Source organism: Amblyomma maculatum, chromosome 1 (genome assembly GCF_055883805.1).
Source record: "Amblyomma maculatum isolate TAMU_Amacu chromosome 1, ASM5588380v1, whole genome shotgun sequence".
NCBI classification, from domain to species: Eukaryota; Metazoa; Arthropoda; class Arachnida; order Ixodida; family Ixodidae; genus Amblyomma; species Amblyomma maculatum.
The window spans coordinates 359,384,534-359,632,033 of NC_139344.1; the positions used below are offsets into that span (position 1 = coordinate 359,384,534).

The 247,500-nt window shown below is 44.1% G+C and overlaps 1 protein-coding gene across 1 annotated transcript; it reads right to left on the reverse strand.

Annotated features, from left to right (window-relative positions):
- Positions 1-26,771: 26,771 nt before the first annotated feature.
- LOC146207925 (glutamate receptor ionotropic, kainate 2-like) lies at positions 26,772-194,955 on the reverse strand. The gene is made up of 18 exons (XM_084577782.1): positions 194,932-194,955; positions 186,902-187,129; positions 186,543-186,655; positions 184,662-184,714; positions 158,010-158,168; positions 128,081-128,374; positions 93,573-93,751; positions 78,147-78,200; positions 63,100-63,285; positions 61,682-61,840; positions 56,034-56,138; positions 51,590-51,703; positions 48,674-48,880; positions 37,897-38,276; positions 36,438-36,636; positions 34,248-34,473; positions 32,479-32,804; positions 26,772-31,123 (listed from the first exon to the last, which is right to left on the reverse strand). Exons 1-18 carry the CDS (start codon positions 194,953-194,955, stop codon positions 30,971-30,973), a joined length of 3,159 nt encoding a protein of 1,052 aa, XP_084433908.1. The 3' UTR covers positions 26,772-30,970.
- Positions 194,956-247,500: the final 52,545 nt, after the last annotated feature.

A 247,500-nucleotide genomic window follows, 5' to 3' on the forward strand; every position in this document is an offset into this window, starting at 1 on the left:
CAGCTGAGGCACCTGTTGGTACCAATGAAAACTGATTACTGAACGACAGTGTCGCATGGTGGCAGCTCCTCCTTCCGCGGTTTCATTCGTGTTCCTTATCTCTGAACTTTGAAGCTTGACCTCAAGCACTTTATCCGACAAGCAGTGAAGCAGACATATTAGCGTTTTATTAAGGGTTAATAATACTCATAATTTTATTGTTCGCCCTCTGTTGCTATGGTGCCTTTATTAAAAATAGTAGCTAGACAAGAATTAAGTGCCTTTTTTGTATTTCTATATATCACAGATACTTTTTCCAGCGCTTAGATTGTTGTTTTTCAGTACCCTCGACAGGTACATGCCTGCAATGACTGCTCGTGGTTTGCACAGGAAGGTGGACATTGTATTCGCATTTCGCAGTTAATGATTGAGAGCGGTGCTCAACCTGCATGGAACTGCTGCTCTTCATTGTCTATGCTTATAATTATGACCAGAACATGATTGGTTCATAAAGAGTTATCGCGTGATACATGCCTTCAAGAACCACGAAATATGAAAAGGAGTACTCATGTAGTACATGACCACTTCTATACGTTTGCAATTGCTAATAGAATGTGAGTAGCCTGCCTTCCTTGTGGTAGGAAAGTCACGTCCCAGCGGTTTCACTTAAAGCCTAATCGAGCAATCTCAGGTTACTTTGAACGGGAAGATTGAAAATACCTCAATAAATTCGTGCAAATCCCAGATTGCTTTCGTTGACTCATTTTGGCCAGTTATCAAATGATCCCGTCTTTCTAGGAACTGGCCTGGTAGCAGCAGCAGGAGCATGCCTTCAATGGCGTGGAATGCTGACTGTGGAAACATGGTTGCAACTATAGGCCATAAACACGCAAACTTTCTCTTGACAATGAAAATAAATCAAAGGTTTATATACACATGAAGCACTCTAGAGCCGTATACAAGGTCAAATGTGCATCTTTAGGATAAATTAGTAATTGAGCTTTTCTCTGGATTTTAATCCTCTCGATCAGAAGATCAAATCAGTCGATATTGTCGACCATAAACCCTGACTGCTCATTGGAGGGTCAAATTCTAAAGTTAAAGCTCAGATACTTTGGTCATCTGATGACAAGAAAGGAGTCGCTGGAGAAAGATTTGGTCTTGGGAAAGGTTGAGGGTCGCCGGAGAAGAGATAGGCAGCGAACGCGATGGTTAGATGTCATCCTCGAGGCGCTGTAGATGAAGTTATATTTTGTTAGGAAGATAGTGAGAGACCGGAAAGCGTGGCGTGACATAGGGTCACGAAGAGTCAGACACGACTGAATGACTAAACTTAATCCTCTAGATGCACTTATTCAATTTTGGAACTTAATAAAAAGAGCTGTGTGAACTAGCAATTGATTTTTATTTATGTTGTAAGGCTGTTTTAGCATTAACAGAATTCTTATCCACTGGACTAGTAGTAATTCATAGTGCCGATGGTCACGGCGGCCAATAATTCTCGCACTCCTTGTTTTGAGTCAATAGCTTGGTGGTTAGGATCTGACATACATTATTATTGCGTGTGGCGACGGCGTCTAAAACAATTGAAGGAAATTGGCTCTCGTTGTGATTATTGAGGCATGTGCGCAACATTGAAGTACAGACAAAGTCTGTTTTTATGTCCATCGCGATTGGTCGCAAAAGCAGAAATGAACCCAATTCTTGTATTCCGTCATACGATCCACCGCGATGTGTGATGCTTACGACATCGAGCTATATATAATATGGGTGTTTTTCAGAGTGAAGGGGAAGGAAATACGATGTACGTAAACTGATTAGCCGCATTGCACCATCTAATAAAACACACGGTCAACTTACTATGCCCAAATAGCGAACATCACACGCCTACAGAAAGGAACCAGTTCGCTCCCGACAGGCCATCTCTATTTTTTTGGGTTCCTGAACATGGTGATCCTTTTAACGGCTGTCTAAAAGCACATACAAACGCAGAAAAGTATATTGCAGAAGTAATTCACGCCGATGTGCAGGCAGCAATCAAAACTTACCGACAAGAATTCCTCGGGGCTTCAAAAAGGCTTAACAGTATACTCAGTATTACGGAACTTATACCTAGACGGCTAAAAAGAGGTAACAGAAAAAAAGTGTCGCCTTTAGCGCTGTAATCACTCAGCTTCAGGCACATCCTGTCCTGCCATGTAAAAGAATTAGCGTCTGCAAAGAAGCCAGAGTGTCTTTATCTACCGGTGGAACATATGTAGAGTTCCTCGAGGCTAGACTTTCGTATGCTTTGCACGTAGAACTGTATTATGTTTTGTTCGGGACTGTCTTCGCTCAGCAGCGCATTTTCCTCAAGAATACCCGTATGTTATGTTCTGGTATGGCATATGGCACGGCATGGTATGCTTTATGGTATGGTATAGTATGGTATGGCATATGAGACTTCGCGCCACATATTGACACGTGAAATCACGAAAGCAGTAGGAGGGAATTAGGGACGCAATTCGATCAAATAAGCTTTTATACACTGTACTGACATATATTATGGTGAGGCTACCCAACAAAAATATAAAATAATATGCCTCTGCTCGTGCCAGTGCACATGGCATGGCTTTACGATTTGCCTAGGAAAAAAATTATAGGGATCCTTAAGCTCCGCCTTTAGGACATGACGGGTAACGCAAGCCGCCGCCCGACATATGAAGCCCTGCGTTAACCAATAGATAGATGGATTTATTGATAGGAAAAGGCAGAGAGGTTGGCCCGAATAATTCAAATCTGGCCTGCTACTCTGCACTGGGGAAGGGGAAGGAGAGAAGAAAGAAGGTCATGATGGGTGACGATGTGGGAGAAGGCATATGAAATATATATACAGACACAGCAGCTTGCTTTACAAACGTGAATCAAGTCCACTGGCGCTCAAATAACGGCAAAGAGCGCGCACTGCCTGGATGCCCTTCCCCTTGTCCTGCCAAGCGCCCAGCAGCAGTTCCTCCGACAGAGGCCTCTTGTCTAAATGCTTCAAGGAAGCAGCTAGCACATTTCTTTCGTTCGCATACTCTGGGCACACCAATAATACATGGTCCACAGTCTCTGGGATGCCACAAGTTAAACATTCCGGTGAGTCCATCTGTCCAATTAAATGTAAGTACTTGCGCGTGAAAGCCACGTTTAAACGAAGTCGATGTATCAAGCATGCCTGATGACGCGGAATATCACGCGGAACAGTAAATTTAAATGTTCGATCAAGCTTTCTTAGACGCATGTGTCGGGCGTCTGGTTGAGCCCAGTAAGTCGCTGTAGCAATATTCATACAACTCTTTAGAAGACACGTCGTATCCGCTCTTGAAAAAGGCACAGCTGTTTGGAAGCCATTGATGAGAGCGCTTTTCGCTTCAACATCGGCCTGCTCATTCCCATGGAGGCCGCAGTGGGCAGGAATCCATTGAAACATTATCATGTGGCCTTGCAGCTGGGCAGATGTGATGAGCTCCGTAATGTTTAGTGCCAGGGACTGATAGGCAGTGTGGCGTAAGAAGTTTTCCAAAATTTGTAATGCAGTCTTCGAGTCCGTGAATATACACCATTTTTGAGGTGGTTCCCCACATATATAGCGAATAGATTCCCGAATGGCTACAAGTTCGGCAGCGGTTGATGTAGAGTTATGTCCCAAAATGAAATGCAGAGTCGTTTTCTGAGCTGGTATGACCACAGCTGCAGCGGATGCCTGTGCTGACACAGATCTATCGGTGTATACGTGAATATAACTGGGAAATTCTGACCAGATGTGTGCCAGAGTAAGTTGTTTGAGTCCACTAATTGGTACCATAGATTTTTTTAGTATTCCGGGAACACGAAGGTGCACCAAAGGTTTATCCATCGTCCATGGTGGTTGGGTGGGACGATATGGGAGGGCATATCCTGTCGGTACTTGCGACTGATGGCAGCGGAGTGCAGTTGTAAAACTGCAGTCCGGCCTCTCATCCAGAATCTTGCTGAGTGGGTGAAAACGGTGTCTTGTAAGTGCTCGTAAATATACACGAAGTGGTTCGTGTGACAAGTATATGGACATTGGGCGAGCGTGTGCCTCTTCAATTGTGCCTTTGTTAGAGGTGCATCTGGGCAGTCCAAGACATATTTTCAATGCCTGCGCTTGCACGCTCTCTAAAGTCCGCAAGCAGGAAATGCTCATACTAGAAAGTACTGGGAGACTGTACCGGATGTAGCCAACAAACAGAGCCTCGTAAAGCCGTATTAAGGAGCGCTCAGTTGGACCCCATTTGATGCCAGCTATGTAACGAAGTACATGGCAAAAATTAATTAGCCTCTTCTGCGTTAACCAAGACGCATGAACTGGCCTTCGGGTCCAACGAGCAGCGCAGTTACTCGGTAGCCAAGAGAACTGGAAGGCTGACTCTTACTGCTCTTTCCCACTTCAAATGAACAACCCGAGTTGGCAGCTCTCCCCAATCATATGACATGTTATCTCGGTAAATCGCACAAACCATTGAAACATCGGAGCTCGGCTATGCCACCTAACAGGTACCAGCGCCATGCTCGTAATTTTTCGCTAACAACGCCGACGACGAAGAAGCATATTTTAAGGTATACTGGACTTTTAAAGCTGTGAATTTAAAAATGCAGTCACCGTGACTGACGTCACGCCCGCACTTCCTGGCGCAGGGCTTTAGCATCATTACAACTAAACCACCCATACAGATCACATATTATATTTTATATATTTAATATTTCTAGCTTGGGTTCTCAAAATCATTGTCATAATAAACTCTGAGATATTCCATGTAGAGGTTCCCACCTTTGCGTATACGGGGTTCATATAAATTGTTTATGTAAAGCCCATTGAACTAGTTTTTTTTTCGTTTTCTGTCCATCTCACTGCTGCGCCTTTCATTTTACTTTCCAGGTAACCAAAAAATACCAGCGCTGAAATGTGAGAAACAGCAGTATGCAACACTTTAAGCGCAAACTGAGTGGCATCTTGACACTGTCAAGATGGCATAAGCCACAATGCAATTACCTTCGCTGTCAAGTTGAGAGCGAAGGTAATTGCAAATGCAGCAGCATTAAGTAATACCAAATAAAGTCCGTTCTGCCTAGATGACGCCGCCGCTCATAAAAAAAAAAAATCTCATACCGCGCCAAACCGCTTTTCACCGGTTCTGTATTATCTGGTACAAATCTCCCCGGTGTGACTAGTCCTGTATGAAATTTAAACCAGTTACACAGAATTGTAACACCCGAGTGGTAAAAACCAGTCCGGTATGGACCGTATATCGGAGAGGCCATGCCCCATATGAATCACAATCCGGACGGACCCGTTCTGTATGGAGCTAATAGAAGACAGACCATTTCCAGCATGCACCTTAATCCGGACATCCCGGTTGATATAAAATCTGAAACCAGATAGATCAGTCTGCTATGGAGCGCATATGCTGGATAGATTGACTGATTTAACTCAAACCGGAAGAAGCAGTCATTTATGAAACTGATATCGGATAGAGTATTTCAGCTCCTCATCTCAAGCCGAAACCGATCGATGAAGCTGAACCAGTATAACCATGTCGGAGCACACCAGTGCGCTAAATAAGCATGAAACCATATACAATACACGTTGAAATTATGGCTATTAGGCGACAAACTCAGGCGTGCGTGGGTCTGGAACAAAACTTTTAAAAACTATTAAACCGTTCTACTTGACCGTTTGCTTGGGAGTGGTATAGGGACGAATGCCGCAAGCGGACGCCGCAATCCTGCAGAAAAGCTTGGAACTTGCGAGATAAAAACAGTGGCTCGTTATCGCAAACAATTTCTTCTGGTTAATCTTCACGTGCGAACACTGACACCAAGACGCTTGTGACTGTGCTTGGTTGCGAAAATAAGCCTCGGGCCACTTAGAAAAGTAGTCGACCAGCGCGATTGCATATCGGCAATCGTGTGGCGCTCTCTCAAATAGGCCAACAGAGTCCATTCCCAGCTTTAGTCACGGTTCCTTGGGTAAGGGGACCGGGTTCAATGGTGCAGTCATAACCTTCGTGCTTTTGTCCGCTGCCTGGCATATACTACACGTTTGGATAGCTAGCTCGACTTGCCTGTCCATGGCTGGCCACCATAATTTTTCTCGCAGACGTGCTTTTTCTCGCAGACGAAGCGAGCATAGAAAGAATATCAAGCATAAAAATACGACCTTTTGAGGCTCCAACAGCTATATAATTCAAGGGAAAGTTTAGCCGTCAAGACAAGGGGCTGATGCTTGCGTACAGTAACGAACGTCGTCTCTTTTTATCAATACCACCCCCTTTGAACTGGCAGATTAGTTGTTGACTAACGAGTCTGGATAAAACAATTTTAACCAACTGAGGGAGAACGTTTTGGAAGGAGCAAGAATAGATGACGGATTATATAAATAACGTCAACTACGGTGAATGCATGTCAGGTAAAAAAATAATTTTTAATGAAGAGCTTGCTTACCATGGTGGATCTCGCCAATAATAGAAATGGAGAAATCAACACACACGTGATATGCGTTTTCATTTGTCGTTCAGAAACAAGCTAAGATTATCAACGATAGATTTAAGAAGCAAGGACATAAAAGATACATTATTCGCCGCATTCATGTTTGCCCTCTTTTTGAATTCAGTGATAATACTAGCCTTTTAAATGTCTTGAACAACAGGTAAAATCGTTTTTGTGGAGACAGGACACGCGTAATAATTGCCAGCATGAAATGCCCATAGGTATGTCTACGACTACAAAAAAAAAATTTAAAACCAGGGAAACAGAAATTGCCACCATTCCCAGCCTTTATTAACGTCAAAAATTTCGAAGCTTACTTTGTAAGAGTGACGTTCAATTGGGCTGAGTAAGTTTATTTGGATAAGTGCATTCCAGTTGCGGACTGCTTGAGATTTTTCTCGTCCTGGAGAATCCACTAGTTTTGGTAACGCAACAACGACCTCGAACTTTTTTATTATACTTTTATTCTCTCTCATATTTAGCATAATTTGGCCATCAGATACACTCAATTTCATGTTTGGGACACTTTTACGTGTGAGGGTATATAGGGTATTCAAAGAAACTTTTGTAATTATGTGCTTAAAAATGGTTTGACGTTCAGATGCATAAGAAAGTATTGTTTTCAAGATTTTTTTTTGCTCTCCCGTAGAACAGCAATACTGTCGCAGGAACACTAAGCGATTTATCAGCAATAAGTATCCAAAACTAACTACAAAGCTGCGTAGGTAATAGTGCCAGAAATATTGATTGCTGCAATGCAATAATAAGAAATGTAAAAAACAACAACAATTTATTGCATTTTCTCACAAATTGTTGAGGGTTTTTTGGGTATGTGCACCATTTACACAGACTACGAAATTTTCATCCTAATTGTTATGAAAGCGTGCACACTAGCTGTCAACAACATTATACGATACTTCCGCCAATAGCTCAGTTGATGTCTTTACGACAACCTTAGCCATGAAAGCAGCTATTTACCGTACACAAGACACCGACTTCTCTCTCCCCAGAAAAAGCGCCTGTGAGCAAAGTGTCGTTTGCTTTGCAGCAAACTTTATTGGCAAAATAACAAGTGGCACGAACTAGGACGTCGTATTTGCCTCTTAGACGATCGAGCGCACTTCTCCGTGTGGCTTCGGACCTCCCTTCACAGAAGTATTGGCAAGACAGCTCCCTAGCACGAAGACAGAAATAAGGGGCCGGAAAAAAAAAATGGGACAACTAGATTGGCCACGATACACGCCTTTTTTTTAGTCGCAACATTACGGAAATAAAATTCAGAAGAGAGACATGGTACTCCTATCTGCACTATTTCCCATCACGCTTATGTCTCCCGTCTGGAGAGCGTCAAGTATTGACGCTACGTATACACATAGCACAATACTTTCCAAAAATAAGTTTTATTACAAAACAGGGAAGCCAGGCAAGAGAAGCGGTCAATCCTGCGCTTCATCAATTCGAGCACTCCACTGGCGTTCTTTCGTTCCACCGGCAAGCCAATCAAGGACGGTAGAATTGTTTGGAGGCAAGAGGCGGGAGTTTTGTTATAAATGGATTCTCTGAGAATCTAACGTCTTCCTTAGGCGTAAAAGCGGCCAGCGCAACTAAATTGTTCGCGCTCCCTTGAGAACATGGGCCACCTCTCCCCAAGTGTAAAAGCCAACCGCCATCATGAATTGATGTTGACAGCATTCTAGATCTAAGGATGACGCCAAAAAAATCTTATCCAGATCAAGAAAGGAGAATAGATGAGAAAGAAGGTGGTTTTCTACATCAAGCTGAAATAGATGCTATCGCTTCGGCAACGCTGGATCTCTCTCAAGCGCTGCTACATCGTTTTCAAAATGCTGACCACCGACGGGCACGACGCTTGAGTTCCTTCTTCGCTCTTTGATTCTCTAGTTTGTTTGTTTTTGTTACCTTCTTCAATTCTCGAGTAGGCAGATGTTGACTCAAGCCAGCTTTGAGCCTTGCTATAGGCTTTTGCCTACTATGAACAAAGGAGAGGAGGGGAGACGTACGGAGCAGGCAATTTTTTCTGCTTCTTGAGGTTTTGATTTCTGGCTCCTTTTTGGTATTGACAATTCTCCTTAGCCTGGCAAAATGTTTCTGACAGAAACCCAGTAGAAAATGTGATCTTTTTTTATTGAGTACTCCGGCACAGTAGTCGGGAGTCTAACCACTGCACCACACTGGCGGGGCAAAAGATTTTAAGATACTATTTTAAAACGAAGCAACAACCAACAGTATTTACTTGTCGTTATTTCCAGAGCTATGTCGGGCTGTGCAGGAAGTGGTACCATTCTAAGCGTGATGACAATAATCTCATCATTTTACTGCGGGTCACGTTTTACGATACACTAGGAAACTCGGACACTCTGTATTGTCGGTTTGTGTTGGCATACGTGTTTTTAACAACAAGCAAAACTCGAAACCACATTACACTCTTCTTTGTAACTAAATACCAGATAAACAGAATCACATAATCGCATTACGAGTAGTCCATAGATAAAAATAATAGAAGCGAGCATTGTTACTTTACCCGTTGATCTTCCTTAGACAACAAACAGCTGGAGTTTCAGAATAGCTGCTTGAATTTCCTTGCATACGAAGTAACTTTTTAAACCTAATGATTTAGGTACATATTTAGCGTAGTAAATAGCTAGATGTTATAAGTAGAGAAAAGGCACCGAGAAGACACGCCTTCATATCAGCGGTCACCATTAGGCGCCCCAGATCTAAGACATGGAATTCTACTATAGGCCTATGCCACTCACTTGCGTTGGCACCCTTGTTCACTCTATAGAGGCCTGTACTATCGCAACGGCGTTCTGTATCATGCATAGGAGAAAGAACACAGAGGCGGAAGCACAGTGCACTTCCGTCACGTCGCCTCTAAGTGCACCGATGGAAATTCTGAACGCGTTCAGAAAGCCTGGCGAGCCGGCCCCGTCTGCTCTGTTGGATCACCGTCTTGGAACGGTGAAGTGCGGTCAACGGTATTTTTGGCTCTTTCTATAGCTCGTAAGATCAAATCCGAAGCTGGCCCCAGGAAGCGAGGACTGAGGAACAAGAAGCAAAAAGCAACGTGCGAGGCGAAACACGGAGTGGCGATTATCCCGAGGCCACGAAACGGAGAGGAGAGGGACGTGGTAGAGCGCGCATCCGGGCTATAACAAGATTGGCGCCTTTCGCTTTACTTTGCCTTTGGAGCTCGCGCCGAAACCACGAGACCTTCGGTCAGAAGCCACAACAAGCCTAACGAGAGCGCTTTGGCGCTTCTGATGGCGAAAGCAGAACAGTGCATTTACCGAGGCGAAAAAGTTCAAAGAAAGCGCCGGGTGAAGAAGGAGCCAGGGGAATAATTTTCTTTCCCTAGGCTGCCTTTCTTATTTTGGCTGCCATTGCCGCCCTTTTTTTTTTCTTGTGAAGCTTTGTCTTTCAAGCTACACTTGTTTTTTGAGTCGGTATTTTTCCCAAGTATAGAACCAGAGGGACTGGGAATTGTAGTCGATGCTGTGCAAATGCAAACAATGACTTCTTATTTTTGTTTGCAGTCCTCGCGCTCAGAATCATTTCCTGTTCAACATCTGCAGGTGGACATCCTTCCTACTTGTCGTCAATACTCACGTTAGTTAAGCAGTATCGACAGTCATTGTAAACTGCCAAATATACAACCTTACCGCCAAGAAGCGCTTTCATTATCAATAGTAATATGATTACTAAACTTTAGTGCTGCTTAGTAGGCGCTATACGCCTCCTCTTCAGGACAATAAAACATATATAATGCGATACGAAATATTTAGTTAATTTCTGAATTCACTGTCATGCTCTCATTAATGAAAATATTTTTGCGAATGCCGAAGTTCATCCACCATATGTAATACAATAAAATAAATGCGCTTTCTATGTCATGTGGTCCCATGTGACCATGCATTTTACATCAATTTTATGTCACATTTATCATCATGCGTAGTAATATCCTAATAACAGTGCGATAATCAAGTAGCACCACAGCAAAACAAAAAACAAAAACAGCAACAGCCTTCAATGCCAGATGTAGCTGTAACCAAACAAGCTGTCACAAATCTCCTACGTAATCTGAATGTTCATTCCTGACCAGCCACCGACTGAATTTTATAGTACAGTCTGAAGTGCTGTGCAGATCATATCATTCCTTTCCTGGTTCCGAGAAAGTACCTGTACATTGGAAAATGGTCAACGTCACATCTATTAATGAAAATGGTGATCGCAGCCACACCTATAATTGCAGACCAATATCTATGACTTTTGTTTACAATTATGGGATTATGTGGTTCTGTTCTTATGAAGCATCTTCAAGGTAACCGCTTTTTTTTTCACATCAACGTAGCATAGGGTTTTCGGTCAGGGCTGTCTTTTACAACGCAACTCAGCGATTTGTTCATGACATTGAATCCGGTTTTAACAACTGTTTACAAATAGACGCTGTTTTTCTGAATTTTAGGACAGCTTTTGATGTTGTGCCACACCATATTCTACACGCCCCGTAGGGGTGGCGCAGTGGTTACGCACCGGACTACTATTCCCAGGAATGCGGGATCGAATCGGTTGCTTTTAGGTGGTGACGAAACCCAAGGCGCACGTGTGCTGTACGATGTATGGGCACGATAAAGAACCCCAGGTGGTCGAAATTTCCGAAGTCCTCCACTACAGCGTCTCTCATAGCCTGAGTCACTTTGGGACGTTAAACCCCACAAACATAAACCCATCTTCTACACAAACTTTCAGGCCTTGCTATTTAAGAATACTTATTAGCGTGTCTAAACCATTGTTTAAGTGCGCGCCAGCAGTCGACGGTCATTAATTGTGTATCTCACCCTGCTGATAGTTTATCCGGAGTGACACAGAGTTCCGTACAAATCCAAAGTCCGACTTTATGCTAACGATTGTGTTTTGATTGCGCCTTTTGAGGGCTTCGATGGCTTGAATGCCACAGACAGGCCTAGACAAATTGCTGACTGGTGTTTATGGGGCACATAATATAAATATATGCATATGCTATCACGCGCAGATTACCTACAAAAATAAAAACATATTGGTTCACATCTGCAGCTGTCCAAAATGTAAAATATTTTGGCGTCATAATTACAGCATCCCTAGGCTGAACATCACCCATTGGCATAATAACTGCGAAAGCTTCTTGCCTTTTGCACTTTTTCAAGACATTTCAGAACGGTTTCCCAACTACTGAAGGAAACACTCTACTTTACTAATATCATTCCAGTGCTGCAATATATTTGTGCAGCGTAGGACAGTTTAACGCGAACACACATAGACAAGATGAAAAAAATGCAGAAAGGTAATGTAAGGTTTGTTACCAAAACACTATAATTTTTCAGTCAAGAGCTCATTGAATTGTGACATTTCAGGGTTTAAGACTTTTGCCACGCGAAGAAAACTATGCAGGTTGAAATAGTTGTAATGTATTTATGATGATTGTGTCGGCATTAATAAAACCACTTATATTAAGCAATTGCACCGCATATCTCGAAGACATTTGTCAACGCAAAAATTATGTGTTCTCTATGCTGCAATATTGATTATATGTGTTGATTTTCTTTCTAACAGACTGCTTGGCTGGAACGATATTCCGAATGATGATGTTTGTGTGCCAAATTTTTAAACAGCTTTTTATATAATCATGTGATGTAATTTTTGCCGTGTCTACCTTTTTCTATTACTGTTACTATTATTAGTGGCCTGCCACGGTACCCTCTACAATCCTTGTACTAACAGTGGCTAATTCTTGTACATGGCGTGCTCTCTTGCTGTTGTGTTCCCAATATTTTATTCTTCTGACAGTATATTTTGAATCCCCCTACGGTAAGCATTCCCCATGGGTGCTGTGTGCAATACTTTATTACATGAATTTATTTCTGAAGCGAAAAGCTTCACTACGAGGGTCGGAGCCGAGCTTCACGTATGTCGTCACCGAGTGACGACACAGCCGAAGCCAGCTGCGCAGCTCCCTCGCCACGCTCTGCCAGCGTTAACAGGTGTGCGACTCCTCCGCATTAAAAGAAACATTACCCCCCATCCAGGAATCGAACTTCCATCCCTTGGATCCCATGCCGAGCGCTTCACCGCTTTACTGCCAACGCCCCAGGTCGTGAAACCCTTTTCATAATTCCACTTGACTACCGCGAGGATGATAGCAGGATTCCGCGAGTGACAGATACAGCGATTGACGCGCAATTTGAAAGTACCAAAGGCTGAAATATTTATGTCACTCAATTAGGGTAACGGATGTGACGTCACCCATCTGCCGTCAGCTATGAGGACCAAGCGGAAACGAGTGCACTCCAAAGCCGCCGGGCGGCGCTTCTTGCCTTCCGCGAGTGACAGAGGCTGCACCTTGCCTTTCCTGTAAACGAATTATAGAACGCCGGTGAACTTAGACGCGCTCGACATGGAAGCCAAGCAGAGTTTTGCTGCTAGAAAACGGCGCAGAAGACTGGAAAAATTAACTTCTTCTGATCCAGAGGTATTCACTGCTTTTCGCTACGTATATCCAAGCGTAGCAGATCTAAGCCATCTTTCATTTTTTTATATATCTATATATTTATTTGTTTGTTTAAATATTTATTTACAGGCATTCTTAAAGGAATCAAGCAACTATCAAAAGCGTTCTGAAGTACAATGTCTCCGCATATCCAGAAAACCTATGCGGGGAGGCGCCGCCGCATTTACTAGAAATAATCCATTTCGTCCTGCGCAGAGAATCATCTTATGTTGCCATAATACTTGTACCCTTTTAAGCGTGCACAATACTAAAAATTAATAAAGAGCCTAGCATAAAGAATTGCATCACAATAAGAAAACAATTAGTTGTGGTTTAAATCTTGTAACCCTAGTTAAATTGCTATAGCAACGGCGGAAGCTTCTTTTGCCTGCTTCATTATTCCCCTATCACGCCCTATCAGTGTAAGGTGCTACATTATTGGGGACACCTAAGCTCATCCTTTAAGAGTATGACGCGAGAGCGTAAGCTACCAGCCCACATATAAATGAGAAGGCTTTAATGCTGCTGCACCGAATGTGGAGCGAAATCATTAGCTGCTGGTGACTGAGCGTTCTCCTTGCCCTTGTTCTTCTTCTTCTTCGTGGCATTTCTAGGTCAAACGTGGCCCTTCCCGGTATGACGTGACGGGCCGAAACCTGGCGCAGTATTTTTATCGCAATATAAGTCGAATAAGAATGGTAGAGCATAAACAATATTTTTTAACAGCGGACCACGGATTATATTCAAAAAAAGAATACCTGGCACAACTACGCAATCTTTTATGTTCTTCGTCTGCAAGACAGAAAATGCGAAATCGCAGGAGAACAAATAAGCATAAAATATAAAGTTTTGGTTTCGCCCTTAACGTGAACGCTCGTACAAAACCTGACACTTTTTAACGCAGCCGTTAAACTGATAACTGAGCTGTTAAGCGCTGTCTGCAGCGTCATCAATATGGGTGGAAAGAGGAAAACCTCGCTGAAACCAGAAACGTATTGCGTTCGAGACGAGTGAACGAAATCCTTCGCGTTCGTGATTTCGCAATTTCATTCCATCCATTTCCCACTAACACGCCGCGACGCCGTTCGCACGCCGATTCGACCGCACGCATCTCACTAGAGGCGAGTGAGGACGCTTATCGAACGCCGCGGATGGCTTCCCGCACCCTCTGGTGGCGATTTGTGGCCTCGTCGAAGGAACTCAGGCACAGCCCCACAATTTGCAAGGCAGAGTTGATGACCCGATGCGTCGATGAAGACGACGTCCCTGCGTGGAGTATTTTCGGGTCACGCCTTCGTGGCTGGCGTCCGCAGAAGCCGGCGCAACTGCAGCAGCAGCGTCCAGCAACGAGAAGGATGAGGGCAAGTCGCGGCGTAAATGGGCGAGATAAAAATAACAAAATGGAAAGCTAAAAGCAAATTTCTTTTTTGCATCCAAATAGATGCCCGCTGTCGACCCAGACATACGCACTACGAGGATCAAGTAAACAAAAAAAACGTCGATAGGGCAAGATGGCACGGAGTAAGATTCTACGTCGCTGGGAACGCGAGGGCAAGGCGCTGTTACTTCTCCCTCGATACGTTACGTCCATCCGCTGATGACCCTCTAATGGTGATGGGAAGCGTACTGAAAGCTGACTTCGATTTTGACAGCAGCGGAACGAGACACTGCACACTTATCGAAGCGCAGCTCTCTCTGTCTTTTCACTCCTCACTCTTGCTCTCCTTATCTCATTAGGCCAATGCTGCGTCTGGTTGTGCATGCGCTCAGCAGTCGGGTTTACCGTTATCTGGACACTAATGTCCCCAAACTGCTACTGTTTACTCAATAACGCAAAAACTGTATTATGCACATTTGATAGCGGCGCTCGTCACTAATGTTTCTCTTGTTTTAATCCAGAAGCTTTAGAGCCCACGTTCTTTGAAGACGCCGGGGGAACAACGAATTTCCATGAGTGGTTAAAAGAGAGATGACATCACTGGTGTTGCCATCATAGAGTCACCGCTCTAAGGTGCCTCCTCACGAAGACAAATGCTGCTGCGGAAACAAAATGCTCCCTGGGAAATGACCCAGTACCTTTTCGGTTGCAAGCCGGGGGAGCTTCTTTTACATCGCTGAAAAGTGCTCACTGAGTTGTTTAGGGCGAGGATGCGACTCCCTCGTGATCAATATACTGGACAACAACCACTAAATACATTGCGGGAACATTTAGTTGATATTAAGAATAACTAGCTCAATTGAATACCTGTGCTAAGAGAGCATTTTGGCGGGCTAGTTGATGCATGAAGAAGGGAGAAAAAGCGGCGTGCAAACAAGGATGTGAAGACAAAATCCCGGTGCTCACTACCAACTAAATACCTGTGCTACTTCGCACTACTAAACGCCACAACAAAGTATCGCTCATAGTTTTGTTCGCTCAAGAATAACCCTTGTGTAGAACAAAGGAATAATATCAACATGGCATCTTCCCAGTATACATAGTGGCCCCATAATTGTTCCCTACTTATTCCGACGAGCCATTACCTCGTCAATTTCATTCTTTAAAGATTTAGTCGCTTTGGGACTTCATACCCTAGAAACCAATCCTATAAACCTATAAACCTATAAATCCTATAAATCTGTACGCCACTACCGAGTGTCGGAAATAGAACACGAAAGTCTAGTATTTCTATTGGTGAATGTTGTAAAAAGAAAAGCGAAAATTTTCTGTTTTCGATGTGCAGTCGTTACAGAGTGAACAATGGGGATTTGGTAGTCCACATGTTTTCTGCCAAGCCTTCTATAGTGTTAAACATAGGCTCATGTAGCCCGCATCAAATACAGTGTTTTTCAATTGACGCATATATATTTGTATTTTCGGCACATATTCTCGGTACCAGAAGCGTTGAAGTGTCTCCCTGATGTTCGTCGCACTTGTAAAAAGGGCGCCTAAGGAGTTTTCGATAAGTCGATCCATCCTTTTTAACCGTGCCTAGAATAAGGGAGGGGAGGGCTCAACACTTGCTTTTGGATTTAATTTATTTCTTTAGGTCGAGAAGTGCAATGAACTTCGGCCTTTTGGTTATAAGGTAATACGTTGATAGGAATGAAAAACATGCAACATTGCGGAGAGGGGTAAAGAATTCACATTACTCAGTTGCCGACTAATTGCTCTACTTGCGCAGGAGAAAAGAGAGGCTTCTTAAGTACATCCGAAATGCGCTAGAATTAAAGGCGAAGAATAAAGGCTTGGGGAAAGGAGCTAGATTAAACGCCTACATTTACAAGGACTATTAGGAAAGCAAGAACACAATGCGCTATGGCCGACACGTCTTAAAGCTAATGAATAGATAACCATACCATCATAAGTCATGAACCTTCTGCTCACTGCTCCCACACCGCGGATTCACAAATAGTATTTTGTTGTTTACTGAGGCGTTGTAAGCCGACTATGCACGAGGGACGAAGAGAGTGTCCGATTTTTGTAAGACGAGTACTATTAATGAACAATCATGACGAAAAACGGCGCACGAATAGTTCTATTGTCATAGAAGCTCTTCGCAATTCTGAAGACAATATCATTTGAAATAAGAATAAGGAGTAATTACTATCGTTCACTTAAACGTGGTCACACGGCTACGAACGAAAATTGGCAGCCAGAGCGACTGCCCTAGAGAGGTGCTGGTCCCGTTTCGAACGCTGGACTAACCCTAATTTTCTTTTTCGTGCGGACTTCCTGACAAACATTTACAACTTTCCTTAATAGCCGTCTCGCTGCGCTTGAACGGATGAGTAATCACCCCTCCGCTACAAAGTTACTCCACATTAGAGATTTCCCTAAACTTTGAGATAAAATACGAATGTGATGGTAAAGGAATTGTATACATTCGTTTGCAACGCGTCGAAGATTGCGATTAATAAAGACACAAGCTACAGCAAGCCTGCTGTAGCCGTGACACCTTATTTTCTGCAATGGTCGAACTGCACTGCGCACGCCGCCCTGTAGCTTCTGATAAATTTCAAGAACAAAGTATTCTTTCCGTCCTTGCTTCGACCTGAGCTAGCATTTATTCGGGGCGTGCTTTACGTTTTTGCTACGCGGCGTCCTGAACAGCGCAGACTACCCGGGGCATCACGGGTTCTAAGTAGCGGTTTTTATTTTGCCGACGGCATCGACTAGTATTCCCGGACATATCTACTGCGGAAAGAATGTCGCTTGCTGAAAACCAACCATGTGCTCGCTGCCCTGTGGTCTACCGCTTCTTGTGGACTATCGGGAATATTTTATGTAGTATCACGTTAAAAAGAAATGCGATAAGCGAATCATCAAGCGTACTCACTTATCGTCACGCATGTATGTGGTTACATACATAAATACTGTAGAAACTTCCATTATTGTAGTATAATGATTATAGCGTGATTTTGTTGCTCCTGGGGTGCTAGTGCGACGAGAAAAAAATAAAAAGATGGAGCGGGTAGACGCGCCCTTCTTCAGATTTATGTGTCGCACCACTGTCCGTAGGCAATTTGAGGGATCCCCATACACAGATATGTGCGTACTGTTCTTATCTGAGCATTGTTGTCTCGCTGCAGCTGACCTGCAAACCCCCTACATCTTATGCTGTCAATCGAAAAGTTTAATGAGTAAAACGTGATTAATTATCTTCAGTCTGCTGCAGCAGACGTAGCAAGCCTAACTAACGAAAAGGTTGCGATTAAAACAGTAGGGGGACACGTTGCGCGTTCAAATTGTTTAGCTAAGAAGTACTAGCCCGCGCACTCAGTTTGGTCTATGAAGATTAAAGCCAACGACGACTGGGGCTATCTGGATGCGGTAGCGGAGGGCTCCGGACAATTTCTAGCACTAGGTGCTATTTTTCGTGCAGTGACATCAAACAACACATTCATCGCTTGCGTTTACGGTCCATCCAAACACAGCCGCCGCGGTCCAGATCTAACCCTGGTACACCGACTCAGCAGCCGAGCGCTTTAACAACTGTGCCACCGTGGCGGGGCACATTCCGCATTTTATGCGCACGTCTACTGCTTCGGTATCGAAAAAATTATTCTTCATTTTTAAAAATGCATATTCTCTAAAACAGCCACTCAAAATAACTTGTGTGACTTCATCATCATCATCATCATCATCAGCCTGACTATACCCACTGCAGGGCGAAGGCCTCTCCCATATTTCTCCACTTAATCCGGTTCTGTGCTAGCTGCATCCACTTGACCCCCGCGAACTTCTTAACCTCATCCGCCCACCTAACCTTCTGCCGCCCCCTGCTACGCTTTCCTTCGCTTGGAATCCAGTTTGTTACCCTAAGCGACCATCGGTTATCCTCTCTTCCCACTACATTTCCTGCCCATGCCCATTTCTTCTTCTTAATTTCCACTAGAATATCGGTAACTTGAGTTATTTCTCTGACCCACTCTGCACGCTTCCTATCTCTTAATGTGACTTAATTGCGCCAAGTTTCTCCCCGTGGTGATGCCGTGATTAGGGCGCTCAACTGCTGTGCACAACGATGCGGAATCGAATGCTGGCCAATTGCCCGCTTCTAATGGTGGCGAAAAGCAAGGTGGCCGTGTGTTGTGCGATGTAGGTGCACGTTAAAGAACCCCAGTTAATCGAAATTACTGGAGACCTCGAAAACGGCGTCTCTCGCCACCTGAGTCCCTTTGGGACGTTAAACTATATGAACTAAACTACACATCACGAAGTGTACAACGAACAGAAAACGCTCGTGGCAGCGATGAAATGAGCAGTGATGGAATGAGGGGTATTCTTGTCAGCCGGTTGCTGCCACCTAACATCGTACAGAGCACGAAGAATTGGCAAAAAATCATGCTTAACCAAAACGGTGACTGGCTCCCGCTGAATACTGTTCCTCATAACTTATGGAAAAGCATTTACGACCAGATTGGTGATTGTTCTCGAAAACAGTTGTTACGCCGCAATGCGTACCGCAAAGCGCAGCAGTTGTGCTTGTGATACCCGCGGCTTCAATAGGAGGTTTATCAAACGGAAAAGTCTGAAATATGTCTTGCCCTAGTCAAAGGACAGGACAATAACAGCGACAGCAGGTCAGCAGGGCAGCAACAGTAAACAGTGCAACGGCGGGGATCCTCAGAGCGCCGAAAGGTTCGCCCGCCCCGGCATCTTTCATCACAGTACAATCGCACATTCTCTTCGTCGGCTACAATATTGGCCTAGCGTTCAACGGTCACATCTAAGAATCAGCCTTCTGCAGGCTATCTGTGCGGCCTCAAACAAATCTGTTTTCCGATTGACACCTAGTGGAGAAATGGACGTCATCCTTATCTGCCTACCTTCCCTTCAGCAGATATGAACCGTTTACAGATGCATAGTCCACTTGACTCATCGCACGGAGATGACATCGTTGTTTCCTTCTCTTCTGAGAAGGTTTTAACCGAAAAAAAAACTAAATTCTCACACCTGGCGCCCAGTCAATAACTGCGCCCACTTCAATATTTAGATAACGAGTGATTACGAGGCTCTGAGGAAGTCGTCGGAGCCTTATTTACAGAAACGGGCGGACTATTCGCGCATGCACTCTTATAAATGCTTTCAGAGACGTATCTCACGCTATAAAACGGCAACAGGTGATGTGCCTTGTTGTGCAAACTAGCTAGACGCCGAGACAGCGACACAGTACTCGCTGGCATTTTTTGTTTCCTTCTGTCTTTCGCTATTTTCTATGTGTCTGTTTTTCTTCCTTTTTATGTAATATCTTTACTTCAGTCCAGGAAACATCGTTTGTGTACGCCTATTGTTACGGGCTCTACCACCATTACATCATCGTAATTATAGTTCTCAAATGCATTAAAGAGTGCGAACGGCCGCAACATTCTATAAATGCAATGGCTCTCCCCGATCCTACCAAAGAAGATTGAAGATTTTAGAAGCTGGGATAAAAAATTACGACATCGGTTGCGTTTGTCACTGCACTTGCTAAACCTGGCAATATCATAAAAATATCTCATTTATTCATTTACTTTGACCTCCAAAATTACTCTAGTGCGATCTTCTTGCACTTGGCTTTCTAAATCCTTATTCAATGCGCAATATCCATTCGCTCAAGAATGACTTAGGGCGTGCTGAACGAGGCATATCCAAAATAACGAAGCGTCTTTTTTGCTGAATAAATAGTGTCAAGTAAAGAAATCAATTCTGACAATTGCAATAGTCCATAATCGAAACATTTAGCGCAGCTATTTGAGTGTTCTTGTGATATTTGAGGCAGATATCTTGAAATGTGTATGTATGTATTATGTATGTATGTATGTATGTATGTATGTATGTATGTATGTATGTATGTATGTATGTATGTATGTATGTATGTATGTATGTATGTATGTATGTATGTATGTATGTATGTATGTATGTATGTATGTATGTATGTATGTATGTATGTATGTATGTATGTATGTATGTATGTATGTATGTATGTATGTATGTATGTATGTATGTATGTATGTATGTATGTATGTATGTGCCGTTACACAGTTACAATCTTGACTACATCATTAGCAATAAAGATGGTACTGAGTGCTTTTGTGCTTGCAGCAGTTGGGAGTGTGCTGCTGAACAGGCGTTTGTTCCCGCTTCAAGTACCTGGAAATCAGGGAAAACAGACCGATTACGGCGGGCATTGTAGAGTGGTTTATGCTTCTCGTCAGTTAAATACATTTTCTGAGAAGACCCGCTATGATGGGACAGCGAAGGGATCAGGTTATTTTTGTCTCTCCACAGAAGTTCTCTTTGGTCCGTCACTCTCTTTCGCTCTGTTACACCGAGGTCAGCAATCGACGTGGCACAACGCCAACGGGCGCTTAATATTTGCGCTCAAATAACTGCTGCTGGTTAAGCAGTTATATCAAATTGGGAACACTTTTGAACAAACCTTTCCATCTCTTAGCGTTTATGAAAGACTGAAAAAATGTCTGTTCTTTATCTTTGGTTAAGCCGAGTATGTCGAATAGCTTCACGGGGCTACGCCATGTAAATCATTGGGTTCGCTTTATGGTTATACTTCCTCCGGCTCCATGGAGTAGCCTTAGCCGGAGTAGGTGTAAGCTAGGCTGTAACCAAGGTGTATGAATGAACCCGTGGGACATAGGGTTAACATGACTGGAAGGGTCTTTGCAGACTGATTCTGATATCACTCTTCCATGTGAAAGGATAGAGGTCCGAATTGGCAGCTCCTGCCAAACCTGTCTGACACGCCGATGTCCAGTTAGTGCTAAGCCATGTCAGCTGCCAATTACCGTCTGCCAACTACATGACCCCTAGCTGTTTAAAGATTACGGCGCAGCCACGCTGACGGCTCGAACACCTGACGTAATGTAGCTCTTGCTACAAAAGTGGAGAAATCGAGCTCAAGAAATTCCGAACATTTGTTGTCCCTTTCGAAAGCACTAAGGCCAGTCGTCGCTTGACTCTTAAGTTTCCGTCGTCTTGAAGGCAACAGCAGCTGATGTTGACGCACTTTGCAGAAAATTTTCAAACTTGGCATTCCAATTTACCGCCTTCTGAGAAATGTCTCGCCGGTGTTAATATAAACTTCGCTCCAGGCGCCGCTTCTCATCGCGGCCCCAAATTGCGGGCGTTATTATACGAGCGGCGTCATCCAAACGATGCTTCTAAATTGCACCGCGCGAGAGCTCGCTGCTCCGCAGGATTGAGATTAAGAAAGCAAAACACAAAAATGAAGGGAGGCTGCACATAACGGCACTGTTCCGGCCTATTTCACAGAAAAGCGAGCAGGGGGCAGAGGCTGGTGTCGGGCATCTAGAAGCAGAGCCCATCGACATCATCGCGGAAGAACCTTCTCGGGAGCCTTTTCCCGCTGTTTAGGCTTAGGAACGGCGCACTTCCGTCGCCAACAACGTGCGTCCCATGATGCTGCTGTTGTGAAGACAATAAAAAAAAAAAAGAGAGAGAGAGAGACAGAGAAAATGTTAAGCCAAAAAAGAAGTTTTTAAGAGACAAGGAGTGAGGAAAGCCGCCTATAAACATCTTAGATGCACGTGACATGCCGGTGTTTGCAGCGCTAAGCTCGGTAAACATTTAGGTCTTTTCGTGATTTATTTACTACTGGAGCTCAAAAGGTGCGTGACCTATTTATTTTCTATTTTTTTTCCCCACGTAAAAAGAACGAAATTATAGACAATAAATGTATGAAAGCACTGGATTGAGTGGCAAGTCTTAAAACTTGCTTCCATATGCAGAAACTTCGGAAACGATGCGCGCTTGAGATCTTCGTATCGCGATTCAACTGCGGAACCAGCAGGCTGCGCGTCTTAGGGAAAATAAAATGCAGGCTTTCTGTAGCTACTTATACTTAGGCTGCGGGCTTTCTGTATGTACTTATATATAGGCGATGAAGTGGCTGCCATAATTAAAATTACAGAGTAAAAATGGTGCCAGTGATATCCACGTTCTGGTTTTTCATACAGATTAGATGAAACACTCCTGTAGTTCTAGCGGACATGTAGAATCATATCTCGAACGAGAAGGGCATACGCCTTTACAATGAAATTGACTGTAACCGTTCCTTCACCTTTTTCTAAAGCTCAGTGCGATTCGTGCTAGTGATAGCACATTTTGATGCCTTCTTCACGACGATGAGAAGGAAGCAATATTTGAGAAAAATATCTGAATCGACTACTCTGCATATGTAATACAGGTGAATACAACGCAACAATCAGCGTTGTGTTCTCCAGGAAGCGTGCGATTCAAGTCGCGTGCACGGAGCCGAGATGCGAGCTGTTGCCGTCTCTAAACTCACGTACAGATGCCGCCTAGTCGCCTGTAATGCATTTTCATTGCGCATCATTCCCATCAGTGCAAAAGACGCGAGCGCACGAGTCAGCTGCTTTGGCCGTCACGGCAGAGAAGCTATACAACAATGGGTTATCTTCAAGCTCGTCAGAAGGTTGCGCTTTGGAATCTCGTCCCCATCACTACTGTCGGCAATCACATGGGAACGCCAAAATAAAGGACTATAGCTTGTAGCTGATTCCAATAAAAATATCATGCATTGTAGCAGCAAAGAGCAAATTGTACTCAACTGAAGTGTGCAGGAATGCTCAAGGTACACTCTAAGCCAAGTTTATTCTTCATCTCTTTCAGGGAATACTCTATTTTGGCCAAATTTCAGAGGGCATCAAGGCTCTGTCTATACGCGCCGTTGATGACGCTTGCACAGTGCGCAATGGGCGGACACTGCAATAACCTTGCTTGTTGGAACCATGGAACCAACCTGAATTTTTCATTGTCACAGAGAGTGGTCTAAAGAAGTTAATCTGGATCAAAGCAGGCCTCCAGGGCAATTAAGACTCCTTCTGGGGAACGAAAGACGCATACGTTTCATTAAATATTGATCTTTTGTTATAAAACCAGTAAATGGAGTCTGCTGAAGGCGTGCTTTTGAAAGAACTGAGAGCGTGTCAGAAATATTCTGCCGCTTTCGTCTGAGTGAATTCTAGCAACTTTCTGATGATTGATAATATTCTTCTTTGTTTCAGCCATGTTTTCTGTGCTATCGCGTTCAGTCATTTTCGCGCGTCACGACAAGAGCTCTGATGGTCAGGAAGCCGCTGAAGCGTGAAAATTAACAAATTAAAAAAAAAGTGCTGGTCGCACAATGCGTTGACTTATGAGGAAAAAAATATGGTGAACTAGAAATGTGGTTAGCCTGCCACTGAGAATGGGGCTCTCAGTTCAGGGCTTTAGCATTCTTATGCACTTTCCGACCCGGCTAAAATTAAATATTGGGAGCAGAATTTCCTCCACATTTAGAAGCAGTTATAGTGAAATAATTACGCAAAAACACATTTAAAACAATATGAAATAAGAAGTGCTCATAACTGAAACTTTTTAGTTACACAAGAATATATTTCCTCATGACGCCACGCCGTTCAGGCAAATCTTTTCGAATTTGTACTCAGTATCTGAAGTAACGCTGCATAATGACTTCAATAAATATGGCGTGTTGTTTTCTTATTTCCATGTTCACTTTTATCGCGTACCACTGAGTTGCAATCAAGATATAGCGTGATTTACAATGCTAAGGTTATTGGAAAAAGGAGTCAGTGAGCTGGAACAAACTACAAATTATGAGGCGGAAAAAACGCAAATTAAGAAAGTGAGCACATTATAAAAGAGCAAAGGTATAACTTGAAAAAACTGCGCACTTTCTGCGCAGAACGAAGCGTCTGTTTGATCTTTTTGAAAGCGTGAAATAGTGCGTATGTTCAAATTTGGACCGAAATCAGAGACAACCTAGTTCTCTAGTTAGTCGAGGCGTGGGCTGCTTTGCATAATGTCTGCACGCTCTGATAGCTTCTTCCTGCATTGCGGTCGACCCGCCGAGCATGAACCATCGGCTCTTCTACATAAAATATCTACCATAAAATTTTTAGAGTATGAAGTTTCCATTCATGCACTAAACTTGCATTTGGCACAAAAGGAAAGCGCTTCTTATTCATTCGAGGGATATTTTTTTTTTATAACTTCAGCAGTAAAGGGGTGCTTACAGAATGCTTCCATATTTGGAGATTATGAGTCTGTCTTAGTAAAGGGGGCCGCTGAGTCGCTGTTTTTCACTGAACGTTCTTAGCGATGCATGCGAACAATATGCCCACAGTAATATGCTAATGCACCCATTCTTCCATACCAGACACCAAACCTTGGTGAAAAACCTGCCGTGTTGGGGTGAACAACTGTATACTGCTGTTCATGCTACGTTAGTTGCGAACTCACAGACAGAAAGGAGAGAAGTAACGCAGTTACTTATAACGTTTAGGGATAGAATTGACTTTCTAAGACTAAGTTATGAAAGTCTTAATTTGGCAGCTCCTGCCCAATCAGCCATGTCAGGTGGTGTATGAGCCATCGCTTGACCCGCCAATCAATCACTGCGAGGTCGTTTCACCTGCCAACTACCACCTGCACCTACCAAAACTATGCCCAAGATTTTTGGGGCAAAAATGTGAATCGGTTCTTAAGGTGCTCGCTTTATAAGGCAACCTCCTCCAGTTTCGCTTCTCCCTTTAAGTCACTCTCGTTGCGCCGCCTTCATGCCTTTAAAAAAGGCAAAGGGTTGGACAACTGCATGACTTTCATCCTAGCGATGGCCGATGCAGCAAAAACACTAGCCCATATCTCTCCATTTACCTTTGTCCCATGCAAACTGCCTGCTGGCCCCTTATTCGCGAAAATATATTAACCCGTTCTGACGACATAATTTATGCGGCTATTTTCCACGCTTAGCTGCTATCGCTTGGCTGTTGCACTTTACGACCGTCGGTCACCTTGCCTTAGCATCACCTGTGCTACCTTGTCCTACCTTCTCCCAAGTCTTTTCTTGGTTTACCCAAGGATATGATTGATCATCATTTATTTCCTTTCCTGCTCTAGTGACTCTTGTGTTGTTTCCAGGAGAGGAACAGCTAGTGACACTTAGTAAAACAGTTGTGTCGGCATTCGATCTGAACACCAAGTGCAGCTACATATTTGTTCTTGGCTCCACAAAGAAACCAGCTACCGAGTTCCCTGACACGCCACTTCAATATTTACGCTGCTAACTGTTTCGCACATGCTGATATAGGTGGCATTTCAAACGACACTGGAAGCGGAGCGAAGGCGCCCATGACCTAGGCTTGCAAAGCTGCCTTTGCGCCATCTCCAGCAGTAATCATCAAGGGGGATTTGTGGTGCCCCTCCCGTTTTGTACTGCGCCCTACATTGTAGAATGTCTTTCATTAAAATACTTCCAAAACCCAGCCTATGAAGAAGACTGCACCATGAGGCCACTTTCCTGTACTAGAGTCGGAAACTGGACTCGCCTCCTCATAGAGTGCTCACGTTCCTGAGCGACCGGATCCCAGCCACACGTCACTGTCCCCGGCGTGCAAGTTGGATTTCGTGTTTATTGCACTCATAGTGTTAGGTTGCCATTCGTTCTGGTACTCAACAGGCACCATTATGCAAAACACAACAGCGGCTTAAAGAATTTAGGCAAACCTTCAATGCGACACTTACAAAGGTGTTTTCTCATTGGCAAACTCACCGCCAATTAGCCAGTCGTGAAATGTTTTAAGAATATCAATTAAAGGATGAAATTGTGTTTATAGAAAATAGCTCTTTTTAGATGTTCATTATTGAATGTTGTGGGGTATACTTTTGTGCAAGCATAATAGTTTAGCGCGCTTTCGAGAGTTGAAAGGTGCTTTTGAATTGTTTACAGCAAACTTATGCCTCCCCAGAAAGCTGCCATCGCGTATGTTTTGCCACCAGATCTTAATGCTAGGGAATGCTTGTCATCAATTTGTCGGTGCACGTTTACTGCAGTGATTGGATTCAATTCAAATCGTTCTAGATGAAATCATTGCTGAATACAAGCTGTTATACCTCTGAAAAGGTAGCAGAAAATGAAGCCTCCAATTGTCCAGTCCTTTCTCATACAGAATCTTGAGGCAGCTACTGGAGATGATACCGAAATGATTGCTATATCAACAGCCTCGGCTTTGTTACTGGAAGCAACACCGAGTAATGAGCAAGCTCCCACATTTGCGCATTCTCTTCAAACGCAAAAAGGAAGATTAAAATGCCTTCCGAGAAAGCATAGATGTATTAGATAATTTGACACAAATATCATTTAACAAAATATATTTCACAAAAAATTACAATAAAGGAGGTGTCACCGGTGAAGTATCGTTCAAATGTTATTTTTATCCAGACGTCAAGAGAGAAAAAAAAAAGGATTATAAGGACACGCTTTCTTTGATCCCAGCACTTACCGGCATAATCGTTTCACGCCACAGTTCCTGGAAAATGCATTGAAAGTTGAAGAATTCTCATAGCGAAACAAGCACAACAAAACACAACATTGTTTGCGTACGTTATTTGGATGTTCGAAGACTTCTCATAGTGAATAAAGCAATCTAGATTTAGTTATGCTACAGTTGTCTCTCAGCAAAGTTAATGTTCATAAAAATATTGAAGAGCGCTGCTGACTGTTCCTTCAAGTTCAAAATGAAGCAGACATATTAACATCTCAATTGTTTAGAGGGAATCATGGCACGCATTTAGTAGAACCCCGTCACATGCTATGTGCTAAAATTAAAGACCACATTTGCACTGTATTAAGCGTCAGGTGGAGTTTTTATTGTTTTCACATGTTGAATATTGTGAATTTTGCATATTCTAGATTTCCTAAATTTTTTATCTTTAAGTTATTCATCACAAAGGCCCTTGTGCATATTTCTAGAATCAGATATCACAGGAAGTCAGGACTGATGAAATAAAACGGAGTCAAGCATGTTAACGTTGACTGAGCCTTAGAAGGACCATAAATAACAAATTATTTTAGTTCAGCAAAGCGGAAATTACTGACTAGTCACTCCATCGCAAGAATTTTTGAGGTAGCTTCATTGACACCGCATACATCGGAAGTTAAAAATGGCACTTTGCCCTTTTCTCTTTTCTCAACACTCAGCGACCAAATAGAGTAATAAATAAAAGTGCCCGGTGACTGCACCCCATGAATAGTCATCGATTGATGTTTGGTTCGCAGGCTTCCACCTGTCGCACCAATTTTCAAGAGCATGGATGTCCTCCTTTCAACAAATTCATTTGCCATTGCCTTTTTAACTTCTGGAGCGACTGCTGTAAGTTACCGCCACTGTAGATATTGAGCACTACAAACCCGTAGTAACAAGGGCAGCCCATCTGCGGTTATTCTTTACAATGGCCACCGAATATAACTGGGGTTATTGCGGAATGTAGTTCACCATTGTCACACCGGCTGCTCCTGCGCTCACTTACAGCAACCAATTGCGTCTGGGTTGCAATAAACGAGCTGAGGCTATCATCGAGAAAGCAGCCGTGCTGAGCAGAGCAAGCTGAATTTGAAATTATTTCAGCGTTTAGAAAGCCATCCGAATGCGAAGCAAGAGGGAGCGCAGGCGCCATTCATCAGCAGCACTTCTTCCCCAGTCGACCAGTCGAACCTCTCGCAAACCGTCCGCGCCAACACCATCTCTATGGTGGACCACAATTACCAGCGTTACAAACGCTTGCTAGAATTTGCTGTTCCCTTCTACAATACCCCCTGGGATAAAATAACATCAAATATGACTCCTTCATCGCGGTCGTTGCCCCATGAAGGAGCCGCTGGTAGAAGTGATAGCTAGAATACAAACTAGGTTCTATTCAAAGCCGCGTATCTGCTGCTGCCAGTGCGGCTCTGCAACTTGTAAACGCTGCGATGAATGATTGATACTACAATAAAGATGCGTGGCCAGTGCGTTATTGTTGCGCCGTCGCTCGGTACTTGAAGGTTTTGTAAGCGGCAATGGATGGCAGTATGACGCCGCATAAATTATGTCTTGTTTGGTTAGTTTATGGGGTTTAACATCCCATAGCGACCCAGGCTATGAGAGACGCCGTGGTGGAGGAATCCGGAAATTTTGGCCACTTGGGTATTTTCAAGTGCACTTACATCGCAAAGAACAAAGGCAGCTTGCTTTGCGCCTACATCGAAAATCGGTTGCAGAGGCGGAAATTTGAACTTGCGTCCTAGGACACTATAGGGCACAGCAGTCGAGCGCCCTGCACTGAACTACCACGGCGAGATGCATAAGTTATGTGCTGCTCTTTACGTAGACACGTACGACGCTAAAGCGGAGGAGTTAGTGCGCTTTTCGCCCTCAGGCGGTGACACGCATGTTCTGTCTACGGATGTCGCCACTTTCTTGTTCAACAATGGTAATCCACGCTCAAGGATTCACGCAGCACACGAGCAGACAATTCCATGGCTGCCAGATGTGTGTTCGGGACGTCGTGGCCGTCGTGGCTACAACGAATGTCACCTTCTAGTGGCCAGTTACTCGCCATGAAATCACCGTGCCTGTAACGTAAGCAGTTTAGAGGAATAGTTCGAAAATTTACCGCCCCGCGCCACCATTTGTGACAGCTAATAAAAACGAAGGTGTTTGAAAAATTAATCACAACTCGCTGCCTTCGTCCCAAGGAGTTACTCTATATAAGGAAGTATTCTAAACATTTTATACAATGAACAAGTTTTTCAGTGGCCTGTACAGCGGTTTCACGGTCCCTTTAGGTCCTTTTACTTAAGTTTATTCCCCACAGTTTTATTTGTGCATAGGTACAATCAGGCGTACTTTCTTGCTTAATGCTTGTTTAATTTTTATGGACGCAGAAAAATAGCAAAACGTTACTTTCTGCATTTTATCGGAAAAAAAGGGCACAGCGTGGTCAAAATAATGTATAACGTAAGCAGGCTAGATGAGGGCTTCTGAAGCCATGCTTAATCTTGACATCTCTTGACAAGCTGGCTCTAGCAGTTTGAGAAGCAAGAGTGCAAGTGGTGGGACTGTCAGTACCTTTGGCAGTTGTAATGACTGTGATTTAAAACTTCCGCTCCTCACAGCGAAAGCCTAGTGTCCGAGCTGGCAAATGACTGTTTCTATCGCGAGTATACTGATGACAGTCTCACTCGGAATGCTAAGCTGAGGTGACGGGGTTCTACTGCTCTAATTTATTTTTGTAATTTCTTGAGTGTTGGCCCGATGCGTTTTGCACATACACGCAGATAACAAACATATAATTCGAGACATACTGCGAGCACCACTCAATGTAGTCTTCTAAGACGAGAAATAATTCATAGAAACCTTGCCAGCAGAATGTTTGGGTGAGAACTGTACTGCCAGCACTGACGTCAAGGACATCTTCAAAGAATGGCAGGCCCTCATTGTATGGAATTGATAAAGGATGGATAACATAGTTGTAAGCCAGGTCGTCAGGGGTATTGAAATATAATAGCATACTCCCACCCACAGCCCTCCTTCCTCCAGTCACGCGTCGAGCTGTAGACGCCGAAAGAGCTGGCATAAAATATTCTGTTTAAAATACAACAAACTCTCAGACATACAAGTCTGGTGAATTACGATTCTTACCAGGCAGTCCAAGAAACCAGAAATATTGGCACCACGAAACTCCAACCTTGTGAGCAGTGCTGTAAACCGCTCCCTTCTTTGTTCTTCTCCACACAACCACAGAGGAAGTAACACATCACAGTAAGCATCCAGGGTGCGAGGAAGCTGGAAAGTTTGTAGGGAAAATGTTTTTTTTTTTGGCACTAGAAAACCGGTGTGAAAGGATGAGTGTTTTTTCACCCATTTACACGTTAAGACGGATATTGTTTCCCTTGTTTCACAAAAAAGCAGGCAAGGCCAGCGTATAGGGCGCAAGACAGGATACATGCCGTCTGCGAAGAGTATAACAAATATGTCGCAGGCAATGAGATCGTTAGAAGCTCTTATGGCAAGAACGTCCCCATAACAGATTGATAATTCTTGGCTTCGCAAAATTCCCAGCCTATACTCCACTTCTTACCTCTCACATCAGCTTAGAAACCTTCATACTACGCTCGAGTGTGAAGTAGCCCCACATATCGCTTCTTTCTTTCCCAATCGCGAAAGTCACAGATGATGAATACGTTGCATCGTTGTAATAAAATGCACCGTAACGACGCGCGTGTCTGAGCCTTCCTCTCCACTTTTCCTGCTTGCTTCAATCATTAATAAGTCAACCGTCTAGAATCGTGAACATTAGGTATAAAATGCTTCTTAATTCTCGTGTCCAAAAACAGTCATCCAGACATACCACAGTGAGCAGTAATTAGAAGCGCCCACTGAATGCCACATCACAATCACTGTGCAGTGTTCCATCTCAAAACAGTGATAAAGTTCATTGGCGATAGTTCGGCGCTGGCAGTTGCTGTTCGTAGCGTCTGTCATGTTGCACACAATGCAGAGTCACCAGAATGCCTCGGGGTTGTGCGTGGCCGTGGCAAGCTCGTCTGGTGACTCGCCGCACTGCTAGGAGACGTCGGGCCTCCTCGGCTGAGCCGGCGTCTCGCGGCTCTCGACGACGTCTACCTGGAGTGTTGTGGCCGGCAGCACCGATATTGAGCGTTCCTGTTGAGCAGCGGTCAGCACCTCCAGAGAAGTCTTGGACTCCTTTTTGGACAACTGCGGGCAATGTGTTAAAAGGAGTGGAAGGAAAAAATAATGCTCTTTTATAATCAGAAAGAAGGAAATGTCTATCTGTGGCTCCCACTAAATTCTCTAACAGTTAATCATAATGATTGGTTTACACGAAAGGAAAGACGCAGTATCTTACACACTTTTCTGTAGACATCTGACCCGCGCTGTCAGGAAAGGGAGGAAGGTGGCAGTGGACACGGAAAGAGAGAGAGAGAAAGACCCTTTGGGGATCTTGAATGTGCAGTGACATATCGTACAGCACACAGGCGCCTTTTCATTTCGCCTGCATATAAACGCAGCCGCCGGTGGTCGGGATCGAGTCCGGGTACTCCGGCTCCGTTGTCAGCATCTTAATCACTGCACCACCGCGGCGGGGCCTAAATTATTCTTTCATGATGATAATTATGCGAAAACAACATGTACGCTGCACCCAACAAAGAGCAAGTTTTTATTCTACCGGCAAAGCAACTGAATATAATGAACAGTACAGCAGTTCTAGGAATCTATGTTATACATGTAAACCACCAGACTAAAAGATCGAAGCTATTGATGATATCAGACCTGAGAGATAACAGTTATTTTTTTTTTTCTCCCGTCACTAAAGTCACTCCTGAATGGCCAGGTTATCTAGCAGCGCAATAATATGGCTCAGGCATCTCTGCTACGTGGTGTATAGCCGTACTGATAGAAGGTACGAACCAGCTACTAGCAATCTAATAGTCGTAGAAACGGGCACCCTCCACTATCTCCCTATAAATAAATTATTACTCTCCTCATGTCATACACTTTAAATTGGCCCTCTCTCCCGGCCTCTTTACAGCTGGCGTCTGGCGTTCCGCTTTTAAAATTTTACATGAAGCTTGTCCATAAAAAACAATTACAGTAAAGAATTATCGCCAGATGCAATAAGTATAATGTACTGTACGCATCTGTGACAGCAATAAATTAGTAAAGGTTCCGATATTCTGATTCAGAAACGTCGTGCTTATTTTATCTCACTTTGTTCTGTGAACACATCTTAAAGTGCACATGTCGTGGCAAAAATCTACGGTTAAACGTCGATGCCATCCCTTAACTTGCCGTTGATCTTCGAACAGCCGTAATGCTACCCTACAGATTGTTGAAGTGACATTGCGTAGGGGCGCAAGGAGTAATTACGATCGAGCACGTTATTATCTCACCTGCTAAATAAAATTGCTTTCTACTTATATGAGACCATTACAGGATTATCGACTATCATATATTTGATCCCAACAAAGAGAAGTGTTGAAATAATTACCGAACACGTAAAGATATTTATTGCCACTCCATGCAGGCACACTAAGTGGCTCATCACTTACCTCCATAACCTCGCAGCTCCTCTCAATTGCTTTTTTCTTTGCTTTGGACGAAGGGCGTGTCTTCCAGACAAACTCAAGGATGACGCACACGCTGGAGACCCCAAGTCCTCCGAGTAAAACGAGGAATATTCCACCCACATTTGAAACGCCAAGTGCGTTGGCCTCTTCGGAAGAGTCTTTGGCGTCTGAGAGTGCAGCAGAGGCCTTCTCTTGTTCGTGTTGTTGCGAACAGTGCCCCGTCCACCAGTGCTTCTTGAGGCGCGCAAGGACACCTGTCTCCTGGAGCCGAAGAATCGCTTCCGAAAGGTGAGCAGTGTACGGGGAAGCTGAAGTAGACCGAAGAGAAACGAACCACAGGTTACAAAGTGTAGGGACGGTGCGCATGCGATAACCGCTCACACCAGCAATGTCACTATCCGCAAGCTAACCTGAACGGTCGCTTGGTCAATTTATTCCTTTACATGTTGAAACAGAAAGGCACCATCAGAAGCGCCGCTGCATTGCCATAATAACTGAACGCCGCATAAAAGAAGGAACAATAAACATATAGTGCTTTCCTTTTCTAAGCTTGTTGCCAATATTGCGATTTCAGTCCACTGCATCTCCGGCACATAAAAATTTAAAAGCAGCCCTGTAAAAACCTACGTCGCGTCATGCGCCGAAGTCGTTCATAGCATTCCAGAGATCCCCATTTTATTCCAGTGGCTTTAGAGCAGGAGCGCGATAATCCAGTGCTATTGCGTCTGCTCTCTCCGACGTTTAAAGCTGGGCTGCTTAGGCCCGTTATAAAATGAGGGAAAGGTTTCCGCACGTTTAATATCCCGTGCAGCCTGAACACTTATTGTCGACTTTCCTTCCGTCATGATCGTCATTTTACAGAAGACCTAGAAAACAAAGTAACTCAGTACTTATGCGACGACATGTATGTAACGGTACAACGTAGCACTTTTCATAAATCTATGCTACTCTTCAACCCACGACCTACGGGAAGCTTTTTCCGATAGGTGCACAACCTGATGCAAATAACGAATTACTATTTCATCTTACCGCTTTATCTGACTCCTATCAGTACTGCAAGAAAGCAGTAAAATTACTTAGTATTTTGTATAACAGGTAAAGTAAGTATAGGCTTCGCAAAAAGCCTTTAACCCAAATGATTTTCGTCGAAGGTCAAGGCCCTTGAAGTTTACAGTATGGCTTCTTGCTGGAATAAAACACCACCTCTCAGCCTTTCAAGCGTTTCGTGTTTAATGTGCTGTAAGGGCTCCAATTTGCGGCTTCGACGTAAATGATGTGGCCCAATCAGTTTTAATGAAGACTACCTTAATTTTGAAAGTTACGCTAAGGCCCAGTAGTATGCGTCAATTTTTTGTTCTCGCTTGCGGTGGGGGCTAGCCTGCTACCGAATTTTTATCTGATATAGGCCGTCATTGCACTCGCCACCGTTCCGGTGGTGGACGACGGTTGTTGTTGCGGCGCGCGTCTTTCTCTCCCTCTTCCGTTTCCTTCTTCTCTATTTTCTCTTCTGTATGTACGAGGCAGCGGAGGTGGCTCAGCTACAGAGCCAGTAAAAGGCCCGTGCATATTCTTTTCCTTCTTCCTACACCCACAACAACACAAATTATTACAAAATTGTTCTAAACAGAGTCGAGAAAGTGAGTAGAATTGTCCTACATCGCTTTCAAGCAAGGAGCTCTGATATATAAGCAGCAGAGGCTTTACATCATAGCCCGAGGAAGGCAGGCGGATTCGCTGACATGTTTGCTCACCTCTGGGCAATGCGAATCCGTACCCCTTGGAGTCCAACAGGCCACCAATCTGCGCTAGTTGGCAGTCCCTGTCGGTCAGGTACTCGATGGTGGCCGCCTCCATGAGGAATGCGTAGTCGCCGCGGCGGACGCGCTCCACGCCCTCAGCGTTCGAAGATGCCAATGACTCCTCGCGGTTGCTCGACATCACCGTCCACATGCGCTCGTAAGGCTCCAGTTTCGACTCCTGTCACCAGCATTCATCGTCGTCCATAACGTTGAACAAAAGTTAATACAAGTTTGAAACCTCTTTAGTGCAGTAAGACTATGAAGGGTACTAAAATTACGAGAACTTCACTGAGCTCAACGCATCCAAATCCATTTTTTAAAACAGCGCCAAAACATGAACAAAATGAAAAAGACAAACACACATTGCGCTGATAAAGCACATGCAAACGAGCCCTATGTACAAGAAATAAATTTAAGCAGAGTGGCTTGTTGGGCGAGTTGGTTGAACATTATATCTATCTGTCCGTGTTCTAGGGCTGTTTTAACATAATGTTCAACCAACTCATCCAACAAGCACTCATCAAAGTCTTTTTTTGCCACTACATTTTACAGTCGAACATTCCCATGATTGTTGATAAACCTTTCTTATCCCCAATATGTTTCTAAATATGAAATGCATTTTTACCGCTTCGCGTAGCTAGTCTGCCACCATGAGCTTTATTGACACAGATATTTTTGTACAAGAACTCGCAGTAGGTTCTATAGTCGGGTTTCTTTGTCTACGGCGCACTCACCTCTAAAAAACGAAGTGTCTTACACTGAGCTTGAACAGCAAAAAAATAAAATAAAAACGGATGCCTAAATCAGCCTAATATTTGATGACATAGTGATGCCGCATGGACATTATGGATTTTAGATAACAATAGTCTCAGTTAGCTGCCAATAGTATAGTACTAACTAGCTGGTCTGGATAAATTTCTACTTAAGTGTTTTAGTAACGATACAACATACAAGGGCTCCTCAGTAGTGCGAATTAGTGATCCTAACGGAGCTCAGTTTATTTGAATCGTAGTATGTAGTTATTGCCGACTGAACTGTATACAAGAATCACATAAGGCCTCTTAACCGTCGAACTGTGGTCTAAAGACAGCACACTCAGTTTGCGACGTCAATGCCAGTGTTTTCGTTACTCTTCATTAACAGTTTTCTTTTCTGTTAAAGTTTTCCTTGGTGCACTTTTAATGCTCTTTGGCTCAGTTTGTGCCCATTTGCATGTCATCATACACTTCACAGCTTCTTGCAATAGCCCCTATCGACTCGACTATGTGACATCGTCTTGCGACCACGCACGTCCCACCGACCAAATAGCGCTCCGCCATGTTACCAGCTAGGGCAGCACTCAACTTGGCTACGAAATATTTTGACTGGTCCAGATTTTGATAATATCACAATGCCAACTTTCAGGTATCGCGCTGATTGGGTGGTAATCGGTGTGACGTTAGGAGGATACATGATCTCTTTTGACAATCTGAGTGTTTGTAAGACGATGGCGAAACTTTCTTTTCGGAGTGCAGATTTTATTATTGTCACGTGGTGGTGACCAGGGTCGATGACACAAATGAAGAGTCGGTGATTGCACTAAAGAAACTCTTTATTGGGCTGACTTGCGCCCGCAAAAGAACTAAGCAGCTCGGCGGCGGCGATAGCAAAAACGTATTCATCAATCGTCGAACAAAGAATGCCCGTCGCACTCGTCAACGCTCAATTTAAAGGCTGCTCAGAACAATCTAGATAAGGTCGAAAACTGCTACAAGCACAACCTGGAACATTGTAGAAATACACGCAAGTGATCGGAATCTTCGAGACAGATCTCGCCGCATCGTTCGCGACAAAAAAAATAATGATAACGCGTCGTATCGCGGCAACGAGCATGAACAAACACGGGATTCAGAATTGATACGCGTGCCAGAATCAAAATGATGAGCCCGCAGGCCGGCGGCTGTTAAAAAACAACAAATACAGTTTTAAAGGTTTCGCGGCATTACTCCCCCCCTTAAAAAAACATCGGCTATATCAAGGCATTAAATGTTGCCAGCAGACAGAACGGGTCACCCATTATGTAAAAAGTAGTGGCAAAGCTGCCGTCGCAATACGTGATAAAATGCTAAAAGAAGTAAGGAGTCAACGATCAATACTATGTACCTTGAAAAACGATTCCGTGGAGCCCGACGCGACGCATCCGTAGCGTATCCTAGATTGCGCCGCAAGGTCGTGCACGTTTTCTATGGGAAACTGGAGCTTTTCATTGACGAGGAATGCAGCCATGTTGGCCGTGTAGAAAGAGACTATGATGAGCGAGAACACCCACCAGCTGATGGCCACAATCCTGGTAGAAGCAGCCCTGTAGGTTTCATTCACTCTTTAAGTATGAGAAGTGGTTTAAGAGTTGCATATCTATGGTTACGCTACAGGAGATGCAGTGAGTGGGAGACCCAGGTAAAATAACAAATACTTTTAATTGTACTGTCAGGACAAAACCGCTATTTAAACGTTTATTGGATCTAAGTGGCGTGTGTTCCAGATATAATTTTCATCTCAGGGCAATTCGTCTCTCAATGGTTCTGGAGAATAACTACGAGTTACAATGATTCTGAAATCCTAAAAAAAGTGGGGTCAATGTAGAGTTGTGATATTGAAGTGAACATCAATTTCCTAAATATGAGCACAAATTTTGAATTAAATTGAAGCTCATGTCAAGCAAATTTGGAATATTTCACTAAAGAAGGCTTACTTCCATAGATAATAAATGCGAATGCATAAAAGTAGTTCCTGCAAATTACAAAATCTTGTTCGGCAGCAGATACATTGTAACGTAAGTGCTCCGAGTACATAATCTTGACCACTTTTCTACTTCAGGCAACTGCAGCGATGGTATAAGGAAGACCTGGTTGAATACACCTCATGCAGAGCTTATCTGGGCATCAGCAATTTGTGCCATGTGTTCATCATCAGTAGAGGTAACAGCGGTAAGATGAGCAGCCGTCAAGGACATATTTTAAACGTATAATTTGAATAAAGCTAGAGAGCTCCGAGATTTACGCTTGAAATTGTCATTGATATTGCGCACACAGCTTCCTCACTGTTAAAGTATGACCAATCAAATGCATCCTGCGCTCTAATTGATTATTTTTAACACTCGAGAAAATCAAAATGACCGAGTTGAATGAAACCAAGAAGGATTACTTGTTTTGAGAGACCGTGTCGTGATATGTACTGTATTGTATTGAGATAATTTTGAACTCTTCCGTTTCGAAGAACTGAGTCCCATAAAATGTTCCAAATTCTAAAAATTGTAGGGTTCATGAAAAAATTCTAGTTTGGTATCGTGGTGGGTTTGAGTTTTCAGCAAGCTTTGCCAAATAATGGTCGCTTTGCAAACAGGAACCGTCTTTTCGAATACAACGAATGTGTTGTCAGCAGCTTTCCATGCACTCCAATTAATGTACCCATTACAATAGTAACAGAGCGATCAGAATGATGAATGTGTAAGCTATGCTGAGTTGATGCGACGCACTGTTCAACGCATATTCACAGGTTCTCTGTTCAGTTTTCTATTATTTTTGCAACGCAACGAATGTGACACGATGAAATACAAGCGTACCTGGGGCTTGTCTCGCAGCTCTGGAACAGCACGGAGCTGGTCGCGTACCAGAGGCTCTCGCCCAGTCCGAGTGTATTGTGCGGCCTCTCGGACCCTGACGATCGATCGCAGTCGCACTTAGGACCGTGTCGAGGATAGCACCATTCGGCTGGGGACATGCGTGCTGCCAAGTGGAGAACGAGGGCAGCCCCCACGTAGGCTGCCAGAAGGCACAGCCACACGTCGAGCGAGAGTGGTAGCAGGAAGTAGAACAGGCGCGATTCCTGTAGAGGCCGGCGGTACAGGATGCCAATACCAGTGTGCAGGAAAGGCTGCGTGAAGTCCACTGCCCGGGACCTAGCTACCGTGATTGTCAGATCTCCGATAGCCAGGTCGGCTTCCTGAAAATTTATGATTGGGCATAAAAGGAGGTCAACAAGCCCGTTAAGATTCCGGAAAACGTCTTTGTAATGGTAGCATGCACCATGCGAAACGATATTTTTTACATCAATTACGAATACTATAAAATTCAAAGCAACGGTACTGCCTTAGCAGGCAGCCGCTGTGCGCCATTCCAATATCTTAGACTGATTTTACTGCTCTGAAGCGTGTTCTGACATTGAAATTATTAACGTGCCATTGCGATGAAAACACTGGTACCATTTTGCATACTGACACCATCGGATATGATATTGGCGCGCTTCCTTTAGGAGACACGATTCTGCTCTACTGAAAAGGTGGTTGCCTACAAAAGCAGTACGCTGAATCAAGTGAAACCGAACTGTACGTCTATACAGTAGACGCACACGACGTACCGTCTTTGCCAAAAGTAACCAGGCTGCTCCGAAGGCTGCCGGCCATGTGGCGGCGTTGCGCTCGCTGTGGCTTATCGGTGCTCGTCAGCTTCGAGGGTACAACAGCTGACGTAACTTCGCACCCTCACTCTCGCCCGTTGGATGATAAAAACTAGGCGCGTATGATGTGTGGGCTGCTGTTTCACGCGTGCGAAGCCTGCTTGTGCCCAGCGAGGGCGCTCAGTATAGCGACGGGGCTATTATCTTTTCTCGGCAACTGCGGGAAACAAAAAAGCAGGGGATAGTAGACACGGTGAGCTCTTGCTCGTTTCTAGGACGAATATGTGCTAGATTTGCCAGACAATGCTGTTCTGAAATAAGGGTTCCGCGAACGAGAAAGCAGTCATGTGCATATAATGGCTAAGCGTGAGGAAGCTTTCATTATAGTTTGTTACCTAAACCAAAACTTACCTACAAGCAAATGCAAGAATTTGTTAGAATCAATCATTGCTCTTATTTATACACAGCCGCCCCAAGGGACTAGCACAATTTTACAAGCCTAAACAAGAGATAAGGTGGCTTGAAAGGGTTCACAAGCTTTCCCACAACTAGGTACCGGTGTTGCGGTCCGTAAAATGGCAGTAAGCAAGGCACATCGGAGAAAGCATGTTGAAATTTCAAGGTGCGTTATCATTCTTTACGTACAGGCGCATCAAACACGCAGGAAAGCGCAATTCTGCTGGTGTGTTTCAGTAGCGGATTGCAGAACACAAGCACGTGTAATTATATAGCGAGAAACGCAACATCTGCTTCAAGGTAGTTGCCGAGAAGAGCGAATGGTCCCGTCGCTGTACTGAGCACCCTCGCTGGGCATAACCAAGCTTCGCACACGTGAAACCGCAGCTCGCACATCATACGCGCCTAGGTTTTATCATCCAACGAGCTAGAGTGAGGGTGCGAAGTTACGTCGGCTGTTGTACCCTCGGAGCTGACGAGCACCGATAAGCCACAGGGAGCGCAACGCCGCCACACGGCCGCGCACTTGCTCCGCCAACCTTCGCAGCAGACTGGTTACTTTTGGCAAAGATGTCTACCAGAGTACGTCTACCAGTGCCATCGAAATTGGGACGCTATTCTTCCTTTTGTTACGTTCGCCTACAGCGGACCACAGGTTACACCCCGTTTTTCCTTGTTTACGGTCGTTCTCCCGCTACCCTTCTTGATGCGTCTTTTCTTTTTACACCTGTCAGCTCCTCATCGTCTCTTACTGACCAGTTCATTTCAGGAGTGGCCAGATGCCGCCAGCTTGCTCGCCTCAAGACTCAAGCCAACCAGGAAGACCCCAAGTGTCGCTACGATACGACTCACCGCCAAGTTTTGTTCCGTCCTGGTGACGAAGTGTTTCATTGGACACCATTACGTACTCCTGGCCTTAGTGACAAGCTCCAGCGCCGTTTCATCTGTCCATACTCAGTTCTTGGAAAAACCTCCCCTGTCAACTATCGCGTCTCCCCTGTTTACCATCCTCCGGACAGCCGTTATCCTGGAACTGAAGTTCTACACCTTTGACGCATGAAGCCTTTTATTCGGCGCAATACTGCGGACTAATTGCGGCCAGGCGGGCGGGCCGCTTGAACTACCGCGGGGGGAAAATAGTGCGAACTCTGTATGGCCTGTATGGGACGTCATCTTTCACACGGGTGCACATGCTGCTTCATCTTCATCCTTCTCTCTGGGAGATAGCCATCGTCATCGCTGAGTGTGGTTTGCTTCGTTTTTGACCCGGATTTCAGGTCTCCAATTAACCTGGTTCATCCCTCATATATATATATATATATATATATATATATATATATATATATATTGGGATATATATATAGGGATATATATATATATATATATATATATATATATATATATATATATATATTGGGATATATATATAGGGATATATATATATATATATATATATATATATATATATATATCCCTCCAAAAACGCCGCAACAGTGGTGCTCTTTTGATCTCAGTTTCTATTACTACACAACACAGTTTTCATTCCTTGTTGCAGACAAAGTAAGCCTTCCCCTAATTTTGTGCAGTCCGATTTCTATATAAAAAGGGATTTTTTCTTTCTTCTCATTCTTCTTAGGCCCGTACTCAATGTTTAATCTCTCTCTCTCGAAGGCCGCTTGCCAAATTAAAAATTGTTACACCGGGATGAAATTTAGGCGCTTTGTTGCTTGTAGCCCTTAAAAGGTATTACTTAAAAAACAAATAAGCCAGAACTACGTCCAAATGATATGAACAGAAAGATCTATAGAGAATCTTCCGTCCTACTTCTGCATGGGTAATAGAGTGGTACATGAAAATAATGCGATTTCTCGTTCTGTGACCATTCAATATTTCTCTCTTCATTGAGATCATACCAGCATAGCCAAATGAAACAATAAAATGCTGGCCTGGCAAAGCAATCGCTTTAGCATCTGATGACCTGAAGACAACAGATTATCCACAGCTCCAGCAGTCACACCACAAACTACGGTTGCTGGCTGACTCGGCAAACGGTGTCCATGGAGCACGCAGGAGGAAAATATGCTTCGGCATAGCTTAACCCTTTCTCTAAGAGTGAATTTTTATTTTTACATTTCTTGCGCATTTTTACAGCTGTGGTAAAGCTGCTATTATTGCTATGTCAAGCCACTTTATGTACGTAGCGTCTCTGCTCAAGGAAAAGTGAGATAAGCAGAGCATTTATTAAACTTTAAAGATACAGGCGGCAATGAATACGAGTTCCTTTTAACTGCGGAAAAAGAGGTTCGCTAAAAAGCTCCATGGCCAACATGTTCGGTGGTCTGTATGGGCCAGTGTCAAAAGCAAACGCTTTTTACGTAGATTGTTTTATAGGATAGGACATGCGCAGTACTTGTCACACTTCTCCGTAAGTAACTGAACAGCGCTGTAAGGGAAGGGAAGTGGGACTGAAAGATAAAAGATAAATAGGTGCCGTATAGTTGAATGTTACTGAATAATTGCGACCACCTGGATATCTTTAATGTGCACTAACATCGCAGAGCACACGGACGCATTAGCGTTTTTCTTCCATCAAAATCCGGCCGCGCGTTCCTGTTTCAAGCCCGGAACCGCAGACTATAATCGGCGTTTTTACCCACTGGGCTTCCACGGTGAGTCAGGAACTTTACTGCGTCAAACCAACGCCTCCTAAACAGTGAAAAGGTTTTAGTCCAGGTGTCACAATAGAAAACATCAACAAACAAACTTGAAAGGAAGAAAACGCGTCCATGTCATGGCTGCAGCACGCACAAACTTATTGAAGAATAAAAATAAAGGTGAGAGAGCCAAAAAATACTCCATCGTGTGCTGTGTGACGTCCGTGCACTTTAACAGTATCCAAGTGATCGAAATTACTCCGTAGTACTCTATAGCTCCACTTTCACTCTTTTCACTTTCACTCTCACCTTCCTCCTTTTCTTTACACTGCGGTACAGGTGTCCGCTGAAAAAAAAAAGTGTGGCAGATACTGGGTGCCTTTCCTTTCCCGTATACAAATTTAAACCAAATATTTATGAAAACAAAAACGTGCATTTAGACAAACAGAAAAAACGCCAAACCTTTCTTAAGCATTTTTCTCTGGAATTACATCAGCGTCATTGACTGGCCCATCACGAGTACGTTACAGTCTCCGATTTCCGCCCTTTACAAAGTTGTAGCTGTTACTTTTATTTTCTTGTTATTGCGAATACTTCAGTCGCGCTTGTTTTCTTAATAACTTTGTGATTCTTAATCATTTTTTGCTCTAGCGTTCTGGTTTCTTTTAGACGTAATGTTGCAAAGCAAAAGCAATTAAAATTATAAAGCGCCGCCACTCTTCCCAACGATGTGCTTCGAAATGCGCCTTGGAGTTTCTTGCGGAAAACTAGAGCTGCGATAACCATAGCGCCTACGTTAGAAGACCTAAGAGACACGCGAAGTGCCTCATCTCCATATTTTCAGTATTTCAGAAGTCTACTCAAACGTAAAACGCGGTGCTGGTTAAACTAATGTTCCAGGCATAGTAGATATACGCAGTCAGCGCAGTGTAGGGAAAAGGGGCTGGATGTACTGCGATGGAGTTTAAATTGAATAATCTCTCAGCCAGGAGCCCGCAAAAGGCATTAATGAAAACAAAGAGGCAGTTGGCGCTGCTTGCACGAGCTACGCCGCTGCCGTAACTTAAGCTTTAAGTTTATATCGCTTACACACAGAGGCTGTTCTTCGGGCACGACGGCAGCAGCCCAGAAGGCGGCTAATGCGATAAGCAAGGATCAGGGAAGACTGTATGCACAGTGGGAAGTGAGGGCAAAGAGCAGAAAAAAATAAAGAAATTCTGGAAGACCTTCGAAGGACAAGAAAAGCAGGCTGGCAGGAAGAAAGCGAGGCTAAGATGGAGAAGATTAAGGGTATGCGTAGAGGCTGCGAAAGAGAAGTGTAAAGGGTTGCTAAGACAACAGAGTCGCTCAGTCGCACAGCGCTCCTCGCGCTCTGAGAATTCCGACCGGCTGCTCCTTCTGAAGCCGAGAGTAGTCACTCTGCACGCGCTCTGCGCTTATTTCGGGAGGCATGTGATTCGCGAGGCTTTGAACGCGCATTACTGACGCTAATTTGATCGAAGGAGACTAGACAATAGGCACGAAAGGAAAACGCGAGACACGCTATGACACGAGACGTTCAAAGTATTAGGAAGTCGAACGACTTCAATTTTTGTTTCCGCTTACTGAAAAAATATTTACAAGGGTAATGAAACCATAGCTTTCAAAAGAAAATAATGAAAAGAGCACTTCTAAGCACCGTAATAGGCTTCCTAATTATTGGCTCCTTACGCTTTATGCGTTGATGATTTATTTATCGTCATTACCATTTACTTCAAAAGCAGTTGCTTGTCGCTCAGTTCACATACCTTGCTGTCTTAGTGCGTTTTTACAGCTCTGTTCGTGTATTGCGTTTGTCTTTGGGCCTTGTATATGCGCTTTCTTTAGCTTTTCAGGGTTAGTGCTATAGACTTCGTCTCGGTGGGAAAGAGTAGCTCGTGTCGTTTTCAACCACCATCCTTTCTTTTATGCGGATGTATTTTAAGAATAGCCCTGAAACATTAATAAACGGGAAAAGAAAATTTGGACTTCATATTTACACCATTTAAAAAAACCACACTCGAGAATAAAGTCATTACACGGAGTCGTAATTCCCATTTTGAATCTGAGTTGAGGACATTCGCAGCAAGTGCCCAATTAACTAAAAAAAAAAAAAAGTAAACTCTAGTCCTTTGCTAGGACCAATGGCTTCATTCTGACCAGGGCAACAACTTTAAAAGAAGAAGAGATAACGCTGAGAAACATTTGCCAATTTCCGCAAGAAAACACGCAAGGCAAATTCACATGATCAGTTCGCCAGCATAAGGAAATTTACGCCATTTATACTAGAGTACGAAATAGTCGATTTTAGAAGCATTTAATCCACGATTTCTGCACGTAAAAATACTAATATGCCCCAGTTAAACAGGGCCAGAAAATAGTTTCTGGTGGGTTTCTAAAAAAAAGAAAATTCACAGTATTCTTCTTTGGCAACGGAGCCTGTGAACGTCTGGGTGTTGTTTTGGTAGCTGCTACGAAGCAGCACAAGCGGGTAATGAGAAGGGACACTGCTGCTGGAGGCAGAGGGCTGGAAGCGGGAGGGCGAAGCTGCACCGAAGGGTTGGCGCCACACTAGCTGCTGTTTGACACCCGTGTCATGCGCTCATGTGCCGTTTTCTTCTTTCGTTTGTCACTGCCGAGCGCGGTGTTTGAAGTGATGATATTACGCAATATAGATTTATTAGGCACCTTGCCTGACTAAAACATTTATTCATTGCTTTATACGCCGTAAACAAGTTGCGCTCTTGTGTTACTAAGGACGGGCGATCGCGAATGGAATCACACTCTCGCGAGACAGCACTCGTCGTACAGCCGAATGCAGAAAACAGACATCACAGTACGTGAAGTTCTGTAATAAAATTACATCAATTTTATTCATTGTTTTTTTTTTCACTAGTGGCATATAAGCTGAATTCATCTGAGGCAGCTTTGCCGCCAGAATTATCACATTTGATATCACTTTCGTATCTAATCACGCCTGTTTTCTTTCTTTTTTTTTTTTTTTTTTCAAACACGCTCTGGTCTCGACTGCGCTGTTAGGCGCGTCTCAGCAGAAAGTAAGAGGCGCGGTATATAATGGGACGTAGTGTGCCTCCAGGACCGTCGATGTCATCTGCTGATAGTTCGCTGCTTGCGGGTGTGTCCAGTGAGTTAAGATGAATGCCACTTGTCACGAACATCTCCGAAGCAGCAGTATGTGAGGCCGCACTTGCGTCGCTGAAGGGACAGATTGGCGTATCTCGGAGTAGTCAAGAGCGCGGGACGAGGCAGGTTTGGTTGAATAAATCTCCATCTGTTACGTTCGTCAGGGATGCAGGACAGAAAATTCGGGAATGGGCGCGGGCGAATTTCGAGCGCAGGTCGCTTCTGTCATTTACTGCCCACAAATGGCAAGCTTGCCGGTTAGTTCGAGATTGCAAAGAGCGACGAACGGCGCTAAAAACGAAAGACAGAAGAAAGAAAGAAAACAAAGAAAAAACCCTGGGACTATGCAGGGAACGTATGGCCTCCATCGCAGGCGTGAAATGGTGCAGGCAGCTCTGAAAAATACTAAGATTGGTACAGAACGTGTATGTGTCCTCAACAAAGTTAATGTTATGTCTGTTCAAGCACACTTGCGTTTTCTTAGTTTTTCCTTCGTCATTTTGTTATGTATTACTAGCCGTGCTTACAAAACAACAGTCAACAAAAATTGGCTGAAACGAAATTAGGTAGAAAGAGGAAGAACAATCTGTCGAAAGGTTCGCGTTTTTTTCGTCTGTTAGAATCATTTTTTTTTGTGTGCATGAAGACAAAATGTAAGTGTTGAATAATTTCATTTTCTTGAGGAAGTAAGTTTTTAGTATAGGCATCACTACTGAAAGGTGTGGAAGCTGACTCAGCTTCGTCGGGAGGTCTTTATGATAAAAATTATGTTTTAATTGAGTCCTCAAAATATTTTGCAATGCATGCAAGAAGACATTGCGACGACACCATACTTTGTTAAGTGCTGTTGACAACGACAGGCTTTAACGCAAACTTCGCTACTGCCGTCTTCTACAATTAACAGCCTAACAATATAGCTTAGTTTGGGAAATACTGTATAAAGACAGTAATAACACCTCAATTTTATTGATACTCTCGTTGCTTGTGAAGATATGTACCTTATGAAGAAATAAATTAGACCACTTCTTTTGTTGATTACATAAATATGAGCTTTATGTGAAACACTTGTGTAAATTGTACAACCACATTTTATTCAAGGAAATGATTTTTTTTGCTTTGTATCATTACAAGTTTTAATCGCGCGAGAAAACAGAGTTAGCATTCACTAGTTTTGCGCCAATGCCTACATATTTGCTTCTTCATTCATCACGATATAAATTGTATGTCTTAAAGAAATATAAATATTCCACTTTCCAGAAAACCCTGCATTCGTATGGCCGCCATCATCTTTTTCCGTGCGAGCGTTATGGGCTACAAATAACGGGCATAGCTCTGGAAGGTGGTAGTAGGTAGGTGGCATACAGGTGGCAACGGCCCTGATTGGCCGTTGGGTTTTTTGACGTCCCGAGACATCCCAACATGGCTGATAGGTTAGGAGAGACCGAAAGCCTCCAGCCTTCCAAGTCTCTTGCTTACCGAGTTAGGCAAGATCCATCTCTGCCACTCAGGTCATTTCGACCGGCTTCGTTATAAAAAGAATTTACATTTATGCCTCGTGGTCTATCACATAATCCGGTTTTATGGCTCTGTGGTAACGAGCATGTATGCGACAATACAGTACCAGTAAATGCGAACGAGGATCCGCACGGGGAGCCGGAGAAAAAAAATAGGCATTAACGCCGCCATGCCATACCCTTGGAAAGCGCAGCTTAACTGACCGCCAATTTTTATGTTTTGAATTTATGGACTATTCTTCAGACAAACGCAAAGCCTCACAAGTTCCGCATTCAGGTAGGCTTAGGCAGTCAGGTTCCTTCTCAATATATTGCAAAGCCATACACGGAGGAAAATATGCTTAAACTATTAAAAAGGTAATATATGCTCTCGATTTTCATGTTCTGACGCATTTCAACAGTAGCTGCATGAGATGGAAGCAACGATATTTCTGGTTCTTATATAACGCATTCGACCATTGTCGTAAATGAGGAAGAGCTTGAAGAATCTGGACTTCTCCCAACTGTTATCTCGATTTTTGAATATATTTATTTATGACTGTTAAACTTGCTACGATGATTCTTGCGAAAATATTTACCATACTTTTTTTGCTAGTCCGCAAACTACAGCGATACACTACAATTTTGGTGTTCGCAGAGGGCCAAGAAGAGGCATATATCCTAGGAAATGCTTCTGCTTGTAATATTTTGCAATAAGACTTTCAAGTTGCTTTCGGCTCATTGTATATAGATATAGAGAGCAAAAAAAAAATTGTGCAAACATAGCACTTTATATTTACATATAAACTTGAGGCTTATCTCACTACCATAGATTATGGCGAAGATAACCGCAAATAAATCGACCACCTTTAGGCGCGTGAAATCAATAATAACACGAAAGCAGGACTAAACGAAAAGCAACCGTACAACGCCCAACTGATCAAGTCAAACCAAAGGGAACATTTTGAATAGTTTTTCAGCACCGATAATATTTTTTAGTTTACTTAAGATGTGTCTCTATTGTTTTCCGCCTGATATGAAGCAGCCGAGTTCCGCAGAAGCAAAGAAGACAAAAGAGCCTTTTGTAGTAAACGTCAAATCAAAAAACGTCGCTCAGGGCGTTCTCTTTGAGAATTATAGGAAAGCGTTCGCCGTCTTCGCGTCGTTCCGCATAACTTAGGCGGATCCCGAAGTAAACAGTGGTCCTCGCTGTGCCTCGCAGCGGGGCGAAAGGGGGTGCGAGTGGGCGCATATCCTCACTCTATGACTCTCTGCCCCACCACTCTTCCCTCGCATTCGTGGCGATGAAATGGGAGGCACGAACAAGCCGTCGAACCTCTGCGCTGATGCGCGCAATGATTAACGACGCCCGAAATCAATAGAAAGGAAGCGGGCGAGAGGTTGCTGTATACGAGTGCCACGCCGTCTTCCATACTCGGCGAGCCTATGGGTGATAGTTCTTCCGTAAACATCATTACCTAACCTCCTTCTTATCACTCGTGAATATTTTGGTGCGCTGGAAGTACACAGTAGTTTCCACATCTTTTTCTATGCATGACGTATTGTGAAGAGCTACTACTAATTACGCCAAAAAGTGTAATGGCGTTTCAACAAACCAGAGAATATTTCAAAGAATGTACACACTGCCGTGCCTTCACCGCGTACTTTCCCGCCAGATAAAGGATCATATAAAATATGAACTCCATATGTGTTGAAACTGTCGGATAGTTTTGAAGCAGTTATTAGTTGTGCTAACCTGTGTCATATTACATATTTAGGATGATTTTTGCGAACTAGGAAGTTCGCTCATTAGAAATCTTGGACTAACAAAGTTTGGTTAAAGTTGATAAATTATTCTGGAACAAGCTCTAAAGACTATCAATACTTTTCTGTTTCTTAGTATAAATGAGTTATAGGTAATCTCAAACAACATGCCTATGTCTGTTTAAAGAATTTTCAAAATCTAAGGTTAGAATAAAAAGGTGCTGCCTTGTGTGCGCCCTTCTCTCATTTTGTACGATGACACAGTATTTTGTACCTTAATATTTGATTTTACAGCTTTCCCAGTTAATAAAGTGAACAATGACTATCCCGAATTTCAATGAGTAACGTCATAGACCAATGCTGGTTCAAACGATCAAAGTACGCGTCCTTTCGGCAGTGACGAACCGCCACTCACCCTGTCCATGACTTCCCGGATGAGGCCGTTCCACTCCCCGTGGCTGTTCACCGTGCCGTAGGTACCGTCGCGCACCAGACGAAGCTCAAAGCGGAAGCCCAAGAGCAGCGCCATCTGCCGGAGGACGTCCACGCAAAAGCCGTCGAGGCGGTCCTCTTCCGCCGACGTCAATTTGGAGTCCTTCCTCAGCACCACATACGGCTCGCTCTGAATCGTACAGTAAAGAAGCCAGATGCAAACTTAAGCACATTCTTCGGGGCACTGAATTTGTTATATCTCTGGCTTAGCAGAATAAAAAAAATTTTTGCGACAATTTGCATAGTGAGCCCGCATTACTGCTTTTTTTTTGTGCAGGTACTATGAACAAGGAAAATATGATTGTCAGACGTTTCAATATTAATAGATTAGTAGTAGCATAATGTGTTCGTTCAAATGATTTTACTCTCACAAGGGAAAAGCTACTGAAAGTGGATTGTTTTATACAGACAGTTTCTGGCTGGAAGGAAATGCTTGCAGTTCTCTTTCTTTATTGTTGATTATTCACATTTAGGCGAGACCTAATTTTGAACTGCGCACATTGTGAAAGAAGTGAACGTAACGCGAGAGAGCCACAGTAGCGGAGCGCTGTGAGCGGCTTAAAGAAAGAAATTATCGCACATGTTAGGCTGCCTTCAGTGATGAAGAGCTAAGTTAGGTAATCATTTTCTAGATTTTTTAAACCCTCGCTAATATAGTAACATTTCCGCAATGCTAACTGTGGCTAATATAATGAATTATTGTTGATTTAGCACTGATGCAGGAAAAAAAGAGCGACTTAAATCTTATCTCGGAGTATCATAACAGTGAGGATAAAATACATTTACGACCGTTCACAAATGCTTCTAGCGTAAAATCGACAACTTCGTTCAATATAGGAGTGAAAAATTGAGGAACTAGATAGAATATAAGTTCAGATCGCGATTCCAATATGCACGTACCTAATATCAAACTATTGCTGTTACTTTTGATGCTAGAGGCGCATACGACCTGGTTAAATTAGATCTGAGGAATTTTATTGAGGTCTTCCCGCGCAAAGGTGAAACCGGCACTTAACTCAAGAAAACAAAAAGAACCTAAGAACTGATTGCGTAGAGAACATTGCCTCATGCGTTCACGATAAAAAGATCCCATCATGTTATTCGTCTGGGCTGATAATTTTCAGCCGACACAGGTTGCTCTGAGACAAGCTATAAATTGATGGGCAGATGTAAGACTGCATGTTCCCCAGAATATTTATTCTAACAGAAACATTAAAAAAAAAAATAATATGCTCTGAATTTCCCTGCACCATATTTTTATTGGCCTGATTCTAATGCGCCTGTGTAAAAATGCTCAAATGCTGCACGTACAAGTCTTCGTTCGGATCTTGTCTTTCAGGAAATATCAATGAGTTGTTAATGCAAACATTTTAAACTCAATCTCCTAAGTATAGCTATAGAACGCCACAGATATATTAGAGTGAACAGCATAGATATTGCTGGCATTTTACAGAACAAAGAATACAACAAGAGCCAGAAAAGCTTGAGCACAGACGAAGCAGGGGAAGCCATTAATCACGTGACTAATCCCAGACTCTATTGCCATGTTCGTTTATCGGCTCATATCAGTCATTGATTCATTTTTAAAACTGTAATTTTCACCACATTTTGTTTTGAAAATTGCGGTCAGCCTGAAGAGCGCAAACTACACCCAGGAAATAAATTTCAATAACGCAGTCTGTACAACTGAGGAAAGCGATATGAGTAACGGAACGCTGCCCTCAATAAACAAAAAGCACAGAAATATTGGCCGAATTTTCAGAAAAGTAAGACATCCATTCCCGGGGTGGTAAATAGAAGAAGCATTTAAATATTCGGCATTATTGTACTGCACCATAACCTTCAAAGTGACTCGAGTGCTGTTTCAAATGGTGCAAGCAGGCGCAAAAAAAAAAAACCACATGCTAACAGCGCTGTTAGATATGTGCATGTGCTCTCATGAGGCTTTAATAGTCCTTGCATGCCCTATACACTAGGTTTGACCTCTTTAAATACTCGTTGCTTTCGAAACGTATTATTCATATAAACATTTAGGCTTTTACAACATGAACTTGGCAATGTTGCGTCAACTATAGAAAAATTTAAGTTGATACAATAAAATTTCCTGAGGTTTTTTTACAGGGAGCGTATTGTGACTACAGAGCGTTTTCTGGTAACGTCAGAATTTTGTGTATTCACAACAGAAAAGTGCTACACAACTGCAGACTACAGAAAATCACTATATAAAAGCTAATTAACGAGAAGAAACTACAAAAATAATATAGCTTTGCCTATCACAGAATATTTTGTCGTTTTTCAGAAGGCTCTCTTGGTGTTTTATTTTCAACAGTAGACATCAAACAAAACTCGGGTAATGATTATGTTTTTGCTTAGTGCGTTTTTCTTCGGCATTTATTTTTGTTACCCAACCCTGCAACAATACGGAAATGCATAAGGTATTGGAAATCACCAAAAGTTCCATTTCTTATTTTTCAATACATATAAGCACGTTTTTGAATTTTCAAATCAATCTTGTTGATATTGCGTAATAAAAACAAATAATAACTTTGTAATTATAATATTGCTTATTTGTTGATTCTTTTGAATATTGTGAAAGTTTCATGAACTGACTCGTCCCCCCCCCCCTCCCCCCCAAAAAAAATTGCACCCGCACTCTCTTCCAGCCAGAAGATTTAAACAAAAAAGACATAAAAGACCAGATATATAATCAGTGATCATGCTTAGGCCAAGATGTGAACGATTTGTAGAAGTCAGCTCAAAATTTGTTCGCAATAGAAACGCCTCGATACGGGAGCTGGCAGTAGGAGAATGAATAATGTTGTGCAAAGCTGAAACTCACCACGATTGTGACGACGCGGAGTGTTTTGTTCCGTAGCGTATGCGCCACTTCTTCGTAGGCCTCGCTCTGGTTCTTGCTGAACTGGACTCCATGGCGTTCGTCCCACGTTCCGACCTGGAGCGATGAGAATAACGAAAAAAAAAAAAAAGCGAAGCATTCCGAAGACGGAGTTAAGTTGATCAGAGAAGGAATGTGGCAAGGGGTCGGAATCACAAGGATCTGCGAGGTATAATTTGGCGCAAATCCATTTTGCCTCACGCAGTTTTTCTGGGAACGGTGAAAGGCCTGCCGAAAACGAAAAACAGCTGCCTTCTAATTACTGTTTCCTGTTCCTCGGAAGGTTCCAGTCAACTACAAAAGTCAAGGAGACACTTGCTTCTACACTAGTGTCTTACTGAGCGTAACGCTATCTGTCACCCCCATAATGGGATGGAAACGAAAACTCCCGCATTGAACCACTTTGAATAAGGGTTGTATAGGCAGGCCGCGAATACAAGATTTATAGAAAATCTCCGATGTTCTAGTGGCAAGAATAATGGCTCCATTTGTCGCACATTTTGTCGCAGCCGCTTCTGAGGCATAAGATGAAATGCAGAAGGAAGCGGAACAAACTAACGTTTTATGTTCTCTGCAATGCGAGAAGTTGGAATTCCTATAGGTATGTTTACGTCTCTAGGTTCCTGTTACGTAGAACGTCTTTTGCTTTGTATGCTTCCCTGATTGTCACTGCCGAAACCTCATGTGGCTTCTTTAGGGAATGTCGGGCTAGAAAAACAGTCTGTAAGACTGGAATTCTGCGTAGTTTCTTTCCTCTGAGGGGGCGCAGTGTGAATGCACAAAGACTTGTTCGCTGCAGATTGCGATTTTCCGATAAATGAATGTTTGTAAATTTGCAAAAACTGCAAGCCGGGTGCATGAAAAGAAGAGGAGGAATTTTTCCGGCATTTGGTACGAATGAATGGCATCGCATTGTATATCATCCCGACCTTTCGAGATGTGTTGAACACGCGGAAGTTTCATATCTATATATTTACGTCAAACTGTCTTTATGCCGATGCGCGCATTAAAACCAGCGAGGCCTAGTTCATAAACTTCATCTCGCTCAAGCGCGAAAGTTGTAACATATTCTTTGTTCTCGTTTGTAAGAATCGCGCTTCAAATGCACGTTTGTTGAAGTAGAAATGTTGCGCGTAGCGCCGCTTCTCGCGTTGCTCTTGCAAAGAGAAAGTATCGATCGTGTTCGGCAATACCACTCATCGCAAAGAATTTTGGCACGGTTTAAAGTCCTTGAAAAATTATACACGCAATCAAATAGGATACACACACGTCCATAATAAAAAGTAGATGAAAAGCTTCTACCGTGAACTCAAAGCAAATTTGACGCTATTCGCAGCCGAGTCCTGCGCATCGCCACGCTGGTCTGAGGCGCGCAAAATTTGAGGTGGCACATGTCGAAAGTCGTTTCGCAAATTCACCTGACTGCTAAAAGTAAATGCATAGAGTTTGCGTATGTCCCGCTTGGGCTAATACATGCGCATACTTGAAAGATACTACGAGCATGCATAATCATGAGAGGCGAAGGACGCTACAGCAGCGAGCTCAAAATGATAAAAATATATGACTAGGGGGCTTAACTCCATACTGAACTTTTTGGTTTGATGTCGTAGGTCACATAGCGAGTTCGAATGAGTAATGTCGTCTACTCTTATCAGGCGATGCTTGAGCGCCCCTCTAATTTGCTAGAAATAATTGCCAAGGATGTCTCGGACACTAACGTTACTAACCTTATTTAACTTTAGGTGAGCTTCTGGATGAAAGATGTTGGTAAGGGATCTCTTCGAATGTATGTAATTTAAAGTGTTACTATCCCGCTTTGTATGCCTGTGACCAAAGGTGACAAATTTCTGCCGCGTACAACGGAAGTAAGTGCCTTCATTTTACTATTAACGCACTCGGCTTAAGCAAAACTAAGGATAAGCGCACTAAAGGTCATTGTTACAGGTATAGTGAACCAAACTTATAACAATACCGCTTTTAACAATATATCGGATATAACAATAAACACCCGCAGCAGGCGTCCCCGCATATAACAATGCTGCAATAGTAGATAATTGGTTATAGCAATTAGATGTGCTCACTGATCGCCAACCGTAACAGGAAATCAAGACCATCAAACGTTGTGCCAGCCGAACTATATCACGAAGTCTTAAGAATGATTGAAGTCGATGCGGGATATATTCTTTGCTAAAAACTTTTCAGCAGGCTACTTGTAGCAGTTGGACGCCCTGCAGAGAGATGTCCACGAGATTTCCCTGAAGCATTCAAAGCGCACTGTTTACGGGTTTCAGCAAATAACTGAAAACTAGCCTACTCCCGCTTTAATAACATTTCTCAACTTATTAATGATTTTGTTCATGTTTTGCGTACACCTCTTATAGCAACCAGTGGTTATGGAAATGACATTTTTCTTGTAACTTCAATATTGTTATAACTGGTTTGGTGGAACTTAGTACCAAGTTGAAATGCATATACCTAAACATTGTTTATAGTACATGGGGACGACTGTCTTTTTCTGCCGAGGAACTTCTTCGTCAGTTTGTAAGCTAACTCGAATTTCTTATCTATACTCGAATAAAATGGCTCGTCGCCATCGCATGCGGAGAAAAAAAAATTATGCGTGCCACATATTGTGAAATGTTACGTTTGGGTATTAATCACCAGTTTTTCACATATTTTATTACATTTCATACTGTTCATTCAACCAAACCTCGGCCGTCCAAAGGAAGCATAGAACTCGGGGAAGGAGAAAGGTTTATGGCATCGAATGCACAGCAGACTCCCTAAAAATTATTCAAATGCAGTGTGTGGCCCCAATGGGCCCGTGATTTCCTACAGCAGGATGGAATCTAATTATTTGTAGTTGTGACCCCGCCCCGGTAGCAGTGACGCAGTCCCACTAGTATTTTATTGTCAGTCATGAGGATCCTATAACGTATAGGAAAGCGAAAACAATGACCGTGCAGAATTCCTAGCTGCATGTCTAGGATGCGTTAGAAACAGGTCACTAGAAGAAGGGCGCTGTGGAATAAAGCGTTTGAGTCTCTTGGTTCTCACTATGCAAAAAGCAAATCAGACGTGTAATATTAAAAAAAGAACACTTGATGTAATACTAAAATGCAGCAGGCTCACAAATTTTGGACATTCGTATAAAGATGGTGTGGCAACCGGAGGGGCACTTCGTTTGGACTTCGAACCAAATCCAATTTTTCTAAATTTTATTGAATCACCGCTCTTTGACGTTGTCTTCGGTACGACGAACTCTATGATGCCTCGACTAGAAAAGTGCATATTTACCGCCTGTTCCACGCTTTTGCATAAAAGTAAAAATACTTTTATGCACAATTCTAGAACTTGAATTTAAAAGGTAATGATGTCACTGCGTCAGCCCACCAGCATGTCATCTGAGCGCGCACTAATGATCTTTACTTCTGGACCGAAGCTTTGACCTTTTCAACAATAAATTGCTTCATGAACCTACCGGAACGCGTTGGTCGATGGGAGATCATCGTTTCTTTGTCATTTCCATTTCTTTCTGCTCCGGCTACGCTTGGTGCGTCCCTAGGAATGCTACGCAGCCGTTCTTTTGGTCGACGCTTCCAGGCCATTTGCAGGTGGAGCACGTACGGTTCCCAAAAACTCCCGTTTTAACGCTCGCGAGGCTTACTGTTGGCTCGCTGTTAGTCTTTCATTTTTCACGCGACGAGAGGCACGCCCGCTTCCTTTGTGTTTTGGCGTGTGCCGTACGTGTAAAGACGACTCTCTGAGATCACGTACGCATGATTCGCGAACTCGGAAAAAGTAATGGAGTTGAAGGCATTGTAAAATAATCGGCCTGAGTTTTGAGCGGCTGTGTTTGTTTTATGAACAAAATTACTGCTTCGAGAGGAATTCGTTGGAGACAATCAGACATGTTAGGTAAGTATATGCATTTTTATACGCTCGTGAATTAAATATTTGTGGCCGGCGAAAGAAGGTCATTTTGACGCTGGAGCAAGAAATAATGTAGCTCAAGAATGACGTATCCGAATAGCTACGCCATAAAGACAGGGAACGAAGGGGTACGTGCACAATTCCCTCGTCGACGTAAAGAAACAGTCTAGGATCAAGAAAGCGTGAACTGTGCTTTTTCCCATTATTACCCCCACCCCCAAACCTCCCCGGGAGAAAAATACAGTCCACACTATTCTTAGCACAAATGGACGTTTTGTTGTAACGATCAAATTGAGCAAAATATAAGAAAGAAATTATCAACAAGTTCGACAACATCACAAAACACGGAAGGCGCTCGCCCTCTACGAGTTGAAAATTGTGAAATTTGACGCGACCATGCAATGTGCTTACAAGCTTGGGAGGACGCTCATGAACAGTTTTCGTAAAGACTCACCATTGAAAGTCCGCTCTCCTTCAGTTGAACCAGCGACAGCGAAAGATTGGTCCTGGATCCGAAGGTGTCGAATTGCACTCTCCCTGTGAGGCCCGATACTGTGCCCTGCATAGAAGATGACAATTCATTTCGAGCATTGAGCTATTCATCTGACAACATGCAAAACATCTGAGCCACTGTATGAAGTCAGCACGACAACAGTAAAAGTACGGAGCTCAGATATGAATTCGTGAAAACCGAGAGGCACAAAGTACAAAGGGAAAAAAAATAAACTGGCGTCACTCGGCGAGCGATTAGCAAGCGCTGCAACGAAATATTTTATATCAGAAGAGTAGATAAAGTGGTAGTTTTGGCAAAGCAAAAACAATTCGCCACACCTGGGGGAGGGGGTGCACATATATCCTTTTTTGCGCACATCATTCATGAGAACTCCCTTTCCTTCAAATTTTTCTTCCCAACTGTCCAATAACCTTTCTGCCTTTTCTTTCCGCATATGCATCTGCCTGCTTCACATAAAGAGGATTGCGCCAAAATTTATAACGACATTATGTTTCCCAGATGAATAGTGTTTATCAATGCATGTGGACAAATCAGAGCAGGACGTTTCAGTGTCAACATTCCTTGGTATGATGACTGAGACCGCGGACTGTCTGCGCACAGACGACATTCATCTGCATGTTCATACATTCATGAACGAAGGGAAGATCCCAAAAACGACGAATGTTCTCGAACGTTCGGCTAGACGTCTATCATAGGAATTGCTGTAAGCAATATACTTAAGGGCAGCGCTTAGCAGATTAGAAATTATTCATGCTTTGTATTTGTAGCTAGACAGAAGATGATTTCCCTCAGTTTGCACAGCATAAAACCTAACCAAAGCAAACCCTTAAGTGTAAAGGCCAAAACAATGTTTATGAATTGATTTCAGCCCATATGTCGCTCGGGGGTCACAATTCGCGCGTTGTGTTTACCAAAAACATTCAGAATTAGGTGAAGAAGAGCATGCACAGTATATATTCTCAGGGCACATAAGAGCAAATGAAGTAAACAAGTGCTAATTATTCTATTTCTCTAAGAACATTGGGATATTGGTCGAGCTTTCAGTTAAAAATAGTGGTAAGTCAATGTGCATCCGTCGTTACGCCCCACTCCCCCAGAAAATCCAGGCAATCAGCTGACTACAGTTGCATCAGAGGTCTCGTATCAATCGCAATGTCAAAGCGTGATTTTTCGACATCATGGGGCAACAGTATCCGCGCGGAAAAAGCCACCACACACAGCTTGGTCAGTCGCGCTGACGTCAAGATTCAGTGGACGTTATATATGATGCAGATAGCCACCTATTTTGCAGACTTATGCTTTAGTACCGTGAAGACCACGTTTAAAAGACAACCTTCCGCAACCATAAACGATGAGAATGCCTTTGTAAATGCTATAGTGATGAAGCCTCGTTGAACTATATAATAAACTAATGATGAAGCTATGTAGGGTTCCTCGCTAACACACGGCGCACGTCACGGTATAAAATGAGGACTATAACTTTTCTCTCGCCATTGTGTGAGGTGGATAGCGGCCTAGACATCATCTTCCTTTCTTGCACATATAACTTCGGTCGATATTTTGCCTGGGGCAAAAATATATCGTGTGCGTGTAAATAAGCATCCTGCCTTCAAATTGCGAGAATGATGCCAGACTCAGATGAATGATGATGAATGATGAGCTGAAACTTTCGTCAAATCAAGCTCAGGCAGTAAAAAAGTGCTAATTCATACGTATTGCAGGTATTTCACGGGACTGTGGCCGAACTGTAGGGTAGCACCGTTAGAAGGGTGGTAGGTTTAGGAACAGAAACAACCGCTAGTAGTGCAGTGGCGTTCGAATTGATTTAATGCAACATGTCTTTTATTTAAAGCATGGAGTGTGCACATCTGCATCAGGCAACTGTGCGGATATATAGCTTTACCAGGATGCGGAGGATATCTTCGGAATAGATAACGTGAGTCGCTCATGGCTGTCGCACTGACTCTTTCAAATATAGCGCAAGTAAAATTACATTGTTGCATCCTTCTCGAATACAGCTGCTAAACAGCACGCATTTTTTCGTACCTATAAATGCGTACTTATACGGCCACTCGAGAACAAGGTTATAAATGCTACACACTTGTGTCGGACGTGAAGTAATAAAAATAAGGTCGTCAGTAATTCAAGTATACAACTAACAGTGCTCCTTTGCTAGATATTTAGATTTGTAGCTTTGTTTCCGCCGACTCCCCGCTGCACGCATATTGACGTCGCGCTAAAAGGCGCTTGCCGTGTTTAATACGTTGCGATGCATCCTACAGCTTATTTGCATGCCTCTGTTTGTTGGTACCTTGAAGCAGAAAGTATATAATGTATGAGGTGCTTACGTAAGTACAATTTGCGATGTCATTTTACGACGTCCACTTCCGCAAATGTCACAAACAATGTCTGTCTTTCTCATACATTCTTCTACCATGTCTCTTCCGAATCATAGTTTGTGTTTAAGGTTTCATTTAGATATATATTTTCGCCTCTTTAGACTTGTACATCAAGTTCCATGGCTAATTGAAACTCCGTTTTGAAACATGCAGGGCGTTCCAGCACACAGAAATCGAGTGCTGCTCAGAATCGGGCGACATATATAGCGGAGTATTTTCTTCCTTCTCCAATGCTAAACAATATTTAAAGATAAATGACCTAATACTGAATTTATTATATCAAAATTATTTTCCGTTTAAATTATCAGGAGCTTGAGGTAGAAGCTGCTCAAACGAAAGCTTGGCAAAGACCAAGTGTCAACAACAAAGTTGTAAACCTTCATGAAAAATACTTCGTTGCAATGTCTGCACTAACATAATGTTTATGAACATTTTTTGAATGGGCTGAAGCTTCCTGCTCAGAAAATGTGTCGACTATTTTGAGAAAAGACGTACCTGCAATTTTGCGCGTCCCGAGCGCTGAATATACGTCTCATTATCATACTCAGACAAAAAAAAAAAAAATTACGAGAGACTTTGGCGACTAAAGTATTGAAAGGCAAAAGCTTTTGCATGACATGCTGGTCGGCATTGCGAATGATTACGAGTGATTGCTTACTGTTTGCGTATGCTGGATTGCGATTAAAGTACCCGACAACAGCTTCTGAGTGTGCTGATGCTATATTGAAACGCATGTGTTTCGTACTTCGGAGTCTGCGATTGATGAATTGAGCCACGTTTCGGTAAGAATGACCAGGTTAGATTCTGTTGTGTGAATTAAATTACGGAGAGCATCAAGCTTTAGCAAAAGACTTCGAATATTAGTATATAAAGAAGAGATGCAGAAAAGGTCAGGACGCGAATGATTTCCTTCTACGAGTCTAAAGGGTGGGGGATAACCTGCTCAATGCTGTGGTCACAGATGTAGGTTTTGTTTCCGATGATTAGTTTGTCGTGTCTAAGTTGTTTTTGTGTGTCGAATTCGAATGATTTCCTTCTACGTGTTCAAAGGGTTGGGGAAAACCTACTGAATGCAGTGGTCAAATATGTAGATTTTTTTCCCATGATTAGTTGTGTCTAAGTTGTTGTGTCGAATTACAGGAGGTGCTTTCTAGCAATAAGCTTGTAATCTTCAGAAATACTGTAACCTGTATCTTAGTTTCTTGGGACATGAAAGCAGCTTTTCTTTTACCTTAAAGTGGGTGAATTTAACAATGATTGGTCGGTCACGGTTCGCCCTGAACGTTCCCAGCCTGTGCGCTTTATGAATATGAAGAGGAACGAGGGTAGTATCTGATCTAATCGCGTACTAAAATGCTGGATTATGAGGTCTCCGATTGCGCCCATGTTTCGCGTTCGACATCTTTAAGGCCAAAAAGCAAAAGGTTTGGTCTGCGTGATCTGTCGACCGAATCATCCAGTCTGGTTTAAATGCTGGCAATTTGCATAGCATTTTTTTGGAGAGTTCTTGTAAGTGGTTCATCTGTTCTTTAACTGCTATCATGGATGAACAGTTAGCTTCAACTTTGGCCAGACTTTTTGATTTCCTGAAATGTTTCGTCATTCTGAGAAAGTTTAAGGCGAACAGATTTCATTTCTGTAAGAAGTGAAGCTTGTCCGGATCGTACTTCGTTTAGTGTTTCAAGTATTTCAGTGGAAGATTGGGTATCACCGGAACAAGTGTTGGGACCAGGGTTTAGTTCAACGTCGCCTGCGAGGATTAGTAACTGCTCGATAACATAGTAACAATAAAAGGCAATCTGGATGCAGTACAGTGGGCTCGTCAGCACCAGTACGCCAGCATAGCTAAAAATGTTCGTCTTGCATTTAGCTGCAAGACGAACAAGTGTCGCAGGTGAGTTGCAGCAGCCATAGCTGTGGTACTGTCGAGCCCAATGAAAGCGGTGTTTGGTGGCGTCTTGTTTATAAAGCAGTCAGGTGGAAAAGAGGTTAATCGTTGGCGATTGACTATCGTCGATGAGAATGCATGTGGCGATAATCGCGGGGCATATTCCTGCGGCGGCGCTGGCAGGTAGTGGAGCGCCAGTGCTGTTGATGTGCGCGTGGTTGGGATGCTATGCGGCAGGACCGGCTCAGTTCCGCGATGTGCTGGCGGCCAGGCTGGCATCCGTGTGAATACCTGGGCGTCACTCGTGGACCAGTAGCCACATCGCAGGTGATTTGCAGTGGCTATAGCTGTGTTGCTGTCGAACCCAAACTCAGTACTTAGGGTCGCTTACGCTATAGTTTTCAAGATTTTCTCTGCCTTTGTGGCATTCCTCTTTAAACCTTCCGGTCGTGTACATATACAAGGGAGAAAGTTTAAATTCAAGACTTCAAAAAACGTAGCTCCTCTAAACGTTTTTGAAAATTCGTGTGAGTATCACCTCCAGCAGGTGATGGTTAAGAAAAGCCAGAATTTCCAGTCCAGTATGGGTACAACGGCAAATTCTGTTGCGTAAAGATTCTAATCACGCCGCGTACTTTCCCCTGATGCATCACTATTAACAGCGGAGAAAAAATTACTATCACCAAGCTAATGTTGAGAGCTGTTCTATAAAGTAAAATATTATAGTTTAAATTTCGCTTGCTTGAACAAGGCCCGCGTGAAGCTATTATCGCGCCCGAAAGCACACAGAGATTATAGCCCGTGTAGCGAATGTTTGTTTGCTAAAACACTCCCTGCTCTCCTGAGTTCAAGCTCATTGAGGATGGCTTACCTTCATGCGATTTTCACTTTCTTTATTCGACGGACGCAGGAATCGTTGACAGAAGGTGTCAGAGACGCCTCCTCATTGTGAAAAAAGCTTCTGTGAGGTGTCATATGCAGAAGGTGAATACCTATTTCCTGTATCCAACTAAATAAGTCTGGCATTTAGTTGACGTGGACTGCGTCTGCTCTCTCGGGTCACAGATTATTTGTGCTTGTCAGGAAGACAGGTACATAACTACGTATCCTATGGATAGGCTATGCGTTCTGACCCTTACACAAATGTTTGCTGCCAGGAGACGCTAGCGACATTAACGACTCCGTCGCGCACCGCTAGAGCAGCGTATTAGCACGGCAATAATGGAGTGGCGCGTGACATTTACCTCAGGTGGACCTCTCTATTTTAACCACGCCGGTTCTTCTTCGCTCTAAACACTCACCGCCTTGATCTGCGTCGCAAGGGACAGTCCATATGGCCACGGGGAGCGGCCGGGTTCGCACGAAGCCTCGTGTCGGGGTTCCAGGTTCCGACTGCGGCTGAGCGTCTGCAGACCACGGGCGAAGGACAGCACAGCGTCGTATGCCAGGGCCGCTTCCGACTAGGGTCATGGAAGGAACAAAATGGCGGCCAACAGTATTATTGAGCTTTTTCTGCAGTTACTTATGTTTCTTGCAGATGCAACTTATTTCACTTCCATTTGTGCAGTTAGTGATCTTCGTGTACCGGTTGGTTTGTAACATATACAGAAAAAGGGTTGTTTTATATTTCGGTCTCGTCAACGTTTTAATATAGAGTGTAGTCTGTTGTGATCCTAAACATCATCGATGTGAGAGTCGCTCTTCCTGTGCTGCAGGCGACTGTGAGAAGGCAGCCACAGATGAGTCTCCGTACACTAACATACCACATTGTGTTAATAGTTTTAATAGTACTTCGGTGTGACGCCACTGGTATTAACTAATAACCTGCCCAGAATTTATATCTTATTGACTGTTTCGCTAGCGATGGGTCTTAGCTGCATTGAAGAAGACTCATTAAGAACTCTTCGGAGCTGAGTTAAACTTTTGATATGTCCAGTAATGTGTAGTGACCGATCATACATACAGACAAAACCCATAACAGTTCAGAGTGATAAAACATTGTGTCCAAACCACTCGAAATCCTTCTGCCAAAAAATTACTGCTTATGGAAGCCACGGAAGCAGCAGCGGGGAAACTAGTGAGGGAATATATGCATCAGGCTTCGTTTATTAGGGCAGAAAAACTTTTCCTACGCATTTTCGTTGCAAACATTGAATTATTTAACAGCGTTTGACAATCTCAGGGGAAAGAACAGACTAATATTGCTTACGGAAAGGAATACTAGTGGTTTTACTCATTTTTAGCAGCAATTGGACATAATACCTGTAATAAGGTATACGCCAAGCCTCACAGAGCATGATTATGTCATTATCTTGTTAACGATGTGGACAAATAATAGAAATCTTTTCGTCTGCGATTTGAATATTCGCACAATAGTTGGGCGCCATCTTCCCATGTTATAGGCCGAAGGATTAGATTTAATAGGCAGGGTACGATGTTGGATGGCAGGGGCCAGTCATATCATTTTCAGAGGGCCAGTATAGGCGCCGTCACATTTTGAGGGTTCTTGTGTCTACAATTAAAGTGCAATGTTTTCTGTGGTGCTCTAGATTAATATTTTGGGTTTCACTTGCAAAACTTTCGTTTTCTATTGAATGCATTCTTTTCTGATAGAAGAATCTTCTTCTCTGCCTTAACAAGCCCTGGACATCGGCCTCCAGCTGCCCACGCAACAAAGGCGCTCAGACTGAAGGGAAAGCCCGGGAAGTGGCCGACCCACCTTGACGCTGGAGAAGATCTTCTTAGCCCTGGGGGAGAGCAGTTCGAGCGAGTCGTCGACGGCCACGTCTGCCTTTGATTGGCGCTGCGCCAAGTTGGCTGGCAGCTCTCCCGTGGCCACCAGGCGGAAGCCGGTCACGTTGCAACGAGAACTGTAGAAGGACCGCAGGTCGACCGTGTGCAGGTCCTGCCATCAATGGGCCCAGAAAGAAAGCACAGAAACGGCTTCGATCGAGGAGCTGCTTTTGTGACGCAGGCACAGTCTCATTACGCCACCGAAGCACTGCACATTGAAGGAAAAAGCACAGTACCGTTTCCAAACACCTCGTGAGATAGGGCCACCACAGGAAATTTTAAGGCGGCGTTTCCTCCCCCTAGAGTCCGGTAAACCGCTAATGAGATTTTAGCTATCGTTTTTTTTTTAATGAAAAACTGCTCAAATTCTAACCGCGATTTTTTGTACGGAAAGTCATACATACCACGATATAGACTAGATAATCGGCCACTTCGGCCACAGCATTGATCCGATGTACGTTCTCAAACTTCCCGGATTATAAATATTTTACAGATTTGATATATATTCCGCAGCGAACTAAAGGACTAAATATTTTCAATTTAGAGCTATTCGAAATATCCCCAAAGGTAAATTCCTGTTTGAGAGTACTGAGTGCTGCTGTGACCCCTCTTATTCACCATGAAATTACTGACGTCGGAACTGCTGGTTTTAAGCTTGATATTCATGATTATCCCTTTACAAGAATTATAAACGTCCTGTCACTTAACTGCGACGTATTCTGCGGATGTGCTTTGTTCATAATTTTATAAGTAATATCATGTGCACGAGTTCCGCGCAACATCATCAAGAATGCTCAAATGAAATTCTCCGCATGTGATAATTGCATGTTGCACATAAAAAATGCAAAAGGCCAGCTAATTTGATAGACGTTGCATAAACGCCTTAATAATTGCTCACAGGATGGCGAACGCATGAAAATTTCAATCATTCTTTCAAACGGGCTCTTTAGTTTACTTTTGCAGAGGCAGCTGCTGTATTCTATTGCGCACCTCCCTCCCTCTTTACCCTAGTTACCGTTCTACCGTACCGTTTCTAGTACGAAACATGTACAGTGAATGCTTCAGTAAAATGTTCTAAAAGCTACCGACCTCAATTTCATGAGCCCTCCTGCCTGTCGTCAGGTTACATTTGAATTGCCCCATTCCTAAAAAACGTGGAAGGCGGTATTCACCCAGTCTTTCTGCTCTTGTTTTTTAATCATCTCCATACTAATGATCCTACGATCGTGTGCACATGCATCACGAAATAACATCGGAGCGGCTGCTCACTCAATTGAAAATAGTTCTAGACGGCGACTCACACCTATTATCCTTCCACTTGTCCTTATACTACAGCAATCCCAGAGGAATCCCCAGCATTTAAGACTGAGACCGTATTCACTGATTCAATACATGCTATATGCGTCATTATTACGGGTCGTATTCCTGTACTGCAACAGGATGACCTACACCTAACTCTCATCAAGATAGAGTTGGTCCAAACTAAAAACAAAAACACAAGCTGCTAGCTGCTGGCCACGTTACGCAGCGTGTGCATCACTCTGCTGACTAATACACAAAATCCGATTTTGGACATTAATTACGCCAAACAGGCCGGAAGCATCGGAACAATTGAGTTCATAAGTTAAACTGATGGTTATCCTTCTAATTAATTAACTAGATCAGCATTAGGGGCGGAATACGTTTCGTCATGAAGAAAATGTGTATGGCAGTTGACGCCTGCCTAATATTTGTCTGACCAATGACCCACGACGTAACACTAAGGTGAATTCCTGGTCACGCTGGATTTCTAGGCAATGAGGTAGAGCACCACCTCGCCTGCGAACGACAGCACCAGACGCCAGGGATTCTCTGGCCTTATCCACCCACGTGGGACGCAAATCTTCACTACAAGAAAAAATAAATAAATCACTGAGAACATTAGAGAAACTCCTCGTACACTTCCTGTTCAGGACAAATTCCTCACTACGATGCAATTGCGCATTCTTCGATGCTTAAATTTAAATACAATCCTTACTTCTTCCCGATCATTTATTTATTGCAGAATTTCTCAAATGGGCGTCCGCAAACCTCAAGTGGTCTGCGAAGCGGTTTTCGGGGGTTCGCGAAATCCGCCCCCACAAGCAAAAAAGAAAGGTGGCGAAATATTTTTTACACAGCTAGACAAATTTTGCAGAGTTAAGAGCACAAAGTTTCAATGCGGACTTTAGCTTCGCAAAGCAAAAGAAACGCAATGAGTGCGGAAACTAAGAGCTCGCGCGCTAGAGAGAGAAATAGATAGACAGCGTATAAGGCGTATTTTAATGCCTGCATCAGTGAAACTCGAGACTGGATGCACTGCTGGACGGGACCCAAATACAAAGCGTCAAGGATGTCAGACGAAAACGAAGTGCGTATGAATGCCTTCTAGAGGCATCCATACAAGCGCTGACGCTTTGCCTCTGGCCCACGTGCTTTATAGGCCGTGGCGTGCTGGCTTATCAAGTACAAGTACGCGTTCATAGAGGTCAGTGTACACTTCACTCAAACCCGATTTCGCGCATTTTTCTCGGAATAACGGCAACAGTCCGCACTAGATTCTCCCCCCCCCCCCCCTTCTTGCTTTAAGGGGTCTCTCACCACTTCCACTGGTCCACAAGGGGTCCCAACACCTCCACGCCTGATAACAACTGCTCTACCATATCATACACTCTGCTGCGTGTCTGAATTGTCCTGAACCCTGCTTTAATTTAGAACAGAGTAACCACGTTTTCTCCCTTGACATTGCAATTCAATACCCGAATTTTGAGCCCCCCTCTCCCCAACGTGCCGGGCTCACGCGCTAGTTCATGTGCTTTGCCCTTGGTGACCCAGACGAACGGCATTACCGACCCTTAAATAAAAATGTTTTCCTACCATTATGATTTACACGCATCTTAAAACACAGAGGCAACAATTTCCACAGTAAATATTAAAACCTTAGTTGTTTAAAACCTTTTTTTCAGCAAAGAGAATTTAAATTTATTTCATGTTAGGATGATTTAAATTCATGAAAATGGCAAGACATTTCCTGAGTCCCCCAAGGAACGTGTTGTGCGAATATTTTCAAATACCATATGTCCATTTCACATTTCAGATATTTTCTTTCTTAATTTTCGCAAAGGCCTCACGATTTTTCGCAGGTAGGTCAATGTATGTTGAGGGCTTGTCAAGTTGCTTTTGAAAGTAGGCCAACTAGATTTTCAAATAAGAATTTTCGAAATGTTCAGTCATAGTGTTTCCCATCGAAATGTTCGGGGCTGGCCATGACCATTAATCGAACGGCCCCTCTATTTTAATGCATATTAATTAAGAGGCCAAAACGACAGCGGATTGTTTGAATCTATTGTGCAAGGATGAAATCCCAGGTGAAACTCTTAACTGGCCTAACTGGTTTAAGGAACCAATTTGCAGTTGATCTCAGTTGAAATCCAGTTGGGGATCTATTGTTATCAAACTGCGAATTAACTGGGATGAACTGGAAATTTGTTCCTTAAACCAGATGGACCAGTTAGTATTTTCACTTGGGAGTCGATTACGGCGAAGACATGCAATGCACTGCGCAAGGGTGGGCGGTAAAAGACGCCTCGTGATCGACTGCGGTGATACATACAAAATTCGGCATTCACTTACCACGAGAATTCTTGGACTATAATCTTCTCTGCTATTACATTCTTTATTTTTTCGGTTACCTGTTGCTATGGTGTTATGCTGTACGTTAACAAAGTTACTTCAAAGTCTCGTCTAATAATTAATATGGGTTTTGAACCTTTGGTAGTAAGGTAGATTACGCTGCATTACGCACACGGAGTAGGTTTACATATTGCGCCCCAAAACACGCCAGCTAAACAGTGCGCGTTAGAAATGTGAATTTGACGTCGCGGAACAATTTAAAACTGTGCACACTATAAAAATTTCTACAGTACCCATTTATGTACAAAGTGTTATGCTTTGTTTTTAAAGCAAGAAATATTTTCTCCACGAAAACAGGTGTTTGTCGTTAAGCCATAGCTGAAATACGTGTTTTGGCCCCGAACTTAATATTCCCGAAACTCAATTTCTCGAATGGGCGCCTTTTTCGGCCTTTCATTTTGCTCAGTTGAAAACAAAACGAAGTTTCGCCCACTTTTAGGCGGGTACTGCGCCAGTGCCATTCCAGCTTCGACAAAAACAAGAAAACAAAACAAGCGAAATTGCTGGAAGGACAAGCAAACAGCATTCCACGAAGCATCTTTGCCCTAGTTTTATACGCCTGCTTTCTTTAATCTTAAGCCCAGCGTGAGGGAGAAAGCCAATAAAGCAATCCGCATGCGGCCGATGTTTCTTTTTCTTCTTTACGGCGTTCCTCTGCTCCGCTTTGGAACGCAAGTTTTTTGCATCTTTCTCCCACCTTCTATAGAAACAGAGTGCTGCAGCAGAGCCGTCCTTGAAATGGAAATCAGGGCATCCTTTGCACTTGCTTTTATCGCGCTCACCAGCCGCAGGCCTAAACTGGTCGTGTAGCACGCTTCTGCAGTTCGCTTCGCGAACTGAAGAAAGATGTTATATTTTTTTTCTGGTCTCTATGTTTAGATTATGCGCTTTTGTTACCCTCCTGAAAGAAGGGCTACCGTTGCTAAAACTTTACTAGAATTTCAAGAATACAGACACCGACGCTTTCATTTCGAACGTTTTCTTTATTTCAGTTTGACGATGTAGAAAGCGTAGGCGCTTGCGTTCCCAACAGATTGATGAAGCTGTCGCACATTTCTATCATCACAAAGTTTTCTCGATCAACTCGTACCTCTCACGTCAACGCTCCCATGCAACAAAGCAATGCGCGGATGGTGGCGGTCCTTATGCGGCGGTTTTTTGACCGTATTTCCTCCCACACACGGCACCATCTTCAAGCTTCTCTGTTTGAAATCGCGAAGCAAATAACCTCTTCATGGAGGCATTCGTTTTCGATCACGTTCACACTATCCCTCCAACACGCACACAATGGTGCATCTTCGCAAAACACTATTGTCAGTCTCATACCAGTACTATGGCATGTTTTTCTATCAAGCAGTGGTCTTATATCAATTTCACTAGTGCTCTTTTTCCTCTATTCAGCGCCTCATTTCTTCTTGCTAAACTTCCATCACGTTAGTGCACAGCTTGGAGTTAAGTGGGAGGAGCCTGGTGGGTAAAGTAAGAAAAAAACCTCTGGCCTTGAATGCAGCCTCTTAGCCACTTTGCCTCTTCTTTCCCGCCGAATGACATGATCATCAAAAGCAACATGAAATGAACAAGCGATGAGACTGGCGTAACAACGCTGTAAACTAGCTTCGCAGGGAACAGAGATAGCCACAAAATAAGGCCTGCAGGAAATGAAACGGAGAAATATCGCCGGCTGCTTTCTCTTGCATCCTCATTCTAGCGGTATGCATAATGCAGGCGCTGCTGCAGGTGCTCCCTAGACGCTTCGTTTCGGAAGGGTTTGTCCAAAACGAAGCGACTGGAATATGTAGCCCTTACTCAGTAGAGATGAGTGCTCTGCTGCACATTTTCTTCGTTCATCGCTTGACTTACTCTTGTGTTCCTTTGAATACCTGTTTTATTCCAGACAGTGAAGAGGGAGCAGCACAGAAATTCCCTCCATTCCTGCTCCCTAGGCGGACTTTTTCAGCGCGGTTGTTCTGCACAATCTTCACTAAAGGGGAATCAGCCAATCCACTTCGCTGCTTTCATCTACAAAATTATAAATCACAATTGGAGAACAATGTAGAGATGTATACATTGTGACGTTTTGTTTTGAAAACCACACCCTCCGCTGACCCTACTTACACAGATGTTATGAAAGCTATAAATGAGAGAGGGAAGGGGAGAACAAGAAGAAGCTTCATTATGTTCCCTAATATATTAGTGTCGTTGATGGCCCATCTCAAGAGATGTTTTCTCACTGCTATGCTAAAAACCCTGTCCAATGGGAAGTAGAATATCAAAGCCTCTTTAGAAACGGGATCGAAGCATACAGCAACTTTCTCAGAGGCCCTGGAATAATTGCACCCTCTCACGGCGGCCGTGCAGTAATAGCTCTCTCATATTTAGATGCTTATTTTGCTAATCATTTAAAAACTGGTATTTTATAATCATGTGAGATAAATCTATGTGATCTGTGCAGGAAGGTTTCACAGCAATGCGGACATGGTATTCGTAACAGAGCATGATAATTATGAGATTACATAAATTAATAAATCGTTTGTTTTCATTCAGACGACAATATTGTATTGCTAAATTAAAGGTCGTCAACATCAAAGTTTAGCCCAGTTAAGCCGAGCGTTGGCGTTGCGTAGTGAGCGAAAAATTACGATAATTGCACTGGAAGGCGGTATACCGTTCATATGGTAGCTACTAAGTGAGCGTAGCTAATAGCTGCCAACTAGGGCACCACTTATCATATGGGAGGGTGATGTCAGAATCAGCCTGTTAGGACTCTTGCATCCACGTTGCCCCTTGGCTCCCAAAGCATGCTAATACGATGGTTAAATAATTTATGGGTGACAGCATAGGCTCTCGCGTCACACACTTAAAGGCGGGCTTTATTTTTTGTCCATACGTTGTGTACATTTATTGGTACGGTATCCAAGCATCAGCCAGAAGCCTTAAAAAGTTTGTTCTGGATCTGTTTCGTATAGATGGAGGCTGATGAAGACTACAATGCGCAACGCACAAAGAGACAGAAGAGCAGTTAAGCATGTGGGCTCATCGTCCGGCGTTATGAATTGTGACCAATTGGTCTGAATGAAAATGTTCTTAGTCATCGCCTTTACCAGTACTTCGGTACCAAATATTTTAGGCAAAATATTTCGGATCCTTCAGCAGAAAGTAATGCAGGCTAGCAGGGAGGGGGGCGAAGCTAATCTTCATTTATTAATTTTTATTTATTCAGAGATCACCCAGCAGCTCTTGAGGGCATTATAGAAGGGGGGTTACAGCCGAGAAAAAACGAGACATTTTCAATCACACAGCACAGTTGCATTTCACTTAAGCGATTCCACTCTCTATTAGATGTACCAAAAAAGGATTTATGCAGGTGCCAATCCGGGCATGATTCCAGAAATTCAAAATTGTGGTCAATGCGCCTAGAGACATAGTATGGCTCCTTGAAATAGGCGTCTTTGTTAATACCGATTTTATTATGGTAAATCATAAACAACCATTTAAGCTTTAATTTTCTTCGGCGGGAGGCAAGGAGTTTCCGGTTGAGTTCATCTTTCATGGAACTTTCGCTGTCCTTTCTTCCGAATAATCCCAAGATGAACCTTGCCGCGTGGTCTTGAATTTTTTTCAGTGTGCTTCTGCAGAAAATCGCTTCTGTACGGAAGATGGTGGTGCTGATGCCTGACCCCTGTCTCGAGCATGCGGTGGCGGCGAATCTCCAAATCATTTCGCCCGTTTGACCGCAGCATATCAAGTGAAGTGCACACTAAAGAGAGCGGTGCCGGAGTGACAGCTGCGCTCGCCCAACGTAAAATAGGCTATGAGGAAAATGCAATGATGTCTGGAGAAAGACTCTGCACAAAGGACACGACAACCGCATCACAGAATAGCGTTTCATCATTGTCTGGATGCTAAACAAAGTCATTTCGGGTTAGAGGTCCGGCTGGTGGGCGTTGCAACATATCGTAATTACATACTTAGATGTACATACCTACCGAGGGACATTTTCTGGCGAACTTACGCTCTGGCTTATCTGCTTTCAAAAATTTCGCATCGCTTTTTCAAAAGATGTGGGTGTAAGCATGACAAGGCAGACACTTCGTTATTGGCCTCTGAAATGATGGCAGGTACCCACACAAGGGGATCGACGAGGAATTGTAGCGCAGAGATATTTCTTTAGATGTATAGTTACATCTCCAAAATAAAATGATTGCTAGAAAAGAGAGAAGAAAACAAAAATACCGAAATAAAAAGGAGAAATTATAACGCACGCAGCAAGTGAACACTGTGAGATTTGTAGCCAGAGATTAAAAAAAAAAGTATATTAGCAAGACAAACGTTTAAATTATAATAGTAGGTTTTGAAAGGTAAAAAAAAAAAAAACAGACCTGCGGCTGTACTAAAGTGTGCTGGCACCAAACCACAATAATCTCTGGCTGGTCAAATTAAGTCGAAGCTGTTGCATGCTGCTCGAATTGTCCGCGTGCCGTCTCTTCTTCGGCCTTTTCACATCCGGAAATATTTTGTGCTCATCTGTTCTGAGAACCACGGCCAGTCAATGGCGCAGAATAAAGTCATCGTGGCGTTTCGTTATTAACCCTCGAATCATTCGACAGCCCCCATCCTCCGTCGACGTGCCCCAAATTTTATCGCATTGTTATTGTGACTGCCGTTCAGCGACAAAACCGGTGGCGATGGTGCAGTGTAGAGAAAATTCAGATTGGTCAAAAAAGTAGGATGTTGCAAGTGGACAGGCGGCATTTATATAAGTTGTTTGTGCGTGACGTTTTTTTGAATTTATTTAATTTGGTTTTCTCCTAAATGCCCCAGGGCGTTACATAAGGGGGAGCAAACTCAAAATTCTGTGCCAACAATAACAAGGACACCACAATAGAGAGAAAAAATACTTGTGCAAACGTAAACAATAAGAAAGTATAACAATATACAGCAGGTAAGTGGCGCAGAAGTATACAAACTTTAGTAATATGAAAGAGGAAAAAAGTAATGAACACATGAGTAAACGCATGATAAAAGGCATGACATCAAAAAACAGCAGCAAAGCCTATTGACCGTATAAAATACGACATATGACTGAAATGATTGCCATCACGAAAAATGGCCGTTTAGTTTTCCCGGAATGATTTTTTGATCAGGGCATAATACAATGGTGTTGGGCAGGGCATTCCGCAGTGCCATTGTATGCGGGAAAAAGAAAATAGAGGGCTAATGTGCGACCGTTGATGTGGACGAAGTTATAATTATGGTTCAGGCTGCTAAATGTATTGTGTTTCTGTTTGTGTTTGTGTGTGTGTGAGGGGGGGGGGGGGGGTAGGGGAGGTGCTAACTGAAATAACTGGGGGGTAGGGGAGGTGCTAACTGATAATAGAAATGATATAGGCGAGATATTATGCAGCGTGAAATAAGCGATGGAATGGAGACGGGCTGTTTCAGTGCTGTAATACTGTTTTTTCTTGAATAGTAAATATTAATCGGATGGCGCGATTCTGTGTGCCGTTAAGGTCAGCGGCAAGATAAGCATGGGATAGGCGGAAAATTGAAGACGCGCATTCTTATTTAGGCGAATGAAAGCCGTGTATGCGATTTTTTTTTGTTTCAATCTATCTATCCGTACAATTTATTCTTCACCATATTGTTACCAAAACGACGAAGCGGGCAGTGCCGCGGGGTGGAGTGCTCGCACTAGGCCCGCTGGCCATTAAAAACATATTTCATCATCATAAATCACGTCGCCCTGTTTTTGTTGTGTCGCCATGTTCCATCGCTTGCAATATGCCACCACGCAACTTTTGGTTGGAGGTGTGGTTCATCCCCATCCTCGCCTTGCCCCGTCGACGCCAACAGTACGCCAGGTCCATCGGCCGAAAGCCCGTGGAAAACGCTGCACAGCTCTGCCCCAGCCCTTTCTGCTCAATCCGACCAGCCGCTCTCCCTAGCCCCGTCCCCTGCCCTCACCACAACACACGACGACCAGGAAGAGCCCAAAGCTGACCCGACCTACCCCACGACGAAGCGACCTCACGACCACTCGAGCGAAGACAGCACCCCCGCCCAAGCCGTTCGGCGTGTCCATGAGCCTTGGCCTTCGGCAAACGGTGAACATTGGACCTGACGCTCCGGGGCAAGCATTGTTCCCATCTTCGCATTCGGTGTGGTGCCAATCATTTCATCTCCGAGTTCTCCGCCTGTGTTCATTTGTCCCATCATTCATTAGACTACAAGCAATCGATCGCGACGATCGCTCGGTGGCCCCGGGTAATGCTACGAAGACGACGAAGTGGGCGGTGGCGCTGGGCGGAGTGCTCACGTTAGCCCGCTGGGCATTCAAAGCATATTTCATCATCATGCAATCGCGTCGCTCTGTTTCTGTTGTGTCACCGTGTTCCATCGCTTGCCATATGCCATCATGCAACAATATAAACAAATGCATGGCGAGAATGCGGGAGAAGGGGGGAATAAGCTGCTCAGTAACAGCTTAAGAGGGCTCCAGCAATCCTGGCGACAGTGACAGGGCTTCATGGGTGTAATCCTTGCATTCTATATTGCAGTGCAGTAACATATAAATAAATGAACAATGAACATTCAATTGAGCCTAAGCAGGCTGTACGAGGAATTTAAAGGGAAGTGGCCTTCAATTTACGTCGTAGGTAATCGAGTGCGTGTGAGGATTCAGCACAAATGTTTTCAATGTATGTTACCCATGGTGATGGTGTTAGGTGGACGCCAAAAATGAAAGCTTTTGAAGCACATTTTTGTACTGGACGCGGTCAAACACTTTCCACTAATCGAGGAATATAGCATCTATTTGGAGGCTATCATCCATCGATTCCATTAAGTCAAATAGGAACTCAAAAAGGTCTGTTTCACTAGATAGGTGCATCCTGAAACCGTGCTGGTGAGACTAAGAGAAATTGTTACGTTTTAGATCTGCCTTTAGGTTCGTAGATATAATGTACTAGAGAAGTTTCGATGGGACACTGCTTAAGGATATAGGGTGGTAGTTGGAGGCTGATTTGCGTTAACCTGATATTTAGGGCGAGATGGCGATAAACTTTTGTACCTTATATTCTTTGACAAGCACGCTAGGTTTAGGCAATGCAAGTGAACTACCTTTTCCATCGAACTACCATATCCCTCAGTGAACTGCAGTCTTAAACATAGCGCATCTTCCGAGACGGTCATAATCACTGTATCTGCACTAGTCTTCTGCCATCAGTCTGCTCCCGTACCCGGTTCCGGGAGGGGCTTAGATGAGTGGAACAAAAGGCCCACACAGGCAGGTTGGTACGGCTTGGTTAACGGGGGATCTTATATCTGTGTGGCGGGACTGTTCGCATAATGCAGCACCCTGCCACTATTTCCTTAAGGTTCAGTGTGCAAACATAGATAAAAAAAAATTAAGAGAGCATGATAAGCGTATAACGAAGTGCATGCTTAATTGCGCCCAAATTTCTTTTAATGTAGCAAAGGTCCACCAATCTCGTTTGGACGTTACACTCCACAAACCACCATCTCGTTCTGCCTATGCTAGATAAACTTGACCCGAAGCCCTGATTACGTGCAGCGTTTGTGTAGTGCTCTAAACAAGGCAAATATTATACCCTCTAGAAGAGCACGTGAAAAAGTCTTTCGGCATAATGTTCCCGTTTTTTACAATAAGGCAATAAGACAATAGGGCAGAGAAAGGCGCAAGAAATAAATAGTTACCAGTTTAGTGGGTGAATTTTTATACGCGCTCTCAGGACACATAAACGCCTTTCACATGCGTAGGTGGGTGGGTTACGAGACAAAATTTTTGCTCAGCACATAAGGTCATGTACAGTGGTAGAGGACGTTAAAGCAGAGCGTAGGGCCTTCAGTGTTTTTCTATTCAGACTCTATCATGACAATATGAGGACTTAGCAGAGCGCCGATGTCGAGGAAAGGTTATAAGTTTGTGAAACGGCCACCAGGAATATAGTGACAGAGTATGAAAAAAGAGCTGCGAAGATTAACCGTGGACGAAGCAACAAAGATCCGTGCGATCCGTTTCAGCCGGCAAGTAAGCGGAGAAAAATTGCGCACTCTTTCCTACTAATGCTGCCGGTCGTCTACCAGAACTCATTTCGCCCCGCTCATCATCGCCCGCAACTTCATGCGGAGGGCACCCATCAACCAGCGAACGCCTTCTGGCGGCAGCCACAGCGCTGCCACGATTCAAGCGAATGGGCCAAAATATTGTTTTCGAAAAAGTGTTCGCTTCCTGCTGCCTACTTCTCTCTGCCTTGCCTGCCGGGCTTAGTTTCGCTTTCGTAGGGCCATAACGCTGTAATCGTCACTACTTCCCAGCGAGGAAAAGCAGCAGTACTCGCTTCCTCAGTGGAGCCGGTGAGTCAACACCACCAGAGGGCGTGCGCTGCAGTGAGGCGACGGCGAATGCCACCATCCAGCCGGCGAGATAAATTAGAGCGCGCCGCGTACGTGTTAGCACGAGAGATTACCGCGCGGTTCCTCAGCCCTTGTTGCCGTTTGGCCCGGCACGTCGGTACACCATTTTTTCAAGCAAAAAAACGCTCTGCTGCTGTACAGAGCAGGAAATAAAAAAAAATAAACAGGCTATGACGTCCGAATCGATCTTCGTTCACCAAGCCGCGTATGAAACTATAGTTTAAACCTGCTGCCGCCTTCCCAGAGCACGGTGAGGAGATAAAGGCAGCATACAGAGTAGCGGAAAGCGCCGGGTAATTGGCACCCCTCGGCTTTTCCTGACTTGTTTTGATCATGCTGTTTCCGTCCCAGCTATCGTCATACGTATCTCTCCTGCAACTTCCACTCCTTTCCCGCTCTTGCTTTCTGTGTACCTCCAAGCAAAGTTGCGGAAAACGTTGCGCCGGAACTGTGTACACGTCCGGATTTAGGTACCGAGAGATTGGTTCGGAATGAGCCCGTTCCCTAGTCGTAGTGCTAGCGCGAGCTCCATATGGCGAGGCCGAGGTGGGAGAGCCCTATAAGCGGATGGGAAAAGATGCATCCATGCGTCCTGCTCGCCCCTCCTAACTGAGCCGCAGCTTCTTCACCAAGGCGGATATTTTGTGTATGAGAGTAGCAGAGGTACGAACGGGATCGCCGACCAGAGACTCCACGGACGAGTCTCCGTTGTTAACCTTGATTCCAATACCATTACAAATATGAAACCTTGTTATAATGAAACAATGGCTATAAAAAGATCGAAGATTCTCTTGATAGATCGAACAGATAGCCTTTACATTTTTTATTCAAACGCTTGGAGGTAACATAGTCATAAAGAACCCCGTTCTCCATTTCTCGCGCAATAGAAGATATTCTATATTGCACGCTGAAGGCCAGCCAGTTGTACAGAACTTAGCAAAACAAGTGTCCAGAACAGGCATGGACTACATGGACACAGGGCAGGGCATCACAAGGACAGATAGCCCACAAAAGAAAGGGCTGAGGGCACAAGACACATAGTTCAGTAATGCATGTTCTTGGGTCGAGCGTGCATTTTTTAGTAAAAGAAAATTGAGAAGAGTTGTGTTGTGTTGTGTTTTTAGTGCATAAGCAACTTAGTGTATCATGCGCCAAGGCCAAGGTTGAAATGTCTTTTGCTGTGAAAGAAAAAAAGGGCATTTTAAATAGCTGTAGGTTGTTTTGAAATTGCCCTTCTACTTTTTAGCGAAATAAATCATTGGTTGATTGGTTGATTGATTGATCTGTAAATAAAATGTGGTTGACGATTAACCTCTTTGCCATATTTCATTGTATAGGTTTGTTATGTTTTATCAATGAAAGAATATATGTGTAAGATGTGTGTGTGTCGAATATGAAGATGGCATGCCATTTTCTCTATAAAACGCCGCTTTTGTGTGAACGTCTTTCATTCTCCTAACATGGGCTTCATGATGAGTAATTTTTTATTTTGCTTGAGTATTCCACATACACTGCGATTTATTCTTTTTTTATGTTATGATTTCCGGCAGTGTTTACGTTATCCTTTCTCAATAAGTTTGTAGTCAGCTTCTGCAGCGCACGTAGCCGCTATGTCAGTGCCATCAATGCCTACGTGATTTAGGATCGAACCAAATTTATTATATATCCTCGGTTGTGATCCTTTCATAGCATGTGTTATGTTACCAACTAATTCCGACATGTAAGAATCTATTGCGACGTCCTGAAGAGAGAAATTATTTCGATGTGTCAGAACCTATTGCTATGTCCTGATCAGGAAAGTTATTTCGACGTACCAGAACTTATTGCGATGTCTCGCGAACACATCTTGTAGAATCTCGCGGAACCTTGCGAACACATCTCGCGAGAATACACACCTCGCGAACGCGAAATTTTCGACATGAGGTTAGAAAGGCTCTCGCCCTAAAATATGCTAAGCCTTAGCCGAGTAAAAATAAACAGCAATTAAGAGTCGCCTATGATACTCTGCCTTATTTTTTTCTATCACTGACTTCTATCACAGTGAAAGCAGCATTATTGTTGGGGCAGTAGAGACAGCTGTTCTGTGCATGAAATTTTCAAGCGACTCATACACTCAGCTGATTACAGGACCACTACGACAAAAGAGAAATCTAAAATTGTGGAAGGAAAGAGTTCCTCAGAAACATTCTTGACAGCCTTCAAACTAATCCAAGGGAACGAATATCTCAATTAGCTTTTTTTTTCATTCGTCTGTGATTTCAGACGCATGCAAACCGCAATCTTGCAACCATACCCCGTCCATCTTGCTGGCTGATGTAACAGGCACCGAATTGATCTGACCACGGAATTTGGATCGTCTGAGTGTGTTGTCAAGTGAGCTTCATTCATTTGTGCGGCGAAATTATCTTCATTAGTGCCGCCACTACATTCAGACACGCAGAAGCTTGATCGATTGTATGGTTTGCAAAATTGCACCCCAGGCTCTTGCGTAGATGCTGTGGCTTACCGTTCAGGCGAAACATAATTATGTCACGGACAATTTCCACTCACAAACAGATAAATGGGTACACACCGTAAAAACAGCAGCATGTAAGATATTTCTGACGCGATACAGTGTTTGGAGAATATATGCAAACAGGTGTGCACAGTTAACTGCAAACCAGCGTAATGTTTACACTATCTTGTAGTGTCGTTACGTGGTGCTTCAGCGTGACAGCTTGCGTGGAAAACACAATGTCACGTAAAGTTCGCCAAATGTACGATGCCGACATGGAGGTACCGATATGTGTTTAGAAAAATATTAGAACAAGCATAAACAGAGCTCACCATAGATGTCGTCAAGTAGTTGTGATATTCCGTAAGCATTCCCACGTCCTGAGCCTGAAAATAAGAAAGGTGCAAAATGAGCACTTATGTCGCAACCACGAAAGAGCACATTTGGGTTGCTTCAGCAAATGCATATTAATTATGCAGATCTCGCTGAACATTTTCTTTTCGTAAGTGTGGCTTAAAATAATTCTTCAATCACCACATGCCACGCAACAAACCTAAGGACACCTGATATTTTACCAGAGAGGTTCGTCCAGAACGTTGGTTAAAATGTGCAGGGAAAAATGCTTCCGATGTACGTGTTTTTCGCGTAAATACACTATCCTAGCCGAAGTTTGGTTCAGAATGGCAACTGCCACTCGCGTGGCATAAACCTGGCACTTGAAGGTGAAGAACAAGTAAGTAATTCAAAGCGAAAGGTGGATTCGATCAGCTGAAATCCTGTGGCGGGGGTAGTACTGTGATGAACGTACGCCTAAGAACAAAAATGCTACAAGGACGATTCCGTCGTAATTTTGTTGATTTGTGAAAAGTGAGACTTTTCGATCGTCGAGAACCTCTACCCGTGAATAAATTACGGCCACTGATCCTGGTTTTATTTTCACGCCGCTTTGATAGGCTTGAGCGGGCAGCCAACAAGAGGAAGCAGTCTTTTGTTTTTTGCATTTATCGAAATACATTCCCCATTTGCAAACAGATTTCTGGTAGTGATTACAACACACTAGCAACGTAGCATAGGCAAAAAGGTCAGTGCTCATTTTGTTTGAGATATCAATATGAGTTCTCCAAATGTCTGCCACATCACTACAATTTTCCTCAACACTATCCCGCTATCTAATCATGCTTATGGTGCACTTCTCGAATAAAAAAAAGTCACTCGTGCATTCCTTTCAAATGAAGGAAGTGCCCAATGTTTATAATTTTGTAGCCAAAGTCCAGCGACAACATTGCGTCCAGAATAAAAAAAAAATCGATAAGCAGCACCTCTTTGTACGTCCGGGCTCAAAGCATGCGAATAAACAATTCAAGGACACCTGTTTTTTTTTTTATTTACAGAGCCCCGTTTTTGAAATATTTCGGAGATTCGAATGAAATGTAGTAAAAACGTTAAAAGAACAGTTTTGTACATGAAAAATAGCTAGAAAATAAAATACTTCAGGCCAGAAAGAATGGGTGGAAATTCAGGAACCGTCACCGCTCTGAATCATTCTTGCAAAGACTGCTTTGAAAAAAGAAAATAGCCAGGAACAAAGAGGAAAAATATGCCACAAGGTGCTCAAGCTTAGAGACTTGCTTTAGAAAGGCAGATATCGTGCTGCATTTTTGTGTGTCCTAGTTCAAGTCAATTTTCTTATTTTCCTGTGCGCGAGTGTTTGTGCTATTGTCGTTGCATTGCGGTCAAGCGACATCTGGTAACGGCACTCTCTGGGATCTTTGGCTGGAATCCCTGTCCAGAGCCGTTCGTGTCATTTGGGCTGCATTCTCATTGATGCTTTCCGACCTTTCCCAGTTGAAGCGCTTTTTCCTTCGCTTTTATCCATTGTTATGCTTGTCAGTATTGTCCTCTTCGCCTCTTTTGTGCGTCAAAATGAGCCCCCGTCAGAGCCGGCTGTCTCGCCACTCGAAACGCTTGTTTTTGTATCTCAGTGAAAGGAGAAAAGATATGAAAACCGTGAAACAAGCACGGAAGTTCTTGTTTCCCCATGAGGCGCTTTCCGAGCACCAGCAAACGGGCATCGTCGCCACTGTTTCTCTTTACTGCTCATTGTTCATTTGGTTTGTTCATCTATCTATTCTTTCATTTCAAGAAACACAAGAGTATCAAGAAGCAAATATCTCACATTTACTTCGGATACCACACAGCACTCACAAAAGTCGAAGATACGCAAGTTGCATGTTTTGGAGGACATGCCCGTTCCGACTCAATTGCTATAGAAATAGCCGAAAGTGCAGCGGTTGAAACGCAGTTCCGTGAAATAGTTCCTGAATATTTACCTCTATTGTTTTCTTTTTAGAGTCAATATTTTTTTTTATTTATTCAGCGAATAAGACATGTTTAAAATGTGAAGTTAATTGTTCCTGAACTTCACATTCCAAATTAAAGCACTTAAATCTCGTGGTGCGCTACATAAAACGTCGTCATCTTTATTTGTCAAAATTATTAACTCTGAGCACTTAAGATTGGGCACAACGTACAAAAATACACTAAGTGACTTCGTTTATGAGGTTCCTGTTTTCAGGAATTGCTATACTTAAATGGGAAAATGGTTTAAATTCGCTTTAAAATGCACTACTAGTGAACCAGCTTCTTTTTATTAGTAATGAATTATGAACGAATCTAATAAAATGTAAAAAAGCATCTGGCTGCTTGAATAGTAACAAATTGAAAACGTTCACGTAATGGAAATGTGAAGAGTCAAGCAGTGGTCGGTATTCCTTGTTCAAAACCCTGGCCGCTGCCAGTCGATCAGCTTATGTTGATCCTCGGGATCACTGCTGGACAGTGCTGCTCTCCACTGCTAGAACAAATTCTGTGGTGTCTTACATGTTACGGCTTCCCATCACAGCCGTACAAAGTGTGGAAGATGGGTTTGGTTCGGTTTATTCAATTTAAATTCTCAAATCGACTCAACATATCAGGGGCGCCGTAATAAAGAGATCGAGAAATTTCAACCATTTGGGGTTCTTTAATGTGCGCTGATAATAAAGAGCACACGAGCGCCTTGCTTTTCGACTCCATTGACAAAGCGACCAGGATGAGATCCCGCATCATCGGTAACAATATTCGAGCGCCCTAACCACTGCTAAACCACGGTGGGGCACAAAGTATGGAAGAGTGTTGGATGGTTAACAAAACAAGCAGCATGTATTGGGCTATTTATTATAAAATCAGACAGAGAGTAGGTGCACAGTTTAAAAATGTTTTAAACCTTGAAGAAAAGGCAGATACTTAATGTATATTATACAGGTCAAAATGTTTCAATCAGCATGGGCTCGGTTTTATTATTTCACTGCAAAGTATTTGTCTTTACTTGGCGTAGCTTAAAGTCATTTTTAATCTCCCTTTTTAAGGTTAAATATTGTTACGGGGCGTCAAGCCAGAGATGAAACAGCATGACTGATGAAGATGAGACGGCTATCGATAGTAGGTGTGGGCCTATGGCGAGCGCTCCTGTCTGCGCCGCATCCGCTTATTCGTCTTTCACGTCCTTACCTGTATCTGATAATATTCGGCTTCGAGAATCAAGCGACGCAATGAAGGCTAACTAATATGAAAAAAGGGTCGCAATTGCGCAACCCTCCGTTCTGAGTCTGTCAGGTGTTAGTGCTGGACACAATGTGCCTTTTTAAGTTCTCTAAAGGACTCATGTACTGTCTCTACGCCGTCGTCGCGTTTACCAAGTTCTGCGAGTTTTGGCGCATTAGTGCTCTAACTTTACTCGTTCCAGGTCTGCCACAGGTGCCGATCATAAAAATCGAAATGCTATATTTCGCTTAAGCGCTCACAAATAACAATATCGGCAGCAAGATAGTGCGAAAGGCACCGCGAGAAGCTGAAAGGGATTTCCACTCTTGCTCAATGCGGCACACCTAGAAAACTATGTTGCTAGTTATCGAATCTCATGCGATGCATTCCCCACATTCCTGCCGGGGCTCCCATGGTATTACTCTGATCATGAGCACCGCATACGCAGTGTGCTTAGCGGTTTGCAAAGAGGGCCCTGGCGAAGCGGTCGCTTTATTGGGTCGCTCCGAAGCGGAGGCGCAGCGCTGCGCACTGGCGGAGCTGGGCACTTTACGAGCGTCTCCCTGGTTCTCCGCACGATATTGGCCGCTTTGTGCCCGTTAACGACCCCTTGGCTGTCACTTCAGCCAGCGAGCAAAGCAAAGTACCGAAGTACTGCCGAAAATGGCAAAAAAAGGCATAGCGAGTTAGTGTCGGAAACGGGAAAAAAAGAAAACGGTGGAGTGACGGTTTTTCCGCTTTAACGGGTATCGACGCCAAAACGAGCTTGAAGCTTATTAAACGCTTCGGCACACTCTACGAAGGCCATTGGAAGAGCGCCTCTTCTCGCGAGTAAACTCAGTTTTGCGCAGCCTCTCGGCGATTCTTGCTTCCTCGGTTAGGCTGTGCGCCGCTCTGGAACAGAGTGCAGGATACACCCGTGTCAACACCATTCTTCGCTGTATTACACGTAGCCTCGAGCGTGTCAGCTTCAGTAGGAGACGACAGGCAAAAATAAGTTGCGGTGGCAGAGTGCTTGATAATAATAGAAAATATGTAAGATGCATGGAGAATTGAAGCGCTTCCGCTGTTATACTCATCGTTGGTGTTTGTTCCTTACAGTTGAAATGGCGAAAGGGAAAGTGAGAAAATGATACGAGAATCTTCTTCAGCCTTTGTGAAATTTACAATGACTGTAAAACACTCCCCCTGGCCCTCTCAAAACCTTTCAATCTTCGCTAATCTTCCGCCTGCCCGTTGCATTAAAATCCGCCTTATTTTGCCATCGACCAAATAAGGAACATTGACCGACTTCTTTTGGTCAAAATTTTGCTATTGCAAGTACACTGATCACTCAGCATTTTATATAGAGAATGTAGTGGACATTCGTTTCTCCCATAACACGAGCGACATCCTTCCGTGAATGCTTACTCTCTTCTTTAGGTCCGTAGACCCAAGTGAGGCAGCGTACACTAGTGCATCATAAAACTAACTAAAAGTGCAGCGCAACATTTATAGACACCATTATGTCTTGTAGTCATACCCCTCATACCCCTTTTTTTTTTTACTTCCCTGGCGCAGGCCGCGGCTCGTTCCAAGAGAGTGAGGTGCTTCACTCGGCACTTGGATACTTTTGTATTATACTCACCGCCGTGGGATGCGAACTATTGGACGCATCGCGAAGGATATGACGGAGTAAGATGTTTGTTTTGAGTACAGTTTATTCTTCTTCGAACGTCATCCTATTTATGGCTTTCTTACTGAATAGTCGTTCTACTTCACGTTTTGATATTCATCAAGTAGAAATGTGAAAGGTTTGATCAAAAAACCACGATGAGCATCTAGCACTCATGCAGCCGGCGGCATTATATCAAGCAGTGCTACTCATGAAATTGGCGATCATTATTGCGCTATTATATCCAAACATACATTGTTTGCAGTATGTGCCCCTACATGTGCGTATCAGATCATCATGGCGCCCGATGCGGACGCATGTGCGCGCTGCTCCCAGCCCATTCGTGGCAGGCAGCAATTTTTGCCGTGCGCGTCTTGCAAACAGCGTTTTCACTGCAAATGCTTCAACATACAGGCCGAGGAACACAACATCGTCATGGAATCCGAGGCCCGCAAGTACAAATGTGTTCATTGCGTGAAGCGGCGTGATCCTTCAGCGGCTGGGCTTATCTGCAGGACTAGCGACACGAAAACGCCCCATGAAGCGCAACGCTCATCCCTGGTTTTTCAAGACTCAGATTCTGTCAGTGTTTCCTCGAGTGTTATTTTAATGCTACGGGAAATGGCTAGTCGAATGGATGCGTTAACGGATGAGGTGATACGGCTTCGTGCGGAAAACGCGCTCCCGTGTGAATCTTTGAGTGGCCTGAGTGCATCTGTTCGTACCGCCAGCCAGTGTGAGTGTTCGAATTCTGACTGCTCGGAATCTCGCAACTACGCTTCAGCCGTGGCAGTAAATCTGCCCGCTGGAATGTCGGCCCCTCCACCGAAGCCTCCTGCTCAGGACCGGAGTACTCATCTGCCACGCCCGTCGAAAGCGGTGAGTCAAACACCTCGGCCTCGAGCAACGTTTGGTACAGCTAAGCAGTGTGTGATTAAAGTAGCGCCCAAACTACCGGCGAAGAAAAGCTTATTTGTTTCTTGCCTAGACCCCACCACAACAGCGTCGGACATACAGGAACTTTTGGCGGATACAGTAGCTGACAAGGTTGTTACTTGCACGAAACTGAAAACGAAGTACGATACATATTGCTCATTCCCCGTTTCTCTGGCAGAGCATTCATTTGAACTTGTGAACAAATCGGAAGTGTGGCCCGATGATTGCGTATTTCGCCCTTTTTATGGAAAGCCGTGGTCCTTACGACGCTTCGATGACCCTAACGGTGCACTAGCTATATCCGAAAATGGCACAGGAAATTAAGCTGTATTACCAAAAAACGGGAGGGCTGCGAACTAAAAGGAAAGCTCTCTTCGCGAATGCATACGAATGTGAGTATGGCAATGTGTGCCTGACGGAAACGTGGCTAAACTCATCATGTTCAAGTGCGCCTTATTTCTCAGATGAATATGCTGTCTTCAGGGTCGACAGGGTCTATTCTGACAGATTAAATACGGGGGCGGTGCTCTGATAGCCTGCCGTTGTGTGCTAAATGCATTTAAGAGACCAAGCCTGGAGACATATGAAGAATGTGTGTGGTTGGAAATTCCAACTTTTGACAAATCGCACTGTCTAGTTGCCTGTTACTACTTTCCACCAAATTCTGCTCTTAACGATTTTACCAATCATTCCTTGAATTTCGGGGGAAAAAATTGATTTTTCGAAATACAAGGTTCACATCTACGGGGACATTAATCTTCCTAAGGTCGATTGGTTCACTGGCGTGGTCACTAGTGACTGCACAGCAAGTAGAGAAAAAGCCGAATGTTTAATTAATTTTAGTAATTTCCATGGTTTACATCAAAGCAATGCCATGAAGAACTGTGCTAGAAACATTTTAGATAATTCTATCTAATATGACTCTTTTTGACGTGCAAGCGGTGCGCGATCTTTCTGTTCTCATAAACAAATATCATTGCCCGTTTACCTTGTTCTTTTTGTCCAGTGCGTTAGATGGAGCCAGAAAAATTTAGATACGCTTACGGCAATTACCTTAGGCTGTACAATGATCTTAAGATCTACGGTTGGTCAGAATTGCTTGAGATTGAGGATGTAAACACAGGCGTTGAGCTACTTACATCAGTTGTATAGATGTTGTATAGGGTATAATGAAAAAATGTATACCACGCCATAAATCGAAGTATAGTTTTTCTTGCTGGTTTTCGCGCGATTTGAGACAATACTTGAAGAAAAAAAAAACAAGTATCATAAACTCTACGTGAAATCAGAAGGCGGATATTGGTACCAAAGATAATCATTGTGCAGAAAAATTGTGAAAAAACTGATTGCACTTGATGAAGCCGAGTACCACAAACTTCTTGAACAGAACTTTAAAAAGTAGCCAAACAGTTTTTGAGATTTTGTGCGCTAGCAACGAAATGATAAGGTTAGTGCTGCTGCGATAAAGACGGGCGATGGTACCTGTTTTAAACTTCAAGATGTGTGCCAAGCTTTTGCTGATCACTTTAGCTCTTGTTTTGTTCGCCACGATAACACAACTGCTATTATCACTTTTGAAGACAGCCCTGACTGTTTGTCTAATGATAATATTACCGAGCATTAGGGTCTTTTGGCGATTCGGAAACTAAAGCCAAAACTTTCGACAAGAGTTGATGAAATTCCCAGCTTCGTAATAAAAGAACGCGCCTACATTTTTGGCCCTGTTTTAGCGAATTTGTTCAACTTATCGTTGCGAACTGGTGTTTTTCTTTGTCACTGGAAATTGTCGGTAGTTGTTCCTGTATTCTAGTCTGGCGGTGCTTGTGATGTGAGCAACTTTCGACCTATGTCATTGATTTGTTCTTTTGCGAAAGTTTTTGAAATGGTAAAGTACGAACTCATGGGCTCAAGCAAAAGATCTCAATTCTGCAGCACGGTTTTTTAAAAGGTCGATCTGTGGAAACGAATTTATGCAGCTTTTTGATGATACTGGCCCACATGTATTTAATCGCGGTCAGGTAGATGCAGTCTACTTTAACATGACTAAAGCTTTCGATACGGTTTCTCATCAGGTACTTCTCATGAAATTGAAAAATACGGACTTTGCACCATGTACTGTAGGTGGCTCAAAAGCTACCTTGGAAGCCGTTGTAACATGGTCCGATTTTCCGGCTGTGTGTCCAACGAATTTCTATAATCTTCGGGAGTGTCTCAAGGCTCCAGTCTATGACCGCTGCTGTTTTTAGTGTTTGTTAATGATTTGCCGTTACATGTCAAGAACTCGAAAATTTTGCTCTTCGCAGATGATTTCAAATAATTGGAGATATTGAGAACTGCCGCCAATTGCAAGCTGACATTAACAACGTCGAGAAATGGTGTTTGTTGAATCGCTTAAAGTTGAATATTATGAAGAGTTCCGTCCTGTCTCTAACTAGGAAACGAGACGCAGTTGTGTTTGATTATACACTTTTGGAAGGTCAGATCTCTCGTGTGGCCCATGTACGGGAAATTGGTGTTGTTGTTGATTCAAGGGGTGATTTCAGAATGCGTGTAAATGCAATTGTGTTACGCGCATTGAGACATATTGGTCTTATCTCTAGACTAACAAAAAAATTTCAACGGCACGAATGTCTACGCACTCTATACTGTGCCCAATGACACCGCGTCTTTAGTTCGCGTCAGTAACCTGGAAAGCGTATCTGCCACCTATTGCACAAAAATTGAAAATGTCCAGCGTAAGTTCATACGCATCTTTTATGATAGATATATTGGATACCGTCGTTTCTACGACTATGATTCTCTTTTGGCAGACTTCAATAAGTGTACTCTTGGCGAAAGGCGACTCATACGGGACATGCAGTTTCTGCAAAAAGTTGTCCATGGTTTCATTACCTGTCGAACCTTACCTTTGTCGCTGAATTTTCGTGTGCCGCAAAATGTTTTGACACATTTTATCCAGATTTGCACGCCAACTGTCCAATGACTCATTTACAAATCCTGTATAACAAAACGTTTATTGACACGGACATATTTGCCTAATTGTTGATTTCATGCCTGGTTTTAAATGTTTTAAAGTGGTCATTCTGATGTATCTGACCTAGTGTGCACTCTTTTAGGCCACTTGGCTGTTGAGGCACACTCCAATAAACATATCTATCTGAACATATCTATCTATCCATCTATCTATTACATATTGCAGTCATGGTACTGTACCGTGCCATTGGTTAGAAAAATGGTGGCACTGAACACCATTGCTTCTTGCGGCGTTTTATCTCCGGAAAACATTTTCCCTATAAAAGAAGTGCAAAAATGCCTTGTAGAAAGCCAAAGATCTGATGAGCAAAACTGAGACAAGACGCTACCCACTCAAGTATCACGACTGATGGGTTGGGATGTTCATTCAAGTAGCAATCATTTCTATCGAGTGGTTTCCCGTCCACGTGTAGTCAAAATGTTTCAGTTCGCAAAACAATCTTGTCCCTGAATGAGAGTAGTTGCGCTACTAAGGATGAAAAAGTGAAATTTAAAGCCTGTTTGGTGAGAAAATAACTGACAGCAATTGAGAGCATAACTTCGTGCCTTAGCTATGCCAGTACTTCCAGTATTCTGAGTATAAATAAATACGAGACGGTGCCCAGCTCATTGACGAGAACGTTGCATGCAATGTAATCACATGAACTTACATATATTGTTACGAAGAAGATCTGCAGTGGCGCGACGGGAGCTCTCGCGTTAAGTTAGCCATTAAATCGTCTTTCACGCTGTCGCCTTGTTGTGTTATCTTCTTGCTTGTCGCCACCGATCATTTCGGTTGGAAATGTGGAGTACGTTCATCGTTACTCCAGATCCTGGCCCAGAGCTTCGGAGCCTTGTGTCTTCTTGCGTCGTCGGCAGAAGGTCTAGCAGGCATCGCTTGGCTGGTCCCCAGCCCACCGCGGACCCGGCGCGACCTCTCCGTCTCGCCGTCCCGCCTCCGCCTCGACCACTAGACACGATAAACAGGCGACTAACCAGAGACGCCACACATACGACCACAAGGCATAACGAGAGAGCTAATCGACCATACGACCTCATTAACCGAAAGGCCGACCAAAGATCCGAACTACACAAGACGCCGACCAAAGACGCCGCCACACAGAAGCACATCACCCCCTCCGACGCTATGAGGTGCGTGCCTGGGCCGCAGCCATCGCATCTCGTCGACTTGTAGCTCGGAAGCGTTCTGGACCAGGATTCGAAAATTATCATACCGGCCAGTCGTTGCCTTCTTCTCCTTCTATCTTCGACAATCCAGTGACACCCATCGTCATGCCATGAATCTCAACGACATCGACAAACGTTCTCATCCACGATCGGGAAGATCGCTCGGTGGTCCCGGACAATGCTACGGACGAGGAAGAAGCGGGCACTGGTGCGGGAAGAAGCGGTCGCGCCAGGCGCGTTAATGAATGAATGAATGAATGTTTATTCCGCTTTTGTCGTACAAAATTCGCGGGTGACGAAAAAAAAAGCAGTTCGCAATGACAGCTTGACGGGCTTCGCCACCCGTAAGGTCGACGATGAACAGAAGCGGCAGTTTGTGCGATATAAAATGAACAACTCACGCGTTACAAAATGAGACAGTGCTTTGAAACAGAAAAAAAAAGTTATACAATGACAAGGAAAAAGTAAAAATGAATCGTCGATAGACGCATTCCTTATCAATACAACCTAATCAGGGAACAATTCTCGGAGGAAAGAAAAAGTCATTTTGTTCATGTTGCTGTAAAGAAAAGTGTTCGAACACATTGGCAGTATAGTATATTTCAGCATAGCAAAACCATAGTTTGTTCTACATCTGGGTATCTCAAACATTTCAGGGTTTCTTGTAGCATAGGGCGTGTTGTGTGGCACCAGCTGTACAATGCGGGACACAAATGGGTCATTTCGTGCGGTATTTTTTTATAAAAACAAGCAAACCTGTACTCGAACAGCTTAAGTACTGGAATCATTTTGTATTTCATCCGTATGGGACCTGTCGGGGCGTCATAGGAGGAATTTGTTGTAACGAGTAGCATTTTCTTCTGCAGAACAAAAGATGGTTTCATGGTCATCGGTCACCTTTTATTCTCTCTGTTCTCTAAGTTCCTCGGTTTGCACCCTGGAACTATATATATATATATATATATATATATATATATATATATATATATATATATATATATATATATATATAGTGCAAATAATCATGCAAAATTGATTGATGACCTAGACAGGAAAAGTAGAAAAGTAGGCTTGAAAATCAGTATGTAGAAGACTAAGGTTGTGTTCAACAAACAGCCTTGGGAAAGAACAGCAGTTTACATTAGGTAGCGAAGTACTAAAAGTAGTAGGCGAATATGTCTACTTAAGACAAGTAGTAACAACAGATCCGGACCATGAAAAGGAAAAAACAAGAAGAATAAGATTGGGATGGAGCGCATTTTGGCAAGCAATCGAAGATTGACTAGCAGCTTACCGGCATCCTTCAAGAGGAAAGTATACAACAGTTGCATCTTACCTGTACTCACCTATGGGGCTGAAACTTGGAGGCCAAGAGGGTTTTACTTAGGTTGAGGACAACCCAGAGGGCTAGGGAACGAAAAATGGTAGGGGTAACATTAAGAGATAGGAAGCGTGCAGAGTGGCTCAGAGAAATAGCTCAAGTTACCGACATTCTAGTGGACATTAAGAAGAAGAAATGGACATGGGCAGGACATGTAGTGCGAAGAGAGGATAACCGATGGTCGCTTAGGGTAACAAACTGGATTCCAAGGGAAGGAAAGCGTAGCCGGGGGCGGCAGAAAGTTAGGTGGGCGGATGAGGTTAAGAAATTCGCAGGGGTCAAGTGGATGCAGCTAGCACAGAACCGCGTTAATTAGAGAAATATGGAAGAGGCCTTCGTCCTGTAGTGGGTATAGTCAAGGTGGTGATGATGGTGGTATATAGTGGTCAGTGGTGCTTCATTATTGTCATTCATTTGGTCGGTACAGCACAGGTTAATACAGAAAACAATCACTTCATAAACATTAGACAACCTGAGACACTGATATTTTAAAGCACTACTAAATTCCATACCATTGCTAGTATTCCCAGGCCCCACTGCTATGGTGCCGTGATAAGACGCCCGACTACTCTGCCGGAGTACCCGGATTCGTTCCCGACAGTCGGCGGCTGCGTTTCGATGCAGCCGAAATGAAGTGGCGTCCGTGTGCTGTGCGATATCAGTGCATTTTAAAACTTCCCAGCTGATCGAAATTACTCCGGATCCCTCCACTACGGCACCACGTTTTCTCTTTGCGCTCTCACTCCTACCATCCTCCCTTCTCTTCCAATGCGGTGCAGGTGTCCACAGAACAAGGTGACAGATACTGCGCCTTTCCTTTCCTGCAAACCAATTTTTATTTACTAACTTTCCAAAAACAGTTTCGCGGCCTATTGAGAACAATGATTAGTTTGTCTATTTCGTTCACCCAGGCAGAGTAGCTTGAGAGACTAACAGGAGGCATCGAACTAGCTCGAAGACCCAAACAGAACTTACAATTTATTCCCAAAAGCTACATTTGTAATTTGTCCACAAAATATTGTTACGTGGCGACAAGCGATGACAACAGGAGAACAGAGGACAGAGAAAAGGTGCTCGATGGCCGTGAGATGACGTGTAATGAATCTTTGTGCGGGCCTAGCGCGCGCACTCCTGCCCGCGCCACTGCCCTCTTCCTCCTTCGTCCGTAACATGACCCGAGGCCACCGAGCGATCGTCCCGATCGTAGACGAGGACGTTTACCGATGATGATTCCATGGCATGATGATGGGCATGTCTGGATGCTTGGCGAAGAGGAAGAAGTAAGAATAGAACGGCTTGCCAGTACTATGTCTGATGCGCGGGTGATCCGCCTTTCCTGGAGCTGTCAGCAATCCATCACCAGAGTCCAAGGGACCAATGGCTCGAGGTGACATCGGGCAGCTTGGACGGGTTTGTGTGTTCGTGTCCATCGGTTCCTTCGGGTGTTCGGGTCTTTCGGGTCCTTCGTCTCGGTTCTGATTGGTCTGTCTGTTCCTCTTGTCTTCAGGTCCGGGGTGTGGGCTGGGTGGTGGTAGTTGATCAGGTCTGGGCTTGAAGGGCTGGGGCGAAGCTGCTCGGCGATGTCCTCGGGCCCTCGGTCGATGGTCCCGGCTTATAGATGGTGTAGATGCTCCAAGGTGAGGATGGGGGATGACGTACGCCGCACCTCCCACCAAATGTTACGTGGCAGAAAGTCGATGACAACAGGAGAACAGAGGACAGAGAGAAGATGCTCGATGGTCGTGAGATGACGTTTAATGAATCTGTGTGCGGGCCTAGCGCGCGCGCTCCTGCCCGCGCCACTGCACTCTTCTTCTTCCTTCGTCCGTAACAATATGCATCGAAATTATGACAATGAATAAGCTCTGCCTTAAGAGAGAACGTGATTCTTGCATTTGTTTCTTCACGTACAGGGTCATCCACTTGCAGTGCAAACAAGCATGTTTCCTACAAAGCGTCATTGCGTCCGAGGCGGCCGCACATGAAAGCAAAGCGGCGCGGGCTTTAACCGACCCGAAGCCGCAGCTTTGCTTAGTCAGCCGCATAGCTTCAATGCGTGGTCGGATAAGAGGCAGCAGAGCCCCGAAGGCAGAATTATTTATTATACGCATTAAGAGAGGACGACTCTATACCAGTTTAGCTACGACCAACTGCGACGTAATGACCAAGTATTTTTCAGTTTTATGTCTTTTATTTTTGCGTTGTTTAACATTTCTACCTATTTTCTTCCCCTAATTATTCGTCGTTTTTCTTTTTAATTATTTTGTTTTTCGGTGATTGCTCAACCACTTATGGCTTTATTATTAACCAACAATCATCCATTACTCTTTAATTACCAAGCACTTTCGATCAATTACACACATTTTTTCTGCCACATTCCGAATACGTTTGACAACTCCCAACAACACCCGAAAGGGAACGAGCTCTGTACGCTTTGGGTAAAACGAGGGGTGAGGACAGTTAGTATCAAGCTCGAAGCCACCTGAAATCTGCTCGCGTTCCTTTGCACCGCATAGCGCAGCGTAGCTTCACTATATGGCCCGGTATCACTAGTTACTGCAGACATGCTTGCATCAGACTTTGTAGCCAAGCTCTAGGTAGTATATACACCTTTAAGGAACAGTATGACGGTAATTATGAAGAGTAAGCATTTCAGGGTTAAGAGACAATGAGGAAAACTACAGAAATTGTTTTGATTAAAATGAAAATTTATCCTTCGGCTCTTCCTGGCTATGTTTAAATTTGTCCAGCAGTAAAAGAAGCATTACTGTTTAGAAAATTGAGGTTTAAAATATTTCTCCTATTTGTTTCTAAAGTGTGACTTCTACAGTCAGATGAACAGGCAGCCACCATTTTTTAAATGAGTGTGGGGGCAGACGAAGAAATTCATTGCTAGTAACGAGACTGCTTTCAGAATAATGAGGAGGTGTACACACACCTCCTTATTTCTGCACGGATGTAAATGGCATAGTTGCTGTAGCAGGCCCTCACTGCATTGTCACCCAGCTGAACACCGCCTGATGCAGTCCATCGTGGGCAAGCGCCCGTCTTTATTTTAACAGGAGATGGCACGACTGATCTGCAGCAGTAACGCTCCCAGGTGATTCTCACTTTTCAGCTAGCTCACCTAAGATTCGCAGTAAATAGTAGGCGTATCACTGCAACAAGCTTGCCTGCATGTGCCGCCTTTGCCAAACGTAGACTGGCTGATCTGCATAACGCGTGTAGCGGGGACCGTACGGCCTCCTTAAGTATCAAAACCTCTTGAAACGAGAGCGCACGCCTTCATCTTACGCTAGAATGGTCAGAGGGGACTCAAAAGTTTGATTTGCACGGAACGAATAAGAGGCAAACCACGCAGGTAGGATTCTTTTTTCAAAGGTGCTATGCATAAACATGGTATATACTGTGCAAGGCATCCACTGACGAATTTCACAACATTCGAAAAATTCTGAGACGAAGGAAAATTCCAGGAAGGAAACAAGCAGCAGCAGTGTAGGCAGCCACATTACAAATGGTTTAGCACTTAAAAACTCAGCAAGCATCTATACTCATAAACCGCCGCAGAGGCACAGTGGTTTCGGCGCTCTGCTATATCACACCCAATGATGCGGGATAGAATCCCGGCTACGGGGTCCGCTTTTTAATGGAGGCGAATATCAAGGCGATGCTTTCTTGAATGTCAGCGCACGTTGAGGAACTCTAAGGTGATCGAAATTTCCAGCACCCTCCACTGTGCCATCTCTCTTAACATGAGTCCCTTAGAAACTTTAAAGCCCATAAACCAAACAAACCCAAACCGAATTAGATTGTAGACAGAATGTCTTCAGATCAAAGTTCGCAGAACCAGATGGCCTATTTCGGGGGTGCGGACAGAAAGTTTCTCTACACACTTCTGTCAGTGTTATAGGGATGCGTTTTGCACCGTGAGTGTAACATGCTAGCAGAAAGATAAAAAAAAAAAAAACACGAAACAGTGGCTAGCACAACGTACGCACTCACCTGCTTGAGGTACTCCCTGAGGCGGTGCGTCGGTGCGTCCAGCACGATATGGGCCTCGCCACGGCGCCCCACCTCACGGAAAACCTTGCGTAGTTCTTCGCCCGGGGAGCACTGGCGCAGCCGGAAGGTGACATCACCAGACCGTGACAGCTTCAGCAGCTCCCGTAGTCGTACCAGCGCTGAAAAGGTAACAACACACGTCAGAAGGGAGAAAAGAGTTTTCCCTGCCGCACGACACTCTTCCGTGCCATCGTACCTTGGGCACGTACGCTGACGACGCTATAAATGAGAGCTTAAGAAAAATAAAAACATACTAGCATGCTATAGATTCAATTGCATGCCGTGCTGGCTGTGCTTTGCTCCTACCCTTTTTTAATTTTTATTTCTTGTTGTGAATGTTTTTCTATTCGCATACTATTCCGGCGGCTCGAGCGCGCGGGAAAGAACACTAAACTGATTGTTCAGGGATTGTAAAATATTATTATTGAGCTACTTCATCTTTTAATTTATTCACTTATTTATTTAGAGTTACGACTAGCTCTTTGCAGGGCTGTGGCAGGATTGGGGAAGAATCGTTAACAATAAAGATGCAGGCTCCAAGCATAAAAAACAGTGTACTCTAACAGAATGAAGACTTCAATGGTGGAGCAGTGCTATGTTGGAGAAATATGTGTTCAAGTGAGAAAAAAGCAACATCCTAATCAAAAGAGAAAAAAAAAACTATTCACAGTAATAACAGGCACAATATTTCATGGGTCTTCATGACATAAAAATATGGATATATTGCTGATGAATGTGGTAATAGGGAAATGCGCAGAGGTGTCTGGCAAAAAGTTCAATTCTTGAACATATAGGGAAGACGAATAAACAAATGTGTCGATGTTGAATCTGCATTCCTCTAGGTGTTTGTTGCGTTTGTGCTTGGTAGCTTTCGTGCTTTTAAGAGACGCTGATTGCTGCTGTCTATTTTGGGTGGATTACTAGAGAGCCGATAAAAATTGACTGTCTTTTAGCTTCGGTTAATACCTAGCGGGAAGCGATTGCTCCGGCCGAAGTGCGTGGCACGCCTCTATTTATAATTGAGATTGATGTCAGCGATCATGTGTCTGGCTACGCTGTTGCTCACGTGCTAATTCGCAAGTGGGTTGACTTTTGACCTTAACATCTGACCTTTCATCTTTACCCGTGATGGAAGCAGCTACCCAAAGGGGTTGTGGCTTAATTTCCAACTTTACTGCGAAGCTGTTTGAAGGTGGTTGGAAGCACACCGTGACCTTGGCTTTACCTCGCGTAGTGAAGCTATACCTCAAAACACTATAGCGTATTGTGAGCTCAGTGCGTGAACTTTCCCCTCTTTCATCTGTATAGATCTATCATCATCATCATCATCATAATCACCGCTGACTGCTGCTCGGAGCGTCGCGCGCTGTGTGCCAGCTGGTTCTAGAAAAGAACAGACGTTCGTGCAAGTGCTGCCTTACAAGTGGTGGAGGTGCTGGGTTTAATTTGCTAGCGGCCAAATATTAATAAGCGGGTCAAATATTAATTTGGCCCGCTTGTTCTAGCCTTCTACAGAGGTTCTGAAGTTGAAGTATACCGACCTATAGTCGCAGCGGTTTCGCAGAAGTAGTAAACAACAATAATTACCCCAAAGGATTGGTTTAACAACCACAATGAAAAGAAAGCTATCAACAGAAGACAGGGACAGGTGCAAGCAGATCTTCATGATGTTGTGAGCCTTCCGTGGATGTTCTTTAATTTGTACATGCCATGATCTTCCTCTTCCATTTGTGCATACCATCATCACCGTCCCGCGGCGCCGGCTCCGGCACGCGCCTGGGTTTTGTCGTCGAATTAAAACGCCGTCACGACCTTGCCGTCTCAACCTAGCCTTTTTCACTATATATACGTCGTATTCAGATCTTCTGTTCATGCCAGATATCACAAACCATTCGTCAACTACGTTCACAGCCCCACCATATTTACTACTAGAATAGTCAAAAATTAATGAGCAGAGACTTGCTGCAGCTGATAGAACTTCTGTTATGTGAATGAGAGTCGCATGTCAAGACTTTCGCAACCAGCGCACCGTTCCACGACTCGGCATGCGTTTTGCATTTTGGTCGCGCGCGTACTGCTTGTACCTGGTGAGCAGCCATGTACAGGTTATAAACATATTGGGAGACTCTTAGGCACCGCCTATCAGTTGACGATATAGCGTGCTTGTATTTACTACAGACTTGGCGACTGTTGGCATAAGGCTTGGTTATGAAACGGTGCCCTTTCACCCGAACGCGCTGCGTTGCGTGGTATAATTACCCGAGGTGTAACTAATACTAAGCATATTAAATCAACGAAAGTACTGAATGGCACTGTTTTGCTTGGCGGGTGTTCAGTGAGATTGGAAGAGAGCTTGGTAAAGTGATAAACGTCGTAAATTATTGGTATCGTGCCTGCGTAGAACTGCAGGTAAATATATCGCCAGTTCGAGTCCTTGTCGCTTGCTAGCCTTCATCTTGGGTACCTGTTGTGTGATAAGTGGTAATACAAAATACATGGCACTACCCTGAACCCTACGCAGAATCGTTGCGCCCCAATGGCAATACAAATTCACGGACATGCGCTTTTTTATGTTTTTGTCAATGCTGGGTTGCCGCGCAGGTCAAAGCATTCCCCATCGGCGAAGTGAGCTGCATTCGCTGATGCATAAAATTACCTATGACCAAGCGTGCTGTATAAGTGATTTAGTTTTCCCTTTCTTCACGAAGCCTGTTATTTCAGAGTGGCACTCTGCAAATGAAACATCTCATCATCGTGCCCTTCCTTTTGCATATTTCTCTTCTAACCACACGCGCTGAATGGTCTAATTACAGTGGTGCGACAAATGCGCCGGTATGAGTTAGTGCACGGCAATCTGTACTGGTATTTTATTGCGATAGCAATACTACGCCAAGTTTCGGCCCGTCGCGTGGTCCCGGAAGGGCCCTGTTTGACTTTAAACAGGCGCGTGGAAGACGAAGACAAAGACGAAGAAGGCTAAGACAAATAAGAAGACGACGAAGACAAAGAAGATGAAAAAATGGCGAGGCGAAGACGAAAAAGACGATGAACACAAAGACGAAGACAAAGGAAAAGAAGACGAATGAAGAAGACGACGAAGAAGACAAAGAAGAGGAGACGAAGAAGACTAAGACTAAGATGAAGAAGACAACAAAGAAGACGAAAAAGACGAAGAACGCTCGATCACCCGCAAATAATGTTTTCTCTCCACATTCTGTTCGGCAGCATTGAACCCTCTCATTTATATGTAGGCTGGTAAGTTACGCTCTCGCGTCATACTCTTAAAGGATGAGCTTAAGTGTCCCCAAACATGTAGCACCTTGCACTGAGAGGGCGTGATAGGGGAATCATGTAGTAGGCAAAAGAATCTTCCGCCGTTGCTATCGCAATTCAACTAGGGTTTACCAGAGTTGCACCCCAACAATATTTTTTTTTTTTGAACCACGTATTCAAAGCTGTGATCTCCCTTAAGTGGTAGGTATGTTAACCTACATTAAAACACTTAATGTACAGCTTATGTTACGGCGGCAGAAACAACCACGATATAACGAAGTTTGCCTTGTAAACTGCAATGCCTATATGGAGTGAAACTAGGCTGTCAAGATAGCTAAAAGCATTGTTCCGATGGTGGCTATATTTACCACACTTGCAAAACATGGCCACGAGGTCTCACCAGTACCCATACCTTATGCCGCGTCTAAAAGGCTATGTCTGCAACTGCCTGGAGAATGTGCCTTATGGCTAACCTCCCTACAGCTACTACCAACTCAATTCAACCCAAGTCTACTTCTGTGTTCGAAAATAATTATCCGCGCGGAATCGTCCGCTCAGAACCTTTTTAGAGCAACACGACCATAACAATCAGTTTGCCTAGCGTAGCTGATACTCACAGAAGAAAAAAAACAAAAATTATTGGCATAACCGAGATACAATTTAAATAACCACGTCTGCCTTAAAATGCTGCAAATTTCAGCTCTCGTTGGTCATTTTCCTGCCACTAAGGAATGTGAGTCATCAAAGAGTAGGTTAAGCCTTGGGCTTCCGCATGATTTTGAAAATTATTTCTGCAAGTAATATGTATAATATACATTTCTACGCAAATATAGGTTCAGCTTTGAGGAAAATAATACACTGCTTATGGAGACATTGTAGGTCGAATCGTGAGGCGAAACGACCTTCATTGCAGGCCATACTGACTATTAGAATGTTCAAAATTGTCTATCAACTCCGTTTTCCAGACGCTTCCGTCCACAACCATCCGCACCTCCCTTTCCAAACTATTTCATTGTAAAAAAATGTTTTCTCCTCCTCCTCTTCTGCCCAGATTACGCAATAAACATGTGAAATTAGAAACAGACATTTTAGAATTCGATTTCGGGAGCCTGAAGGCGTTGTTTTATAAACTGCCTTGCATGTTTCTAATGATAGCTCATATTTTATAAACAAAATGCTGTGTCGATGCATTTTTCTAATGCTTTGCCATAAGTGTTTTTATGCATCAAAAGTAATAATTCAATTATTTCTCGAGCTTTTCCCCGTTTCTTCGGTAAACATGGCGTGTTATTTTGGTTAACACTTTATTTTACGGTTCTACACGTATTACTTAGGTGCCGTTAATGCCAAAGAGAGAAATACAACAAAATGAATGAATGAATTAATGGATGAATGAATGAATGAATGAATGAATGAATGAATGAATGAATGAATGAATTAAAGAATGAATTTGAATACTGTTCAAAGACCAAAAAGAAATCGAACATCTTTCTCTCCTGGTACCCGATCTTGTTTCTTTTTTTTTTTTTTTTGCTCGCCAGCTCTCATGTCTCGATAATCTGTCTTCTGATACTTTCCTGTCTATTCCTGAGCGCTAAGCTTGAGAACTTCAAGCCGTCACTGCTTGCGATCGCAGCGATTCTCGTGAATTTTTTTACCTTTTTATTCAGCAAAGTAATGTTTCCTGTTAGGGCAATGAAGGAACGAGGGTTGGCGAACTCGACAGAGTCGACACCATACAGGTAACGCGATATATTTTGCTGCGCACGCTGGTATCCGTACGGGGACGGATTCAGTTTTCTCGTATTACCGCAAGTATCGGTCGTCTGACAACACATCTATAGCTGGCGATTGAGCAGATCACAACTGGGACATAATGGTTTCCGCCACTTGCTTGGTGAGTAAAGGTCCATAACACCACTGTCAACGTGTTACAAGGCTTTTATACGTAAATAGGTCATCTTTTTTTTTTCTCCGTTTGGAGAAAAAAAGTGGTCTCTGTGAGCATGGTAAGGAAGAGGTTCATTAGGAGCTTTAATTGCTCGAAAAAGAGGGTATGGCAAGAGCGGAGGATGTAACCATAGGACACCTATCCCGCAACCACGCACAGGGTGTTTACCGTAGAATAACGAGGAGGAGGGTTAGAGCAGGTAGAGAGTATATGGGGAAAGAACAAGGCAGCGACATCAAAAGATAGTTAATACTGGGACCACCCGTGTCATTTGGTGTTTTTACGCGTGAACGACGCAATGCGGAAACTGAGAGACACCAAGAAGCTTTGATGGGATGCCTTGCGGTTCTATATTGTATGGTCACTCAATTCGCAGCACTGGATCGGAGCGTCCGTTTTATCTCCATTTAACTTGAGTGTTACTATGATTGCCAAACATCTTACACAAATTCAGTTCGGTGATCTTGCACTTAAATGAGCATATATTCGCAGTCTTAAAACAAAGTGGGAGCATACTTCTACCAGGCAAAGGGTAGTATAATGTGACCTACAATTTGACCTACGGACAAAGTGGTTTGAATAGAAATATTGTACCTTCATCGCGGTATTCGGAGGCACTCTGCAATTACGAACGAGGGGAGCCTTGACAGCTTATGTCAAAGCATGAACGCATCGATTTTCGTTCATTCCAGCAAGTACCATCAGGAAGGTTCGAGCGGTTACAGGATGAAAACCAGACACGAAAAACAATTTTAAAATCAACAGCGGGCTGCCCTTAAAACTTGTGTAGCAATTCAAACATCAGAGAGGAAAGCATTTCAAACTGTAGGTCTGGCGCTAGACGATGCATCTTGGCTTAAACCATTTGTCTCTTGTTACACTAAGGTAGTAAGTAATGACGATGTAGCACTATAAATCAGCCGTAGTAATTAACAAACTAGGTGGAACAATTGACCAGAAGAACAGGTGTAAATTCAATATAAAATATATTTTTATTCAACGTATTACGAAGCATGGAGAGTATAGGCTGTGTTGAAACCGAACTGGCAGCATCCAAATACATGAAACACTACCGATGCAAAGGAAAAAAAAAGAGAAACTCTCAGAATAGAAGGAGAATACTCACAAGAAACCAACAATGATTGAACCCGAAATATCTTTAAAAAGACCGCGATGCGCTATTTTCACAGCCTACAGTTATTTCACCATATGTTTCAGCGCGCCACGTGGCGTAAAATTAAGTGAAAAGAGACTCTTCTTTTGCAATAATTCCTTCAGCCTTCTTCCGTCGGTTGCTTGCAACATGTGAGACACATGGATGTCCAATCAAAGAAATTCTTACGAACCAACTTGGTCACTACTTTCCACTACGTGACAAGGCGAAAGGGTAACCTTGAACGGTAAAAAAAAAATGTAAAAAACAAAAAGGAAACCGCGTTCCAAACGATGCTACGAAAACTTGCCGAAATGTCTCGCTGTTAGCGGTTGAGCCTCCTTCGAATGCTGCCAGCGCGACCTCGTCTTCTAATAGAGCACGGTCGAAAGAACAATTCTCGCGTCGTCAGGACCATGCTCCCTGGCCATTGTCCCGGGAAATTTCCAGCCCAGAGAACGAGTCGACAGAACCGCTACGGAGCGGAGTAGCGGTCAATAAGTGTGCGCGACAAAGAGAACAATGTAGAGAACGGAATAAAAAAGGAAAATGTCAGGCCGTAATATAAAGGAAGCTGGAATGAACGGGAAGAGACGAGTAAAGAGCAGCGAAAGGAAATAGCGGGCGCCCGTGCCTCGGAAACGCTCAAAAAGCGCAGCTACCAGAATAGAATATTGCTAAACAAAAATAGAGAGAGAGCATCGTTATGAGGCCAGTTTCACAGCAAAGAGCGCAAGAAGGAGCGGGTATGCACCGGACCTGGAAGCTTGATGCAGGCAGTATCTTCTGGTAGATCAAAGCAAACTCTGTTTCTCAAATCTACCACCATCAGAGATATAATCGGACCTTCTGGCTAAAATATTTGCTCCTGCAGAAACATGCCGGCTCTGGAGTTAGTCACATCACTACCAAATCCTTCCCTCAGTACACCCATATCTACGATAAAGACTTCCTCCCAGATTTCCTCGCTATCTGTTAACTCTATATCACCGCCTTTGCTTGAATCCTGCATTAACAAACAGCTTGCGATACCGTTTCGGTCAGAAGAGCAGTACGCATTGTGACAACAGCGGCGTGAACAAAACTGCTTGAGTGCCCAGCGAATACTGATTAACGTGCTAACTATGAACATTGCATGGAGCTTTTCCCCAGTGCCTCTAACACCGGACCGTATTTTAGGTCCCTCAGCCTGCCCTAGGCAACAGAGAAAAGCAAAAAACTTTCTTGTTGCATATTTAAAAGACATCGGACTTCTTGACAAACTATAAATTCACTTTTCATGTCACACTAGCGCATTTTCACGCTGTGAATTTTGTGCCTTTGCAAGTCACTCTCTCGCTATTTTCACGCTATGGCATGTGCACTAATTTACAGAACTGCATCGTATAACTTCATTACTTAAGATTACTCGACGATGCACCTTAGTACGTATTTATTAGTCGCATTCAATTTCCTCTATTTTTTTTTTTTTTCAGTTTTGGTGCCTATCTCATTCCACCTTTCTCTCCTCAATTCCATCTCCAACACGGGGTAAAAATGTCAGCGAAACCTAAACGCCGGTTAAATTCTTTGCTTCTCACTAAAGAGTTCTCGCCCTCTACTACAGTGATTGGAAACTATAGCGTCATTCTCGTCATGAAATTTACTATACCCACTGCAGGGCGAAGGTCTCTGATGTTACACCAATCAACCACGTCCTGTGTATACCTGCCTTCTCCTGACCCCTGCGAATTTCGTAACCACATCGCTAGCCTAACCTTCTGACGCCCCATGATACGCTACCTTCCCTCAGAATCCTATTTATTACCTTCAGCGACCATCGGTTATCCTCTCCTCGAACCACGTGCCCTGCTAATGCCCATTTCTTCTTCATGGTTTCCACAAGTATGACATTACTTCGACTAATTACTCGGGCTCATTATGCACAATTTCTACCTCTTAATGTAACACCTAGCATTTTTCGTTCCATAGCCCTTTGCGTTGTGCTGCACTTAAGTAGAACCCTTTTCTTTAGCCTCCACGCTTTAACCCCATAGGTGAATTCGGGTAAGATACCACTGTTCTATACTTTCCTCTTGAAGGATGCCGGTAAGCTGCTAGTAAAAATCTTCGGATGCTTCCCAAATGCCCCCTATCGAAAGTTCAGTCTCCTGATTATTGTCCTTTTGGATCTGCGGTTACTACCTGCCCTGTGTATAGACATATTCCCCTGCCTCGTCCACTGCTTCGCTACATATTGCAAACTACTGTTCTTCCCGAGGCGGTTGAACAATACCATACCTTTCTGAATATCAATTTTAGGTCCACCTTTCTGCTTTTCCAGTCTAGGTCATCAATCATTCGTTGCAATTCATCCCGTGGGTTACTTAACAATGCAATGTCATCGGCGAATCGCAATTTTAGGGTATTCTCTAACAACCCTTATCCCTAACTGCACCCATTACAAGCCTCTGAATAATTTCTCTAAGCAAGGTGTGAATAGCACTGAGAAGATCGTGTCTTCTTGCTTAACACATTTTCTTAAGGAAACATAAGTGCTTTCTTTATGCTGAGTTATGGCTTCTGTGCAGCCATAACTGCAGCCATATATATATATATATATATATATATATATATATATATACATCTTTAGTAATTATACATACGGCTCATCTACACCCTTATTTCGTAATACCTGCATGGCTGCCATGTTTTTGACACATTCCTTCCTTTACCACATTCCTGACTCTTCTGTCTTGAAAGCAAAAACGGATTTAAACTCCCGCCACTGTATATTGCGCTCCCCAGACGAAGACAAGTCCCCTTGTCGAAGCGTTGGCTCGGCTTCCAAACTGAGGCTCCCCATCTACCCTTGTTCTGTGCCTCTTTCATATTTGTGTAGCCATCTTCTTTCTGTCGTCCTACCCTTGTTCCTTATTTCGTAAATTTGGCCCCTGTTGATCAGTTTTGATAGTTCTGCGAATTCTGTCCTCTTTGTTGGGTTAGAGGCGCAAACAGAAACACCTCAGTAAATATACTGGGGCATTTCTTAATCAGATTATTCGGCTGTCTAAATAATTCACTGGCATTCTCTCTAATGAGTCTGCCGCCTATTTCTACCGCGCACTCAGTAACAATATATTAGAAGGTATCGCTCGCTGCTTCTACACTAAGGTCGTTTCTCAGTTAATGCTGATTATCATTTCTGTAGCGAGATCCTGCATTTTTCAACCTTCCTCATCACCGCTAGTTCGTTCATGGACTAGATTACTTTCTGTTTCGTTCCCTGTTCAAATCTAGACTAATTCTTAATTCGAGACCTTATTATCTTGTGATCCCTGCATCGCACATTTGTTATTACCTTTACATCCTGCATAATGCCGGAATTGGAACGCAGTCTTGTGTTAAATTTCATTTTTAGCCTCCCCGTTAGGTCTTTTTCATGACCCCTTCTCGTTCTTTCGTTTGCTGAAGTTATGATTCTTAAATTATTACGCTCTGCAAACTCAACTGAATACCCCCTACTGCTATTCCTAGAACCAGTGCCATAGTCACCCAGTGCCTGGTCTCCAATCTGCCTTTTGCGTATGTCTTGGCATTGAAATCATTCACCAGCACAATATAATGGGCTTTTATTTTCCCCATTGTCCTTTCTACATATCCGTAGAAATGTTTCACTGTCTGGCCATCAAGTGGCACGTAGGCCTGTAGAACCTTCAGGCAACTGTACACGCTCCAATAAGATAACTACAACGCTGGCAGTTGCGCAATGTCCTCTTACGACTACCCTCTATGCAATAGGTGTAAGAAATAGTGAAAATACAAAAAAAAAATTACCACGGCTAAACCAAAGATACAAAACAAAAGCTTCTGCCTGCTCATTGGACGTCTGCAAACCTCAAGTGCACCACAGCCGGATCTACACGACACGAAGTGTCGAGCGTATTTTGAAGGCGGAGGTCCCAGTAGGCGAGCCTAATGGGCAGTGGTGGCGTTAAAGAGAAATGGTAAGAAGGCCGTGTGGCATTGTATTAAGCAATTTTGTCTATTGTAGCGAAAACTACACAAGGCTAGCAGAGGCCCATTTCTCGGTGCCCAGCCGGAGCCACAACTGCGCATGCGTCGTTACTATTGGCATCTTGCCGGTGTCTAAAAACCACATTCGTTTACCGCAATTTGTGCTACATGACGGCATGTGAGGCATGTCTTAATTTTGCCACATGTCTCACTTTACCCCGCTCTAATTTACTCGTGAGCGTTAGTGTACTATATACATTGTCATGATTTTGTTATCGCCCATGTAAAGACATGATCGAGATAAAAATTCCTCGTCTTTAAGTAATATCTTACGCTTTGGTGCAATCGCGTCCTCCAACATGTCGCCCTTCTATATGAAGATTTTCAAAAGACTGAAACGCTCGTAGAAGGAACATGTTCAGACCCGGCCGAGCAGCACAGACATTGGCGCCGGAGAAACATCCTCGCACAGGAAGAATCGGCGCTTCTGTAGGCACGTGCACATCGAACATGACGGAACGCGCGGACCGGAGAAAGCGTTGGGCGAGCCTGCCCTGCACTTAAATGGCTCAAAATGTTCAGTCGTATGGAACGGTGAACTTGAATACCCTGCCGCTGTTTTACCAATCCCACACGATGGTGCAAACACGTAACAACGCGTGCACATTGTCGTCCCGCAATTACATAATCCCCTTAAATGATAGGGTCCCGTATTATAAAACTCGCTATTATCGTTTTCGTGTGTACTAAAGTATTTTATGAAAACGAAAAGGACATCTTAGGTTGTTACCATGAATGTACTACTGCTCTTTAAATGCAAGTCCGTTCCGAAAATGTTATTTTGCAATCGAAGATGTGAATACCTATTTCAATGTTAAATCTAGAACTCCTCATGGCAGGGAATGCGCATACAAAAATCTTTGCTGATAATAGTTAAATAGAACATCTTCGCTATACGCAAGCTGATGCTTGGTATATTAAAACGCTCTTATATTTTGAAGTCAAGGCTTCACTCGGCTAGCTGCGGTGAAGTGCGCACTTTAGCAGCGGCGCGTTTGACGTACGCCGTAGCTTGACCATCAGTCGACCTTCACGCGCCTGCCTAGCGGCGCGCGGATTGCTCGCTGCCCACTTGTTCGCACGTGTGGCGCAGGGAGAGCCCGGCGCATTATTCTTTTCGTCTTACTGCTTTTCTTCAACTACCCACGCCTGCTTCTTCTTCACACACCTAGAAAACGTAATTAGTACTGGTATATATCTCCAGCCTTGGCGGAGCCCCCCCCATGACGTCATTACTTAGCTATGCTCATCACAGCGCATGCGCGGAGTTCTTCAGCTGCTGCGCCACAGTGGGGAATATAAGTTTGGAGCCTCCTCCCGCTTGCGATGGCGTATACATACGCTAAACAATGCGGCGATAGAGCGGCTATAGATAGTGTTATGCCATAAATGAAGCAGCAATGCTTAGCTTCAGCGCTCGCTACGCTCACCAAGGCGAATCTATTCATCATGCCGACATCGCTCACTGTGAAGAAGCAGCACACAAATAAACGAAGCAACGACGCAAGGCTGTGAAGAAGGAGGTGCGAGAAAAACAACAGAGCAACTATTCAGTTTCATCCCTGTATACAACTGCTTTCGCGTTGTATACCCTGGCTTAGCTGAGTTAAGCCACGGCCGGTTTGTGTGTATGTGTGTTTTCGTTGAATAATCACACTCTTGTATAATTTGTAATTTACACAACTGAAAGGGTACGCTTTCGAAAAAGTACACAGGGCTTTCAACCGACCCTCCTCCGGAACGGACGCCCTTTCAGCGATGCAGTGTATCTCTTCACCATGATTAATTTCAGTGACGAGTGGGACTAGCACAGCAAAAATGAGATCAACTCACAAGACGACAGCAGATGCCGGATCAAAGAACACCTAACCAGTTCTCAACACGAGAGGGCGCTGAGAAGTTCTGTTGGACCAACGTTTGCAGAACCTCGAGTACAAAGGATAGCGCTCAGAGAGACGCGCGTTGAACAATTGGTGCCACAAAAGAATTCCTGCACAAAGCACTCGACGAAAGCAACGACAAGGAGACACAAACATAAAACGATCAGACAAGAGGGAACTTTGGCAAAAAACGACTGTGTTTTTTTTTTTATCTTATAACAGAGCGCGAAACTGGGACAACGCCAGCTGCTACGAAGAAAGCTCTCTCCGTGGCCTCATTCGAAATCTTCGCGCAGTATCTGAAAAAAAAAAAAAAAAGAAAAAAAAAAAAACTGCCGGAGAATGAACATACACTGACCGAATCAAAGTCTCTAAGTTTTCGGTGCCCGAAACAGTTGTATCTTATTGTTCTTGGCTAAAAACAATGACAAATCACGTGAACGCTGACGTCACACCCAGTCAAAAGTCGCTCTGACATGAATGAGATCAGGAGCTGATTAGCCGTGGTCAAGCAGAGGCGCTATATGTAGTTATTGAGGAAGATATTTTCACATGCTGGGGGCCAGATATGGTTCAAGCAAGAAAGATACATTGCAAAACAAATGACAAAACTGCGACCTTTTAACAGCCTTGGCCTTGACAGAACACACTACAAAAATGAACAATGCATACTTACACGAGAATAAACGGATATAACCTCGCATCAAAAGGCCTTCAGCAAACGCAACAATACGCATTACGTTGAAGAAGCCAAACTAATTCCCAGTTCCGGGGTTATTTCTTATGTAGCCAGGCGCTTATGTAGGCTTTTTCTTCTGTCAGTCTTAAGCCGTAACGGTATACCGCTGGCGCTGAACGTATAGAAGGCGCTCATGAAAGGGGATATTGAAGAAACCAATTTCTAAGGATACTTGGAAGAGAAACGCAATGTTCGCAAATTGGCTAGGAAAAACTTAAGAACAAATTAAGGGAGAGAACAAAGCAAATCGAGGACTAAAAATTATGGTCAAGTAATTTCTTCTGTTCTAGGCACAATAGCGTAAAAGGCATTAGGTGCCTGTGTTAAGCGGACCTTTCCTTGAGCCTTAGCATCATACAGTAATAATTACGGTTATATCAGAAAAGGCAGAAGGGAGCAAAGGATGTAGTAGTTCACAAGTAACGGGTGTAACAGAGCTACTGAAGAAAATGTTCTTTTTAAATGCATGAAAAGAAACTTGCAAAAGCGACGAATCGACGCGGAGAAGAAGGTGCGACAAGAACAACATAGAAGATTCGGTCTCATCCGCGACTACTACGTTTTCCGTTTTGTACATTTAGGCTTAAATTGTTTTAAGCATTAAATTGTTTCATGTTCTTGATATTTTCTCTTTCTTCAAACATTTTATTTATTGCCAATCAGTCAATTGTGGAATTATCACAAAACCCAAATAACCTACCCCTCTTCCCATCCATAGCTTAGCATTTGTCGGTCAACTACAGCCCTCCATTTTTCTTTATTCCGAGCACTTCCTTCAACTACCGAGAAAACTCGAATCGAATCTGGATACAACGCCTCCATTTCGACCTAAAAAGCTTCTTACGCTTCGCGTAAAACATATTATGCAGCATTTCAATTCTTTCATTACTAATGTAAGAAGAGGGCCCACACCGAGGCAGCAGAAGGGTTCAAAGCCACTACTCTGTCAATTCATGTGGCTGCGCTTCGAGGATTCACGGAAGCTTCGGTGTGTTTTGCTAACTCTGCCCTGATGCGCAAACTCGGAGACCAAAGATGTAAGTTGTCGCACAACGTCTCCATGTTCTGTAGTGTTCCTGTAGGTCACGCTTTTTCATCATTCATAGAGAAATGTAGTGTTTCTTTACGTAATAATTAATAATCAAGTTTATAGTGAGTGTTTGCATTCTGCCCGAATATTTGCTGACATCTTTAATATTCATTCTATCAGTACATTCGTTGTAGGTTCTGTTCTATCTTTATTCTAAATGCATTTAATTAGGGCCCCGACGATGTGGCACAGTGGGTACGCCGCTCTACTACTGTTCCCAAGGACGCGTGATCGAATCCTGGCCTCGGCGGCCGCTTTTCGATGGAGGCGAAAAGCAAGGTGCCCGTGTGCTGTGCGATGTCAGTTCACGTTAAAGAACCCCAGGTGGTCGAGATTTCCGGAGTCCTCCACTACGCCGTCTCTCATAGCCTAGGTCGCTTTGGGACGTTAAACCCCACAAACCAACCAACCATTTAATTAGGCATTTATCTATATAACTGATATACAATTAGCTATAAATAATGTACGAATTGGACATATCTAGTTTTAATAACTGCATGTGTGGCATATGCGAAACGTATTTACCATCACTTTAGGTATCCAGAAAAAATGTTCATGTATCTATTTAATATATGCTATGTATACAGCACATTGGAAAGAGAGAGAAAACATAACAAAAGTAAATTACCCAAAATAGAATGATAATGACGAACATAAAACGTAAGTGATCAAATATCAAACGGTAAGACAATGGTGTCTCTATTTCAGCGCTACATCAGAGTTTATTTTCAGAAAACAACGAAATCGCCTTGCAGGCTGGCTTCACATGTTGTCAAGCTGTTCTTCCCTTTGAAAAGAAGCAGTGCTTCGGAAGACTGGATAGTGTTGTCAGTTTCAAAGAACGTAGTCCTTATATTACATTCCCATGCAGATTTATGCATGTGGCACCCTTTTCCTCTAAGCGATGTGGAGGTCGAGACTAATGTGCTTCTCTTGTCAGTACATCACAGCCAGGGCAGCAATCCCAAAATGAGTGCCGCGTGCGCAGGGGATTCCTGTACTCAAACTATGGTCTATACCTTTTTCAACACTGCCAACGTACTCAAATATTTTCAGGTACACTGACACGAGGCACATTCTACTTATCTTAATTTGCCTGCATGCAGCCGCCTTAAGTTCATATGTGAGCTACAAACAGGGTCTTAAAACGTAAAGGCGTAAATAACATTTCTATCTAACAAAACGTCTATCTAAATAAACTCTCAAATCATCTGCCTAAGAACATCTTCAAGGCCATTGTTTCTGGCCTTGAGGTTCGTGAATGTGTTTGCTATGTTAAGTACATTCAGAAATTCGAAGGAGCGAATAACTTTGAACCCTCCAAATCTATTTTTAATTCCAGGCAGTGTATCTAATTCAGTTCGTGAGGTCTGATTAAGGGTGGAAACAAGCGAATGTTGGTTATGGGAGCTCGTTTCTCTATTTAATCAGGTAGTGCCCTAAACTTGTGCTAAACTTTGAAATGCAATAATACAAGGGGCAGCTCTTCTGAGTTCTTTTTCCACTGTTTAGCATATGATTTCTGATAAAAATCGTAATAACTAGCAATCATGGGCCTTCTGTTCAAAGCAAATAGATTGATGATTCTAATCAACAATAATGTTCCTCGTCTTAAAATAATCAAGTAAAATGCCCGAAATAAGAGATGTATTTACTCCAGCCTTAAGGAAGTGATCGGAATAACTCGAATGCTTTCCCGGCTGCTGGAGTGAAGATAAGCGGACTAGAGATGCCGGAAGTGGCCATTTCTCGCCAGTAGACGCCCATGGGGAGATTAAGAGCACGTTTTGAATGGCATGAGGGGAAATGAAGATCGCGATATTCCTCCCAACAGACATCACGCGGGCTGGGCTGTACAGTGTTCGCGAAAGAAAGGGTCCACTCTCTTTCAGTGCGATTGGTGCATACGTCTAGCACAGAGATTAGCCTAATGCACCAATGACAGCGTGCTTAATTAATGACACTTAAGACAGGCAGGTAGGATCAACCGAAGACAAGATACCGTAGAAGGCTGGTCCCTTGGCCTGGAAAAAGAAATACTTCGTCGCAAGCAGCACATTTATTTCCGCGTTTTTCCTCAAACCCTCCGCGTGTAAAGCCATGTCATGAATATAAAAGCTGTCATTTCGCCCATTGTTGGCTTTCCTTTACGTTCGTCCATTATTATTGTGCTGATTACCCATGTTCGTTGTATTCTCTGGCTTTCTATATATTATTTCCCTGCTGCGGCTGGCATTCAAGGGATGATTGTCAGGACTTAGATGCCATGCGCTGCGACAGCTTTGTGAACTAGACTAATAAAAATCGGTGCATCAGGAGCATCATGCTTGACTACAAATAAGGATCTCCAGCACTTAGAGAAGTTATATTCAGAAACTGAGAAATTAGCTCCGTAAATGAAGACACTGCTGCAGAGATGTTTGCAAAGTAGCGAGATAAAATGGCCGTTCGATGGGGCTCATGAGTTTTTCGCTACCAGCAATAAACAAGAGGCTTCCACGAACAGGTGCCGGACCATATTATTACATTGGTAATCATGCATTTGGCCTAAATAAACTCGAATGGCATGAAGAAAATGCGCATGTATTTTCTATGATGTCGCTAAGGCCATATTACTAAGGAAAAAAGTCAAGCTCGAGGAGATTTGTTTTGGGCTATGTAATTCGAGGCTCTATTATGACCCGCGTTAGGCGTCATACAGTTCTTCACAGTAAGGAGAGGGATGACGTTTATCTTTCATTCCAACATATTTGCATTCCTGTTAACTTCACAACCACTGAATTAGCCTCATGGTTAAATAAACATGGTGAGGAGATGCTGAAAAATTGGTCTCTGACTTTACTTTTGTAATGCTGCTTTGCGTGAAAACAATTAGCGCCATAATCTAGTTCTCAGTAATTCTGATATCGACTCGATTGCCCCCAAAATTCAATCTCGCTGAAAAAGAAATATGGCACAAGGGACGAAGTGAACGTTATCCTGTTCGCCGTATAGGCCCCAATCAATATACTTGTAAACGATGGTGCAGTCGAACAAAAATCGCCACAATGGATTAATAACAAGTTACTTTAGTTCTATTATTGATTCATTGCTTTTAGCGATGTTGAGATGAGTGTAAGCGCGTGCCGTATTAACGTTACATCGCTAGAGATAACAGATGCTTTGGGAAAGCAACGCATAATTTTGAAGCTTAAATAGCTCACGATGCCTTCATCAGCTTGTATTTGAACTGAACCAGCTGGGAACACGTATCGTTTATGCGTTGCCATCAATTCCGTCCAGCTAACACATTTATTATGTACGAGCATTCACGTGCAGACTTGTTCACAGCGCTACAGCATTGTGTTGCGGAACAAGTTGGTCGGTTGGTTACACAACTTATTTCTATCGTAAATGGACGTCCTCTTCTCCACTAGCGTGCGTGACGTGCTCGTGCCTTACTTTTATTTCTGTACAGCTTCCTTTCTTCGCCAAGGCTGGCCCTGAAGTGCAGTGTCTAATCTCAGATTAGGCGCAGTTTGGTCCTAATAGAAGCGTGCGCACGTGTATAGCTTGCTGCGTGAATTCGACGCAGTCTATTCAGGCCCAGCTATCGGGTGCGATATGGCGTGGCTATATACACACGGGCTTGCGTTCCCGCTTTATCTAAACAGGAATTTAAATTATTTGCGCGAAACGCATGAAATGAAATTTATCTATGATTAATAAACGACTGTAGTCGAACTAATGCGCTATGTTTCGCTACTTGATTATTTTTGTCTTGCCAACTGCCTCCAATGATTTCTCAAATGCGCTCGTCTCTCGCCTCTACCGTTTCTTGACTTTGACTTCCTACTTTGCAAGCCGTGAAATGCGAGTATTTACAATAAATAAGCATCAGAGCGAAATTGTGAAACGCGAAGAAAAACATTACGTAGTAGCGCTTTAATTGAACTTTCGCTTACGCTGAAGCAGCATCGTTTAGTGTGTGGCGCCATCTGGCGCCTGGAAAGCAATCGGCGCATGGGCAGTGACTACCCCCGGAATTGTGTCGTTGCAGCGGATAGAGCATTGCGCTAAGCTATAAACCTGTATTGGGGTAAAAGCGCGACGATGTCGTGGAATAAGCTATCTTCTTCGCAGGCTGACCACGGAAACATTCCTCTTAAATGCCACGAAAAAATATTAAGTTTATCTGATGACCCTGCCCGAATTTTTAAAAATATTGTTTCTTTTGCATGCTGTTTCTAATAGTGTGTTGTCAGTTTTTTTTCTGCTGCAGCGAATGGAGCAGTGTTTCGTCCATGAATGTTTGTGGGAAACGTTTTATTCAATATTACAACATCCTTTCATCTGTCAAGCTTTCAAACTCTTTCTCTCTCCTTTGCGAAGCTAACCAGCATTTATTTCGGTCCTGGTCTCTATTTTAGAGAGGTTCATTTATTTATTTATTTTTATTGATTGATTGATCGGATGATTTATTGATCGATCGACTGACTGATGGGCTGACTCATTCATCGATCGATCTATAATAATTGATGGAACCGTTATTGATCGTGAAATCGCCAGTACTTCTGAGCAAAAGAAGCTAACTTCAGCAATTTTGAATTCAATTTTATAAAGTAACAACAGCATAATTTTTTTCCTCGTTGCTGCAACACTTATCCTGATGAGATTGAAGTTTATCGTGAGACTGCACACGTTACAAAATGGCTATTGTAGTTTGTTCCTTCTATTGCTATTCCTTCTATTACTTCTGATAGCCAAAAGCGGCTAAATATCAATTTCCTGACCTCTGGAAGTTGAATTCGGGTAACCGTCGTTGTTGCGAAGGATGTAGCGGGCAGCTTGCGTCCGTTACCTGTGTACTCCTTATAATACGTCCCTCACGCATGTGCTACATACAGTCACCAATGAAGTTTTTCGTATCTGAAACAAACCTCCATTAAAATATACGAATTAAGATGAGTGCCCTAGTGTATCCGATCACGGCTTCTAGCTGCGCAACACATCTAGGGCCATATTCTATGTGGTTCTAATATTAACTTCCGATTTCTTGTTTATTTTGTGCTCTGAAATTAATGGTTTTTGTTCGATGGCTTAGCCGCGGGCTACAAGCGTTTTCTGAAAGCGAATGAACCATTGGCTCATTTGGAGCTAGTGCAGCGAATAGTACGTTTTGCGTGCGGTTAGCATAAAGCGAAGTTTTTCACTTCCGCTGTGACAATCTGTCGAATGAGTTTTGTGATGGTTTGGTTCCTAATTTGGTGTGACAAGGAAAGCTTTCTTGGACGTCTGTTATAACTGCGAGGAAAATTTGAAATTATATCAGATACGGGTATGAAATCACTGAAGCATATATGGCCCGATATTCTTCAGTGTTCAGCAAGCTACTTCATTTGACCTCTGTCTTGTGCTCCCATCGAGTATTTAGGACTGCCGTAGAAAATGAGTGACCAGTGGTTTTAATGATTGAATGAACTGTAAATTAAGAAAGTACGAAGTTCCCAAGAATGACAAAATTATATATTGATTGTTTTAGCTGAAGGTTACGATACGCTGATACGTTACTGTCATCAATGTTCACTTGCCGATAAGGTCTCGGCTTGTGCTGCCGTTCAAAGGAACTGCAAAACAAAATAAAACTTTAGACCCCTGTCGAAGCTATAAGACAGATTCCACAGAATATGAACGCTACATTTTTATCTGCTGTGCGTAAATACAGAACGCATACTGTTTGCAGGGGTTTCCCACAGGTTCCATTATTAAGCTACAGCTTCAAGCTTTGTTACTTTTTTGTGCGTTCACCAGAAACTCTAATGGGTGCACCTGATCTTGTCTGCAAAAGTGCAAGAAATAGAAACAAAGTGTGAATCGAATTCTTAAGCAAAATGACCAAAACAAAAAAGGGTAGGGCACCAGAATGCAGCAGCTATTATAGTTATAATAGAGTTTTTAAGCCTCTGCCATTTTGTTTTTTATATATCGTTCGCCTTTTGCTGCCCTTTTTAACTTCAATTGCCGAATCTTCATAAAAAATTCTTTAATCGAAACCACCATTACTACGACTGCATCTGAGCATATTATTGAAATTCGTTCTAGTTCGTAGAAGTTTGCAGGCCAAGTTAAGAAAATAACCTGTCATGATATGCTGAAAAAAATAACTGACCACAAAAGTGGAAGCGGAAATAGAATGAAGAAATGAAAAATAACCAAGCAGAAACCACGTCAAAAGAGGCTTAAGACAAAACGAAAGGACACAAGCGAAAAGCAGCAGCATAAAAGGACACGGAAAGGCAGCCAAGGTAATAGATAGCAAAGTAATAAAACGAGAGAAGAAGGGAAACAAATCAAGTGAAATAGGAAGGATGGGAGAGTAATTTTGAAACCAAAAGAGAGGAAAAGGAGAAAATGGGACAGAAAGCTGAGATTTTATTGCTATCACCAAGAGTTTTAACTTTACCACTTTTGCTATATTTTTTTTCGCTTCTGTCAAAGTCATCAAGTATATACAGATGTTTTCTCTGTCATTTTCGCAAGTAGGCGATATCCATGATACATATCCGTGACAAATAATAAGCAAACTAGCTTTTAAAATAATACTACCAGCGCGGTATCGTTCCCAAGAGCATAAAATTTTACTATGTGGATGACTGCACAGGGTTCCGGGTTACTCGAGACCGGGATAATTTAAGATCAACAGTAACTAGGTGCTACACACGCAGCATGAAACGAAGAAAAAAAGAACACAGAAGTGTGTCGCAAGCACACAAGCTCTGCAGTAGGCAACCGGAACGAATCTCATCTCTTCGTAACACTACCCCGCAAGAAGAAAGTGCCCGGTTTCCAAACACTGCGACGATCCCAGCAATGACAAGAGAAGACACTGAGAACCTGCTTCCCATCTGAATGCCAGATACGTGCAGCGGGGTTCCCAAGCCCACAGAGGGCACAAGACAATCCTACACCAGCGGCCGATCCGTGTTTTCTTTATGCTGCTTTTGCTTTATTCTTTATGGTATTGTCTGCGCGATCCGGGCTTCCAAGTTCTGACAATAGATGCGCCCCCTCAGAGAAAGGAGTCGGCCGGATAGGGCTGTTACAAAAGCGCTGGAAGACGTTGTGAGCTGGCCAGGCAAAGGAGTGAGGGGATCGGTCGGAAGTAAATAAGTAATCTCTATTGAATGAGAGCTGGACTGCATGAAATCAACCGTACCGTTACTCGCAGCATGCCAAGTTACTGCGGATAACGCACGGATTTCGGAACGCGCGCGAAATTAGAATGGCGAAAGTGTACTTGCTAAGCTCTGCTGTAAGCAGGCTCGAACTGCGTCGGTTCGGCGCTCCTTTTGTAGAATGCGCACACAGAAAAGAAGTGATGCGTTGTCAACGGCGCAGTGAGCAAAGGAGCTCATTGTGTATTGTCCGGCTGGTATCTGCTCAGTCCTGGCCGCCTTTCAGCGTGCTAGTTGCGTGCCCTCTCCTCTGCCCGGATTCGGCGAACTCTAGTATGAAGGGACAAGTGGAGTAGCGGAGGCTGGGGCTGCAGCAAAGAGGATGATGTGAACAGGAAACAAAGAAAGGCAAGAGAGAAAGCGGTGCAACACGATATGGGTCAACAAAGTATTTCTCTTTCTTTATTTGCTGCCACGGACTAGCTTCTCTCCTGCTGAGAATTCGTAAGACGAAGGCCGGGAGGAAAAGGGCGGCCTCTGGCTGTACGCCCGGCACCAGCCACAACAGTGGCCGCTGAACAAAAGAGCCGAGTGCGACAAGCAAGCCACGGAAGTGGCTTGTCCGGAAGCGAGAAGAAGAAAGAGGAGAGGGGCGAAGTGGAGTGGAAACCGTAGAACGAAGGCACGATACCCGTGAGACAAGTTTATCGCTTTCTCGAGACGTGAGAAGTGGCGGGCGCATAAATTACATATTTGCTTCTTTTTTTTTTTTTGCTCCACTTTTCTACCTTTCGTGGTTGAAACCTTGCCACCTAGAATCATGGCAGCGAGCAAACGTGGACACTTCCGGGTATATATAATTGACAACAGTGTTGCATTTATTTTTCACCAGAACCTTGGGGAAACATGATCCCATATTTGGTGAGGAAAAAAGGAAACTTGTTGCTTTCTGGAAAGTCTTCTAAACGCGAAGGCATACGGCATGATTACAGCGCAGTGTTAGGTAGCAGCAACGAGGCGATAGATTTTTGAACAGCGCTACTATCTCATTTTCAGTGTCATGAGAGCAAGCCCAACGATAATATTTATGAACAGAAATTTATGAGACCTTTTTAAAACTTGGATAGCATCAAAAAATTTACAATAAGATTATACTAGCGCACAGCTGACATCAAGGCGCTGCAATTAACAGACAAAAAAGAACGAACAAAACAAACTGCCGGCAAAACGTATACTCATTAGACATATTCCATGCATTATTTATGCGTGTGAACGTAAAGTATTCAATTCTGTGCAAGTGTGTGTAGATTGGAAGTGTGTTCGAGTGTGGTAGTGTGAATGCGATTTCGAATGAAATGTATAAGGGACGCTACATTGAACAAAGCGCTACAAACACAAGTGTAACAAAAGCCAAACCCAAGGAAGAAATTCAACATTGGTTTCGCTCGCTTAAACATTGTTTAATGTGTCAACACAGCTGTATGCATTTTATCCGTGATTCTAGGTAATAAATATAAAGAAGGTAATACAAACAAATCTGCCTAAGTTTAAAAAAAAACTCGGTTGGAAAGTTGTGGCTCTAAAGAAGGGAACCGACTTGAAGATATTTTTTAGAATCATAAAATGAATGAAGTTGAGAAGAGTAAAATATTTAAAACACATTTTAAAGGAAAAATCTTAATCTCATACAAATAACGGGTGAGTTTAAGAGGACTGCTGAATAAAAGATATAAAATAAATATGCCGAGAATAATGGCAGTACCCGCAACCCAGTTTCACAAGGGGCGCACCTAACGTCCATCTATATTCGTACAAATGGTAGAAAAAGGTGCCTAGGAAATGCCAGTTGCCAAACATACTTCTCATTCAAAATAGCGTGGCTGTAATATAGCTACATGCATTTTTATTTCCAAAGCCTGCTATACAAACTCGCAGTATAGAACGTGAACGTGACTGCTGTTCACAGCCAAGGAAAGCATTTGCCATTGAGCGTGTGGCAGTAATTTCTACATTGCTGCACACTTTTGCTGCAGCTAGAACCCTGTACTGCAGCTATCGCCAGAGCGGTCGTGGTGGCTGCGACCCGACCCGCCTAACATTTCAAAATATTTTGACATTTCCTTTTTTCAACTCTTTCTATATGCACGCGGTCGAGAAAGTGGATACCGTATGAAATTGAGATGGCGTTGAGGGCTCTGGGGGACTAATAGCCTCCTGTGTGAAAATAGTTGCTGCGACGCAAGCATTCTCTTTCGCACTTACTTCTTTCCACTCCCTACTCTATGCACACTGTGGTGCCAATGCACCCGTTGGAAATAGTTGTTTTCTCTTGGAATGCATAGACAGGCAAAAACTTTCATAACAAAGTGAGGCAAAAATGCATAATATATATGCTTCCGTGTATGAAAATGCATAAAATTGCTTTTGAAACATAGACGGTCACTGTCTTGCGCATAATGATGTTCCTGAAGTGGAGCACCAGACTCGCCATATAAATTATAGTGTTGCGTTGAATAATAAAGTTCATCATTAATCATCAAAGCTAGAAACTGAAAACAAAATGGTGAGTAAATAACTTCGTCTTCTACGACCACTCTTTAAGGTACAAGTATTGAATTAAATCTCATGCTGGTTCCCAGCCACCTTCCAGATTCATCACATTTGTAAATCACAATGTTGAATATCGCCATACTCATTACTGTCGAAGGTCAGCTTCTGGCTTAAACGTCGGTGTTGTAAATGTTTCGATATGAAGCAATGTTTGTGCTTTCCTTACTTTTTAAACAGAAGTCGAGAAATTTTTCCTTCTCAACATGTATACATGTATGTGTGTATGTGCGTGTGCGTGTGCGTGCGCGTGCGTGTGCGTATGTGTGTGAGACATTCCCTTTCTCCCTTGACAAAGGTCTACCGCGGCCGAAACGTCGCAATAAAGCGCGTTGTTTTCGAGCGCAGCTCTTTGGCGTCCGTTCCTGCGTTTCGCGTGGTCGCTGTTGTCCCTCGTAGCCACAGCCGAGGTAGCCCCCTGCTCTAGCTGTGCGCGCTGCTGGCGCCATTTCTTCCTCATGTCCAAGCCGAAACACATAACCGCCGCCGTTCGGCACTGCGTGTACTCCCTCCCCCAACCCCTCGCCCTCTTCCCCCGTGGGGGCAACCGCGCGATAGCGCGCACTGTTCGCCGGTTGCCGAAGCGCCAGCTCGGCATCAGCGGGTCACGATGCGTGTATCCTAAGCCTAAACGCAGAGCTACGTTCACCTGACTCGCTAGCGTCGTCAGCGGCATCAGTAAATCGCTACTATCTCTTCGCGCGCAACGTTCCTATGCGCCGATGCGCCCACACGCTGCCTCACGTAACCTCCCATTAACTTTACCTACCGTGCTTCATCTCGTTAAGTTAAATTGGTTCACAGGAAGGGAAAGGCGCAGTAACTGTCACACTTGCTCTGTGGACACCCGAACCGCGCCGTAAGGGAAGGGAGGAAGGTGGGAATGAAAGTGGAAAGAGAGAAAGAGGAGCCGTAGTGGAGGGCTACGGAGTAATTTCGACCACCTGGGGATCTTTAACGTGCGCTGACATCGCACAGCACACGGACGCCACTTCGTTTCGCCTCCATCGAAACGCAGCCGCCGCGGTCGGGTTCGAACCCGGGAACTCCGGGTTCGAACCCGACCGCGGCGGCTGCGTTTCGATGGAGGCGAAACGAAGTGGCGTCCGTGTGCTGTGCGATGTCAGCGCACGTTAAAGATCCCCAGGTGGTCGAAATTACTCCGTAGCCCTCCACTACGGCTCCTCTTTCTCTCTTTCCACTTTCATTCCCACCTTCCTCCCTTCCCTTACGGCGCGGTTCGGGTGACGTTCTTTTTCGCGTTTCTTGCACAGAAACGTACTACGTACTTATGAATGTAGCCACTGGACCTCACTACCTATTGGATCAGCAGGAGAGTGCAAAGCTGTTTATTTCTTGTGGCTGGTTGAATGTTGCTTTCATAGCTGATTAAACAATAAAAATTTCTGCACAAAGGTTTTGTAGGTGCTTAACACGGAAGCTCTGATTTGTTTTTGTATATGTGAGGGTGGAAGTTAGTACACAAATGAGGCGTTTTCACTGAAATAGTCTTGCTACGACTACTAGCATCGCAACACTCTTGAATTCGCATTTGAGTGTCGCCTTCAACCATTTCGATAACATTCTACCTCTCTTCCGCATAGCGAGCCGAATGCTACGAAAACATACTTTAAAGAAAGGTCTGTCAGCGACAGTGTAGTGGATCCAGAGGTAGGCAAATACAGCGAGGCATGCAGAGTTGAATGTTTACAATTCTTGCTGTTTGATTTATGTGGACGACGCCGATTTTTATTTCTTCTTTCACTTCGTTCACTTCCGGAACCTAGGAAACAAACTCTAACCAAACTGTTATCTTATTAAGTGACGTGTTGCTTTTAGAAGCGAATTTGCCCCGCTTTATTCTCTATAAAGAAATGACATACCGCTTTCAGTGGGGCTTGCAGTTTGAGAATGAAAAAAAGTGCTTGTCAACTTACTTCCGCTTGCGTCACTGGAATGTGCTGCGCCCGAGCATATTGTCATGTTCGTAGCTCCTCGGCATGCTTTTCACAACGTCGGGCGCAACAGAATGCTGGTTACAGCGTAAATCACTAGCTGTTTTCTAAATGGAGCCCCGGCGTTGTGAAATGCATGGAAGCATTTGCAATGATTTACGTGCGATCCGTATGACACCGTAGCTGCACCCGTAAGACGAATGCGAGGCTTTCAAGGCTCGCTTGAACAGCTAGTGCCAGACGCTCAAATAAGTTACTGCAGTAGAAATGACTTTCTATATTACTCCGCGGCCGAGAACAGAAAGAAGCATCGAATTCCTGATCTGCGGGTGCGAGATTTCCAACCTGCCTGTGAAAACCGTAAGGTTCTCAAGCACGAGCTCTCAAAGCAGAATGCGCCAAAGTCAACAGGACATCCAAGTTCACATGCCGGCTGCAGTCATGTCTGTAACGATGCCAGGTAGATTAGCTAAGTAATAAGTTCCGAACTTTAAGCAGCACAATAAAATCTGTATTTCAAAAAATTAAAAACTGATAAAGCTCGTCAGCCGCGCTAACCACCTAAAGTTGCTGTTTAAAATTTTTTCACCCAACATTTGTCGTGAACGAAAGGAACGATCACAAATACCAAGTCCGGTTTAACCTATTCACTGTTCCGCTTGGATTGTCATCGGGCCTCGTTCTGGAGAATATCCACCACAGTCATGATCAGCCAGGCGGTGAAGCACTGTGGATTTCCCCTAACCAGAACTCGACCAAAGCAGTGAGAGAGCGCGCAGGAGGCTTATTATTAATCTGGGAGTATTAGGAGTTGGGTGAACACCAGAACTCTCAGGAATCGACGTTAGTGCGAGTATTTAATAGCTCATGTGTCCCTTTAAAAACGGTCTAGAGGGGAATCGCTTCGATGGTGTTATTAATGCGTAAGCATTGTATGGCTATGGAGGCGGATTTCGCTTGGGCATGACCTTGTCGGAGATGTATAGTAGGAACTAGTTGGTACATCGAAAAAAAAATGGTGTCAATGCATAGAGCTTCAAGGAAAGGTGTGCAAGTGACAGAATGGTTGATGTGGGTTACGTTTGTACCTAATTAGGACGAATTAGGTGTGTAATTGGGAGCCAAGATGACTGCCAGCCAACTTCCAGTTTCGCCACAGGCTCTGACGTCGTCGCACGCCATAGGGAGACGTCACTGCAACAGTTGGCGTGCCGCTGCAAAAGCATTGTATGGATATATGTTTGTGGTTTCGTGTAATCGCGAGCTTGTCCGCACGATTACGTTCGAGCGAATCAGTTTATCAAAAAAAATATTTAAATCTGATAGAGAAGGTAAAAAATCTCGTATTGGAAATCGGGAGATACCGGCCGCGGTGCTGCAGTGGTTAAGATGCCCGACTACTGTGCCGGACTACGCGGGCTCAGTCCTGACCGCCGGCGCCTGCGTTTCCGTAGAATTGAAACGAAGAGGCGTCAGTGTGCTGTACGCTGCCAGTGCACGTTAAAGTTTCCCAGATAGTCGAAATTACTCCGGAGTCCTCCACTACGGCACCGCTTTCTATCTTTCCGCTTTCACTCCCAATTCTGTCCCTTTCCTTACGAAACGGTCAGGTGTCCACAGAGCAAGTGTCACAGTGACTCCATCTTTTTTTTGTGTGAACCAATTAATATTATTATATTATTATCTGGAGGTTCGTACGAGTTAATTAGTCTATTACTTAGAGCCAATTAAATCAATCAAACGTAGAAATAGACACGAGGGCATTATCTATGTCCAAATGGGGTCACGTGGTATTCTACATTCGGTGATGTAGATATACCTTCCGGTGGAGGGAAATCGGAAATGTTTGAACGTAAACGAGTGGGAAAGAACGTGATTTCTGAGTAAAAATTGTAGGAATGGCTAGAAAGTGTGAAAGAGAAGTAATCAACCAACTGCAGTTTTAAAATTTCTAAGACTGCTGCAGAAATTTAAGTTAAGTTAAATAAGTTAAATTGGTTCACAGGAAGGGAAAGGCGCAGTAACTGTCACACTTGCTCTGTGGACACCCGAACCACGCCGTAAGGGAAGGGAGGGAGGTGGGAATGAAAGTGGAAAGAGAGAAAGAGGAGCCGTAGTGGAGGGCTACGGAGTAATTTCGACCACCTGGGGATCTTTAACGTGCGCTGACATCGCACAGCACACGGACGCCACTTCGTTTCGCCTCCATCGAAACGCAGCCGCCGCGGTCGGGTTCGAACCCGGGAACTCCGGCACAGTAGTCGGGCGTCTTACCACTGCACCACCCCGGCGGGGCCTGCAGAAATTTGCAGTGGAGAAATGCGGAAGCCTGAGCGTTGCGGCTGTAGACGGCGCATTTCGCGCCCCTTGGCGTTCTATAATTGCTTTACAAGAAAGGAAAGACGTAGTATCTGTGACACGAGGAATCTCGCTGACACATCTCGTGGTCAACAGAGCAACGCTCAGGCTTACGCATTTTTCTAGTGCAAATTCTTTAGTGATCTCTGAAAATTTTTCCCCATTGCAATTTATGCAAGGCAGTTCACCTGGACTTCGTTTTGCTTGGGTCGGCTTAAGGTATCTGAGCGTCACATTCAGGTGCCTTGAGCCCCGCATCCATAGAAGAGTGCCCGCTGCGTTTGTGTGTTAGCAGGATCCTCCACCGCTCAGTAGTCGATCCATCGCGGCGCACCCTTAGCGTTGTGCTTTCAATGAAGCTTGAAGTACGAACCATGCTTCTATGATCTCTTTGATCTTCTTATCCCAAATCCACATGATGTTTCAAGTAATTAGGTTGTTAAATGTCAAAGAATATTTTATACATAAATATACTATAGCCAATGAAAATATCTGATTTTGATTCTACCTGTGCAGTGGTAAGACGCCCAACTACTGTGCCGGAGTACTCGGGTTCGAACCCGATCGCAGCGGCCGCGTTTCCATGGAGGCAAAACGAAGAGGCGTCCGTGTGCTGTGCGGCGGCCGCGTTGTTGTTGTTGTTGTTGTGGCTATAGGAAGAAGGAAAAGAAAATGCACGGGCCTGCTACTGGCTTTTTAGCTGAGCCACCTGATTTATTAATTTATAGGAAGGGAAAGGCACGGTAACTGTCTCACTTGTTTCCTGTAGACACCTCCGCTGCCTGTTGTTATGGCTGTAGGAAGATGGAAAAGAAAATGCACGGGCCTGCTACTGGCTCTGCAGCTGAGCCACCTCCGCTGCCTCGTGCAGACAGGAGAGAGGAAAAGTAGAGAAAAAAGAAAAAAAAAATGGAGGAAAAGACGCGCGCCGCAATAGCCGTCGTCTACCACCTAAGTGGTGGCGGGTGCAATGCCGACCTACAACAGATAAAATTTTGTGGCTAGCTAGCCCCCGCCGCAAGCGGCGGTGACCTACCATCCCAGCACCGTACGGCCAATAACAGCCACCCTTCACTACCTGCTGTTTCCCATCTGATTTCTTTATTGATTTCTTTATAGGAAGGGAAAGGCGCGGTAACTGTCGCACTTGTTTGCTGTGGACACCACAACCGCGCCGTAAGGGAAGGGAGGAAGGTGGGAGTGAAAGAGGAAAGAGAGAAAGGGGAGCCGTAGTGGAGGGCTACGGACTAATTTCGACCACCTGGGGATCTTTAACGTGCGCTGAAATCGCACAGCACAAGGACGCCTCTTCGTTTCGCCTCCATAGTTATAATTGGTTCACTGGAAGGAAAAGGCGCTGTAACTGTCTCACTCGTTTTCTGTGGACACCTGAACCGCGCCGTGAGGGAAGGGAGGAAGGTGGGAGCTAAAGAGGAGCCATACTGGAGGGCTACTGAGTAATTTCGACCACCTGGGGATATTTACGTGCGTTGACATCGCACAGCACACGGACGCCACTTCGTTTCGCCTCCATCGAAACGCAGCCGCCGAGGTCGGGTTCGAACCTGGGAATTCCGGACAGTAGTCGGGCCTCTGCCTCGTGCGGACAGAAGAGAAAATAAAGAAGAAAACGAAGAGGGAGAGAAAGACGCACGCCGCAACACCCCGCATCCACCTAAGAAGCGGTGCGGGTGCAATGACGGCCTATACAATAGGTAAAATACGGTGACAGGCTAGCCCCCGCCGTAAGCTGCTGTGACCTACCTATCCCAGCCCCATCAGTGCCAGGACAAGCCTCACTTCCCCACCTCTCCCGTCTGTCCGCGCACGTTAAAGATCCCCAGGTGGTCGAAATTATTCCGAAACCCTCCACTACGGCTCCTTTTTGTCTGCTTTCACTAACTCCCCCCTTCTCCCTTCCCTTACGATGCGGTTCAGGTGTCCACAGAAACAAGTGTGGCAGATACTGCGCCTTTCCTTTCCCCTAAACCAACCAATCCTACCTTGCATACCAATTTCGTTCATGTTTGAATCGGTATTTTTGACTACCTCGTACATTCGCAAATTGCGAATAAGTTTCTTCGTTCTTCGCAAAAACCGCGTTCTCATACCGGAACGTTCCATTCACTCATTTTTGTCAACCGCGTGCGTTATTTTGAAAAATATTTTAACAAAATGAACATGAAAACGAAACGACAAGGACAAGTTAGAAAAAACGCTTAAACACAGTAGCAACACAACTTGTTTTCAACAAAGCGAACTCAACCAGCCGCTGTGCAGCCCATATTGGTGTATTGATTTACCTTTCAGATAAAAACGGGTATACATTTCTCGTATTATTTAAGCGCACTATTTCTTTCACCACGGAACAAAGAAAAAAGGGCAATAAGGAATTCTCCGCTTTCGGTTCTCGTCACGCGCTGCCGTGTAAGCGCGGAGGGTTCACTAGTGACCCCTGGGAGAACAAAATGGGCTCGCGGGCTAATTAACGTCGCCAATGTACGTCCACGGGCCGGCCAAGAGCTGTAGAATGGAGAGATTAGAGAGTTTTAGAGTTTCCAGCAGTTTGAGGCAAGCGGGTGGAGCGCGGGAAGGGACGGAGGTCGACTAAAGGTTCTCGGCATCGGGACACGCAATAGAGAGCTTGAGCTTCGGCATTGTTTCACAAAGAAATAGAAGCCCTGCTCAGTGAATTAGCAGACCGGGTTCTGATACAGTGGACGAACTGTTCGCAATACGAACGGTCACCTTATCTCCCGTTTAGATAGCAGACGGTGGTGTACTTTAGAATCATTAACTATTTACTCAGTAACAATAGTAGGTCCCATGGGAAATTTTGTTAACAGCAAAAATAATAGCTCATTTAGATAGTAAAGAAAAGTCCATGTCTATGAAACTGGTTTAGGTTTCTCTTCTGTGCAGTATATTCAATCTTATTTAAAAAATACATTCTGGGAAAACATTTAGGACCACACTGCACACTATGCGATGGCAGTGAGTTCCCTTTATTACGGTTATGCGCGTCTATGATTTATTTTCCCATTGATATGCATCTCCTATGGGTTGTCTTGATCCTAACCATTTTGATGACCGCACGCAGAAGCTCCATATAAATATACACTAGCACAGTTTCTACGCTACTAGTTACAGCAGTTATTTATTACTACACACAGCTACTAATGCCCTCTAGGTAGTACAGACCTATAAGCAGTACAACTTTCTTTTTGATGTTCCATAGCTTCTAGTATTAACTTGTGCCCAAGTCATTAGCATAAGCACTGTCACTGACACGAGCTAGAATACTATCCCGCCGGCCGCAACGACGCCGATGTAATATAATCACCTTGTTTCATGCTTTCATTCATCCCCTCGACATATTTCTCGCGATAAATTATACTCACCCTTACCCGTCGGACGCCGATTTATCTTCCACATGGGGGTTATAATGTTAGCGCGATAAAACTCAGCTTGGAAAGAGTCGAATGTTTCTGAGCAGATCTTTCTGTGCGAGATCAGAAACATCCTAAAGCCCCTGTTACCTGCGCTCAATATCGTGTCTACCTTCGTATTTGTGCTTTCCGCCGTTTTATAGTGTTGCCTTTCTCTTGCCTGACGCACTGCAGGGACCAAAAAAAAATCCGAAAAGCTTGTTCTTCACCAATCGGGACATCTTTAGCACTTAGCCAACAGTTCGAATTTGTCTTAGGGACAACGGCAACGCGAAACGCAGGAATGTGCGCCAAAGAGCTGGGCTCTAAAACCTTCGTCTTGCATACTAATCTTGTCTTCACCCATTCCACAACTCTTCCGAACTCCTCGGGAAACCTAAAGAAGCACCACAATAATTTATGCAAAGCCAGCGCCTGAAGAAATTACTCTCAGACCCAACCCTACGCAGAACATCTGGTAACTCGGAACAGATATTCACATCGCCAAAAAACAATTCTTTCAATCCTATTTGAATGGCATCCCAGTAACAAGAACAGCAGTAAAGCATTCTCCCAAATGAATACATATCAGAGCGTTAGAGCACTACTTAAGCATTCGCAGCAATTTCCCATGCGATAACACAAGAGCCGTTTGCCTACTCCAGTGCGCCGTCAGTGACCGGCAGTACATAGGTCATACTGAGAACGCCTTTAGAGTGCGCCTCAGTAACCGTAGAGCACGTGTAAAGTCCCTTCCAAACCTCCTCTTGCCAAGACGAGCACAACTTACCAGTCACTCATTTGATCTGATTTCAACGACTGTTCTTAATATGGCTTCAGAACTAACCATGACCGAGAAATTATGGAGCGTTTTCTCATCTATATATTCAACACTCCGTCATGGGGGCTTTGAACGAAGGCACGGGACTAATGAGCTGCAATCAGTATTTTATCAATACTAAACGTTAATGACGATGGTGTTATTTCATTTGTCCTTCTCGTCCGCTGGCTGCCATCGCATACTCGCATCGGAGTATATTTTATTATTTTAGCCGATATTCGTTTCTGACATCTTGAGTGACGCTCATAGAAGGCGGTGTCCTTCTCGTTGTAGAGATACGACGACCCTGCTATTTCGCGCGCCACTGCCACCATGTTTTGCGCAAACGATGTATCAATGCATGTTTTTGTCCATTTACTACCCGACATTTGCGGATCATTATCACGTTACTGACCGTGTGCACGCCTATTTATCGACTGGCACTGTGTTATGAAATGAGAATGCGTGATATTGTGCAGCACATGCACATTACGTCTACTCTGATATTGATATCATTTTGTGGACATGTGTCAGACGCAGTTGTAATATCATTGCTATTTTGTTGTTTGTTTTTGTTCACTCAGCTATATACCCCGTCCTTTCAAATAGATTCAGACATCTGTAGGAATGCCGGTGCCACGGCCGAAATGAAATGAAATAATGGTATGAAATAGCATCAAACGCGGTATTGGATTTCACCTGTACATGACCGTACCACGTCTACCTCTTTACCTATATATATATATATATATATATATATATATATATATATATATATATATATATATATATATATATATATATATATATATATATTTCACACAGGTAAAGAGGTAGCACAGAACCGGGTTAATTGGAGAAATATAGTTTGTGGGGTTTAACGTCCCAAAGCAACTCAGCCTATGAAAGACGCTGTAGTGGAGGACTCAGGAAATTTCGACCTGCTGGGGATCTTTAACGTGCACTGACATCGCACAGCCCACGGGCGCCTTGCTTTTCGCCTCCGTCGAAAAGCTGCCGCCGGGGCCGGGATTCAATCCCACGTCTTTGGGAACAGTAGTCGAGCGCCGTAACCACTTCGCCTCCCCGGCGGGGTAGGAGAGGCCTTCGCCCTGCAGTGAGTATAGTCAAGCTGATGATGATGAAAGAGGTGTGTGTGTTGTATGTGCGCGTGCTAGCATGTGTGTATGTGTGTTTTGGATTGGTGTGAGGAGTTTAGTTACTCAACGCAGCTCAGCCCATGGGAAACGCCCGTAATTTCGAACACCTGGGTTTCCTTAACGTGCGCTGACATCGCACAGCACACTGGAGCCATACTATTCACTTCAATCAAAAAGCGGCCGCCGCTCAGACATATATATATATATATATATATATATATATATATATATATATATATATATATATATATATATATATATATTGAGCACGCTTTAAATATTTCGTAGTAAAGAACTCAATACAAGACAAGTTGACAGCGATGATCAAGACGAGATGTCTCGTGAGTAGTTTTCTACTTTTCAGGCTGGTTTGCAACGGGAGAGAAGCTCTGACATATTGAATAATTGAGGTGAAATGTGCAGAGGCTGAAACACTATTTCTTGAAAAATCGTATCCGCAAGCATAAGATACCAGTAGATATCAAAGAACCAATTTACATACAAACCGTTCTTTCTAATTCAATTTCCTATTTCTCGGCAACTACAGAAAAATATTCATTGTGCCAAGCAACGCAGGTGCTACAGAAACAAATCGGAATAGAAGAAATGCAACCTTGCCTGCAGCAAAGCAGCTCCATTCCAATGTACATTTACAGAATTCGATGTAAGTGGTGCCACTGAAAATCTAGTAGCACACCAGAAGATGCTTAGTTCCGTCATTAACGAACTCTAACTCTACGGGATGAGCAATCAACTACGGTGTGCCACGCACATTTATGATATCGCGTCGCACTATAGACGAAGACGTCAGCTGCCATACTCACTCAAGCTGTCCTCGTAGACGACGGTGAAGGACGTCCAACCCTTGAGCTCCAGGAAGCTCTTGAGCGCCGAGCCCAGCTGCACTCGACGCGGTGATAGGCGTATGGAAACCGAGGAAGTGTCTGCGCCGTCATTTTCCCCGCCGTCCATAGACCCTTCTCCGAAGCCTCCATCTAATGCCCTGGTAACGAGGTGAGGCACACGTGACCGCTTGCAGGCTGCGCCGACGGCTGCAGATCCAGAGCCTGAACTGGGTCCCACGATGGCCATCACGCCCATCGAAAGCAGCTTACAGGCTGCAAGAGGAAACGAAGGGCACCAAGCAGTTTTTGAGTTCACGATGCCAAATTCCTCGAAATCAGAGTAAACACTTTTTGTTTGGCTATATATATATATATATATATATATATATATAGCCGCCCCACAACCTGCTTTAGTGTCAGGAAGTACGTAAGGAACTGGAATTCTCATGGGTGCCATTTTTATCCGCAGAGAAAGAATTTCGCTTCTCTCTTTTGTTGCAGCTCTACTGCACCACTTGGCGAAGCCATCGAACAATATCAGGGTATTTGACACGGTTAATGCTTTTGAATGACGTAATTATATGCGAAATTCCCAAGCACGCTGACAGTTATTTTATGCCAACTGTAAAGCCTGTATGAGGGGATACCGAAATTATCGTTGACTCCCAGTATAAATTTAGACGGACATGTAGATGTTCAGAAGGGCGATTGTATGTCTTCTTAAAGGTTTATTACCATCACGATGCTTTTCCAAAATCGTACAGGCTATAAATATAAATAAATATTGGTCTGGAAAGAGGCGACGATCGTGAACTTCTAAAAAAAAAAGCATGCATGAACAATCGAGTTCCACCTCCTTCACTTTCGCCTCTTTCCTGTCGATTCGTTGAGCTTGAGCAACAATTTGTGAATTAAGATTCATATAGGACGATGTGGATAGCAAAAACAAAACCCGCAGTGAGTGCCTTTGATCTTCAAGCCAGTAATGCAAGTGCTGCACCAATAATGGCGCACAACTGCAAAAAAATCAACAAACAAACCACTGGAAGAAAGGCGGCTGCTTTGATACAACTTAATTTTGCGTATAGACATTGTCTCTTCAAATTGATGACTTCCTTCGCTAGGTCTGATGCTCAACATAACGTGAATAACAATCTTGGAAATATTTGCTGACATCGTTAGCATGTCTAAGGTTATTCTCAGAAGAGCGCGATACAAAAGCAAACCACTGAAGGGCAAAATGTTCAGCTGTCACAAACATTGATAACCGCGCAAAAACTAACATACTCGCAAGCTGCAAACCTTGCACTATCGTTCGTCTTTTTATATATCCGCAACTGTGCCATAAACGATCTGCGTTTTACTTTTAAAAGAAAACAATTTCTTTACAGGGTTTCATATGGGTATTCTGTAGTCACCATCTTTTCTCATAGCCTAAAACATTCCATCTGTGACATGTTGGCGCCGTAGCATTTTCAAGTAGTCGTGCACCGCAAGAGACGCGTGATAAGGCAGCATCCCCAGTAGAGGTTTTTGTATCATGGGCGAGACGAGTTAAAATATAGGCACGTTTCTCTATGACATGATACAGCTAATAGAGCAAATAATTAATGCCACTTCTATGTCTTGACAGTTACTGGTGTGCCTGAGAGAATTTTTTCTACATGCTCGGTTTCAAAGATAAAAGATTTCTTTTTGTCCTTAGTAATAGCAATATTGCAGAAGCCCCTGAATCTTCGCACCCACCTCTAATTCAAAGAGGCTAAGCAATAAAAATGAACTTTCAACTAATTATTAACTGCAGTTATGTTTATGTAGAACTGAGACGCGTTTATTTTATAGAGAAAAAGGTAAAAAAATAAGGAAACTATCGTATATACCTCAATTACCTAGAACCACGTTTTAGTGGAACTAATTCTTGCTTGATCGTCTCAAGCCCTGTTTTGGTTTGCGACTCGGTTCGTACAGTTAGGACACCTACAGGCATGCAAACCGGCGCTCAACTATAAGCCGAACGTTGGATGTGTTTCCTTAAACGCATTACATGAATCCAAATTGTACTACGATTCCCATGCAGGGCTTACCACCCACTTTCTATATTTGACTCTAGATCAGTTATATGATTTTAATATAAAGCAAGAAAAACTTCTCTGTTCCATCGTTTCTGTTCTGGCTTATTTCTCAGGCCCCCGCCGTGTAGCGCAATGGTTACGGAGCTCGACTGCGATGCCCACAGATGCGGGGCCGAATCACAGCTGCGGTGGCCGCTTCTGGATGAAAGCGAAAATCAAGGCACCCGTGTACTGCGAGTTATCTGTAGAGGGTAAGAACCCCTGGCAGTCAAAATTTCCCGAGCCCTCCACTAAGGCGCACCTCATAGCCTGAGTAGATTTAGGGCGTTATATACCACAAACCGGTTATTTGTCAAGCGGTAATGATCATTTATGAGGGTTAACGTCGTAAAGGGACTCAAGCTATGAGAGACGGCGTAGTGGAGGGCTCCGGGAATTTTGACCAACTGGGATTCTTTAATGTGCACTCACATTGCAGAGCAAACGGCCTCCACAAAGCCTCCACAGAAAATCAGCCACCGCGGTCGCGAATGCTTGACCACAGCAGTCAAGCGCCCTAACCATTACATCACCACAGTGGGCTAAATGGATATAAGTTCAGAAAACCCGTTCCGTTAATGAAATACACCGGGAATTATTGCATAAGTCGCGATTTCCAAGAGCCGGTGAAGCTATAAATATCGCGATTAAAGTGCGAACACGTGCCTCACTCACTGAAAGCAAAAGTAAAGTTCCTATAGCTACAGGAACATAGCGGGCAGATTTCAGTATGCTTCGAAGAGAAAAAGAAGTACCATGAGAGGGCATTACGATGAATAAAATAAAACGCGGCTGTTCAGTCGAGTACAGTTTTATGACTGCGTAGAAAATACATGTCCCACTCTGCGCAGATGAGGAAAACACTTCGAGCGTATAATCGCCCAGAAGGTGCCGCCAACACGCCTACAATGAGAAATGAAAAGTCGCAAAACATTGCGCTCACATTGTCCTCGCGTCCGACGTTGCGAAAAGCGAAATACGCGCCTGACACGAGGCAAAAGTACGGTCCGTGGTTACGACCATTGCGTGCTCTATGACGAACGTAAGGGGATATACAGGCCGAAAAGCTGGATCATTCTGCGATTAAATTGCCCGTCTGCAGCAGCGAAGTGCGGCTAAAGATAGTGTAGCGAACGATTGATTTCCAGCTACTATGCAACACCGAACCATGCTTTTTATGTGGCAATCGAAATTATACGTTATAGGTTCAGTTCTCTTTTTTTTTTAAGCATTGATTACGTTTAGCTCCCGCTATTTGGGAAACTCAGGCGAACATCCTCCACACTTAATGAGGAGCTTGAAGCTCGATCTGAAAAATATTTTACGGCAAAGCTATCAGAAGCATTGCGACATTTTGGAGGTTCGAGCTAGCGATAGTGTCAGCAGATAAGCTATGCTCCACGCCTTTCAAAGAAGCTAGACACTACTGCAACCTCCAGCGCTACGTTCTCTGCGTGTCAGCCCCACGTGATATGTGGATCCATTTTTATTGCGAATCATCCATCGAATTATTGTTTAGAAAGGTACATTTCCCAGGTATCCTGGTGCCGATCTAATTCAGCCGGATCAGGGCACTAAAAGAAAGCATCACCTAAATATACAGAAGTGCAACAATGAATTCAGCGAAGCAAGATGACCGAACTGTCGACAAAATAAAAGCGGAGATCTTGTGCACTGCCTGCCTCGAAGAACGCAGTATTTTATTTTTGCTCTTTAGTTTCCATTAGAAACATTTTTTTCGAAATGGCCAACTTTTTGCCTTCCTTTTGCATCTGTGTGCTTGAAATTTAATGCGCATTCAATATGTGGAGAACTTATTTTTTTAGTATGCCAGGTATAGTTAGCGCGGCTTTTGCCTTAATAGGTATCGTTTACCTAATTTCAGGCAGCGCTTTTTAAGGGGCATATTTGAAGGCGGGTACAAAAGCAGTTGTAGTAATGGTCGCCTGTTAGCGTTTCTGTGTTAAAACATTGAATTTTGAGCTCGGTGGGCGGCAATCTGTGGTAAATTAAAACTGATATAGGATATAACACTTCATTCTTGCACTGTATTTATATACAGAGATCAGTTTTGGGGTATCTAAAGTAGAAAGAGAGCGCCACGTATTATAGGCATGCCTTTTGTATTTCAATGTTTTGTGAAAATCATCGGCGAGTACTACTGCATATTTATTCAAACTATAAAATGTGTCTATCTTGAACATAGCAGCCAAAATACGCCTTGCGTAATAAATAAAAGTAGAAGTTCCTGGCTTTTATTTATTTTGTTGCGAATTCCGAGAACTTTTTTCTTTTTTATGCAGACATATAGTTAATTTTTGCTCGCAAGTAATATTTCCTGCGTAGGATTTTTATATCTTCAGTTTTATAGAAATCCTGTTTAAGATATATTTATTTACGCATTATTTAAAGATGGCAATGCTCATGTAGTAGATATTCACGCAGAAGTTATATAAGCTAGATATAATGTAGCAAATATAAACGTGTTGAGAAAAATATTTGTGTCAGGAGAATAATAGATTTAGATATATAACATAAGGTTATGTTTTTTCCGGTATAGACCAGCACATTGGTTTATTCAGATGCTGAAATCAGTCACGGAAGCCAGAACATAAAATTTGCGTGCATTTGAGGCATTTTTGTGTTGTTGGTTGCGCTCTGCGAATAATAAAGCTTTATGTAACCTTACATGCCGCGAACACAAAACTAAGTAGCCACGCCATGGCCCAAAACCGATAATACAACATGGTTTTAAACAGCACCCAGCGGCACTTAGCTAAGATGTAGAGCTTTTTGATATGTATCAGGCGCGTCTGAGCTCTCAGATTTGTGTATGCATCTGGACTCACAACAACAATGCAAAACTGCTGAAATATGTAAACATTCGGAATGAGCGTCTTGTTTCCAGCTATCTTTTAGCTCTAACCGTAGGCTTTAATGTGCCATCTTCGCTATGAGGCTCTCCTGCTTATATAAGAGCAGTGCTTCGTGACCAACAAATTTCTTGGGTCCATTGACTCATAAATGAAACCTGATTTATTGCGGTCTTTCAAATGCTAGTTCATGCATTTATTATTGCACCTCCCAATTTCTCGCACAGCGATTGGTGGATGTTCAAATGCATATGAAGCTTTGTATTCAAGCCGCATGGAGATCGAGGAATATGAGGTAAAAAAAACTTATTTAAAGTCTTGTATTAGCGGACACTTTGCACAATATTTTCAAGCCTGGTTTAAACTTGCCAGGTAAAATTATAACAAGCGAGGGTGAATCGTTCATGAATTTATTTAGAATCCCAGACATTCCAGGTTACAAATCTGTACGCAGTTGTAATTCCTGCAATAGACTTCCTGCATTTTTGCTAGGCTTTGTGGCTGCAATCAAGCTTTCATAATATTAATGATATTAAAAGCTGAGGCTTCTTAGTATATTAGGAAAAAATCATTCATTATGGCATTCCATGTTTGAATAGGGTCAAACAGGCAGCTCATATTAGAAATAAATATAGTACTTATAATTTCATGAGATTACTGTAAAGCACTAATATTTTGATATATGACAAAACTGAAGATGGTTCGAGGAAGACCTCATTTTACAAGCCAAGCCAACGTTTCGACAAGGGGACTTCTGCGTGTGCGCACACAAGAAGAGAAGTCGCTTTGTCGAAACGTTGGCTTTTCTACGTACAGAGGACAATGCTTGTTTAGTTATATCATCCTATAACCGTTTTCCACTCTGTCTAAATTGCTGTTAGTTCAATATTTTGCAAATTTGGCTCGAGGCACTGTTTTGGAATATCTCGGATTAAATTGCGTGAGACATATGGGGAGATGCTTAATGGTCACCTATTTCTTACGACCTTGGGCGAGCGTTTGGACTGAGTAAAGGCTTAGATTGGTCATTGTTCTATCTTGTGTGATTCATTGTGGTATAAATGGTGGATCGAATGCGGAGGTGCATAAAATGACATAGAGAGCACACTGATAGAGGTTTGAAAAGCTGTTAATGAATGAAATAATTTGTAACGTGCAATAATTTGATCCCCAGTGAGGATCATAAACTCATGTTACTTATGAAGTGGATACAGTAATAATAAACTTGCTACAACTTGTCGGGGCTTATATGCTTCTTGCTGGCTTCTAGATATTTAATGGAGAGGAAAAAGTCTTAACCTCAAAGCAAGTTTGTGTTACGAGTTCAGAGGCGTTCAAGTGATCTCTGGCACCCGGCGAAGCAAGGGAAGTTTTGCAGTAAAACATGAACTGAGGCCAAGGAGCAAGAAAGCATATGAGGAAGGTGTTTCAAGGGAGATCTCATAAAGGCTCTTAGTAAAACATAAAATTTGATCCAAGTAAGGCAAGCTGTACTTGAGGCATCCTCACTGAGGCAAGGAGTGTTATAAACGGTGGTAAAATGTGCACTGCTTTATTCCTGCGGGGATGAGAACTTATAACATCCCCTTTACAGGGAGCGTTCGTATAGTGCTATGTTGCTGATAATATTGTGACCAATTCGTAAAATTGTATTTTCTTCTAGGTTAATCTGCCGAACATTCAATTTCAACGACTCAAATATGAAGGCCAGCCACGATGCTGGCGAACGAGAAATATTCTGTATGTCTCTTTTATGTTTAATTTAAAAAATGAACTTGTTTTTCTTTTTTATTTACAGTAACTCATGGGATTCATATCTGTGTATAAAATCTACGCAAATAATAAACAGTAAAACATATTTTGTGGCATACGTCTATATATTGCATGATTCAAAACCACCTCTACGTCTTGGGACCACTTTATCAAGAACCTTTCTGCAGGAGAATGGTGTGCCCCAAGTGTGCATTTTAAGCACCACACTTTTCGTTGTAAGAATGAATACGATTATCAAAGTAATACCAAATTCCATAATGTATTCACTCTATGTGGACGACCTTCAAATAGCCTACACATCATGCAACATGTCCGCATGTGAGAGACAGATCCAATTAACAATAAATAAGCTAACAAAATGGGCCAGTGAAAATGGGTTTCAATTTTCTCCGCAGAAGGCAGTGGCAGTTATGTTCTCGCTCAAACGAGGCATACAGCCCAATCCTACCTTACACCTAAATGAAATCCAATTGCCCATAAACAATAACCATAAATTCTTGGGCATTACCTTTGACAAAAAACTCACTTTTCTCCCTCATATACAAGCACTAAAGAAGAAAGCCTCCAAATTCCTAAACCTCCTAAAAGTTCTTTCACGCAAACATTGGGGATCTGATAGGGCATGCCTTTTGCATATATATCGCTCTGTTGTGCGCTCCTCCTTGGACTATGGAAGCATAGTTTATGGATCAGCTAGGCAATCATATTTAAAGAAATTAGATCCAATGCATAACTTAGGCCTCCGCCTTGCTTGTGGTGCATACAGAACGTCTCCTGTACATAGCCTCTATGTTGAAACTAGCGAGCCTTCACTGAAAGATAGGCGAGCTTTACTTACATGCGCATATGTCCTCAGAATAAGGACACGGAAAAAACACACCTGTTACCCGATTGTCACAACTTGCCCCTCCCGAACAATATTCTCAAATAAGCCTCAGACAACAAGACCATTGATAATGCGATTTGAAGATATTTGCCGTGAGCTCCATATTCTGGACACCTTGCCTGATGTCGCTCAAGAAAATATGTGCCCCTGGCCCCATGGTACAACTTTCCAACAGTCTGTGACTTCACTATCACACAGTTCAAAAAGAACGAAACTCCTACAGAACATATATTAAAAGAATATCGCGCACTAAAAGAGAAATACAGAAAATGCACAGAGTTTTACACGGATGGATCAAAAACTGCCTCCTATGTTGGCTGCGCTATAGTGGATCGGAACTCCGAAAAAAATATTCGACTTCCTCAATGTGCATCAGTATTTGCAGCCGAGTGTTATGCTGTCCTGGTAGCTGTAGCAAAAATTGTGTATGAGGGCACTGAGAACAGTGTTATCTATACAGATTGTACTCACAGCTCTAAACTCCAGAAATGCAGTCATGCCATTACTCGGTAGCATAATACACGATGTAATAAAGATATCAACCCAAGGACATAACATAATATTCTGTTGGATTCTAAGCCACATGGGCATTGAAGGAAATGAGAGAGCGGACGTGTGTGCAGCTCAAGCAGGCAGGAAAGAAATAGAGAAAGTAAACATGCCTTATAAGGATTGCATAAAGTTAATTAAACGAAAACAAAAGGATATATGGCAGTCTATATGGAATAACCAAGAAAGTAATAAATTGCACCTCTTAAAGCCTATAATAGAAGAATGGGAAACAAGCACTCATCAGGAACGCTTCATGGAGGTTACAGTATGCCGTCTGCGTATCGGGCACACACATCTCACACATAACTTTTTACTAATGAAACAAGATAAGCCTACGTGTGGAGAATGCGGATAAGTACTCACAGTCAACCACATCCTGATTACATGCCCAAAACTAGAGACACTACGGAGAAAGCATTTCACTATTTTTTTATGACCGTGCCATCCCTTTCCATCCCATATTACTTTTAGGAGAAAGAGCAATAATAAACTTAACATGTGTTCTTAGTTTTTTAAAAGAAGCAGACGTTCTGAATAAACCGTAAACTTTAACGAACCTTCTTCCCCTTTTCAAATAAAAACAGATTTTAACCTTGCTCTTGGCGCATGATAGCCTCAGTTGCTTATGCGCCAAAAAAACCCAATACAATACAATACAATACAATTCAAAACCACCTCTGTGAGTTGTGCCGAGGTGCTTGCATCTCATTATTGAGCAACAGCTGCCTTCTAAAGTTGTCATGAAAGTACAAGGCATCGTGGATGTGGTATACATTGCCAGGAAGAATACAGTCTAGAAGCACGCGCTTTTTGTATTTTAGTGCTGTTCTCCAGAATTCCTTCCTCTCCTATTCAGTAGCTCAATACATGCAATAGAAACTGATCATTACCTATGCTATGCACTAGTTTAGAGATCAATAAATATTTTCTACATATTTAGGAGGGTTAAAAAGGAAGTTCGAACATTTGTACACGTGCGGACAGAAGTAAACGAAGCACCCAGCCCAAGAAAAAACTGAGGGTCAGCGCCGCCTAGCCGAGCCGGCCGAAAGCAGGAAATCGTAGCACGCATCTGCACACCCTCGCCGGCGCGAGCCTCCCTTTGCTCTGCATGACTTGTCACTGTCCCGGCGTCACTGTCGCGATAGTGATACACGTGATCGGATGGTCGTGTTCTTCGAGGCGAGCCGGCATTTAAGGGGCGCGGACCGCTGCCTGCTTGGACCATGTTTGGTCTGCAGTATGTGATAAACTAATAAATAAATAAAATAAAGAAGTAATGTTTTACTCTAACATTACACCTCTTACCAAAAATGTATCTTTTATACGCTAGGAATAGGCTCCAAGAGTAAACGCAGGCATCGTCTTCACAAGTGATTATTGCGATTAAAATCTCCTCGAGGTGATTTTCCGGCGCCTGTTTCTGGTGGCACATAACACCCCTATTAGGTTCAAATTGATGGCTCCACGTTTTCAGTAATAGGGTATTATTCCTCAATTGACTGGCAGGTAGATTTTCACATCGAAAATCTTCGCCTTTAAATAAATCTAATCTTGCCTCGTGGGCGTCCAGATAAACAGAAAGGGAAAGAACAAATTCTTATTGAGAAGAGTTGTTGAGTGCAATTCTCCTCGATGTCACTTTACGCCAGCTCTCTGGTACTAAGTGCAAAGATGTACACGTTGCCGTATATTGGCCTCCATTTAAAATTGTCGTTCTCTTTATGTAGATATCTTAATTGGAATACTGTTTCTGGCAGCTTTTGACAGACGCTGTTATCCACATGTGCACGAAAGAGCCTCATTACTCAATCATTACTCAATACGTGATGCAAGAATGATAAATCGAGTGCTTGTGGGAGGACTCGGGTCGAAATACCTAGCCGAAGCTGATAGAAATATATCTCAGGTTTCCTCGCACACTTGGCATGTTGCTGAAGTAAATTGTAATTTTCACCAACGCGACTCCCTGTTACATACGCGTTCAGTACATGATGATCTAGGCCATCCATTAACACTTCCAACGGAAAACGACGTTCACCCGGTCAAATGAATAATGACTAGCATTGCTACAGGAAGACTGGAAACGACGTGAGAGCTCGTTACAGGTGCACGCACTCCTAGCCACACGAGAACACAGCGACCTGTTCCTGAAACAAACGAAGCGTTAGCCTGAAGCGGTGCAGCGATGCAGACAAAAAGAAAGAAACAAGAGCCTCGAAAATAGTCAGAAACCTTGCTTGTCTCCTACCAAAGATCTTGGCACGTTCGGCTCGAACCGCCCAAGCGCGGCGCGCAGCCTCAGCCTGTATTCTCCTTTGCTCGCATCAAGAGATGCGTTAGGTGCACGGATGTCACACAGCCTTATATGCTCCAGCGCCAGGTGAAATAAAGCGGAAGCACGCCGCTATGGGGACAACTCGAGTCGGCGCTTGTAAGCCCACACTTACTATACAGAGGAGAGGGTGCGTCAACAGTGAGTTGTGTTGGAAGTTGGTCTCTGTTTACACGAACGCGTAGACGCGAGGAACTCAGACCCTGCAAGGCAGCGAGAAGGGTATGCGAACTCCTCTGCTAACACAAACACGCGCACGTAAGAGGTATTTGTAGGTTACTGCAAGGGATATGACCGGGGAGAGTTCGTAATGCTCAGATGCGCAAGGGATAGGCGAAAAGACACAGCGCTCGTGGAGACCAGTAGTGCAGCCTCCTGTCTCATTCTCTTATGTATTTGTTTTTGTTCCGGAAAAAAACATTCCGGGCTGCGCGGGTACGTCCTTGAATGGCAGACATTCTCCATTCCTACGATGAAGCGCTGGTACAAAAACCAGGCCGCCTACTTTATCTTTCTCCTTCATCTGGCTGTGTACAATATTCTGTTTTTGTTGTGCGCCAATGGGCGTGAAGGTGCTGGTTTGCCGCACTGCAAAGGTATGCGAGCGCAAGTGTGACGCTTCTTGCAGTGCAATACCAATCTTAAAATGTGTCCCCTTTACGAAGCTTACATAAAAGCGCGCCATGTAAAACGCATTCTTGGTTGGCGTGCGCGCCTTAACTATCCCCAAAGTAAACAGAAATAGATAGAAAGGAAGCCTCTTGCGCGTGCACTCTGCTTTTTTTTATTACCGGTAGCTACATTTCTATTCAATTGCTGTTTTTAATTTATTTTCCTGGAATCAAGCAAATCAGATCTCAAGGAAGATGTCTATAGTCTAGCTCTTCGCTTAAACACAACGGAATGCAAAAGGTAATCTGGACACAACTGGATGCACAAATAATTATGTCCGCCACAGACCCTTCGTCTGAAATTTTCATGCATGAAAGTATCCATTTCTCTCTGGTGACCACCATAGAGCACGACTGGGTTACGAAGCTTAGTTATATACCTTTGATGCCAAAATGCTATATATAAACCTGCGTTTCTATCAGTACCTCGCATCAAAAACTTCATTAGGAGGTTTGAGTGTTTGACGTACTTGTGTGAAAATAAAGATTTTACGTAAGGAGAATTGCTGGTACCTTTAAGTGCGTTTTCAAACTAGCCAGAAAATGTACACTATTTGAAAAAATGGTGCAACCGAGAAGTGCATTCAGCTAACAGCGAAGTGCCCTTCAATCAGTATCCGGTATACGCTTGGTTATTTTGTCAATTAATGTCAGTGTTATTTCCGACTTCAACCACATAACCTTTCACAGATATTGGTTGTACATAGCTCAATCCTACCTTTTGCGCTAATTGCACAAGTGATCACACGTTCTCTTTCGGTTAAATATCATGTTCCCAATTAAGGACCCAGAGCATCCATCTAACCCCTGGCCAGCATCTTCAGCATATTAAACGGATGCTTTAGCCACTGGGCAATTGCAGATGTGGTCTACGAATTGTGAGGTATTATTCTAGCTACGAAACAGAGGAAAAACGTAGAGGAGACCACAAGAAATCCCTCCGAAATAATCTCTTATAATTTTACTAATAACCAGCTAGCCCAGCATTCTATACACTTAGTGGCCAACGATGACGAGAATTGAGGTACGCAACGCAATTTAGATATTTATTTTCCGTTTTACATTTGCGGCAAAACTGGCTAGCAAAGCTTCAACACATCCTCGGTATTAATTATGCATGGACCATGTGTTTCAAAGCAGGGATTCACTAAAAATAAGCAATCCATGAATGATTTCAGTGGTCTTAAAGACACTATCGAGTCGTTCAGCTGAACAATACCATGATCTGAAATACTCCATCATTTCTTCTGAACCGAATGTCGACTGGCGTTTGATGCTTCGTGTTCAAAACTCCTAACGCCGCACATCGTTTAAAGCCACAGCGTTCAAGCACACTTTCAGGGACAAACCCCGGATCGTAACGATGGAATTTTATTATTAGTCAGCACTGAAACTACGTCGCAACTTGTTACGCCACTCAACCAGGAAGAAGAAAGTGAGCAGGAATCGGAGGACTTACTTTCTTTTATTTCCAAGACCACCAAATACCGTTGAATAGATAGTAGTCACCTGTCACAATAGCAGCATTCAATGCACAATAAGACTCACTAACTAGCTCTGTTAATAAACACTAACAACACATACTACTATTTTGAGCTACTACCTAGTACTACTAGCTAGCTCCACTGATTAGTGCTACTTATGTTTAGTCATTACCAACAGCTCATAAATTCTACGAGGCAATTATCCCAACAGCTTCTGAGCATACCCCAGTGTTGCCGATATTTCTAGCCGTCAATTTACGGGACTCTCATACACTCATTCTGTCCCTACCTTTCGCGCTGCCACATGAGAGCCAGTTTCATAGGCGGAAATACGTGCAATGGGACTGCCCTCTGTAGCGAGATACTTTCAGAGGCAGGCCAAGAGCCCGGAAGAGGAGCGGTGGCAGACCGCCTAATTCTTGTATCTCTCTAGCAGCTTTCGAAAGAGACTTAGTTTATGGTAAAGCGACAGAAAAAAAAAAGAGCCGCCAACACTATGAAAGCGCTTGAAACACGCGAGTATGGGAAACTGCTAAGAATAACGCCGTTCCAGAGCGAATTTGAGAAGCCTAACAGGGACCGACACGCCAAGATCGGGCAGCACACAGAGCGCGGCTGCAGAGAGGGCCTACGACTGCTGCTCCTTCCGCTAAGGCGGCCAGACTGGGCGGCCAGCTGGGTCAAGGAATCTCATCAAGTTGCCCATCCACCAGTGCCGCAGATCGATGGTCCAGGGAAGGGGAAATTGCGCTAGGGAGCCCGAAAGAGCAGCTAGAGTGCTTTGGAGAGGGAACCGAACAACGAGAGGCTGCACTTTCATGCAAGCTGCAAGATATGGCTGCAGAGAACGAAATGTGCGAGGAAGGCGAGAACCCAGAGAGTGAGTTCCCCCGCACAGAAATGGAGCCAGGAAGAGAGAGAGGGTGTGAAGGCGTGATTTCTACATAAAACAGGACAGAAAATCAGAGTAAGCCCTTCGAGAAAAGACGATAAAGAAGAGACGTGTACGAAGCGTGTACATGGAAGCTCCTCCGTTATAGCAGCAATAAATGCGCTCGGTTCTCGAGCTGAAAGTGGCGGGCGAGCAAGTAGGTTGTTAAGACGTGGGTGGGAAGAAATAACTGCAATAGCACTAAGAGGAGCTTCGTAGCACCTGAGTGACTATTTGTGCGGAAATCACTCTGAAAACCTACAGCTTTGCATTGACAAAGGATTCCTCAAATGCATTATTGGACGATCAGCTGGCATTTTTTCTGTCGTCTTTGCTGTCCCGAAAAGTGACATTTCATTATTACTTCTATTGGGTCAGGGAAGTTGCATTTGCAAAATGCTTGGTACACTCAGAAGCAAAAATAGGTAGCGCATCATTGCGTACATCATCACGAGCTATTAGCAATCGCAATTTTTTTTTTGTTTAATAGCTACACAAACGTTGCATTTAAATTTACATTTCATTTTGATAGCAATTTTGATAGCAAGGTCTCCAGCACTCCTGAATCTTGTCCTACTCCTATGCCTGCTGCTTTAAATCAATGGACCTCGGCGGACGGTGAAAATGGAGGTGCTGCCTCAGACGTTAACTGACCACCGCTATCAAACCTTCCACGTCCGCTGGGCCAGGAAACTTGCCGTGAGCCGAATGTCCTGCACCTACTGCCGAACCAGAGAAAAGTCAGGATATGGGACATGACCAAGACCTACAGGTGATTGCCGTTCTCACGCCCATGATGAATGCAATCTGCGCTGTGCTATATAGTCTGCGCACACCAGCAGCACATAATGCATTACAGGTTCTGGACGCGCTAACACCAATTCTAGCTGCTCTACAGTAGCAGACACAATGGCTCCCCCAGCATTACCATTTGGAAAAAAACTCAAGGACGCCTTTATTTTTCAATAGAATGTCCGCGGGCTTCAGTCCTGAATTACAGATATTCGACAATATTCATGCAAATCGCATGCCCATCTTTGGTATTTGTGAGCCGAATGTACCAAAGATCTTGAGACTGTCAGGCTACGAGGCAGTTGCCTCTCCAACGCAACAGGGCAACAGCAAGGTCATCATTTATATTCGACGAGAACTCACGTATGTAATCCATCCGGTTCCCCCCAGCAACGATAAACAGTACGTTTGCCAGACAGTTAAGAAGCGCAATCTCACGTTTACACTTGTGGATGCGTATATGTCGCCATCAAGTCGCTTTGATGCCACAAGATTGAGCGACGTGATGGCGATTACCTGAATCTTGGATCATCATAGGAGATTTTAACCCTCACCAGACCATGTGTGGAAGTGTTCGAGTGTACCTCAAGGGAAGAAAGCTTGTTCCCTTCGCCTCTGATCATGACCTGCAGTGTCTTAATGACGGTACTCCGAGCTTTATTCGAGGGGCACCTTACAGCAGCTGTCTTGATTTAGCTTTCGTGTCTCGATGCCTTACCATCAACGTGCAATGGTTTGCAGATATAGAAACACACGGAAGCAACCACATTCTTACTTATGTGATCATTAATTGCCTTTCCACATTCACTTCTGTCCCATGTATGCGCCACATCGATTGCTCGGAATTTCAAGCACTTATGGAAGATGCTTACACAGCAGGCTTCTCTGCAGGTATTGAAGAGAAAATAAGGAGGCCATGATAAACGCGACGTCTTTCTTCACCTCAGTGCCTACCTACACAGAGTTTGATAAGGAATCATTGCGACGGAGGGCAGAGCGTAGATACCGACGCACGAGGTCGTGTCAACCTCAGAGATGCGAGGTGCTTGCAAAAGAAAATTCACCGCAGAATTCAAGCCCTCGAGGCAAAACGTTGGCGGTAATTCTGTGAAACGCTTGATCCCGCAAGCCTTTATCACGCATCTGAAATGTCGTTCGTGGTCTCCGAACACCCCCTAAACAGCTCTAATCATTCAAATATCTTGCACTCTACCAAAGACGTGGTGAGGTCGAGGTAGTAGAATATTTCTGTGCTTGAGTAGCAGGCCAATCGACTCCAACGGTAACGCTACATTTCAACGATGTTCCAGTTCCAGCTTCACGGGATTCACGAATGGACCTTCCCTTCTCCGTGGAGGAACTTGACGCTGCGCTGGCTTCTTGCAGAGGGTCATCATCGCCGGGTCCCGACGGTGTAACATAGACTGGGCTTCGAAATCTACGAGAAGCTAGGCACGCTCTTTTGGAATATTACAATAAATCATGGAATGAGGGTACAGTTTCACACAAGTAGAAGTGAATTCAATTAGTTGCACTCCTGAAACCTGGCAAATTGCCTCTCCAATGAATTTTCATCCCAGAGAGAGCTCCTTGAGAAACGGCATCACTCAGAAGCTCTTGACTCTGAAAGGTAACAAAGCAAGGAAAAGAGTGAATTGTCATCTTCCTAAACCTGCATGTACATTGATCAACCACGGGTTTTGTATTTACGATTATTTAAATTATGAGATCCTAGTATTTGGTGCTTAACCTGATCATACAGTATCATTCATTTTCAGTTTTCCCGCAATATTAATGCAAATTCTCTTCTCGTCATAAAGCTGTAATCACCACAAGACAGCAAGCCCGCGACCATCCTTTTCCCTGGTGTTTACTGCAAGTCAGGAAGGCTTCTGCATCCTCACAAGTTGCAGAAGACTCGTCGTTTGCTGAGTGCTATAGCCGTGGCAGTTGCGACGTCCCGACGTGATGGAGACTCGTAACTACTGAATGAAAATTCTAGGAGCAATATTCGCATACTGTACAAACCACGGAGCGCCATAAATTCTAGGCATCCAGTAATAACAGAGGCGCCCACGATCCTGGACATTGCAGCCTGCCGTACTCCTCCGAGAACTGCATCACACTGCATTCAGGCGCCCTCTGGTATTTGGCAACTGTTGCTCATGTGCAGATATAGGGTTACTCCGCACTTTGCTGCTATACGCTTCTTTCATTCGCCATCCTTTTCGTTCCTATTTCACGCAAGCTTAGAGCAAACTGATTCTCTCGGCGCATTCCTGTCGCTTGCTGTTTTTATTCCCCTTTTCTCTTGCTGTGTGCTGGACGCCACGTCACCCGACTGGAATGAGACTCGCAGACCTTCGACGCAGTGATTCTGCCGCACCGAGAATGAAACGTTTGCAGAGTATACCGCCTCGTGGGCCCGGCTGCGGTGTCTGATACAGGGGTGATGAAATGCTGAGTCGCGAACGGTCAGTGGGTGTCGTCGACGTCGTCGGTATTCGCTGGGACGATTTGCAGCTGTCGCCATCGTCTCTCCATGGCGTGGCGGCTTTCAACCCTCTCTCTCTGCTCCTCCACCCTCCCCCGCATCTGAAAGCAATTTTCAGACTTCTTTACTTCCGTAGGTGCTGAGCGTTAGTTTCTGCTTTAGTTTTAGTTGCTCAGAAAGCTTTTGTTTTTATCCTTAGCCATGCAGCGGTGCATTTACGCCATGCCATCTTTACGAATGACGTCATTTCACCTTCAGTAATGAGATTTGTGCACATTTCCTGATTGCAAACAAATGCATTCGCGACGGGACAGTGGCTGTATAGTAGAACCATAATTTCGCATTATAAGATTTTAACTGACGTGCAACTAGACATCGTTTTAAGACCCACGCCTTGGTAGCAAGGCAGTGAAGCATTTTTGTTTTCATCATAGCGCTGAAGGAAAAGTCTTTTTTTTTTACGTATTCCGTGTGTGTGTGCTCCCAATATTCACAATAAAATAAGAGAGATATTGTGGTGTGTGATGTCAGCGCACCTTAAAGATCTTCAGGTGGTCGAAATTACTCTGTAGCCGTCCACCAAGGCTCTTCTTTCTCTAGTTCCACTTTCACTTCCACCTTCCTCCCTTCCCTTACGGCCCTGTTCAGGTGTCCACAGAAACAAGATTGACAAATACTGCGCTTTACTTCCTGTAAACCAATTATTATTATCAAGGACTCACGCGGACATTTCCGCACCGAAGGCGGAGATGAGCCGAGCGTGTTCAAAACCCCAGGTATTAGGTCCAAAATGCTTTCTATCATGACGTTAGTCCATGTTTAGGGTGGTTCTTAGAAATGGCATTACCCTGCGAATACCATTTCTAAGCTAAGCAGATCAGCACGCTTCGTCGTCAATCTTCAATATTTTTTTATCTTACTCCCACTGGCATCTTCCAGTCGCAATCCTGGCCTCTGCTGCAAAGAAACCGTTATCAGTCTGAGAGCTCCGAACACGATTTCGACGAGCCGCGCGGCCATGGCAGGCCATTAACAGAGTACGTGGTAGTGTACTTCCTTTCGCAGTGGTAGAGCAGAGCTCAAAGCCCTTTCATGATTGTGACAGAGCGAAACACGGGTCTTCGGAACTAGAAGCACTCGTCAGGAGATGGAGAACGCTGGAAAGCACATTGCCGCAAGGGACGTGTCTCGTCTCCGGCGAAAAGGGCAAAGGCCCTCTGTATACTGGATAATACAAACACTGCAGTGTTTTCCTTTCACCCGCTCCCCTCTCCCCGCTCACTGAACAAGAGTGGCTCAGCCAGAAAGCAAGACAGCCTGAGCACTACGAGCAGCTATTCCCACAACCCTTACAACGGGCACGCAAAGCTTTTCGCACGTGTCGTGTTGGGTCTGGAGTGAGCCCTGGTGTAGAATGTCCTGACTGCGCTGCTCCACAACGCGTCTCTGGCGACTGTGTTGGGTAGGCGTGCCTTCGCTTTCCCTTGCATTCAAGTTTCGGAATGGAGGAGCGCACGAAGCAGCCACAGCATCAAGCGCTTCAATAAAATGTACTAAACAAAACACAGGTCTCACTCTCTATATTCCGTATCAAGCACCAGCTGCAAACTGCCCTGAATGGTGCGCGTTGTTCTGCAGCTCTGCCGTCGCGCACCATCAACTTTGCGTTGCAAATGGCTTCCCCTATCTCTTGTGCCCCGCTGAGGAAGCAGCGTGCTTCATTCTGCGCTGCTGCGTCTCGCATGTATGGTCATTTGCTTCTTTAAACCCGTTTCGGCCGACCTCCATTCAGGCACCTATATCATTTTCGCGCGCTACAAAAACAAAAAATAAAGACCTAGCTTAAGACTTGAAGATGGGAAACGATTTAACCGACCACATTACATGCAGATCTCAAAGTACGTTATGCTTGCTTGCATTTACAGTGGGCCGAACAGATGTGTGAAGAGAGAATGAAGAAAAAGTTGCACAGTGCATTTGGGGCGAGATACCAGCAGTGGATAGCACGCCGGAGATATCAGCTCTAAAGATTAATGCTGCTGGGAAGAAAGAAAAACAAACGCTCTGCTCGCCGTGGTGGCGCTGCTGTTAAAATGCCAGACTACTGTGCCTGTGTACCCGAGTTCGATTTCAAAAACCGGCGCCTGCATTTCTATGAAGGCAAACGGAGTGGTGTCCGTGTGCTGTGCGATGTCAGGGGACGTTGAAGAACCCCAGGTGGTCGAAATGTAAGGATCCCTCGACTAGGCATCTATTGTAGCCTGAGTCACTTTGGGACGTGACACCTACAAGTCTAATCAACCATCCACAAATGCTCTACACAAAAACCAAAGACCACAAAATTAAAAGTGAAAATATGCCACAAGTTTTGAAGTCTCTACTGGCCAGTGTAAAGCAAATTTGGGATTGATATAGATAAAGCTAGGGTTAAGCTAAATGGCACTGCCCACTCAAAAGCCCAATAGGTCCCGCATGGGCCGAGGCGGGGCTACAAATGGGCATACCGTATATTGCCTAAGCGTGACTACGAAGAGGTACTCGAGGGAAGGTCATGTGGAACTGCGGGCTTCATGCAGAAAACTGCTGGGCTGCTCCAAATTAGCATGTACACCAATTAAATAAAAATGTCTGCGGTGTTTAAGATGGCTTGCAAATATATGCAACTAGCTCCACCTGTCTATTTGAAATATTTTATTGCTTAAGCCTTGACTTAATTTAGGTGAGATACCCGTATATAATAAGAGTCAGAAATGTCCGTTAAGCTGCGCGAATACAAAGTTCCCCAAATAGTCTTCAATTGCACCAAGCAGCAACAACAGAGAAGTAAACAAAACTAGCTATAAAAAGGAAATAAAATTTAAGGATTAAGAAAAATGATGAGCGGTGTTGCTATGTGCGCTCCTGCTGCAGCTTCAATTGTGCTTGTAACTTCTTATCTCAGCGAACAAACTTATAATGATAAAACAATTTCATAGCACCCCTGGCAAAGGAGCTCCAATGCAGATCAGAAAGCCGCCATTGCGAACCATTGTGATGTCTCTTTCGCTGTTGATATGACGGCATCATGGCCGTCTTAGTGCCTGATCTTAATATCGGCGCCACGATTGCATAATCTGGCATTTTATTGGCAGGCTCAATAAGTACAATGATCGTTTAACCGGGTACAATGAGAATGCGGAGGAGTGTGTTTGGTACAACTCTGCTAAAAAAAAAACATTCAGCCCACTCTATAGTCTCCCACGTGTAAGCAGTCAACGTGGCGTCCTAGAAACGACGCTAACTGTCATTTTGGCAGCAACTTTCCAACTTTCTCTGCCGTTAGCACTGGCTTATTGTCGGGTGCGGCAGTCTTCCATTTTAAGCTGTTATTACCATATTCTTGGAGCCATAGCAGGTGCGTTCCAGACTAGCCTCGCTTCAGTAACATCGAAAGTGCGCCTGGCCTAAAAGACGCAGGAAACCGAACGGAATTTTAAAGTCAAAAAGCACGCCTCTTTCAGAGGGTGCTCTGTTTAGTGCTTTCTTTTTCTGGCTTTGAGAAGAGGCAGAGAAAATTGGGTGCCGAAAACCAGAAGTAAACAATGAAACATGCTGCGGAAGCCCTTTCAGTTTGCCACGTCAGCACGATATATGTTTTTCTCTCGAATTGGGCGGCGGGAGGAATGAAAACAACCCAGAAAAAGAAATAAAAGAGCCACAGAAGGAAGACTGTGCCGGCGATCAGCGCCACGGAATCGGAAGTTGGAAAGATACACCTGGGACGCGAGGAAACGTGGATCTTCTCTTCTGCGTCTCTTGCTTTCTCAAGAAAGGTGGCACACTGAAAAGGACAAATAAAGGAAAGCGGAAGGCGCGGAGAATTACAAAACAAAGTGGGATCGCAAGCAATTGTGCCGCCAGAGAGACAGAAAAAGACACGGAGAGACATAGAGAGAATACAATGGCGCAAAAAGGAAGAAAGGAAGGTTTCGTACAGGATCATTGTTCCGGAAGAAAGAAACAAACAGCATAGTCATTCAGTTTCCAGGCCACTGCAGTTCACCAGAGCCACCTTCGTGCTGGCCCGGAAAACACTCGGCGTTAATGAAGTTTGGCGCAGCGTGTGGTAGCGTGCAAGTGAACCATCTCCCTTTACCTTACTTCTCTATCAGAGGCAATACCGGGGCATGCTCGAGTTGCACTCTCGGGGTCAAAACGCTCATCACGCTCTCTTCATCGCTGGGGTTCGAGTTTCAAAGCAGGCTTCCTTTCCCGAATTCCCAGTCTTCTCCGGCCTTTCTTATGGTCGTCTTAGCTGTCTGATACTTTCAGCCGTTCATTTTATTTTGTGGCGTATCGAAGACTGAAGCATTCATAAGCTCCTTTCTTTCTTCTTCTTTTCTTTCCTACTGCTCTCCTAACCCGCCGAATTTACGGAGCGTAACTTAATTCATTTTTTATTGTACCTAGCTCTTGATTAAACACCCTTACCTACGGCGCTTTTACCGCTTGGAGAGCGAGGTATGTGGTGCACATCAGCCGCCAGTTAGGCTAGAGTGTTTTCTTTCTACGTCCGTATGTCCGCCCAGTAAAGCGTTTGAATAAGTGCCTTAAACTGATTCGCACTCTACGCAACTCTTTAGTTGTCGATCATGTCTGCCATTTTAATGCGAAAAACGAGATAATTACGATCTACACAGGAAGCAGGACTCTAGACAATTATCAGCCAGATATTTTATGATTGTTTGCTATTTGCCCAGATGACGACAGTCTTTCCCTTTTTTCCCCTATGCAAATGCCTCCACAGAACAGCAGAACCGAAGAATTCGGTAGTACTGTAAGGTCGAATTATTTTTTGCTTATATATGCGAACGCATTATTAGGCTATGTTAAGGAGGTCAAAATGTGGGCGCGAAATGTAAACGCAAAACGTGAAGCCACGACAGTTCAGGTTTCAACGGTGTAAAAAATCTATCTTCTTTGTCTCTCCTGCGCTAGGCCGCAATATACTGCGCCTTCCATTTCCTATAAACCAACTACTAATGCGAAATCATTAATAGGATAATCAAAAATACGGGGTAATTATTATTATTAATAATAGTATTAACATTTGTAATAAATATTCTTGATGCTGATAATAATCAATGATAGTGGTAAAGAAAAAGAATAAAATAAAAATATGAAGCAAAATTAGGGGAAAAAATAATTAAGATAAATATGAAATAATTAAAACATAAAAACGCCACTGCAGCGCTAATTCTTTCGCATTCTAGAAAAGCAGTTTTTGCATTGACCTCTAAACTGTCATGTAGAATACACGGTTCCAAAACATTCATGTGCACTCCGAAAAGTTCGAACACAAGGCCAGTGTCTAAACCGGGAGATGCTTTTATCCCGAAAGGCGATTTCAGAACCGGATATCTCGTTTTCAGAGAACAATTACAAGGCAGTTTATTGAACCCAGAGGTGATGTCTTCGTACAAAGTACCCTTTTTATTTTTACGCAGGTCTCCTGCTCCACCTACACTTTCGAAACAATCACACATGTAAAGTTTGCATGGCCGCCCTGGCTTTCTCTGCCTAACCCAGGTAGAAGTTGAGGGTGGGCTGTGGGACAGGAGGGTGGAGGCGGTGAGGAGTCGTGCGTAGGGGTCGTTTGCACTGATAAATGGGAGGAGACCGCTCCTTGCAGTTTACCGCTAATCGAATCGCTTGTAATTAGTACTCCTTAACGAGGTATTCAAAGGTGACTCGATTTAGCATCATTTGCAAGTGTTTGTCTCATGGTCAAGTGCCTGAAACAGCATTAACGGCTTTATGAGAAAGACTAGCTTCCAAGCCTGATAGCAGGTGCAAGAAAAAGAGCATCTCTGTACAGCGCGAGGTAACGAAGTGCCAAGATCGGTGTGATCTCGATGAAATGCAATTTTGTTCCCGTCATGCGGCGTGTCGACTTTTGCTGCTTTCATCTTTCCAGATAAATTATTAGCCAGTTTCTAGAAAGCGTTAAACCTAATAGCACACGTGAACTATGTTTGCGTAAATTATAATTACATAATAGTTCCCTGTACTAGCAGTAAAACGAATATTTCGGCCATTCGGAAAAAGCAAACATAATGAGTATTATAGCTAATGGTTTTGATGCAGTACTTACCGATGACCGAGTGGCTGAAACTGACATGGAAGGTTGTAAAGACCTGATCCAGGAGAATGAATACATTCTTGGTGACCGCGTGTGGCAATGCCATGCATTAGTACTGCAGGTCTGGTTATTATAACGCAGCTGTGCGGCGGGGTTGTGTATATATATATATATATATATATATATATATATATATATATATATATATATATATATATATATATATATATATATATACATACATTGTAATACAGGTATCAGGTTCTGATATGTTCAGCGCCTATTGCTGAAGAGAACGACGACAAGCATGTTCAACGCGCGTGACGGGCAGGAAAGAAAACGGCAACGAAGCTCGCTTCGACGCTCGTACGTGTGCTGACATGTCTCACGACTGATCGCAGAACGTTCCATTGACTGTTGACGTATCGCCCAGGTCAAGGTCTTCTACAAAAAGCTGCGGAGTTCTTTCACATTAGTTGGCTTGGAAAATTCTGCCACAGCGCGTAATTTTGCCGGATCGGGAAGAACGCCATCCTTGGAGACATGTCCGAGTATGGTTAGCTGCCGTGCTCCGAAACGGCATTTCTTTAAATTTAATTGGAGGCCAGCGTCGGTCAGGCATCGCAGAACTGTCTCAAGGCGCTGGAGGTGAGATGGAAAATCTGGGGAAAAGATGACAACGTCGTCAAGGTAACAAAGGCAAGGTGCCATTTGAGCCCTCTGAGTAGGTTGTCCATCATGCGTTCGAATGTGGCAGGGGAATTGCACAGTCCGAATGGTATGACATTAAACTCATAGAGCCCATCGGGTGTGACGAAAGCGGTTTTTGGGCGATCGGCCTCTGCCATCGGCAGCTGCCAGTAGCCGGAACGCAGGTCTATTGAAGAAAAGAACTCAGCTCCCTGCAGGCAGTCAAGGGCGTCGTCGATACGAGGGAGAGGATAAACGTCCTTGCGCATTATCTTGTTCAGTCGGCGGTAATCTATACAGAATCGGATGGAACCGTCTTTTTTCTTGACCAGGACGACCGGAGACGCCCAAGGGCTGTGCGACGGTTGGATTACGTTGCGCTGGAGCATGTCGGTCACCTGTTCGTCAATAATGCGGCGCTCGGCGGCTGAAACACGGTACGGACGCAAGCGAAAAGGGGAATGGGTGCCGGTATCAATACGGTGAGTAACGGTAGTTGTGCGCCCCAACGAATTTTGCTGGGAGTCGAACGAAGCCGCGAAACGTTGTAGGATGGCGACAAGCTGGGCTCGTTGTAAGGGCGTCAGGCCAGCGTCGATGGACCGGTGGAAAACTTCGAGGGATGATGGAGTGGCGACAGCAATAGGTGTTATGGCGCTGATGTGAAGGCTGGCGATGGTATCGCCAAAGGGATAGGTGGGCGTGGAATCGAGCAAAGCAACACTACCCAGTGACTGGCCATGAAGTAAAGTGGTAGCGCAGGGGCACGGGTTACAAACAAAAATAGCACTTGAATTGCGAAAAATTGTCAGCACAGCATGGGGCAGCAACATGGATTTTTGGTCAGCGCATCGTAACGAAGGTGTGTAGATAACAGTGGCGTCGGAAAGAGCAGCACAATAAAGAGGCACAAGCACTGAGGAGAAAGGCGGAACGTCGGTGTCTTCTGCGACGTGCACGGTAGCTGCAGCAGCAGCGGGTGTGTCGAAGAAAGTGTCACTGAGGGGTGATAACTCAAGTTGAGCACGGGCGCAGTCTATTATGGCGTTATGATTGGAGAGGAAGTCCCAACCAAGGATAACGTCGTGTGATGAGCGGGCGAGGACGAGGAATTCTATTGTGTATTGAACGTCGTCGATAACAAGGCGGGCGGTGCAGGCGGCTAATGGTCGAATGTCCTGAGCGCTGGCTGTGCGAAGAGAAATTGCAGGAAGCGGCGTCATCACCTTTTTGAGTTTGCGACAGAGGGCGTAACTAAGAACAGAGACGGCTGCGCCAGTGTCTACAAGTGCTTCGACAGGAACTCCCTCGATGAATATGGTAATAATGTTGGCTGGTACGTGAACAGGTCTTGAGTTGGTCCCTGATGGCGCAGTTCTTGCCTCCGGAACAGCGGCCGTTAGTTTTCCGTGTTAACGGCTGATTGGCGGCGGAGCATCGGAGAACGGGAACGACAGCCAGGAGAAGGCGAGCGGTGGGAGCGGCGATCGTAACTTGAAGAGGGCTGCGGAGGAGGCTCAGGGAACACAGGCGAGGGGGACGGAGGAAGATTGTACATTGGCTCACGTGTATAGTCGTAGGGACGAGGGCCACGATTGCGGCGCAAACGAGCCACATGGCCGGCGACTCCACAGGCGTACCAGATAGGTCGGTTGTCTTGTGTGCGCCAGGAGTTGGAAGGGCGTGGCTGTGGTCGACGGCGGAGAACCGGACGATAAGGGGGGATTGTAGGTTGCTCATTTTGCTGGCGTCCCTGAGGCTCGTACAGTAGGGGAGGCCGGCTGTACACAGGGGCGACAGGGTTTGGTGGCCGCACCAAAACATCAGCGTACGTGAGAGGAGCCGCCACCAACGGCTGCTGAGGAGGTGAAGGCAGAACCTCAGCGACCTGCTCTTGTATGACACGCTGAAGAGTGGGAGTGGGCGGCGGCGCAGGCGCAGGTGCTGGCGGGCAAGTGAAGGTGGACAAGGAAAGCTGGCGTGCGACTTCCTCGCGAACAAATTGTTGAATGTGCTGAATTAGCGACTGCTGGTCCTGGGCACCGTCCCCGGAGAGAGCCAAGCTGGAAAGAGTTACCTGCTGAAGGCCAGCACGTCGTGTGGAAAGCCGCCTCTTGCGCAGCTCATCGAAGCTTTGGCAGAAGTTTATAACGTCGGACACAGTTTGGGGGGTTTTGGCGACGAGCATCTGGAAGGCGTCATCGTCAATGCCTTCCATAATGTGTCCGATCTTCTCGGCGTCGCTCATGGTAGGGTTTACGCGCTTGCAGAGGTCTACGACATCTTCTATGAAACTGGTGAAGTTTTCGCCGGTTCGTTGTGCCCGACTTCGCAAGCGTTGCTCGGCGGGAAGCTTATGTATAGCGGGACGGCCAAATACTTTCATCAGGCTGGTCTTGAAAGCCGTCCAGGTAGAAATGTCACTCTCATGGTTGCGAAACCATAGATTGGCAACGTCGCTCAAATAGAAAATGACGTTTGTGAGCTTCACGGTGTCGTCCCACTTGTACGCACTTACGCGTTCATACGACGCCAACCAGTCTTCTACATCCGTGTCATCGGTGCCGCTGAAGATGGCTGGGTCGCGCTGATGCGCTGCACCAGGACAGATGACAGGCGATGGGGCTGGCTGGCGGTCTCAGGCATCGCGGAAGTGGTAGGCAAAGCTCGGCTGCGAAGCTCCAGGTTGAGGGGATTGCTGGCACCTCCACCACTTGTTGTAGAAGACCTTGACCTGGGCGATACGTCAACAGTCAATAGAACGCTCTGCGATCAGTCATGAGACGTGTCAGCAGACGTACGAGCGTCGAAGCGAGCTTCGTTGTCGTTTTCTTTCCTGCCCGTCACGCGCGTTGAACATGCTTGTCGTCGTTCTCTTCAGCAATAGGCGCTGAACACATCAGAGCCCAATACCTGTTTTACAATATATATATATATATATATATATATATATATATATATATATATATATATATATATATATATATATATATATATATATATATATATATATATATATATATATATATATATTGCTACGTGGTGGCATGAAAGAAGCAGAACGACATGATGACATGACGATGAAATATGCTTTCATGGCCAGCGGGCCTGGCGCGAGTGCTCCGCCCAGCGCCACTACTCGCTTCGTCATCTTCGTAGCGTTATATATATATTGTTGGCAGGCGGTAGCTGGCAGCGGATACGGCCGAGCACTAACTGGACGTAGGGTAGCCTGACAATACATCTTGCAGGAGCTGCCACCTCTCCTTTCATATGGGAGGGGGATATAGAACTCAGAGGCGTTGCCCTCACGTTATTCTTAGGCTGAGCAGGCATGTTCATACATCTTGGTTAATGCGAGGCTTTATCTATGGGTCGGTATCCAACACTGTCGCGGCCTGCTAATTGCGCTCCATTGTTTTTTATGATAAGAGTAGCTTTTTTTTTTGTACGACTCATCCCATTTTTTGTGGTCTAACCGCGCCTTTAGCCCCTGGTCAGCTCTAATCTCGAGAGCCAAACGTCCAAAGTACTTCGAGAGTTGCATCAAACATTTTCTACCGCCGTCTCTATTTTCATTTCCACCTCAATGTAGTGCGAGGCAGTCTATCTCAGAAAACGAAAGGGGAACAGGCCCTCTGCCAGGTCTGTTGTATTCCTAACATCTCTGAAATCCATTCGTAAAATGTTTGGAAGACTGTCACTTTTTTAATCGATAACGTGTCATCGTTGTCGCGCTTTGAAGACGACGACAGCCTATCCCACCAGCCAAACACGCCGATTGGATTTCGTAGCTGCTCAACTGAATTCTGGCGGCGCACTGTCCTGTTTCCGCTTGGCTGAGCGTGTCCTGCCAAATATATATGTGAAGACTCTACAACGACTTGTGCCTGTCATTCATCTACACAACATTATTGACCTAGCCGCTGCGATCGTAAGAGCGCTTGTTTTGTATGATGCCGGCAGGCGTTTGATACAGTGTAACATACGTAATCATTCCAGCCAGTTCTGAGCGATTTTTGCGGGAAATGTAGTCGCTTTGCTTTATTGTTCTTTTCGAGAAAGCATACAAGTCCTGCGCATGGGCTTTGTTAAGAACAAATGAAATAGATGTGACCAAATGCAAAGAATCCCTGCATTAGTTTTGCCAACAGCAGGATGAAAACTCTCTGATGCTCCAATTAAGACATCAAAAGGCAGGGAAAGATGCTTCTGAGCCTAATTACCTTGTTTTTGTTATCTTTGTTTTTGCTCTTTTCTGTAAGCGTCTGTTTCTATGCGCACCAAAGTTTCTAGCTTTTGCACGTAGATGCAGTAATAGAAAGCGAGAGTTCAACCGCCCCCTTCCATTCGGCAAATACTTCCGCATGACTCCGCTCCTCCGAGCTACAACTTCGAAAATAATGCGACCAGGAAATGACATATTTTCAGAAACACCCGTTGTCTTGCTTTGCTGCATGGTATTAAACTTGCCCAACGAGTAACGCCTAGACCTCTCTATAAAGCTAGAGATGAAAGTAACTGACGACCACGTACAACGCTTGCTACACAGATGGAGTTCAGTGCCATGTGTAATATTTCGGGATCGAACCCTCTTATCTAGCGAGTAACGTTCGCAGCTTTGAGCTGTGAATTGGGAATGCAGAAAGGCGTTTTTTTTTTTCAGGTAGAAATTAGTAGCGTGCTTCTGGCTTAACAAAACTCAAACCCAAATTAGAAGCGATCGGCCCAATATGCTACAGCGGAGCCCGTTGGCAACCCACGAAAAACTCAGGGGTCGCCTGCTGGCCGGCCGGACGTCGTCGCGGTCATTTACATCTATATCTCTTGGAGACACGTCCGCCCATACAAATTAGCTCATTAGGCCCCAAAGCGAGCGACGCATTGCTCCCTGCAATCTCGGTGTTCCTGGCGGTGAGCGCCAGCTTGCCGTTGCGGCTGTTTATTGCGATGTGTGGGGGCTGGGCTCAAGTGGTGAGCTTGCTCTGAATACCGCGTGCTGTGCACAACAGGCACTGCCAGGCGCTTCCCAAGGTGACTTGTGATTTCAACAAAGCTCTCTGTTGCTGGCATGCAATTAGAACTGATATCTTAGGCGGATGTTATGTGGATTTCAAATGCTATGCCAAAATACAGTATCTACTGGTTGCCGTTTCGACGTGTCCAAATCTCAGCCAAGAAACTCACTACCTCCGTACAAGAGGTCAACCGTCGCTAGAAAGCAATCGAATGCTGGGTTGAAACTACTTTCTGCATTTGACTCTGCACGTGATCTCAAAACGAAATAGTCTGTAATGACGAATCATGTGGGCGCAATGTACTTGTAAGGCATAATGTATTCTTGGTTCTGGTCAGACATATTCATGTGTTGTAAAAAAGGTGAACATGGAAGATACGTAGTATAGTCGACTACAGCAATGGCTGCAATCAGCATAAGCTTAATAAATAATGAAACATTTTTCGGTAGGGGAAGAGTTATTGCAAGTATTCGATATTATTCTAGGTAACAGCAGTTAAAGGTCACTTGTAATGAAGGCAGGGAGAGTCATTGATTCTACATTTTTTTAATGAGAATGGCCGACACCGAACATATTTTGTAAATGTCAGTTGCTGTAGAGTTCACTTGTTGCGCGCTATTGTTTCATTTTCGCTAAACGTTCCCAGGCAGCTGAGAGGCCCTATTTTGGATTGGCTCATAGCGATAAATATTGATTTCAAGTTGTGCGAAAATGGCCTGTATATGGCTGATATTTTGACATGCCGGCCACCACTCACGCGCTGGAAAAGTCGAGCGAGTGTAACCTACATGATCACGAGGTAACGACGTGACAGCTCTGAGCAGTATTGCAAGCACATGGCATGCGATGTCACTAGGTGATAAAGTCCTTTGTCGATCCACATCAAGTGATAGCGTTAAAGGCACCGTTCTGCAGAAAAAATGACTTTAGGCACTGAACACCCTTTACGGGCGAAAAGATTAAAAACTTTGGGGCTGGTCTACTGTCGTTTTTATTTGCCAGAACCGCGCCGGACACATAGTGCTTATTCCGTGCCGGATTCGAGGTAAGCAGCTCCACTCGGCGGTGATGGCGCGCGCTCGTTGCAGCGCAGGGTGCTCAAAAATTCCTAGCGTAACATTTTAATGCGAAAATAATACAGCCGGTTTAAATGTTCGTTTCTGCATTTGTGGCGTACCTGCTTTCCGCGCGTGAAAGGCGTCGTGTGGTGGTATCCTCTGGACGACTCCGGCCAGTCTGAACCTCGTGAGAGAGTGCGAAGGGTCGTTGTTCACCAGGTCGACAGCGCTCCGGAAAGCCGCCTCCGAATCCCGCTGGCCTTCTTCAAAAATGGCACCTGCAAACACAAAAAGGCAGACCATTCTTATCTCTGTAAACACCAATGGCAGATATGTTAGCAAGATGATTTTTGGACTGATGACGTACTCTCATTTCTGCGAGGCAAATATAAAACTTGATGTTTTAAGGATGTGCAGCATCCTTCTGTAACCGGAATGATCACAGCATGCACATGAATTATGTATGTATAAGAAGGGTGTGTTGTTTATGTATTTTGAGCCACCAGGTTTTCTACCTAAAACAGCAAAGCTCCCGTATTCGAAAGTGAAAAAATCATCATTTTGTTAACAAAATTATTTAACAATTGCTAAAGCCGTATTGCTACGACATACTGATAATACGCCTCCGTGCTGAGACTGATGGTTCTTTAAGCTCTATATTATCACGGGCACTTCATTATGTTACACCAGCTTACACAGGCAGGGCAAGAAGTCAGAAACGGTTCTCTAGGGGCTGAAGCGAGACAGAGCCTGAGACATACCGAACTACTTCGGTACATGATATCAAAACCGTGTTGATGCAAACAATATGCGTAATAAAATTGGTTTCATTACTGCACAAATATGACGGAATCGTTGAGAGGCTCTCCCTTAAATTTCTCCCCGCGCAGTCATACTCTAGTATCGCAGACCTCAGGATGGTGCATCTACGTCGTTCGTGATGTTACACACCGTACGCCTGGGATTATCTAGAACTTATTTATTTATTTATTTATTTATTTATTTATTTATGGTACCCCTCAGGGTGAGAGGCATTAGAGAAGGGGAGTGGAAAAAAATACATGAATTGGGAAATACAGCACAGAGCAAAATTTAAATAACACCTAAGTATACAATGCTAGCTATAGCTTAGCGGAACATTTCGTAATTTTTAATGATGACAATATCTGCTGGAAGGTGATTCCAGTCCCGTGAGTCACGTGGCACGAATGACTGAAAGACAAAATGATTGGTGTGTCATGATCTAAAACCGACTTTATGAGGATTCTTTTCGACGAAGTGACAGCGATGGAAAAGAAAGTCTAGATTGCATACTACGTATACTTGCTGTGCGGTTATAATTAGTTAGAATTAAACGTACTGAATTATTCTGGACCATCTAAAGAGCAGTAACATGACTGTCATAAGAAGGATCCCATGCTGAAGTTGCGTACTTCAGTTTGGAGTGAATTAGTGTTTTATAGAACAGAAGTTTCAAAGAAGAAGGAACGTTGAAAGCGTTGCGACGTAAATAACCTAGCACGCCATTAGCGTTGTTGATTCCGTTCTCAATATGCAGAGACCAGCTTATCTTAGCAGTGATGTAAATGCTAAGGTATTTATATAATGTTACAGGTTCAAAAGATATGTTATCAATGTGGTACAATAGTGGGAAAGTAGATTTTCTTGAAACACACACAACTTTGCATTTTTAATATTTAGTTGCATTGATCATTCCTTGCATCAGTTAGCTATAGTGGTAAGATCAGACTGAAGAAGACAACTATCCCTGGCATCTGTTATTTCTCTAAAAATAACGCAATCATCCACGAAAGGAGAATATGAGAGTTAACAAGAGAAGGAAGATCATTGATGTAGATTGAGAACAAAAGGGGCCCAAGGACTGAGCCTTGGGGGACGCCTGAATGCACTTCTGTAAAACCTGAATTGAAACCATTGGCGGTAACAAACAGCAATCGATTAAGAAGAAAGCACTCAATCCCTTCCAGTAGACTAGGGTCAAGGTTTAGGTTACTTAGTTTTAATAATAGGAGTCTGTGAGATACCTTGTCAAAAGCTTTACTAAAATCTACGAATATGCAGTCGGCCAGTGATGATTAGTCAAGGATACGGTTTAAAGCATGTATAAAACATATTAGTTGAGTTTTACATGAGTATGGTTTCAAAAACCCGTGTAGTGCGGATAACAAGAAAGCATTCGATTCAAGAAAATTAACAAGGTTTGAAAATATTATACGTTTCAACATTTTACAACATGTGCTATAGTAAAAGGGTTGGGGCGATAGTTCAAGGGAGATGTTCTACTACCAGACATGTGCACTGGAATCACTTTACCGATTTTCTATTTTTTTGGTAGTATAGATTGGTCGTATGATTGTTGAAAAAGTTTAGTCAGCATAATGGAAACATAGAAGTGTTTTTCAAGAACTTAGAATTAATATGATCACAACCAGGAGCGAAATGAAGACTAAGATTATCAATGAGTTTGATGACACCAAATGTATCAAATAATATAGGAGACATAGTTGCATAGTAGTGATTATGTGTAATAGGTATGCGTGCATCAGAAATGACTAAAAAGTTTTCAGCAAAGGAACAGTTAAGAACTGAAGCAACATGGTCTGAAGGAAGGGGGTTACCGGAAGTGTCGGTTAGGGTAATAAATAAATCAATCATCGAAATAATGACGCACCAAAATTGTTCATTATTTGTTGTTAGCAATGCTTCAATACAAGGCATTACTGTTGCTTAGAATTACGCAATAATTGTTTTACTGTAAGAATATTAGAAAGCAGTTTCTTGTCCTTCCTCCTGAACACAAATATTGGACCATGCCAGAAGCATTGAAAGACGGTTAGCCTATAAACACACCTCAAACCTGCGCTTTCTTTATCACGCCCTCTCCGAATTGTCCCTGCAAGCCCAAATGGTCCAAAGCTTATAATATTGCGGGACATTACCTCTCCTTCTGCACCCTGGCCGTTCGATTCCTTTTCACCTCTAATAGCTTTCCCATCCCACTCCCTTTCTGTATTCTGAACATAAAGATACACTGATGATAGTTGCATCACCTGGGTTTCCAGAACAAAACCGTGACTTGCCGTGCCACCTTTCAAACCAAGCCCCATTGTGAAAATATCTATAACGCCATGGCACATTGTGACCCTGATGTATTTTAAAAGATTTTAACTCAGATCAAACCTTCATTGCTCACTAGCATTATCCTGTCTCTCTAGTGTTACCTCTTTCATTCGTATCGTTGTCATCGTCTGTGTTGTTTTCTGTTGCCTTTTTATATTATTTTCTCATTTTAATCAATATTTCGCTCTCACTAATTTGAGTGCTTCTCGCAGATGGCTGTAAGTACACACCACATAAATAGACAATTAAATGTCTAACTCGCAATCATATAAAACAAGTGAGTAGCCATCGGGAGACCCTGAACCAAGGAGATAGATTCACAGCATACTTTATTAATCTTCGCGGCTCAAGATTTCTGTACGTTGATCACAATCTCTCAGTGAGATAGGTCGATGTTTTGCACTTTCGTCTTTTAAAGAAATAGATTAACCGAGTCATGCGGAACACACTACGCATCAAGCCCATGGACTGGCTATCATTTTACTGCAGTACATTGAGCAGAAAGTACGACTTTCGTCTCTTTACTCCCTAAAAAGGAGCGGAGACGCAATCTATAAGAAGCAACGCAAAATAGTACGTCTATTAGGTTTATTTAGTATCTTATGTACGATTTATGTTTTATTCGCTTGCTGCTTAAGATATTTTTCTCTGGCTACGAGTGGGCAAAGGTAGTGAAAATATTCTTGTGCTTGAAAATATCAACTCTCTACTCACTAGATTTCTCATTTGCAGACTATGGCCGATACACCATGCGAGATATTTATGGACCACGTCTTGGGTACAAAAAATTTTACGAACTTTTTGTTAAAATAGTAAACTCCAAATTTTTTTAATTTGAGGCACCACGTTTTCAAGCCAGGAAAAAAGATGTGAATGTAATGCCTGTTTTTTTTTTCTATGCCTGTCCATTAGCGTTTGGAGTAATTAATTTCATCCCATTTGACAAATCCTGGGACTTAAAGAGAGACAGCAGTTGTGTGTGCGAAGGCGGTCAGTTTTAAAAAGGATTATTTTAGAAAAACATGAATACTTAAATGTATTATTCCCTGCGGCAATATAAGACGTCCTGGCCTTGCTCAAGGTAAAACCGACTGTCACAGCACCTTCGTACACCTTCGTATCTACTATTAAAAATCCTTTGCTCTTGTGAAAGCTGGTCGCAGTCTTGCGTATTATGATTTATCTCTACGTAAACAGAGACGCGTGAGATATTATGAGGCAATATCCAGAAGAACCACTGAAGAAACGTTAAAGACAGAGTTTTAGGACTACGGTGCGGCTTTACCCATTCTCTGAAAAAAAAACTACAAGAATTTGCGTCATGATTACTCATAGTATTAGAGTTATAGGATAGCGAAATTCGACATTTGCAACCGCGCGCCGATATTGAGCGCGCTGTGATTGATCGCGACGTGCTAAGATGCGGTGGTATCTAGTGCTGTCTAGGCGATCTGAGCATGCGCAGTGGAGCCCCGCTGTCGCGGAAAACTACAGTGCATCACGTAACCCTCAGTGTTGAAACTCTCTACTAATGACGTGCATAGCAATCATCGAAAATACATATTGAAGTGGAAATCAAGCAACTATAAACATATCCCGCACTAACGATGGTATTTACAGTGACATAACGCGAGGCAAGAGTGCCGTGACAATAGCGCCAAAGATATGCAGAACTGCCTTTGCCACAAGAATCAATCTGCGACTTTGAATCAGAGCCACAATGTGGTGTGCTGCGTTGATATTTTTGATTTGTCTTATGACAGCAGGCCCTCCTTATTTATTTGCGGAGGAATGAAGTCGGTCAGCCGAAAAATTCGCGCATTGCATTGCAATTTATTTCGCTGTCTGTCTCACGGCATCGTTCAGGACTTTCCTACTTGCGCGCGGTGGTATAAACTTCAGCAGCTCCTGCAGCGAAAAAAGCAAAGAAACAATATGGCCTCCATTACAAATAAACTCAGGTAACAAAAAGTACAAAGAAAACAAAACAGCATACTGCACACAGCAGCGGGAGGTTCAGCTGGAGCCTGAGTTGGCTGAACTTATAGCAGTAATGTTGGTCACGGACGAAGACTCACAGCGAGTATTGTGGTTGCGTCTGTCTCTGATGACGCGTGCTCTGAATCAATTCCTGTTCCTTTGGCGAAAAATAAATTTCCGCTGAGCTATCGACTCCGAACTCAGCAAGATGACGCAGCGTCATTCCTGCCATCTACTGAGACCTCCCCGTTGTGCTGCTTTTGTCTGTCCTATACTCTCCGCTGAGTACTCTTTTCTCTTCCGCCATTGCGTCACCACTGTCAACTTTTACTTTCTTTTTCTGTACATGATTCATCCTGCTTTTTTCTCACCCGAAAAGAAGCCCATGTTCCCTAAATTTCGCTCCTCTCTGCGAATTTTTTTTTTTCTTTATTTCTAGCACGGTCTCTAGCCGAACAAACCGCAGAAGCGAGCTTCACCGCTTAGCGGGCGCCTACGACGAAGCTTTCCCTTGGGACCATCCGTCATCCTACAGAGTAGTGGTGCTGGCGCTGCTGGTGTGGTTGTTCTAAAAGACGAAGTGCACTGTCAAGACTTAGCTCGTACGTTATCCCCGGTTGGAAGGGAAGAGATAACATTCACCGGCTGAGAATAAGTCATTGAAGGAACTTTAAATAATTTTTTAAATGAAATAATTTCATTCGTAAACAATATGAGAGAATACATGGAGAAAAAATAAACGAAGCAAATGCAATGGTGCATTAGGGCAAACGAATAAATACCCAATGCGACAAAACGAGCTATACAGAGATCGCAGCAGATTCAAGAGCCCATTAGGGGTTAATAGTGACTAATGTTTACTCCGTTTTCTGGTATAGGCTTTACACTTACTGGATTGTCTTTGTTGAAGAAGGAAGCAGTTACCCCCGTTTGAGATACATTCGAGCGGATAATTCTCCAATGAGCACTTCTATATTATTTTTCCCTCCTTTTGGTTAGCGTTTGAGGGTAAGTGGAATAGATAAGACTGGTTCATATTAGAAAGAATCTCCAAATATTTTGTTATGATATTACTAAATGCTGCTTGTTTTGCTTATATTCGAAGAATATGGCGAGATAATGCTGGATATTCGAACAAGTTGCGTCTTTTAGTGGAGTGCGCTGACAAGGTATTTATTTAATTTTGCGTGTTAAAATGCAGCCTACTTTGTGTTTCCAGTAGGAATGATTCCTTGTCAGGAATATACAACCAGATTTTGCTGTTGAAATTAGTATAAGTTGTAACATAACGTAAATGTAATAATAAACACCGGCAATTTGCTCTCAGATGGACCGCCTGGTTCCTATCGCGTTTTTCAAGGATTGTTATTCAAATGGAAAGGGGTCGCAATACAAGTTGGGAAAAAATATCGGCTCACCAGTGGAAAATATGTTAAGCCACGTAGAGCTATACCCGCACGGAAATTCACGTAACTCTTTCATATTATTAAAGAGTCATTTTCTTCAGCGTTTATCAAATTTTATTTCAAAACATGCGAGAGAGATTTCGTGGTGGACTGTGCAGGTGAATTGACAACAAGTGGGTATTATATCCGTGCTAGTGCAAAATGCTCAAAAGGTTAACGGTCCTAAGTAATTCACTCCAAAGTTGCGATTTTAAGACGCAGTATTTTACTGTGAAACTGAAGGCCATCCACATATAAAGGCAGGCTAGTTTTTAAATTTTCCTGATCGCAAAGTGATTTATGATATTGAAAGCAGAAAATGTGGCACTCGTTGAATGTGCTTGCATGCACAGGATATTTGTATAATGGCACGGCTCGGCGTAGCATTGTAGCCAAAGATACGTTCACTCATGCAACATTGACAAATTAGCAAACATCACCTGTATTTGATGCATAAAAATGCGAACTTGATTCTATGCATACGGACCGCTCTAAAGTCAACATAAAACTCAATCAAGAGATTATTTGTTTTATTTTCAAGATACTGAATGACGCTGCACATTCATGAATTATAAAAGAGAACTTCTCATCGATGTTGACGGCGTTCAGTCTCTATACACATTATTGTCCTTAAAAATCGCGAATTAAAAACTTGACCACGTATTTCTATTTTATCAATTCACCGTAAAAAGCAGCAAAGAGGCTTAAGACTGCTAATATGTACGAAAGCTTAATCCCTGTGGATTCGACAATGAAACGTTCCTTCAAGACTTTCGATATGAATCAGTTTTCCCCGCTGGTATTGTATTCGGTGCACAGTTTTGCGTAAACTAAGCACACTGCTACGATTCACTCGTCGTCTTAGAACGCTATTCACAGAAACCTCAGTTTGGAAACATACAGGAGGAGGAAACTACAGCCCTCACCTTGACTAGCAAATGTATAGCCTGTGCAACCAAACACGTTACTTAATTGCTTGGAAAGCGGCAGGACACAGTTGCGCTGCATTTGTAATAAAATGTCGGGAAACGGCGGGTAGACTGGCGCTACGCGGAGTCGGCAAGTGGCCACCGTATAGATAGACGACATTTTTAGGAAACTTCAAAGTGACAGTACTAGTAATGCTCTGCAAGAGTTCAAGGCAGGAAAAATCCTGAGATAACCACGAAAGGAACAGTGCAAAGTTGGATAGCGTGAAAAGCAAGTTTTTCAGAAAGAATCGTTGATCATCAAGGTCGTAGTTACTGCAGCGTCTGAGAAAGAATCGTTGATTCACAGGGTCGTAGTTACTTCAGCAGAATTCCGACCATCAAAAATGTTTCCAGTAGCGTATCCACTAATGGTGGAAAAAATAAAATTTGTAACACGTTAAAATATGAACGCCAACGGCTTGTTCGGCAGCAAGCATACACGCCCTTAGTCACCCTAATCTCTCGAAGAGAGCCAACGCTGATGCCAACTGTCAATGTCACTGACACATGACAATGCATGCGACATAAGATCCCCCCCCCCCTTTTTTTTTCTGAAGAAAACTCCTAAAGAATCTAAACACAAGAAAAATAAAACGAAACACGATGGAAGGATAATGCACAAACAAAGGCTCAAGGACTGCTCAAGACACAAACTGCCCTTAACTGGAATGGTAAGGTTTCAGTTGCTGACATGCACAATGATAGACTGAGGATCACGGCGTGAAATTCGGACGGTTCCTTCAAAAAGAACTTCGTGATTAAAGGCAGTAACACGGTGGAGCGTCCTGTATGCTAAAATAGCGGCGCAGGAGTCTCTCGGAGCCACCTTGCTGGCGGATATGAGTTCATACCCCGACCTGATGACCTTGGTGATACGCTCTTTAATTCCCTGATGGTGCGACGTCCCAGCATGACAGTATTTTAGAACCACAAAATTCACGTCATCATCATCATCATCATCATCATCATCATCATCATCATCATCATCATCATCATCATCATCATCATCAGCCTGACTATACCCACTGCAGGGCGAATGCCTCTCCCATATTTCTCCACTTAACCCGGTTCTGTGCTGGCTGCATCCACTTGACCCCTGCGAACTTCTTAACCTCATCCGCCCACCTAACTTTCTGCCGCCCCCTGCTACGCTTTCCATCCCTTCAAATTCACGGCATAAATGTTTCAAATAAGAGAAGAGAATGCATGTTTAGAAGGATATAATTTAATATCCAAAGCTGAGGATTAAACGTCCAAAAGCGACTTAAGTAACAAGAGATGCCTTGATTAAAAGGGTTCCGAATAACTTTCAATCACCTAAGGTTCTCTAACTTCAATGCACAAAAACACTGGAGTTCCGCGCTCTGCAGACATTTGTTAATGCACCCTACACAGTCAAAATGTATCAAGATCCCTCTACTACGTCCTCCATCGTAGTCCTTGAGTTGTTTAAAAATGTTGAGCACAGTAAAAATGCATTTCAATTTCCTTCCGGACGAAGTATGCGTTGCGAATAAAGCCTTAAAACTTATAAAAGATGAATTCTTTTACAGGCTTCTGTGCATTGCCAGCCTATAAAGGTAGAGCAAAAAATACGGAGTGTGTGGTAGTGTGTAAGCACATGTTACCAATTTTATACATGCCTATCACAACTTATTTGAAGTTTTGACTCCGAAGAACAGGCTAAACATTAAATGGGAGCGATTCGATCTGCTCCGGAGCGGGGACGGCGAAACGTTCTTTCAATACGTGCATAATCACAGGTTCGAATATGGATAAAGTGGGCACATTTAGGCCGAGGTGAAGTGAAACTAATCCTGTATACTAAATGGCCCCATCGCATAAAGCTGCCGCCACTCCTTTAGGTCACGTTATTCGTGGCGCTTGCGTTACCACTGGACGTTCCACGTTCATCGCTAAAGCAAATGGTTGCTTTGGCGAACATTCTCACGAATTGGATGTATCCAACATAAAAACCTAAGAATATATATGGTTAAACGGTCTCCTTCACCGTATCTCCGCGGTATACCACCCAACGCAAAATTCGAAAGTCGTGGGTTCGGATCTTGACCTGCGGCATACGCTGGTTTTTTCTTCTACTTTCTAGTAAATTCATTTTTACGATCAAATATTTTTCGCATTTCTCAATGCCTTTGATTTCGTTTCCGTCGCTGGCTCTTCACACCGTATAAGCAGCACTCTACAAGGCCTCATGTAGACACCGCTTTCGTTTACTGCGTCCGTCGTAGCCAAAGCATAGTTGTGCAGTACAAATGGCATTTTTTGATACGTCAAGTCATAGGTAGATATCTACAGAAGCTTAGGTGAGCGCACGTAATGGACAAGCCGCATGCACTGAGGATAAGAAACTCTATTTTCGATTGTGATATATTGGAGGAAGGCGGAATAACCGACAAATAATATCTATGTTCCTGTGATTGTACTGAAAGCAGACACCTACAGGTTCGATAACACTTAGCGGCAACACGTCTTCGCGTGGACATGCATGTGTTTTGCGCCATTGCGCATAACCCAGTCATGAGTCAATGAACATTGGCGCAATACTACGCGGACTTCGAAGTAGTGCTTCGTGTCGTCGGCCATTTTTGCGTGAATTTGCCACTGGCGTCAGCCCAGTGATGCTCCGCAGGTGCGCAGCCAAGCGAAGCCGTGTTACTGCTATGTGTGATTGACCCTGTGCCGGAACCTTCCGAAACTTTTCCTTCGAATAGAGGACTGCCATATATTAGCACCTACCAAGGTTCTAACTAGTACCGCTACAATCAGAAGGGCCTCCATTTCCCGATGCCTTATAACCCTCGATTATCACCACCTGCCCGCCTGCATCGTCTCCATTTCCGAATCCGAAGCGTTCAAATCTGCGCTTCTTCATCACCTATGTTAAAAAAATTCTTAGTTCTAATGTTTGTATAAGTACTTAAAACTCTCCTATCTGTAACGCCTCAACGGCCCTGATAGTAACCAAATAAATAAATAAATAAATCATTCGCGCTGCGTATTTTGACATGTCGTCTTCACCAACTTTCACCCCAAGTTCGGAACTTCGAAATGTTCAGTGCTGCCTAGCAACTTCTTTGGAAGGAAGCCGGAAACTAGGTAGAAAAGCTGAGCCTATGTTGTCTAGAGTAGGTTTGTGCAGCCGCACACTTGATTGGGAGGGAGGCCTAAATGACCTGACAGGTCCTAGCGTCGACGATAAGGAGACAAGCTGAGTGCGCTAACTTGAGCGAAATGATCAGCGGTTCAAAAGGTCGCGGTGTGTAAAGCATCGAAAGAACCAAATCCCAGTGCGGGCCCGATTTGCCTGCTTACCTAAAAGAATTCGTAAAGGTGCTGGTTCCTGAAACCCTGGCAACCTGCAATGTGACAACCGCGCGGCCTGGGTTAACGGATATGACAGCTTCAATCGCAATAGCATCAATAGTGTCCTAAGAACGCACTGACGCGCGCGTACGTCAAATGACGTCTATAAGGTGTCCAGAATCGTTGACTCGCCTGAAATTATATTTTAGTTTCTAGCAAAGAAGTAAAAACAAGACCTGGATTTGGGCAATCTGTGAATCTCATATTCTAATAAGTTCCAGCTAGCATCCAAAAGGCTGCAACCCACGTACTAACCACGCATGATTTACTTCAATTCATTACACCATCAAGAATCAATCTCCCAATCTCAAACATCCCACTGTCAGCACGCAGAACCGCCACCAACAACCCTACTCCACCCTCATGAAGGAGGGTGGAGTAGGCTCAATAATTCACTTATGTGCCCTCAAACCTTCTTCCCCACCCTGAAACCGCCACCAAGCCCCAACTGACTCGCCCGCGCGCTCTGCAGAGCCTCACCCACCTTTTCCATCCAGAAGGCTGTACAAACATGCAATCCACTCGATACCGCTCACCAGATGCCTTCACTTACCAGAAGCCCAAGCGTCACTGAAGTGAGAAACCCGAGACAAATTCCATTTTACAGACTCAAATTGAAGACGATCATTCCATTGCAGAAACTAACACCCTATTCAAGGAGATTCGTTCCATTACGTCGTAATATAGGCTGTGCTTTATATAAAAGAAGTATTGTCTCCGTTTCTGGTCGCCATTCGAGGAGAAAAACTATTACCCGCCTTTTCTCATTACATTGAGCTACTAAGCGAACCCTGTCCACTTCACCGTCGGTAAACGGTCATCTCCCACGATTCTTTTTTAGAGCTCTGTTCAATGTTCAACGCACATTCCATAGGTTTATTTCCTTTTTGTGCCATCTCTTGAAGAAAACCAAAATAATAAAATTAGGCGAGAGCAATCGCTTAATGTCGATAAATCACGATTCTTTATCTTTTTACTACTCGAGCTTTGCTTTCACATTTTTGTTGATCAGGATAACACAGTGCGAGTTCTTAATATTAAAACACTCAAATAAAGCAAAACAAGCGGTAATAATCTATTTGAAGGCGTTCCCGGCTCATACGCCAGCGGTGAAGTGGGAGCCGGAGAGCAATAAAATAAGCGATTTCGAAAAGAACGATTGAACATGCGCTGACAAATATCGATTCTGAAATCAATTACATGCATCGTGTGTCCTCACCCACTCCTCAGAATCGGAAGTCCCTCCGCCATCAAAGAACTTCAGCAGCGAGGAGCGTGAATTCCAAGCGAAGAGACGACAAAAGACAATAAGTACTAAATTCAATAGAAATATATTGATTGCTTGGCGCCTGGGGGCTTAAGCGGTAGTTTTTTTTCTTTCATGTGGTTGCTTACATGACCAGCTCCGGACAAAGCAAAGACGTCCCGAATTGGCGCCGTCGCATTGAAGACGCCAAATTTTATTCTGATAGCCAAGTTTTTCCAGTTGGTCCGCCGCCAGACAAAGCATGCAGGCTTCACGCTGGAAGAGTTTATATGAGGAAGATCTTAGAGTTAGAAAGCCTTAGCAGTGTGCTGCCTTAATCACTATAAAAGAAAAGTTACTTGCCCAATAACAAAATCCGTGAGAAACATGATTTATGGAATCGCTAAATGAGCTAAAAACATCTTCGGAAAACTCAGTCAAATTCTTTAACAACACAGCTTTTCATTATTGGCATGGTAACCTTTTTCTGGCTTTCAGACCAGAACTGATCTAAGCATCATAGCAAGAACGCATATTCACATATTTTTAGAGACGATGATATGAATGTTAAAAATGAGAATGCTGGTTTAACGACGCAGAGCACAAACTGTAATTACTTCCTGAAATCTGTGGAAATTGACTGCATCACTCCGCAAGTAAATTTTTCCAGAAGCTAACTAGTGCCCTATATTTAAATGCTCATTAGTGTACGAACTAATTGCTGCTTGTTTTATAGGTGGATAATGAGCTTTTGGAGACGAACTGAAACGCTCTTTCGGGCCGTTAAATATGTCAATAACGTACAATGGTTGTCTGCATTCAATAATATAACAATAAAAGCTACCGAAAAAAAAATACGGTGAAATACCTCAGGGAAAAGTGTTTGAGGGGTTGTTTGATCGCGAATAGCGTTTCCCGCGTTCTCCTTGTATTTGTTTGTCGGCAGCATTTTACAGCCGTCTGAGTCTCACGTGTACGCGCCTTGCGGGCTTACCACTTTCTTTGTGTTCTTTGCATCATTGACTGTTTTCACGGAGACGACTAGGGTATTTTTTGAGTTCAGGACTGGCTAAAAGCTGTGTGGAGCCTGAGTCACTAAGCCATTAAAAAACATTATATTACCTCATAGCCCATTACTTTCTAGTGTTCAAGCTTACAATGCCTTAGTTGCTAAAAGCATGCACATCCTTCCAAGCAGACAAGCAGGTGATGCGCATGTTCAGTAGAGCACCTGCCTTATCTAGAGATCCACAAGGTAGTTAAGCAGTTTTCTCGAAACAATACTTCTACTTTAAAAATTACTCCGAGCAAAGCTAAAGAAATTCCCCTTGCCCTAACCGAGCTTCTGCTTCCGCGAAAAGGAGAGCCAGATTTATTTGATGAATAAATAGTTCGGGAATTTTTTCGAGTTTAGAGGAAAGATTCATGCATTTACAATAATGATTCTATCGCTATTGCCATGCTGATTGTGAACTTCCAGACACCTGTAATCACTGCGAATCAGATCGCTCACTACTTAAAATTTACTACACGCAGTAGGCAAAACATTTATTTGACTGCGATGCTTGAGTTGCTTTGTAATGTGTTCAGCATCTTAGTTGTCGTTGTCAAAAGGCGCATATTCGAAGAATATAGATTTCCAGACTCTAATATGTGCGGCGCGTTGCGAATAAAGGGGCGGCACAGATAATGCCACCAGAATCTAGGACGCACAGCATCAACTGAAATTTTAAAAGATGTAAGGCAAAAAAAAAACACCATTACTGAGAAGACTTAGCTGTGCTGCCTTAAGCCACCTTGACGCCAAAGACCCATGAAGCCGCAGTCAACGAAAAACATGGATTCCTGCCCTTTTCAAGCACAACGGTGTGATTGACTTTCCTTTGGCCAATGTAATTCGACCACACTGCAGTCACTTTTCCTTTTCGTTTGTGCAGTGACTGCTGTGGTGTTGAACGTGACATCCTAGTCGTTTGTCTTCGCCCAGTGAGCTCGAGGACCCTGAGCAAGTGGTCAGCTCGTTGCCGAATCAGGACAGATGCGCTTTCTTTAAGGATACCGGGATTCGTGCTGTGCGAGAACCTAACGATTACAAGTAGGATGCATTAACGAAACTAATAGCAAAAGAATAAGGACTTTTGGTAGAAACACCGAGTTTTTTCCCAATGTACTGATTGTGCAATGATAAACACGCGAGTCTAGTCCTCCATTTCTTTCCAATACGTCATCATTTTTCTAAGGACAAAGTAATTACCATGAGAAGCATTCACCGGAAAAAAAAAGCAACGTTTTCTTTGGTCAACAAAATGTCGCATTAAGAGGGATAGTACGCTGCCTTTATACATTAGCATTTAGCTTAAGAGGCAGCAAGGAAGTATTATATTGCTCTTGGTTGCGCACCAATCTTATTTAATCAGTAATATAGTTAACTGAAATTTGGACGTACGTCCTTAGTGTCACGTTTTTTATTATGAGACTCCTTTTAGCTAGGTCATTAGATGTTTATGATTTACTGACTTCTTATAAAATGTAAAAAAAAGAATCAATATTGCTTGAGCTCCCAAGCCATTAATACGTGGACAGCTTTCTAAAACTCTCGTCTGTTTTACTGTATTCAGACTTACAATCTGAAGTACTTGCCAACTGGGTGTGTACATATTTTCCTGGTCGTAATACATTGCCAGTTATTTTGAATGAAGTGTTCCCGGCTAAAGTGTTGCGAACTTTCTTTAGACTGAAGGTGGTCTATCATTTAATTGCAAACTGAAGGACGAAGGCCCGACTCCGAAGAGAACCGAATAAACCTGACATCCAGGTATGATCGCAGCGATGCATGCGCGTGGAATGTGAGTCTTCATATTTTTAATTATTTGGTATTTTCTTCTCTCATTACGCTTTGGCCCCTAATGAAGTGTCAAACAATTGCTGAGGTTTATCGTGTTAAACCTAGTTACCCGCGCGTAAGGTCTGTTAAGCATTGCTACACTGCAGCATTACGAGCCTGCCGAAGCGTTGACGTACTCTAACTGACACACACCTAACCAACAGCGAGACTTAGCAACCAATACCGACAAAGCACTTGTTCAACATCCCCCTCCCGCTTCTTGGTCGCACATGTTGATACTCTAGATTTTCGAAGTTTCCGGAGTACTCCACTAAGAAGCATCTCAGCTTAAGGTCAAACGCGAAAGTGATTTACCTTGGGAGTTGCTGTTTGAAAGCTATAGCTCACGCTCTGATAGACCACTAGCAGGCAACAGAAAAGCCGAGATTTGACCTTCGCTCGCAAGACCATAAATTCACGTGCGTTTGCGATACTTATTTTTGCAGCGAAAGCTACACTAGTGTAGTCAGCAGCGCATTTCGAGTAAGCGTCGCTAGTCGCTATTGGGCATGCGCAGTAACCATGGAAACTGAAAGCGCTGAGCTGCGCTGGACTCTTGGTGGCGCAAGCGCATGACGTCATGCTTCGCTGTGCTCATATCGTTTTTCGTGATTATCGTGAGTAATAATCGGGATTGTGATGATCCTGGCCTTGCTGAGCTAAGCCACTGCAACTGCTGCATACCGCACAGCTCAGAATATGGGCAGCGGCACGTGCGCTCGCTAGATAGATGCCCAGTGCATGAAGAGGCGGACGAAGAGAGCACGTACTGTGAACGGCATCAGCAGAGGCTCGGCGAAGACGCTTCGACGGATTTTGAAGCTATCACATGCGCGAGGCCACCCGACAACGTGCAAATAAAGCAAGGGAGGCTTAGCGAGCACCGGAGACGCCTGAAGAGTGGGAAGAACGTCTCGATAAACGGCGGCGCCAAGTTTCGGGTCGGCAAAGTCGTCGAGTCAGTCGCTGCCGAGCTTCAAGGAGAAGACCGCCAAACAGCACTTCAAGAGCAAGAAGAAGTAAGCGAGTGTATGAAGCTGAAGTTCGACTTTGATTTCGCATCGGATTCTTACATTCAGACTACCCAATGGGAAACGGCCATTGATCTTGTGTGCCAAAGAGGAAACAACACGTCTACATATTGCGTATCGAAAATTTAGCCGGTGACAAACTACCTTCCAGACCACCTGTCGGTCTTCATACCTATAAGGCGTAACCATGAAGACATATGTGCTTTACGCATATCGAAAACCACGACAATGCCGCAAATTGCTTAACTGGTGTAGCCTAACATATCGGATAACCGAGTTCAACCAAGATAACCCCTACCATTCGCTACGTATATCCTGGCCCAGCTGAGTACAGCCACTGTAAATTTTCATTTTTTTTTGTCTGGGCGCATAGTAAGCTATAACTGTTAGCGCTATCATTTATGACACAGAGAGAAAAAGTACTTCCTGATCACGGCCTTTAAATATAGTGCCACCAAACCTTCAAAACTGTATTTGTTGTTTTTTAACAGCTGCCGGCACGCGGGCTTATCACTGTAATCCTGGCACGCGTATCAATTCTGTATCCCGTGTTTGTTCACGCTCGTTGTCGCGATACGACGCGTTATCATTTTCTTTGCCCAAAAGATAAGCCGAGATCTGTCTCGAAGATTCCGATCACTTGCGTATGTTTCTACGATGTTCAAGGTTGTGCTAGTAGTAGTCTGCGACGTTATCTAGATTGTTCTGAGCAGCCTTTAAATTGAGCGTTGACGAGTGTGACGAGCATTCCTTGTTCGACGATCGACGAGCACGTTTTTTGATATCGCCGCCGCTGAGTTGCTTAGTTCTTTTGCGGGCGCAAGTCAGCCCAATAACGAGTTAATTTGAGTATCATCAAGCCTGTGTCTTCTTTTGGTGTCAACGGCCATGTCGCCACTGTGTGACAATGTAGCGTCTGGATAACTTTTTGATTTGCAGCTATAAAATTGTACGCTTCATACTTCTACTTGTGATACTGGGTGTTTAGCATTTTTGGTTATACGTTGTCAAGGCGACAATGTTCTATAAAGCATGCCCTAGTGAACAGATCCAGGTACTTTAAACCTATTCAGTTCTTTTTCTGAGAGCACCCACTACAAGACAGTATTGCATTTCAGCTGCATGCAAACGCGGCCGCGCCGGCAGAGGTTGAACTTGCGTCCTCAGACAGAGGATTCGAGCAGCTAACTACTGAGCCACAGTATCAGGCTATTACGACATTTACCCTAGTGGAGTTTAACCCAACCATGCTAAATTCCAGGTTAAACCAAGTACTGCTGAAGCGAAGGTTTAGCAAGTTCCTAATTTTTAAGCGTGGGATCGCGAACATATTTAAGGAAGCGAACCGTCTCAATATTTCTCTTCCTTCTCTCTCATATGCGCATAAATTACAGAAGCTTCATTCATTACGTCTCCTTTACCACCAGTTACTATATTTGCGTGGGATTGCTTGAAAGCCAACGGTTGCCCTCCATCTAGCTCATGTCGCAACGCTCCTGCTAAGGGCTAGAGGTAGCAACTCCGCTCTATTTTTAGAAGACACAGCGGTGCCGTCACTGGAAGAAATGCTTACGCAATGCGCCTCCTTAGTTTTGACTTCACTAGCTTCCACCTGCCCCAGAGAAGCCGCTTGCTTTGTTACGGCGTCATATTCTTCACGCAGAATTTTTCAGTAGGAGAGCCAGTTCATTTGGAGAGCATTATTATATCTACCCTTGTAAGTAATAAAGAACGCAATACCGCTATGCCAGAGGGGAAGAAGTTTATTTGATAAATGTAGTAAGTAGGCAATAGTTAACTGGCACGTCAAGCCGCATACAAACTTATCACTGCTTTATTCTCTACTCCCATAAAGAAAAAGATGTTCATAAGGTTTTGCTGTCTTTCGAAAGGACATATTCCTCAAATTCAAATTAAGGAAGCACTCTGCGGCATCGGTTGTCGGCAATGTGGTTTAGATATTCCTTGCCACTTTCCCTACTTTCAGCTGCGGCACATTACATCAAGAACCAAACTAGCCTCTAGAATAGTTTAAATTAGGTTCTTGTTTATATCTCTTAGTGCATTCGCCGTGTCTCCTGTGGCTCCGCATCGGAATTATTGCATGAAACCAGCGAAGCAGACACAAGTCAGCGCGCCCCTATTTTCGTATGTGGCCTTCTCTCCCATGCAGTTTTAGAAGACTCCGAGAAAAATGAAAACAAAATCTATATAAGACGCGGGCGCATGCAGCGCAACTTTCCTTCGAAACTGTCGGCTTGAAAAAAAAGAAAAATGTTCCATACCAGTGTATAGACTGTGAAGGACACGCACAGAAGAGCCCTCGACGTCTCTTTCGCTGTTTGTAAGAATTTTCCATGTCACCTTCTTTTTCATCTTGTTTTTTGCATCAATTGCTGAAGAACACGTGCCAGTATTTGCGCAGCTTCCTTTCTCTCTCTGTGGTCTTCTCCCAGTGTTTGTGTCACCTTCACTGAGTGTGCCAGACATTCTCCGCTACATCGTTTCACGGCTCGCTGTCTCCGAATCTCTGGAAGTGGACCTTTCCCCTGTACTATGCAGAAATGCACAGAGGGCGTGTGTCTCCAACCGAGAGCATAGACAAACACTTCTGCATATGTGTGATGAAGGTGTCTTTGTTGCAGCGTCGGAATGGATTAGGAACGACTGGGATGAAAGATTTACGCAGTCTAAAGAACTTGTGAAGCCCGGAAATGAAGACCGTGCACGTGTGTATAAAGTCAGCTCGTTTTTGTGCAGTCTTCGTCAGGCAGCGATGTATGAAGTATAGTACAAAACGCTAGCGGTAGTCACATGCTCAAGCTCTTATCATAATACAAAGCGGCCAGGTGTTTGTTTCTAGCCAAAGAATTTGCCTACCACAGACATTGCTTTCGGACCGAATGAAGCGTGTCTATAGTGTTTCGACGATTTAACTGTAATCTGAAAATGTGAAAATGCTATGACAGGTGGTACGCGTAAATCCAGCGCAGAAACAAATACACAGAGACAAACAAACAAATGAATGAATAAATTACTGCAAGCCCTCAACAACATAGTGCGGGCTATTTTTTCAGCTTTTAATGGAGAAGACAGGAACTTTGCGGCCCTACAAGCAGCCCTGAAATTCATCTTGAACCTGTATTTCCAGCTATTGAAGGGTAGTTTTTGGTCATGTTTCTATAATATTCACTGGCCTGATGTGCCTTACCACGAAGAAAATTAGTTCTATTTTGTCACAAACCCACATCTCTTGAGCTTTGCGTCCATCACTGTGCACCATTGTGTACAAATTAGAGCCGTGCTGAATGCACATTTCTGACAAAGTTGAATATAACAGATCGGTGTATTTACTCCAATACATTCTACTTCTTTCTTTTCCAACGCATACTAAATAACCGTGTTTTAAGAAGCTGCGTGCGTTACATTCAGGCAGGGAGTAACCGCAAAAGGAAAAATAAATAAAATATGCAATTAATATGGTTATGCGTTGCAGGAGGACGGTCCATAAACTTTTTCTCGTTTTTATCCAGCGGGCCAATTTTTCGGAAAGGAAGATATTGCGCCCAGACAATTTTGCCAGCGACAAGAAGCGTGCGCTCCGTAGCATGTATTGCAGCAAAGCTTCGACACGTCTGGCATTTCTGTCTAGAAAGTGGTTGTTGGTATAAGTTTCAATTCGTACAGCATTGGTCCCGAGCATATCCCGCTCTATTCTTTGCTTACATGTTAAACACTAGCCAAATAAAGCCATAGCCAAGTTCGGTCGGCTCGATGCATGTTTCCTTGTAGTCAACTTATAAAATATTCTGATTCGATGTAGAAAGAGCTATGGGGGAAGATTATCAGACGTAGGGTTAAAGTTTTTAATATTTTAAAGCAACCGAGAAAACATCGTAGGCGAAAAGTTAGTCTCTCGCAAATAAACGTACCTACAGAAGAGCGCTGCTAGATATCCCCTAGCAACTAGCATACACTCATGTTGCATTAGGACGTTTTGTAGACATTTGTGCACGCGGCAAATAGCGGCCTTGAAAAGTTAACACTAGCTGCTAATTTCTTCCATCTATCAAATGGGCAAATTTAGGATTTTTCAAAAAATGTAAAACGTTTCCTACGCCTGCCGCGAACGCCACGAAACTAAAATAAAATGAAACACTAGTAGTTTTGCTGAGTAAGTTTATAAATTTGTCTCCTCTGATTTATTCGGCTTGTTTCAGTACGTAAAATACATCAACTTTCTGGTACAATTAGGTATAAATTAGTATGAAACAAAGGAATGAGTGTTAGTCCTAGTGCGCACTGAAAAATGCCCAGGAATTTTAATTTTCCCGGTTTCGTACTTTTTTTTTTAAATGTAAAAAAATTTAAAATGCCCACAGCCAAATTAAGTAAGGGGTTATACGCTAACTTTACTTCTCCACGTAGAAGTTATTCTCATTTGCGTGCGTGTGTGTGCGTGTGCATGTGCGTGTGCATGTGCGTGTGCATGTGCATGTGCGTGCGTGCGTGCGCGCGCGTGTGTGTGTGTGTGTGTGTGTGTGTGTGTGTGTGTGTGTGTGTGTGTGTGTGCGTGCGTGCGCGTGCGTGCGTGCGTGCGCAAAAAGCTTGTCCGCTTCTGTTCTTTTAAAACAGTGCCTTTCTGTCTGACGAACGACTCTGGGCAACTTTCCGTGATAAAAACTTTTGCGGTTCATACAAACACATAGTTCGCATAGAAACATTTTAAACTGCATTTCTCTTTTTTTTTTTTTTTTTTCATGGAAGCGCGTGTCTTCTCCTTATCCGCACAGATCGCGCACAGTGGGCAGAATTCATGGCGGTTAGGTAGTGAAGCGCGAATCGATTTTCAACGGCTTTTGCCCCTGAGAACCACCGGAAGCCAAAACATCGCCATCGGATGGCTAATGATCCCTTCCCTTCTGCCCACAAGACACTTCCGTTATTTCGAGCCAATTAAGACCTCTGCGTTTCGCCTTTGAGATTGCGTTGAGTTCGGTGTTTTAATCTTATAATATAGTCTTTAATGTTTCTAACAAAATTGTCTCCTGGGCGTTTCTTAACTACCCTTTAACTTTAATGCGAATATTGAAAAAAAAAAATACTTCCGTGCTATCGCCTTTCTAATGTAAGGCCGCTGAACTAATTAAGGGACCGTTACGAAAGTAACGTTTGCAGAAGGGTGACCGACCTGGGCCTAGGACAGAGGCATTCGTTGAAAATGAAAAAAAAAAGTTCTGATTTCTATAAATTAAGCGACAATAGAATATCACAATTTCATAGAAGCCTTGTCTCACTTCACGGATTCAAACTATGTCAGTCACGCTGTGATTTACATATTGAAAAGACACCTACAAATCAAACTGCGAAAACGCCACTTGATTTTAGGGAAGCATTAAATCCTACTGAAATCATCATCTCGTCCTCACGCTAATTGAAATGTGAGAGGGACCTTTGCATGGTAATTAGTATTAGCAGAGGGACATGAAATGCATTACAGTTCATTGATTTCGAATGCATTGAAAATGCCGCAATGATCAGTCATTGTAGTGTGTGTGTGCGTGTGCGCGCGCGTATGTATGTATGTATGTATGTATGTATGTATGTATGTATGTATGTATGTATGTATGTATGTATGTATGTATGTATGTATGTATGTATGTATGTATGTATGTATGTATGTATGTATGTATGTATGTATGTATGTATGTATGTATGTATGTATGTATGTATGTATGTATGTATGTATGTATGTATGTATGTATGTATGTATGTATGTATGTATGCATGCATGCATGCATGCATGCATGCATGTATGTATGTATGTATGTATGTATGTATGTATGTATGTATGTATGTATGTATGTATGTATGTATGTATGTATGTATGTATGTATGTATGTATGTATGTATGTATGTATGTATGTATGTATGTATGTATGTATGTATGTATGTATGTATGTATGTATGTGTGCGCGTGCGCGTGCGCGCGCGCGCGCGTGTGTGTGTGTGTGTGTGCGTGTGTAATTAAAGCCAGGCAGAGTATTTAAATCAGTTATTCGGGTCTCCCCGGCGTGACAAATTATTTCATTAGTTCTTTTATTTTATAGCCCTTACGACTTCGTAGTACGTCAAGACTTCATAAAGCTATTGTTCATATCTGATATTAACCTGATGACGATACTAAATCTGAGTACAGGCGTTCATACAAGTGCATTAATTTTGTTTCAAAATCGAGTCTGAAAGGAAAATCTCTAAAAGGAATAAACTCAAAGCCCAACTGCCGTAAACATTTTCGCTCTGTGAGAAGACCATTTCAATATTCAGCAAAGAATAATAAAAGATAATTTGTACACTCGTATTCACTTAAGTGAGCGTTTCAAGAAATTTCCGCAGAAACCATCGGTTTTCTAACATAAACTAAAACCTTGGTGGCTACTGCTAAGAGCCCAAACGACATCCACGTTCGGGCACTTTTGCAGCTTGCCGCCGTTGTAAAATCATCAGCAAGTGGCAATGCGATATATTCAGGTTGTGAGCGGGATGCGAAAGCTTATCTCATAAATTTACAGTATAGCGAACGAAGGCCAAAGAACAACATGGAGAACGATTTATTTTGCCCTGTGTTTTCGTTATGTGTGCAAGGCATGCGACGCGCGTGTTTTTTTAATGTATGCGCTTCATGCCGCTGACCGCTACGGTGCCTTTCAAATGGGTAATTGCGGTGGAAAATCATCGCCTTTGTGCAAACCTAGAAACGACAATCCACGTTTCAACTTGAAGCTTTTTACTTCATGCTGTTTGAAGTCATTTGACCCATATAATCGGCGCGGACTGAGGAGAGTTCTCGAGTACACGTTCTTGTATGATATTCGTTAAATTCACAACTTCCGCGACACGCCGCCAGTTACCGGTGTCGTCTGTTATACAGCATTTAAAACGCTTAATTGTAACAACAGAGCTCTGCCAAGAATCATAAAACACTTGCGTCACATCAAATCCCATGAACAGGCATTATTGTCAAAGTAATGTTTCGTTGTAGTTGGGGTTCACGAATACGACACTTGGCCGTGCATTGCAAGCTGAGAACCCTGGCCTTAAAAGTCTTGCTTTGGTTCGATAGTATGTTTTAGGCAAATCTGCACTACGAGCAACGGGGAACGAACTACAGTTAGGCTCCATATTAATTTCTGTCACGTGAGGATCTTAAAAGTGAACCTGAAAAGAAATGGACTAGTATATGTTATTTATTTCATCATCATCATCATCATACTTATCATTATCAGCCTGACTACACCCACTGCAAGGCATATCGCTCCGGCTAGCCCGATCCTGTGCCAATTGCTCATTTTATAATCAATCCAGTCACTGAGTATTAAAGAACTGGGACTAGCTGGGTAGCTACAAGTTCCCAGATAGTACTTGTTCTAAAGAACTAGTGTCAACGCTAAAGTCGAGCAAAGATGTTGTGAAGACTCATGACTGGCCCACCGGATCGTCTCATCTGTCCACCTCCTGTGCGTGGACAGCTGAGCGTGGGCATGCATAATCGGTCTAACCAGATTAAACTCTGGATAATTTCTTTCACGTGCGGTAATGAGGCGTCTTTAAAAACTTTTAAAATTTTATTTCGCGCTTTCAATTTTGCTAAAATTTACTGCTGCAGAACCAGTTCGTCGTACTTTTTTTGCAACGAGATGGCGATGCAATTTTCCTAAATGCTCCGGAATAAGCCTTCAGGACCTAACATTGTTCTGTACGTTCGTACACCAGGCGCAAGTAACAGGAAATGGACTTTGAAACTATTATTTTCTATAGCGCGTTGATTTTTAAGCCAAAAGTGATGACGCTCTATATCATCTTACCAGAAAACCGTTGCCAATCGAGCTAGTGCAGCATATATATATATATATATATATATATATATATATATATATATATATATATATATATATATATATATATATATATATATATATATATATATATATATATATGAAAGCTGCTATGATGACAAAGTGATAAAATTAAAAATGCAGGTTTAGCCGATGTGAATTTAGTCACTCACTAACTCTGCCCGATACGCGTACTCGGGAGAAAGGCCTGCTAGCCGTAATGTCATAAATTATTCCCAACTCGAGGCACTCTTTTTCGAGCGCACGTTGTGCGGAAATAGGTGTTATTACGAAGCGCCGGAGGTTCTAATTTAGAGCGCTCGGCCTACTTTGCACGAGGCGTGATGTGGACTCTGCGAAAATTCAGCGGCTAGCGCCCGGAAAGTAAGCGATAAAACCTTCATTGCCCCCAGGTGTCGTTAGCGCGTCCAGCCCGTGTTTCTGGCGTATGGGCCCTGCGGACAGGAAAGAGCTCGGAGAACGCATTCACCCCCCAGTATCGCTCTTCACTAACTGATACAAATAAGAAAAACGTGAACAACAATTATTTAATGAAAAACGCCATTTACATCCCAATGTTATTAAAGAGAGCACTGAATTGTACAAAGAGTGTATATTACTCCCGGCATTGCCGAGATGACCAACTGATTGACATGCACCCACAAACAGCCAACAGAAAGAAACACTTTAATACATTGAGCGCAGAAGAAACGAACAAGAAAATGAAACCAATTGGGAAGAGGAACCGACCAACCACATAGTTGTCATTGTACAGCAAAGCTAACGAAATGGTCAAGTGGCTGATAATAGACTCAAGATTGAATTGACGAGGACGCCTGTTCTGTGCTGAGCTCGCGCTGCCTGTGACATGTGGAGCAAAACTTCAGATGTTTTTTTTTTTTCCTGTTCTTTTTGGAAGCCGCAGCTGTTAAAAAATGTCTTCGTCGAGATTTTCTTACAAAATAAAAGAGACTCTTCTAGGATATTTCGTAGTTCAACTTTCATAATTCGAGTCATGTTTTGAGTGACACCGTAGTTCAGGTCTACAAATAGTTCTCATATTGCTAGGTGATTTATGCTGCACTGACATCTAGCATTACAAAGGCTCCTTGCGTTTACCTCCATCGAAACGCGACCGCATGCTTATTAGTCCCACCCTAAGCACTAAGCCACATCTGAAGAGAAGAAAGAGATAGTCATGGTTGTGCATTCTGTGGTTAAATGATACAGAAAGATAAGCTATCAGAAGTCTCTGGCTGAATAATAAACGGAAAATTATAGCGTAAACCAAAAGTATCGCAAATGCAGTAGTGACCCCACTGACAAAATAACAAAGATTACAACTTGCCGAAAGAGGCTTCAGGCGATCCATGCAAATGCACTTTCCGACGTGAGCGCTTAAATAATGCAGCATGGGGCCTACTAATTAGGCTACATACTCCAACAGAGACACTGTTTTGTGATGCCTGCTGGACAGTTCTTGCCCAAAACAACTATTCAAAGAGAGAACTTGTGCATATAAGACGCATAGATACTCTATCAGGATTAGAAAAGGCCGCGTGATAGGAATTACGTTGCCTGATAACGTTATTCGCTTCCGAACCCTGCAGCAGTAATCTATTCGTCAGTCAGACGGCAGGAAGGCTTTCTGAACACGGATTACCTCGCTAGTGTGATTCGAGAAAAACGGTCAAAAGTTGTACGTGCGATCATGAGTTTAATCGAAATAATTCGCAAATTAGCATTTCAGCTTAGTGCTCAAACACAAGTTCGTCAATGGGCCGTATTTTTAAATGAATGCTATCAAATGTTTAAATGATTACTGAAACGTTGGTAAACGAATAAAATTTTATTAACGTTGTACATAACATGCAAAACTGCCTCCACGTGCATTTGGGAATATGATTTCCATGATAGTAATATGATTTCCATGAGTATGATAGTAAAACAGTCGAACTCATCAGCAAATTCATATTAAATCGAGCGCGGAAGTTTCCAGTGTGGAAGGAAAAGTTGTCAGCATCGATGCATAGGTAGGCGTTAAGAAGCACGGTGCGAGTGTCAGCTCTATAAAATTCCCTCAAACTACTCCGGCATCCATGCAGTCTATGCTACTCTTGCCGAATCTGCCGTATTTGCGAGGACTCGCATTGATCGAAGTAAACAAAGAGATCAAATTGTTGGGATACGCAGCCACGAAAGTCCCCCTGAACGGTAAACAGAGAGCATGAACAAAGCGGAGATAAAAGGAGCGCAAACAGAGAAACGAGCCCTTTGTCCGGTCTTGTTCTCGCGATTATTTAGCAGTAATGAACAACATCCAGTCCGACAAGCATCACCACATGAATGACCGTCTGCGCTTCAATGCACCAATTAGAAGCAAATGCTTGGACACCAAAACAGCAAGGAAACAGAGAGGCTGCTTTAAATTACTTGCTGTGCTTCGTAGCTTTTAACATCTCAATGTGTTTCAGACTATGACAAACTCCATATAATCGAGTTCGCTTAAGAAAACACGTTGCTGGGCAAGTTCGTGAGGCATGGTTTCGTAACAAGGTATTCAGCGCTACATAAACGATACGGACTCAAAGAAAAACACAGGACAGGCACTGACTCAAACTAATTTTATTGAAACTGACGGACCCCACATATATGCACAACAATTGAAGGAGGCCGCAAGTGTGTAGGACATTTTGATGTCCTCAAGCCGTGGCTCACATTGCTGACCGTTGTAATCTTTCCAAGAGTAGTGATCGAAGAGGAGCAAGATTCTCGCAGAAATCCGACACATTACCAAATGAACGTTCATGTTCCTCGGCACGTTCTTTCACACAGCGGTCACTTTTCCTGTGTGATACGAGTGTGCCAGAGAACATGAACGTTCATTTGGTAATGTGTCGGATTTCTGCGAGAATCTACCTGCTCATTACAGCTCTTACAAAGATCACAACGGCCACCACTGTCAGCCACGACTTAAGCACGTCAAAATTCTGCGCAGAAGTAAGGACAGATTAGCTGGCGAATTGTCCGAAGCGTTTTTTATCAAAGGGGCGAGACGTGCATCTGCGCCCCATCACTCTGTCTGCGAGACAGCGAATACAGATTGTTAAATAGACACAGCAATGTAATGTGCATATTTGCATGCATGCTGTCTTGTTCGCACATGGTATATAAATGTGGGATGCGTCTGCGTGTGTATTTCTTCCGACGTTGGTATATCTTATGTAGTGCAGAATAATGTGTTACGAACTCATAGTGGAGGGCCCCGAAATTCCATCCTCCTGTTTTTTTTTTTTTTTTAATGTGCAGTGACATCGCACAATATGCGGTCGCCTTGCTATTCGCCTCCACCAAAATTCGGCCGCCGTGTCCTTCTGTTCAGCAGTCGGGCGCCTAGAACACTGAGCCTCCATGGTTGAGGGACAAATAAAACTTCACACAGAGAAATTGGTATTCAATAGTACGGCCCAGAAAGAAATAAGGACTCCAGCATGTGCAGACTAACAAAGATATACACCCTAAGGGCTTTTCTTGTAAACCTTCTAGTGCGGCCTACGTAAATAATACTGGCACACCAAAGCTCGAGAAGAATAATACCAGTATAAAATCCAGGTAAAGTTTCCTTGCGTAATCATTCATGGATTATCATTTACTGTCCTCTGCCCAGCGTAACCTTTCTTACCTATACTGAAGCAAATTACCTCCCTGTATGGCGTTCCAAAGTGTACAATGAGTTTAATCTTACAAATGAAACAAATGAAACTGTGGAAATCGCTATGCCACATACCATTTTCCTTACTAATTTGTGAGTGCACAGCATTTTTTTTTTGTGGATTGACTAGTAATTTTATGCTAACATAATGGTTACGTGCTAACTAATCGAAGCCAAGGTTATCTTACTGTTTTGTTTTGTTAACAAATATTTGTAAAACTATATGAACCTTAGATCCGGTGGCCGTTACTTGCAGAAAACGTATTGGAAACATAACATAGACATCTTACCAAGGAAAATGTTGGAACGTTTAAGAGTCAATTCACATAGCAAATATCTCAGCGCATCATATAATTTCCGAGGTGGCATTACATATGATCGAAAAAGAAAGAAAACGAAAAAAAGTTTAGTTAAATATCATGTGTAAGCATTGTATTGCCTAAGAAAGCCGTGTGCAGAGCTTGCCATCATACGTAACGTACTGCCTGCATCACAGAAACGTTGCTGTTTAACAACGAAAGTAAAGGACAAACTCTGGTCCCTCTCTCTCGTGCGCTGTATACAGGCTACCTTTCCTCTTCGCCCCCTCTCATGCAAGGCGAGCGTAAAATTCTCCCAAAGCGGCGGGTCATTTGCCCCGAACGGCGGCCTCTTCAAATCGCAGTTCAACCCTCCTCCCATATTTGATGAATGCATTGAGAAAAGCTGTGCACACGTAGAGTCCCGACTACAAGGAGAAAGTAGGGAAAGATTAACCTTCCCAGAATCACAAGTGGCACGTGTCCCACAAGGAAAAAAACAAACAAGCGTATGCTCTGTGTTAGATACAACAATCACTGCGAAAAAACAAAATCACCACAAAGAAGCACAGCCCATTTTTCAAATTACGCCTTTTTTTGGTCGACAAAACAGTGCAACCATACCTCGCGAAAAAAAGAGGGCAGCCAAAGAGCATGAACAAACGTTGCTGCCGGAACTGTAAGAGGCACCACAAGCCACGGAAGAAGCCACTTGAGGGACCACTTTGTGTTGTAATCAACTGCTGTCCGTTTGGACACATAATCATCCGTGATTCGCTGCATACGTCAGAGCATCAATAGGGAATGGCGAGTAAGGTCATTTCAGAAGAAGACGGCAATCGAAGAAATCCGCGCACCAACAAGCGTAAAAATGTGAAGGAAGAACGAACATGCCAAGAAGGAAGAAAAGCGGGGAAAGCGAACAAAGTGGATTGCTTCCTTTTCTTCCCTATTCATGCTTTTTTTTCCCCGACGAGAGGAGCGACCGCTCTGCCTGTACCAAGAAGCCGCGGCCTTCCTCACCATTACGGCCTTATTGCCGCAGCTGCCGCCACTGATGCTGCCGACGCTGACGTAGTTGTTGCGGATGCCGCCTGGTTTCTTCTTTCTATCCACACTGAGTCCGAAGCGCAGGAAGCCGCGGCGCCGTGGTAGCAAAATGGACTCGGGAGTCAGGAGAGCGTTGGGGGCTGCGTCTTTGCTTGGGTCATGGAGGTGGCATCCAGACGCCTCCCTTGACAGAGAAGTGGCCTATGATGACGTCATTGCGCACCAATGTTGACACTCTCAATCTGATAACACACCAGCGTCACGCCAAGAAGATAATAATTGGTTCACAGGAAGGAAAACGTGCAGTATCTGTCACACTTGTTTCCGTGGACACCTGAATCGCGCCGTAAGGGAAGAGAGGGTGGGAGCGAAAGTAAAGAGAGAGAAAAAAGGAGCCGTAGTGGAGGGCTACGGGGTAATTTCGACCACCTGGGGATCTTTAACGTGCGCTGAAATCGCACAGCACACGGACGCCTCTTCATTTCGCTTCCATCAAAACGCAGCCGTTGTTGTTGTGGTTGTAGGAAGAAGGAAAAGAATATGCACGGGCCTGCTTCTGGCTCTGTAGCTCAGCCACCTCCGCTGTCTCGTGCGGACAGAAGAAAAAATAGAAAAGAAAGAAAAAGAACGGGAAAAGAAAGACTCGCGTCGCAAAAACAGCCGTCGGCCACCCCCGACAGTGGCGGGTGCAATGACGGCCTGCAACAGATATCATTTGGTGGCAGGCTAGCCCCCGCCGCAAGCGGCAGTTGCACCTGTTCCGGCCCTGTCAGGGCCAGGATCAGCCACCCTTCTCCCGAACAAAACGTAGCCGAGGCGTTCATATGTGAAAAATGTGAAATAACACCGCCGAAAAGTCACACGTAGAGTGAACATATTTTAAGAAAAGCAACGCAATTGCAACCTCAGGCATGGAAAAAGCTTGCAGCGTAGATCGATGGCGAGGAACTCGTATATTTTTTATTCCTCTTTCTCCCGACTGTCACGCCATCGGTCTTTACTGCAGCGCGGCGACAAGCGAGTGGGCATCAGGCGAACTAGAAAGGAACGGCGATGAGTAAGTGTGGAGACACAAGGACAATATTTGTGCGACGAAGTGTTTTGCTCAAACGACAAATAAAGAAGTGCTACAGGACATAATCATCTATGGTGCATTGTGTTGGGGAAGTGGCTGCAGTATGATGGGTTATGTATTTATTTTATGTTTTTTGTTCTTTCAAATGTGGTGTCATTTTCTCTTTGCACGTAGCTTTCTCCAGAGGTTATACATGGCCCATTTGACTTGTAGCGTCGAGGCAACTGCGCACAGCTCGTGAAAATCAAACATTCATCAACATGAACAATGAGAACATCAAACATGCATCTAAAAGCGTAGAATTTCACCTCTCGTTATTTTGCTATGTGATTAGCAAAACACCGCGAAACATATAGGGATGCGAAAGTGGAGCGATAGCTACAGAAAGACAGGAAGCAGAACTAAACGTCTTATTTTTTTTAGTTTGCTAGAGTACCAACGCAGACAGCTGTTCGAGCTAACAAGTGTTTTGGGAAATAGTACGACAAAGTGCGCAGCGAAGAATTTGAAACCAATTTGTTTTTAAGCCACTTCAGTTAGCCTATATTGTTAACCTGGGCATATCTATAGAAAGCCCGCTATCCCCAAGGACCATCTTCGAATCGCAGAATATTCTTTAGCCCTATATGATGTCGCGCATGCTACATTATCTCACAAATACTGTGGTTCGAACAAATCAAGGGCTCACATTGAGTACGGTACATAGACAGCCCGACATAGTATCAATTAGAATCGCGCACAGTATCAGGCGACCAAAACTGCCTATGCAGGCACATGCAGTGCTCGCGGGCAACGGTGGCGTCTGTGGATATAGTCTGCGCCATCGTCTCCTAGAGTGGTCGTTTTTTGTTTTTTTTTCGTCTTTATTTTCTTTATTTGTACTAAAAAACAGCACACGAACAGCTGGTTGGACCCATAGCCCTTACGACTTGTAATGGGTCCAAATGAAAAATATGTACAATGTTACTGCAGACCTTGTACAGAAAACTTCAAAATTAACACACACAATCAATTCATTCCGACAGTTCCGTGAAAATTAGATAGTGTTTTAAAGATGCCGAAAAGTTATTTTTTTCCTTCACTTCATTTGGCACTTCATACCACACATGGGCTCCACTATAATCTAGAAGTCTCCGGCCGTACATATTGTAACAAGTTGGTAAATTAAATAGGTTGTTAGTTGCAGCCCTTGTTTGTTTCATAGTTAATCTAAATAAACTAAGACTAAGTCGTTTGACTATTGAACCAATTTTTAATTCAGCGCTATATAGTTCATGCAATATCAGCAAGAGTGTTAGTAGGTAAATTTTGCTTATGAGACCGCTTGTCACGCCACTGGAGAACTTTGAACGTGTAAGTAATGAGCCTTTTGCATGTATGGCCAGTTTGACAATGCACATTTGTCGAGGCGTCTTAAAAACTGATTGTCTTTGATATGTCGCTGCCTGCTTTTTCACACAGTTTCGAATTCGTTGCGAACTGCTCACTTCCTTCTTGTCTATTGTGTGAAATAATAAAAACATTTCGTACAATTTTTCTTAGGATTGTTTGTCTGAGCCGAACCCCCTACTACTCCCGCAAAGCCATGTATTTCAGTTTGCTTTAAAATACCGAGGCTACAGACGATATATCAAATCACGAGAGTGCGTTGAGCGCGTTATTTCTGGTCTTATCATTTGCAAGTTATCGGCTCGAAGCATATACAGCAATGATTTTTAAGAGAATATATGCATTTGCGAACACCTTCAGTCTGATGGTGTCATGTGGTTTCTAACAGTGAAGCATTTTTTTTTTTAACAAGCTAGCAATATATGTTAGGCACAGAAGTGGTTGAATCATTCTTCGAAATTGCTTGCCCTTAAATGTTGCTGTTCCTTAGATGAGGTCAAAGGAAAGCCCAGTGCATGATTTATGGCAAATGAACCTGCTTTTGATAAACCCAAAAACAAGGAAGAGTTCACTCGGAAGCGAGACATCCTCCTTTCTAGCGTGCTCCCATGTTGAGAATTTTATTCTAGCATGTGCGACAGTAACGCACGCTAAACTCGTGAAATAACGCAGGCAAAATAGACATACGTTAAGGGTCTATGTAAATTAGCGTTTGACTTTACCACTTTTTCATGTATGCAATGACCCTGCGTTTCTCGCTGCAGCTTTCGTAGTGCTGCAAAGAACTACTCCGGAAGAGTACACTTCCAATGCCGAGCCAGCCTCAGTCTTCTGCGTACATAAGGACGCTAGGAAGACAGACGAGGACTTCCCGAAGAGTGCGGCGGATTGCAGGAGAAACAGGGAGTGGTCGTTAAGCTGACACCAACGCCGAGCCCGGTCGGTGTCAGTGCGGGAGACGTGAACACGAAGGCTGGATTCAGCGATCTCATTGCCGCTCCATTCACCCCCAGCTATGAGTGCTTGATGGACTCAGATAAATACCCCTGCCCACCACGACCGCACGATTGCTGTCCGCGCCCACTTGCCGCTTCATTTCGTCCTGAAAGCAGCCGATCCATCCCGTGCACTACGAGCGCGAATTACTGTGAGGTTGATGGATGTCACCTATTACCCGCCTGTCACGCTTGGCTTCCTTTACCACAATGACAATTCGAGAGTCCTAATTATCCCAAGAAGTTTTCATCGCGTGGATGCCTTTCACCGGCCCTCACTTTCTGTGAATTCTTTTCGGGTGTTTTAACCCCAGGAATGTGGACTCTCTAAAAGCCGGCCTAGCATCCCATCACCATCAGTATAATATGGGCGAATGCAGACAGTGAAAACTACGTCTGGGCACCTTGGCATTCCATTGGTATTCGCAACCAAATTACTGAAGGGCAGTTGTAGGAAAGCTCTTCTAAATAGTGGGAACGCGAACAGAAAACTGAACATTTCCTGCCCATACTACTACCCAACCCTCAATCTTCTCGTCACTTTCAATTTCCCCCCCCCCCCCCCCCCCCCGAAATCCTCCAGTGCCTGGCGGCACTGGCGGATTTCCTCCATGAAACATAACCCAGTCCAGTTTCCCTGGGGCTGAATCGAACATACTGGACCTTCTGGGAGTAACTTTGTAATGACGGTTGCCTGACAACAACTCTGCAGCCTGCACTTCTCATTCCTGTGGAGAGCCAGTATCTTAAAAAGAAGGTCTCCTTCCTCCGACAGCGAATAATTCACGGCAGGTTTCTCTAAACCTTTTTTTTACATGCACGCACTCCCGCTACTGTGTATGTAATGAGGGATCACCGCCCAGCTTCCTGCCCAGGGGCGGATAATTAACTCACCCCGGTACGGATATTACGTTGGGGAGCGCACTGGTCTCCCACAAATTTATGCGTCCGAGATTTACGTGTCGACTAAAAGAACCCAGCCGTGCCAACGGCCTTGCGGGCAATATAGTAAGCGGACGGCTATAATGTGTTAATTTCCCTGCGTCATAAAAGTGTCTTGGTGACTTCGTAATACTCGTAACGTGTCTCGGCAACTTCTAAATTAGTTGTTTGTTTCGCATATTTTACTGATATTTCCTCGTTTACCCTTCTTATTATTATGCGGATTTTGATGAATAATAACACTTCCTGTATGCTACTGGTGTTTATTGCGTATGCAATAGTACGCCAGGTTTCAGCCCATCGCGTAAACCCGGCCGGTAGCCACGTTTGACCTTTAGGGCGACCGCAGATGGGGCCCCTTCTTCAAACCGTCGGGTAAACCCAGTCGGTCACCACGCCGGCCGCAGAAGCAAAGAAGAAAAAAAGAAAAAGAGAAAAAGAAGAAAAGAGCAGTAAGAGACGCTACGTCGGTTTGCTTACGCAATCTACTTGGTTTAACTAAAGCTAAACCTCAGATTTTTTTTTTCACGCCTTTTCCCGCAATGTATTCTTGATTATATCGAAATATTCACATCGTAGGTAACGTGAGCCTTTCAAACCTGACTTTAAGCATGGCAGAAGGCTACCTGCTTGGAAATATGCCGTGAGAGGGTGTTGGTTGGTTTTTATTATTCTTCTAGTATGACTGTGCAGGGAGCTCAAGACCTAGACTGCATTAATGTTTGCTAGCATCTTGTCCCCAGTAGCAGCTAACCACTTTGTTTGCAGCAAACCGCTATTAGCCCCGAACTAGGCTCCTCCGCCTCCTTCTCTGGTTTTGTCCAGTTGGGAAAAGGGCAGCCCTGAATATTTTATTTTCCAGCTCTCAGCCCAGGAAACGGAACTGTCCGCTTAATTGCAACCGCTTCTGTGTCCGCGAACCATTTAGGCACGGAAGCTCAACGCAGCGCGAAGTCAGTTCCTGTGCTGGGTCCCTAAACATGCTGAGTCCCTAAACAGGGTCCCTAAACATGCGCTCATTTGGCGAGGGTTCGTAAAGTTCAATCTCATTACGAATGCATTGCATGCGTGGGTAATGGGACACCGCTGTTTATATACTGCCTGTACTCATGTACCAACTAGGATATATTACTCCGTGATTAATAACTGCGACTAGATGTGGGAAGCGCGACGCCGAAGTTTTGGGGCCATTAATCGTTGCGTGATTTTCTTCTCACTTTACCATGGGTTTCTACACTGAAATCCATTGCATACAATTAAAATACCAGGAATGATAATATAAACGCTTTTTCAGTAGAAAGGAAGTGAGCCATATCTTCCTATACTGCGGTAGGCGCAGAGTATTGCCAGTCAAAAAAACATTTTGACTGATATTTGCTGGACGCTGTTAACCACACACACACAAAAAGAGAACATGTTTAAATAAAACATATATGCAAGATAAGTCATAGAACAGTTTAAACAAATATCACTTTCGCACATGGCAGCGGATATTTTTTGATCGAACAGCAAGTACTTTTCTCAGCTGCTAAAGCCACATCATCGGATGTTCTAGGTGTAAAGGTCAATTGGGAAACTCAAGAACTCGACTTCATTCCCGATCGCGGCGGCCGCTAATCTATGGAGGCGAAAAGCGAGGTGCTCGTGAAACGTATAATGTCGTTGCACTATAAAGAATGCCAGGTGGTCGTAATTTGTGGACCTTTTGCCACAATGTCCTTCACAACCTTAGTCGGGTTGGAACGCTCAATCCTATATAAAAAAAAAAACGGTTGCTTTCTTGCATCGAGACTAGATTTGGCTGCTTGACGAATGCTCTAATCTCTTCGTTTTTGCATGTGCGACGGGACTGTAGCACGTGCAGTTCAGCCATTTGCCAACCATTTCCCATGCTCAATGTAAAACCTATAATTTGTTGATGTTGCTTCGTATCTTTGACGAGGGTTGCTTTACGTGTATATATAGAGTGGTATACTGCTATTACGTACTAATAGACCGGAATGACCTGAAAGCGGAGTGAAAAACAGAATACCAGCGCATTTAACTCGCATATACTCTACCCACGTTTAATCCTCTGCACAATGTTTTCATTGTTAATTTTTTAAACGTGCCTAATAATTTCTGCAGGTCCTAAACTCAACCTGAACGCTAGATGTGCTTCACACGCACGCGAAACTTCCTATACAGGGTGCGTTGAAGTGCCATGTCACAATATTTCCTTTTAGAGAGCATATTCTGTCATTTCTGAAAGTAACCAGGTACCGAGGCGTGCAAATGGTACTTCTCATATACACTCTTCAGGAATACTGTCGTAAATTTCTCACTACAGCTAAATAAAGAAAGAACATGCGATCTGAGAATTACTGACGCATTTTGCAAATAAGGCCAGATTACCTGTAAGGTTTTATAAATTATAAATATTACATATTTGTACCACATGAGAGGGCTAAATAGCCAAAAAAACTACTCAGTGCAATAAGATATGCTTTTCATTATCTCCCAGTGGAGCACGCTTAAGGAAAAAAAATAACAGCTGAGCTCTAGTTTACAGCAGAATTCATTTTAACGAAAAATTTTACCCCTAAGCAACAACCGCTCGTGGCACCTTGCGGATACCATGCGAATAAAGATAATCGTATTAAACTTATAATACATAGTTTTCCCTTTAGAGGAGGACAAGAAATGTGTTATTCTTTCGCCTATCGTCAAGAAGAATCAAATTCTGCTAAGAATGAGACCATCGTACCTTCGAATCATTCCCAATTCCCTATTTATTCAGGCCAAGGGCTTGTTTTGGGACACATGTTCAATTATTTTCAACCAATATCACAATATTTATTCTTGACGTGCGTATAAAAACGAAACACTCTTCTGTGTTTTTTACTTCTTGCAATGCATTACTGTTCATTGTTGTTTTTGTATTTGTCTAATTTAGCATCGCTTGGAGTTACACCTTTCTTCATTTTGGTTCCGGCCCATGCCGGGTTACTCACAAGATTACACTAACTGTTTTGTTATTTGCGCCGAAGGAGTTATATGTGCCACCAACATATCGTAAAGAAGCTCGCCGATTATCGAGTTCCTTGAAGAAATCTAAGGAACAGAAATAAACAGCCTTATCGCCCAATACAATAATTATGGTGAGGGTAGGAAAAAGCCTCTAAACGCAGCGAATTGTCAAACTTTCTGAAAAATAAGGCAGTGAAGTGCAAGACTTCGAACAAGAATTGTGGCCAAAATATTTTGTCGTTTCCAACATGGGCCCTAGCTCCCACATTCGTGTCACGGCAACAAGTTGGTGGACAGCCTCACACATAAAGCACTGTCATTTGTTCAACCGAGAAAGTCCCGCATGATTACAGGATACCTTTCGCATAAACGGCACTCAGCTGCTTCCATTCCTTGTGGATTTTACCCAACAATTCAGCCATCTGTGACCGGGAGATTAAAAGTACCCACATTCGCATGGGATTTTCAAGTACCCCTACCTGGATGTTTGGCATCGTTCCTTTGCTTTGCGCAGGGCTGTGTGGAGGGATATTAGACATTATCTCATGTGTTTCCCACTGTACAACGTGGAAATGTGTGCCTTGTTTGCATACCTCAAGGAAGTAGGAGACCGCCATAGTTTCCACAAAAACACTGTTTACCCGCCAAGAAACCAGCAATGTAGAGGAGAAAGGAGGCTTCACGCCTTCCCTTATTGCTAATCTAGGGCTCAGATCAGGATTACAGGTAGTGACAGCAGAAGTTGACTATTTATTATTGTTTTGATTGTGCGTACAGCGCTGAAGATCACCCATGTCTCAGATATTTTTCTGATTTGATGATCTGATTAAGCATTTAAGTGTTGCTACGGTGGAGTGATTTCAGGCAACGTCCGCACATCTAATATTACCCGTAGCTTGCAACAACCTCATCCTTTCGATTATATATCAGCCTCGATTGCTATTTTCCAGATAAGATCTTACCAAAGCACCAGTTAAATGCTTGGAACTCAGCAGTTCAAGGCAATCAGCAGTCAAATCTTCCGCTTAAAATCATCGATAATTTTCGTATCACGTACTGCACTGCCGTCACATATTTGCAAGCGTATCGTGTTAAGATGTTTTACATGAGCGCTTCGTTAGCTAGCGATATGCCATCAGTTACCGAATCCTGAAGCTGGCTGAATTCTTGTCAGATATTCCATTTGATGCGTCCGCATTACAAAGGCATCTGCAAAAAAATGGCGTCGTCATCTGTCCATAGTCTACAGGCAGTGCAGAGGAGCAGGAGAGTTGTTGGGGTAGACAGCAGGATGAAGGGAGGCCTTAGGTGGGAGAGAGTTTGTAACGCCACTAGTGACGCTGGTGATGAGTATGACATCTGAGGGAGGACCGATTCGAGTGATCCGTCTCTTATAACTGAACGTGTTGGCTGGTTAGCTTCTTGCCTATCAGAAGAAGCCACTTCATTCAACTTCGCGGGACGCAGCCGAAGGCCAGCAACGAAAAACAGCTGACCGCGTCCGTAGTCGGTTTCCACCAAACGCCGAAGAAGAATGACAAGACGTTTGACTGCAGCAGCTGCTGCGCGTCGCTAAGAACGTGCAACCGAAACATAGAAAGAACGGCGTGTTCCTCTAGAAAAGTGTGCAAAAGTCAAGCGTCGTGTTCTCCAGGTGAGAGAAGAGAAGCGCGATTACAAGCCGAGATGTCAACTAGCTTTAGTGAATCGCGCGAATAAAAGGCTTGAGTCTGATGCTGACGCACTCAATCGATAATCCAGAGATTGTCCTCACCCTCTTTTTTTCGTGACGTCTCCTTGCGAGCGCCGAGTTTGCGAGCCTTGCCGATAGGGTTTTCTCTGAATTTCGCTTTCCTTTTTACGGCCATAGCTATGCGCCATCTTCGTAGAAGCAGCTGGGCTCCAATCAGGGCCGTGATGTTCTCGCCTCACGATATATATATTGAATGAAGCGAAATGCAACCATGTCGTAGAGTGTAGCGAAAGGCATATATCTCCTTTCAGTTAATATGCGCTAACGAATTCTATGAGGTCCCAGATAACAGTAGTGTAAAAATGCAAAAACATTTGTTTTCCCATTAGTAGCCTGAACAGGAATTGTGCAAAGAGTGCGTTCGCACGAGCGGTCAGTAGAGAGAAAAAAAGTACAGTGGCTCTCTGAATATTTCATATCCGTTTATAATTCATCTTCACTAACCTGAGCAATTGGTTATGTCGTTAATACTAGCATATAGTTAAGAAATATGACAAATGGGTGCGCCAGAAGCGCCCTACTTTCTGCGTGCTCAAAAAGCATAATACTAATTAAAGGGCGAGTAACCGGATAACAGGGCGCATTGCTTTCTGTTCGTAACCTTATCAAACCCGCTGCATATTACAGGAAGGCATATATGGTTTCACATTTTCAGCGTTAATAATGGGAAAAAAACTGCACTCCCAAAGAATCGGCAGCATAAAAGAGTGGATTGTTTTTCTTAGTCTCAAAGGCTTCTCAACTGTGCTCGAAATTAATAGTGAGGTTAATTTTCTAGCAGTGTCACGTCGTTAATATGCGTCAAGAGCGCCGTAAAGAATCATAACTGAAAATTTTCCGCAAGTTATTCTGACCGGGATGTGCGCTCCTTGCTTGAATAATGAAAACGCTTTGAGGTCACAGGTGTGTCGTTAAGAAGAAAGGTAGAAGTCGTGTAGTTAAAACTCACTGCCGTTTTAATCTTCTAGACCAGCAATTAATGGGACTAGGTGGGACAAGCTAAGGCGTGATGAGAGCCTCGCGCATCAAACGTGCGCCACAGGCAAAGGTAAAGTGAAAATTACACTAAGGCTTCCTAGCTCTTTGACGCGATGCCCCAGATGTTAAGGACACTGTGACAAGAAGTAAATAGACTCATTTAACTAGGGAGAAACTGGGCAGGCAGGTTTCGCATTTAAGTGTATCCCTTGAAATTTCTATTGAAGTTCTGCTAATCCCTTAATTAATGTCGGCAATACCTCACACATACGCATTAGCATGCTGTCTCAAACAGCCAGGTTAAGGAAAATACCACCTAACATATTAATAAAGCCTGCTTTCTGTAGGAACGCACGTGCCTGCTTGCGCCCAGGCATAGTGCGTCACTCATGGGATTCAAAGGCTCTACGTTGTCAAATGCTTTTGTTAGATCTAGTGCTAGAATTAAGTTTCAGGACCTAGAATCCCCCACTGTCCACCTGGGAAGTAAAGGAACTCCGCAAGGCTCGGTGCTCTCCCCCTTCCTTTTTAACGTGGTGATGAGAGGCCTTCCTGCTGCCCTTAAAGTCATAAAAGACCTGAAGTTCAGCATTTACGCGGACGACGTTAATCTCTGGATGAACAACGGCAGCGATGGCAGCATAGAGGAACGCCTACAGGCGGCGGCGGACACCATTGTGTCCTACGCGGCCGAAAGGGGTCTTTCGTGCTCTCCGCAAAAATCCGAACTTTTCATATATAATCCAAAATCAATGAGGTGCAAGGGCGACTTTAACGTAGAAATAAAGGTCGACGGCAAAACCATACCAAGAGTCCAGCAAATCAGAATCCTCGGACTTTTTATTCAAGAGGACGGGTATAATGACGGAACGATAAAAAAACTCACTACCTACGCGACGCAGGTAACAGGAATATTTAGGAGGATTGCATTCAAAGGCAGAGGCCTCAAAGAGAGAAGCCTCTTGAGACTGATGCAGGCGTACATAATAAGTCGAATATGCTATGCCACACCGTTCCTCAACATCAGGACCAATGAAAAAGAAAAGATAGACGCACTCATCAGGCGTTGCGTCAAGAGGGAGCTGGGTCTACCCATCTCCTCTTCTACGGAACGCCTGATAGAAATGGGAGTGCATAATAGCTGGACGGAACTTGCTGAAGCGGTAAGAATCGCCCAACATGAAAGATTAAGTAGGTCGAGCACGGGTCGAACCATCTTAGAATGGGTGGGTCGAAAAATAGATAGGGGCACAGCCGACAAGGTTTTCCTACCACCACAATGTCGCGAGAACATCATTGTCCGTCCTCTCCCCCGCAACATGCACCCAGAATACCACAAGGAGAGACGGGAGAAGAGAGCAGAAGCACTGGTTAAAAGTACAAAAGAATTCAGAGTAAAAGAAGTTGCCTACGTAGACGCTGCAAGCGGCCTATCAGGGGCGGCAGTCGCCGCGGTAGTCGATGGTAGCGGCGCACCAGTCTTCTCCGCCACCATCCGAAGTAGAAACATAGACACGGCTGAAGAGGTCGCAATAGCGCTCGCTTGCGTCGGAACGAAGGCTAGATTGATCTTTAGCGACAGTAAAACTGCTCTCTGGAATATCGGAAAAGGCAGGGTCTCACAAGAAGCCGCCCGAATTCTAAAAGCTGCAACTAAAATTGATCGCAAAATCACCCTAATTTGGGTCCCAGCACACACGTCCGTCCCCGGCAACGAGGCGGCCCATGATTTAGCCCGAGATCTCTACTTCCGGGCAAACGCGGAGCCGCCCGACTGCCAGGCGATGGACGAACGTTTGCAAACCTATAAAGAAATAATCGAAAATTATAGATTAGGAAGACGTCTGATGCCGCCACCGGATCCTAGCTTAAATAATAAAGAGGCCATAGCCTGGCGGCGATTACAAGCCGGAAATTTCCCGAACCCTGTCTGGTTGTTTCAAACCCAGATAGAGGAGAGAAAAAACGATAAATGTAAAGCCTGCGAAGCGAGGGGGACCCTCGACCATATAATTTGGGAATGCCCTAAGTCTCCGGGCGCTAGGGACAACATTAAAAGTAGAGAAGCCTGGGTAACCCTGCTGCGAAGCGACGTCCCCGCTGACCAGCAGAAAGCCGTCCGCCTGGCGGCTGAGGCCGCGAATAACCAATGTATATTCGCCAGTCCTTAGTCGCGGAGGTTCCAGCCCCCGTTCCTCAGGCCTGCGTGCCAGGAGCGGGGAGTAGGGGGCCTCCTAAATCGGTGGAAATTAAAGTTTTAATCAATCAATCAAATCAAAGGCTCTACGTTCTGTTCTCACCTCATATGATCTGCTTATTCGAGTTAGTAGCTTTTTAGCAGGACGGCATTTCCTTTAAAAATGAAATAAAATAGAGATGCCAGTAACCGGCGATACAGTGAAGCATTTATTGCCTGGTGTGTTGTGTGAGACCACGAGAACAAATGCCATGGCCGATTTGGCAGCTCTTACAAACCTGGTCATGGCACGAGGTGTCGTGAAGTCACAAACCGACCGTCGGAATAAGATTCGCTCATGTCACCCCTCAACAATGACCTCGGATGGCGTCACATTACCTGCCGTCCAATCAGTGCCCGCTCATGTCACCTCTCAACTACGACCTTGAAGGACATCAAATCACCTGCCGTCCAGTCATTGCCCGCCCATGCCAGCTCTCAACTACGACCTCGGATGACGTCGCACCTGCCATCCAATCAGTGCACGCTCACGTCACCTTTCCATACGTCCTTGGATGACGTCACACCTGCCATCCAGTCAGTGCCCGCTCGTGTCACAACTCAACTACAACCTCGGATGACATCACACCCGCCGTCCAATCAGTGGACGCTCATGTCACCTCTCAGCTACGACTTGCAACGACTTCACATGTCGTTCTTCAACTACGACATGTCGCTCTTCAACTACGACCAGGGATGACGTCACATCACCTGCCATACATTTAGTGCCCTCTCATGTCACCTCTGAACTACAATCTGGGATGACGTCACATCACCCACCGTTCAGTCAATGCTGGCTCTTGTCACCTGCCAACCACGACCTGCCACTTTCATGCTCCCGATTTTTCGCTCACAACACCAACTACTCCTACGGGCCTTAACGCTCACGAGTTAAAATCACTGTTCGCTAACTAGAGCGGGGCTTAAAACAAGGCGCGTATAAGAAGCATATAACACCACAGAAAGCAGGAAAGAGGTATGACTTCGAAAGAGGTTTCTTCGTGTAGCCTCCGCTGTATAAAAGTGCTTTTTAATTACAACAACGGGAAAGTACATATTATTCATGTATTGTCATAAACAAAAATGGTACGCACGGTATCAAAGGAAGAGACAGTTTTCCTGTGTAAGCCAAAAAAAGGCCTTTCAGTACGCCATTTTGCCTGGCGTAGAAAGTAAAAACAAAATGGCCCATAAAGATCACCTTATAAACCTGGTAGAATAATATTCTTGAAATCAAGCACTGTAAACATTCTCGGGTCAATAAATCTCACTGCTTGCATAGTTTTCAAGCAGCTGATAGCTGCTGAATGCAAAGCGATATCTGTCCAGGAGTAACGTAATTTGATAAGCTTTCATACATTTTAATATCACGCGACAGCTCAGTTTTATTCAAGGAGAAGAGACTAGATCTAGGGTTCTGACGGTAGCTTAGAACAGATTGCCATGGCCACGACAATGGTAAATATGACACTGGCTGAGCATTCTTTGCACCTAGGCGTCGTTTCTTGCCAAAAGAAGTTGAATATCTGCCCCTCCGAAACATAGGCGAAAGTAAACACTTTTGACCCGATTCGCCTTTATTCCCAAGAAATTGCAGCGCATAAAAATTCGAATAAATGCGAGCACAAGAGCACAAACGTCGCCTATATTTTTCGCGCCCTGCGTTCAGGTCATCCGGATTGTAGAGCACAGAAAAAGACGGGCGAAAAACCGGCCATCCAAGCGGACAAGAGGGAACGAGCGACAATAAATTTTCTACGGCAGGATAGGGAACAGCGTCCACTCAACGCTCGGGTACCTCGCGGATATTTAGGTTCGGGCAAGCAGAGAGCGATTTTGTCCTGAACCCGCCTAAGCACGAGGTGGCACTAAATTGGGGTGCCTGCAGTCGCTTCAGGCTAAAAGCGCGTGGAAGTGACTCTTACGCGTGTGTTGCTCTGTGAATATCGAGGGCGCTTATATAAGCCCTTCGTTTTTGAGTTTCAGCATTCTTAGAAGCTAAGCGCAGGCAATCGGGCTGTATTCTAACTAAAACGTCGGTGTCTAGATAGATGTTTTCTAAAACATGTCAAGTATAAGCCTCTAATGCAAGGTATCTATGAAAGATAAATACGTATTGGCAGCCGTAACCAGCCTAAGTATGCGTACAATGCCTTAGTTCTAATACAATAAAAATGAAATCAAAATTCTTCTTAGAGAAATCAATTATCCAGGTTGGCTTTTTTTTTTACCTGATCTTGTTCCATGCCAATTCCCAAGTTTACTTTGCAATGGTAAGTCTTCCTTTCGGCACATGGTACCTTCTTTTCTACCTTAAATTATTGGTGGCAACATTAGCTGAAGTATGAAAAAGGAATCAAATCAATTGGAAGTTTGTTTCCAATTTAACAATTCTGATGGCGGTGGGGTGGAATAAAGCTGCCCTGGTAAGCGTGGCAGGTATGTAATCCTATTAGTCAGCAAGGAGCAACAGAAACCTTTCTAAATGTTTATTTCTCATCAAACAATACTGACGGTGGAGTCAGAAAGAAGCTGCTATGGTCAGCTTGATGGGTCTAAAAACCTAACCATCAGCAAAGAGGCAACACAAATATTTGTAGAATTTTAAAGACAAAGACATATCAATGCAACTACGAAGAATACACCAAATAGCCAATTTATATATCAGTAATGTTAAACCATGATGTTAAAAAACATATTGCAAAGTTCTGAACAAGAACAAGAAGACAAATCGAAATTAGTGTGGATATACCCATTCAGTAGAGATAGAAGGATTGAAAGCGTGCTATTGAAAGATTTTGTCGAGGTGTTGGCGGCATCAATTCTTCCCTACATCTTGTTGGAAAGACTATTGCTTTTTCTCAAGTTGATTAAATTTCTGATCTTTATAGACTATAAGGCGATACTTACAAAGATTCGAGTTTTATTACCTCAAAAACGACTAAACAAAGCTGCACTAGGATGTCAATTGGATGGATCACGTGCATTCCGGATATATATCTTTTACAATAAATTAATACATTCAAGGGTAGTAAGTATTGTAGTACCCTTACCCCCTCCCCCCTCCTCCCCCCTCCAATCAGCACTAGTTGAAATGCGAATTAGAATTAGAACAAAAGAAAGCCAGAACGTGCTGACCGACTTCGCTTGGCTGATTCCTCAAGATGGCCATGGAAGGCGAGCTATTTATAAAGATAAAAAAGGTAGTTCCGAGCTATCGAGCGTTAGCTATTTTAATTTGTCATTGATTACAAGACTGGTTGGTTTGCATCTTTGTGTAAACTCATTTAGGAATGCTCTAAGGACCACTTGTTGGTTTAAGCTGATTTAGCGATGCTGTCACAACCCGCTGGTTAGCATGTTGGCGTAAACTAATTCAGTAAAAGTGTCATGACATTTTTATTGACATGCAGACCGGTGGCGAGCGTTTACGGCGTATTTACCTAGGTTAAATAATGAAGCGACGCAAGTTTAATTTTATGAAGAGGACGCTATTCAATGAACAGCGCAAGAGCGTGTCAATGCATTACAGGAGGCGTGATCGGCTTTGGGCGACAACATGTTGATGTCTTGCCTGGACACGACGATGATAAGGACAATGTTTGCTGCAGAAGGTGAGATGAAACGTGCCTATGGAAAAATGCACAGATAGATGGATAGAGGGATAAGAAAACGGATGAATAAAAATATGGATAGACAAATAAAGGCCAATGTAGGAAAATTAAAAAAGAAAAATAAATAATGAAGAAAATATTAAAAAAAAATACGAAGAGAGAGAGGGGGGGGGGGGAAAGATCACACTTCACTCAGCTTCAAGCGCTCAGCATCAAGTCGTTAAACAGAGTACTCCACCGTTCAGTCAGACGATGTTCAGTGCATTGCACTACATCGTTCTTGTTCTGGTGCTTCCCATCCTTGTTCCTCACTTGAGGGTCGCAGAACACGAGCATGCGCGGGAAAAATGGTGCCATCTGACGGTTGTGGATGGATTCCTTGGCACAATGTCACATTTTGGTGAATGATCTCCTTGGCATTATCACACGCATGGCCCCGTGCTCCTTTCACTGACAGTTTTGCATCTAAGCGGAGGCGATACGCCGACCCCCCACCATGGGCCTTAAAGAGCCCTCTTTTGGACAATCAGGTGTGCTGCCTGTGTTCATTCAAGTGCCGTTTTGGCGCCTAAAGTGGGCTCGAAAAAGCTATACTTGTCTTCCAGCCTATGAAAACCCTTCCCTCAGGCTGTGCGCATGCATGTAGCAGCTAGGTGCGAAAACAAGCACTTGCCCATCGGTCCCGGTACTCGAATTTGCATCGTCCGGTCTCCAAAATGCGGCAAATATATTACTCACTAATACCTTCCCCTTTAGGCTACACTTACCTCTTAAGCTTTTCCTAACTTTTGACGGCGCTTTCACCGTAATGTAAAAAAAATTGCACTGACTGTGTGAATTTCAGTTTTCACGATGACAATCAGAGAATAAACAGCCTTTAGCGGTATCCATACATTACAATAAAATTTATAACCGCAGCAATTGGTAGCCATAAGTCATGGTCCTGGCATCTTGCATGACTCTGCTGACCATCCGCAGAAGCAAACAAATACTCTTTTTGATATTAAGCACATCAAACAAAAATGGGCATGGGTCAGACATGCAGTACGAAGGCAAGATAACCGACGGTCGCTTAAGGGACGAAGTGGAGTTAGGGGGGCGGATGAGGTTAACTAGTTCGCAGGGGTCAAGTGGATGCAGCTAGCCTAGGACCGGAATAATTGGAGCAATAGGAATATGTTAGAGGCCTTCGCTCTGCAGTGGGTATAGTTGGGATATTGATGATGATAATGATGACATAAAACAGGCCTGATGCGTAAAATTTCGCAACCAGGAAGACATGAATTGGGGGCTGCTACTTGGCACGAAGGAATTTTTGCGACCGGAACAGCTACCCCCCCTCACTCTAAGGGTGTCTGGGAGTGTGCGCATTATACAGGGCGCTTCACTAATAATCGTCATAATTATTATTGGGTGACAATGACTTGGTGCTTTGTTGCTTAATTAAATAATTATTACTACTTAACTCTGCACACCCGGTAAAATCACACAACAGTAAACGTACCCAATTATTGATCACTAATAAATAATAATTTAGAACAAATAATCACTGATACATAATTATTATTAGTGACATTTGTTCAATTAATTCAATAATTAATATTACAGCAGCGCAGCCGGTAAAATCAACCTCACAACAGTAAACGTAGAACAAGAGTGGAGATACAAGGACCACGATCTCGTCGCTAATGAGCTGATGTCATCTCCCCGAAATTCTTGAACCTGAAGGCGGGTACGAATTTGGCGCAGCACTCAGGCTTTCGCCTTTCATCACTTCGGTCGCCTAATATTCCTCGAGATTTTTTTTTCCTATCGGAACAGGTATTAGGACTGCTATGCTGTCGCCGATGCTTCGAACTGTTCTCAATATTATAACTTTTTGTACATTTCACTTGTAGGTTAAATGAATATGGTAACATTATATATATATATATATATATATATATATATATATATATATATATATATATATATATATATATTGTAAAGCGCTTCATTTCAATTTCTCCTATTTCATTTCTTCATTCGTATTTCACACACACACACGAACATCCACTTCAGACTACATCTAAGTAAAGAGAACACAAGCAGGAGCGCAAATGAGAGAACCATTTTATCATCTTTTACGGTGGCTGCGATCGAACCGCGAAATGGCGCCACCAATGAGGCCAGTCCAGTCAGGCCCAGAGTACTGGGCATCTGGGCCAAACGACTGAACTCGACATTTGCTTCTCTGGACCATCGGCGCAGCGCCCTAAACGACGGGGGCGCCCATGACTTGTGGCCTTTTACTTTGCGCTGGGGACGACAATGACGACCGCGTAAACCATTAGTGCCGCTGCAGAATCGATGGTGCGACGCATCCTGGGGTCTAATAGAGCATCTCGGTGATGCCACCGACGCTGTCACAACTTTGCCACCAGTGCTGCTGGAGGTTCAATCTGCGAACGCCTATTAGGGGCCAATCTTATGACCGCTGGAGGCAGTATAGTGGTGCAAGACCTGCATAAAGAGCAAGAAATGATCGGTGGCGGACGGAGGAGGGTCATGTACAGGGGGAGGAAAGGCAAGTGGAAGGCAGGAAGGGCGGAGACGAAGGGGTCCTGGTAGACAATAACACGCTCTGCCGGACCGCGACAAGACGATTCAGGAAGACCATTCCACACGCGACGAAAAGAAGACGCTATTGGTAGAGTCCAGAAAAGACGAAAGGAGGTTAGCTGCGATTCTCTTTCACTACGCACGCTCTCCGAGACGCCACAATGTCGGACCGCGGGTTGTCTCCTTCTGTGTGCGTCTTTTTTTTTCTTTTGCCCTTTTTAGTTGAATGGCCGTTTATATTTAGTGATTTTCTCGTGTGCTTTTTGTACGACGTTCTTGCTTTCAGGGCTCCGTGAGTAATTGCAGTTTAACGGCGCCTACGGCTTATATGCTCTGCTTACTACAGTCGTCTGGTAACGGCGGTGGACATAAAGAAAGGGTTGGATAAGATAGGATTACTTTTGTAATTTTTATCATTGTCTTCTCTGCATAGCTTTGTAGGCGTTAACTATAGTTCAAGCATCGCAAGCAGAAGAAAATACAATATCAACATCTTTCGCAAAAAAGAGACTAGAGAGCCTTTGCTTCCTATGCCGCCTCTCGGCAGCAGGAAGCGCGTCAGAACAAAATAAAATATCGTGAAAAAAAGTTAGCATAAAGTTGTAAACGTTTTCATGTTAGGAAAAAAAACGAATAGAAGTAGGCTTCTGGAGAAATGGGAAGCCCCGTAATGGGGAGAAGTAAGTGCCAGTTCGCATAATATTTTATCGTGGGACCATTACGGGACCGGTCCGCTGGTCTCCTTTTATTATGCTTACTGGGCAGAAGGAAACAGACAGATGCGACAATATAGCTACAGCCTTAACGGCTGCGCCAAATATAACTCTTAAAAAAGAACGGGGAAGGAAACAGTTTTGAAAATCACAAAGAAGCCACAACTTCGACTGGGGACAAAAGTTTTCAGAGCGCATCATCAGGAATCGGAGCCAATATATCTCTGTGGTTAGTCGGGTTCTGGGAACCAGACTTAGCGTCTGAAAGTCGGACTCTCATGTTGTGACATTAGCTATTGAAATCGAGAAATCCCTAAATAATTTGCTTATTTTTTTCCTAAAAACTTTCCTTGCCAGTAGTACATAGTAGCCCCTACATTGAAATTTCGGTTTCATTTATATTCGCTATAAAACTTGAAACCTCCTCCAGCGTTAGTTTATAATTTTCCTATTTCTACGCGGCATGAGCATTGAAACAAAAATGAAAATTTTACATAGGCTGTATCCAAACTTGCCGCTCTTTACGTTGGAGTTCGACCACTGGTGTACCTGGAGTACACCTTACGGCTTTCTTAGTTACGTGCCAACGCTAAGTTCCAGTTACGCAGAAGTTCCAGCGTCAACATTGTGGTCGGCGTATGAAAACGAGGTCGAGCATACCTCTGGCAGTGGTGTTTCGCAGCTGGCATGACCAGACACTGCTTGGTCAGCGGGTTATGTGACGTCACGAGGCCACTTGACATGATTCAGTTGGCAATAATTACCTATTGAGTTGCTTCTGCGAGAGGCGAATCGAGCCTTCCTGGTGTTCGACACGCTACTCCTTGGCTACACATGAAGGTTCTAGGATTGGTTGAAGCTTGGCTAGATATACGCATGTCGGCTTATATTTCACATGATTTGGTGCTTACCACTCTTCGCTAAGGAGAATGCTTCTCGCTTGTTGCATCGCATCCTTAAGAGTGGGGCTTAGAGTCCCCGGGTTTTTTTCTCGGCATCACCTTCATAGGGCGCCCGTGAATGTGAATATTATTGTTCACTGATGGCCGGAATCGGCATAATGTTTTTGTGCAATGCAACAGAAGGTGCGCCGTCCTTCTGCTGGAAATGGGATCTTGTGCTTGTTCTGAAAAAATTATAGAAAATGAAGTTGCTAGTCAATAATCGAATACATTCGGTGCCCAGGAAAGGGAACGCTAGCATATTGTTGCAGTTTGGTCAAACATTGTTAAGCATGTAGCCTCTTCAGACAGGCTGGGTGAGATGTGGAAGTGTTCACTTTATTTTGTCATTTATTAAGCTGGGCATACATGATAAGAAGCAATGCCTACAGCCATTCTAGACACCCTGAATAATTCTGCGTGGTTAATCGCATAAACCTATATTGAACAGCACTTACATCTCACAAAAGCAAAAGTGCTTAAAGCAAATTAGTTTGTCTCCTTGCGAGATGAAAGCGCCAACTATTGTTGACGCTGCCAGTTTCCGCGGTAAATCAGCCCTCCTATTCTAATCAGCCCTCCTATTCTCCTATAACGCTACCGCCTCGGCAAGGCACCTTGTATCGCTTTATTAAGAAATTTAAAAGAGGAATCTCGAACATCGCAGCCCAAAACGTTCCAAAGATATGTAAACCACGGGGTACATCCTAATTTCCCGGAAGCTGCCCTGCATTGGTAGCAAATTAAAGAACAGGATAGCATGCAAATAAGACCAGAGTTGCGAAGGCGCGTAGTGAAACTCATCAGCGGGAGAAGATAAATTGGAAAATAAGCGAGGCGAAGCACTGAAAGGCGTACAGCTGAGATTGGCTATTCGTCTAAACGAAATCAGCAGCTCTGGCAACGCGACGTTTAAAGCGGTAAACACTATGGGAAAAAATGTCTTGTGGTTAGGGTGCTCGACTACTGGGCCCAAGGATGCAGGAATGAATCCCGGTCACGGCGGCCGCTTTTCGATGGAGGCGAAAAAAAAAAGGCACCCGTGTGCCGTGTGATGTTAGTGCACGTTAAAAGACCCCAGGTAGTAGCAATTTCTGAAGCCCTCCCTAGTGGCGTCAAACACCACAAACCAAAGCAAACCAAAATCTTGCCTGGAAAAAATGAAACAGAATGCATAAAATGTCCGTCGATGTATTCAGAACTCCGGTCGTCTATTTTCCCGCCCCGAATAAAAACGCCCCTCATCTAAGAAGAAGGATGAATGCTTAGAGAAAGCTCCTTACACAAAACAGTGGGTTGCATAATGTCTTTTACAGATTTTGGCAAAAGTGAAGCTTTAATAGGTCTCTGAACTCGCTCCTCTTATGCAGTGGCCAGCGCTCTGCGTGAACAAGTTTTTTCTTCCTGAATGCGCATTGGATTTCATGAGATGTAAACCGCAAAAACAAAGCCTACCGACGAAATAATACGGGTTGATTGCCGAATCCTGATAAGTGGGACGAATGAGGATACCTGTTTTTTTTTCTTTTTTTTTTTTGCGTTTTATGCGTTTCCTCTCCATTTTTTGTCCACTGGGTAAGAGTGCAGCCTGACTAGCCGCTCAAATTCGTTCCAATATACAACTGACTTTTAAATCTACTAACACTGATAGAAGTTAAGCTGCGATCATAAAAAGAAAAGGTCGAATTCCCTACAGCCTATACGTTTAATAACCAGGTATTTTCTTCGTACAGGCAACAAATTGCTGCGTTCATTGCTTCGAAAATGGGGTGGAAGGAAATGGCTACAAGGAGTATCACAGGTATCGCGGAGAAGGCGTTATTGCGCCCTTTTACATGCTACTAACTATGGAGTATGCTGAAAAAAAAATATAACGACAACAACCGACGACAAGGAATAGAGGCTGTCATTTGGCCTTTTAAAGGCGTTATGTGCTATCTTTATTCCGACTATGAAAAGTGCTGCTTTCAGGTAAGCTTCGTATATATATTTTTTCGCGGCTGAATATTGCAAGCCACAGTCGTATGACTGTTTTTTATTATTTTTTTTTTTCGTAGGTTCTCATTTCAAAGCCGAAAGAGGACTTGTAATATGAAACCCATCACAATGTTCCGCAGCTGCTCGGGCTTTTATTCAGAAAATAATACGATTGGTAGAATGTTACATTCTTTCTTACTACTGCAACACATGGAGACGCGTTTCTGAAATGTGAGATGAGGTGAGACGCCGTTTAGCTTGGAATGGTACTGTGCTTCAACGGGATATTGTAACGGATTACATTTGCTTGCTTCCTTTATTACTTTCATCAGTCTATTCTATCGTTCTGTACTCGCTGCATTCTTGTTGGCTGTTAAACGGGGAGTCAGCACCTGAAAAAACGCATTAGGATCAACCTCGTGACACCTTTTTGGTCACTGCTCTCCATTTCCTTACGTTTTTGGGGTTGCATATTATAAAAAAGAATGATCGTCATCACCGACAGAACAATCGCCGCAGAGATGACAACCAAACTTCTGCGTCTCTCTTAGAGGGCGAAGAAAGCCAACAGCGATCGGCTGATACCTACTCGGGAGAAAATAGTCGCCCCGGCTCTGATTTATTCTCCGACTTCTATTTGATTTTCGTTGTCTTTTCTCGATTCCAGTGGGCAGACAGAATTGTCGATCATTGAAATTCGATCACTGGATAGGGCTGGCGCGGCGGTTAGGCGCGACATAAAAGAGGTCCCGTACCTGCGCCTGCACTGGTATTTGGTAGTTTTCTGACTTTTTGCGGGTTTATGCAGAAACTCTGGAGCATCTTTTTTGTTTTCTTCTAGAAGACATGACGCATAAAAAACAGTTGTTTTTTGGGCCATGAAGTTGTGCCCCTAAAGAGCAGTGAAAATTTGTCTCGCTGAAAGGCAGGCGTCCCGTACCACTTAGCTGAGCCCTATCTATTCAACATTTACGTCACATTCTTTAAGCGAGATAAACTAAAAGAACACTTAATGAAATTGTCGATAATAGTTTTAAAGGGAGAGCCAAAAAAATTACGAAATGTTTGGGCAGAAATGACTGCTTGCAAAACAGGCCCTTTAATATTACTGTGACGGAGCGAATAAGTACAAGTCTTTAGAAGTGAAAACTGTACGAGAGATTTCCTAGTATTATATGCGGTCGGCTGTAGAGTATAACTAAATATGAACTTCTATCGAGCAGCATTTGAGGCTCCTGATTTATATTTGCTATTTCGTTCGTAAATATCTTGCAGGAAGAGAACACCGAATCGATCGGCTTATACTTATTAATTCACTGATGTCCTTTTCACACACACACACACATATATATATATAATAATGTCTCATAACGAACACTCCCAATGATTCTTTGCGCGTAATTTGTTACCGCCGTTCTCTAGAGCATGCTCGATTGTCATCAAATTATACTGTCTCTACAGGGATTGAGGCATTCATGCATCGGCCTACCTTAAGGTGATATTTGTTCGTCGAGAGCTTAGCGTTACCCTGCATCCCTGGACACCTTGTATTTGATACAAGGTGTCCTAAGGCGAGCTCAGCGAGGACAGAAACCTCGCGTAGAGCAAAAGGGCAAATGCTTGCTTGATCTTGAATTTCAGTACGATTCGAGACCGCGAAAGCGGGGCCCCTCGATCCTTTTGGCTTTAAGAGTTTTAAAGCCAAACTCTTAAAGCCAAAAGGATCGAGGGGCCCCGCTTTCGCGGTCTCGAATCGTACTGAAATTCAAGATCAAGCAAGCATTTGCCCTTTTGCTCTACGCGAGGTTTCTGTCCTCGCTGAGCTCGCCTTAGGACACACGCACATTGTATTATTTGTCCGAGTATTAATAATTGATTGAAAGCTAACGTAGTCATCCCCATTTAATATCAAATATCTGGTGTTGCGATTTCAAAGACACCAGTTTCTCTTTTAGCGCTAACTAGTTAATGGGCTTCATAAAACCACCACAACGAATTACAACTTACGCGCCCCTAAAGAATGCAGTGCAGTCCCGTGAAAACTAGCATATGGTAAAAACCCGTGAGTGAGTAGTCAATATATTGGTTGCACACAAAACACAATATTGTTATCATTTCCCGTGTGGTTTCTAGGGTATCGCTCAGCCAAAACGTTTAGTGGCGGTTCAGCTGGGTTCAGCACGATTATACATGCTGAAGCATTATTTGCCGATAGTTTAGCGTAGTTTTCATTCTATTAGCTTATTTTGTCACGTCTTGTCACGTTTAGTAAAGTATTTTAGGGTGCGTTGTGTTTCTATTAGAGCCAAAAAGGCTGATTTCAGGCCTTTAATGAGTTTCGTTACACGCCACGACGACATCCCAAGAGCTCTGTGAGACTGGAAGCTTAGCTCACAAACACACCGGTTACCGGCGTGGCTCAGCGGTCCAAGGCAGTGGCCACCAAACTTTATATTTTGCCTCAGCCCGGATTGTCTCAGCTCTGCCGGTGCGTTTTTGGAGTGCTGAGATTTACACCTTTAGGATTACTAAATTGCGTGCGTCGTCACTCTGACTGGGTACTCCGTTTCATAATGTGTAATCAGTGGGAATGACGCCATTAGCACTTGCCATAGCAACATACAACCTAGCCGCCTACATTGGTGGCTGCCGTAGAAACCACCGATACCCTAGGACTCCACATTTGAACTTCGCAGTCTCAAGAAATCAGAAGAAGGTGGTAGCTGGCTGATGACAAGGCCAGTTACTGACTGGCTGACGAGTTAATAACATCAAGATAAAGATGACATGCTGGAGTTAATTATTTGTTAACTCGGGCCGCGCGTTCCTTACGAAACTTTAAAATGAAAATTGCACTCAGCGAACATCGTGTGCAGTGGCTCTAGTTGGTTGAGCTCTTTAAAGGACGTAGCAAAAACGCGACCTCATGTAAGTAATTTAAACTAAGGCAGGTGTAGCTGAGACTTACGAATGACTGACCACAATGATTTGATCTTGTGACCCTTGATGTGTCTTCAACCTTGACCATAAACTATAAGTCAAACAATTACTTCTGAGAAAACGTCCAATGTCTTGAACGAGTTAAGCCGCTCCTTTTGATTAAGTGGTAGCTCGAAGGAAGTTTTGGAGCCACCCTTGTCAATTCCAAAGGAACGCTTCTAGCAACACTTTTTAATTGAAAGAAACTCAGTACAAGTTTCTGGATGCAGTAATTTCTCCTGACCTTAATTGGCAAGCAAACGAAACACATGGCTAACGAGGCATTATATAAACATTTTCTTGCTGAAACGGTATAGATCTAATGCTGCCAGTCAAAGCGTACACGTTTTCTACGTCAGCTTTATTGAACAGTCATTGAATACGCCAAAGAGATATGCTTTATCTATGCCCTAATCAGTGCATTTAGACTTGAAAGGACGCAAAGGAAAGCTACTCACTTTGTCTTCAAAAGAATCATCTTAACTTTTCTCTCATGCGGACCCCGCAACTCTTGAATATATAGCGAAGGTATACCTCCTTTTGCTGATCGTATTCATACATTGTTACCTTTTACTCATGCTTTCGAATTCTTCAGCAATAGGGCAGTTTAAACCATGCCAAACTGTCCAGCTATTTACAAATAATTTAAGTGATGTCCCACCGGAAAGAGCCCCTCCATATACACATCATGCAAAACAGCTAATTGCTATTGCAATAAAGGGTAGAGCAATTTGATCGTTAATACTGTTATTCTCAAGATGTAATGTTGCGCAGTGCACATATGCGAATTTTGGTTCCACCCGTACCGATACTGTAAATTGGTAAGGCTGCTACAGGTCCCGCTTTTCCTCGTAGAAAACTCTCAACGAATATTGAAAGTATCTTATGATAGATTAATAAATAAAATGTACTGACATAGTATGGCAGTCGGCGGCAGAAAAAAAGACAGCTCTATACTAAAAAGACATAAAGAAAGTGGAGACAGAACAAACCATCGAAGTCCCTACTCTGAGCTAACCCTTGACCGCAAAAAAAGATTTACTTTTGTCCAGGTCATAAGGGAAGCACATGTTGATCATAAATCCCGTGGATAAAAAACAAACTGCTTTCTTTTCCTGGTTGAAATTAACGTGTAAAAAAATACTTTTCTTTTGTGGATGGGAGACTTGTTGACATGTGAATCACTGTTTTTGAAAATTTTAAAGCAATTGTTTTAATCTTCTTGCAAGAACACAGCCTACTCATTGCCTCTCACGCACGCAGCCCCTCACGTTAAGTTCTTTAGAAGGCGTGGATCAACTGTTTATTTCATTTCTTACATCATTTAGGACAGGAACCAACTTCCAGACACAATGACCAGGCTATCCAGCGGAGGCTTCCGGTTTTTCGCAGCTGTCTGAGTGTGCATGCATCAGCCAGCAAACTCCCGCAGCTGCGTCCCTCAGCCCGCTCAGTGGCCCTTTGTCTGAAGCCCACATTTCGGCCCATTGTTGTTTCAGGCAGTCGAGGCACTCAATTACGAGCGCACACAGTAAACAAGAAGTTGCTTTGTGCGGGGATTGAGATGCAGGGGTAAATTATGCACGAACGCACCTTTGTTTCAGGCCGGCTAGGTAACCCTGAGAACTACTGCAGACGCCTGTCCACTCATTACGGCTTGCTCAAGCCTGCGCCTTCGAAACGCTTCCACGTGTTGCAGAGCGCTTTCCGACTTCAGAGGTTGTAGGACGCTGTGCTTGCAATCACGATGAAATTATTTCTTCGCTGAGGGAAGACGACCAGTCGTGTTTGCCCCCAAGTTCCCCTGTAGGCTTAGATTGCATTTGCAGCAGGCACATTTGCCACTGAGGAACTGAAGTTGACGAATGCATAATTGATTTCGAAGTTTCATGTGTTATAGCGTAACGCTTCCCTCCCACGTTTCAGCTACTCGTTTTTTTGGGAGCATCGCTGTTCTATACGCGATTTTACAAAGGGATGAAGGGTGCTGCCATATTGCGGAGCTGGGCAGCTCTCGTAGCACAGGAAAGTGTAGACGACTTCCCCCCTTTTAAACTCCAGCAATGGTACCCCTCACTTTACACACCAGAGTGCCCACACTGTGGAGAAATAGCCACGGCTTTTCACATGGTGTGGGCATGTCAATTAAATCCCTTTATCCATAAACTTCCTAATCCCAATTTGGAGCAGTGGGAGGCCATTCTGCACAGCGAGGACCCCGACCAACAACGAGGACTGGTTCGCAGGCCCCACGCTGCGGCGCAGGCCACTGGGCTGCCGGAATAGGCGGACCACCCACAACTCCGAGAACTCCCATGCACTCAATAAAGTTTTCAATCAATCAATCCCCCTTAACAGCCCAGTCAAACCAGTTTCTCCAAGGGACGTAAAATGATCTACAGGCATCCGTGTCGAATTAACACCTACACTTGTGGAGTGACGAAGCCTAGAAAAATTGGAGAAACGGTGGCTCGCCGATGCAGCTAAACGAGCTCGCTTGATGGTGCGTCAACTGGAGAAGAAGCATCACCCGACCACAAGCGAATCCTAAGCGTAGCCATGCAGCACTTGCTTTCGCAACTCAGCCAGGTTAACCAGAGCTCAACTACTGCCAATATTTTTCTTCCCTGCCTTCCTTCCTTCCATCGCCCTAGCGTTTCTTCTTCGGATGGAAAAGTGCATATGAACCTCCGCCAGTGATTACCGCGCTGCCCAGACGAAGATAATCCACTTGTCGAGAGAGGGAGAGAGAAAAATGTACTTAATGAAAGAAAGGCGGAGGTGTCGGCATCTGGTAAAAGATCCTGGCCTGCTGCTCAACGCTGGGGATGGGTGAAAAGGAAAATAAAGGAATGCGTATGAGTGGAAGGTGACGATGTCATAGTAGCATGAAGTTCCTTGTCATCATCAAAGTAAAGCACCACTTGTCGAAACGTTGGCTTGGCTTGCGAACTGAGGCTCCCACCCTACCCTTGTTCAGTGGTTTTCATGATCTATAGCTATCTTCGTTTTCTCGTTCAACACTGGATCCCCATAATCGAGTTATTTTTGAACAAATACCGTGCTTTCTGCCCCCCCCCCCCCCACCTCCGGTGTTAGTTTCAGAGCATTTGCGTTTTAGGGATCACAGCTCAAAAAACATTGTGCGGAGTTGACGCATAGAAAGGAGAAAAGCACGAGAAATACAGCAACAAAGAAAAGTGGAGCAAGAAATGTACAACACGAAGGGCGAGTGGTCACTGGAAACGGTGGACACACCAACATAAAGGGATCCGCCCCACTTTGAGCATTTGTCACGCGGGGGATAGAAAGAGAAATGTAGCTGTGACGGCAACTTATGCGAGACAAAGGCAATGAGTGGAGGCAGGGTAAGGAGCGGCTTGCTTTGCTATGGACAGATCTATGGAGCCACTACAGTAGATGGGTGGACCATATGATCTGTGCTAGGGCCAAACGATGACGAGTCCTTTGTATTTTATAGCATTAACTACACTGGCCAAGGTTGAGCAGTTTCGCGAGGCTCCTCGGGAGTAGTGCTGCGCAAACGCGGGGAGCAATGATGTCACACAGCACGGAGCTGGCGCGCTCCGCCCCCGACTCGGCGCGCCTCGCCGGTCTGCGCATTCCAGAAGAGTAACGTCTTAGCAACGGTAGACGCCCTGGCGCCGGCGCGTGGCCATCTGTGTGGCTCAGTTGCGTAATAGCCTTATATCCTGACGATATAATATCCACGGTTAGGATGTCGAAATATAGATTCTATTCGTCGACATGATTTCCCCTCCTGCTAGTTAGGCCTAGTCCCTAAAAAAGGCTCGTAGGTGCATGTGTATTTTAGTTAAGTCTGGCATGTCGAGGAAAGGATTCTTGAAATGCTGATGCGGCCGACTACAAAGCCAAAGAAAACAAAAAGAAAAACTATATCAAGTACACAAACCTACGAGGGTCATTCAAAACTAAGGTCTCCAGTTCTTTTATAAATTGAAAGAAACGTTTATTTTAAGCAATTTACAAATAACTTAAAGGGCTGACTATTCTTCTACTTTACCACATAATCGCTTTTGCGCTCTATAGATTTTTGCAGGCGCTGGAACAGTTTTTATATTCCCATGTAATACCAGCTCGCCGCCATGCATCGCAAAACACAATTGCCATGACTTTGCCGGCAGGCTGTGTTCGCTTGAATTTTCGCGGCTTCGGTGAAGAGGAATGCCACCACTCACGTTATTCTTCGTCTCAGGTGTGAAGTGGAATGACCAGGTTTCGTCACCCGTAACAATGGAATCCAAAAAGGTGTCCTTTTCATCTCCATAACGCCGAAGACATTTCGGGAGGAGTCAACGCGTTGCCATTGATGGTCGTCAGTGAGTATTCGCGGAACCTATCTTGCACACACCATCAGATATTTCAACTTTGCTGTCAAAATCCTATGAGTATAGTTCTATAAACGCCAGGAATCAATACGCAGAGTTCGTCGAGTGTGATCCTCCTATCTTGCTACACCATTTCTTCGACCGTCGCGACTGCCTCATCAGAATTTGATGGTCTCCCGCTTCATTTTTCGTCGTGAATTTCAGTGCGACCATGCGAACTCCCCACACCACTCGCGGACGTTTTTAACATCGATGCACGACTCTCCATACAATTCTGTCAACTGTCGATGAATTTCGATTGGCTGAACGCCTTTTGCGCTCAAAAATCGAATACCTGCGCGAACTTCGCACCTGGCGGTATCAACACACGGAAGCTCCATTTCAAATGGCTGCCATGCAAAGATTGACAGTTTATTTCACGCTGAGTCATGGTTTGCTTCAAAAACGGGGAACAATGAATACAGACGTATAGCGAGCAGCCACGCATGGGGACCTCACTTTTCGGATTACACTCCTAAAAGGTAGAGGTAAAAGACAAGAGGGCAAAAGAGAACAAAGAGGACAGGCTGTCGCTGGAACCATATGTGCAATCCTGTAATTATTGCTTTCTTGATACCTTGAGTGCGTTCTTCAGTCGGCCTTCGCGTCTGCGTAAGATTCCTGAATGGGTGGACAATTCGATCATGCAGAATATACCCGGGCCAGTGCTGTTGCCAGAAGCACGGCTATCGAGCTCGAAGAAGCCTGATCCTCTGGAAACAACCAACAAAGAGCAGTCAAACCATAAGGTGTATGCTAACTTATTCGCCTCCCTTTGTTAGGTTCATTTTCCTCATATTTTACGCAGTTATGAATTTAATAAAGCTGTCTTTGTTTATAAGTGTGCGTAATTACAATTTAGAAATATTTTACAAATCGGTTACGATCTCTTCGCGGGCGGCTCCTGCAGTTGTTCAAATAGTTGAAAACAGCCTCCGCTGCATTAGGCGCCGTTTGTCTTCAACATGGCACCTCAATGTATTTGTGTACAAATCAACAGCACGCCGATTCACGGCGCCTGTGCTTAACAGGAATCAGGTTCTTCTCGCCAGTTTCATTTCGGACATAATACTTGCGGACAATTCTTCCACATGTGAGAGGCTGTTCTGCTAGTAGGCTGTCATTGCAGTATGTTAGATTAGGACAACAAAAATGTCAGCGAAAAGTAAGGATTGCGGCCCTAAGAAGATATTTTTTTCTCATAAACAAATATTTGTGTGGTTCCTGGGCGAAGCATTATCCGGAGAAATCTGTGTAGAACGTTCAGCACTTAAAACAAAAATTTGGAGAATCATTTTATTATGTTTATCTGCATGTGCACAGTGTTTATATTCTTCTGTCCGCGCAGAGTGGGTATATTTGCCAGTGAAGGTTTTACCATTCAGAATGACAGAACGGAGATGTTGATTTTCTAGTTGCAATGTTAGCATAGATCTTCTGCTTTGAAGGAAAAAGAAAACCATGAGCAGGCTATAATGATCTAACTTGAATGTATACTGTTTGTTATCCGACCGAACTAAAAACCTCTCTTTTCACCGCACAAGGCCACAGATGCTTTGCCACCACATAAATAGTATGCCTCGCAATCATGCCAATTATACGAGGGGGTGAGGGGTGAGCATGAAGCAAATCATGCAAAAAGAAAACAGTACCTTTAAAAAAAAGAGAAGCCGCCCGCTAATAAATTTTATAACAAAATTATTGAGGTTGGGTATCGGGAACAGACGGGCGTACTCTCTGCTAAGCATATGGCTATACGCAGTCATACTGGCATTTCTTTATGCTAGATTCTTTCTTTTCGCATCCCCCTCTCGTGATCTCTCAATAACAATGTTCAGCCAGGCTCGCTCCTCATTGGTCTTGCCTCGAGCCGATCACACTTTATCTTCGATGCTGCTCTTCGGCGAGCTATATCGGCTGGAGACTCCGCCTGACGTTTGCGTCGTAGCATCGACTCATTCTGGCCGACACGCACCTCATCGATGGCAAGACTAGCGACCAAGTGGCAGCGAAGCAGCTGTTAAACCCCCTCCTAGTCACATGGTATCCCAGCGGAGAGCAACCGTGCCCACGATCGGGACCATCTCTAGGTGGCCCCATGTAGTACTAGAGAGGAGGAAGACGAAGAAACAGCTGTGGTTAGGGCAGGTCAAAGATCCAAGAACACACGCTTCAGAGAATGAGCTTGAGAGTTGCACTACGAAGAGTAGAGTCAGGTTTCTCAGGACTTGGTTCCCTCTGTACCTGCTACTAAAATAAGCACCACTAGCGGGAACACAGATTCGCTGAGGCTGCTCCACCCGATTAGTACGATCACAACCATGCCGTGAAAAGTTCGAAACTCTAAGTGTGTGCTCATATTTATCTTCTATGAATTATCTTCTATGCTTATAAAATGAATAATTTGGGGCCTCCCTTTTGGCTGAAAGAATCAGCGGCGTGCTTAGCACACATTAGTTTAATGGCATGACTTCCGGAAAATGTGATCGGATTGTGAACTAACGCAGCCCCCGAAGTGCGAAAAGGCTGCTGAGAACTTTTGACCCCGTTCTTGAAAGTATGATCGCACAAAGGGCGCAATATTTTCCCCGCAGAGCCATTAAGCAATTTCGTGCCATGATTACGGCGCAACAGTTGAGGGGCTGCTGCATGTGAAAGTTTCGCAAGCCTAAGGGGCCGTTTCATATGCGAAGCAGAATATCTTCCGCGCTCCTCTTTGCATATCGAACGCATTTTGAAACCTGAAGAAAGTCATGCGGTCTTGTCTCAGTCCACAGTCTGTCGCCAAAAAAACATAGAGAAGACTGAGGTTAAACGGAGGCACTTTAAGAAGCGGGCAACGGAGTCAACGCTATGATCTGGGATGAGCACAAATGTACTAATAATTGTAACAGCGCCTTGACTCTTTATGCTTTTATTGGTTAAGCAGACGCCATATCATGAAAATCATATTTTTCGTGCATTTCCCTGCAATGCTCTCGTCCGATGATTTCCTGGTCACATGAGCAATAAATGAAGCGTGATTTTGGATCCCACATACAAACTAGAGATCTGCCCTCTGAAACCCTTTTCACCTTTTGTAACATCTATACAAACATTCATCTTTTTTGTCGCATGCTTTCCCGTTTTAGGTATATGGCATTTGTCAGATACAACACAAAACATCTGTTATAGATAATTTTGCCACGCCCGCTGACAGCTTAAATGCTGTTTGAGAAGTAAGATGTGAAACAGAATAAAAAAAGAATGATTCCACCCACCGGTAGGATTTGTTCCTCAACAGGTTAATTCGTTTTAAAGTTGGGTACACATACCGAAAACTATAACTTTCGGCATCTAATATGCACAAAAACAAATTAAACAATGGGGGTATCCACGTTTTCAAGCCATTTGGGTTCATGCATTAGGCTGGAACAAATTCCAATTAACATTTCATAGCAGTGAGCGCACTGAATCTGTGAGATGCGCTGAATAGTCTGCGGCACGTGCAGAGAGGAAATCACAGTTTTATACCTCCAAGCACGGTAGCAAACCAAGCCTTATTGAGCACTCGCTTATTGTTGGATGGCATCTTTAACACGGTGCATGTGTAGAAAACATTTTTCAGGTCCGCCTAATAACAACGCTATGTTGACAGTATTAATGAGCACTGAGCTATTATTTAAGGTGCCAATAAAAAACAATTTTGACTTAATTCATGGTTTTCTTAAAACGCGTGGTAAAAACAGTAATTCAAACTGGAATAGCGGCCTGAATTCTGTTCGTTCAGGTGTACATAGATTTACTGGAATACTTCGCAAGATGGCCAGAAATTCTAGCAGAGTACAACACCAAAGGCTATTTATTGCCAATAAAGGCTTGGATTCTAATATTATTATAAACTAAGATATATATGCCACACTTCGGGATCAGCAATAACGTTTTCCGCACTTTTAATGCTGCATCATAGCAGCCTGCCATCGTTCCCCCTTCTTGTCCATGGTAATTTCATTCATTTAATTTGTTCAATAAACAATCCGGACAGAAAGTCAACCAGAACATTAGGGGTAGAATTTGTTAAGTGCGATACATGCAATTTATGACATTAATAATATCCCAGTTCGAAAGCAACCGTCACTTTGGCAGCCACTGGAGATATCCCGAATTTATAATTTTATCTCGGTAAATAACTTGTGTGTAATGCCAAGAATAGCAAACGAGACTTACGCTGCTTAATAAAATGCAAGCACATGGCAACAAAAGCAATCGTTCTTTCTCTTCAAATAGCATAGCTAAACTCACTTCTTGATTATGTTTGCATCGGCCGAGTCATAGAAACGTGCCCTCGAGGCATTACAAGTCATGACAAAATCAGCTGTCGTGATAAACTTATTACTATCTCGGGCTCCCACTCAGTTTACGATGCTGTGTGCTTAGCAAAATGCTAATTTTATCACACCATGAAAACGTCGCATCGGCAGAATGACCCTCGGAGATCTTATTCTGAACGTCTTTCGGAGCAGCTCCCCAGGTTAGCGACTGCTTGTGCTTCGCCGGCGAGTAGAAATCCTGGTAAGACAATGCACAGGAAATTGTTTCCAACAGTAGAAGTGAAGCCCTGCACAGGTTCCCGCGAAGTTAACTACACGAGGAAGATAGTAAGGTTAAGATGCTTTTCTCCCGCAGAGCACATCTTCTCGCGGTGCAAAACGAAACGGGCAATTATGGGCCGCCAAACTAGAGGCCACGGTTGTTTAAGAATAGAAAGGTGTCTCAATCAGCACTACGCAGGTTGTCCAAAATTGCTCACAGCTCCCTGTGATCCGACAGATGGCGCCACACGACTGCAGGCCTTTCCGGGAGGGCGCTAGAAATAGCGAAGTAAATTGGGCACCAATGAACGTTAGTAGGAGCATGGTTGGAATAGTGGGGAAGTATACGTTGAGAGGCAATGGAAACAATTAATTTAAGTTTAAACCTTCGCCGAAATGAGTAAAAACGGGGAAGTAAGATACATTTTATTTTAATCATCAGTGTTTACCAGTCGTTCTCATGACCTTCAGGTTTTTTAGTGTGTGAGAAGCATTAAGAATTGGAACAATCCGCTTGCTCTTAGGCTAATAAAAAGTGGATGGCTGCGCTGATTGATCATCCGTAATGTATCAACTCGTCGAACCGAAAAACATTCAGGAGACTTAGTCCCCGACGTGCAGCTTGTCTGAGCGGTGGTTCGGACCACGGTGAATGATTGTTCAAGCTGCGCGGTGGGCCAGGGCCACCAAAGCATTGCCGCTCGTCGCTGTCGCTCAGGTTTTGGGTTTTGGGTTTTTAGAAAATTTCGTGTATCGCCCGGAAGCACCTCGCAATGCGGCCAATCGCAGAAGGCTTTGGGCTACTCAACTTTCATCTGGATTCTTTTTTCTGCGAGCGAAGTTTGTTTTCGTACTGCGGTTTGAGCGAAGAACCTATAGACACTCACTTCGTCTGATCCGTGCATGTATGAGTACATTGAGACTTTTCAGTAAAAGCTTGGTGGGGTAGCAAAGGAAAAAAAAAAGGCTAGTGTGGTTAGATATTAATTTCCGAATGTAGCAGGAGAAAGTCAGTGTTTGCAATGCACGTCTGCACCGCAGTGTAGTAGCGCACCTCTGCGCTGTTGCTTTTTTAAATGCGATGCATTACAAGATTTCATGCGATGCGTTATTTTATCGTATTTCATGATGTTTAGTGTTAGAACGGGATATAGGGTAAATTTACCGCCATTTACCGAATGTCAATTCCACGGTAACAAAGCAACGCTAAAAATTCGCCTCAGTCGCTGAGTCCCGTCGCTTCGTGCGGTATGTACCCCGTTGTATATACGCACCAGCGGCAACGGCATGCGGCGGCGTCGCGCGACGCATCGCCAGGGATTGTCGCCATAGGAGGTTACCAAATAGGTAGCTTCTATTTTGTTCATTACAGGAAATAAACTAATTAAACGAACTTCGTAAAATAGCGACTGTGAAAATAGCTCATACAGAACTAATAAAGACCTTGTTGGCACCACATATTTTGCATGACTTGGTCGCCACGGTGCACTTGCGAGTACATGTCCAAATCTTGGGAAACTGTGTACAAGGGCCATGAGAGGCGGCTCGAAATGCTTTTCGCATAGAAATTCTGAATATTGGAGTAAACGATCGTGACGCGTGATAAAATTTATCCACACCTTCAAACAGTCTTCGTCGTTTGGTGCCGAAACCGGCGTCAATTTATCTTTGCACAACTTGTTGCCTGTCGTGCATTGTGGGGTAAAGCACTTTCGTCTCATCTTCGAGACCCTACAGCACTGGCAAAAGCACCATACACACCCACAATCAAAATGAAGTCATGTTGGAGTAAAAATATAACATTACAGGCCAAATTACAACACCGTTCCGAGAAAAACATACATTTATTGGTGCGTTCACTGCAAGCAGACGACAGCTGCGCAGTGGCGGGAGCGCCCACTTGGGTCCACTTTAGGGTCCGCATGTCTGCGTCGCCACTGTCGGCAGACAGCGGAACTGCGAGACTCTTGCCGTTTTCTCGGTGTCCTTTACTTTCTGTTCTCGCTTAACCTACAGTATTGTAAGCGACGTACATGTTGCCACACAATGACATGCGTTGAGACGATTCCTACTGTCATGACGTCTCCCATAGCGTCGCGCAACGATGGTTCCTTGATTACGTGCTTCAGAACATAAAAACCTTAACCACATTTAAATCGAAAGCATTACTCGCACCACTGATTGAAAAAGACAACGGCGAAGCTGCCGTATTCAAGGTACCAAAGACCAGCGGTTTCTCGACTGCAGTACAACGTCAGCGGGTGCATATAAAAAGGGCGAAATGCGACCCAATGAAGCATGCATGCGAGCGGAGTAGTGGCGAGCTATTGCGGTCATCGTCTGGTGCTCACGTCCTGGACACCCTCTCTGCGCTTGTTTGTGCGTTCCTTCTCGTATTCACGCTTCTACCACACATCGAAAAGGGTGGATTGTCCCTGTATGTACGCAGACAGCTATCAGGTGCGCTACGGATGAGGCGGGCCGTGTGAAAAGAGCTGGGATTCGTTTGGGAAAAGGTGTCTGTGTCTCACTGTCCATGCGTCAGGCTCATCGTGTGAATCTTATCTGCGCTCCAGAACTTCGACTACGAGAATCCGAGGTAATACAACAAAGCCTCCAGCAAGACGCATAGATGCGGCAACGAGTACCACGGGCAAAAAGCTGCAAGTGAGGTGATGACGAAAAATTCAGACCACCAGAAGAAGCAATAATGCTTTCCCATTATCACTACCAAGCAGTCAGATGTAATTACCAAATATTTTGTAGTTTGTAGATACCTTGGAAAACAGTGACGTTTGCAGCTTATTCTACTGCTATCCTGCAACCTATCTTCGCGTCTGTGAATATCGTAGCTATGCTTGCGATATGCTCTCGGCGATAATTGCTGCATCACAGAGCAACATTGCGGTAGTCATAGAACGTAGCACCCCAGTTCAAGGAGGTTTGCAGCTAATTCACCCTCCGAGGACTGAGTCTATATTCATGCGGATCTGCGCATAGACCTTTGTTGTCCTCGTATTAGCACCTATAAGGGATGGGCAATGACTCGTGACACGCCCCAAGTTCTAATTTGTTTTCATTTTCACCTTTAAAGCGTTGTATAACACTATTGGTATAATGCTCGAACCAAACAGGCTATAGAAACTATATTGATCAGACTATCTCAAGTAAGGCGCTCAAAAGGACGAGTCCGTCCGGCATGGAACTTATAGCGGACAGACCATGTTCGTTTGGGAACTAAAGCCGAACTGATCCGTCCTGTATGAAGGTCACTCATCATCATCGTTGATGAGCCGGTCTATACCTACTGCAGGGTGTAGACCCCTTCAATTAACCCGTTCCTGTGCTAGTTTCACCCACTTGACCCGTGAGAACTCTTAATCTCATCTAAGCTCCTCCCTTTTTGCCGCCCCAGCTACTCGTTACTTCCCATGGATGCAAATTTGCTACAAATTTGTTAATTAGGTGTGTTTCCTGCAAAGTGGGTAACTTTGGGAAGCTCGGCAAGTCTGCAATATGTTTTTTTTTGTTATCAAACCATTCAATAAAGACAAGAAAGTCAATGTATTTGTAGCGTTTAGCATGCTCAGCTGCTCCACATGAAGGGTGGCGGTTCGAGGCTGCAGCATGGGCACAAGATTTCCTTTTCGACTTTCGAAACTGTCGCTATGGCATTTAATAGGCCTGGGGGCGCGTTTTTCCCCAGAAACGAGGGCTTCTGGATATTGCAAGGAAATGTGGAATCGAAGTTCTGCCCTGTTTCATGTCGGTTCATTATGTACAATACGCAGGTATACAGACAGAGGTATGAAATTCATAAAAAAAAAAAATTCGGTACAGTTTCTTTCCAGCTCCCAGCATTTCAAAGAGGGTGAGGACTCTGCGCACTTGCAAGCATGCCACATCATTTCCGTTGCATTTTCATAGAGAAGGTCTCTTCGTCAGAGGAAAGTGCTCGCTCTTGTTTTAGCTTTTACTTTTACTTATTCTTGGCTAGTCAATTTTTTTTTGGACCACGATGAAACCATAAGAATTGGAAACCTTCACCGCCTCATCAAGGATGCCGAAGTTACATTGTCGGCATTTTATTTTTTCTTGAATTTTATACCTTCAAACTGTTGGTTGTTTATTCGAAAGCCCTGTTTTTTATCGTCAGGAAGAGATAAAACTTGCGATGTGAAGAGACCGGAGTGGTGATAGAAAAGGAATTTGAAAAGGCAGAGTAAGTTGGCGGTCGATAATATAAAAAAAAACTAAAGCACTGAGACTTGTAGAATTAACTCTGTACCGAAAGGTTGAGTTTCTCCCTCGACACAATAAATTTCACTTCCCCCATTTCAAGCCTAGAAGCTCGATCGTTGGCAAGTTAAAGCAGGAATAGAAGCCGCTGTCTACGACTCACGCCGTTGTGACTTTGAGGCAGCGGCGGAGTTCGCGTAGCAATGAGTAAGCGTAAGCAAGGTTTCTTAAAGTGTTCTATCTGCCTTCTGCAAAGCGAACAAAGCCATATTTTAACAAAGCTACTGGATTTCATGATTTGTTTTCCTGCTGAAGAGATACTACTGAGGAGGCCTATTCCATCCACATTCAGCTCCTTTGTGCACTTTCGATCGTTACCTTTAAATATGATCTAGTTCAGATTTTGAATTCATACATATTTGCCAGGAAAGATCAGAAGCGCTGTCCGCTTCGGCGCTTGAATTGCTGGTCCTATGTCTGTCTGTCAATTGGCACGCGAAAAATGAAACATGATATAATAGTTCCGAAAGATATATACAATCGCGGAGGAGACGTTCTGTGCCTGGATCAAGCGCGGGTTGGAGATATCGACTTCATTTCAAGCATGAACTAGTGCGACAGAATAAAAGGGACAGTTAACATCCGGTCAGTCCTAGTCAGGTTTCCGCTCCCGGTTGTTAATAATGGACGAATGAAGGAAAAGATAGGCATTGCCGGACTCTCAAGAAGCCCGCCGTGAGAGGAATTGCCTGTAATCAAAGAAGTAAATGGTTGGGCGACGTGAGCAACGAGACGAAAGTGAAGAGGGAAGAAACGCAGAAGCAGAATATACCCTCTTCCAGCATCCGACAATCACTCGTTCGCGTGGAACCGAATAATGAAAAAAATATTGAACCTTGACATATTCGCCATGAATGCGAGAGCAGAAGCAGCAAGCGCGGATCTCAAGTAGGAGGAAACAGTCGAGATAAAAGCAAGCAGGCACACACAGCACGCTTTTGCGAGGTCCGCATCGATACGGACAGAGTGTCACGACGCGAGCAAGAATGAGATATGGCTAGCGACAGCTATGAAAAAAAGTAGAGAACATGATCTAGCTCCCACGTGTGGAAAGTCTTAAAAGAAAATAACACTCGCTTCATCCTTCCGGGCAGAGACGAACGCACAAACAAAATCATATTTCTGCTCACTATACCAATTCTGTGTGCGAGGCAGACAGCGCTGTCACCGGCGTGGGAGTATTAATGCAGATAAGAGCTGCGTACGCCTCGCATACTGTACTTGTTCTCTACGCCGCGATGAAAGATGGTGTCTACGAAGAGGTGGAATGTGGACAAAAGGAAAGTCCTGTGCAAAAACAAAAAACAAAAAACGCAGTCTGGTGACAGGTTGTTGCGAACGGTGAAGAAGTAGCGCGAGCAGGGAGTCGCGATTTTATTCCATACGGAATATAGTTGGAGATGCAAATCTTAAAATGGAGACATGCAGAGATAGCGAAGGAGAGGTGCACGCATGTGTGCCTCCGAGGCTGGAATATTACACCGAATGCCGGCAGCACCTCTACGGCTCGCCCCAGATCATTCTTTCGTGGTCAGAAACTGCTTTGAAGGCTACGCTTTTTGCGGTCTATAAATAAATCTGCGCGGAAATAAGGCTAAGGACATTATCGCGCTCAGAAAAAGACAACCAGCATGACAGTTTCTCTTATTGAGGTACGCTTACAAGGTGTAAGATGCTCAACTTCCACATCACCTATTTGCAGATCTTTCTAGGAAACGAGCATTAGGAGGATCGCAGGTCGTTTTTTTTTCTGCTAGAAAGATTTTGTGCCCTTTTATTCTTTCTCGTGTCGACCGTACAGTGCTAGGAATCTGCATTTTAGTAACCTGCAACTCAGCTTCACTTTGAAGGGTTTGTTGCGCCCACATTTCATTTTTTTTCTAATATACAATATTTGTGGATCATAACTGTTTAATTTTCTGCCACTCAACTTCTTGTTTTGCTGAGTGAGCACCGGCTCTGAGATGGAGAGAGCCGAACCTCCTGAGAGGGAACGTTTAGAAAACAAAATACGTGATTGATATGAGACCGTCCGCTGCCCTCTTTTTTCTGTTCACAGAGCGGCACGTTAATCTGCCCTTGCGTAGAGCATAAACTTTTCCTCGTTTGGCAAATTGTGGAAACAGTTTTAGGCGCCATTTTTGGTTTAAATAACTTTGTTGGAGATTTGGTTTCTCCTCATTATAACCACCTCAAGACTAAAACATAAAGTTGCTTCAGAATTTTCAGAAATGAAAATTCTGAAGCAACCAGTATTTCTGCGGTGTTCTGGTTGGTGTTTAAGGCTTCACTTCCCCTGGGCGTTCACGTGATAGTCAAGTGGAAAGGCTCTTTTTTGATAGCGATTCATGCCGATGGCTTATGCACCTCGGACTGCATGCCTTAATCACCTCGCCACACTTCTGACCCCGCGCAAAGGGGAGAGTGGGAAGGGCACCACAGAAGGAGGAGGATGTGTGGAGAAGGAGCGATCAGTGTAGATATCAGACGGCATCACGTACCCAGTGTTTCGGTGGCTGGCACCAAATGAAGCGCCGGGTGCAGGCGTTGCATATCTAATGAAAAGTTCAGGATTCATACGCGTATGTCGCACTAATTGTCGCTGCCGAATATTTGTCTATGGCGCCTTTATATAGTTCTATCTTTCAGGCTCACTCTTTACCAAAGTTTACCATTTATGCACTGTCACTATAGCTACAGCGCGTGTATACTGACAGCGTATAATTCGACACGTCTTGATCTGCAATTTCGTTGGATGCATTAGATAGGATAACGAAAAATCCACTAGACAAACACAGCAAGAAGGCGGAGCTTAATATATTATATTGCATTTCTTTGGTTTTTCTCATCGATAACTTTCTTCAATTTTCAACACAGTTATTGATGTGGGAGATACCAGAAACAGTGAAGAAAACCTCTGTGAGTACTGTAACTGCAGCAACGTTACCGGCAACTCACGATAAGCAGATAAACAACGCAGTCCAAAACATACGCATAGACGGCAATAAGTAGTGCACCCTTCGGTTCTTTTTTTATACATTTTGCACACGCAGCTCTGCCATAGATAGGCCAGCCGATGGGAAGTGCAAAAGCAATACGCGAAGTTCGGATGTCGCTCCAGCGCCGTCACTGCAAGGAAAGTGTGACACCGCAACCCACTCACATAAGGGGATCTCATGCGTTGGATGCAATTACATATACTGTGCAAGGGTTTGATATGTGCCACAGGTCAAGCATAGTTTTCCTCGACGCGTAAGCGATAGGATGTCCAGACAGAAGAGGGACAATTGTGGCGTAAAGAAAGCGAACGAAACTGGGCACCGGAAGGGGATGGCATGGAATGAGTAAATGCAGCGCTAACAGATATACCTTTGTGTGATTGCTTAAGAATATTGAACCCAAGATTAGGATGGAGCGCATTTGGCAGGCATTCGCAGATTATGACTAGCACCTTAACGGTATCGCTCAAGAGGAAAGTATACGAAAGTTCTATCTTACCTGTACTCACTTATAGGGCTGAAACGTGGAGGCTAACTAAGAGGGTTCTACTTATGTTGAGGACAACTCAGAGGGCTATGGAACGAAAAATGGTAGGGGTAACATTAAGAGAGAGGAAGCGTGTAGAGTGGGTCAGAGAAATAAGTCAAGTTACTGAAACTGTAGTGGAAATCAGAAAGGAAGGGGAATGGGCATGGGCAGGAAATGTAGTGCGAAGAGAGGATAACGGACGGTCGCTTAGGGTAACAAATTATAATTTAAGGGAAGGAAAGCGTAGCAGGGGGCGCCAGAAAGTTAGGTGGGCGGATGAGGTTAAGAAGTTTGCAGGGGTCAAGTCGATGCAGCTAGCACAGGACCGGGTTAATTGGAGAACTATGGGAAAGGCCTTCGCCCTGCAGGTGGTATAGTCAGGCTTATGATGATGATGATGATGATGATAATGTTGACGATTCGACCCAATTATCTTATGCCTGCTAATTATCCTTCATATAGTTTCTGCAACATAAACATAGCGCAGATAAGGCGCAAGCAAACGACTGTTTCAAGAATTGTTTGTTTGTTTGTTTTGTAAGGTTTAACGGCCCAAAGCGACTCAGGCTATGACAGATGTTTCTATTCAAGTCAAGCATTGGGGGCATGCATAATTTTTTTCTTAAGAGTACATATGACAGCCCCTTAAACATCGCATTTTCATACAGCTAACGTTTTAAGGGAAAGCCGACGTTGAAAACCGGGAGGTGGTCGAGGAGGGATGAGGTGGCATCAATAGCATCTTCAAGGTAGTGGCTTCGCCGAAGAAAGTGGATACGGCCATTACGTGAAAATAGAGGTCTCTGCACTGCATCCAAATTAGGTTTCCAAAATTGATTCGGCAGCCATTGTGAAGAGGTTTTCGCAGTACAAAGAAGCTGAATTCAAGAGTTTGTAAGGGTTCACCGCAAACTGCTTGTTTCTTTTATGTAAGGGCGGATTACAGAAAAGCGTAGCAGCACAAAAAAATGCTGCCTCAGACCCAAGACGATCAAACCGCAGCCGTCTGATACCTTATAGAAAGCGTTATAAGGAGAACGTTATTTGATCCAAACATGGAAAACCGTTGCGTAGATATTTGGCAATATTTGTACCGTTTTCCCATAATATCAACATTTTTACTTTCCACACATGATTATAGCCTCACAGGCAGGTTCGTTTCCTTCCAATTCTCGATTGCTTTTGATTATGTTTATTCCTGAGAGCTCTCGCTTACGCAACATCCATCGCTTTTAACAATCATCTGATTGCTCACCGATGTACTTTCGCCTCAATCACAATGCAAAAAACAACAACAAAAAAAAGAATAAGAAATGAAAGGGTTATTCGGTACATATGAGTAACAATGATGGAACACCCAGCTCTACTGATAAGATTCTTTATTTCGTCGATCGCAATTTTTGACCCCGGACGACAATTCGAAAACGCCACTGCACGGAAAACTCACGACTGTGCTCTCCTCGTCCTTTTGCCGCCTCCCTTTATCCATTTGCCTATTCTCTTCTTCTTTGTGCAAAGAAGAAGCAGTCATTCCGCTTTTTTTTTTTTTAGCGTCCTGCTCCGCTAAAGACGTCGCAATCGCTTACGCATATGAGCTGGAGCAAATTTTGTTGCCGTCATCGCTTGCAGCGTCGTTTCGTCTTTCGCCAGCTGTCTCGCAAGCGAGTCCGGTTAAAGCGTCCGTAATGAAGCGTGGGGCCCTGCCCTCAACGCCTCAATCATTCGAGGCTCCAGGTGGTTTAACGCCAGTCTAGGTGCTTTCTCCGGACGCCTAGGCGGGCGAGAAGTGCAGGCATGCGAGACGGCAAGCTCGGATTGGGAAACAGAGGCAGCGGATGGTGATGTGTTTGCCCTTCTCGAATTCCTCGCCGTCAAGAACTGTTTCTGGTTTTTTGTCAGTCTGCATTTCAAACTTGGTACACACATGTACACACACGCATACGCGCGCGCGCACACACACACACACACACACAAAAAAAAAAAAACTGAATGGGGTGAAGTAATGGCTTGAATGCGCGGAGAGCGGGCGGACCGGTGTTCTTTTTCCTTGGCAGAAATAAACACGTCGTTTCTTCCTCCCCTCTGGGAATAGATGCTAGAAAGGAAAAAGGTGAAGGTTTTTAACTACGGCGATTTATTGTATATAAAAAAAAAATAGATTAATATTACAGAAATGTATTTAATGTCTACATTTTCAGATCTCACTGTACGTCACGGTTTCAAATATTTCAAGTGAAGCAATGCTAACTGCGGACCGTTCTTTAATTACTACCTAAATTTTATGAGATTGCTATTATTGAAGAGTTTCAAGCGTGTGTGGCCTGGCTCCAAGGAATGCCACCGCCGTGTGTTACAGAGCTATTCAAAGGGGGGTAGCAGTGGCGACACCAGATGGCGCCATTTATCCGTGAGTAGCCGAAAATATGGCATCTTGGGACCAATGAACGCGTGTACAGTGGGTGCTCAAAATTCTGTCCTCAGCTATACCGGAGTTTGTGCTTGAAAGCCATTTCCGTTCTGGATATATGTTTTACTCTACTGTCAGCTGTGTTCCTAAGATATAACCTAGTCAGTCGCGTTCTCATTGGAGGAACCTTCCAATAGTACTGCTGCTCGTCGCCGAGAACGCGTTCGCCTTAGGTAGTGACAGGCAACTACATGACCACGCGAAAGGACAGACAGGGCAATTTCAAAGTCATGGGCATCTTTCATTGATTACATCTTTGCACGACATATGGATGTAACTAGCATGAACTATGAGTATTCAGTTATAACATGCTGTTACGCACTGTCCTACGCAAAAGCCCGAACTACACGCGTTATTTTAAGTATGTTTCCTCAAACACTGTCCTTTGCATATGGCAAGAGAACATGGACGAGCACGCATACATTACTGCATTGGAATAATTTACACGTACCACGAATTAGGCCGCTAATTTACATCCACCTTCAACAGAGGTTGCCCTTAGATTACTGGGTCTACCTACTCACCAGTACTTCCTAGCAGGACCAGCGCTTCAAGGCCTTTCCTTTGCTTTCTAAGAGGGCCCTCCGTACATGTAGGGGCTCTCAAATACCATGTAGGGGGCTACGCCCCCACCCTCTGTAATATTGGCAATAAACTTTTCTACCACCACCAGGCCGCTAATTTCATTATTGGCCTCTCTGAAATGAAAAAAAGAAAGCAAGTTTACAAATAACAGAAATTCAATAAAACGATAATTTTAGAAGAACCCAAATTCACTAACCGAACCTTGAGATAAGATCTGGACGTTAATGGATGTATATAAATATTATATACAGGGTCTGCCCTGAAAGTGACGGCACAAGTCTTGGCGTCAGGCGCTTATCAGTACAGTGGGGAAACCAGTTTCAGAAGGCGGTGCGAAAACATTAAGCTTCACTTTGTGGCGAGTTCACTTGGCTTCGAACCAGCGAAGCGAGTAAACATGCTTGATCATGCACCCCTGTTTTGCAGAGTTGCTTACAAAACAATAGAGCGAACATTGACTTACGATATGGTGTGAAGGTTGGAAATAAACTGCGCAGTATCCTAACGAGGCGCCAGTCCTCATCAAGGCAGCATACGATACTGATGCAATATACAGACTGCGAGCATTTAAATGGCTTAACGCATTTACAGTTCGTTGCAAATGCGTTCAGTCCAGCCCTAGCCGCTACATCAATGCGGTCGCATGTTGTTGTGCTGGAACTTTTCTCAGTCACGAGGCTATACCAGAAGTAAACAGTACCTGTGAAAAGCGTACAAGAACAACTGTTAGATTAGTTTGATGAAAGTCATGGCACTCGTTTGAGATATCGGGTGTAGCATAAATGCGTGGATTGTAGTACTAGCGTAGAAGTAAAATGCACCGCAGCACGTAGGAAGTTTAACCGGCACGCGCGTGACGCATATTTATCGTCCAACGAGTCAACAATGAGGATTGCATCCATTTTTCAATGACCGTTTAATGAAACAATGTAATAATTACTCTTCTTTAAAGCATTAAGATCGTTGCAGAAGGCTAAATTACCACACTGCATAGAAGTAGCTCTGAACTGAAATAGTTATTTTACAGTGGTTCCCACGTGTCCAGGAGTAGATCTCCATCGTAAGACGAGCTGTGCGGTTTCCGCGAGGTGCTGGGCCAATTTCCGGGAGTCACGCGCGAAGAACTTCCACCATACCATTTCCGCATCCGCGGGCGGAAGTAGCCTGGGTCGCGGGAAACCACTTCAGAAAGGAGACGACGACGTCGGCAGCTCGAAGCCGTGGCAATGAAGGCGCTTCCCGTTCCCTCCCCGCCATTTGCGGTGACAACCTATATGGAGCGTTGAAACCTTCACCGCATCAGGCAGTTTCATCTTCTACCTACAGGGAATCGGCCACAAAGGAAGGCGACCAAAACGAAGAGAGGCATTTGATGGAAAATTTTTTTTTGTTGGCAACGGCTTTAATGGTGCCTGGTATTTAGGGAAGCCATGTTTCTCTTGGCGCTTAGGTTTCATCGGTGTTCTTCGTTCAACAAAGATTGCTCGGGAGGCCATTATACGAAGTTTCGCTTCCATCCACAGGATTGCAAATACAAGAGGTGTCTCAACCAATAACGTATCAAAAGGCTAGACTTACACAAGCTATCTGCCATATACGTTAATGGTACAGCATAAAACAGAAGAAAGAATAAAATTACAAAGAGGAGTGGTGTTCCCTGTGTTTCATCAGTATTGCACTCTACTATTCTCTGTGAATTCTCAGCAAGGCACCAAGCTGTCCATCCTTCTTCAGAGTAATCTTTTATCACATAAATGTAGCCCCTTTGCCCCCCCCCCCCCCCCCCAGAAGAAATAAATAAAAAAGGAAGCTGGTGTTGCTATTTCAGATAGTCTGGTATACACGGTGATCAAAAGTGCTACTCAGCATGGTCAAACCCAACCACGAATCTTGTGTTAAAATATTTGCAGACCTAATAAAAAAAAAACCCGTAAGAGAATTCTCACCTCCCAATGTCCGTGACAAGCGAGTATGGAATCTCGCAGCAATCGGCTTTGTCTTTATTTCAGAAAAATGAGATGGGTTAGCTCTGCCATGCCCGGATATACGTAGCGAAAAGCAGTAACTACCTCAGGATCAGATGAAGTTAATTTCGCCAGCAGCTAAACTCTCCTTGGCTTTCATATCGAGCGCATCTAAGTTCACCGGCGTTCTATAAATTGTTTACAGGAAAGGAAAAGCGCAGCATCTGTCACTCGCGGAAGGCAAGAAGCGCCGCCCGGCGGCGTTGGAGCGCGCTCGTTATTGCTTGGTCCTCATTGCTGACGGCAGATGGGGGACTTCATATCTCTGGCGTCACCCTAATTGGGTGACTTGTCTATTTTAGTCTCGGACACTTTCAAATGGCGCGCCAATCGCAGTTTCTGTCACTCGCGGAATCCCGCTATCATCCTCACGGTAGACAAGCGTAATTATGAAGAGCGTTTCACGACCCGGGGTGTAGCACAGTGGTATAGCACTCGGCTGGGGATCCAAGGGATGGAAGTCTCTTTGCTGGATTCCCGGATGGAGACTAATTTTGATTTTTTTATAAGCAGGAGTCGCACGCATCTAAAGCGTTGCTAGCAACGCCGGAAGAGCCGTCACTCGGTCGCGGCATACGACAACGCGAAGCACGGCTCCGACCTTAAAAAAATCTGGCAGGCCGGTTTTTCAAACGTGAGCCGTTTTGTATACAATACATCGAATAACAAAAAAGTACTATTTCATCAGTTTTTCCAACGAGTTCACAAACCCCGCTACACATGACTGAGTTATCAAAACATCAAATATGTACACGGACGGAATCACCAAAATGCACCTAGGTTGGTCTGATAAGAAGATCAGGATGGCGAGAAACTTTTTGGCTTGGATCAGTCCTGTTATCGCCGCAGCCGGTCCGGTAGAGTTTTAACTACCTCTCTACAGCGATGTGAACTGCATGTCGTCGTCTTAATTACCTTCCCTTCGTGAACAATGAAGCCAAACACAGCGCTATTGAATTCACTTTTTTAGAGACGGTTTGACTTATGGAGTATAAAAGTTAGAGGCGGGCTGTGACTAGTATTAGAGTACACCATGAAACGGACCCCGCCGGGGTAGCGAAGTGGTTAGAGCGCTAGGCTACTGTTTTTAAGGACGCGCAATCGAATCTTTTCCTCGGCGGTCACTTTTCGGTGGAGGCGAAAAGCAAGGCGTCCGTGTATTATCTGCTGTCAGTGCACGTTAAAGAATCCCAGGTGGTCGAAATTTATGAAGTCATCAACTACGGCGTCTCTCACAGCCTGAGTAGCTTTGCGACGTTCAACCACACAAACCAAACCAAACCAATCATGAAAGTGCTCAAAAAGACAAGGGACGAGGAAGAAACCAACATGACTTTTGGAGTTGGCCAACCCTCAAAATTTGGGTCGCCGACTCCCAAAGAGTATTTTGTACAATTCAAAAATTTAGGTGACACAACATTCAAAACAAAGTAAGTTTAGACATGTCCCCCTTCCCCGCACACAAACACGAACTTTGGGTGGCTCATCACCAAATATTTGGTCTTAAATTCCTCAAATACGAATGGAGATCAGCAAGGCTTTTTCTTGTGCTAGTTGGTAACGTTTGCGTATTTTAGCCTAGACTGAAGCGCAAAAAAAGACAGGCATATATAAGAAACACAAGACAAAGCGCTATCAGAGTTTTATTTGGAGCACCGAAGCACATATATAGAAGAAAACGTCCTGACAAAAGCAAAAAAAAAAAGAAAAGGCTACTCATCACACGCTCCTTCCATGGACATTGAAGAACACGGTTTTCTCATCTGATAAATTCGCCGATGAAGTCATGAAGCCCACAACTGCATTCTTTCAGATCAAATGTACCTCAATTATTTCACGTACGGTTCAGTTCCCGCTCCTTGCCTCAACAGCGCACTTTCCGAATACATTGGATGGCAGGTTTTAATAGGGCAATCACAGCAGTGTTCAGACAAGTTGCCTTTGTTCCGTCTGGTATTTTTCATTTAGACGTCTGCCAGTTTACCCTACGCATACTCGGCTTTAAGTCAAAGGATTACGGTTGCCATCCCTTGTGTGCAATGCACAAATTTGCTTTTACGCCTTTATTCCCACGTGCCGCAAGAGGTACGGCTAAAAACGAGATATTGTGGCGATCTCTTTTATTAGAATCAATAACTAGGAGGTCCACCCATCACAGCTCTAAAATAGCTTTCTGGAGCTTAAAGGGTTTTTTATCTACCCAACTGGAAAAGGGTGTAATACGATTGGAGCAGGACAATGCGGAAAAATATATTATCGGCTATTACTTTACACATATTTTAAATATCTTTAGTCTACATCCAGCTGGAAGACTGACACGTATGCGGACATCTAAGTGATAATGAATGGGACTGCCAACGGAAGATTGAAACAATTTTCCAATATATGTTTGTATAGGGCTATGCACGCAAATAGCTGTAAATTTGAGCAACTTGAGAATAATATATAATTTTTTCAATCGGGGTACAATTATGTATGCTGTAGCATATATTGAAGAACGGAGTGGGGAAACAAACCCCAAAATAAAGGTAAAAAGCGAAAAATATACACGTTTATTCTTTGCAAGAACACAATATTCAACAAGTACTGAAAATAGTGCTGAAAAAGTCATAAAAGGTAAAAACCTCAATAAACAGCACTAAAGAAATAAAGAAAACACGAAGAAAGAACAACTACCATGTTATATTGTATAAAAAGAGCTTCATCACAGACGCACGATAATATATAGACAGCTACTCCAGCCTCAGAACCAGGAAGATGGTTCTAATCTCTCGACGTTTGGGGAATAAAAGAATACAAAAACGTGTTCGTAAGGCAAAAAAGAAGGAATGACTCAAGCAAGTGCTTTTTAGCAACACAAAAAACCGAGATTGGTGTAGTGATAAGAAGTCTCTGCAGTGACTGGCGATAATAACTTCATGAAAAAGGCATGAGCGACAAAATTTCCTACATTGTGCAAGAGAATGTAATATTTACTCTCGTTTAAAATTAATCGTGTTCCTAATAAAGTGTTTTATCTTTATGTTCCCATGCCATGAGATAGCTTTGTAATGAAGAAAAGAGCGCTTTACAAAATAAGTGGTGCCCCGAATTTGTTAGCCTTATCGAACAAAACTTTTTGCCCTTTCAGCATGGTTCTTCGGGGCTGAATTTCGTCACACCTCGTGTATGAAACAGAACGCATCTCGAGCAACATAACGCAGTAGCTGTTGGGACTACGTGCACATAGCTGTCTTATTGAGTCATGTAAAAGAGCGGTGAATAATGAGGTTGCAGTTGGTACGTGCGTGCGGCTCTCGCGTCATTTTTGCCCTGCAATCCGTTCCACTTAGACCAACGCCTGATCGATGAGCTGCGCTTCAAAATATTTCACCTAAGCGACTGCTAGAAATCTGCTTATTAAACACACAGCTCGTACAAAGCACCTCTAATCTCGTCTCTTCTTGCGCAAAATTATCGACCGAGACATATTTGCATAAGCATGGAGCCATAATTCCCTCGGACCTGGCAGTTACGAAAGGCAGCTTCCTTTGTTTGGAGTGGACTATCGGAGCGCACTGATCACTCCAGCGAACTCATGTGGTCGATTCGACGCGACGATGCAAAAATAAGCAGCCCTTCTCTCGTGCAGTTCATTCAAGCGAGGGTAATCTGGGCTGATGAATTTTCGCTAATGTTCACTCCATCGCATTAAGCAAGAAGCGATATGGACACACCACTCAGTGCACGAAGGTTCCAGCAAAAGTGCAGCCATTCACGAACTGGCGATACAGGACGCGCCAGCTGTCGGCGAGATTTAGTTGAACAGTCCCCTGAAGGGGAAGGATTATTTTCATTACACTTTGTAACTATGTTGCACTACTTTGCTGTCCATAAATCTGATCTGCGAAGACTGTTAGTTACTCTGAAACTGCCGTTTAGCTCAGAATAACGACTGCCATCCCACACAGCAGGATGTTTCTATTTGCTTTCGCTCATTCATTTTCTCGGCAGACTGGTAGTACAATACGACAGTAACAGGCTCTGGCTATTTTGCTCCGCAAATATAAGCTACGATTTTGATAATTCTAGAATTGCCCATTCGGCATATCATATATACATATTGGAATAAAAATCTAGTAAATAATTTTGGTCCTGTAGGCGATGAATGCTATTTCTGGAGTTATTATTAGAAAAAAAAAAGGAGATAACGATCGACGTAACTTCTATCTCTAAAGAGCTGTGCACAGTATACTGACTTGAAAGGAAGGCTGTCATTATCATGCTCAAGAGGGTCGGCCAAACGAACACAATTCTTCCTACAGAGTAAACAAAAATAAAGAAGCACAGCTACTCTTCTTGAAGAGAGACAGATATATCTCCAAGAAGCCTAGCTTGTTTGGACGGTTGGTACATGATGGGGGAATAAACCAGCCGAAAGGGCATGTTCACAAGTAGAAGGAATGCGCCGGACAACGTAGTACACAGGGCGATAGCCCAGCATCGTACGTGTACTCTTCTTTGTGACGCGTCCTGTCCGCTGGTTTTCGTCTCGTAAAATGCCTTCAATATTCACAATGATGGTGCAATACCTACACTGCGTAATGGCTGAAGTAAGAAATATTCTGTCTGCCTTTACTGCATGTTGCGCTGTATACCTGAACAAAAGGCGTGTTTCAAGGAGGCTTCTAGCCGCCTTGAAACGCGCCCCAGTCTATCCGTCATAACAACCTTCAAATTTAGATACAAAAATTTATTTCGCAAATACGCATAGAGTTTTATAAACAGTTTTATAAATATCACTGCATCCGCAGTGATATCACGACCTTTAATCGAGTATGTTTTAGTATTTTTTTATGCCGAAATGCCTATAATGAACTTCCTGAATGTAATTTGCATATGTAAAATTACATTATAGCTGCTGACGCGTAGATATGTTGCACATATGTTGCGTCATTTAGTTTAAACCAAGGTTATTTCCCAAGAAAATTTATGCAGATACCTCAAAACCTGATTCTCTTAAGCAAAATTGCACAAAATACCGTGCCAAGTGCTACAAGGGTCGAAATTTTAATGTGCTGAAATGTGGATTTAATGGTTGGCTGGAACGTCTAGCACTAGCAGTACTTCGGGCACAGCAGGGTCGAATTACCAGCCGCAGGGCACAGCTTCAGCGCGAGCGAGATGGGCGCCGGAGACAAGCGATGGTGATGGCGATGCCGCAGCGTTTTTCTGTTCTTTGTCTTCTTTACATTTCCCCCGCGTGAAGAAGTCGCCATCCTGGCGACTCAGGGAGAAGAGACGACCAGAGGGTTGTAATATGGCTTGAGGCGGCTAACGTGGACAACCTCGCGGCCGCGACGGCGGTGGTCGGAAGAAGGGGTGACTGGCTCGATGACGTAGTTCACAGGGGATGTGCGTTCCAAGACGCGATAAGGTCCGTGGTATTTGGTGTCTAGTTTGTTGGTGGCAGGAACGCATAGCCAAACGAAGCTGTCGGCCAGGAACGTGGGAGCAGGCGTATCGGTATCATGCTGATCTTTGCGATAGCCTTGAGTGTTGGAGGTAAACGTGCGAGCAAGCTGACGGCATTCCTCGGCCTTCTGTGCAATATCTGACAAAGCACTGTACTCAGAGGCATCTGGATGGTATGGCAAAATTGTGTCCAGAGTACAAGATGGTTCACGGCCATACAAGAGAAAGAAGGGCGAAAACCCAGTTGTTGCTTGGGTGGCAGTGTTGTACGCGAACGTTACGAATGGCAGTACCTGGTCCCAGTTGGAGCTTCCCGATTCAGATGTAACATACATTGCGAGCATGTCCCCAAGCGTACGGTTGAAGCGCTTCGTGAGGCCGTTTGTTTGCGGGTGATACGCGGTTGTAGCCCGATGTATCGATTTGCAAGACGACAGGAGCTCTTGAACTACTTCGGAAAGAAAGACACGACCTCTGTCACTCAGTAGCTCGCGAGGGGCGCCGTGTCGAAGAATGAAGTGGTGTAGAAGAAAATGGGCTACCTCTCGGGCTGTCGCCGCGGAAAGTGCAGCAGTCTCGGCGTAACGGGTCAGGTGATCGACTGCGACGATGACCCATCGATTACCAGCGGCAGTGCATGGTAGCGGACCATAAAGGTCGATTCCCACGCGATCAAACGGGCGAGCTGGACAAGGTAAAGGCTGGAGAGGGCCAGCGGGGTGGCGAGGAATCTTGCGTTGTTGACAGGCGGTACAAGAGCGAATGTAGCGCCGTACGAAATTGTACATTCCCCGCCAGTAGTACCTCTGACGAATTCGATCATAGGTTTTGAGGACGCCGGCATGAGCGCTTTGAGGGTCAATGTGATGGTGGGCACAAACCTCGGAGCGGAGGTGGCGCGGAATGACAAGAAGCCACGTTCTGCCGTCTGAGTTGTAGTTCCTGCGGTAGAGAAGGCCGTCCCGAATGGCGAAATGGGAGGCCTGTCGGCGGAGTGCCCGAGGATGCGTAGCCGCGGAAGTAGTGCCAAGGATATCCAGCAGGTCAGAAACCCAAGGATCTTGTCGTTGCTCGAAAGGCATATCCTCAATGGTGAGTGCTGACAAGAGTGCTTGAGGAGGGGACGATGAGTTAGGCGAGCGCACCGGTGACCGAGAAAGAGCGTCGGCGTCAGAGTGCTTGCGGCCAGAGCGGTACACTACACGGATGTCGTATTCCTGAAGCCTGAGAGCCCAGCGCCCGAGACGGCCAGACGGATCCTTGAGAGACGCGAGCCAGCAGAGAGCGTGATGATCTGTAACTACCTCGAAGGAGTGGCCGTATAAGGGCGGGACTTCGTTACAGCCCACACGATTGCTAAGCACTCCTTTTCGGTAACGGAGTAGTTGGACTCGGCTTTGGTGAGAGCACGGCTTGCGTAGGCGACAACGTATTCGGAGAAGCCAGGCTTGCGCTGGGCGAGGACGGCGCCGAGGCCGACACCACTGGCATCGGTGTGAAGTTCTGTAGGTGCAGTAGGGTCGTAATGGCGAAGGATTGGTGGTGACGTCAGAACATTGCGCAGTGTCGCGAATGCATCATCGCAGGCTGGCGACCAAGAGGAGAGGTTAGGGGTGCCTTTCAAGAGCTGTGTAAGGGGGGCTATGATGGTTGCGAAATTCCGAACAAAACGACGAAAGTACGAGCAGAGGCCCACGAAGCTTCGCAGTTGTTTCAAAGTGGTCGGTTTCGGAAAGTCAGCGACGGCGCGCAGCTTCTCAAGATCAGGCAGAACGCCATCTTTACACACAACATGTCCGAGTATTGTGAGCTGGCGGGCACCAAAGCGGCACTTTTTGAGGTTCAGTTGAAGACCGGCGCGGGTTAGGCAGGGGAAGACCTGGCGAAGTCGAGTCAGGTGGGTCGGGAAGTCGGTTGAAAATACGACGATATCGTCGAGGTAGCATAAACAGATGTTCCATTTCAGGCCGCGCAGTACAGTGTCCATCATTCTTTCAAATGTGGCTGGGCGTTACAGAGTCCGAATGGCATAACATTAAATTCGTATAGTCCGTCTGGAGTAATAAAGGCGGTCTTAGGACGATCCGCCTCTGCCATGGGCACCTGCCAATACCCGGAGCGTAAATCGAGTGAGGAAAAGAATTCTGTGCCTTGCAAACAGTCTAGGGCATCGTCGATTCGTGGGAGGGGGTACACATCACGACGAGTGATTTTGTTGAGGCGGCGATAATCAACACAAAATCGTATGGAGCCATCCTTCTTTTTAACTAGGACCACAGGAGACGACCATGGGTTACAGGATTCTCTAGTTACTCCGCGTTGCAGCATGTCATCGACTTGTTGGGCAATAACACGGCGCTCAGTCGGGGACACCCGATACGGCCGCTGATGGAGAGGTGGATGAGCGCCAGTGTTGATGAGGTGGGAAACGGTCGTCGTGCGGCCCAAGGAAGATTGCGGAATGTCGAAGGAGGCGCGGAATTGGTGTAGAAGGACAAGAAGTTGCTCGCGGTGGCGCGGTTCTAGAGCGCTTTCCACGGAATGGTCAAAAAGGTCCCGCTGTAGTGGATCTGAAGCCACACGAGTTGGAGTCAAGGCGTCAACTTGGCAAACAGGGAATGACACATCATCAAAGGTGAACAGAAGGTCCACGGGCTCGATGCGGCCGAGGCACTCCCCTTCGATCAACATAGCGGGAGACGGAAGAGGATTGGCTACCAGAAGTGTGCTAGCGCCGTTTTTTATGTCAAGGACGGCAAACGGCAGCGGTAAGTGGCGGCGGCGGCAGACAACGTTAGAGGGCACAAAGAGGACTGTCGCGGCGGTGGTAAAAGAGGCAGTGAGGGGAACCAGAACAGCGCAAACGGGTGGGATGGTTGTGTCATGTGCTATGAGGAGTTTGGTCGCAAAACGAGGACACGGCTCGTGGAGCAGGGCATCAGACGGTGCATCACTCGATTCAATGAGCTCTACTTGAGGACTGGCGCAGTCGATGATAGCATGATGCTGGGACAGGAAATCCCAGCCGAGAATGACGTCATGAGAACATGTGGGGAGAACGACGAATTCGATGATGTACAAGGCTGCAGCAATGACGACGCGAGCAGTGCAGATAGCTGTCGGCTGTATACTGTGAGCGGATGCGGTACGAAGCGATAGTCCCTCGAGAGGCGTAGTCACCTTTCGGATGGAGCGGCAGAGTTTTTGGCTGATAACTGATACAGCGGCACCGGTGTCGACGAGCGCAAGAGTATGAACACCTTCAACGATGACAGGAATAACATTCGCGGGATTAAGACGAGGACTTTGAAATTCGGTCGGATACGCAGTTCGTGCCTCGCGAACTGCGGCGGTTAGTTTTCCGGCTGGGTAGCGGGTCGTCGGCGCATTGGCGAAATGGAGCGGCGACGTGGTGATGGCGAACGACGAGGGCGGAAGTCCGGAGGTTCAGGGGGTGCTGTTGGAGAACCCGATGGGACTGGGAACTGGGGGGCCAAATAAGGTGGCGCAGGCCGTGCAGCAAAGGCCATATTTATTCGGCGCCTGCAGTAGCGTGTAGTGTGCCCAGGGATGCCGCAGTGGTAGCAAATAGGCCTGTTGTCTGATGTGCGCCATGAAGATCGTGTCGGAAGCAAGGGGGGAGCAAAAGCTGTTGGTGCCGACCGCATGGGGGGCGAAGCATAGGCATATGCTGGCTCAGGCGGTGGACTTGAAGTGACTTCGGCATACGTGCGGCGCAATACTTGAGGAGGAGCCGGCGCGAATGCTGGAGCGTAGCTCAGTGGCGCAACGCCAGACGATGAAACTGTGGGCGTGAGTAACGGCATTGAAGGTGCGACCAGAGCTGGTTGAGGAACAGGATTAGGGAGGACTTCAGATACATGCTGTTGAATTGCATGGCGAAGCTCCGGAACAAGGCCAGTTGTTGACGACTCCTTAACATAGGGCTGCACGGACAGTTGTCGCGCGACTTCCTGGCGTACAAAAGCCTTGATGTCTTCAGAGAGGCTAGATGACTCCCACTCCGCGGCTAGTCCAGCAAGTGATGTATGAGGCTGGCGAATCAAAGCACGCTCTCTCCGGAGCTCGTCGTAGCTTTGACAGAGGTCATAGATTTCATTGACCGTAGTGGGGCCTTTCGCGCTGAGCATGTGAAAAGCGCCGTCATCAATTCCTGTGATGACATGACGTATTTTAGCGGCCTCGGTCATGGTCGGGTCAACGCGACGACACATATCAACAATGTCCTCAATGTAACTGGTGAACGTTTCACCGGGCAGCTGCAGTCGCGACCGAAGACGCTGTTCCGCGCGGAGTTTTCAGACGGCGGGGCGGCCAAAGATATCAGAAAATTTCGTCTTGAAATTCGCCCAGGTGCCAAAGTCCGACTCGTGGTTTCGAAACCACAGATTAGCGACGTCGCTCAAGTAAAAGATGACATTGTTGAGCTTACGGTTGTCGTCCCAGTTATTGTGACGGCTGACCCGTTCGTAAGTGGTCAGCCAATCGTCGACGTCGTCATCGCTGCTTCCACTGAAGGTAGCCGGGTCCCGTTGACGAACGGCACCTGTGCAGGTGACTGGCGGAGGTAGGTGCAATGAAGTCGGCTCCGTCATTTGGGTAGTCAATGTTCTGCTGCGAAGTTCCAGGGCGAGATTGGTACAGGGAACCTCAGATTGACCTCCACCAAGTGAAATGTGGATTTAATGGTTGGCTGGAACGTGTAGCACTGGCAGTACTTCGGGCACAGCAGAGTAGAATTACCAGCCGCAGGGCACAGCTTCAGCGCGAGCGAGATGGGCGCCGGAGACAAGCGATGGTGATGGCGATGCCGCAGAGTTTTTCTGTTCTTTGTCTTCTTTACAGTGCATTGATTTTATTCCCGCGTCTCATACCGAATCCTATTTCCCACCTTTCATGCTTACACCACTTCGCATTAAAAATTTAACAGCAACAACAACAGAAACCTATTTTGCCTGACGGCAACCTTGTTCCAGACGCAATATGTCAGGCTGCGGTTTGTTGGCAGCGTGCTTTCCCGGAGCAAGCGTTTAAAGACATGGTTTTCAGCGCAAAGGCACGCGGCCAAAGAAAACCATGTCCTTAAATCTAGAATACCAACTAGCCCAACAACTAACTCTACGAAAGCGTTTAAACATCGCTGGATTGCTGGATTCGCTTAGAAATATTTGTTTGCACCGTAAAAAAATATTTATCCTATTTCTGCCTAAGCGCCTTGGCATCTCGAAACAAAGGAGTTATATAGTGGCGGCCTGGTAGATATATACCGAATGAATTACTCGCAAAAGACAAATATTTACTAATAAAAGGTTCAAAAAGAACAAAGCAAAGAAAATTTCTCCTTCTTGATTTCGCAATATTTAGACATAAATGGCCAAAACCAGCAACAAAGTAAACTGACTGCTTCCCTTACAGGGTTATTTTACTTTGTATTTGTGAAAAGTAAGTGCTATTAATCTGAAATTGTACACTTATAATCAAAACTGTTTGCAACTACAATAGTTCCATCATCGGCTATAACGTGCTTAAAAGTGTACGTGCTGTGGGAAGTTGTCGACAAAAACAAGCGGAACCTGGGGAACTCACCTAAGCATAAACGTTTATTTACAATTCCTTCTTGTCCAATTCAGTCGCCCAACAAAGCAATATAAGGAACGCACGATCCTTGGAGCGTCTTGGGCCTTTCCGTTTTCTAAAATAACCGTTCTCAAAATTTTTCGCGTGCGCAGAGTATAGTTTATATATCTCAAAAGGCATGCAATAAAGAGGCGGAAAAAAAGTACGACTGAGGCTGCGAGCAATGAATACGAACGCAAAATATTCTCTGCATAACTTATCACGCATTTCTCGCGCAGAGCTTCTATTTCCCTGGTAGTCAAAGCGTTGCGTAATGACGCAATTTTATTCCAGTCTCATTACGCAGTCTTCGCATCCATCATTTATATTAAAGATGGCTATATAGGTTTTTCCCAACTCCCTTTTTTTTTTTCTCCACAAATCAGAAACTTGTGGAAAACGCAGAGGTCATCTGGCGGGTTTGTGATCTCATGAAATATTCATAGCTGCCCATCCAATTATTCAGGCCATGTACGGAGGGGCAAAAAAAAAACATTAGAAGTCTGGCTTTCCTGGGATGCTCGATATGGCGGTAGCACGGACTTATGAATTCCCAGGCTACGTCATTCGCCCGGATGAAGGACTAAGCATGAGGTGGCATAGCGCAACAATGACTTGCTTCCATTTCGCCGTTTAAACTGCCATCACTATTGCGATTCGCGCCATATTTTGAGGTTATCCGCTTTGAGGGTGTCCCATTAGGAAAATCGTAGTAACCAGAAAATAGATATTAAAGGCTTTTCTCCTCGCCTAATGTGAACGACGTGCTGAGGATGTAGGGCGAAAATAAGATTTCAGGGCATCAGGTAGTGAAATGCTCCAAATATTTGTTTTGTTTGCTCTTGATATGAAAATTTTAAAAACTTCCGCAATCTGTGCACTTCCAATATTGCTACCACGGCAAAGTTACAGACATGTCGAATGAATGTTAGCCTTTCAGTTATGAAGCCTAAGTTGGGTGTACAAATAAATGCCACAATTGTCGTTATATTATTCTGTCTTTTGAGCAGGAAGTATATTCAATAACGTTAGCGAAACTATTTCATCTCCACCTTAAAGCCTGTATTATACGACAAGCAAAAACTGCTTTTAGCGACCTGAAGCAACGGACATATTGTTATTGAATGTCACCAAAAAAATTTAATACATAAAACAAAACGCACTAAATATGTATGTAGCCTTGCATCTAACATGGGCCTGAAGCACAGATATGACACAGACAAAATTTTAATTCTTCACGAGTTCTAGCAGGTGCCTTTTGCTATATCATGTCGATGCTGGTGACAATGGACATGAGGTTCGGAAAAATGTCGGTTGTGTGCCTGCTCTACATTAGTCGCGTGCAGTAATACACATAAATTTTGACGGCATGCGGGAGCGCTGAAAGGCATCGGTTAGCGCCGCCTCTTCAGTCAGATAATACATCGTGGCGGATGGCGCGCGCATACGCTTCGGTACTCAGCACATTTCATTGACTGGCTGTGACCAATAGAGCAAATATATCTCATCTCATCTCATCTCATCATCAGCCTGACTATTCCCACTGCAGGGCGAAGGCCTCTCCCATATTTCTCCAATTAGCCCGGTTCTGTGCTAGCTGCGTCCACTTGGCAACTGCAAAAATGTTTCTCGAAACATTTTGATCCTGGCCGCAGTTGTTTAAGTAAAAAAGGCGCTGTGACCATCACGGCGTAACAACAAAAGAAAGTTCACCAACACGTTAGGAACTAATAGGAAATATAGTAATGCTACAATTCTTGAAACCTTCTTATGAAGGTTACGACAGTTACTGCGCTGTCATAGTTGGAGATGGCGGACATGAGCTCGTTGACGAGACTGGTTGATGCAAAATGCCGGCACACTCTTCAACCTTAAAACCGTCCTTTCCACTTGTTATGAAGAGCTGTCAGATATGAATATGGCCTTGAACATGCCCTGAAGGAGCCAGTACGCGCGGCAATCCTTGGCGCGTACTCAGTATATTCAAAAAGCTTAAAAAATAGTTAAAGCTGCGTAACGCAAGAAAGGTTGGTTGGTTGGTTGGTTGGTTTGTGGGTTTAACGTCCCAAAGCAACTCAGGCTATGAGAGACGCCGTAGTGGAGGACTCCGGTAATTTCGACCACCTGGGGTTCTTTAACGTGCACTGACATCGCACAGCACACGGGCGCCTTGCTTTTCGCCTCCATCGAAAAGCTGCCGCCGAGGCCGGGATTCGATCCCGCGTCCTTGGGAACAGTAGTCGAGCGCCGTAACCACTGCGCCACCCCGGCGGGATAACGCAAGAAAGGGAGACAGATGTGCACGATGGTGAAGAAAATTGTTTTTTTGGTTATAATCCTTTTTGTTCTGTCTGCTGTGAGGGATGTGAAATTACATAATGCCGTCAACCGTGATG

Coding starts and splice junctions, on each gene's coding strand:
- LOC146207925 (XM_084577782.1), bottom strand. CDS start 194,955: ATGGCGGTCTCCTACTTCCTTGAG. Junction 93,752..128,080: donor CGTCTACGAGGACAGCTTGA/GTGAGTATGGCA, acceptor TTACCTTTTCAG/CGCTGGTACGACTACGGGAG. Junction 78,201..93,572: donor TCAGGGAGTACCTCAAGCAG/GTGAGTGCGTAC, acceptor TCTTATTTTCAG/GCTCAGGACGTGGGAATGCT.